The sequence below is a fragment of the Mustela erminea genome, chromosome 13 (genome assembly GCF_009829155.1).
Source record: "Mustela erminea isolate mMusErm1 chromosome 13, mMusErm1.Pri, whole genome shotgun sequence".
NCBI classification, from domain to species: Eukaryota; Metazoa; Chordata; class Mammalia; order Carnivora; family Mustelidae; genus Mustela; species Mustela erminea.
In genome coordinates this window covers 68,276,505-68,520,297 of record NC_045626.1, presented here as the reverse complement: position 1 = coordinate 68,520,297, position 243,793 = coordinate 68,276,505, and the positions used below count along the sequence as shown (strand labels likewise).

Sequence of the window (243,793 nt, the reverse complement as noted above, 5' to 3'; positions counted from 1 at the left end):
ATAATTTTTTAAGATTTTATTTTGGGAGAGCGAGTGAGCAGAGGCAGAGGGAGAAAGAGCATCTCAAGCATACTCCATGCTGAGCATAGAGCCCCACGTGGGGTTTGATCTCACAACCCTGAAATCATGACCCAAGCCAAAAATCAAGAGTCAGACACTTAACCAACTGAGCCACCCAAGTGTCCCCCCCTTTTTTTTTCAAAAGGATGAAATAACAGCCTTGAGAGTTATTTGAAAGGTTTTCAAAAAAAATTTTATTTTCATAAATTAACACACATAACAGTGGGAATTTTAGAGTCACAAACTACCAAACAGAAAAGGAACTGCAGGGGCATCTTGTATGCCAATGTTACCAAAAATGTACAAATTTCACTTAACTATTGACCATGATAATATATAAACACTTCAGGCAGCTATTTACTGGCCCAGACCAGCCCAAGGAGATGCTGAGGCCTCTCACCAGGAATTCAAATCCAATTCAGCACCAGGGAGGGGCTCATGAAGACACACAATGAACAAGCTTCAAATCTGAGAATATGCTGTGCTAGATGGAGGGCTTTATGGGGACCCTCACTTTATAATCAAATTAGCACTTGCTGCTCAATTTGTGGTTAAATGGTAATATGAAACTTTGATTTTTGTAAAACTAAGCCTTCCTCCAAAATCAGCTGTTTACATTAAGAAGTGCAGTTGTGGTAAGGCACCCTTCCCGTGGATGAATCCAGGAAAGGCTATTCCATACCTCTGGCCAATTATTTAGACTTTGGATACAGCCACCCACAATGTGGTGTTTAAGAGGTCCTTTCCATGATACCAGGGGAAAAGCTTCCAGAAACAAAACAAAACAAAACAAGGGAATTAAAGAAAGCACCAACTGGGTACTTCTCCCTCGGGTGGTGGGAGAAAAGTATCTCTGACTAAAAGTTGGTCTTTCGCAGATCTTACTATACATGGAATTATGAGATGGAATCCCAGCCTGGGGACGGCGCGCTGGATGTGCGTTCCATTAGGCTATGCCAATGCCTTGGCTCTGCTGCCTTAGTCCCACACACTCCACAGGCTCTCAGTCTGGTGGGCAGGGAGTGAACCCTGGGGGGAGGGATCATGCCCAGATGGTAGGAACTGGAATTTACCTCAGGTTGGCTGTGGTGCCCACGCAAAAGACCCTTTCAGGCAAAACTGTGACAAAGTGTCATGATTTTCACAGCTCGTGAAGGAGCGCTGAGTTTGGGGATTCACAGCATGAGTTTCTAAGCTCTTCAGGCTCCAAGTAAGGCAAACGCTACATGTCTTTCCATTGTACCTCCCTCAGCTGTAGCTCTTAGAGTAAGGTCACTAAGAAAAAGTGGACATAATATGCTTGAATAGGTGATGAGGTACATTTAAACGAATGGAGAAACGAAGCTGGAAAGGTGACCAAAAGAGAAGGGTAAAGTGGGTGGGGAGCAGATGAGAGGAAAATGTAGCTATAAACTGAAAAATGGGGAAAACAAAAACAAAAACAAAAACCCAAAAAACAAAACAACAACCCATCTTTGAAGTTTCAGTGAAAAGCTGATGGGCAGAACCCTGATTGGACCTGAGATTTCTCCTCTCTTTACTGTATTAAAAATACTAAACCTCTGGAGTTGAGTTATAGCTGAGTAAATCATAGTTAATTGTAACTTCCCACCACTTGGGGTAGGAAGTCCCCAGACTCAGAAGTTGTTATCAGCCTCCAACCCAGGAGACCTCCAGTAGCTCTGGACAGGTGGTGTGCCAGCAGCCGACTAATGCCTCCCATTGCAGGCAGCTTCCACAGGCTCTGAGGACCACAGAAAGCATTGAAGCTGGCCAGGCCAATGATGAAAATGGATGCTAAGACAAGTTGGCTGAGTGTGGTTAGAAGTTGATGTGTCGACTTCAGGCAAGCAATTTCAAGTTTGCAATGGGGGCCCCTTCTTAATTTTGGAGCAGGGGAAAGCTCCTAGTCCGGGGTCAGGCCAAGATTTTCAAAGATAGGCAGGGCTGCCTCAGAGCTGCTTCTCTCCCACACGGCCAGGACAAGGAGAGAGCCCAGGCCTCACTTCCTCCATCCCTCCAGTGTTCCAAATCACTGCTCCTGGCTCTTCCAAGTGCCATGCCTATAAAGGGCAAACTTGAAATTGTGTTTCTGTAATGGTGGTGATGCCACAGCTGTGCCCACTCAACTTCAGTCTGGTGGATGACATGGCTGCCACATTACTAACTGGTCTACACTGGCAATGGAGCTGGCAAACAGGGCTGTTGAGTTGCTGGGAGTTTGCACGCTGTCCAGCAGCACTCCCTAAAAACATCTGTCGGAGGATACAATGGATTACTAATCCCACTCCTTTAGGCAAAAAGACAGAGAGAAGCATTTAGTGTCTAAGGACCTTGTCCCAGGAAGGGAGAGGTACTGAGGTGAAACACAGGTTATGTCTATACAGTCTGGGCAAAGTGGATGTAGAACGACAGAATCTGGTTCACATCATTTAGAGCCAGTGTGGAAGTGTGGCCCTCTTCTAATGCTATGTGGCCAAGGCCTTAGAAGCCTCCGTGGGTCACCAGGTATGTATCTCACTTACTAAATGCTATGTCTGAGGCAGCGGGCCTAGAAGATAGACGTGGCACTTTTTTTTTCTTGCTCAAGTCAGTTCTTCTGCTCCAGTGCGGCATAGACTGTCAACCTGCAAAGGAAAGGCACATAGAGACCCCCCGCCCCCACCCCATCTCCCCACCCACTCACAAATGGGGAGACAAAGGAACCCTAGGAGACAACACTCCAGGACGGCACCACTCACTCTTCTCTAACAGACTGGCTTTGAAAATATCTCTGGAGTTCTGACAGTCTCTAGGGGCGGATGCTTCCCAGCAGAGGCTCCTAGGAGAACGGAAAGTGGTGACCAGTGTCCTGAGGCTGGGTGTCGCATCTCACTCACCAGCCAAGGAATGTTAATTCTCTGAACTTTTGTTTTGAGAGCAAGAGAGAAAGAAAGATAAAACACAAGGAAAGGAGGTAGGGGGAAGCAGGGCAAGGGCACACAGGAGTTAAGTGGAAAAGGAATGACACCTCTGGGTCTGGCTGACCCACAGAGTGTCCTTCTAAGCCACAGACTGCTGCAGGTCCATATAAAGGACTCTGCTAACTCTGGCACTCCACAAAATTTCCAGTAGGTCTGACACAGCCCCCAATACGATGGTGTCCTCAGAGAGGGCTGGTGGTGGAATTTCATGATCCAACCACAAGGATGCATCACTGGGTCTGAACCATGCCCTGTCTCACTCCCCACTTTTGGAACACACTCTGGGTTGACCTTTATCACAGCCTGAGCTGTTATGCCCAACTTTGTTCTATACTACCACTTCAGATATAACCCATTAAGACCACACCCAATATTCCTATTTTTTAAATGGCTGGGAGGAAAACCTGCTCTTACTTCCATCATTAAAATAAACACATCAACTGAACGAGCAAGAATGAGAACCCAGATGAAAAAGTACTCCCTCTAATGAGTTACACTGGAAGGTAGAGATGGGGAAGGGGCTGCTTGAAACACGCGATGGAAAAATGTCTCTCCATTGTCCCAAACCATGCACTGATACACTGGGTCAAATGCCTGTCATATATTCTGAAGATGTGTATTGTCTTTCTCCTTGATGTCTTAAAAATTTTGTTTTAAAATCACATTTAAAGGCTCCAAACATGCAGCAATAATACAAAAAAAAAAAAAAAAAAAAAAGGAAATAAAACAAATGAAAATAATCAACACCACAACATTAAAAAGTGCAACTTACGTCGAATGGGGCCTGGACGGGCTCCTCTGGCACTAGTGACCCACAGTCACAGAGGGGAGAAAATGATGGGGAAAAAGCCACACACACACATACACACACACACACACACACACACGCACGCACGCACCTGGTTCTAGGCAGACAGACTCAGAGGATTAGGAAACACAACAGCTCATCTTTCCTCAACTACCAAAATGAGCTGGTGTGACCACACAGGACAGGACGCCAGGTCCCCCTCCCTAGCCCATGTCTCTAAATAATCTTGGTCTAGCACCACCGTAAACAATGCAGAACTTTCACATGGACGTGCAAATGCTGTGAGTCCTTGGAATCCTAGTGTTACTGAAGGTGTGCTGTGTCCTCCTCCTGAGGATGGCGAGTGGCGGGGGAGGAGGCCAGATGTCATTCAGGACCATTTCTAGGATAAAGGGAGCATTCCTGAGGTTCAATACTCAGCAGTAGAAGTAGAGGACCCTCTTTCACCATTTCCTAAAAAGGTTGCACCTTAAAATAGGTAAAAATCCATGGACTGCATCTTGAGTAGTTTGGGTGGTAGGGCAAAATTAGGCAACCTCTTCCAAGGAGCCTGGAAAACCTAAAATCGAGACCCCCAAACTGAATTGCTTCTCAACAACCAGATGGTCGCTCCTGATCCTCCTCTTCCTTGGCAAAAAATGTCTCCAATTCCATTAGTTTCTGTATCAACAGAGCATCGAGCTCCCGACTCTGCAGAGCTGCCTTCTGTGCCCTGGTAAAGCTGCCTGCCACCTTGACCTTACCACGAGCTCTCCTCTTTCGTGGGACGGTAAAATCCTGAAATTCTAGAACTCGTTTTCTCTTCTGTTGGCTGATTGAGATTAGCGTACCATTTCGTTCCTTAGGTTCCTCAAAGATGGTCTCCAAACACCTGAGAGCAAAGCACAAAAAACAATCAACACGCTGACTCATGTGGTGCGTCTCCTGGGCCACCAACCCTTCTGGTTAACTGGGGCTAAAACAACTAACAACTACTTACTCAACTCTGGCCAATATTTCTCTCTTTTGTATGAAAAAATATATATATGGGTATGTAATATATGAACACATAGTGAAAAAACTGCAGCTGGACAAAAGGGTAAAGAATAAAAAGCCAGCCCTTGTCAGCAACACCAGTAAATTTTTTTGTGTATCCTCCCAAAAGTCATTCAATGCACAGACATACATAAATAAGCATTTATTATCAGAGGTGAGCTCTTTTACATAAAATGCCAGAGTAAACATTTTAAAATTAGTAAGCCACATAGGACTCTACTACATACTCTTCTTTTTGTTTTTAAATAACTCTTTAAAAATGTAGAAACCAAAAAAAAAAAAAAAAAAAAAAAAAACAAAACCCAAAAATGTAGAAACCATTCTTTGCTCATAGACTATAGAAAAGAAAAGAAACAGGCCATTGGCTGAATTTGGCCTGTAGCCTGCTGACCCATGACATTTATCTTCCACTTTGAGTTTTTTCCCTCTTACTCAAATGGTAGCAAATTACATACACTATCTTATGCACGTGCCTCTCTGACTTGCTAATAACTTTTGTTTTAAAGAAAGATTTTATCTATTTGACGAAGAGAGACAGAGAGCACAAGCAGGGTGAGCAGCAGGGGGAGAGGGAGAAGCAGCCTCCTCGCTGAGCAGCTCGATCCCAGGACTCTGGGATCATGACCCAAGCCAAAGGCAGATGCTTAACCAACTGAGCCACCCAGGAGCCCGATTCATCTTTTTTTTTTTTTTTTAAATAATTTTTTATTTTTTAATTAACATACAATGTATTATTAGCCCCAGGGGTACAGGTCTGTGAATCACCAAGTTTACACACTTCACAGAACTCACCATAGCACATACCTTCCCCAATGTCCATAACCCAACCACCCTCTCCCTACCTCCCTCCCCCTGGCAACCCTCAGTTTGTTTCTGACTTATCTTTTTAATGGCTATACAGTACATTCCATTATAAGGCTGGATTACAATTTAATCAAAACTAGATTAGTGAATATTTTCAGTTGTTTCCAATCCTTTCCTATTATTTAGTAATGCTGCAATGAATAATCTGTACAAAAGTCTTAGAGCAAATGTTCAATTTACAGGATAAAATCCTAGAAACTCTCTTGCTACAACCTGGACACAACAGGAATTTAAAAAATGTTCCCTGACTTAAACTGAATTCAGATTCAAAGGCAGCCAATGAAATTTGTTCTGTATTTGGAATCATATCTGAAGATTGACCATTATTAGTCCTGAAGAAGAGAGCTGGCATGTTTGCTAAAAACACAAGTACAAATTGAAATAAGACGTTTTCTGTACCTACATCACTCAACGCACGTTCCTGTCCCATCCTACCACCAACCCCGGTCCAAATGCTGGGAAATAAAATAAGAGAACATAAAATCCTTTCTGAAGTGAAAGGATTGGAGATTTGCATTGATCATTTCAGAAGTCCTCCCAGTCTATTAACTCCTACTCATGTACCCACCTGTTTGCAGGAGGAGACTTATAATTCTTATTGGTATAGATTTCTTCTAAACTAAACTCTTTTTTCTTCAACCTGAAAAGAGAACAAAGTAAGTTCTTTATGCTTTTTTTTTTTTTAAGACTTTATTTATTTATGAGAGACAGAGAGTGAGAGCACGAGCAGGGGAGAGGGGAGGAACTGACTCCCCCCATTGAGCAGAGGACCCTGGGAGCATGACCTGAGCTTAAGGCAGATTCTCAACCAAGTAAGCCGCCCAGACGCCCCTCTCCACTGAAAGATAAACTCTTCAACGTGAGGCAGGAATCCATCAGAATCTTAGAGGAGAACATAGGCAGCAACCTCTTCGACATCGGCCACAACAACTTCTTTCAAGATATGTCTCCAAAGGAAAAGGAAACAAAAGTGAAAATGAACTTTTGGGACTTCATCAAGATCAAAAGCTTCTGCACAGCAAAGGAAACAGTCAACAAAACAAAGAGGCAACCCAGGGAATGGGAGAAGATATTTGCAAATGACAGTACAAAGGGCTGATATCCAAGATCTATAAAGAACTCCTCAAACTCAACACCCAAAACACAGATAATCATGTCAAAAAATGGGCAGAAGACATGAACAGACACTTCTCCAATGAAGACATACAAGTGGCTAACAGACACATGAAAAAATGTTCATCATCACTAGCCATTAGGGAGATTCCAATCAAAACCACATTGAGATACCACCTTACACCAGATAGAATGACCAAAATTAATGAGACAGCAAACAATGTGTGTTGGAGAGGAGGTGGAGAAAGGGGAACCCTCTTACACTGTTGGTGGGAATTAAGTTGGTGCAGCCACTTTGGAGAACAGTGTGGAGATTCCTTAAGAAATTAAAAATAGAGCTACCCTATGACCCTGCAATTGCACTAGGGGTATTTACCCCAAAGATACAGATGTAGTGAAAAGAAGGGCCACCTGTACCCCAATGTTCATAGCAGCAATGGCCACAGTCACCAAAATTGTGCAAAGAAGCAAGATGCCCTTCAAACGGATGAATGGATAAAGAAGATGTGGTCCATATATACTATGGAGTATTATGCCTCCATCAGAAAGGATGCATACCCAACTTTTGTATCAACATGGACGGGTCTGGAAGAGATTATGCTGAGTGAAATAAGTCAAAGAGAGAGACAATTATCATATGGTTTCACTTATTTGTGGAGCATAAGAAATGACATGGAGGACATGGGGAGATGGAGAAGAGAAGGGAGTTGGGAGAAATCAGAGGGGAAGACGAACCATGAGAGACTGTGGACTGTGAGGAACAAACTGAGGGTTTTGGAGGAGGCCTTTCAGCTCTTCCGCAATGAGTTTTAGATGGCTCATGTGCACAGCACAAACTAGATTTTTCTTTTCTAGGCTGTCAATTTTCAGCTTTATGAAATTTTGTCCATTTATACTTACTGGCAATGATATAACTGTATTTGTATCTATTATCATATTTTACAGCTTCTTTTAATCCTACCTTTTCAATGTTTTTCTTCTCCTTGACTGACTGTTTATTTTCTCTTTTTTATCCCCCCTTACTGGTTTGGAAATTATACATTCCTCTTTTAGTGGTTGGCAAGAGTTTCAGTAAGTATTTTTAACTTAGGAAATGAAGTACATCACTTTTACCCTTTTCCCAAACACAGGTCCCTGGAATTTTTAATCCCAATCAAACCCATCTCAATTTGTATGTTACTCGTGTTCTATTTTGTCTGTCTCCCTTTTCATTTTGTAATTTATTTGGTAAAGAAACCAGGTCGTTTGACCTGTGGCTTCCCCAGTCTAGATTTTCTTATTACACCTACACAGTATCATTTAACCTGTTCCTCTGACCCAAACATATGGGAACTACTATAGGTATTTCCTACAGACTGATGATTAAATATAGAGGCATAATCAGATTTAGGTATTTTGATAGTAAGATTTTTAGATGGTGGGGGCGCCCGGGTGGCTCAGTGGGTTAAAGCCTCTGCCTCCAGCTCAGGTCATGATCCCAGTGTCCTGGGATCGAGCCCCGCATAGGGCTCTTTGCTCGGCAGGGAGCCTGCTTCCCTCTCTCTCTCTGCCTGCCTCTCTGCCTACTTGTGATCTCTCTCTCTCTGTCAAATAAATAAAATCTTAAAAAAAAAAAAAAAAGATTTTTAGATGGTGGTATATACTTAAATCATGATGGAACTGTTGTTGACTTTTTATATAATACTAATAGCCACTGAAAAAGCCTGACTACAGCTATTACTTCTTCAGGATCATACATGGTGATAGTCTATCACTCCTCCAATCATTAGGTAGAATTCTTCTATCTAAATTGAAAAACCTCATGCTCATCAATTACTTGGTAATCCTGAGGTACAACGTATGCAGGAAAAACAAATCATACTTGGTTCTTTCCCCTTATTTATTGATTTCCAAAACAATTAATTGGTTCTCTAATCTCATCCAAATATGGCCAATGGATTGTAAGGGCATCTGGGTGGCTCAGTCAGTCAAGTGTCTGACTTTGGCTTGGGTAATGATCTCAGGGTTCTGGGATCGAGGCCCACACAGGGCTCCCTCCTCAGCTGGAAGTCTGTTTCTTCCTTTCCCTCTGTGGTCTCTCACTTTCTCTCAAATAAATAAAATCTTTTTTAAAAAGTGTCATTATAAACTATAGCACTTAAACATATTTCTTGTGCTTTAATCTTTTCAATGCTCAGACCATTTCATCTGTGGCCAGTGGGAGTTCCAAACTGGTTCCTGATCTATTTGATATGACCTTAGTAGTCTTTGAGAGCTTTAGCACTTCCTGGTAAGAAAAGATATTCTATACGCATCTTTTTAAAAAAACCAAACAAACATTTTATTTACTTATTTGAGAGAGAAAATGAGCAAGCAGGAGCAGCAGCAAAGGGAGAGGGACAAGCAGACTCCATGCTGAGCATGGAGCCCAATGTGGGGCCCAATCTCACAACCTGGCGATCATGACCTGAGCCAAAATCAAGAACGGGATGCTTAACTGATTGAGCCCGCCAGGCGCCCCTATACTCATCTTGTACATTTTCTGCTGTAGAACTTTAATCAGTCCTCGAGAAGTCTTGGTTCATATACCATAAAATTCACCCTTTTATTCATTTGTTTGAGTATACTCAGTTCATTTTGGCTACACTATGTGGGAGAGTATAGCTGCAGGTCACCAAGCTTATCTAAGTAGAAACTTATTTTCAGAGAGCATAACTTTTACATTAACTATTATGAAAGAGCAAATCACCACAATGTTTCTGTATATTTTAAACCCGTCATTCAGAAGAAAAACAGTCTGCAGAGCATGTTAATTAACTCTGGCATCATGTTTTAGTTTCTTTCTGAAAATCTTATGAGGTTTTGTTTGATTCAATTTCAATTCAGCAAAGAACATGCTCATGGAAGATACCCAAAAATAACAACACATATATAATTTTTAATAGTGATTAAGCACTGGCATTCCAACAGACAGCAGCTACTATGCTTCTTACTGGTAGCAACTGCTACATTAAAGATGTCCGATGGGCAGTCTGAAAGTGAAAGTCATTCTGACTGGCAAATCAGGGCAGTATGCGTCATTTCTGCACTGAGGTGAAAGATGGTAAACAGAGCTCAGATTCTGGAATTTCTGGCCCTTAACAAACTGCCTTCTTCAGAGAGGCTTCACTCACTGGAATGATGCAGTCTGCCTCAAAAGCACATGTTCTGTGGAGAGACCACCTTGCCCAGAGTGGTTTTGGCGAGAGTCTACATTTGAGTGTCTTCCCATCTGGTGGGTCCTCTCTCCCTCATCACTTGATTTGTTTTTATGACTTGCACCATGAGGAAGGCAATTTCAGAGAAAACTCTCTGTGTAAGGTGTGGTCTTGAGGCTGAGATGTGCGGATATATATGCTAAGCAGAATATAGCAACAACTTTTGATGGCACCTGTTTTCTGGCCTAGAAAATGACTAGGGACATTGAATCCCTAAGGTGACCAAACTGCTTGAGTAACAATGACTTTTATATTCTGAGGCAGAGAGAACAAATCTCTACATACAGCCAAAGATAAAACATCAGGCATTTGGGGGGTAGGTTGAAATTCTCATTTTGAGCAATCACATCCCTCATTTATAAATGTTTATAGAAGACACGGTTACAGAAATGGTCTATATAAAACAAAGAAGTCTTAAGAATTCCTATTTCCCGAAACCTCCATTGTTTTATACAAATGGCAACATTCCACAGACAATTTTTGCTCTAGCCAACACTACCTTAAGACACTGATTATATAAAATGGTACATCTTGGTGTTTTGAAAGATTATGGGGCATTCTGTTCTTTTGAATAGATGTACCATAAATTATTTGATCGGGCCCATATTTTTCTTAGTCTTCTGACATTATTATGATGTTGTGAGTTTTATACACGTCATTTCCTATACATCGAAGTGTATCTGTATCAGAAATTCCTAGATATCCAAAGGGTCTGCACATTTCTAATTTTGATACAGCCCTCCAAACAAGCAATGTGGTGTTATGATCATTTGTTCCATTTGGGTAAGAGCTATTTTCACTTTCTTACCTGTGGGCCGTCTATCTAGTCACATCCTTTGCCCAGTTTTCTGTGGGGATTTTCATTTTCTCTTATCAATTTGTACAAGTCTGGTGTGTTTGTATGCACAAGCATATGTATGTATGTAAATTAGCTTTTTGATAGGAGTTTATGGTTTCTTAAAATTTTTAAATTTTACTGTTTTTTCCAGCTTTATTGACATATAACTTACAAATAAAATTCTAAGACATTTAAAGTGTACATCTTGAGGCTCTGTTATGTGTATACATTGTGAAAGGCCTCCTCCCATCTAGTCAATTAGAAGTTGTGGGTTTTTTTTTAAGTTTTTATTTGAGACAGAGTGTACGTGTGCAAAAGGGTGAGGGGGGGGGCAGTCTCAAGAAGACTCCCCACCAAGTGCAGAGCCCGTAACCGAGGCTCGGTCTTAGGAACCGAGGCTCAGTCTTAGGACCTAAGATCATGACCTGGACTGAAATATAGTTAGGCACTTAACTGACTAAGCCACCCAGGTGCCCCACAAGTTGTGTTTTGACTTTGTTTATGGTATTCCTTTTTCTAGCAGAAGTGTTAGATTTTTATGAAATATATTTCTCAGACTTTTATTTTATGGCTCTGGACTTTGTATTCTAGTCAGTCACTCCAGTTAGAAATTTCCTATGGGCAGGGGCACCTGGCTGGCTCAGTCAGTGAAGCATGTGACTCTTGATCTTGGGGCCATGCTGGGGGGAGAGTTTATGTTAAAAAAAAAAAATTCCTATGGTTTCCTCAAGTATTCTTTTTTTTTTTAAAGACTTTATTTATTTGTCAGAGAGAGAGGAGCGAGAGCGAGCACAGGCAGACAGAATGGCAGGCAGAGGCAGGGGGAGAAGCAGGCTCCCTGCCAAGCAAGGAGCCCGATACGGGACTCGATCCCAGAATGCCGGGATCATGACCTAATCCGAAGGCAGCCGCCCAACCAACTGAGCCACCCAGGCGTCCCCTCAAGTATTCTTACAGTCTGATTTGTTTCTGTTTAAATCTGATTCATTTGGAATTTCTTCTGGTAAAAGGTCTAAGATACAGATTCAACTTTATTATTTTTTTTGAAGATTTTATTTATTTTTATAAGATTTTATTTTTTGAGAGAGAGAGTGAGAGAGTGAGCAAGAGAGAACATGAGAAAGGGGAGAGGCAGATAGAGGAGAGACTACCCACTGAGCGGGGAGCCCTACAAGGGGGTCAATATTCCAGGACTCCGGGATCATGACCTGAGCAACCCAAGTGATCCCAAAATTTTACTTTTAAGTGATCTTTATACCCAACATGTGGCTTGAACTTACAGCCCCGAGAACAAAAGTTGCATGTTCTACTGACAGATAGCCAGGCAACACTCCCCACCAAGTTTATTACTTTTAAAATGGCTATCCAGTTGCCACTGATTTGAGGGGACACCGTGATCACATACTAAATCTGTGTTTGTGTCTAGTTCTGGACTTCCTATTTTAATTTATCAATTTGTATGTTTATGCTCTGGCACTACACCATTTTTCTTTACTGAGACTTTACAATATATTTTAATATCTCTCAGGATTAGTACCCCTCTTATTTCACTCCTTTTTGGAATTTTCCTCCCTATTCTTGCTTCTTTATTCTTCCATGTGACTGTGTTAAATACCACTTTTCCATTTATTCGAATCTCTCCTTAAAAGGACAGTCTCTTGGTCAAGTGAATGGCATTCATATTTCTGGTTTATACTGGCATGTAACAGCTATCAAATTATTGCTTCTTAGATCAAACTGTACCTTTTAGTACCTACTCTGTGAAACTGGAATCTTGGACTCTCAACACATTTCTTCTTTACAGTAAGAATGACGCTAAAAGCTTTGGCAGAAGAGGGCACTGGGGTAACACTGTAGGAGGAAAGGAGCTTCTCTTCCTGGTTCTGGTAAACTACCCGCAGCCCCTGTCACTGTGTGTGCTTGTGGGGATGTCAAGGAGGGGCATTTGGAGTGGGCTCAGCTCTAGCTGTGTGGACAGAGCATGCAGTCCTTCAGTGCTCTGGCAACCCTAGCCTGGTGACCATGTCACATGTTTTTGTGTCAGGAAATACGTGGCACTCCAGGCTATAAGCTTGCACTCCAACTTCCTGAGGGTTGTTTCCTGTAGCCCTCCTGAAAGAAATACTACATGCTCCAGGACTTACATCCGAAGCAGTATCCCCTTCCCCTGCATGCCCACCTATCTCAGCTTGTCTGCACCCTGCAAAGTTGCTATTTCTTGCTTGCCTAGCTCTGGCCTTAGCAACCCAGCCATCCAATGGGTTGCAACTCTACCCTCTCCCACAAAGTCTAAATGGCAACTTAGGGAGGTGTCCCCTCTTCCAAGTTTATCCTTCTTTGAGTACTTGCCCTCAGTCTTAGGGTACCCTCAGAATTCTCTGTACATCTTGTGGTTACTCTCCTATTATAGTTTAAGATTTTATTTTACCATTTCCCTATTTAACATACTGTGTAGTCTGTCTAGTTGGACTGAAAGACACATGAACTCCCAAGAGCTAAATAAGGTTGCTGTTAAATACCCTAGACCAGTGGCATTCACACCAGTGTACCAAAAAACATGCCACAGAGTACATGAATACCCTGTTTTAGTGGAAACTATCTCCCGATCTTTAATTTCCTAGAACTTCTAGTCATATGTTTGAGAAGTGTCTTTGAATGTTTATGCAGATTTCTCCATCCCCACGAATTCTTTCAGAACAGTACCTATCCATCCCGAATGTTACTTCAGTAAATGAGTCAAATCAGTGATCTTGCTGAGTCCCCTTCAGTAATTAATGAAATCACAGTAAACTTGGATTGGATTGGTCTTTCCCTATCACATATAGTTCCAGTAAGAGAGGAGTGGCTTTAGAAATAGGGTACTTTGGCTGGTGTCAGAATATTCAGATTTCATATATGCTGTAGAAATGAGTTTGTCAGGGTGACCCTACATCATGTGTCTCCTGATTATCATCAAACAATGCCTCCTTAAGAAGGAGGGCCGACTTAACAGTCAATTCTTCTTTCTTAAAATATACCACTGAAATGTTTACCAAGACTATCAAACATTATTAGATGAAGTGTGTAAAACCCACAATCAAAAATTTTAAGTAATTTCCTTCAGTTAAGGAATAAACTTAACAAATCACATTAAGAAAAATTTAATTTGATTATTTAATACTCATCTTATTTTAGCCTATAAAGTATTGTAACTTCTACACCTGTTAACAGCAGCAAAAATTACAGGATACTGCCATGTAAGCTGGTTTCATAGTACATTTTCTCCTACATTGAATATTGAAGCAGTCCTAAGATTTACATAAATAGGTTTATTTGATGTTTTACATGACTCTTAATTGCTCCTAAAAGTCCAATAACATTGTTTGATTCACATATGCATACACATTTACTGAAGCAGTATCATGCTTTTACCATACTCCTCACTTCATTATTTATTTATTAAAAAAATATTTTATTTATTTATTTGAGAGAGACACAGTGAGAGGGAACACAAGCAGGGTGAGCAGGAGAGGGAGAAGCAGGCTCCCCGCCAAGCAGGAAGCCGAATTCGGGGCTCAATCCCAGCACCCTGGGATCATGACCTGAGCAGAAGGCAGATGCTTAATGATTGAGCCATGCAGGTGCCCCCTCACGTCATAATTTATTATTCTAACTACACATTACATTAGTTTATTACAAATCCAGTAATGACAAACAGCATTACCATGTTATTTTAATAATGTGCTATTAAAATAAATTATATATTTGTTATATATGATTTTAATTTTCACTTACAGCTTTTACAAGTAAGATATTTTCAGAACTTACATCTATAAATAAATGCAAGGGGGCGCCTGGGTGGCTCAGTGGGTTAAGCCGCTGCCTTCGGCTCAGGTCATGATCCCGGGGTTCTGGGATCGAGCCCCCACATCGGGCTCTCTGCTCAGCAGGGAGCCTGCTTCCTCCTCTCTCTCTGCCTGCCTCTCTGCCTGCTTGTCATCTCTGTCTGTCAAATAAATAAATAAATAAATAAATAAATCTTAAAAAAAAAAAAATAAATGCAAGATACTTTACTGTTAAGATATGTTCCATAATTTATTTCTCAATGGTTTGCATAATTTTCTTAAGTGCGAATTAATACATTTACTTGAGTTGGAACACAAAAGTTAGGGAGTAAGAAAGATTTGGCTGATGGGCTTGAATAATAAAAACTGTGTTTGCCAATTTAGTTATATGTTAAGGGGTGGGGGAATGTGCAAAATGGGTGAAGGGGAGTGGGAGATTGGGGTTTCCTGTTATGGAATGAGTAAGTCACAGGGATAAAAGGTATGGCACTGGGAATATAGTCAATGGTATTATAACAGCATTGTATGGTGACAGATAAAGAGTTACAACTGTGGTGAGCATAGCATAATGTGTAGTCTTGTTGAACCAGATGGGAAACTAATGTAACATTGTGTCACGTGTATTAAAAAAAAGTTGAATGTCAAGGCTTTTCCATACATTTACTACACTAAATCTGTAACTTCAAGATTTTTTGACAAAAGATGATGGGAATAAAAAGCACTTTATCAAAAAGCATCTTAGACTAAGGTTTGTCAAAAATCTTATTTTTTCAACCTCTTTCATTATATTGACTTAAATAAAGTATCTCTAAGTGAAAGACTGGCATACAAATTATTGGGCATCTGACACTGGTCAGATCTTTTTGGTGTGTTGCTTGTACAATGAAACACTCACTGCTTCAATGCCTGGTAACAGAACCTATATGAGTCAGCACTTGTCAATTCTTTGCTTTCAATAAAATTAGGTGATAAATCATTAAATATAATTTGATGACAGATCACTCTGGGATTTTTTGGATAGTAATATTACTTGAAAGAAGTTTAAAGGACTGAATGTCATTATTATATTAACTGTCTCTACTCCCAACTACTTATTTATCATAAAAAGGTTTTTCAGAACTTATATCTATATACAAATGCAAGAGAGAATACATCTGATTTTGAATCCTATTTCGTTCTAGTAATAAATACTATTCAACCTAGGATATCTGAAGTATTTCAAAATTTCTCTTATAAAGACATATGGTAGGATGATCAATAAAAGAACTGTAAGATAAAAATATACTTGGGGCGCCTGGGTGGCTCAGTGGGTTAAGCCGCTGCCTTCGGCTCAGGTCATGATCTCAGGGTCCTGGGATCGAGTCCCGCATCAGGCTCTCTGCTCGGCGGGGAGCCTGCTTCCCTCTGTCTCTCTCTGCCTGCCTCTCTGCCTACTTGTGATCTCTCTCTGTCAAATAAATAAATAAATAAAATCTTTAAAAAAAATATATATATATATATTAAGACAAAACCATGTGGGAAAAGTAGGTCAATTATGATTATAGTAATTATTGCATTTGTGTTACGTGAAGCAATGTAATAGGCACACTACACATTTTTTCTTCAACTGGACTGTACAGCAATCTTAAGTGTTAGGAATTTTTTTTTTTTAATTTATTTTTTTATTTATTTGACAGAGAGAAATCACAAGTAGATGGAGAGGCAGGCAGAGAGAGAGAGAGAGGGAAGCAGGCTCCCTGCCGAGCAGAGAGCCCGATGCTGGACTCGATCCCAGGACCCTGAGATCATGACCTGAGCCGAAGGCAGCGGCTTAACCCACTGAGCCACCCAGGCGCCCTTAAGTGTTAGGAATTCTTACTACACTTTATAGACACATTCTTGAAGTTCAGGAAGGTTCAATAACTTACCTGGAGTCACTTAAGGGACTACTGTTAGACTTCTATTTGCCAGTGAGAAATGAAGGAGTGAAATCCACCACAAGAAAATGTAACTCTGGAGATCTTTTATAAAATGTTATTTTCATAGTGTGTCTGTATAATGTACAGTACACCAAACACCTAATTTGGTAATCTGTTTTTTCTTTCCACTTCCTGTTTTAGGGTTAGCAATTATCTCTGTCATAAAAAATAAATCTTTAGAAACCAAGTTTTTAAAGGCCATGATATAGACCATAGCATGGATCTGGCATTTTCTTAAAAAAAAAAAAAAAAAAAAAAAAAGAGAGAGAGAGAGAGAAAGAAAAAAAAATTTCAACTTCTTTCTCTCATGACATTAGGTCCCTTCTCAATTTGTACCAGCATGTTGTGAGCTTGGGCTGTGGGTTCGGGTAAAAACCATGTGAGAGAGAAGCCGCCTGAGCCACGACTGACACCATGGCCTAAAACAGGTGTCTTATACACTAAGCCCTGGCATCCTCATCTAAACCTGGGAGCAACAATTGCACTGACCTTTCAGCACCACTGGGGGACAAACAGACTATGTACATAAAGGGACAGAATAATATCTGGCATAGTGAGCTTGCTAAAAATGATTAAGAATGCAGAACAAGGGGCGCCTGGGTGGCTCAGTGGGTTAAGCCCTTCGGCTCAGGTCATGATCTCAGGGTCCTGGGATCGAGGCCCGCATCGGCCTCTCTGCTTCCTCCTCTCTCTCTGCCTGCCTCTCTGCCTGCTTGTGATCTCTCTCTGTCAAATAAATAAATAAAATCTTAAAAAACAAAACAAAACAAAAAAAAAGAATGCAGAACAATATCCCTGGCACATAAATCTCTGGTCGTGTTACCAATTAACTGTTTTGGATAAATTCCTAGAAGTATAATAAATAGCTTAGAGTCCTTATATTCTACCAAAGGTCCTTATATTCTACCAAACAATTTTCCAAAAAAGTAGACCTATGTGTGTTAGAGAAGGAGCTCACCTTTTGGGTCGAGGAAGGCCCATAGGGGTAAGATTAGGGTCTGGCTTAGGAATGGTTTTCCGGATACGAATCTGTGAGACTTTCTTTGGCCTCTTCTCTGGCTCAGCCTATTTTTAAAGATTAAGAAGAAAGACGGTCAAGTTGTAAGACATTTTAAATACAAAAAGTCCTTTTTCTTGACACTCTAAGATTTTGCTTCCTCAGTTTATAGATGACTCTAACTCATAGTTTATGACAAAGCTCTACTTACTCCTGCTGACAGTGTTCTCAGCAACCACTCCCTTTATATTATTAGAAGAGAATCCGTACATTCAGCTCAGATATTGAGATTAGCAATATGAAAGCCTGTTAACTGTTGGAGACAGAGAGAGATTGCAAAATTGAAGAATACCATTGTTCACTCATCTTTGAATGCATGAAGCAGCTCTTTGGTCTAATACTCTAAATACTGTTAAATGCTATCATCGAACAAAAGGGACCTGTAAAACAATGCAGATTCAGAGATCCAGAGTAGCCTTCAGTGGCCAAGCAGAAAAACCCCTGCTTTGGTAATCTCCAGCACTCAGCTGAAGCTAACAGTGATAAGCAAAGATACCCAGGGGCCTGTGTACCCATCATGTGATATGCGGACCTCAACGGACGCTTCCAGTACTGCCCCCGACTCTATCAGCTCTTTACATTTACCTCCTTCTCTTCTGGAGGGCTGCTCTGTGGATGGGGGCATGACGCTGCCACACTATCCAGCTCATCAAACTCAGGAACCTGGAACTCGGAGGCTGAAAGCAGGAGCTTGCTGACAGCTGAGTCTGTTACCAGGCAAGACTTTGGTACCAAGGCAGGGAATGGAGGCTCTAGTCTAGCACCATGGAAAGAAAAACGGAGAAGGAAAATATGAGACAGGTTTCACTTTCTACCTGGGCAAAAACTCCTTAACATCAGACTAAGGTTGAAAATCTTCCCTTTTTCCAGCAATGATGTTTCCAGACAAAGGATTCTCTAGTTATTTCTGGACACAGCCTGTGTCTACATATTTAAAAAAATTATGAGGATGTGGCCAATCCTTTCCTTGGTGTAGAACAGTTTTATTTAAGAAAAATATAAAAAGGAACAGATTCTTTGGAGGAAAAGGCATTTAGTGAACTGAACAAAAGAACTGTGCTCAGATAAGATCAATCCCATCAAGGCAATGAAGATGGTTCTATGACCAAGAGATAGCTTGACAGGGAATCTGTGGTTCAATGAGCTGGCTAATGATTTTGACTTTTTTTCAGTAAATGGTACTGATTACACACCCTTAGGTGCCACTTAGGATAAAAGATATCTGAATCTCAGATCATGTTTGGAAGGAAAAGATGTCAGAATCATACTGTGCTCGATGTACACCATCTGCCAGTGCGTCCTCAGGTGCTGTGTTTGGTTGCACATTCACTCTTTCCTTGATCTCCCACACATGCACACACACTCGTTGCAAGCCCTCTGTACCAGGTGCTGCTGGAGGCTTACCTCATCTGACTGCCACTGGTGTTATAAGAAGCTTCCATGCCTGGAAGAGGCACATATGGTAACATGGTGTGGCTGAGGTGGGGCAAAAGTACAAAAGCAACAGGTTAGGGCAGTGAAACAATAGGAAAATTTTGATGCCACTGTGGTACTCAAAGGTTTTGATGCCCCTGATAGCACATGATAAGCAATTAGGCCCCAGGAAGACAAGAAATGTCCAGTCACTCAGAAAGAAGAAAAACCGCCTCCAGTCATAAGAATTACATTTGCATTCCCACCACTGGAATGAAGGCAGGCTGATAGGAAGATATTTTCTAACCTATATGGGAAGAAGATAGAGAGAGTAATAAAGAGAGGACAGTAAGAGAATGGAGGGGAACAAGGATGACTTTGAGTCTTGCATCTTCTGTTGTTAAATATATATCTTAAAAGATTTCAAAAAACGATTCACAGATAAAAAATATTATATTATTCATCTCCTTATTAATGCTATTAAAATAAAATAGAATTTTTTAAAAAAGATCTTATTTATTTGACAGAGAGAGAGAGAGAAAACACAAGTAGGCAGAGAGGCAGGCAGAGAAAGGGGAAAGCAGGTTCCTTGCTGAGCAGAAAGTCTGATACTGGCCTTGATTCCATGACCCTGGCATCGTGACCTGAGCCGAAGGCAGAGGCTTAACCCACTGAGCCACCCAGGCACCCAAAATAAAATCTAATTTCTATACCCTTAGAGAAGATTATGAAGAAACCTTGTTTTCTTTAAAGCCAAGTTCCACAGAAAACATGGTTATGTAGAAGAAAACCACTAACAGGGTTAGCTCCTTTGTAATTAAGCTTTATTTTTATAAATGAAGCAAGAGTATTCATCACTTATAGATAAATCAATACGCGATGGTGGAGAGCTTTTTGTGCCTCTCAAAGTAAAACCTGTATCAGTTTCTACTGAATTTGGAACACAGTACCAATTAATGAGGTGTTTGTATGGCTGTAAAACAATTCATCTTCTCTTAGAAGTAGATTTGCTCAATGTCTAGAAAATAAAGATAATTCAGATTTTTAGAAGGTTTAGCACTAATTCAGGATTCCTTGACAGGTACTGATAAAAGGAAAGAGGCAGGGTGTATACTGGAAAAGGAGCAGACCAAATCAGAAATCAGGAGACCCTGCGTCTAGGTCTAGTTCAGCTGAAACACTAACCTGATTTGGGTTAGAAAAAACCATGTGCCTCAAGATCATCATCTATAAAAACAGCGAAAAAGAGGCCCAATCAACCTATATTATTGAGTGGTTAAGGTTCAAATAAAATCTTATGGGGGTGCCTGGGTGGCTCAGTCAGAAGAGCAGGCAAGCTCTTGGTCTTAGGGTTGTGAGTTCAAGCCCCACACTGGGTGTAGATTAAATAAATAAAACTTAGGAAAAAAAAGTCTTATGGGCTGCCTAGGTGGCTCAGTTGGTTGAGCATCTGCCTTTGGCTTGGGTTATGATCCCTGGGGTCCAGGGATTGAGGCCCACATTGGGTTCCATGCTCAGCAGGAGCATGCTACTGCCTCTCCCTCTGCTGCCTCACCCTGCTCGTGCACTTGCTCTCTGTCAAATTGAAGGAAAAAAAATCCTACAGAAACAAATTAATTTAACATTTGTTAAGTCCTGCTTTCTTGGGTTACCCAATTTATCATGCTTAATATTTCTAAGTCTGTTTAGAAAAATAGCAAACTTCTAAACCTAAAGTCAAGGCATATGATGTTAAGGCACTTCTAGAACCAACAAGAAGGAAAAGTCCCTATAAACAGCCCCCACGCCCACATTACACTTGAACTGAACTAAAAAACACAAAGTAAAATGCTAGACAAAGGAAGGGAGGAAGAGAAAAAATATCCCACACTAGGAAACAGAAGTCAGGAGGGAAGAGAGTTCTGGATAAGGAAAAGGCCAAAGGCCACACATCTTCACACGGTACAACAAAGAACTGGCCTACATTCGAACCTCAGGCATGAACATAGTGTAGAGAAGGTACAATTTAAAGCTGTGTGTCAAAAATAAATAAATAAAGCTACGTGTCAGACACTGAGCAAAGTGTGTTTATGAGATCATAGAGGCATACTGACAAAACAGACAAAATAAAATGAATACACTATCATTTAAAACAATCTGAGTCAGGGGTGCCTGGGTGGCTCAGTCAGTTAAGAGTCTGCCTTTGGCTCAAGTCACACTCTCAGGGTCCTGGGATTGAGCCCCGTGTCAGGCTACCTGCTCAGTGTGGAGTCTGCTTCTCTCTCTCCCTCTGCCCTCCTCCTGCTTGTGCTCTCTCTCTCTCGCTCTCTCTCTCAAATAAATAAATAAAATCTTTGAAAAAAGTTAAATAAAAAAAAAACCAATTTGATTCATTCCAGTGTATTTTTTGTGACTACACTATACGAACATTTTTCTATTAACTACAAGACAAGTACTTAGAAGAGCACTCATCTCTCAATTTCCATCAACCACATTCAGGTTCTGGGGTGTTCTTCTGAAACCCCTTGATTTAGTTAGTTTTCTACTAAGACACTCAGGGAACTTTGCAATATGCGCCAGATAGCATTTTAGTGACACAGAATGATTCTGCACAAGAGACTGCACAGACACACAAAAAACAAGACCTCTTCCAGGCTATTTGTAATTTTAAGGCTTTGATGGTGCTGAGTTTTTAAATTATAGCAACAATGAAAGCTAATTAAAAAAATGTTCAGTTTCTGTTGAGGGATTACAAATAGAAGGATTTTTTAATGTCTGAGACAGATCTTTGGGAATTCAACTCTCAAATTCTTTTTCCTCTTATTTTTATAAGGAGGTAAAATGAGGGGCACCTGGGTGGCTCAGTCAGTTAAGTGTCCAAATCTCAATTTCAGCTCAGTTCACGATCTCAGGGTTGTGGGACTGATCCCCACATACGGACTGGGATCAGCAGGGAGTCTGCTTGAGATTCTCTCTCTCCATCTCCCTCTTGCCCCAACTCCCTCTCTAAAATAAATAAATGAAATCTAAAAAAAAAAAAAGAAGAAGAAAAAGAAAAAAAAAGAAGGTAAAATGATATTGGTGAAATGATTTACAACTATTCTAAGTGGTCAAACTCCTCTTCTCTGGCTCACTTAAAATTTTATGTATTGTACAACTATAGTATGTAAATGTCAATCTTTGAAGACTCTCTGCTCCAGGGAGAAATCCAAAGGTTTGTGAACTAGATTTGGTGATGTCTACACAATTAGTTTATTTACTTAAGAAGTACTTATTCTGAGGGTGCCTGGGTGGCTCAGTCGGTTAAGTTGTCTGCCTTCAGCTCAGTTCATGATTCCAGAGTCTTGGGACTGAGCCCTGTGTTGGGCTCTCTGCTCAGTGAGGAGCCTGCTTCTCCCTTCCCTTCTGCCTGCTGCTCCCTATGCTGTGCTCTCTGTGTCAAATAAATAAATAACATCTTAAGAAAAAAAAAGTACTTACTCTGTATCCTTTATATATCAAACATCAAATCAGTTGCTGACCGAATAACACTTTGTCAATAAGATATAGTTAGAAGCCATTGTTTGTCACTATTTTCTTTTTTAAAAGATTTTATCTATTTGACACAGAGGGAGAGATCACAAGTAGGCAGAGAGGCAGGCAGAGAGAAACGGTGAAGCAGGCTCCCTGCTGAGCAGAGAATCTGACGCGGGACCCGATCCCAGGATCCTGTGATCATGACCTGAGCCTAAGGCAGAGGTTTAACCCACTGAGCCACCCAGGCGCCCCTGTTTGTCACTATTTTTAAGTCTTTGACCTGTAATGGTGTTTGCTCTTTGCAAGGCAGGGGCATGGATAGAAGAGATTCAAAAAATTTGATGGTTTGCAAATGACATGGACAGAACATAGAATGGTAAAAATACTTAAGACTTACAGGTACATTTTCTCAGCAGAGATTTGTCAAGGTAAACAGAAAATGCAGACACAAGAACTCTAAATAGCCTTGCATTTCCAGCCCTCAACTTTCCCCAGAGGTTGAAAAGCAAACATGGATTTTACCTGCTCGTGGTGCTTAGAGTTGGCTGCTGCTTGCTGTGAGTGGAATGAAGAGCAGAGATTTCGAAGGGGCAGGCAGAAGGCCCATGCTGGCTCCAAATGGAAAGCACTCGGCCCACCGAGTAGGGAAGAGAACAGAAGACCTTGTCTGCTATGGAGGCTGGAGATCTTAACCCTTTTAAGCCCTGTGTAAACTGGGTCATGAAGAGCCTCTGCATGGTAGGCATGTGACTAGAGAAGCTCCGTTTTTTTGTCCAGATTCTGTAACATCCAGGAGAACAAAGTGCTAGAAGTGTGTGAAGGCCAAGTACAGAGCAGCCTGCTCTGGTCTGGACTATGGCAGTGCCTCCATAGTCTTGGAGAGGACCTGGAGACTGTGAAGGAGCCTGGGCACATGCCTGACCATGGAGGCCAGTGTCTTCCCTGAATGTGGCCATCCCAGGACAACTGTGGGACAAGAAAAAAGAAAAGGTCCACTTGGGAGGTTGAGACAGGCACCTTTGGGCCTCTCCTAAGGCGAGCCTGGCTGGAGCACAGTGCTCAGGAAAAGTCCTTGGGGACTCGGTCATGCACTCAGAGCCCGATTTCATGTGAAAAGATACTGGGAAAATTTCCGAACCAAACAGCAGTGATGGCACCTTGTTGCTCAAATCTATGAAGCTCATTTTGATGGCTTCGAGTGAATAAAGTGTCAAGGGCTTACTGTTAGGTCTCTTATCCCATCCGCCAGCTGCCAAATAGGGATTCAGCTGCATTGTATTGTATGAAAATCCATCCAGAAGCCTTTTGTATCTGAGCCGCTTGTAGCTTTTAGCCACTGGAAGAAGTTCAGAGGAACACCGCCGATATCTTAGTTTCTGGGTCTTTGTGGCTGGGACCAGTTTGGAGGCAAGAATGGACAGCTTGCTAAGTAAGGCTGATTCTTTGGTAGGCTTCCTAACATTCAGGCTCCTCAAGGAATGGCATGGAGTCGCCTTCTGCTTTGGTATGTGGCTCGTTAAGCTCCTGGTTGGTTCTCTTTCAGGTTCCAACTGTGCAGGTGCAGGCACGGCACATGAACTGAGAAATCTGTGTGCTTTTGTGGGGACGGTTTCAGAGGAACTCTTGAAAAAGGCAGAGCTTCTGATTTTACTTATTTTTTTCCCCATGTTGACTTGCTCCTGAAAGGAAACTTTCTTACATGTTCGATGGGGCTGCTTCTTTAAGGGAAGCACTCTTTTCTGATATGAAGTGTTCCCAAAGGCACCATGTATTTCATCACACCCAGCAAAATCGGGGCCTTGTGCTTTCTGAGGGGCACCATGAAGGCAAGGACCTGTGCACGACTCCATGGCCCTTTTTAATGGATGACACAAGCTTTCCTCCTTTGGATCTTCCAACTTCTGGAACTGTGCAGCTCTGCTGCCCTGGGCCAGCTTTGCTAGGGTGATTTCCTTCATCACAGTGGACCCACCTTTGCAATCTTTAGCTTGGTTCTTATCTTGCAACTCATCTGATAACATGTTAGATGATGTGCATTGTTCCAATATCGCGTGTACTTCTTTTTGATGTATATATTCCTCTTCATTCTGCAACATGTAGTCCAAAGCCCTCTGCCTTTGCTGCTCTTCATCACCAAGCATCTTCTGGGACTTAGAGGGGGTCTCTCTTATTTTATCACCATGACCAGCTTCTCTGGAAATCATCTCCTCAGACTCTTCGCTGACAGTTAAGTGACCCACGGGTCCCCTCCGATGTTCTTCAGTTTTTTCTTCTCTCAATTTAGTTCCTGTTTCTATTGTCAAAGGCAAATTTTGCACACCAATGTCTATTCTGACTCCTTCACTAGAATTACTCCCATCTCCTGGTGCTCCTTCCTTCGTCTCAAGCAGGACAGTGTGATGCCCCATGTTTTCACAAAGCATTTCACCATCTTTTGGTTTAAAAAGATTTTCCAGGTCAGTTTCCTCACTATTAACATTACTTTCTGAATTTTTGTGAGAAGACAGATATGAAGGCATTATCTCAATGGATTCCAGGCTCCGTACGGGAGCAGGGTTCTCATCTGGACATCCAGAAGATAGCAACTCTTTCGAGGAAATTCCAAAGGTACTGTCCTTATCAAACTCAGAATTTATTTCCAGTCTTGATCCTTTAATCATTCCTTCTATTTCTCTAAGAGATGTTTCTTTAACTTGCTCTTCATGATGAATATAATTTAAGGACACATTTACTCTATCCAGTGTTCTTGTATTTGGTTCATGATCTGTAACAGACTCTATATCATGGGCACAAGAGTCTGGGCACACTTCCATTTCACAATCTTTTAATGATCTGCTTACTTTCTCTTCACATGATTTTTTAATTTCCAGAGGCTGCCCTGTAGAGGACGTAGCATCTGGGAAATCTGAGTCCTGGCCAATCATTCCGATAAATGCAGCATTCAGTTCTCCTCTCTGAGATAGAGTACTCACCAAGGTTTCCTGTAACCTCAGTCTATCCTGCCCTGCACCACTGTCAAGAGTACTAGATGCTCTGAAGTCTAACATGCCTTCTGTAGACTTTCTACTGCAGTTCGTGTAGATGATGTCTGGCATGTCATCTGCGGACTCCTCACTACCAGAAATATGTTGAGAGTCTCCTTTCAAATTGCCTTTCTTTGAACTACCACTGGACAATGGGTTGTTACTGGCTGAACCAACTAGCAGATCCTTTTGGTTGTGGCTTACGTCTCTGTTAGGTGCTATGACAGGCTCTCTCTCTTCACCATCTTGTGTCTCCTTAGCTGGTTTATCTTCATTCCTGCATTCATCTGGTCCATTTTGATTATGCTGGCAGTTAAGGACTTCATCTCCTTTCTGATCAAGAGTTTCAACTGTTTGGCTCCTGTTTTTGAAACTGGAGAACATAATAGTAAGAGACTGGTCCAACAATTTTTCAGGCCTTGGAATGTTTGCAGGTATGTTTAGTTCTGGTGTGGCACAGTCAGAGATTTTATACTTGCAAAACACAGTCTCTTTAGGTACATCCTGTTCCTTTCCTTCTAGCCATTCCTCACTGGGCTGGGTGTGACTAGTGGGGGAAATGGCCTTGTCTAAAGCTTCACTATTTAACATGCCTGCTGCCATTCTGTTTCTCATCTTATCTCCTTTAATTTCTTCCCCAGAAAGTTCACTTCCCTCCGAAGTAAAACTCACTTTGTGGGTGCTACTTTCTGTGGAGTCTTCTCTTCCTTGCGAGTGGTGACTGCTGAGCTGAAATGCATCTTCACACTTGGTTATCAAAGAGTTTTCAACCTTTGTAATGATTCTGCTGGACTCAAAAGCAGCACAAGAAGAACACATACTCTCTTCTTGTGCATTTTTACTTACACGAGGACAGCTAGAGAGATCCTGAGATTGAACACTATGACATTCCATAACAGAGACCTCTTGAGGCAAGCCTGCTGCTTCTTTCTTACTTGAGGGAATTCTGGAATGTAGATCGACTATTCCAGAATCCGTCACTTTGCTTTTTCTTTCTAGGCTTCCTGGTTTGATGTTTAAGGTGGGGTTGTTTGATGAGGCACCACAGGTTTTGTCACCTGATGGAGAGACATCTTTCATTTTTGTCTTCATGGAAATGATTTGGGTATCAGCAATGACATCTGCTCCATCCTCTAATGGAGGGTGATGGCTCTGTTGGGAATCCTCACTTGTTGCTAAAGGCATCTTTCTTCGAGCTGGCAACTTAGCGTGGTCTTGAGAATTAAGGGGCACTTGATTTAAAACACATTCACTTTCTATTTTGTTTACAACCAGTTCATTGGTACAAGGAAGTTCATTCATCTCACAGGCAAAGTTCTGTTCATCTAAATGTGAACTATCGTCCTGTGCGGCCTGTACAGCTTGTTCTGACTTGGGTTTGTAATCAAATTCTAGGGATGGTGGTAACTGAGCAATATCTTTCTTGGGTTTTGACACCTCATTCACAGGACTTATCTGGTCCTCACGCATTAAACTCACAAGGGATTTTCTTTCAATCAGAAATTCATTATATGATGCTTCACTTAACTGGGTGTCGCCTTCCAGATTTCTCTGGGAGCGGAATGAGTTAGAGTCTTTACTGTAAATCTTTTCAGTTATCGTTCTGGGCTCTGTAGTGGTTGTCTGTTCTGGCTCCTTAATTGGCATTAAGGAGGAAAAGCTGCTCTCTTCAGAGTGTTTGCCTAAATGGCTCATATCAGTAGAAGTTTCTCTATGGTCCTCATGGTTTTTCAAGCTACCTTGAGTGTCTAGAGTGATTTTCAGATCATTTTTTTTAAACATTTGTTCCGTGGCTTCAGTGAAAGAACCAGGCATTGAAGAACTAGACCTGTCTGTCTGGATACTGCCTTGAACACAAGAGTTACCATGGATAGTCTCTTTGGGGGAGGCAACAGTCTCTTTTTCACCAGGACAATGACTGCTAGCATCCTCTTCTGGTTGCCTGGCGTTAACAAGAAAGAGTTCCCCTCTTTCACTCCTGGGGTTCAAAAACTGTTCATTTTCCTCTCTAGTAGCCACGTTCTTGCTTTGATCGTCCCCATCAAAACAGGAATTGCCTGTCTTTTCAGCATATCCCTTTGGCAAGCCATCACCTTTAAAACCACATGTTTCTAAGGATGGTGTTCTGGATTGTGGACCAGACAAACTTGAAGAGAAATAGGAAATGCCAGAGTTTTCTCCTAAGGGTTCTGTAACAATTACATTTCTTGTGGCTTTGGGACTGCCATGGGCAGAACTGTGTTTTTCATTATGGTGGCTGAGAATCTGTTGGTGATTGTCATCTGCTTCACAGACAAGGTTTAACTTACACACCTCTTCCTTCCCATTGTCCACTTTGGAAATGGCACTGCTCCCTGGTAACAATGACAACCAAGAAGGACAAGTTTTTAATTCTTCACATTCTTTTTCTTTAGAAGTTGCTTCTGTTAATCCAGGGTCCACAAAGGTTAAAGGCTCTAGGGAAACTAATGTGCTGGTTTCTGAAACCTCACCACTGGCCATGATTTTGTCTATTTCTGGGTATTCGCTGCACCCAGCTGAGAGACCTTTACTCACATTGCCATTCTTGTGTCCTTCATTATAATCCGTCTTAGTACCATTGACCTTTATACCTTGTACTTCAGTAGATTTTAGAAGAGTTCCAGTTGTAATTTGTACATTTCCTTCTGCACGAGAAAAAGAAATCCAAATCAGTATGCAATTTTAAAAAAATTAGTTACACTTTCATAAATGTAATTATGTGATCAATAGCAACAAAAAAGACCCAACTCAAAAAGCAAATTATAAAATTAGTGCATGGTACCATTGGTTTTGTTCTTTTATGCAAAATACGACACAGGGCCAAAAGTATACTCGCCTAATTTTGAACAACTGCCTTTCTCTAAGTATTACTTATTTAAATGTACTTACTTAGCTGGACAATTGAATATGGAGACATACATGTAATCCAGAGTCTTAAGAAGCTTCCATTTTAAAAGATTAATAAAGCAGACCCACAATATAACATCTTATATTATTCAATGAGCATCTTCTTATTACTTGAATAATACTGAGACATAAATAAATTACCTCTTTGTAAAAGAACAGTTTTACACAAAACCTATGTAAAAGATAAATGTGTAAGTTGAATATCAGTTTTGAACTGAATTACTTAGAGTAACTGCTTCCCTACAAAACTAGTTATGAAAGCTGAGTGACAGATACATGTGGGTTTAGTATACTCGCCACTTTTCAATAAATTAAAAATTTTCTTTTATGAAACATTAAAGAATAAAAAACCTTTTTAAGCAGAAGGTAAATGCAATTCATAAAGAAGTATTACTATAGAGTGTCCCTGAAATCCTAGGTAAAAGACGCAGTATAAACAAGTTCCCCAAACTTGTTAATATATAAAAAGTTTTTCATCCTTACTTTCTTTTTAGAAAACACAGATATACTCATACATGTGCATATATATATATGTATATTTGCATGCACACATATATATAACAAAATACGAGCACTAAACAGATAAAGCTAAAACCAAATCAACCTAAAGATCTAATTCTCACTAGAATATAAACTCCGTAAGTAAGGATCATGTTTGTCTTGGTCTCTTCCTTTCCCTATTGCCCAGCATAATACCCAGTACAAAATAGCATTCAATAAATCTGGGGAATTAATAAATGGTTAGGTCAAATCAACAAATGCTATGAATACTGTCTTTTAGAGCTTCCCTATCCATTTCTCAACTGGTACTGAGAGCAGCAATTCTGAGAAAAAGAACAGCAACTCTGAAGGCAGGTGGGCTCTGTGATCTTACTTACCTCTCTGAGTTTCAGTTTCCTCCTCTGAAAAAGAGGGTATGAAATACACTTACCTCAGTGCTACTTTGAGGATTAAATTAAACAATACATGTAAAACACCACCTGGTACAGTGCCTGCCATTTAAAGAAAAAGTGCTTTTCCTTTGTTCTGCTTTCTTTCTTATCTTACTGGACCTGAGAACAGTTAAAATGATAAACTTAATAACTATGCTAGGACAGGACACAGTGTTTAAAAATACTGGGAGTCAACAAATACTAGATAGATAAATACATACTGGATTCCACAAGCCTGCACAAATTCCAATTATTGACTTATTATGGCCTTGAAATCCTAATGGCCCACACAGTATTTATCTTTTTGAAACTAGCTTACTTTCCACATCATAGCAGATAACCCTACCTATTCATGAATTTCTAAGTGCATTTACCCCAAATAGTTTAGTGTATCTCTTCACTGGACAGTATGGCATTAAGCCATTCCTGTAAACTCCAGTCCTTTACACGCTGGTCTAGCACCATCCTAGTCAAATCCTTCGTTTTATCTGCTCAAGAAAACTGCAAAACTCTTCACCCATCCCCAAACTATTCACTACTGTGCAAGGCACTTAAGGCAAGATTCCACCTCAGAGCCCTTACCTGCTAAGAAGAACACCTGTTCTCAACTTAGCTGAGAATCTTAGGGGGAAGGAGGGGAACAGTTGCTTCCCAGGCGGTATTAACACTGAAGGCTGGGTGGGAAACAGGGGTTGTGTACAGCTTGAAAGCAAAAGGATACTCTACCAATCTTTTACTTGATCATAATTAACCACGTTGACCTGGAAATGTCGAAGAATTTTAAAGGAGAGTTTGAGGCAATTATGTTTATAAGAAAGTTCTCTAAAGGCTATGGAACACTGACCCAGTCCTTTCCTTTAATATGGGGAGAAAGATGGTATCCCCTTGTAGGACTTGTAAAGGTGAGTCAAGTGCCAGAGTTCAAACTTGGATAGGGCTAGGAACTCCTTTGGGTTTCCACTCCCTTGTACAGGATCTCTACTAAAACCTCTGTGATACTGTTTCTCAAATATTTGTTTAATATATCACCTCTGTGAGACTGGAGCTATCTGAGGGCAGAAACAGGACCTTAATGATCACTGTGGACTGAGTACCCGACACTGACCTTGGCACATAGCAGGTACATAATAGATGTTGTCTGAATGAAGAATAAGAAGGTTAGGGAAGCTGATCAAAGTATTAGATATACTCCATCCAGCAACTCCACTTCTGGGTATATATCTAAAGGAAATGAAATCACTATTCTGAAAAGATATCTGCACCCCATGTTCATTCCAGCATTATTTACAGTGGGTGAGACATGGAAACAACCCTAAGTATCCATTAATGAATGAATGGATAAAGAAAATGTGGCATATTAAAAAGAAGTATTTAGGTATACTGGAGGGTAAAACATGTATTTTGTGAGGTATGGGTCTATTTTTATTTATTTATTTTTAAAGATTTTATTGTATTTATTCATTCGACAGAGACAGAGACAGAGACAGCAAGAGCACAAAAGCCTGGAGACAAAGGGAGAGGAGAAGGCTCTCCACTAAGTAGGGAGCCCAATGCAGGCCTAGATCCCTGGACCCTTGGATCATGACCTGAGTTGAAGGCAGCTGCTTAACCAACTGAGCCACTCAGGTGCCCCAGTCTGGGCCTATTTTTACAAGCATTGGGATTTCATGACCTCAGCTGAAGGCCCTAGATTTATTGTTTTATTAAATGGTTATTAACCATTTAAAAAGTGCTTACATTTGCAGAAACTGACAAACTAATCCTAAAACTCAAACAAAAATGCAAGGGACACATAACAACTGAAATGCTCTTGAAAAAGAACAAAGATGGGGTGCCTGGGTGGCTCAGTCATTAAGTGTCTGCCTTCGGCTCAGGTCATGATCCCAGGGTCCTGGGATCAAGTTCCGCATTGGGCTCCCTGCTCAGAGGGAAGCCTGCTTCTCTCTCTCCCACTCCCTCTGCTTGTGCTCCCTCTGTCAAATGAATAAATAAAATCTTAAAAAAAAAAAAAAAGACAGAAAGAAAGAGAAAGAACAAAGATGGTAGACTCACACTTCCTGATTTCAAAAACAAAGTTGCAGTAATATAGTGTGGCACTGACACAGGATGGATTTAATGAAGAGCAAGGAAATCAGAACTGAGAATCCAGAAAGAAACTCAAACATTTATAGCCAGTCAACTGATTTTTGACAAAGAGACCAAGAAGAATGGCTTTTCAATAAATGGCTCCAGGACAACTGGACATCCACATGCAAATGAACACATATGGACGCTGTCTCACGTCATACAAAAAAATTAACTCAAAGTAGATCAGAGACCTTAATATAAGAACTGAGAGTAAAAAGCCTTACAAGAAAACACAAGAGTGAATTTTCATGATTTTGGTAATGATTTCTTAGCTAAGATACTGAAGGAGTGATAAAAAGAAGACTGGTAAACTGGACTTCATCAAAACTAAAATCTCGGGGAAACTGGGTGGCTCAGTTGGTTAAGCATCCAACTCTTTTTAAAAAAGATTTATTTATTTATTTGAGAGAGAGGGAGAGAGAGCAAGCATGGGGAGGGAGAGGAACAGAGGGAGAAGAAGACTCCCTGCTGAGCAGGGAGCCTGATGCAGGGCTCGAAGGACCCAGAGATCATGACCTGAGCTGAAGGGAGACACTTAACTGACTGGCCACCAAGATGCCCCAAATAAATAAAAAATCTTAAAAAAAAAAAAAAAAAAAAAAGAGAGAGAGAGAGAACTGAAAATTTATGTCTACACGAAATCTATACACAAATGCTGACAACAGCATGATTAATAATAGCTAAAACGTGGAAACAACCTAAATGTCGATCAGACAAATGGATAAATGGAATATTATTCAGCCATAAACATGAATGGCGTACTTATATATGCTAGATCATGGATGAACCTTAAAAATCTTTATGCCAAGTGACATCAGTCATAAAATACCAGGTCTCATTTACAAGAGCAGATTAGTGGCTGGAAAAGGTTGGGGGGTATGGAAGAATGGAATGAAAAATGAATGCTAGGGGCGCCTGGGTGGCTCAGTGGGTTAAAGCCTCTGCCTTCGGCTCCGGTCATGATCCCAGGGTCCTGGTGATCGAGCCCCACATCGGGCTCTCTGCTCAGCGGAGAGCCTGCTTCCTCCTCTCTCTCTCTCTCTGCCTGCCTCTCTGCCTATTTGTGATCTCTGTCTGTCAAATAAATAAATAAAATCTTTAAAAAAAAAAAAGAAAAATGAATGCTAATGGATACAAACCAGGTGGGAGTAATGAAAATTAAATTAGGGTTATGGTTGCATGCTGTAGGTACAGAAGAAAACCACTGAACTGTATGTATACCTCAAATGGGCAAACTTTATAGTACATAAATTGTATCTCAATAAAATTATTTTTAAAAAAGTGCTTATACTCCAATTACAAGTAACTTAAAGATCAAAGTAAAATATAAGTAAAAATAGAAGTAAACTTTAAAGATCAGAAAACTGAGAGATCTTTTTTTAGGTGTTATTTCCATATAACCATATAACCATAATTGGGGACAGACATGCTAGAGGTTGACAAAGATTTAATTGCATTTCTGTCAAAACCTTCTCCCAAATCAAAACATTAAGTGGTTAGACTGTGGACACTAAATATGACATCCGTTTTTGGCACATAGTACATCTCATTTTAAAAAAGATGTGCAATGGGTTAGCAATATTGTAATGTCTTATAAAAGGAAGCTCTCCTGTGTGGAGACTCACAAAAACTACCTACAGGGAAGAGGCCAGCAGACAACCCTACAAGCTATTGTCACCTCCCCAGCTTCTCTGACCAACAAACATCTGGTTTTCCAAACGAATGAATTAACAATGAAAAAGGATTCAAGGGACACCTGGGTGGCTCAGTATGTTAAATCCTCTGCCTCTGGCTGGGGTCATGATCCCAGGGTCCTGGGATCGAGCCCCACATCAGGCTTTCTGCTCGGCAGCAAGCATGCTCCCTGCCCCCCTCTCTATGCCTGCCTCTCTGCCTACGTAGGATCTCTGTCTGTCAAATAAATATAAAGTTAAAAAGAAAAGAAAAAGAAAAAGGATTCAACTCCTTAACTGGAACTCATATACTATTGGTCCCACTCTGGAAAACTGTCAGTTTCTTATAAAATAAACACACTTTCCAAATGACCCAGCAGTGTCACGCCTAGGTATTTGCCCAGGTGAAATGACAACTCATGTTCACACAAAACCTTGTACACAAGCGTTCATTGCAGCTTTATTCCTAACTGCCCAAACTGGAAACCCCATTTCCATGGAAATAGGAAACCCTATTTCCCTAAACCCTATTTCCCATCTCCCTCAATGGGAAATAAACAAGTCGCGACAGAAATTTCCCTCAACAGGAAATAAACAAGCTGTGATAGAACCAGACAACAGGATACTCTTCAGCAAGAAGAAGCAATGAAGTACTGATACACATAGCTGTATGGATGAATCCTGAACACACTATGCTAAATGAAAGAAGCCAGACTCAAAGGCTTCTCTTCTATGATTACATTTAGGGACATTTTGGACAACATAAAACCATACGGACAGAAAAAGATCAGTGGATGCTAATGACGGAGGCTGGCCAGAGGGATGCACTATAAAAGAAATGCAAGAAATCACTGGGGTGATGGAAATGTTCTGTATCTTGATTGTGGTGAGTCACACAACTGTATTTGTCAAAACTCACAGGGCTGTACACACAAACAAAAGGGTGAATTTTAGTGTAGGTTAAGTTATACCTTAATTTTTAAAAATGATTTTATTTATCTATTTGACAGAGGGCGAAAAAACACAAGCACGGAAGTGGTAGAGGGAGAGGAAAAAGCAGGCTCCCCATGAGCAGAAAGCCTGATGCAGGGCTTGATCCCAGAACTCTGGGATCATGACCTGAACTGAAGGCAGACACTTAACTGAATGAACCACCCAAGGGCTCCTACACCTTAATCTTAAATAAATAAATAATAAATAAGTAAATAAAAATAAAAAAATTTTCAGTTCCCAAAAGGTCTGCACTTCTTTCATGTTGTCTATTAAATGGGAGTGGTACTGGCTGATTTTTCAACTTTCCCCCCACTAAAATATAAATTATAGGAGGACAATGACATAAATAGGGAATATAAACAGGAAATATTCTTTCCAAATTATATATATATATATTTAAAAAGAATCAATAGGGGCGCCTGGGTGGCTCAGTGGTTTAAGCCGCTGCCTTCGGCTCAGGTCATGATCTCAGGGTCCTGAGATCGGGTCCCGCATCGGGCTCTCTGCTCAGCAGGGAGCCTGCTTCCCTCTCTCTCTCTCTGCCTGCCTCTCCATCTACTTGTGATTTCTCTCTGTCAAATAAATAAATAAAATCTTAAAAAAAAAAAAAAAAAAAAAAAAAAAAAAAAAAGAATCAATAAACTCCAAGAATCTAGATGAATATAGAGCATAAGAAATTTATTGATAGGGTTCTTTCCATCTACTTAAAATGCTTATTTGAATCGTATGACAGACATAGAGGGCTTTGAAACATAGTTTCAACTTGAATTCTTCTAAATAGTTCAAACTACCTAGTTCCAAAAATTACATAAGGTATCTTTTCCCTCCTTGACAGCTTTTACTTATGCATCATAATGTATTCCCTCAAATGCTCTTCCTATTTCTTTTTTTTTTTTTTTAAAGATTTTATTTATTTATTTGACAGAGAGAGATCACAAGTAGGCAGAGAGGCAGGCAGAGAGAGAGAGAGGAGGAAGCAGGCTCCCTGCCGAGCAGAGAGCCTGATGCGGGACTCGATCCCGGGACGCGAGATCATGACCTGAGCCGAAGGCAGCGGCTTAACCCACTGAGCCACCCAGGTGCCCCTCTTCCTATTTCTTATGACTCTCCTACTTCAGAGAATTCCTAAATAAGCCTTCATGGAGACTGCTACTCTGGGAATTAAGTCATAAACTTCCCAAACCAAGCCTGTTACTAACAGGGAACTTGCGGGGGAGAAAACCACAACAGAAACAAACAAAAACTTGATAATGTCAATTCTATAAAATACTAAACAGAATTATGGTAAAAAAGCCACATTAGAAAAGCCACACTGATGGAACTAGAGGGTATCATGCTTAGCGAAATAAGTCAATCGGAGAAAGACAACTATCATATGATCTCCCTGATATGAGGAAGTGGAGATGCAACATAGGGGGTTAAGGGGTAGGAGAAGAATGAATGAAACAAGATGGGATTGGGAGGGAGACAAACCATAAGTGTCTCTTAATCTCACAAAACAAACTGAGGGTTACTGGGGGAAGGGGGTTTGGGAGGGGGGGGTGGGGTTATGGACATTGGGGAGGGTATGTGCTATGGTGAGTGCTGTGAACTGTGTAAACCTGGTGATTCACAGACCTGTACCCCTGGGGATAAAAATACATTATATGTTTATTTAAAAAAAAAAAAGAAAAGCCACACTGGTAGAAAGGGAGAGGCAGCAGAGTGCCTGACAAGACACCCTCCTTTTGTGAAATGGCCCCTCAGCCAACATCCATCACTGCTCCCCCATGGCCATTTTTCATAGGCCTGCCCTACAGCAATCAAGAAATAAGGAATGATTTGCAAGATAACATCCTACCAATTAAAGATGACTTTTGGTTAACACAAATGTCCTTTCAAAGCATTAAGCTTGTTCTAATTTTACCTACCTAAGTCACAGCAGACATGACTGTAAAGAACCTAAAAATTCTGAATACCACACTAACTTGGAAGTACTGTGAATGGGACATTTACTTAGAGAAGGAAGAACAACACACCAAGGAGAGTGTGGCAGACTTAGGTTCTCTTGCTGAACGCCTCCATGCAGGGAACCCAAATCCATTCCTCAGCAAATTTATCAATTCACACAGCCCTAACCTCTGAGGTGCCCTCATTCAGAATAAGCAAAACTGAATAGAGCAAACATTTAAAGCAAAAGTAGGAAGGATATACCAGTTTTTATCAGGAAGATCTACCTCTAAAATGTGTGGGACCAGGATCTGGGGCAGAGTGAAAATTCTGCAGCTGGGGACCCCCGAGGCAGTCTCTAAGTCTCCCAAGAAATAGTAAATGACAGGCTGCCAAATGCTTTACTTTAAACCTGGCAAACTGAGCTGAGATGCTGGCCACATGACAATACAGCATGTACACTTGTTTAATTGAAATCCATGGCAGCAGCCTGTGTGTTCATTTCTTTCACAGACCTGCCTTCATAGAACTTTCTTTCTGCCTTGAATGATTGGTTGGGTGGAGCCTGTTTCCTCCTGTGCAACAAAGGGACACCTTGGGTGGCTCTTTGGGGACTGAATGGAAGAACACATCACAGTCAGGCACACTAGGTCACTGTTACTAAAAACTCTAGTAGAGCTGCTGTTTTCAAGTTTCTCCATCTAAAACTGAGAACCTTGCACATGGCTTTGGGGAAAGAAAAATAAACCATATTCCCAATTTAAGTCATTAAAGAATGGTATTAACTCAGGAAGAAAAATGTCACAAAGTAGTTTATCTGTGAGTACTTTTCAGAAGAGCTCATCTTATCCATGTCCAATGTAGACCAGATTCTTTGGTGGACAGTGACCAGGTAAGTCTGAGAAGGCAGATTTCCTCACTGAAAAGAATTCTCTTTTCTTCTCTTGTTTTTGTTTGTTTTTATTTTTTCCCAATATTTTTATTTATTTTTTTAAGATTTTTTATTTTTTTAAGTAATCTTTACACCCAACGTGAGGCTCGAACCTACAACACCGAGATCAAGAGTTACTTACTCTACCAACCAAGTCAGCTAGGCACCATTTTTTTGCTTGTTTTTTAATTTATTTATCTTCATTAAGTAATCTCTATGCCCAACATGGGGCTCAAACTCATGACCCTGAGATCAAGACTTGTATGCGCTACCAAATAAACCAGTCAGGCACCCCCTAATTCTGTTTAAAGGTCAGTTCAGTTGTTAAGTGAAAGTGTCTTTGGTATATTTGGTATGTGGGTGAAAATATACCAAATACACCAAAGACTCAATACAGCAATACTGGAGCCCCCTAAAAAGATATTTGAGGTGGGGGGTGGGAGGGTGGCTAAAATGGTCCCAAGTAAGGCCCTAGGAACTGGGTGAGACACGTACAAAAGGACATTTCTCATCTTCAGAGTTTTAATCTATACTGGACAGCCAAGCCTTTGAGCCACAGAGGAAATCTCCAGCAGCAGGAAGCAGGGTGATAAACTGGGACAAGTGCCCTTTCTCATAAGGACAATTTGTGCTTCCTTTTCTGTCTGGGCTGCCAAGAAGCAGAGAGTCAAATATGATGTTTTATCACAGTAACAAAACGTTCATATAATTAAACATACTTGCTCTATTTTCCTTTTTTTATGGTTTTGATTACTCCATATTTTTAACTTTAATTGCATAATACATACACAGAGTCCTCTCTAAAGTTACATATGATTATTTTCAGCCTGGGGAGAAAATCTTGGCTCAGCACTCTTTCTTTGGGGCTCAGTTTTCTCCTCAATCAATCAATCTAAAGGTGGTATCTCAGATGCCTCTATCTATTCATTATTTTGAGGAACAATACAAAGCAATGGAAATGAAAATGCTTTGACGGTTTTCAAGGTGACCTGGAGTGAACACTTTCTCCTATCCCTGCCCAGGGGAACAGAAACAGGATGCACTCCACAGTGCTGAACTGGACTGGGTCAATTTCTCCCCATTCATGTTAACCTTTCCGAAAAGGCAGTTTAGTTTTATAAAATCAAAGATTTCACATCAATAGGGGTTCATTATATAAAAGGGGGAAGCAAACTATTGTCAAAACTAAGGCTCTGCTTGGGGTGGCTAACTGGCTCAATTGGAAGAGCATGTGACTCTTGAATTCAGGGTCATGAGTTCAAGCTCCACACTGGGGGTAGAGTTTACTTAGAAACAAAAACAAAAGACGGGTGCCTGGGTGGCTCAGTTGGTTAAGTGTCTGCCTTCAGTTCAGATCATGATCCCAGGGTCCTGGAATCCAGTTCCATACTGGGCTCCCTGTTCAGAAGGGAATCTGCTTTGCCCTCTGTCTTTCCTCTTCCCCATGCCTGCTTGCGTGCTCTCTCAAATAAATAAACAAAATCTTTTTTTAGAAAGTTGAAAAAATTAAAACAAAAACCAAAAAACCACAAGAAAACCTCAGGCACTGCTCAATAATATTAAGTGTCTTCAAGTATGTCTGTGGACAAGATCAAGAATTTCTACAGTTAAGTCCATCTTGCAAGGCAGGGACTTGCATTCCCAATGCGAAATAGAAACCGTGAACTAAAACAGTGTGTGTAATAAGTAGAAAAAGGAAAAGACTGGAGAAAAAGAAATACCTTGGCTTCTTAGACAGTCTTCAGGGAGGCCTGTGCATAAACGTTCTCTGCTTGACTGCATCAGGAGGTCTTCCTGGAGGAAGAAAATCCAGTGGTCAGGGAGGATTCAGAGATACCTGATCATGAATGCAAATTACCATCTGAGAAACTTCTTTATGACTAGCAGTCATAAATTTTTGCTAGCAGTCACAAAGATTGGCAACTGAAGGAAACCTCAAAAATTTTTTTTTTTGAAGATTTTATTTATTTATTTGACAGACAGAGATCACAAGTAGGCAGAGAGGCAGGCAGAGAGAGAGGAGGAAGGAAGCAGGCTCCCTGCTGAGCAGAGACCCTGATGTGGGGCTTGATCCCAGGACCCTGGGATCATGACCTGAGCCGAAGGCAGAGGCTTTAACCCACTGAGCCACCCAGGTGCCCCAGAAAACCTCAAATTTAAAGAAATAAAATCAATAAAAACTGCTCTTCTCTAGAATTTGAACTTGAAAAGCCAAGTTTCCCAAGGTCCGGATAATAACAGAGGCTTAAAATGCTGACCCTATTAAATACCTTCTGAATAAAGAAACACATTGCTGGGCCGCCTGGGTGGCTCAGTGGGTTAAGCCACTGCCTTCAGCTCAGGTCATGATCTCAGGGTCTTGGGATCGAGTCCCGCATCAGGCTCTCTCCTCAGCAGGGAGCCTGCTTCCTCCTCTGTCTCTCTGCCTGCCTCTCTGCCTACTTGTGATCTCTGTCTGTCAAATAGATAAATAAAATCTTAAAAAAAAAAAAGAAACACATTGCTGCAATGTAACCTTAATTTCATCCATTTACATCCAAAGTGGATGTATCTCAATCCCCAACCACTCTAGAGATCATGTATGCATTTTCTTTCCAAACTTCTTAGAAGGGCTATTTTCTCTTTTCATCTCCCTTCACTGGAGGAAGAGCATGCAAAGAAGAACACCATCAATGACAACCAGTTTGCTCCTACAGAACAAATTCAGAAAAATGGGAGGGGTCAGTGACAGCAAAACGTGCATGTCATGGCAGCAAATGGCTTCAAGCACCATGAAGGAAAGTTTACCAGCTAGGAGATGCTGAAAGAACAAAGATCGCTGCTTATGCTAAGCTCTCCTTCTGAGTCACCTCTCTTACCCTACCCCAAGATTTAAGTTTTTTTTTCATACTGATTTAATTGCTAAGTGCAAGATACTGACATGGTACATATCTAAATCCATGGATAGTGGTATCATTACTGTAACTTGGTAATTTTTTTTTTTTTAAAGATTTTATTTATTTATTTGACAGGCAGAGATTACAAGTAGGCTGAGAGGCAGGCAGAGAGAGAAGGAGGAAGCAGGCTCCCTGCTGAGCAGAAAGCCCGATGCGGGGCTCGATCCCAGGACCCTGGGATCATGACCTGAGCTGAAGGCAGAGGCTTTAACCCACTGAGCCACCCAGGCGCCCCTGTAACTTGGTAATTTTTATAGCACTTCAAACAAACTCAAAACTAGCAAAAAGCTCAGTGGATTAAGCCCCTGCCTTCAGCTCAGGTCATGATCTCAGGGTCCTGGGATCGAGCCCCACATTGGGCTCTCTGCTGAGCAGGGAGCCTGTTTCCCCATCTTTCTCTGCCTGCTTCTCTGCCTACTTGTGATCTCTGTCTGTCGAATAAATAAATAAAATCTTAAAAAAAAAAAAAAAAAAAACTAGCAAAGGCCATCTGTATCCTAAGCAAAGTTCTCTCTTGGAAACAGAACCCAGGACGGAGAGGGAAGATAAAAGCAGTGGCAAGAACTGGTGGAGACAGGCGGAAATAAAACATCACCACTGAAATTGACAGCATGGACTATCTCATATGAAGGACTATTTTTCCATTTTCTTAGTGTGGAATACTTTTTCAAGGCATGAACTTAAAAACAAGTATCTCCCAGATAATTTACAGTAATACTACATGTTTGACAAAGTATGAGTTCTAGCATGATGCCAGACTGAACCTGTCTGCAAAGGAGGAGAAGAGAAAGCTCTTACTTACTGTAAAAGGAATCATGGAATTAGAAAATCACTACTGGGTGACCATCACAGTAATAATAATCTCAACCAACAATCGTCAATGGATGTTAAAACTAGTGGCTAAAAGTTTGAATGAGAAACAAATATTTACATAGCCTCAAAGTATCTTTCCATGAGATAACTAATAATTTCATAAGGGAAAATAGTAACTGCAGTGGAGAAAGCTGGCAGCCCCCACCTGAACCAAGTGATAGACCTGACCTCCCAGGAATGAAGCAACCCAAAGCCATGTGCCTCCTAAGAGGATGGACCAAGAAGAACCAGCATCACTTCCGTGGGATTCCTGTTGCCAAAATGCATAATCAGAATCTAATCATGAAAAGTCCAGACAAATCCAAATAGAGGGAAATTCAACAAGATAAATGGCCTGTATTCTTCAAAAGTGTCAAGGTCATGGGCTGAGGAACTGTTACGCATTATAGGAGGTTAAAGAGACATGCCAACTGAATGCTACAAGTGATCCTAGGTTTTTCCTAGACCGCCCCCCCCCCAAAAAAACATTTTATTTTGCTTCAAAAGACATTAGTGCAACAACTGGCCAAACTTGAATATAGTCTGTAGATTAAATAAAAATACATAGATCTGTGTTAACTACTTGGTTTTGACTAAGGTACCATGTGATCATGCATCACAATGTCTTTTTTTGCTAGGAAATACACACTGAAATATTTAGGCATCATGTCTGCAACTATACTCCCAAATTATTCAGGGGAAAAAAAAAGCAAAAGTGGAAAAATGTTAACATGTAGGGAATTTGCATGAAGGGTATATGGGAATTCTTTGTACTATTTGTGCAACTTTTCTGTAAGTCTAAAATTATTTCAGAATAAGAAGTTACAGAAACATCTTTATTTGTAGTTACATTTGCTTCTTTATCCAAAATGGTATTTCTCTTGCTGTTCCAGTTCTCAGGCTGAATGTTTGGGATGTGACATGAGATGCTATTTAGAATTATTTTTTCAGGTTAATACTTTATAGAAAAGGCAGAATGTTGGAGTAAAAGATTATGGGATGAGGAGTTAGAAAGGGCTCTGTTCCAACCTCAGGACTCCTACCTATTAGCACTAAGAACAAGCTTGTACAATCAACCATACAGACTCCTGCTCTGGGAGGGGCTCCTGGAATTTTAGTTTTGCTCCACCTGCTGCTCTAAGATTCTCAGCTGGAGGACTCAAAATACCCTGGTGGAGTGCCAAGCCAACTGCTTCAGCCATGTCCCCTTCTTCTTGGTTTGTCATGATTTGTAATAGGGAAGGAGAGAAGCAGAAGCTAAGAGGAAGTGACTCCCCTCTCCCTCTGCCTTGCTAACTTCTCTTAAAAGGTTCTGAGTTAAGAAGACCCTATAAAGTTTGAAGTCTCAAATATAATAAGAAGTTGACTGTGTTGAAAAGAAAACAGAGTGTGAGGCTGAGGTCAGATGTGAGACACCTCCCAGCCCCAACAACCACCACCACAGTGGTGGGTCGTCTCCATATCAGATGGGAGCTCTACAAAGTATGGGCCTCAAGTGCGGCTGACAGAACAGAACAGCCCACCTGCAAGCAGTACACATGGAGCATAATGATCCTGTCATTCTCCCAACCCCATCACGGTCAGCTAGTCATAAAATAAACACTTTGCAGAAATTTATCAATTCCTTTTCCTATAATATTTTATAGGCTAAATGTTCTAACTTTCAGGATTTTTAGAGGTGGAGTCTAAACATTTTCTCTTCCACCTAGATTCTGCAAAATCTGTTTTGAATGAATCAACTTCCAAGATGAAAGTTCACATGGTTCCTTCCCTCTGCTATAGCTTATAATATGCTGTTAGCTGTATAGAGTAAGAATTGCCACAGTACATTACCAATTCATTTTTCAAATCGACAGTAAACATTCTTTGCCTTGCATATCCAATATACCAGGCTCTTGCCAAATGCTTAGAATCAAAATCAACGTTTGATACTTCAAAGTTGTGGCAGATTTTAGAAAGGTCTTGAAAAACCATTCTTACTGCTCATCTGTGATCTTATTTCCCATTAGAAGTTGTTATGTCCTGGAAAGGATGCAATTCTCCGATTCATTCCTGTGAGACTACTTTAGAGTAGGAGAACACAAATGTTTCAAAGAAGAAAATAAATATAAATCAGATTCTTCAGCTTTTTACACGTGGTAAGTTACAAGTTCTTCAGGGCCTAATTTATCTCTGAGCTGTGAGCCCCGCTTGTAACCAGATTCCACTGAACTCTTCTAAACCTGAGCTTCCTGAGCTGAAGGCAGAGCTAGATGAGTAAGGATGGTCAGTGACCACACCATCTTCAGATGGGACTGTCTGTACACTGCAGTGTGCAATGACAGGCCAACAATATGGAGCAAATGAGATTCTTCCTACTACCTAACCTTTGTGGAAACAGCCATGATTATGTTCATAGTGAAGAATACTTTGAAAATAAAAGAAACTTTTGTATCTCTAAGTGGATCTTTGAGTTTCCTGTCTCTTGCGTATTTAGAAAGGAACAGCTGTTGAACAGTAACTGTAAATCATCCTTACTGAGCTTAAAAAGGAATTTTCCTTCACGTATTTCAATTCAGGGAAACAACTGGTGACTTTAAATAAGGCACTGATCACCTCAGCTGGGAGAGGCATTTGATAATAATCCCATCTCCCAATAATTATCTGAGAACTCTTCTAATAATTAGGAGAAAGTTCTATCTTAGTCTCAGCAATATGCCCTCTGTGCTTAGGGCAATTTTCTGTCACTTTTAACATCATAAGATATCAGAGGGCAAACCATCACTGTGGGGACAAGAGTGCCCTGGCAGACCTGGAGAACAGGTTATGGCCACCAGCTTTACTAGTAACAGCATGAAGTTCAGACTTTTTCCACCTTTTTTTTTTTTATTTTTTATAAACATATATTTTTATCCCCAGGGGTACAGATCTGTGAATCACCAGGTTTACACACTTCACAGCACTCACCAAAGCACATACCCTCCCCAATGTCCATAATCCCACTCCCTTCTCCCAACCCCCCTCCCCCCAGCAACCCTCAGTTTGTTTTGTGAGATTAAGAGTCACTTATGGTTTGTCTCCCTCCCAATTCCATCTTGTTTCATTGATTCTTGCCTCCTTTTTCCACCTTTAAATCACCAAAAGTGAATTCTTTCCACCAAGATATCCTTTCAAGCAAATAGCAAGCTCCTACACTCAACCGCAAATTTCACATAGGATCACAGACTCTTAGAGTAAGATGTAAATAAGCTTAATGGGCATTTACTTCAGTGGGCTTTCATTTAAGTGAAGTCACACAAATTGCACAAGTTTGGGTCTGATGAACATGGCATTAAAAAACAAGTTTCTTGGGGCGCCTGGATGGCTCAGTGGGTTAAGCCTCTGCCTTTGGCTCGGGACACGATCCCGGGGGTCTGGGATCAAGCCCCGCATTGGGCTCTCTGCTCAGTGGAGAGCCTGCTTCCCCCTCTCTCTCTGCCTGCCTCTCTGCCTGCTTGTGATCTGTCAAATATATAAATAAAATCTTAAAAAAAAAAAAAAGTTTCTCCAACAGCATAACATGGTTCAAGTGATCAACAGCCATTGTGCATCCTTATTTGATGTCCCCTGTCCAGATAGCTTCAAATATATCTGTCAAAAGTGTATAATGACTCTTCATGTGTACAGATAACAGATGATCAGAACTTTTTTCTATGTCCGTGTTGAGCACAAATGAAGTATCATATCCTGGAACTAAAGCTTTTGTAACATATTCAACCCAGGCACCTCAGCCACTATGAAAGGAAAAAAAAAGTAAAATACATAAAAACTTAAACACCCGGGGCGCCTGGGTGGCTCAGTCATTAACCGTCTGCCTTCAGCTGGCGTCCTGATCCTGGGATACACTCCCGCATCAGGCTCCCTGCTTGATAGGAAGCCTGCTTCTCCCTCTCCCACTCCCCCAGCTTGTGTTCCTTCTCTCGCTCTCTCTCTCTCTCAAATAAATAAATAAAATCTTAAAAAAAAAAACAAAACAAAAAACCAAAAAACCTTAAACACCCTACAGCTAATATCTAAGCACCAGGAAAAACAAAGAACAAGCATATGTTGGGGGGCGGGGGGACCAACCACACACTGAATAAAGAGTTTTCAAGGTTAAAATCATCTACATGGAGTATCACATTCTCATCTCTATCTTACTCTTAAATAACACTAACATTGTCCACATCCTCGCTATGCACCCGAGTTGCTGACCTTTGTCCTACAACTGAGTTCTGAACTGAATTCTCTCTTTCACCATTCAGTCTGGCTCTTGCAGCTGTCCCTGCCACTGAGTCTGTTCTGATACTTTCCCCTCCTTCCTTTTTGTCTTTCTTCTCTCCTCCTCAATAACAAAGTGGTTTCCTGATCAAAGCATCAAATTATTAGTTGTAAGCTTTTATGCCTTTTTGACACAATCCTAAGTCAGGAAAGAATTATTTTTTGTCGGTTTCCCTTTACATGACTGAAGCATTTGAATGACTGAAGTATTTCATGGTTAGAATATTTTAATTTTTTTAAGTGGATCTTTAAAAAAAAAATGTTAAGTGCAGTCACAGAAGGACAAAGAATGTATAATTCCACTTAGATGAGGTCCCTAGAGTAGACAGATTCATAGACAGAAAGGAGAATGATGGTAGCCAGGATTGAAGGGAGGGTCTAATGGGGAGTTAGCATTTAATGGGTAGAGTTCCAGCTTGGGAAGATGAAAACAGTTCTGGAGATGGACGGTGTTGATGGTTATATAACAGTGTTAATGTGCTTAATGCCACTGAACTGTACATGCACAAATGATTAAAATGGTAAATTTTATGTTATGTGCATTTATCACAATTTAAAAAAGGCAAAAAAAAGTTAACACCAACATTTAAAAATATCCCACTTCATAAAATAACATATTGTTTTTTCTTTTAACAACAACAAAAACCTGTAACAACCTTAAATGCGATTAAACAAGTCAATGAATTAAACAGGTGAATTAAAACCAGTGCAAACTTCTAATTATAAAAATGAGTGCTGTCCTTCTCCTTGAACTGGGAAGTTCACCAAGCAAACTGGACTGTTAAATTCATTTGATTCATACAATGTATGCCCTGGAAGCCCAGGTGGCTGAAGCCACTACTTTTCCCGTCGTGATGGATTTTGGTCCAAAGGGAAGAGAGAGCAGTGGGTAAGTGGTAATCTTTGAGTATTCACTGTGCTACAAACCTGTGGCAGTGCCCAGCTGGGCCTCTTTGCTGGTATGAGATGAAGAACAGCCGAAGGAAAAGAACTTTGTGGAATGCTGCTGAAGGCTATTAGAAATAAATCACAGACCCTTGGGATGGGAAAAGAACAGCTCTCAGGTTGCCTGTCCAAACTAGATCCCCTCTGCTATATTCCTGACATTCAGTCATTCTGTCTCTTCATAAACAGGACTTCCCCACACAACATAACCTATTTCTAAACTGGCCTAGATGTGAAAAAGTACCTTTTCTATTGATTTAAATTGTTTCCTTTAAACAAGAAGAGTTTTTTTTTTTTGGTTGTTTTTACTATTATTATATTTAAAAATTTTAAATTTTTTTTAATAATTCAGAGGTATTTTCCCTCAGATGTGTAAAAAAAATTTAAAAAGTTGGCAAATACTGTTCAAAAAATTTTCTGTAATCTTCATCCAGCTTTCCTTAATGCTACTATCTTACACATAACCACCATACAGTTATTAAGGCCAGTAAACTACTATTATTATAATATTTACAGAATTTACTCAAATCTTATTAATGGCTTCCCACGTCCTTTTTCAGGACCTGGATCCAATCCAGGCTCTCATGATACCTTTAGTTATCATGTCTCCTTAAGTTCTCCCTTAAACTGAGATAGTTCTTTAGATATTCATCTTTGTGACTTTGACAAATTTGAAAAGAAAGTCCCTTGATTTGGGTTTGATGTTTCATCAGTAGATTCTGGTTATGTATTTTGGAGGCAGGAATCTCACAGAAGTGATGCTGGTTCTTGGTGGATTCTCTCAAGAGGAACATAGCTTTGGAGGGGGGTGTTCTCAAACCTCTGGAGTCAAACTTCCAACACTTGGTTCAGGTGGTGTCTGTCAGGTTTCTCCACTGTGATTATTTTCTCCTTTGTATACCTTGTAATGATTCTGTTACTATAAAATTACTAAGTATCTTATGGGGGAGGTATCTGGAGACAATGTAAATACTTGTTTCTCATTTAAACTTCTAGCCACTAGTTTTAACATCCATTGAGGATTCTTGCTTGAGATGACTATTACTGTGATGGTTGCCCAATGGAGATTTATTTCCATGATTCCTTTTGTATTTACGAATTAGAATTCTTTAAGAGCTTTCTTTTTCCAAGTTATTTATTCAATTATTTTATATCAACATGGGCTCATGATACTTGCTTTATTCTCTGGGTTATAATTCATTATCATCATTATTTAAGCTCAAATTGTCCCAGTCTTAGCCACTGGGAGTTCTTTCAAGTTGGCTCCTGGGTCCTTCTGTTATGTCTCCTAATTTTCTAAGCAATTAACCATAAATCGTTCTTAGCTCATCTTGTATTTTCCCCTGTGCCAGCCTCTAAAACATTTCCCCAAAAAGTCCTGGTTCCTTTAACTGGAAAATGTTACTTAGGAACCAAGAACTGGGTGCTCACTGCTATGAGGTGTCACTAGATCTAGATCCTACCTCACATACCCATATATAAGTACATTTCTTTATCTATCTACATATATTAAAAACCGAAAGTTCACACTGATAGCTCCAATTCTAGTTTCACACCATAGGATTCATTCTAGCCCTCAACCCACCCCCATCTATAATTTCATTTTGTTAGTGAGAAACCTGGTTCACTCTCATTATTCACAATATTTACCTATTTGCTCAATCCCTGAACATAACTATAGCAGTTCAGGAACTGCTAAGCCTCACCCCTGTGAAAAACAAATTACTAAAATGAGGGCTACTTGGTGACTCAATTGGTTAAGTGTCGGACTCTTGAATTTGTCTCAGGTCATGATCTCAGGTCATTGAGCCCCAAATTGGGCTCTGCGCTGGGCATGAAGCCTGCTTAATAAAAAAAATTTTTTTAAAGGTTTTATTTATTTATTTGACAGAGAGAGAGAGACAGAGATCACAAGCAGGCAGAGAGGCAGGCAGAGGCAGAGAGAGAAGCAGGCTCCCGGCTGAGCAAGGAGCCCGATGCGGGGCTCGATCCCAGGACCCTGATCATGACCTGAGCTGAAGGCAGTGGCTTAACCCACTGAGCCACCCAGGCGCCCCATGAAGCCTGCTTAAGATTCTCTCTCCCTTTAGCTCTGCCCGCCCTCCCCACATGCCCACCTACTTGTTCTCTCACTCTTAGGAAAAAAAAAAAAAAAAGGCCTTACTGGATTTAGATTTAAAAGTACAGTTAAAATACTGTTTCCCAAAGGTACTCGGGTTACTTTTCTTTTTCATCCCCCCTCCCTTAATGTGGGTAATACAGTTAAGAGTTATTTGTTAAGAGTTTTTATTCAATTCTGGGTTCCCCTCACACCCAGGTTGTCTAATTAGTTATTTTTCAAGAACAGACTCAAAATTATACAAAAAGATGTACTCAGAGAAGTGTCACTTCCTCTTGTTCCTTCTGTCCTATTCCTACACTCTCTACCCTGCTCCCACTGGCTTCTTATAAGTAGCCAAACCCATTCATTTCTGCTTTATTCTTCCTACATGTACATGTGTGTGTTTTATACAAACCAGTAGATACCTGTACGTACTCATCTCCCCTTATTTCTTGAATGAAAGCGAGGATACAAACAATTATTTACTTGCCCTTTGCTCTTTTCCTTTACCAGTATATCCTAGTTTGCAGAAGAGAGTTAACATAGTAGGCCTGTTAGCCTTAGAAAGGCCTTGCTTGCAAGGGTGGCCTTGGCTCATCTGGGAACTTAGATTTGGGGAGAGTTTCCAACATTCCCTAGTGGGAAGAGTGGTTCGGTGCACCTATATGACAATGGGGTTTATGCTGAACATCTGCTTTCCTTCTGGAAGTCTGGAATTTTGGTATGTGCCAGCCAGAGGATGCCCACATGACTAGCCCCAGTAAAAACCCTGGGCTCTAAAAACGTTTCCATGGTAAACATTACACATGTGTTGTCACAGTTTGTTCCTGGAGAAGGCTGTGTATATGTGTTTGTGTGTGTGTGACTACAGCGGGAGAGGACTCTTGGAAGCTACCACCTGATATCTTCTGGACTTTGTACCATGCTTCCCCCCCTTTGCTGACTGGCTAATATTCTTTGTTATAATTAAACTTAGCTACAAATATGACCGTATACTGAGTCCTGTGAGTTCCAGTGAATACTGAAACCTGGAGGTGGTCTTGGGGAGCCACGGTACTTCTGGAAATCCCTATCAGTACACAGAGATCCTCCTTGATTCTTTATTATAGATGCATAGTGCTCCATGTATAAATGTACCATACACATACTATGGTTTAGTCAAACTTTGTCCTATATGTGGACATTTAGGTTACTTCTAACATTTTGCAATGCTGCAAACAGTAACTTTGGGTATATGTATTTCCATAATTTGGGAGTGTATATTCAGGGTCAATTCCTAGAAATGAGAGTGCTAGGTCAACAGGTCAGAGTATTTACTTTCTAGTTAGGTGCAGCCAAATGCCTTTTCTGAAAAGTTGTATCAGTATGCATTCCCACCAGCAACGGGTGAGAACACTTTCCCATAGCCTTGCCAAACAGACATGTTGCCATCATTTTTCATTTTCTCCAGTCTTACAGGTAAAAAAGTGGTATTTCAACCATTTAAAATTACATGTCTCTAATTATAACTGAGGTCGACCATCTATTCACGTGTTTAAGAACACACACATGAACACACACACACACACACACACACACACACACATCATCTATTCAAGTCTTTCCTTCATTTCTCTATTGGGTTTTCCATTCCTCAATCTAAGAGTTCTTTATATATTAGTGGGGTGCCTAGTTGGCTTGGTCAGTAGAGCATGACTCTTGATTGAACCTCAACTTAAAAAAATCTTTAAGGGGCCCCTGGGTGGCTCAGTGGGTTAAAGCCTCTGCCTTCGGCTCAGGTCATGATCTCGGGATCCTGGGATTGAGCCCCACCTCAGGCTCTCTGCTCAGGGGAAGCCTGCTTCCTACTCTCTCTGCCTGCTTGTGATTTCTGTCAAATAAATAAAATACTTAAAAAAAAAAGAGAGTTCTTTATGGGATGCCTGGGTGGCTCAGTCAGTTAAACATCTGCCTTTGGCTCAGGTCATGATCGTAGGACCCTGGGATGGAGCCCTACTATGGGCTCCATGCTCAGCAGGGAGCCTGCATATTCTTCTCTCCTGCCCCACCTCTTGCTTATGCACTGTCTCTCTCATATAAAATATTTTTTTAAAAAGAGAGAGTTCTTTATATATTAGAGAGATAAATCCTTATCTGTGATATATACCGCAAAATGTTTTCCTAATTCATCAGTTATGTTTTGTCTGTTTGTGGTGTTTTGCCAATCTAGCAAGAATTCTTATCTTGGGGCGCCTGGGTGGCTCAGTGGGTTAAGGCCTTTCTGCTTTCGGCTCAGGTCATGATCCCAGCGTCCTGGGATAGAGCCCCGCATTGGGCTCTCTGCTCAGCAGGGAGCCTGCTTCCTCTTCTCTCTCTGCCTGCCTCTCCACCTACTTGTGCTCTCTGTCAAATAAATAAATAAAATATTAAAAAAAAAAAAAAGAAATCTTGATGTCAAAGATGTCTGGGCTCTGCAAACCTTCTGAGACAGTAGTCTACTTTAATGAAAGATATGCAGCATTCATTCAGATTTTCAAAGGGTCCTGTGACCTAAGAATGAGCTACCACTGTTTTCTACAGAGCCTAACTGTGCCCAACAGAACCATTTCTACTTGACAGCTTTGCAAATTTTTTTTTTTTTTAAGATTTTTAAAAATTTATTTATTTGTCAGAGAGAGTGAGCGCAGGCAGAGAGGCAGGCAGAGGCAGAGGGAGAAGCAGGCTCCCTGCCGAGCAGAGAGCCCGATGCAGGGCTCGATCCCAGGACTCTGGGATCATGACCTGAGCTGAAGGCAGAGGCTTTAACCCACTGAGCCACCCAGGTGCCCCTATTTTCAGGTTTTGTCATTAGTGTGAACTCTTTATCATGAATGCGTTTCTGGTTTTCTATATTCTTCCTACACATGATACATGTGACACCAGGCTCAGCATGGGGAGAGGACAGGATCCAGTTTGGCCAGTGACCCCAACACTGACACATTCTTTGCTTTCCCTCTGTCCTTCTCACTCCAGGGGCATCTTGAGCTCATCTGAGTGCTGGAGTGGGAAGAGGGGACTGTGAGTGTGATATTCTAACTATACATTAACCAAGACACAACAGACTATAATTGCTAGTTCTCAGTCCAAGTAACACACTTCTGTTCATGGACATTTAAGAGCAAATTGGCTTTTCTTGATGGCTATCCCACAAAGCCAATTCTAATTGAGTAGCTAAAGCCTACAGGTCTTTTGTTTTTCCAAAAGTATTTCTGCTTTTTTCTCTTTTTTTCCACTTATGCAGTTTTTGGAACAAAGTAAAAAAGTCTCACATTTATATCTATTAAATTTAATTTTGCTTTACACAATTCAAAAGAGTATTTATCTCTGGTAGAGCTGGGAGGAAGAAAGGGACAATAATTTTCTAGATCTTAGGTTGGGAGGCATATATATGTGAGTGGATGTACTTATTCATTACGTACTTCATAATTTATGCATATGTACTTTTATTTTATACCAAATACCACATGAAAACGTCACCAAATTACAGAAAAATTTCATCTTGTTAGACTGAGCCCACCATATCAAGAAGTTAAGAAACTTTCAGATCCTGAATCTGTTACCTCACTTACATTTTTAAAGGTAGCTTATCATAACATAAAATCAGATACATTACTTAATTGTTGTTATCTAAAGCTATTCCTAACTATGGTCAATGTATGGAGACTATTAACAATCAATTTTGCCCTGTAACCTATGTAAACAAATGACAGATCTATAAGATGGGAAATGGAACTTAGCCCAGAAAGCCCAGGCAGTATGAATTTATTTGTAGGTTTAGGGTGGGGGCTGACAAACTATACCCTACGGGCCAGCACCTGTTTGTAAAAAAGGTTTACTGAGGGGCGCCTGGGTGGCTCAGTGGGTTAAGCCGCTGCCTTCGGCTCAGGTCATGATCTCGGGGTCCTGGGATCAAGTCCCACATTGGGCTCTCTGCTCGGCAGGGAGCCTGCTTCCCTCTCTCTCTCTCTCTCTGCCTGCCTCTCTGCCTGCTTGTGATCTCTCTCTGTCAAATAAATAAGTAAAATCTTAAAAAAAAAAAAAAGGTTTACTGATATATTTTGCCACACTCATTCATTTATGTATTGTCCCTGCCTGCTTTTATGCTACAAGGGCACAGCTGAGTAATTTTGAGAGAGACCCTATGGCCTACAAAGTCTAAAATATTTACTACATGGCCCTATACAGAAAAAAGTTTGTTGAACCCTGGTCTGAGGCACCACCCAGAGAAAGTTAGTTTTCTAGTGTACTTGACAGGTATATTCTTTTAGGAGTCTGGGTTCCTCAGGCTATCACAGCTTACTAATCATTAGTTTTACCTACCTGAAACTTATTACTCTAATTTCACATTACAAAGAGAGATTTGATTTCCCATGTAGACTTGCCTACAAGAAGAAGACATACTGACCAGCCAGTGTGACCATTCCTACCAAGTTATGATTCCACTTTTCACGCGAATTAAAGAACTGGCTTTCTGATTTATACTTTAGTCTCTCATGAAATGGGTTAGCATGGGTCAGTCCTTTGGAGATAATAATCTCTGATATACTAAAAAACAAAAGTTAAGTGTCTGGACCTGCAGAGCTAAGGACTGGCTCCTGAAATAAGGAGATTGCTCTAGGGTATTCATCCTATGAAGCCCGACCTGGGTCAACAGAGTTTCTCAGAGATTTCTGTGACATGTCCCTCCATCCTACTTATGATGCTACCAAAACTTAAGGAATGAGTACCCATCATTTCTTAAAACCAGATGCACAAGTATCCGACTACCATAAGACTCAACATTCCACATACGGTAGCTGCTTCAGAGAAGTGACACTTTTTCATTAGATAAGGACTTTCTCTCTTTAAGTGTCTGATGTGACACAAATGTTTTAAAAAAAAAATCATTAAAAGAAAGTTAACATCAAACTCAACTTTTTGGAAATATTTCAAGAGCAAATCATAAGCTTCCTGTCAGCATCTGTACTTTACCATGTGAAGTGTTACTCTGGAAAGCTGTCATTCACACTCATCTGAATTGAGATCTCATGTCTTACCTGACTTAAGCTGATCTTTTCTTCAGCAGCTGTGGAATGTTGATGTGGGTCTTCCTTTGCTCCCTCACAGGGGTCTCTTAAAATTTCCGCCTGGTCCCCTTGATCTCTGAAGACCTTTAGCTCCATGCTCTTGATTTTCTCTTCCCTATCCAAGATCCCAGAAGCCACAGAACCTCCTGCTGTGGAGTCCACCAGCCCACACCGCCCAGGTTCACCCCCATGATCCAAGGTGCCAGAAGTTTCTTCACAACAACTTTCCGCATGAGTCCTCTGCAGCTCCAAGGGCACTGCCCTACTCTGACTTATAAGAGAGCTTGAGGCTCCGGGTTTTACATCTGGAATCACACTTGGCTCAGGGTCAGCATGAAGCTCTTTGGAGACACTCACAGGGAGTTCAGAGTATAATTCCTGTACCACGGCAGACATGGAGGAATCAAGTGGAACTGGCTGAGTCTCTACTCCGGATGACAGCATTAGGGCAGATGGAAGATTATGGAGTCAAGTCTTTTACATCAAACGGTTCACCCTGACACAAATCAAAGGAAGGGATAAAAGTTTAAAAGCTTGCAGGGTAGAAGAAAGCTGTTTCAGCTAAAAACTGGCTAAAATAAGGACAAAAAAAAATCCACCTCAAATGCTGACAACATCTGGCACCAAAACATCTTCCTTAAAAAGACTGTGAATTAGTGGAAAAATAAATAGCTTACACCTTTAATAGACATCTGTCTAATCTCAATTGAAATACTGCCTTATGAGCAATTATCAATTGTGGGTGAGCGAGGGACAGCAATATGGATGAGAATAAGACATGTTTTAAGCATCCAATGATAGAAATGATGTAAGTTAGAAGATAAAGATAATTTTCTACCTGTTTTCAGGGCATGAACCTTGCCTGTTGTGTTCATTGCAGGATCCCCACTGCCTGGGAGAAGTGCTTGGCACATAGAAGGTACTCAGGAAATACTTGCTGAATGAACATATACCGAGAGATTCTGAGGAATTTAATATACTGACTTTTCCTCAAGAATAATTCTCTGTAAAGGAAAGTTTATAGACAACAGAATTCCATTCCTTTATTGCTTACCAAACACTTGAGCTGGGTCTACCCACTCTGGCACAAGACACTACTAAACCAGAACTTTAGCAAAGTCCTCTCTGACTTCCATTCAGCATCTTGAAATTTTCCAAGTGCCTTCACAGGCACAACTAATTCGATTCTCACAACCCTATGAGCAAAGTAGAGCAGCTATCACCATCCCATTATAGATCCTAAGATCACATTGAAGAGGTAAAAGTGACCTGCCTAAAATATTATAGGGTTATCTGAGGAGAGATGGGAAGATACAAGAGGCTTTCACAGTGTTGGAAATGTTTCACCTTTTGCATTGGAGAGTGGAAACAAGAGTTATTTGCCAATACGTGTATTTGTGTAATTCATAAAACTACATTACTAAAGTTACACACACACACACACACACACACACAAACGCACACAGCTAGGGAATGGTACACTTGGACCTAAGGTTTCCTGATTGGTAACTTTTTCATTTTAGTCTACCAAATGTGGGCAGTTTCCACAACAAAATTTACTTCGACCTGACCAAGGTGGAAACTGGCTAACCAAGTAAGATACTACATGCTTTCATTCTTGATGCTTTCCCTAATCTAAACAAAGGAAGAGAAAACGTGAGAAATTTCTGGCAACTGAGTTCATAACAAGGATTTACCTGAGGCTACTGATGACAAATCCCTTTGGCCAAAATGCACACAGGAAAGGGTATTTCAGAAAGCCAGCAGATTTCTACTCCTACCACTTTCTAACATCATCTCTTCCCAAAATAAACATATTACATACAAGCAAAATCCATTGTTGGCTACCAAACTGTTTTGACTACTAAGTTGTCTCACCTCCTCTCTCTCAATTGACCACATTCAGATTTCTGAGCAGGAAGGACTCTCCAATACACCATGTAAATCTTTACAACTCAATTTCCTTGGACACTGTCTCTATTCCTGCCCTGATTTTCTTGGGAAGCCCACACATGTTACTTAAACAAAAGGCACTTGCTCTGCCTCCCCGTCAAGAAGCACCTACCCCTTGGATATTCCTGGGTTTACAATCTTTCCTCCTTCCACAGAAGATCCCATCCATTGACCTGAGCTATCAAGACTGAAGCTGGGGGATGAGTCGGGACCAAAGACAGATCCTTTCATTTTGCACCATTCTGCCTTTCTGGTTTTCCAACCTGTGGTGGATAAATTTACTTACTCACGTTCCTATGCTTTCATCCACTGGGTGTCCTTATTGTTTTGAAGGACTTCTCCCCAAAAGTTAAGACATGACACTACTAATTTAAATACTAGAAATTATAGGAAATCAGACTGCTGGTCCATTAAGTTCGGAGAACACAAGAGGGCTGATGAAAAAAAATGAATCCAAAAAAGCAGCAAGGAGAGATAAACTGTTGTGTCCAGGAGTATGGTGAGAATCAAATGAGACATTTTAATAAATGGTGCTGACAGAAACATATCCTTTTTGGAGCTACAATCTTCCCCTTTCTCCTCTAGCTCCTGGATATTTTTAGAGGCACTTTAGATTTTAGGCCACTGAGGCGGGGGGGGGGGTTAACGGCTAAAGTAGAATTGCTATTGGATGCCAAAAAAGGGAGGAGGTGCTCAATTTTCATTTGGCTCAGTTTCCCTTTCCCAACAACAGATACAATCCAGTTTTTGGTTATCACACCACATACAGACCAGCAGAGTAAGTGCAGGAAAGGATACCGTAGAAGAGCAGATTTGTTGATGGAGATCAGCTCCCTGGGTCTCTTGCCCCCATGTGCTCAAGAGCTCCTCTCTCTTACCACCACTAAGGTGTGAGTGTTCTCAAAAGTTTAATCCTTGATATGCCTCGCATTCCAGGCTTCACTTTTTTGATGCCCTCACCTTTTTTGCAGCCTTTCTGCTATGTGGATGACTCAAAACTCTCCCTTTAAGTACAGGTAACCATATGAGCCAAAAGCTCCACTCCTAAGTACGCATGCACAAAAACTAGTACACAAATGTTCACAGCAGCGCTATTCATAATAGCCAGAAAGTGGAAACAGCTTTTATGTACACCAACTGATTAATGGATAAGCAATGTGGTACACCCATACAATGGAATATCACTTGGCTGTGAGAAGGAAGTGAATACTGATTTGTGATAGAATATGGATGAACCTTGAAGACATTACAGTAAATAAAATACACCAGTCAAAAAGAACCATATAAGATCTCATATATATAAAATATCCAGAGTCAGCAAATCTGTGGAGTTGGAAAGTGAATTAACAGTTCCTTAGTGAGGGCTCGAAAAACTGGGAGTGACTGCTAATAGTTTTTTGGGGGGGCATAAAAATGTTCTAAAATTGATTGTGGTAATGGTTACACAACTCTGTGACTATGCTAAAAACCACTAAATTGTACAGTTTAAACTGCTGAATTGTATGATATGCAAATTATATCTGAAAGCTGATTTTTTTTTTTTTTTAAAGATTTTATTTTATTTATTTGACAGAGAGCGATCACAAGTAGGCAGGCAGAGAGAGAGAGAGAGAGAGGAGGAAGCAGGCTCCCCGCTGAGCAGAGAGCCCGATGCGGGACTCGATCCCAGGACCCTGAGATCATGACCTGAGCCGAAGGCAGCGGCTTAACCCACTGAGCCACCCAGGCGCCCCTGAAAGCTGATTTAAAACAAAAACAAAACACCTATCCCCAGCTCCCATGTCTTCTCAAATTCCTGACCTATATTTCACTTATAAGGATGGTACCTCTCCCAAACTTAACATTTCCAAGATAGAACCCACTCAACCCAATAAATAATTGGGTCTCACTACATACAAACAACAACCAGAAATGAAGGTAAGTAAGATGTTCTCAGTAAACTTACATACTTATTTTTTTAACCCATTGCCTCTCTGAGTAACAACACCCCCACTATTCTAGAGGTCAGACTTGAACTCCAGACACAACTGTATCTGACCTTCCACCTGTTGTTCCATTAGCACTTGTAGTCCACAAACTCAACTCCCATGGTTTCTCTAACAAATCCCACTCCTTTCCATCCCCATGGTCCTAATTCAAGATTTGTTTCAAACACAGGATCATACACAAATACACATTTACTAACAGATCTGTATCATGAAGAGGCAATATTGATAATCACATAGCATGGTTCAAAATATTCATCAAGGAAAACAGAGCTGTTATGTTTCTTGTACATGCTTCTATGCTATAAACTGGCATTTGCCAAAACAGAATTTTAAAGCTTTGGTCACTCCCAAATAACCTCCAATTTACAAAAGCCAAACACCACAAAGCTATCTATCACTTCTTGAATTTTCTGTTTGGAAAAGATACAATTCTAAGAATTTTCAATCTGTAAATCACCTAAGCACATTGGCTGTTGAAGCAAAATAGACTTCTCTCCTTTTCTCCTTGCCCTATCCTGGGTCCTTGAGTTTCTGAAGAGTATCTGCAGTTGAGTCACCCAGGACAGGGGAGTGTCTCAGCTGGAACCCTCAGAGTTGAAGTAATATTTAGATGTAAGCCTAGAGTAGCAGATTAAAATTATTCTCAGCTCACTAGCTTGTACCATCAAATATTGGAAATGCCACAGACTGCAGAAACAGAACAAAATTTTAAGAAGACATTCAAATTCTTTAAAACTAAATTTCTAATTACACCAGAACAATTAAAGATGATGGTGTAGAGAAAAAACTCTACAAAGGAGGTTGCCTGGGATAGCTGATCAAACTAAACATCAAAACTCTTTTATTATGGTAAAATATACACATAAGAAAACTGTCTGAAAGAATATAATTAATGTTAACAGTATTACCCTAGGTGAGAAGATCACCAACAACTTATATGTTTACTTTTTTTTTTTAAACAGTAAGTATGTACTACTTTTGTTAAAACATTTTAAACATTGTTTCCCAAGATCCAAACAGGAATAAAGAATAACTGGTATATGGTTTCACTTATTTGTGGAGCATAACAAATAACATGGAGGACATGGGGAGATGGAGAGGAGAAGGGAGTTGAGGGAAATTGGAAGTGGAAGTGAACCATGAGAGACTATGGATTCTGAAAAACAACCTGAGGGTTTTGAAGGGGCGGGGGTTGGGAGGTTGGGGGAGCCAGGTGGTGGGTATTAAGGAGGGCATGACTGTATGGAGCACTGGGTGTGGTTAAAAACAATGAATACTGTTACGCTGAAAAGAAATTAAAAAAAAAAAAAAAAAGAATAACTGGTAAGTGGGACGCCTGGGTGGCTCAGATGTTTAGCATCTGCTCAGTTCATGATCCCTGGGTCCTGGGATCAAGTCCCGCATTGGGCTCTCTGCTAGGTGGGAAGCCTGCTTCTCCCTCTCCAACTCCCCCTGCCTATGTCTCTCTCTCTCTCAAATAAGTTAAAAAATATATATTTTTTATTTTATTCTTTTAAATATTTTTTAAAATTTTATTTATTTATTTGATAGGCAGAGATCACAAGTAGGCAGAGAGGCAGGCAGAGAGGGAGGGAGGGAAGCAGGCTCCCTGCTGAGCAGAGAGCCCAATGAGGGGCTCGATCCCAGGACCCTGGGATCATGACCTGAGCCAGAGGCAGAGGCTTTAATCCACTGAGCCACCCAGGCACACCCCCCCCAAAATAATAATAATAAAAAGAATAACTGGTAAGTGTATTATCCCTTTATTTTTATCAGTTATCTTTCCAAATGTCAGCTCTCTGCCTCAACCATAAAAATTTTTACATCAAAGTGTTAAGTAAACTTGAAGAGAAAACAGTGAGTTACACATGCTCATAAAATGAAGGCAGGGATTTATAGCTTAATCCTTACTAATGACTTGTAACCAACCTACTGGGTTAGTACACTGGGTAATTATCTAGTTTGAGGTATAAGCAAAAAATAAATAATAGATTCACAAACTCTTAAAAGCTGTTACTGGCTTCTCATCTTTACCATGACACAAATTAGAATTAGACTGCTTAGGGAATGGACTTAGCCCTGAAAAAAGACCCATATTTAGAGGAGTATGCAGTAAAGTTATCCCAATAATGGAAGAAATTCTTTTGAACTGAGAACAATCATCTCAAAACCTTTCCATGTCAACTGCAACAGCAATGCTGGGAAGCAGTCTAGTTGCTGGTCTCCAAACAGGGTCCCTATCCTGCTGCCTGTATGGTCTTGAATGTCACTTAACTTTTCTTCCATGTTTTTCACATGTAAAATGAACAAGTTAAACAAAGTAACCTCAAAGGGTCCTGCCACCCGTAAGAATTCCATGACTCTAAATGATAACTTTTCTATTTCTCTTTGTTTTTCCAAGTACATCTATAGATATCAATAATGGTGATAGAATTCCAACTAAGCCCCACTGTGGCACTCAAGGTTTACACACAGAAAGTTTTTTCTTAGTGGCAACATTAATTCCTATCCTACCAAATAACAAAAACGTGAAAAAAAAAAAAATAAACTACCAGTGAAAGATTAACACTGCAGCTCTCAATCTCATTAGAATACATTTTATAATATAAAAAACCTGACAAAGTGGCCCTTTCAGTTTAGTAGTTCAAACACTCCCTAAAACAAAAGTTCTGGGAGTACAAAGTTTACAGCAGTAAGTAAAACGTAGAAAAAAGAATCAAACAAAGAAAAAAGCGGAACAGAAAACCATGTGCTCAATAATCCCCAGTCTGAAGGTCTCCCCTCCCTTTAATTCCAATGCAAAAGGGCTGCTCAAAATGAGAACAGTTAACACTGGGCGCTGCCACACTTATGTCAAGGGACAATACTCACAATATCGATCAGGCCCTCAGAAGTTCACAACATTCCTTTCACCTTGAGAAAGGGGCTTTCTTTTCCAAGATTCGGACACTGTAGCCAATGCCTCCATGAGGGCATTCGTAGAAGGGGCCTCTTCTTGAGGGACAGAGAAAGAAGAATCTTTTAGCAAGATCTCTAGACAAACAGAAAGTAGGGTAGGGAAGTCTGTACACTAAACAGGGCCCAGCTCTTCAACATGGGAGTGTGCAGGAAATCTCAAAAGCATCAAGCACTGTTTCCCTTTTCCTTCCTTTATTAGCATGCAGAAAAAGGATCCCTCTGTCTTCACATGGGGAGTGAAACAGCGAAAATGCTCCTGATTTCTGACAAAGGCTTTCTGCATAAAATATTTTCGTTTCTTTTTCAAAGGATGAGGAGAAGGAAACCATCTGTGCCACTCTAAATACACTGCAGGAAAGACTCCTCCTCTCAAAGGTAGAGTCTTATTTTCCTTGGGAGAGAAAGAAAAAAGAAGTTGGAACTCCCTCTTTGAGGAGGGGGGAGGTGTGTAAATCACTACAGCAGGTAGGGGGAGTGGGTGAGGACATCTCTAACCAGTCAGGAAGTGATAGCTTCTGTGGACAAAGGGAAAGCTGGCTTTTAGTATCTGTCCTCCCTCCCTCTTGGAGTACAGACCTGTTTCCAAAAACAAAGTCTTTTCTCTTGATTATTCTGAGGCCCTCTTTGTTAATCTGGGGAGCATGGAAGAATCTAAAGGGAGTAGAAATGCCTCTTTCTCCACCCCAGGATGGGGAAAAGTCTCCTTTCCAGTGAGAAAGGATGGACTGAACACCTGTGATGTGGGGGTGGGGACGGGAGGAGGCATGCATGGAAAAATCTGGGTCTCTATGAAGATATTAGTTTTCTTTCTTTAAAAACAACAATAACAGTAGCAGCAAATTTAGTAACAATGACAGCAACAGTCTACCAAAAGCTTATTATGTCCTAAACACTTACACAAATTCTCCCTTAGCCCTGAAGACCATGCTTTCTACAAAGAGGACCCAAATTAGAGATGGGCTAATTGAGACTCAGGAAGGTTGAACAACTAAGCAAGGTCACGAAGATGGAAAATGGGAGACAGACTTGAAACTACCACATTCCAGACGCCATGCTCTTAACTGTGCAAGGGAAAGGAGCTCATTGCACACCAAGAGACTTGCGGAAAGAGAAGAGAGCCTCACTCTGGGGACGTGATTGGGGGAGGGGGGAAGAGACTGACTTCTAATACCACAAAGTAAATTCAGGGTCTTCCTCTCTATATCTAGGGGTAAAGGTGAAAAATAAAAGAAAGAAGGTAAGTCTCTCTTTTACAGGGAAGGAAGACACCCCCCTCCCCAACACTTTTAGGCAAGTTGAATCTCGCTCTTCATCGAGAGCGCTGACCAAATCGGGGGAAAGGTCTTGTTGAGGGGTTACCTACTACTGCTCCTATTGAAATAAGTTTAGAATCGCCCTCTCGCACCCCGGGAGCGAGTGTCGCATGGCTGACAAACGCACAGGAACTGGGGAAGAGCGGACGCCCACAACAAGGGGCGTCGCCCTCCTCGAGAAGTTGGGGGTCCCCCGCCGTATCGAGGTTGAAGAGGAATATCTCTCCCCCGTCGGAGCCATGACTCGAAAAGCCGTTTCCCCCTCGCGACGCGGGGCCTGGTCTCCTCCCTCTCCCCAGGTCGTTCCGCCGCCCGCAGAGCAGCCTCCGTTCCCGTCGACACCCCAAGAGGGAGGGGAGCCCGGGCTCCCCCTCAGCCTGCAACGCCCGGTAAAGGGTCCCCTCGGGATGGAGAGGGGCGGGGCGGCTGCGCCCGAAGCCTTCCCGCCCCCGGCCTCTTACCCTGAGGCCTGCTCCGCGGCCCGCGCTCGCCCCGCCAGGCCGGCCTTTGCAGCCGCAGCCCCGCCGCCGCCAAAGCTACCTGAGCCTACCGAGCCGAGAGAGCCCGGGGGCGCTCCAGCCGCCACCGCCTCTTCGTCTCTATGGTTTTCTTCCTCCTCACCACCCCCCACCCCGCACTTCCTCATCCGGGACCCGAGCCAGCCATGCGGGCTCACCCAAGTCCCGCCCCCGCATGCCGCGCGCGCAATCCTAGGGGCGGCTCTTCCCGCGTCCAGTCTCGGCCCTGGGCCGGCCCTAGCAGCCTTCTGCCCCGCCCCTGCGGCCAGGATTCTTAAAGGGGAAAGCACCTTTTGCCTCAGCTCCTATTAAACCTTAGGGCCTATTGTCTCCCCTGCTGCTACCCTGGCCTAGTCCACTGTTTTCCTGGCCCGAATGGCTGCAATTCTAGGGGCCTCTCACTGGCAGCCCAGGAGATCTTTTTATAACTGGAATCAGTGTGTTAGGTCATGTCAGTCCCCTGCTCCTTCCAATCACAGTGAACACTAAATCTATAGGGCACCTCGGCCTCCAGTCCTGCAGGACATCTTGTTTTAACTTCTTCAAGGCTTAAAGACTGGTTGAAATTGCCACGTTGCAACTGTTTATTGATTCATTCATCATCCGTCCCTTCCCATGCTTGTTCATCATTCTATGGTCAGCACCTAGCATGGTATTAGGCGTAAGTAAATGTTCAACAGATATTTGAAGGAAGAAAGATGGTTTATTCAAAAGGGAATCAGAGGGGTGCCTGGGTGGCTTAGTTGAAAAAGTGTCCAACTCTTGATTTTGGCTCAGGTCATGATCTCAGGGTCATGAGAGCAAGCTGGTATTGAGCTCCATATGGGGCTCTGTGCTTGGTGGGGAATTTGCTTACGATTCTCTCCGTCTCCCTCTGTCCTTTCCTCCTGCTTGCACACACTCTCTCTCAGATAAATAAACAAATCTTGGGACACCTGGGTGGCTCAGTTGGTTAAGTTCTGCCTTTGGCTGAGGTTGTGATCCCAAGGTCCTGAGCTCCAGTCCTGCACTGGGCTCTCTGCTCAGTGAGGGGCCTGCTTCTCCCTTTTCCTGTTCTGCCTACTGCTTCCCTTCTGGTGCTCTCTCTGACAAACAAATAAATAAAATCTTTTAAAAGAAAAAAAAAAAAGAAGAAGGTTCAGAATAAATAAACAAATCTTAAGAAAAAGCGGGGTGGATTAAGGAAGTTCAGAGAATGGAGTCAACTTGATCCAAATCACACAGCCTTATTTTAAACACAGAAATCTGTTGCTTTTTGGAACTTAATAACCTGGCTGCCTATAGAACTAGAGATTTGGAGGTTTATGAGAGATTTTAATTCTCTTTTCTCTGATCAGGATATCTTTGAGCCAACACGTGGACCATTTTGGCCAAGACAGTGGTTTTCCCACTTTTGGTCAGGGCTGGAGATAGAGAAACCCAAATGTCAGCTCTGTTATTTTACAGCCCATGAGTGCAAAGATCATCTGTATATATGTACAATTCATACATAGACTACTACAAAAGGTATTGTGATGATTTTTTTAAAAAGATTTTATTCATTTATTTGACAGAGAGAGAGATCCCAAGTAGGCAGAGAGGTGGGCAGAGAGAGAGGGGGAAGCAGGCTCCCTGCTGAGCAGAGAGCCCAATGCGGGGCTTGATCCCAGGACTCTGAGATCATGACCTGAGCCAAAGGCAGAGGCTTAACCCACTGAGCCACCCAGGCATCCCAGTATTGTGGTGATTTAACTAGAAATTCACTTTAAAACATGGCTGCCTTTACACAGTATCCACATTGTCCAGTACTTTCTCAGGCAACTATCTGCCTATAGAATGGGAATCTGAGAAATCCAGTATTACTGGTTTGTCTTTTTGCTTCAGGATCTAGCATGACTGCCCAGCATCACTATTGATCTTGTCTTTATTTTATTTTAAAAGAGTTATTTATTTATTTAAGGCGTGAAGAGAGACAGAGAATCCCAAGCAGATTCCCTGCTGAGTGTGGAGCCTGACGCAAGGCTCAATCCCACAACCCTGAGATCATGACCTGAGCCGAAGTCAAGAGTTGGATGCCCAGCTGACTGAGCCATCCAGGTGGCTTAACCTTGTCTTTTTTTTTTTTTTTTTTAAAGATTATTTATTTATTTGACAGACAGAAATCACAAGTAGGCAGAGAGGCAGGCAGAGAGAGAGGAGGAAGCAGGTTCCTTGTTGAGCAGAGAGCCTGATGTGATGCAAAACTCGATCCCATGACCCCGAGATCATGACCCGAGCCGAAGGCAGAGACTCAACCCACTGAGCCACCCAGGCACCCCTTGTCTTTATTTTAAAATGTGATATATTGGGGGCTCCTGGGTGGTTCAGTGGGTTAAGTGTCTGCCTTCAGCTTGGGTCATGGTCCCAGGGTCCTGGGATCAAGCCACACATCAGGCTCTCTGCTCAGCAGAGGGCCTTTTTCTCTCTCTCCCTCTGCTGCTCTCCCTGCTTGTCCTCTCTCTCTGTCAAATAAACATACACACACACACACCCCTTTAAAATGTGATATTTTGGGGCCCCTGGGTGGCTCAGTGAGTTAAGCCGCTGCCTTCGGCTCAGGTCATGATCCCGGGGTCCTGGGATCGAGTCCCACATCGGGCTCTGCTCAGCGGGGAGCCTGCTTCCCTCTCTCTCTCTCTCTGCCTGCCTCTCTACTTGTGATCTCTCTCTGTGGAATAAATAAATAAAATCTAAAAAAAAAATAAAATGTGATATTTTGGAGGTACCTGGGTGGCTCAGTTGATTAAGCACCTGCCTCTGGCTCAGGTTATGAACCCAAGTTTCTGGGATCAAGCCCCACATTGGGCTTCCTGCTCAGCCAGGAGCCAGCTTCTCTCTCTGCCCCTCTTCCTCACTCGTGCTCTCTCTTTCTCTCTGAAATAAATAGATAAACAAATCATTTTACAAATGTGCTATTTTGGGGTGCCTGGGTGGTTCCATCAGTTCAGTGGCTGCCTTCAGCTCAGGTCATGATCCCAGGGTCCTGGGATTGAGCCCTGCATCAGGCTCCCTGCTCAGTGGAGAGCCTACTTCTCCCTTTCTATCTGCCAGCCGCTCTGCCTACTTGTGTTTTCTCTCTCTGTCAAATAAATCAATAAAATCTTTTAAAAATGTGATATTTTGTTAATAGTGGGCTTTTGTATTAATTTTTATTTTAAAAATTATATTAAATATTATTTATCTTGTTCCCTGAGCTTTTTTTTTTAATTTTTAAAAGATTATTTATTTATTTATTTGACAGATAGAGAGTACAGGTAGGCAGAACATCAGGCAGAGGGAGAAGCAGACTCCCCGCTGAGCAGGGAGTCTGATGCAGGGCTCCATCCCAGGACCCTGGGACCATGACCTGAGCTGAAGGCAGTAGCTCAACAGACTGAGCCACCCAGGCGCCCTTCCCTGAGCTTTTTTGACATCTCCTTAACATTTTGTGCCCTAAGATAAGTGTCTCGCTAGCCTTACCCAACTCTGCTCCTAGCTCTCTATTAGGCACAAAGAAGTCCAAAGGAAGGAGCATAAATATCATTCAATGCCCTGAAAGTCGTGGAAAGCCAGTTTCCTAATCAATTCCATGCTTGCCAATAATACTTTGCATTTATATATAGTATTTTAAATTATTTTAATTTGAAAGACTTAATATAAGCTTTGAGCAGTGGCAGTATCGTAGCCAATGATGTTTATCCGAGGCGCGATTATTGCTAATTGAAAGACTTAATATAACATGCCCATCATTTCATTTGGTCTTTAAACACCTTGTGAACAAGGAAATACAGGTACTTCTTATCTCCATCTGGCAAGGGAGAAAATTTAGAAAAGAGAATTTGGTATAAAGCCACACTGCCCAAAACAGGCTATTGTGCAGGTGGTTGTAGCACAGTGATCTTAGAATTGAGAATCCCCTAGACTAGATCCCCTGTCCAGGAACTAACTGCTCCAGCCATCCCTAACCTTGACCAGGCTTGACAATTTTTTTAAAAACTCAAAACCTATTAAGGTTGTTTTTTTTTTTTTTTAAGATTTTATTTATTTATTTGACAGGGACAGCAAGAGAGAACAAGTAGGCAGAGAGGCAGGCGGAGGGAGAGGGAGAAGCAGACTCCTCACTGAGCAGAGCAGAGTCTGGACCCCGGACTCTGGGATCATGACCTTGATGGAAGGCAGGTACTTAACTAACTGAGCCACCCAGGCGCCCCCGTTAAGATTTTGTTTGCTTGTTTGTTTGTTTGTTTTTTTACAAGTTTTTGCCAAATTAAAAAGTGAAATATTTGCAGTTCTAAGATATGACACCAATTATAGACATTTCTCAGGAGATGGAATCAAATTTCAATGAGGGCCAGTGAGAGAGAATCTCATTAGGCCCTCTGGAATGAGACTTCCCACCAGCCACTGCTGCTAACAAAACAGTCAGGGGGATCTGAATGCGTCCGCTGACTTAGCAACATTGAAGTCTTTTATAGTTAACATTTTATCCCTGAAGTTTTTGCAACTGTTGCAGTTGATTACACGTTTTTACTTATATAAAAAATCACAATTATTTTTTAGTTTTAACTTCTGAATCCTAAAGCAAAAGTATGGTTACCAAAAAGAAGCTCCTCTCTTCACATACCCCCCCTCCTTCCCCCGCCCCCGCCTTCTCCCAATCAGGTCTCCTTTGTCCCACGCGACGTTTTCATCTTTAAACATTCAGAAAATTTCCCAAACCGTTGTCAGTTAAATGGAATTGGTAACTTGTCAGAAGTCCTTGGCGAGTTTCTGGAACAGTCCACACAGCTCTAATTTTCTTCTGGAGAACAGAAAGATGTCCTGAAACGGTCTTAGGAAGAGCTCCTCGGTCTGTGAGGAGGATGCTCGTTAGAAGCTCAGTCTTCAGAGCCACGCTGGACTCGACTGGGTCAGGATCCATCCTTGCTTCCTTCTGAGGAGTTTCGTGTCCCCCGCCTGTTTACCTATATGTGAAATACAACGTACCTGCCACCTAATAGGGAAGTGACCATTTTATAAGGATGTCTGTGAGAGGGTAGCTATTAACCAGGGAGGCACGCAATTCATTTGGGGTTTCGAGGGATTTGAAAAGTGAATGCTTTTCTGCAGAATCCGTCGCTCTATCGCAAGACCGGAGCCTTTTGCATTTTACAAAAGTTCTCCCAGAAACTCTTTTGTGCTTCTCAGTAGCCCCGTCAGGCCAGGCGAGGGTCCGCAACACCATTTACAGATCCGAGGAGACTCGTCTGTGTTTGCCCTGTTGGGCGGGGGGAGTCCTAAATCGGAAACGAAATTCTTGGGCATGGATCTAGGTGAGACTGTCCGGAAGAAAAACAATTTCCATCCCTTGGCCGGCTACCGCCCTGCCTGCGAGCGGAAAACACAGCAAACAGCCAGAGCTAGAAGCCACACGCAACGCCCCGCCCCCGGCGGGAGCCCCGGATAGGGAAGTGGCGCGGACACCGAGATGAGGCGGAGGCCGGGCCAGAGCGGCCCGGGGCGTGTGGGCGGGAAGGGGGCGGGGCTCCGGGGCGGAGCCACCAGAGCTGCGCGGGTTCTCAGGTGAGCACACTGTGGCCGGGGCGGGCCGACAGGAACCTTGAGCTTGGGCACGGAAGCCGCAAGGGCTGTGGGGGCGTAGGCGGGGCGTCCAGAGGAGGCGCAGGGGACCGTGGGAGGGTCCGGCCCTCGGAGTCCCGGCTTGAAGAGGGAAGGGGCTCCGGAGCTGTGGGTGAGTGGGGCTGCTCGCCGGGCCCGGGTTTGTGGAGTATGAGGGAGGGGGTGGTGGCCCAGGTTCGAGTTCTGACCCCACTCTCCATGCTGCTGTGTGATCTTAGACAAGTCTCCGAGCCTCTCTGAGCTTTAGTGGCCGCAGCTGTGAAATGAGAGTGGGGAGGAGGAGTCGCTGAGAGTTTGTACAAATGGACATAAAGGGAACGAAGCCCTGCCTTCCTCCTCTTTATCCTCTCCTTGCCCAGGACACTGACTGCGAAACGTGAATGGTGGGAGTATCTCAGTCTCTGAGTGACCTTGGACAAGTCCCTTGCTTTGGGCCCACCCTTTCTTCATCCACAAAATGAGTGCGCTAACCTGTTTCAAGATCTCTTTAGTATTTGGGTGTTTTTGCTTTAGATAGAGACAAGGTAGTGAGTGTGCAATTGACTACAAGTTTTCCATTTAGGGGGTGATAGAATATCTTCTTGGAGGTTGGAATAGACCCTGGGCCAAATTTCCTTTAGTTTCCAGATTCTCCGTTTTGCCCTTTAACCCTCCTTGTAATTGGAGGAGTGATTTCATCCAAGGGTTGGTGCTACCTCTTCTCTGAACAATACCAGTATATTCAATGGCCTAAAATCAAAGAGCAGTTGCAAAGAAAAGTCTGACATTCTAGCCTTTTTGTGTTTCAGTGGCAGAGAGGCAAGATGACTTCTCTCCCCCAAGCTTGGAACAGCTGAAGGAAAAACAACAGTACAAGATGAAAACAACAAAGGTCTACAAACTTGTCATCCACAAGAAGGGCTTTGGGGGCAGTGGTCAGTATTGATTGGTCTTTGGGGGTTGTGTAAGTTGGCTAAGGTTCTTGATGTGTCCAATGCTTGAAAATGACACACTGACTCACATAACCATAGCAGCTAGAGGCAACTTAACTGAGTGAAACAGCAAGTATGAAATAGTTGCAGGGAGGACAGTAGCACCAGAGAGCACAGGCCCCTGCTAAGAGCATTTCTATTCTGACTTTTAAGGAACATGGTGAATGTTGCCAGTCTACTACCCTTCATTTATTTGTATTTTATTATTTATTTATTTAAGTTTTAAAAGATTAATTTATTTATTTGACAGGAAGAGAGACAACAAGCAGAGGGAGCTGGAGAGGGAGAAGCAGGCTTCCTGTCGATCAGGGAGCCAAAGTGGGGCTTGATTCCAGGACCCTGAGATCATGACCTGAGCCAAAGGCAGATGCTGAGTCGACTGAGCCACCCAGGCGCCCTTATTTGTATTTTATGTTACATGTTTATTGCATATATCTTATAAAATCTTAGTATGCACTGGTTTGGCAGATAAAAGAAACTTACATTATATGAGAGCAGTAGTAGACACACATTAGACAGGTCTGATCAAAGCATGAAACTTTGCCTGGCTGAGAGGCATAGTGAGGAGGGGCAGGACAAAGCATATTGTTCTGTACTAAACCAGATTTTTCAGCTCTGCCTTTAACTTTCCCTGTGACGTCATAGGCAAGCCCCTAGTTTATCTTATCTAAACTTCAAGCACATTAGAACAATTTTTCTGTTTTTCTTAGCACATTGTGTCTATTAATCTGCAGAATAGGATGGTGATTAGTAAAATGATTTTTTTTCTTTTTGTAAAGAAATAATTTTCCTTTTTGTCCTAACAATCTTATTTGCTTCAGAAATTGGAATTAACAACACAATGAGTGTTTTTTGTTTTTGTTTTTTTTTAAAGATTTTACTTATTTATTTGACAGAGAGAGATCACAAGTAGGCAGAGAGGCAGACAAAGAGAGAGGAGGAAGCAGGCTCCCGGCTGAGCAGAGAGCCTGATGCGGGACTCGATCCCAGGACTCTGGGATCATGACCTGAGCCGAAGGCAGAGGCTTTAACCGACTGAGCCACCCAGGTGCCCCACACAATGAGTCTTTTTAAAGATGTATTTTACTATGCATTTGCTCTTGTATATGTGTAAGCCTCCCAAGGGCAAGGATTCCCCAAAAAGGAAAACACTAGTTTGGATATCATAAAGTATGTGAGGTTGAGTAAGATGATATATGGAAGGTATTTAGTAGAGTATCAGACTCAGTGCCGCTCAGTAAATGTAACCATTATAATTACCAGGGCAAGGATATACCAGGTGTTGCTGTATTTAAAACACAATTTCTGCTAAAATGCAGAGTCTTGTTAATACTAGATTTTGTATTCTGTTGATGCTGCCTGAACACTTGGGTAGAATTGAGTAGAAAACAGAAACAACTTTTGACAGACAGAATAAGAAGAAGATACAGTGTATACAGTGTATATACAATGAATACATGTCTACTTTTTCATTTGTATAAGAGAAAGACAGCTAGGTGTTATACCCGGTCTCCTGTAGGACTATAAATAAAAACACATCAAATGAAATTAGGTGCATATCTGTGCTAAACGTAAAGGTTATGAATATGACAAGGTCCCTTGTCCCTAAGGAGCTTTTAGCTTGATGAGACAGATATGCAAAAAGAAAATGGTAAAATGAAACAGTAGAATTAGTGCTCAGGGATTTTAATTCAGAATATGGAAGTTAGGGGAAGGCATCATAGTGGATTTGGCATAAAACTATCAATGGAAGCAATATACCAAATAAAATTTGGGATTAACCCAATGCTTTGCTTTCCTAGGCTGAATTTTTATGGAGTCTGATTATATTTGAAATTTAGATATACGTATTTGTCATGGTTTTAGCATAATTAAAGGCTGTAGCTTTTCCTCAAAATCAAAACAATAACAAAAAAAATCACTCCCTCTTTATGATTCTGAGTTTGTTATATATGAAAGGATTCTCTCCACTCCCAGTGAGTGTGGAGGTGGGGGTAGATAAACATATGAAACATAGGTCCTCCCTATATTTTAAGAGTTTTATTGGACCCTAATGTGAACTAGTATCCAAAATTTTTCCCTGATCAAGTGCTGCCTTCCAAAGTGTAGGGTATTTTACTTGGCTTGTGGGATTTTGTTTTGTTTTGTTTTATGACATATGGGAGGTGGTGGGCTTTAGGCAGAAGGAATCCTGGGCTAAGGGTGCCTAGGTGGCTCAGTTGTTAAGTGTCTGCCTTCGGCTCAGGGGATTGGGCCCTGCATCAGGCTTCCTGCTCAGTGAGAGGTCCGTTTCTTCCTTTCCCACTCTCCCTGCTTGGATTCCCTCTCTTGCTGTGTCTCTCTCTGTAAAATAAATAAAATGTTAAAAAAAAAAAAGTTGGGGGGAGAGAGAGAGAGAGAGAGAGAATGAATGAATGAATCCTGGGCTAGTAATCAGTCTTGGCTGTGCTGTTATTAGCTGTTTACCTTTAGGCAGGTCACGTTATCCCCTAGGTCATTTCTTCACTTCTGTTAGATCTAAAGATTTATTGTGAGGATCACATTAAAGACAGTATTTTTGGAAATTCTTTGAACACTGTATAAATATCAGGGATTGTGCTGCATTTGTGGGATCAGGCTGTTTTGTTCCTGGTATAGGCCAGGTATGTGATAATTCAAGGAAGTAAAGTGTTAATCCCAGAGGTTTCTTTTTCCCAGTGGGGTGGTAATAGAAAGAGCATGGGCTCTGAGGACAAAGGCCCCGAACACTATCCAACTCAGCTACTCACTAGTTTTATGTCTCTCTGTGAATCCTTAAGTTCACCTGAATTGCAATTTAGAATGGAACCTCATCTTCGAGATAGGGTAGTGATACTAACCAATGAGGTCACCAGGACCCAACACGAGAATGTATACCACAGCTTGTCGTCCAAGTTAGTCCGTTTTCTACTTGAGATTGCTGACTTGTCTTTCAGATGATGAGCTAGTCATGAACCCTAAAGTGTTTCCTCACATCAAGCTTGGAGACATTGTGGAGATTGCTCACCCCAATGATGAATACAGGTAAACATCTCATTAGGATCAAGGGGACTAACTGGGCAGCCTGCTGTTTCCAAATATTTTGTTTAAGGGGCATGCAAGGCAGGACAGCTCTTAGCTTTTACATGAAACTGTTCCTGCCCTCTGGGATTTGATAAAGCAATAATCTTTTAAAAAGTAGTCTATTCTTTCTGATTTTAAAGTCAGGATGACAACTCTGTGAAAATTGTGTAGCATTTAGCTGTTTCCTGGAAGGCAAGTGCAGAGTTTCTTTGTTTTTAAGAGAACTTCTCCCCCTTCTTGTGCTGTAGGTTACAATATATCCAGAGGGATCTCTTTGCCTTTTGTAGGGGGTGAAGAAAGCTGGTTAATTACAGCTTACAACATCCTATCTCTTTGTTGCTTTCTCCCCCAGCCCTCTGCTTTTGCAAGTCAAGTCACTTAAGGAAGATTTGCAGAAAGGTAAGAATTTCATCTCTCTTCTCTAAGGTTTTTATTTTTACACTTGGAGAAACTGTTCCAGAAACTGTAAGGAACGTGTCTCTTCATAATCTCAGGGAATGAGGGCATAGTACTTCTTTCCTTGTCAAAATGTGTGCCCCTAAAAAATTGTCAGATTTCAAAAGTGCCAAGGAATCTCGTTTGTCAGCATCCTGAGGGCACTGAAGAAACTGTCTTTATTGTTAGGAGGAAAGTTAATCTGACTAGGTAAAGCTTTATTCTTAACTCCAAAAAAAAAAAAAAAAAAATTGTTGGCAAAGCATGCTTTCCTAAATATTGTATTTTTTCACAAGATGTTTGTTAAGTGCGTACTCTAGGTGAGAGAAGATAACCTATCACAAATGTAGGATAGTATACTGGGAGCTTTTTGTCTTATTTATTTATTTATTTAAATTTTATTTTATTTTTTCAGTGTTCCAAGATTCATTGTTTATGCACCACATCCAGTGCTCCATGCAATACCTGCCCTCCTTAATACCCACCGTCAGGCTTACCCAATCCCCCACGCCCCTCCCCTCTAAAACTCTCAGTTTGTTTCTCAGAATCCACAGTCTCTCATGGTTCATCTCTCCCTCTGATTTCCCCCAACTCACTTCTCCCTCCTCCCAGTCTCCTCCATGTTATTCCTTATGCTCCATAAGTAAGTGAAACTGGGAGCTTTTTGTAATGTCTCTTTCTTTTTATCTTCCCACACAACTCTTGATTGAGGGAGGGAACTTAGTCTCACTGAGGTAAATTGGCTTGCCTGACGTCAGTAAGTAGAGGAGCCAGAGCAGCCATTCTACTTACTCATTCTGGATCTGATCCTTTCTTTTTTCCTCTAATGAGTGTACCTCCAATGAGCTGTTCAAGGAACCAAAATGTTAATTGATAGCAAATAAGGTAATTTCTTAAATGGTACTTCAAAGAAAAAAAAATTCTGATTTGCTCTAAAGGATGGTGATGCTCACTACTTTTAGAATTCAGTATGATGGGGAAGCATTTTATAAAACCCAAATCATGGGGTGCCTGGGTGGCTCAGTTGTTAAGCGTCTGCATTTGGCTCAGGTCATGATCCCAGGGTGCTGGGATCGAGCCCTGCATTGGGCTGCCTGCTTAGCAGAAAGCCTGCTTCTCCCTCACCAACTCCCCCTGCTTCTCTTCCCTCTCTCGCTTGTGTCTCTCTGTCAAATAAATAAATAAAATCTTAAAAAATAAAAAAGACCAAAACCCAAATCCTAAGAGTTTTCTCCTTGCTCTCACCACTCCATCTCCTGCCATCTGGTATGTTTCTTACTTACCAGCTGTAACGGCTCATTGAAAAGTTTGTTTCTCCCTTAACTACCTCGGCTACTTTCATTCCAAATGAGAAATGGTCTCCTTCTGAATTTTCACAGTTCTTTGAGCTTTTTTATGTTGCTTCTTGGTTTCTTTAATTTTCTCTCTCTGTCTCCATTTCTGTTTCTCTCATTTTTAATTGCTGAAGGCTTGGGTCTTATTTCACATGCTTGTTTCACCTAAAAAGCTTTCAGATGCTAGAAGGCAGAGAATTTTTCTTGCCCATGGCCAACAGTCATTTGTGTTGCTTGTCAAATGACTACAGATTAGAATATATTTGCCTGCTTTTTCAGAATATGTTATCTGATCCAGATTTTTTCTGTTTCAGAAACTATTAGTGTGGACCAGACTGTGACTCAAGTATTCCGATTAAGACCTTATCAAGATGTTTATGTGAATGTTGTAGACCCTAAGGTATGTGTTTGTTCTGGACTTGAGTATCTTTTGGGAATGATTAATACTGTTCCCAAGAGGTTGGGTCTCTAAGGAAGTAATGAGTTACTTAAGTATAGTGTTGGATTATTAAATATGTGGTCATATATAGGTCACTTAGATTGTAGGTATATATAGGTTGCACTTAAAGCCCTCACTTTTTTGTAAAAGCTTTCCTAAAAAGATTCTGTATATATAGGTACGTGTCAAGCTCAATGTAAAATTTGCTATTAAAATACTGTAATTTCTCTAGGCATTCTTATTTTTTTTTTCTGAAATGAGAAATGGTGCTATAATAGGTAAAAATCATTGTTTAAAAGACACCACTGACATTATCTAGGGAAATAAAACACAGAGCTCAATGTTCTGTGTAAGTGCCAGAATCAAGACTAAACACAGAATTATTACTTTGGTACTCTTTGCACTTAGTCATGATCCAGCTGCTGTAGCATCTCTTGTAGACTTATCATCTGTACTCAGAAGCCTTTTCTGGCAGGATGAAATGCTGTTTGTCAGTGTTCTGTTATCAGATGTTCTTCCAGTAGTTTTCTTGTTTGCTAAAAAGTTTCTCCATGCTGAGTGTGCCTTATCTTAAGATGAAGTGTGGCAGAGTAACACAGAGAGATATATTTGATTATCCCTTTTAGGATGTGACCCTTGACCTAGTGGAATTAACCTTTAAGGATCAGTATATAGGCCGTGGAGATATGTGGCGACTAAAGAAAAGTTTGGTAAGATGTGATAAAAAAAAAGTCTGTTACTTTTCCTGTTATATTAAATAATCCATTTTCCTTGTAGAGATTTAATAGGGAGAAGGGTATAAAATCATTTCTAAAACCAGCTTCACAGATAATTATTGTAAACTCTTCGTGTATTTTCTTCCATTCTCTTTGTGGTGTTTTTGTTTGTTTGTTTGTTTTTGTTTTTTTAAAGATTATTTATTTATTTATTTGACAGAGAGAGAGAGATGACAAGCAGGCAGAGAGGCAGGCAGAGAGAGGAGGAAGCAGGCTCCCTGCTGAGCAGAGAGCCCGATGCGGGGCTCGATCCCAGGACCCTGAGATCACGACCTGAGCCGAAGGCAGCGGCTTAACCCACTGAGCCACCCAGGCGCCCTCTCTTTGTGGTTTTTTTTGAGCTTTGTTTTTCCTTGTTTATAGATTTTTACTCCACATTTTTGGTTCAAATGGGAAATTATAATATTACCTTCCATTTGAGTGGAACTTTAGCTTTCACATGTTCATGTCATTCCCATGGATAGCTATTTATTACCCTTCATTTATAGATGTGAAAATTGAGATTGAGAGGATAAACGATTACCCAAGACTAGAAAACTATAGTCAGCAGTTGACACCAGGCTAGAATCCAGATCTTGTCGCTTCCTGGTTAAACTGCTTTTGCCGTACCCTCCCATTTTCCTGATCTATTTATTTTGAGTTAACGTTTTCCACTTAAAATGATCAATTCATTGTGAGCTGGTGCTGAAAATTTTTCTTATTGGGCATTTTGAGCATTGTGAAGCAATGAATTATAGATGGAATTTCCATAACAGTGAATATTTTCAGAAAAAAATATGTTTGTTCATTTTTTATTGGACAGGGAAGGGTTCCATTCTATAAAATGAGAGCTAAAATGAGAAATGAATGTTGTGTAATTAAATAAGCATGTAAATAGAGATATGTATGCAAACATATGTGAAGATAGCATGTTAGTGAAGCCCAGTTATTTTTCCACCTGGTCTTTATTATTGTCTATACTTGTCACACTCTTAAGAACCTACTGTTACACTTGCCCCAGCAGGTTTGCCTATAGGGTAAATCTATTACTCCCTTGTTAATTGAACCTTTGGTTGTTAGAAGAAATTAAAAAGGCAGGAGACCTTCTTTGTGACCTTGATGTGTTGTTGAATCTCATATTCTCTGTCTATCTTCCTTAGGTCAGCACATGTGCCTATATCACTCAGAAGGTGGAATTTGCTGGCATCAGGTAGGTATTACATCACTCTTGACTTAATCGGCTAATATCTAGGAGTAGGATCTAGTGCTGTAACTGGGATATGTACTGCATTTGAGGTGTGTGGTGTCCATATAATAAAATACATGATAGCTTGAACGATTAGACTGTTGTTGCTAAAATAAACCAAAAAATCCCGAAGTACACTACAGTAGTTTTTTTTTTTTTTAAAGATTTTTATTTATTTATTTGACAGACAGAGATCACAAGTAGGCAGAGAGGCAGGCAGAGAGAGAGGAGGAAGCAGGCTCCCTGCTGAGCAGAGAGCCCGATGTGGGGCTCGATCCCAGGACCCTGGGATCATGACCTGAGCCGAAAGCAGAGGCTTTAACCCACTGAGCCACCCAGGCGCCCCTATACTACAGTAGTTTTAAGTTGAGTGGAAGTTGCTGAAGCCACATGGTATTCTGTAACAAAGCAGGCACAGCCTCATAATTTTAGAATAAGAGAAAGCCTTAGATGAATGTATTTAATCAAACCTTCTCGTTTTACAGATTCAGAAACATACTTGGAGATACAAAAAGACTAGCCTAGTAGTTCCTGATTTGCTGCCTTTTAAACCATATTGCACTGCCCTTGATTTATTAAAATGATTCCTAGATTTTAGTTTGTAAAGAAGAGAGAAAAAGGGATTTTTTTGAAAGCACTTTTAATGTGAAAAGCACAACATCCACAGAATAAAGCCTTCAAACAGGGCAAAAAGGTATAATGAAAAACAAATCCTTCTCCTTAGAAGAAATGGTTTCTTTCCTGAAATTTGTTATGTATAACACAAGCATGTTTACATCTGGTTGACTCATATTTTTTTTTAAGATTTTATTTATTTATTTGAGAGAGCGAGAGTTCACACGTGAGTGAGTGGGAGCAAAGGGAGAGGGAGAGAGAGAGAATCTCAAGCAGACTCCATGTTGAGCATGGAACCCAAAGTGGCTCAATCTCAGGACCCCAAGACCATGACCTGAGCCAGAATCAAGTCAGACACTCAATCCACAGATTGAGTGTGTACAGAATACACACTCAGGCGACCCTGGTTGACTCACTTTTAATGGCACTAGGATTGATCAGGGGGTTCCAGTGAGGTAGTCTGGTCCTCCATTATGAAGTTCCCCATAAACTTTTCACCTAATGGTATCATCCATTGATGATCATTGCATGATAGTGATTTTCTGATTCAGTCATTTCTCCTACCTTTGTTAGCCAGAATCCATTCATTCATCCATCCATTAATCCTGCCATTCATTTCTTTCTTTCCTTTTTTCTTTCCTTCCTTCCTTCCTTCCTTCCTTCTTTCTAAGATTTATTTATTTATTAAGGAGAGTGAGAGAGAGAGATAGTGCATGCATGCAAGCACACAGAGAAAGAGGGAGAAGCAGACTCCCCGCTGAGCAGGGAGCCTGATAGGGGACTTGATCCCAGGACCCTGGGGATCATGACCTGAGCTGAAGGCAGACACTTAACTGACTGAGCCACCCAGGCACCCTCAGAATCCCTTTTATAAAGAGCATTTCATCATCAACTAGGGCTAATTGGTTAGTCTGAACTACTGATCCTAAAGGAAAGAAAGGATAAAGGATTAATTTTTTTTCCCAAAAAGGGGATGATTTAAAAATTGGAGGGTCAAGATTCTTTGAGAAATCTTAGTAAGAGATTATAAAGCACAGCCCAAGAAGTGACTAAGCCTTGAGCTAAACAAGAAATGTAACCTAGATTCATTCTTTCCGGTACAACTTAGTCTTTCCGAGGTGGTGGGCCAGGAGTCAGAAAACCTATAATCTGTTCCTGTACTGCCAGTGATTAGTGGGGTGATGTTGGGCAGGTCAGGGAGACTCTGAGTCTACTCCTCTGCAAAATGAAATGGTTGGTTTAGAATCTTTTTCCATAAAGGACCGAGAGTAAATTTTTACGCTTTGGGCTACATGGGTCTCAGGTCTCTGTTGCAATTTTTTTTTTTTTTTTTAGCATTTAAAAATATAAAATCCATTCTTTAACTGTGAGCCACATAAAAATAGGAGATGGACTGGATTTGGCTTGCGGGCTATAGTTAGCTGAGCCCTGGTTTAGAAACCCACTCAGATACCTTTCATTCTTAAATTTCTTGTTTTTCTGTGCAAATGCCCATATCTACATGGTGCCAGATACAGAAATGAGAACCCTGACATAATGTCAGGCTTAGACTTTTAAAGATCTGTCCTAATATTTTGCTCATTCATGGTTAAATGTAAACCACAGTCTTCTACTATTTCTCTAGAATATTTACTTATAATCTTCCTACATTGAATCAAAAGTCACTTTCTTTCCTACAAGGAGGCATGCAAATTAAGAAGACAAAAAGAAAAAAGGAAAGAAAGAAACTAAGAAAAAGATACTTTGGGCCTCACATAACAAAAGACAGTCGTTATTTACATAAAGTCATAATTATTGAAGTCTTCTGTAATTTAGCTTCTTTACTTGGTACTTTAGTTAGTTCTTAAGGACATATGAGACAATTTCATTACCTTGAGACCTTGCCTTTGAAGCATCATTTTTCCTTCAAAGGTAAACATTTTGATTTTCTCAGACTAAATTCCCAATGTATTCTTCAAAATGTTAAAAATAAACCCTGCAATCGATAATTTTAAAAAAATTAAAATTTTAAAAGAAAAATACTGCACTAAAGTCCTATTTCCTAAAACTTAGCATTTTGCTTTTTTTAAAATATGGAACTTAAAAACCTAGTCCATTTGATTTCATCATGAAGTTTTCCAGGTAGTTTTGGGACTGCTGACTAGCTAAGGTATCTTTTTTTACTGAAAAAAAATTTTTTTTTTCTGATCAGACTCCAGAGGGAGCAACACCGAATAATTTCTGGCCTTGACTTCTCAGCTCTCCAGAAGCAGACAGACCAGTGTGGAGAGTCATAGTTAAACCCCCTTGAAATACTCAGTTTGGGTGTTTTCCTGCTAGATCTGCTGTATCGCAGATCTGGAATCTTCTCTGACTTGAGTCTTCTCTGGTGGCCATTCTCTTAGAATGTCTTCTCTAACTCTAGTATTAGTACTAAGTACCACTTGTTTATCACATGTTAGATACCAGGCATATGCTAAATATTTTTTATATATAATATGTGTTCAATATAGGCAATTTGAAAAATGGAAAAAAGAAGCAGGGAAGAGAAACATAACATTACTACTCAGAATCAACAACTATTAACATTTTGACATAGTTCTGTCAAAATATTCTGCTTTTTGGCTTGAGACCATGTAGTATATGTGATTTTATATTCTGTGGGAAAAAAAAAACCTTGAAAACTTTGCTTTCATAATTTGAAAAAAACATTTATTCTAGAAAATTTGGGTATTACAGAGAGTATAAAGAAAAAAAAACTTGGGTTACCTGAGTCTCAGTTGGTTGTGCTTTTCCTTTCAGCTCAGGCCCTGTCTGAGATGGAGCCACTCATCAGGCTCCTAGCTCAGTGGGGTTCTCTTCCTCCCTTTCCCTCTACCCCTACCCCGACTCATGCTTATGTGTGCATTTTTTCTCTGTCTCAAATAAATAAATAAAATCTTTAAAAAAAAAAAAAAGTGGGGTACCTGGGTGGCTCAGGTGGTTAAGTGTCTGAATTCAGCTCAGGTCATAATCCCAGGGTCATGGGATCAAGCCCCACATCAGGCTCCCTGCTGAGTAGGGAGTGTGCTTCTACCTCTTCCTCTGCTGATCCCCCTGCTTGTGTTCTGTCTCTCTCAAATAAATAAATAAAATCTTAAAAAAAAAAAAAGTAGAAAACTTACGGTGGAATATAAACTAACTATGTGTTGGTAACCACTTTTAAATTTTAGTGTGACCTTTCAGTATTATTTTTCTTTTATTTAAAAAAAAATTTTAAACAGTGAATTATCCTTTTAATGTATTATTGAATGCTATTTGCTAATATCTTTTTTTAAAAAATTTTATTAACATATAATGCATTATTAGCCCCACAGTAGAGGTCTGTGAATCGTCAGGCTTACATACTTCACAGAACTCAGCATAGCACATACCCTCCCCAATGTCCATAACCCAGCCACCCTCTTCCTTTCCCCTCTCTCCCTGGCAACCCTCAGTTTGTTTTGTGAGATTAAGTGTCTGTTATGGTTTGTCTCCCTCCCAATGCCATCTTGTTTCATTTTTTCCTTCCCTACCCCTTTGCCTCTTAAATTCCTCATATCAGGGAGATCATATGATAATTGTCTTTCTCTGACATCCGTGTCGTTGCAAATGGAAAGATTTCGTTTCTTTTGATGGCTACCTAGTATTCCATTGTGTATATATGTATATACATACATACACACCACATCTTCTTTATCCATTCCTCTATTGATGGACATCTAGGTTCTTTCCATAGTTTGGCTATTGTGGACATTGCTGCTATAAACATTTGGGTGCATGTGCCCCTTCAGATCACTACATTTGTATCTTTAGGGTAAATACCCAGTAGTGTGATTGCTGGGTCATAGGGTAGCTCTATTTTCAACTTTTTGAGGAACCTCCATACTGTTTTCCAGAGTGGCTGCACCAACTTGCAGTCCCACTAGCAATGAGGAGTGTTCCTCTTTCTCCCCATCCTCGCCAGCATCTGTCGTTTCCTGACTCGTTGATTTTAGCCATTCTGACTGGTGTGAGGTGGTATCTCATTGTGGTTTTAATTTGTATCTCCCTGATGCCAAGTGATGTGGAGCACTTTTTCATGTGCCTGTTGGCCATCTGGATGTCTTTGCAGAATTGTCTGTTCATGTCCTCTGCCCATTTCTTGATTGGATTATTTGTTCTTTGAGTGTTGAGTTTGCTAAGTTCTTTATAGATTTTGGGTACTAGCCCTTTATCTGATATGTCGTTTGCAAATATCTTCTCCCATTCTGTCAGTTGTCTTTTGGTTTTGTTGATTGTTTCCTTTGCTGTGCAAAAGCTTTTGATCTTGATGAAGTCCCAATAGTTCATTTTTGCCCTTGCTTCCCTTGCCTTTGGTGATGTTTCTAGGGAGAAGTTGCTGCGGCTGAGGTCGAAGAGGTTGCTGCCTGTGTTCTCCTCAAGAATTTTGATGGATTCCTGTCTCATATTGAGGTCTTTCATCCATTTTGAGTCTGTTTTTGTGTGTGGTATAAAGAAATGGTCCAGTTTCATTTTTCTGCATATGGCTATCCAGTTTTCCCAATACCATTTGTTGAAGAGACTATTTTTTTTCCATTGGTCATTCTTTACTGCATTGTCGAAGATTAGTTGACCATAGAGTTGAGGGTCTATTTCTGGGCTCTCTATTCCGTTCCATTGATCTCTGTGTCTGTTTTTGTGCCAGTACCATGTTGTCTTGATGATGACAGCTTTGTAATAGAGCTTGAAGTCTGCAATTGTGATGCCACCAATTTTGGCTTTCTTTATCAATACTTCTCTGGCTATTCGAGGTCTTTTCTGGTTCCATATAAATTTTAGGATTATTTGTTCTATTTCTTTGAAAAAAAATGGATGGGATTTTTTTTATGGGATTTTGATAGGAATTGCATTAAACATATAGATTGCTTTAGGTAGCATAGACATTTTCACAATATTTGTTCTTCCAGTCCAAAAGCATGGAGCATTTTTCCATTTCTTTGTGTCTTCCTCAATTTCTTTCATGAGTACTTTATAGTTTTCTGAGTATAGATTCTTTGCTTCTTTGGTTAGGTATCTTATAGTTTTGGGTGCAATTGAAATGGGATTGACTCCTTAATTTCTCTTTCTTCTGTCTTGGTAGTGGTATATAGAAATGCAACTGATTTCTGTGCATTGATTTTATATCCTGGCACTTAACTGAATTCCTGTACAAGTTCTAGCAAATTTGGAGTGGAGTCTTTTGGATTTTCCACATATAGTATCATATCATCTGCAAAGAGTGATAGTTTGACTTCTTCTTTGCCGATTTGGATGCCTTTAATTTCTTTTTGTTGTATGATTGCTGAGGCTAGGACTTCTAGTACTATGTTGAATAGCAGTGGTGATATGGACATCCCTGCTGTTTTCCTGACCTTAGTGGAAAAGCTCTCATTTTTTCTCCTTTGAGAATGATATTTGCTGTGGGTTTTTCATAGATGGCTTTGATGATATTGAGGTATGTACCCTCTATCCCTACACTTTGAAGAGTTTTGATCAAGAAAGGATGCTGTACTTTGTCAAATGCTTTTTCAGCATCTACTGAGAGGATCATATGGTTCTTGTTCTTTCTTCTGTTAATGTATTGTACCACATTGATTGATTTGCGGATATTGAACCAACCGTGCAGCCCTGGTATAAATCCCACTTGGTTGTGGTAAATAATCCTTTTAATGTAATGTTGGATCCTATTGGCCAGTATTTTGGTGAGAATTTTCACATCTGTTCATCAAGGATATTGGTCTATAATTCTCTTTTTTGATGGGGTCTTTGTCTAGTTTTGGGATCAAGGTAATGCTGGCCTCATAAAATGAGTTTGGAAGTTTTCCTTCCATTTCTTTCTTTTTTTTTTTTTTTTTAAGATTTTATTTATTTATTTGGCAGAGAGAGATCACAGGTAGGCAGAGAGGCAGGCAGAGAGAGCAGGGGAAACAGGCTCCCTGCTGAGCAGAGAGCCCGATGGGGGGCTCAATCCCGGGACCCTGGGATCATGACCTGAGCCGAAAGCAGAAGCTTTAACCCACTGAGCCACCCAGGCACCCCGCTTTCCTTCCATTTCTATTTTTTGGAACAGTCTCAGGAGAATAGGAATGAATTCTTTAAATGTTTGGTAGAATTATCCTGGGAAGCCATCTGGCCCGGGCTCTTATTTGTTGGGAGATTTTTTGATCACTGCTCCAATCTCCTTACTGGTTCCGAGTCTGCTCAGGTTTTCTATTTCTTCCTGGTTCAGTTTTGGTAGTTTGTACGTCTCTAGGAATGCATCCACTTCTTCCAGATTGTCAAATTTGCTGACATATAGTTGCTCGTAATATGTTCTTATCATTGTTTGTATTTCTTTGGTGTTGGTTGTGATTGCTCCTCTTTCATTCATGATTTTATTTATTTGGGTCCTTTCTCTTTTCTTTTTGATAAGTCTAGTCAGGGATTTATCAATCTTATTAATTCTTTCAAGGAACCAACTCCTAGTTTCGTTGATTGGTTCTACCGTTTTTTTTGTTTGTTTGTTTCATTTTCATTGATTTCTGCTCTGATCTTTATTATAATTTCTCTTCTCTTACTGGGTTTAGGCTTTCCTTGTTGTTCTTTCTCAAGCTGCTTTAGGTGTAGGGTTAGGTTGTGTATTTGAGACCTTTCTTGTTTCTTGAGAAAGGCTTGTATCGCTATATATTTTCTTCTCAGGACTGCCTTTTCTGTGTCCCACAGATTTTGAATAGTTGTGTTTTCATGAATTTTTTCAGTTATTCTTTAGTAGGATGCTCTTTAGCCTCCATGTAATTTGGGTTCTTTCCAACTTTCCACTTGTGATTAAGTTCGAGCTTCAGCGCTTCGTTGTCTGAAAATATGCAGGGAATGATCCCAGTCTTTTGGTACTGGTTGAGACCTGATTTGTGACCCAGGATGTGATCTGTTCTGGAGAATGTTCCATGTTTAGAGAAGAATGTGTGTTCTGTTGCTTTGGGATGGAATGTTCTGAATATATCTGTGATGAACATCTGGTCCAGTGTGTCATTTAAAGCCTTTATTTTCTTGTTGATCTTTTGCTTGGATGATCTGTCCATTTCAGTGAGGAGGGTGTAAAAATCCCCCACTATTATTGTATTATTTTTGATGTGTTTTTTTGATTTTGTTATTAATTGGTTTATATAATTGGCTGCTCCCATGTTAGGGGCATAGATATTTAAAATTGTTAGTCTTCTTGTTGGACGGACCCTTTGAGTATGATATAGTGTCCTTCCTCATCTCTTATTATAGTCTTTGGTTTAAAATCTAATTTATCTCATATAAGGATTGCCACCCCAGCTTTCTTTTGATGTCCATTAGCATGGTAAATGGTTTTCCACCCCCTCATTTTATTTATTTATTTTATTTTTATTTTTACTTATTTATTTAAAAGATTTTATTTATTTATTTGACAGAGAGAGAGATCACAAGTAGGCAGAGAGGCAGGCAGGCAGAGAGAGAGGAGGAAGCAGGCTCCCTGCTGAGCAGAGAGCCCGATGCGGGACTCGATCCCAGGACCCTGAGATCATGACCTGTTCCGAAGACAGTGGCTTAACCCACTGAGCCACCCAGGCGCCCCACCCCCTCATTTTAAATCTGGAGGTGTCTTTGGGTCTAAAATGAGTTTCTTGTAGACAGCATACTGATGAGTTTTGTTTTTTTATCCATTCTGATACCCTGTGTCTTTTGTTTGGGGCATTTAACCCATTTACATGCAGGGTAATTGTTGACAGATATGAATTTAATGTCAGTGTCTTGCCTCTAAGGTGAGTGTTACTGTATATTGTTTCTGTTCCTTTCTAGTCTAGTACTTCTAGGCTCTCTCTTTGCCTAGAAGACCCCTTAGAGGACCTGGTTTGGTGTTTACAAATTCTTTTAGTTTTTGTTTGTCCTGGAAGCTTTTTATCTCTCCTTCTACTTTCAATGATAGCCTAGCTGGATATAGTATTCTTGGTTGCATATTTTTCTCTTTAGTGCTCTGAATATATTATGCCAGTTCTTTCTGGCCTGCCCGGTCTCTGTGGATAAGTCTGCTGCCAATCTAATATTTTTACCATTGTATGTTACAGACTTCTTGTCCCAGGCTGCTTTCAGGATTTTCTCTTTGTCACTAAGACTTGTAAGTTTTACTATTAGGTGATGGGGTGTGGACCTATTTTTATTGATTTTGAGGGGGGGATTCTCTGCACCTCCTGGATTTCAATGCTTGTTCCCTTAACCATATTCCTCTACAGGGATATTCTCTACAGGGAAATTCTCTACAATAAGTTCCTCTACAATAAATTCTCTACAATAATTCTCTACAATAAATTCTCTACAATAAATTCCTCTAATATACCTTCTGCTCCCTTCTCTCTTTCTTCATCTTCTGGAATCCCAATTATTCTAATGTTGTTTCATCTTATAGTATCACTCACTTATCTCTTGAATTCTCCCCTCATGGTCCAGTAATTGTTTGTCTCTCTTTTGCTCAGCTTCTTTATTCTCTGTCGTTTGGTTTTCTATATCACTAATTCTCACTTTTGCCTCATTTATCCTAGCAGTAAGAGCCTCCATTTTTTATTGCCCCTCATTAATAGGTTTTTTGATTTCAACTTGGTTAGATTTTAGTTCTTTTATTTCTCCAGAGAGGGTTTTTATTTCTCCAGACAGGGTTTCTATAATATCTTCCATGCCTATTTTGAGCCCAGCTAGCACTTTGAGAATCGTCATTCTCAACTCTAGATTTGACATATTACCAATATCTGTATTGATTAGGTCCATAACCTTTGGTACTGCCTCTTATTCTTTTTTTTGTGGTTAGTTTATCCACCTTGTCATTTTATCCAGATATGAATGAGAGAATAAAATAACTAAGAGTGTGGCAAAGACCCTAGATACATGTATGCTATCCGAATCAAAATAGACCCCAAATCAGGGGGTGATGAAAGGGGGTAAAAGGGAGTTTTAAAAAAATTTAAAATGAAATAAAAAAATACACACACACACACACACACATATATATATATATATTAGACTGATGAATAGAACAGAGCCACCCACTTGATTCTGGGTGTATTTTGTTCTCTTAGAAGAAACTACTTCCCAGAGTTTTAAAGAAAGAAAAACTTACATGTATACAAAATTAAAGGTAAACACGATGAAGGAATGGAATATAACTGTAACGATGAAAATTTAAAAAAAATTTCTAAAAAAGAATTGGTAAGATACATTGGTTGGTAAAAGAAAGAAAAAGAAGGTGGAGAGAATTTGGTCAGGCTGGAGACTAGAACAAAGCCCTGTGCTAGATTTAGGGTATATTTTAGAGGAAATTTTATCCCAAAATTTTTTTAGAAGAAAAACCCTATATGTATACAAGAAATAAAGTTAGATACAATGAAGGTTAAAATGTGACTGTAATACTCTGTCAAATAAATAAATAAAATCTTAAAAAAAATGTGACTATATTAATGCAGGTTTAAAAATATTTTTTCTTTAGAAAGGTATTGTTAAGATAAACTAGTTAAAAAATATTGCGAGAGGAAAGAGGAAAAGTTAAAAAAATTAGAATAAGAAAAAAATTAAATTAAAAAAATTTAATTAACCTTGCAAGACTAAAGAATCATGGGGAGAACACCATGCATTGCATGCTTTGCTTTTCCCTTCTCTGGAATTACACTGTTCTCCTTGATCAGTGAGCTTGGTCTTGGCTGGATGTTCCTGCTGATCATCTGGGGGAGGGACCTGTTGTAGTGATTCTCAAATGTCTTTGCCCAGGCGGAATTGCGCCGTCCTTCCAGGGGCTGGGCTAAGTAATCTTGGTTCGCTTTATGGAGCCTTTGTTGTTCGCTTTATGTTCGCTTTATGGAGCCTAACGCTTTCTGTAGAGCTCTGGAGGACAGGAATTAAAATGGCGGCCTCCCACTCTCCGGCCCGGAATAGCCAAGAGCTTGGGCCCCACTCCTCAGTGCCTCCTTGGAGAAAAGTGCTCAGTCACTCCACTCTCCCTCGTCTCCGGCCGCACTCCTAGCTCATCCGGCCTGCAACCAAGCATTTATGTCTCTGGCACACAAATCCAGCAGATTCCTGCCGCTCTGCTTTTCCGGCAAATGAAGGTGGTTTTCTCCGGATCTGCCACTTATGGGGTCCCTGCTCAAATAGCAGTGGCCTGTCTGTGCCATGGATCACGGTTTAAGGTAACCCTGAGCTGAGAGCTCACTCATCGGCTCTGTCTCTGTAGCCAGCTTCCCCGCTCTGATACCTGCGAGTTCTGCTACACTCAGACACCCCCAATCCTTCTGTGACCTTGCGGGACCTGAGACACACTCTCCCTGTGAGGGCTCCACCCCTGCTTAGCCTCTGGAGCAATGTTCCTCAGTGGAGCAGACTTCTAAGGGTTCAAATTTTGTGCTCTGTTGCTCCACTGCTTGCCGGGAGCTGGCCTCTCCCTCCACGGTCTGTCTTCCTGTTGCTTCGGATTCATTTCTCCGCACGTCGTACCTTTCAGAAAGTGGTTGGTTTTCTGTTTCTAGAATTGCTGCTCTTCTTCTCTTCGATCTCCTTTTGTGTTTGTAGGTGTTCGGAATGGTTTAATAAGTATCTAGCCGAACTCCTGCGACCTGATGTCATCTCAGTCTGCTACTCCTCTACCATCTTGACTCTTTCTTTTATTTTTTTAAAAAGATTTATTTATGTATTTAAGGGAGAGAGAGAGAAAGTGAGAGAGAGAGTGAGCGCGCATGAATGAGAGGCCAAAGGAGAAGCAGACTCTCCACTGGGCAGGGAGCCCAATGTGGGTCTTAATCCCACAACTCTGAGATCATGACCTGAGCCATAGGCAGTTGCTTAACTGATTGAGCCACCCAGGTGCCCCCCTTTCCTTCCTTCCTTTCTTTTTAAATTTTTGATTAAGTAATCTCCATGTCCAAAGTGTGGCTTGAACTCACAACCCAGAGATCAAGGATCGCATGCATGACCTACTGTTTGAATCAGGTACCCCTCAATGTTTTTTTCATGCATACACATGCATGAAATTTTTTTATATAGATGAATATATATATATATAGGTGAATCTATATTTTTATATAGATGATGATACTGTGTGTACTATTTTGTATCCCTTTTTTCTACTTAAAAGCTTATAAACACTTCTGGTGAAGTTAAAACTCCTTGTAAACATGAGTTTAATGGTTGCATGATATTCTGTTGTCTGGTTACATCATAATTTACTTAATCTGTCTGCCATTGTTGGACATTCAGGTTGTTCAAAGCTGTGTTACACAGATAACAGGATAGTGACCATACTTTGCATTTATTTTAACTTCGTATTCACAGAAGGATGAAATTTAGTTGTAAAAGATAGTGGAAGTCACTGATCCCCAACAGCTCACTCGATAGAAAAGGAAGGGGAAGTGCCCTGCCCAAGCTTCTACATAAATCAAGGGCTAGTACCCTGTAGGTTAACTTCATCCTCAAGGCTTGGCAGTGTGCCCTTTTGTCTTGTCGTAAGCCATGTGTGCTCTTAGGTTCTGTCCTGGGGGATAATGGATTTTGTGTTTGCATTGGTCAGTGGCAGTTTTTCTTCCCTTGAACCAGCAGAAAAGAGAAGAAAATCTACCTCAGGGCCATTCTCAGTTCCTGTTTGGCAAAGGGCAGATTTTAGGTTTAGGAGCAAAGGTCAATACTGCATTTTCTATGTGTGTTTTATTTTTATGTTTATTTTTTAAAATTTATTTGACAGACAGAGATCACAAGTAGGCAGAAAGGCAGGCAGAGAGAGACGAAGGGAAGCAGGCTCCCGGCTGAGCAGAGAGCCTGATGCGGGGCTCGATCTCAGGACCCTGGGATCATGACCTGAGCCGAAAGCAAAACTTTAACCCACTGAGCCACCCAGGCGCCCCTCTGTGTGTGTTTTATAAGGAACCATTTACATTGGAATCATAACTGTTTCACAGTACACCAAGTACTCTCATTTACAGTGATCTCATTTACTGGATCTTCTCAAGAGCTGTAGAAGATGGATGAGGCGGTGTTCTTATTAATCACATTTACTGATTTTTTAAAAAAACTGGCTCAGAAAGATTGTGACTGGGGGGGACCTGGGTGGCTCAGTCTGTTGAGCATCTGCCTTGGACTCAGGTCATGATCCCAGGGTTCTGGGATCGAGTCCTTTATCAGGCTCCTTGCTCAGCAGAGATACTGCTTCTACCTCTGCCTGCTGCTCCTCCTGCTTGTGCACTCACACACACACTCTCTCTCTGGCAAATAAGTAAATAAATAAAATCTTTAAAAACATGCTTACCATTGTTACAGTTCCTGCTAATACAAGTAGCTACTAGTAATCTTAACTCTGACACCTCCTATCCCAGCACTGTCCTGAATAGTTTCTCCACAGTATGTGGTTTAATTCTCTGAATACCTCTATAAAGTAGACGTCATTATTTCCTTTTTTAAGATAAGGGTGCTGGGCTTCAGAGTTATTTCCCTATGGTCGTTCATCTACTTAAGGACACTCAGAACTGAGATTCCTGCCGCGAACAGTTCCACTCAAGGCTGGTCAGCTCAGAAGGACATACTCTTTGAACTATGCTATCCATTTCATGCCCTTAATAAGTTGCAGAGCCAAAGACATTAAGCCCCAAAGTGCAAAATCAAGTCGCCATGAAAATTTTTCGGAGTGACCTTCATTGAATAGGGACTCTGTCCCATGCCTCCTAATGGCTTGTCTTCCAATCCTGATATTAAGACAGATTTTTGTTTTTGTTAATACTCATCATATCAAAGTTGGGATTAGCAAAATTGTTTGTCAGTTCTTCCTTTTTTTTTTTTTTTTTAAAGATTTTATTTATTTATTTGACAGAGAGAAATCACAAGTAGTCAGAGAGGCAGGCAGAGAGAGAGAGAGGGAAGCAGGCTCCCTGCTGAGCAGAGAGCCCGATGTGGGACTCGATCCCAGGACCCTGAGATCATGACCTGAGCCGAAGGCAGCGGCTTAACCCACTGAGCCACCCAGGCGCCCGTTTGTCAGTTCTTCCTAATTATTTTTGTGACATGGACCATTTAGAGATTTGACAAAAACTATAATTCTTTGCCCAGAAATCGTTGCATGATTTCAGAGGATTCATGGATTTCCTGAAGCCCTTCCTGAGACTTGTGTGTTGCCTATGGATTCCCAGATTAATAACTGTCATATAAATTCACTATACTCTGAGAATTATCTTTTTTTTCCTTCTATTTTTAATGACAAAACAGATCTAAAACTGGAGCTTCTGGAAGAACCACTTGTTCTTGCTTGTCTCATACTTCTTCTCGAACTTGACCTTGGCCTCTCTTCAGGCCTTGTGTTTAAGAGTAGGGCCTCTGAAGATGTCCTGTTGATGACACTTTTGTCAAAGGGGGTATCCACAGAGTACCTTGTGGGCATGAAGTTGTTTGTAGTTACCAACTTTCACAAAAGACTTGATCTTTGATCTCTTGGTGATTTTCTTCTTCCCCATGGCAGCTGTCACTTTGTGGGGATGGTGGTCATTTCCAACCACCAAAGTATGACTGTAGGGACAGTTTGAGGTGCCATCATCAATGCTTTGCGTCTGGAGCAGTGTCTGGCCAGGAGCAACACCACCTAACTGGGTTTCATGAACTTGTCCATCTTGACACCAGCCACTCCAGCCCATAGCAGAAAGGAAGAAAGGGCACTTCCACTCCATTCTGAGAATTCTTCATGTTGCGTAATCTGTTCATGGCATTTCCTTTGGAAATCGGTAACCGGACAGGTCATTTAGGGATAAGTATCAGAGTACAGGGAGGCACCCTGAAGTTATCCCTGTTTCTTTGTGTTTTATGTAAGACTTGCAATAACCTGTGTGTCTGTCTTTTCAGGGCACAGGCTGGTGAGCTGTGGGTCAAGAATGAGAAGGTCATGTGTGGTTATATCAGCGAAGATACTAGGGTGAGACTGATAAAATGCCTTTTGGTTTTGTTTCTTCATACCATTATCTCTGAGTCCTGAAACAAAAAACAAATCAGAAACAATCAAAAACTTGATTATCTCCTGATGGGTACTATTCACCCTGGTAAATAATATTGTAATATTGTTAAGGACTCCTGGAATTCTTTTTTTCTTTTTTTAAAATATTTTATTAATTTATTTGACACAGAGAAAGAGAGATCACAAGTAGGCAGAAAAGCAGGCAGAGGGGGAGGGAGAAGCAGGCTCCCCGCTGAGCAGAGAGCTGGATGTGGGGCTCAATCCCAGGACCCTGAGCCGAAGGCAGAGACTTAACCCACTGAGCCACCCAAACGCCCCAAGGACTCCTGGAATTCTAATGTTTTATAGTTGGAGCTCTCCAGTTTGGGGTCAATCTTTGTTTTCTCTTCTTACTTATTTATTTATTTATGAGAGAGAGAGAGTAAGCGTGCGGGCACAAGTGGAGGGAGGGGCACAGGGAGAAGCATACTCCCCTCTGAGCAGGGAGCCTGGTGGGGGACTCAATCTCAGGACCCTGGGATCATGACCTGACTGGAAGGCCCATGCTTAGCTGACTGAGGCACCCAGGTGCCCCTTTGTTTTCTCTTCTGAAAGAGGTCTAAACATGGAAATGCAGTGTCTAGTTTGCAGGCTTCGATGCTTGCTAGTACATATAGCAAAGGTTAAACTCAGTAGAAGACTGCAGTTGGTAAACATCAACAGAGACTTTTGTGAAGGAATTTCCTTCTTTGGTTCTCTATTCTAGCTGGCAAAATCCAAACTGAAGAGCTGTAAACATTACCCATGCTGGTGAAACCACCTGTCTGCTCTTCCTTGTTCTTATCCCCTGCCTCCTTTGGGAGTGGTGGTTTGACCGGAGGGTGATTTTGCCTCCACTGGGGTCTTTTGGCAATGTCTGGAGACATTTTTATGTGTCACAGCTAGGATTTTGAGAAGAAGGTGGTAAACATGATTATAATGTATAAGACAGATCTCCAGAACAACGAATTACCTGGTCCAACATAGCAGTGATGATGGGGGGCTGTCTCATGCAGTATGGGATGTTTAGCAGCATCCCTAATTTCTGTGCACAAGATACCAGTAGTACCCTGTGAGTCACGACAACCAGAAACATCTCCAGATATTACTGAGCGTTCCCTTGGGGAGCAAAATTGCCTCTAGTTGAGAACCAGTGCCTTTATAGGTAACTGCTATCTGAATTCTATTTTTGTGTATTTTTCTTGTTTACTTAGTAACAAATACATGTGTGTCTTACTCTTAACAGTATATTATTTGTTTCACTAATTTTTGAGCTTTATGTATGTATGTATTTATTTATTTATTTTAATCAGAGAGACAGAGGGAGAGAGAGAGCGAGCGAGAACAGGCAGACAGAGTGGCAGGCAGAGGCAGAGGGAGAAGCAGGCTCCCTGCCGAGCAAGGAGCCTGATGTGGGACTCGATCCCAGGATGCTGGGATCATGACCTGAGCTGAAGGCAGCCGCTTAACCAACTGAGCTACCCAGGCATCCCTTGAGCTTTATTAAGGCAAAAAATATATAGTCCTTTTTAGCTATATTTTTGTACCTAATACATACATACATATATATATATATAAAAGATTTATTTATTTGAGAGGGCAAGCACAGGTGTGTGAGCAAGGGGAGGGGCAGAGGGAGAAGGAGAGGAAGAGAATATCAAGCAGATTCCCACTGAGTGCAGAACTCTATTCAGGGCTTGATCTCACAACCCTGAGATCATGACCTGAGCTAATATGAAGACTTGGACACTTAACTGACTGAACCACCTGAGAGCCCCTTTTTATATATTTTTAAAGATTTGGGGTGCCTGGGTGGCTCAGTGGGTTAAACCTCTGCCTTCAGCTTGGGTCATGGTCTCGGGTTCCTGGGATCGAGCCTTATGTTGGGCTATCTGCTCAGTGGGGAGCCTGCTTCCTCCTCTCTCTCTGCCTGCCTCTCTGCCTGCTTGCGATATATCTCTCTGTCAAATAAATAAATAAAATCTTAAAAAAAAAAAGATTTATTTATTTATTTAAAAGAGAGAGTGTGCAGAGGGGAGGGGCAGAGGGAGAGGGAGAGAGAGTCCCAAGCAGACTCTGCACCGAGCACAGAGCCCAGCACAGGGCTGGATCTCACGACTCAGATCATGACCTCAGCCAAAACCAGGAGTCAGACACTCAACTGACAGTGCTCCCCCCAGGTGCTCCCCTAATACTATATTTTTAATCTATAATTAGGAGTGTATAGGCCATAGGTAAGATAATGGAAAATTATTTTTCAAAATCTTTGGACCAGGTCATATTCCTAATAGCAATATATATAATCTCCTGTTATTTTTCATTTTTTCATACATTTGGTATTAGATTTTTATTTTTATTTATTTATTCATTTATTTTTAAAAGATTTTATTTATTTATTTGACACAGAGAGAGAGATCACAAGTAGGCAGAAGGGAGGCAGAGAGAGAGGGGGAAGCGGGCTCCCCGCTGAGCAGAGTGCCCAGATGTGGGGCTCGATCCCAGGATCCTGAGATCAGGACTGGAGCCGAAGGCAGAGGCCCAACCCACTGAGCCACCCAGGCGCCCCAGTATTAGATTTTTAAAGTCTTTGCAGCTCTAATGGGCACAAATTGTTATTTGATAGTGATCTTGTTTTGCTTGTCCCCACTTTACTAGAAATTCACTCTTAAGCATAATTTACAAAGACACAATAATTTGGCATATGCTTGATTACATCTTCAACCTCATTCATTCACATATTTAAAGATTTTTTAAGATTTTATTTATTTATTTTTCATAGAGAGCACAAGCAGGCAGAGTGGCAGGCAGAGGCAGAGATAGAAGCAGGCTCCCCGCTAGACAAGGAGCCCGATATGGGGTTCGATCCCAGGACCCCAGGATCATGACCTGAGCCGAAGGCAGCGGCCTAACCGACTGAGCCACGCAGGCATCCCTCATTCACATATTTAATAAATAATATGGAAGCACCTTCTGAGTGCTATTGTGCTTTTCTTTCTTTTTTTTTTTTTTAATACTTAATTTGGTGGGGGGAAAAAAATTGGTAGATGGGTACCTGGCTGGCTCAGTTGGTAAGGCATGTGGCTCTTCATCTTGTGATGAGTTCAAGCCCCAAGTTGGGTATAGAGATTAACTATTAAAAAAAACCAAACAAATTGGTATAGAATGTTATCCATGAGCATCCTTCATTCTAAAGATTTTATTTATTTATTTGTCAGAGAGAGAGAGTGTGCACAAGGAGGGGGAGCGCTAGGGAGAAGGAGAAGCAGGCTCCCTGCTGAGCAAGGAGCGTGATGCAGAACTTGATCCCAGGACCCTGGGATCATGACCTGAGCAAGGCAGACACTTCACTGACTGAGCCACCCAGGCGTCCCTATGAACATCCTTCATTCTAGAGGGGAATTCAGAGTGGGGCACTACCACTCAGTGGGGAGGCATGAGTGAACAGCACAGATGAGATCCCTCCTGGTAAAGAGCTTACACACCCTAGTGGGGAGACACATGTAAGTAGACACCCAGTGCATAAATGTAATTATAGATTATGATGAGTAGTCCAAAGGAAACTAGTTGGGTAATGAGAAAGACTAACTGAAGGTGGCCTTCTTAGTAAACAAATGAGATAAATTAAACATTCATAGGGAAACAGAGCATTGTGAGAGAGAGTGGTAGATCTCCTTTACAAAGATGGTCAAGGAGGTGTCTCTGAAAGACTTCAGAAAAGTGAAACTTAGCCAGTGTATGGAGGTTGAGGCAAAGAGCTTTCCAGGCAGAGGAAACAATTGTGAGAGGCCAGTGTGCAGAAGCATAAGAGATAAATAGGAAGAATGATGTCGGTGGGAAGGTGGACTGGTTGCAGCCAGTTCACATAGGTCCTTGTAACTGGGGTAGAAGGACAATTGGAATCTATTGAAGGATTTTGAGTGGTTGAGTGATTCCCGAATTATGCTTTCAGAAGATCACTTATTCATCCAATTGTTTTTTTTTTCTTTTGTTGTTGTGTTGTTGTTACATTAGTTAACCTATTTATTATAGGCTAGAGGTGTTTCAAATGATGGAGCTTCTGCTGGTCTCTGAATTCCTTTCCTGCACTGATGGCCGCCTTCACTATGATGGCAGAAGGGGTAGTGTAGGTCCAGGCACCACTGGCTACTGTTTTCATGTAGGAACCATAGTGCCAGATGCCCACAGCTCATCTTTTCATCTTAGTTTTGCCACAGAAGGAGCATGTGTAGTTGATGTGCTGACTTTTTCAATTTTCTTCATCATTTTCCTGAGGGAGACCCTGTAATGGGTGCTGTTATTTACCAACAGTTCTGACCTTCATGGTGCATTTAGCCATGTCACCACAAATGAGGTCCATGTTCAGAGCCATTCAGTTGGATTTTGTTGAACAAAAAAATCCCAAAGTAACAGCGGCAAATTGATGTTCCAGAGTCAACTTTTTTCTCTCTGATAAAAGAAGTCCATGGGAAGACCATTCCTGGCTGGAATGGCAGTGTCGCAATTATTGGTGAGCTAAGGCTCTATTTATCTTCCTGTTCTTCCATCCTCAGGACTGGGCTTCCATGGTACAGCTGGAGCTGCTGTAACCACATTCATATTCCAGGTAGAGGAGAGAGGAAGGGAAGAAAGTCAGGAGGGATTCACCTTCCAGCCATGTCAGCTTCCAGATGTGACATTTTGTTTACATCTTATTGGCCAGAATTTAGTCACATGTAGCTACTCAGGAAGCTGGGAGGTTTAGTCTTTTGGCTGGGTGCCTTGCCTCTTGGAATAGAATCAGCTTCCCATTACTTAGGAAGAAAGGTTGTGGCATATGCACCCATAGTATTCTACTCTGTGTAGAGCATTGTTTGTAGGGGCAAGAGTAGAAGCAGAGAAGTAAGTCAGGAAGATAGAAAACTATGGTATGGACTAAGGTAGGAGCCCTAGCAATGGAGGGATGTGGGCAGACTTGAGAGGCATTTTGGAGTAGAGTTCACAAAACTTAATGGTGGATTGGGTATGAGGAGTGAAGGAAAGAGAAGAATTGATCAGCTTGATGGACAGACAGTGATGTCTTTTATGAGGTGGAGAAGACTGGGGAGGAGACATTTGGGAGCGGTTGAAAAAAGTTGTTTGTAAGATACCTGTTGGACTTCTGAGAGGAGAAATCTGCGGAGACATTGGAATCTGGAGCTCATTTTTTCATTTCTCCCATAAGTCCCTCTATCGCATGCTGTCCTGCCCTTGGGAACCATTTGCTGTTCCTCAAACATGCCATGTTCTGTCTTGTGTCCGTGTCTTTGCACATACTTCTCTACTTCTCTCTCCTGTCTGGAGCATTTAGCTCCTGCCTTCTCCCCCTTACAAGCTACTCATTCATCCCTCTGTACTTGTCTTAGGCTCCCTTACTTTTGGAAAGCCTTCCTGATTCCTTGAGGCAGTCTTGGTATGTAGGGTGTGTCTGATGTGAATTATAATTAATAATTTATTAGACTGGCAGCTCATCAACTGGCATGTCTTACCCCAAGTTCTGTATTCATAATGAGGTTTTCTTGACTATCCTAGGTAGATTTACTGCCCCCGCCCCCCCATTTCTTACGAGAACCTTCAAGGAATATTTGTATATGTTGCAGTCTTTTGTGTGTTTTAATCTCTACTCTAAGCTCCTAGAGGGCAGGGACAAGATCTTCTCTTCGTGGCTTTATGATGCCAGGGATGAAGTTTGCTTTTAGAAGTTCCATGTCACATTTAAGAAAAATCTTCCATCATTGCCTTTTTTTTTCTTTTGTGGTAAAAAACATGTAAAACATACCATCTTAACCATTTTATTTTGTTTTATTTATTTTTTAAGATTTTATTTTAAATATTCTATACACCGGGTGTGGGGTTTGAACTTAAAACCCTGAGATCAAAAGTTGCATGCGGGGTGCCTGGGTGGCTCAATTGGTTAAGTGTCTGCCTTTGTCTTGAGTTCAGCATTGGTCTCCTTGCTCAGTGGGGAGTCTTCTTCTCTCTTTGCCTGCCCCACCCCCTGCTTGTGCTCTCTCAGACAAATAAGATCTTAAAAAAAAAAAAAGTCCCATGCTCTACTGATTGAGCCAGCCGGGCCCCCCATCCTATCTTAACCATTTTATTTTATTTTATTTCTATTTTTTTAAGAGAGAATGAGAGTGAGTGGGGGCCAGGGGCAGAAGGAGAAGAAGGGAGAGTCTCATGTAGGCTCCACATCCAGGTCAAAGTCCAACACTGGGCAAGATCTCATGACCCAGAGATCAGGATCTGAGCCAAAATGGAGAGTCAGATACTTAACTGACTGAGCCACTCAGGTCCCCCGTCTAAACCATTTTAAAGTGTACAGTTCAGTAGGGTTAAGTGCATTTACATTTAATTATTGTGAAATGGATCTCCAGAACTTTTTCATCTGGCACAACTGAAACTCCATACATCATTGCTTTTTAACGCAATTAACATTTTTGTTTATTTCAGGTGGTGTTTCGTTCTACGTCGGCTATGGTTTACATATTTATTCAGATGAGCTGTGAAATGTGGGATTTCGATATTTATGGTACTGTTCCTAAGTGCTGGTTGTAGCTGCCATTGGGTTGACATTTCTGGTTTCTCCCAAGTTGGTATCATTTTACAGTAAGCTATTGACATTCTCTAAAAATCTGTCCTGAGATCTTTACAAATCATTAAATGCCAAAATAAACAAATTGAAAGGAAATATTTTACATATTTATATTTATATGGTGAATTCCATGAAATGCTATAAAGTATTAATGGAAAATCTGACTTCTCAGATCTTTAATTATCCTGCAAGTACGGGTTGAAAAGACATAAAATCACTCTATGGCTAGGAACAAACTTTCTTTGATATCATTCATTTCTCTTCGTGTCACTCAGAACTCTCCATGTTTGTCTCATTTTTTTTTTTTAATTTAAAGATTTTATTTATTTATTTGACAGAGAGAGATCACAAGTAGGCAGAGGCAGACAGAGAGAGAGGGGGAAGCAGGCTCCCTGCTGAGCAGAGAGCTCCATGTGGGGCTCGATTCCAGAACCCTAAGATCATGACCTGAGCCAAAGGCAGAGGCTTTAACCCGCTGAGCCACCCAGGTGCCTCTGTTTGTCTCATTTTATTAGAGTTATCATGTAATGAGTAGAGGGCAATATAGCTGCTATGAGGTGTGGCTACTGTGTCCAATACACCAGCCCTATGGTACATGTATTTCAAATTTGTGTTTAGCAAAATTACAAATTAATTTCTTTTTAAAAACTTTTTATTTAAATTGAATTAATTAACATATAGTGTATTATTAGTTTCAGAGGTGTGGTTCAGTGATTCATCAGTCTTATGTAACACGCAGTGCTCATTATATCACATGCCCTCCATAATGCCCATCACCCTATTACCCTATCCTTCCAAACCCCTTCCTTCTAGCAACCCTAAGTTTATTTCCTGTAATTAAGAGTCTCTTATGGTTTGTCTTCCTCTCTGGTTTTGTCTTGTTTTATTTTTCCATCCCTTCCCCATGATCTTCTGTTTTGTTTCTTAAATTTCACATATGAGTGAGATCATATGATAATTGTCTTTTTCTGATTGACTTATTTCATATAACATAATATTCTCTAGTTCCATCCATGTCTATAAACTAAACTCTTTTATGGGTCATCAAAGTCACTCAAGAACAGTAGGAACTGCAACTGATAATTCAGTGAATGCGCAGGGTCATCTAACCAACTTTAAGCATCATTGTGAGAATACTCACATTTGGAGATTAAGATGGTCCTCTCATTCTGAAGGTAACACTGCATTTTTCAGTCATCAAAGCATTTTCAATCTTGGCTTTTACCTTAGAGCTACACCTTCTTACTAAGTTAGGCAAATATTAAATTTGGCTCTGTGGAAAGTCTAGATTGAAGCTACTTTTATACACCTGAATTTTATAATCTTGTTTTAAGATATAGCAGAACCCACCTTGTCTTTGGTCCCATTCCTGCTACTTTACTGAGAGCAGATACTGTAAACAAGAAATAAAGATAATCTTCACCCTCTTCTCATTGTTGCTTTTCAGGGGATCTGTATTTTGAGAAAGCTGTGAATGGTTTCCTTGCTGATCTCTTTACCAAGTGGAAGGTATGTTTCTTACACACTAAATTTCATTGCATAAACATTACTATTGCGGATTTTAGAAATACACCATTTTTATTAAGCTACCTTTGGATTTTTAAATTTAATTTTATTTATTTATTTGACAGACAGAGATTACAAGTAGGCAGAGAGGCAGGCTGAGAGAGGAGGAAGCAGGCTCCCTGAAGAGCAAAGAGCCCGATGCGGGGCTTGATCCGAGGACCCTGAGACCATGATCTGAGCCAAAGGCAGAGGCTTAACCCACTGAGCCACCTAGGTACCCCAAACTACCTTTAATTAAAGTTATCATAGCTAAAGCCTAAATTAATAAAACTCTAGATTTACATTACTTTAACTACCTCGACATGATAAAGTATTTGTGAGAAACCCATAGGTGACATCAGATTTAATGGTGAAAGACTAAAAACTTTCCCCTTTAAGATTTAGGAACATTAGGGTGCCTAGGTGGCTCAGTTGGTTAGGCATCTGCCTTTGGCTCAGGTCATGATTCTGGGATCGAGTCCTGCATTGGCTTCCCAGCTCCACGGGGATTCTGCTTCTCCTTCTGACCTTCTCCCCTCTTATGCTGTCTCTCACTTTCTCTCTCTCTCTCAAATAATAAATAAAATCTTAAAAAAAAAAAAAGATTTAGGAACACAGTAAGGATGCCTGCCTTCACCATTAGTATTCAGTGTTGTACCAGAGGTTCTAACTGCAGCAATTAGGCAAGAAAATGAAGTAGAATGCACCCTTATTGGAAAAGAAGAAGTAAAACTACCTCTATTCACAGATGAACTCTTATATGTAGGAAATCCTAAAAAATCTACAAAAAAACTATTAGAACTAATGTAAATGGATTCAGCAAAGTTCAGGGTACAAAATCAACACACACCATCATTTGTGTTTCATCGGCAATGAATAGTTTGAATAGGAAATATAAAAACATAGAATTAAGTTTTAAAAAGAGAATTAAATTAAAAACAATTCCATTTACAAGAGCATCAGAGAGAATCAAATACTTTGGAGTAATTTAGCCAAGGAGGTACACGATTCGTATACTAAAATCTACAAAATTAGCTGAGATAGATTAATAAGGATCTAAAAAATGAAAAACAACCCATGAGAATAGATTGGGAAACTTAATAGTGTTAAAGTGGCAGTACTACTCAAAGCAAACTATAGTTCAGGGCACCTGGGTGGCTCAGTTGGTTGGGCGACTGCCTTTGGCTTAGGTCATGATCCCAGAGTCCTGGGATTGAATCCCACATCAGGCTCCCAGGTCCAAGGGGAGTCTCCTTCTCCCTCTGACCTTCTTCCCTCTCATGCTCTCTCTCACTCTCTCTTGCTCTCTCAAATAAATAAATAAAATCTTAAACAAACTATGGCTCAGTCCCTATCAAAATCCCTGTGGCCTTTTTCTTTGCAGAAACAGAAAAGCTGATTCTAAAATTTATATGCAATTGCAAGGGATCCTGCGTAGTCAAAACAACCTTGAGGAAGAGCAACAAAGTTGGAAAACTCTTACTTCCTAATTTCAAAACTTACTACAAAGTTAAAGTAGTCAAAACAGCATGGTACTGGCATAAAGATAAATGATATAAGTCAATGGAATAGAATTGAGAGTATAGAAATCAATCCATACATTTATGATCAATTGATTTTAGACAAAGATATGAAGTCCATTCAATGAGGGAAAGAATAGTCTCTACAACAAATGATTTTGAGCCAAATATCCATATGCAAAAGAATGAATTTAGACTCTCACTACACATCCATATTTAAAACTTAACTCAAATTAGGGTTCCTGGGTGTCTCAGTTGGTTAAGCATCCGACTCGTGATTTCAGCTCAGGTCATAACCTCAGGCTTGTAAGATCAAAGTCCTGTATCGGGCTCCCTGTTCAGCAGGGAGTCTGCCTCTCTCCCTTTCCTCCCCTCGCTCGAGTGCTCTCTTTCTCTCTCTAAAATAAATAAATACATCTTTAAAAAAATTAACTCAAGGTGGATCAAAGACTTAAATAGGAGAACAATTTATATGTTATAAATGTTATATATGATTTATATGTTATTATATGTTATTATGTCTGAGGTTATATTATGTAGTGGGAAAGAACATGGAGTTTGGTTAAAGTCTCACTGGGTTTAAAATTATGGTTCTACTTTGATTCTGTTTTTTATCTTGGAGAAGTAGTCAGTTTCCTGGGCCTCTATTCTCTTTTCTGCAAAATGGAGTTGATAGTAGTTCCTGCCTCACAAGGTGTTTTTTTTTTTTTTTTAAAGATTTTTTTTTTTTTTTTAATTTATTTGACAGAGTGAGATCACAAGTAGACAGAGAGGCAGGCAGAGAGAGAGAGGGAAGCAGACTCCCTGCTGAGCAGAGAGCCCGATGCGGGACTTGATCCCAGGACCCCAAGATCATAACCTGAGCTGAAGGCAGCGGCTTAACCCACTGAGCCACCCAGGCGCCCTCTCACAAGGTGTTTTAAAGCATCTATACATAGTATGATCTCAGTAGGATCCTGGTCTCAACTGAATCTAAGTCCCATCTTCCTCGGCAACACCGAAGCAATATCCTTCAGCTGTGAAGTGTATAGACGTAGAAGTACAATGCTTGCCCCCAGAGAACTTACAGATCTGCTGGGAGCTTGCATCTGTGTATTTGAAGCAATAGCAAACTGTATGTTTTAGGGGTTGAAACTTTATTTACTTTTGAATTTGGGCCTGGAAGGCCGAGGAAGGTTTGGATGTTGGAAAGGAAGATGGAGAGGGTGTGTCAGATGAACAGTTCGAGCAAAAGGATGTAGACAGGTGTGAGAGTGGGGAGTAGTCTAGGCAACTTCATAGAGGGTTTATATGGGGTATAATTAAGTAATGAGGTGGATTAGAAAGATAGGGTCACATTGAGCCAGGTAGTTTTGGACTTGACAGGAAGTATGGGAACTATTACAGGTTCTCAACCAAGACATCACTGTGATCAAAGCCAGGGAGAATTTGAGGAAAGAAGAGTCCAGTGGCCAGGAGCAGTTTGGTGAAGGGACACACTGAAATTAAGCAGACCAGCCAGGAGGCTTCTGCAGTCATGTGGCTTAACCATGATCAGGCCTTGGTGTCTGCCAGAGTACTGAGCCTAAAGCTTGGGGTGGGCTGAATAATGGTTACCTTGGACCTCATAATGGCCATTTCATTATTGGGTCTGTGAAAACCTTCATTTCAGGTCTGGCTCAGTCGTGTCTTAGATGTGGACTAACCCAAGATTCTGTAAGTGGATATGTGATTAGCTATAGGGGCAGAATTTGGCATAGGCCCAGTCATTAGTTTACAGGATTTTGTTCTTAGGATTTGTTTATTTTTTTAAAGATTTTATTTATTTATTTATTTTTATTTGACAGAGAGGGAGAGAGAGAGAGTGGGCGGGGCAGAGGGAGAAGCAGACTCCCCGCCGAGCAGGGAGACCGATGCAGGGCTCCATCCCAGGACTGGCATCATGACCTGAGCCGAAAGCAGTTGCTTAACTGACTGAGCCAACCAGGCACCCCATGAATTTGTTCATTTTTTAAATTCAAGAACTTGTTTTTTTTTTTTTTTTAATATTTAAAGATTTAAATTTATTTATTGTTTGACAGAGTAGGCAGAGAAGCAGGCAGAGAGAGAGGGGGAAACAGGCTCCCCACTGAGCAGAGAATCAGATGCGGGGCTTGATCCCAGGACCCTGAGATCATGACCTGGGCCAAAGGCACAGGCTTAACCCACTGAGCCACCCAGGCGCCCCTTGGTTTTATTTTTTTTTAAGACTTTTATTTCTTTGTGAAAAAGAATGTGAGAGAGAAAGAGAGCACGAGCTGGGGAACGGCAAAGGCAGCGGGAGAAGCAGACTCCCCCTTGACCAGGAGCCCAGTGTGGGACTCCATCCCAGTGCCTGGGATCATAACCTGAGCTGAAGGCAGATGCTTAATGCCTGAACCACCCAGGTGCTCAAGAACTTGGTTTTAAAGCAGGAGCTTGAAAATGAATTAACTTTACATAACCACTCTGTATTGATTTAATGATTTTAGTGAAGGTTGTTTATTCCTCTTGTCTAATAACTTAAAAGTTAGCACTGTGGACAGAAGGATTGAGCATGAGAGTTCATGAATTCATTTCAGAGCCCAAAATATAGTGGTGGTGGGAGTAATAGTAGTAGTCTGAATTAACATTTATTGAATATTTTGACATAGCAGGTATCTTGATAAGTGTTTTATCCACATTATCTCACTAAACTCTTGCCACTATTTTACAGGTAGGGAAAGTACAGCTCAAAGAGGCTGGGTAATTTGCTTATGATCAACAGCATGTAAAAGCAGAATGAGGATTCTAATTGGTGCCTTCCATTCACCCAGAGGTAGCCTGAGATCATAACCTCTGTGCTATCCTGTCTGTATTATTATAGTCCCAGGTCATGTTGCCTGTCATATATTATCCCCGTCATCACATGAGTTGAGAGGCTCATATGGCCACACCAGCCCACTGTAAGGCATTTTTTTCTGTATATCATTTACCAAAATCAGATAAATCAGGAGTTGAGTTTGGAGCACTGGGTATCCAATAAATTTGTTGGTGGCTAATGAAGATGTGCTCTTTCCTAGCACTCTGCTCTGGGTACTGTGGCTTGTATTTAGGAATTTCTGTCCACTTGAGGTATATCCATGGGGGTATATAAGGTGGATCATGGTAAATGGTGAATTGTGTAGTCAGTGAGTGTGGTCAGTTAGAGATGGGTCATTGTAAGCTCTCCTCTTTGAAGATTGGGAGGAACTAAAACTGGGCTTGCTGGTTCACTGGTGCAAGCCAAATTTCATGCCATCTGTGAACAGCCTATTTCCAGAACATTGATCTCCAGACTCTGTGGAAATGTATTCTCACCAAAACCTGTCCTCATCCAAAGGTACTTCATTGCCTTGGCTTCGACTCCTGCATCTCAAGTAGTCCCAAGCCTCATCTTTATGGCAGTGGTAGGATGTTGGGATGTGTTTGATTCTCACATCTACCGCCATGGGTTTTATTCTTGTTTCCTAAGCTACTTTTCTGAAGAAATTTTAAAAACACCATGAAACAGGTACAGATACCATAATCCTTTGACACTGGGCTAATCTAGTTCATGCCAAATCAAGAGCTGGGAGATAGTGACCCATACTTATTGGCAATTTGCTGTTTTTAAGCACTTTTTGCACTTCTGGGACAATTGGTAATTTGCCCAAGGTCATGTGGTGGTAAATTTCAGAGCCAGGACTCAGTGCAGATCTTCTCACTCCAGCAGTGCTGTGTTCACTGCATTATGCAGCCTCAGTTATGTGATATCATCTAATACAGTGTGCTACCACTGAGCCTCCTAAAATTGAGACTATTATGTTCATGCAGGCTCCTTCATTGTGAAGTAAATGAAATAAATGTAAGCCTTTTTTTCTCTACTCATTCTAGGAGAAAAACTGTAGTCATGAAGTTACAGTGGTCCTATTTTCTAGAACTTTCTATGATGCAAAATCTCTTGGTGAGTAAGTTTTTCTCCTCTAGTTTTTTTTTTTTTTTTTGTTAAGCTTCCCACCCATTCCTTACATCTTTCCCTTCACAATGCTCATCTTTCATACTTTTTCTGTTATGAGCCCAGGGTAAAATAGAAAATCTTATAGTCTATTAGTGGATGCCGAGGGTCTGCAGGCTGTGATTAGCCAACTTGATATATAATTTTATTCACTCATTTATTTTGGTGATGCAAATTTTCAACCCAGAAGAGGGAGCAGAGAAACTGAATTTCTCTTTTCACTTTGATTTATATGTGTTGTTTCTCTTTTTCAGATGAATTTCCTGAAATAAACCGAGCCTCAATTCGACAGGATCACAAGGGACGGTACTATGAAGACTTTTATAAGTATGTTTGAGTGGTTTGCTGTGCCTTTTTTAAAAAAGATTTTATTTATTTTATTGAGATAGAAAAGAGAGGGGGGAGGAGGGGGCAGAGGGAAAGGTAAAAGCAGGCTCCCCACTGAGCAGGGTGGCTGATGTGGGGATTGATCCCAGGACCCTGAGCCAAAGGCAGATGCTTAACCGACTAAGCCACCCAGGTGCCCTCTATGCTCTGTTTGTTTGTTTGTTTGGTTATTTCTTTCCTAACTTAAAAAAAAGTTAACCTTTTCATTTTGGAATAATTCTGGGTTTATAGAGAAGTTTACAAAGATAGCCCAGAGAGAGAGTTCCCTTTACCCATTAACATTAACATTAACATTAACGTTAACATACCCCTGTTAACATTTCATAACCAAAGTCCATTTGTCAAAACTGCAAGATTAGCCCTGGTATATTACTATTAACTAAATTTCAGATGGTTTTCAGATTTCATTAGTTTTTCTACTTTATGTTCCAGGATCTAATCCAGGATACCACACTGCATTTAGACTTTACAAACTTTGTACTGTGAAAACTGTCAAACTCCCAGAAAAAAAGAATAAATAATGTAATGAATTCACATACCCAACAGCTAGATTGAACAGTTATTATTATGCCATATTTGCTTCCTCTGTTTTATTTGTTTCTTTCTTTATTTTGCTTCATCTTGTTTTTTCGGCTAGCTTTTATTTTAGCATAAATTGCAGATGTTGTGACATTTTTGTTTTTTGGTATATCTAAAAAATAAGGGCATTTTTACATATAACCACAATGTCATGGCTATGTTGAACAAAGTTAATTCTAATATCTAATATCTAGTATATATTCAGATGTCATTAATTATCTCTGAAATAATTTATGTTTGATTTGCTTGTTAAGTCTAAATCTAAAGCAGTTTCACCCTTCCTTTTTGCCCCCAAACATTTGATGTGTTGAAGAATCTCAGTTGTACTGTGTGCTTCCCCAACTTCAATGCGCAGGTGAATCATTCCAGGGGATCATGCCGATTCCATTAAGTTCAGGAGTCCTGGGGTGGGTCTGAGATTCTGCTCAGTCTAGCTAGCTCCTTTGCTTGCGTAGGTTGGTTTTTGTATCCCGTTTTGAGTAGGGAGGCTGTAGAAGACCCCTTCTGGATTGGTCTAAGTGCAGCCTTATGGTGGTGTAGGTTTATTTTCTGTAAACCAGAGGCTCCACTGGGGCAATTTCCTTGCCACCTCTACTTACCCAGCACATTTGGCACTGTTGAGAGATTTTTTTTTTTTTTTTAATCGTCAAAATAGTGTGCGGGAGGTAAGAAGGGGAAGTTATACAACTGATATCTCCCGGAGAGGCCAGGGATGCTACTAAGTGTCCTACAGTGTGCATAGGACAGCCTGCACAGCAAAGTTACTTAGCTCACGACACCAGTGGTGCTGAGGTTGAGAAGCCCTCTGGAAAGACTTGACTGGACCTTTTTAGTTAAGACTTACCCTCTTTGCTGATGCCCTGTACTTCTCATTCCATCAGCACAGAATTCAGATCAGTCCAGATGTCCTGAAGTGCCTCTGAATAAGGAGGCGCTTTGTGAGATGCTAGAAGCATAGCAGATACAGTCGGATGGGGATTGCTTAATGGGCTGGAGCTAAAGGGCTTTGATCTTTTATTTTTTATTTATTCATTTTTTAAAAATATTTATTTATTTATTTATTTGACAGACAGAGATCACAAGTAGGCAGAGAAGCAGGCAGAGAGAGAAGGAGGGGAAGCAGGCTCCCTGCTGAGCAGAGAGCCCGATGAGGGGATTGATCCTAGGACCCAGGGATCATGACCTGAGCTGAAGGCAGAGGCTTTAACCCACTGAGCCACCCAGGTGCCCCGGTTTTGATCTTTTAAATTCTCAGATCCTTGGAGAAGTTTATCACATGACTGTTGACACTTCAGGTGGATGATAGAATAGATCTCGAGGCTTTAGAAAGCCTTTCACTTTGTAGAGTTTAAATGGATTGTTTTATTTTTGCCTGAGGTACCAAGATTTTTTTTTAAGACTTTATTTATTTATCTGACAGAGAAAGAGAGAGCTAGCAGAAGCAGGAGGAGCAGCAGGCAGAGGGAAGAGGGAGAAGCAGGCTCCCCACCAAGCAGAGAGAACCCTATGCGGGGCAATCCCAGGACTCTGGGATCATGACCTGAGCCAAAGGCAGATGCTCAACTGACTGAGCCACCCAGGCGCCTCCCAAAAATTTATGTTTAAATAAAAAGGAACTCTTTTGATACGAAGCGTGTTTCCTCACCTTACTACACTTGTTAAAGCCGGTAGAGACTGCTTCTCTCAAGCACATGACTCTGTTACTGGTTCATTCTTGCTGCCTCAGACTATTTATTTCCTTCTGTAACTGAGAGGAGGAACCCTTTGCTCATTTCCCTTACCATCTCAGACTGGGAAATCATGTCTCTTTTGCAGAAACAGTTTACTATGTGGATTTAGTTTTTGTCTCAGATGTCCATTCTTCTCCCCTACCCCCAGCCTGGAACCTTTAACATTTCTTTGTAGCTAGTTCCTTCCTAAGTCCCAAGCCAGCACCAAATGCCAATTTGTAGAGTATTCCCCCCTTCCCGCCCCCATTCTCAACTTTGTCGTAACATTCCTAAAGAAGAAATTTTTTATTCTTTTACAACTGTGTGTGTGTGTGTATATATATATGTGTGTGTGTATATATATATGATAATATGTGTGTGTGTATATATATATGTGTATATTATAATGTATATGTGTATATATATATATACACACACACATATTATCATTTGTATTCTGGACTTACTATGTGTATGTATATGTGTGTGTATATATATATGTATATATGTATGTGTATATTATAATGTATATGTGTATATATATATATACACACACACATATTATCATTTGTATTCTGGACTTACTATGTGTATGTATATGTGTGTGTGTATATATATATACACACATAGTTATATTTTATTTTATTATTTTTTTTTTTAAAAGATTTTATTTATTTATTTGACAGAGAGAGATCACAGTAGACAGAGAGGCAGGCAGAGAAAGAGAGAGGGAAGCGGGGGAGCCCGAACACATAGTTATATTTTAAACTGTGGTTGCGGATAAGCCCTAAAGAATGACAGAAGTTACGGACACTCTCTAGGCAGTTTTTTGGGCAACCTTTTAAAATTTCTATCTCAAAAAATTTTAAGTTATGAGAAAGTGGAAGGAGGAATATAATGAATATCTGTATACTTTTCACCAGATTTATCAATTATTAACATTTAATAGACACATGATTATCTTATACTTCATTATTTATCTCCTTAGAGCAAGGACATTGTAACAGTGCTAATTGTCCTAATATTCCTTATTGAGATGCTTTTCCTGATCCAGATTTCTTTCTAGGATCAGCTTAGGTAATTTCTTTCTAGGATTAGCTTAGGTAATTTTGTTTGTTTTTATAGTATGTTACTGTGAAAATTTTCAAACAGAGAGACAAATTGATTGAATTGTATAGTGAACACTCATATACCTACCACCTGGGTTCTATAATTAACATTTTGCTGTACTGTTGACCCTTGAACAACATGAGTTTGAACTACATGGTTCATATATGTGGATTTTTTCGACAGACACAATACAGTATGTAAAGGTATTTTCCTTATGATTTCTTTTTAAGATTTACTTATTTGAGAGAGAGGGAGCACTGATGCATGTGAGCAGGGGGAAAGGCAGAGGAAGGGACAGAGAGAGAGAATCTCTCTCTCTGCTGAGCACAGAGTAGGACACAGGGCTCTATCCCACAACCCTGAGATCATGACCTGAGCTGAAATTGAGTCAGACGCTCAACTGACAGAGCCACCTAGGTGCCCCCGTTTATGAGTTTCTTAATAACGCTTTATTTTGTCCAGCTTATTTTATTGTGAGACTATAGTATAAAATATCTATAACATCTATAACATACAAAATACATTAATGGACTATGTTATCAGTGAGGCTTCTGGTCAGCAGTCGGCTATTAGTAGTTAAGTTTTTGGAGAGTCAAAACATACACACATTTTCAGTTGCACAGGGCAGGGGCGTTAGTGCCTCCAACCTCCATGTTGTTCAAAAGTCAACTCTATTTCCTTTATCACTTACCAGATTACCTTTTTCTGTCATTTAAGAAATAATGCATCTTCATTGTAGAAATTATGAAAAATCTATAGAGGAGCACAAGATAGAATATAAGAGTGGCTCCACTCTCTTATTGAGATGGTAATAAGATGATAATAGTTATCATTTGTATTTTGGACTTACTATATATAGGACACTTGCTAAGCACTTTAGTTATCTTGATTTCATTTAAATATCATAGCATTCCTTGTGATGGTTGCTGTTATCCCATTTTACAGATGCAGAAACTTGGACACAGAGTTTAAGTAACGTATCCAAAGTCCATGGAAGATTAAGTGATGGAGTATGCACTTGATGCAGGCAGTGTGGTTCAGAGTCTGTGCTTTTGACCAGTGTATTCTTCAACCCCATACTGATCATACTTTAAATTATTTGTCGATTTTCTTTTGGGTCCTGTATTATAATGGGCCATTTCTTCCCCCAATGTCACCATTTATATCTTCATGCTGTTAAATTCATCATACCACTTCAGTGGATCCTAGAACTTTTTTATTTGATTTTTTTTTTATAAGATTTTATTTTTCAGTAATCTCTACATGTAACATGGGGTTTGAACTCATGACCCTGAGGTCAAGAGTTCTATGCTCTTCCAATTGAGCCAGCTGATTCCTGGAACCTGAGAACCTCTTTTGGCCTAAGAATATATGAAGTTATTTCTACATAATGAATATGAATGAGTATGAATTCACTTGAGGATAATTATGGACATATTAAAACAGATTGTAGAAAGCATGAATGAGTTACAAGTATAGATTTACATATGTAAATATATCATTAATATATCATTATACATCATCATAAATATATCATTAAGATAATATATCATTAATATATTAAAATTTCCTCACATTATTAAAAAATCAGCCCCAACATTTTTTTTTTAAGGTTTTATTTATTTATTTGACAGAGATAACAAGGAGGCAGAGAGGCAGGCAGAGAGAGAGAGAGGAGGAAGCAGGCTCCCTGCTGAGCAGAGAGCCCCTTATGGGGCTCGATCCCAGGACCGTGGGACCATGCCCTGAGCTGAAGGCAGAGGCTTAACCCACTGAGCCACCCAGGTGCCCCAGCCCCAACATTTTTTAAATTAAAAGAAGCTTTGGTTATATTTTTCTTACTATAAAAACAATACAGATTTATTTTTAGGAAAATCATGAAATAGAGTTAGGTACAGGGTAATACAATATAGGACACCCTCAATTCCACTTCCCAGGTACAGTCATCATCACTTGGGTGTATCAAACCCTGTTCTTTGTTTATAGAGACAGAGTAGTTTTCACAGAGATGTGGTCACAGACTCCCCTGCCTTTTTTTTTTTTTTTAAATTAATTAATTTATTTTCAGAAAAACAGTATTCATTATTTTTTCACCACACCCAGTGCTCCATGCAATCCGTGCCCTCTATAATACCCACCACCTGGTACCCCAACCTCCCACCCCCCACTCCCCTGCTTTTTTCACATGATGTTTTAAACGAGCATTTTCTTTTTAAGATTTTATTTATTTGACAGACAGAGAGCGCGAGAGAGGGAACACAAGCAGGAGGAGTGGGAGAGGGAGAAGCAGGCTTCCTGCTGAGCAGGGAGCCTGATGTGGGGCTCAATCCCAGGATGCTAGGATCATGACCTGAGCTGAAGGAAGATGCTTAACAACTGAGCCACCCAGGCACCCCAAAACCAGCATTTTCTACTAACTTCATCACAAATGCCATTCCATGTCAAATACTGTTTCCACAGCATCATTTTTATTGCTCTGCAGACATTTCATTTGATTGCTAGCATTTATTGAACACAAGTAATTTTCAACTTTCCACTACTGTCAGAAGTTCTACCAGTAAATGGTCTTACAGTGTGTAAGCATTAGCTTAGTTATAACCTTAGCATAACCTTAAGCATAAACTTAGGATAAGTTCCCAGAAACGGAGTTATTGGGTCAAAGATATTCTGTTTCTGTTAAGGCTTTTCATTGGTGTTGCCAAATTGCCCTGCAAAACCACGGAAGTTAAAAAAAAATCTGTTTTCCCAGTAGTTATGTTATTTCTCTGTCCTTTCCAACACTGAATACTATTTTCTTTCTTCACAGTTAGAGTGGAAGAACAGTTACCTCACTAAGTCTTAATAATCACTTCTTTTAATACCAAGAGTAAATATTTTCTCATGCTGATTGGCCTTTGTATTTCTCTTTTGCAAATTGTATATTCATCTTCTTAGCTAATTTTTTCATCTTTTTTGTTTTTTGTCTTATCCCTGGTTTGACTTTGTAATCCAGAGGGAAGTACTTTTAATACTGTGGTATGTTTCTCTAGATCTTTTTCTCTTTGGCCCATTTTATTTTATTTTTTAAAGATTTTAGTTTATTTTTTAAGTAATGTCTACACTGAGTGTGGGGCTTAAACCTATAATCCCGAGATCGAGAGTTGCATGGTCCACTGACTGAGCCAGCCAGGTACTCCTGTAGCATTGTGAACCTCCATTACTCATATTAAATGGCTATCAGACGAGATCGGGCGCGTTCAGGGTGGTATGGCCGTAGACTTAAATGGCTATCAAAGAGGATTTCATTTTTGATAGTTATATATCTATTGTAGCCTGAAATTTTATCATATCATATCATATCCTTATTGTTAGATATTTAATCTTTTTCTAATTTTTATTTTTCTAAATTTTTATTTATTTATTAAAGATTTTATTTCTTTATTTGACAGAGGGAGAGAGAGCACAAGTAGGCAGAGCGGCAGGCAGAGGGAGAGGGAGAAGCAGGCTCTCTGCTGAGCAGGGAGCCTGACGTGGGGCTCTGTCCCAGGACCCTGGAATCATGACCTGAGCCAAAGGTAGCTGCTTAACTGACTGAGCCACCCAGGCACCCCTCTCATTTTTAAAAAGATTTATTTATTTCCTTGAAAGAGAGAATGAGCAGGAGGGGCAGAGGGAGAGGGAATCTCAAGCAGACGATGCTGAGTGCACGGCCCAACACGGGGCTCAATCTCACAACCCTGAGATCACGATGTGAGCCAAAACCAAGAGTTGGATGCCCAATCAACTGCACCACCCAGGCACCCCAGTCTTTTTCTAATTTTTAAATTAATCAATGTCCACTGTGATATACAGGTATATAGTTATGCATTACTGAATGTTTCTTGCTTTTTTTTTTAAGATTTTTTAAAAAGATTTTATTTATTTATTTGATAGAGATCACAAGTAGGCAGAGAGGCAAGCAGAGAGAGGGGGGGAGGCAGGCTCCCTGTTGAGCAGAGATCCCAATGAGGGGCTTGATCCCAGGACCCTGGGATCATGGCCTGAGCCGAAGGCAGAGGCTTTAACCCACTGAGCCATTCAGGTGCCCCTATTTTTAAGATTATTTATTTATTTATTTGACAGAGAAATCACAAGTAGGCAGAAGTAGGCAGAGAGGCAGGCAGAGAGAGAGGGAGAAGCAGGCTCCCTGCTGAGCAGAGAGCCTGATGTGGGGCTTGATCCCAGGACCATGGGATCACGACCCGAGCTGAAGCCAGAGGCTTAATTCACTGAGCCACCCAGACTCCCTGCCTTTTTTTTTTTTTTTTTTTTAAATTAAGACTTCTAATTTTTTTAGAGCAATTTTGGGTTCCCAGCAAAATTGAGAGAAGGTACAGGGATTTCCCATACACTTTCTCTACCCACATCTACATAATGCCATTCTCATATTATCAACATCCTTTACCAGAGTGATGCCATTGTTAGAACTAATGAACCTACACAGATACACCATAATCACTGAAAATCCATAGTTTACCTTAGGACTCACTCTTGGTATTGTACTCTCTGTAGGCTTTGACAAATATTTAATGATATGTCTCCATCATTATAGTATCTTGCAGAGTATTTTTACTGCCCTAAAAATCCTCAGTGTATCACTATTCATCCCTTCCCCCAAAACCCTAACCCCTTGGCAACCACTGATCTTTTTAGAGTCTGTACAGTTTTGCCTTCTCCAGAAAGTCATGTAGTTGGAATCATACAGTATATAATCTTTTCAGATTGGCTTCTTTCACTTAGTAATATGCACTTAAGTTTCCTTCAAGTCTTGTCATGGCTCATTTCTTTTTAGTACTCAGTAGTATTCCATTGTCTGGATATACCACAATTTATTTATCCATTCATCTACTGAAGGACATCTTGGTTGCTTTCAAGCTTTGGCAGTTATAAATTAGGCTTCTATAAACATCTGTGTGTAGGTTTTGTGTGGACCGAAGTTTTCATCTCCTTTAGGCGAATATGAAGGAGTTTGACTGCTAGATCATATGATGAGAGTATGTTTAAGAAACCACCAAACTGTCTTCCAAAGTGGCTGCATTATTTTGCATTCCCACCAGCAATGAATGGCAGTTTCTGTTGCTCCACATCTTTACCAACATTTGGTGTTGTCAGTGTCCTGGATTTCAGCCATTCTGATAAGTATATAGTGGTCCCTTATTGTTGTTTTAATTTGCATTTCCCCATATGACATGATGTGGATCATCTTTTCATATACTTATTTGCCATGTGTGTATCATCTGAGGTGTCTTTTTAGGTGTTCTGCCTATTTTGAATCGGGTTGTTTGTTTCTTATTGTTGAGTTTTTTGTTTTTTTTTAAGATTTTTAAAATTTATCTGACAGCGATCACAAGTAGGCAGAGAGGCGGGCAGAGAGAGAGGAGGAAGCAGGCTCCCTGCTGAGCAGAGAGCCCAATGCGGACCTAGATCCCAGGTCCCTGGAATCATGACCTGAGCCAAAGGCAAAGGCTTTAACCCACTGAACCACCCAGGCGCCCCTTACTGTTGAGTTTGAAGAGTTTTTTGTGTATTTTGGATGATAGTCCTTTATCAAATGTGTTTTTTGCCAGCATTTTCTTCTAGTCTGTGGCATGTCTTCTCATTCTCTTAACATTGTCTCAGAGCAGAAGTTTTTGTATTTTAATAAGATCTAGCTTATTAGTTTTTTTGTTTCATGGATTGTGGCTTTGGTGTTGAATCTAAAAAGTCATCATCCTACCCAGGGTTATCTAGGTTTTGTGGTATGTTATCTTTTAGGAGTTTTATAGTTTTATTTTTTTTTTAAAGATTTTATTTATTTATTATTTGAGAGAGAGAGAGATTGATGAGTAGGAGGAGGGGCAGAGGGAGAAGCAGACTTCCTGTGGAGCAGGGAGCCCAATGTGGGACTCAATCCCAGGACCCTGGGACCATGACCTGAGCCGAAGGCAGATGCCCAACCAATTGGGCCACCCAGGTGCCCAATATAGTTCTACATTTTATATTTAGGTCTATAATCTACTTTGAGTTGGTTTTTAAAAAGTTTTCTGCCAAAACCCAGGATCAAAGCATATATTTTAGTTAATTTTTATGAAGAGTGTAACGTCTGTGTCTGGCTTGCTTGCTTGCTTTCTTTCTTTCTCTTTTTTTTGCATGTAGATGTCCAGTTGTTCCAGCACCATTTGTTGAAAAGAATATCTTTGTTCCATTGTGTTATCTTTGCTTCTTTGTTAAAGATCTATTGAAATATTTTGGGGATTCTATTTCTAGGTCCTCAATTCTGTTCCATTAATCTGTTTGTCTACTATTTCACCAGTGCCACACTATGTTGATTACTGTAGCTTCTTGAAGCTTCAAAGGTGTCCAACTTTGTTCTCTTTCAATATTGGGTTGGCTATTCTGGGTCCTGTGTGTTTCTTTTCTTTTCTTTCTTTCTTTCTTTTTTTTTTTTAAAGATTTATTTATCTTAGAGGGTAAGAGCTGGGGAGATAGGGGCATAGGATGAGGGAGAGAGAGTTTTGTTTTGTTTTTTAAAGATTTTATTTATTTATTTGAGAGAGAATGAGAGAGAGAGCATGAGAGGGGAGAGGTCAGAGGGAGAAGCAGACTCCCCTCCGAGCAGGGATCCCGATGTGAGACTTGATCCGAGGACTCCAGGATCATGACCTGAGCCTAAGGCAGTTGCTTAACCAACTGAGCCACCCAGGTGCCAAGGGAGGGAGAGTCTTAAACGGACTCAGCACTGAGTGTAGAGCCCAGCTTGAGATCATGACCTGATCCAAAACCAAGAGTCAGACACTAACTGACTCTGCTACCTGGACACTCCCTTTGTCTGCCTTCCTTCCTTCCTTCTTGCTCTCCCTCCCTCCCATTTTCCTCCCTCCCTCTATCCTTTCCTTTCTCTCCTCTCTTTCTTTCTCTCCTCCTCTCTTTCTTTTTTAAAAGATTTTATTTATTTATTTGAGAGAGATATCAAGAGAGAACATGTGCAGAGGCAGGGGAGAGGGAGAAAGAAGCAGGCTACCCACTGAGCGGGGAGCCCAATTCAGGGCTCCATCCCAGGACCCAGGATCATGACCTGAGCTGAAGGCAGATGCTTAACCAGCTGAGCCACCCGGGCACCCACTGCTGTGTGTTTCTTTAGGATAAGTTCCTAGCATTAAAATTGCTAGGTTAGGGGCACCTGGGTGGCTCAGTCAGTTAAGCTACTGCTCAGGTCATGATCCCAGGGTCCTGGGATGGAGCTCTGCATCAGGCTCCCTGCTCAGCTGGGAGCCTGCTTCTCCTCCCCTGCCACTCCCCCTGCTTGTATTCTCTGACTCTATCCCTCTGTCAAATAAATAGATAAATTAAATCTTTAAAAAAAATAAAATTGCTAATTTAATGCAAATGTATGTACTTTCATTTAAATTTAAATTTTACTTTTTGTGGTACATTCACATGGTTCAGAAGGTCTATAGTAAATAGATTGCCACCTATCACTTCTTTCTTTCCTTTTTTTTTTTTTAATATTTTGTTTATTTATTTATTTGACAGACAGAGATCACAAGTAGGCTGAGAGGCAGGCAGAGAGAGGAGGAAGCAGGCTCCCCGCTGAGCAGAGAGCCCTATGCAGGGCTTGATCCCCGGACCCTGAGATCATGACCTGAGCCGAAGGCAGAGGCTTTAACCCACTGGGCCACCCTGGCACCCTTTTTTTTTTTTTTTTTTTTTAAATACTTTATTTTTAAGGAACACCTGGGTGGCTTAGTTGGTTAAGTATCTGCCTTCGGGTCAGGTCATGATCTCAGGTTCCTGGGATCAAGCCTTGAATTGGGATTCCTGCTCAGCTGCTCCGCACCTCTCTTTCTCTCTCAAATAAATAAATACAATAAAAAAAAAAAAAGATTTTATTTTTAAGTAATCTCCATGCCCAACGTAGAGCTCCAGCTTACAAACCTGAGGTCAAGAGTTGCAAGCTCTACTTACTGAGCCAGCTAGGTGCCCCATTTGTATGATTTATTTATTTAGATTTTATTTATTTATTTGAGAGAGAGAGAGCAGGAAAGCATGAGCAGGTGAGGGGCATAGGGAGAGGTGAACTCCCTGCCAAGTAGGGAGCCTGATGTGGTGCTCGATCTTGGGACTCCAGGATCATGACCTGAGCTGCAGACAGACGCTTAACCGACTGAGCCGCCCAGGTGTCCATTCTTACTTGTTTTAAAAGATTTTATTTTTGGGACTCCTGGGTGGCTCAGTTGGTTAAGCAGCTGCCTTCGGCTCAGGTCATGATCCCAGCATCCTGGGATCGAGTCCCACATTGGGCTCCTTGCTCGTCAGGGAGCCTGTTTCTCCCTCTGCCTCTGCCTGCCATTCTGTCTGCCTGTGCTCGCTCTCTCTCTCTCTCTCTGATAAATAAATAAAATCTTAAAAAAAAAAAAAAGATTTTATTTTTAAGTAATCTCTATGCCCAACATGAGGCTCAAACTCACAACCCTAGATCAAGAGTCTCATGCTCCACTGGGTGAGCCAGCGAGGCTCGCCCCAACCCATCCCTTTCTATTAATCTAGTTTCCTGACCTAGACATGTTTATCGGATATATATGTAAAACATACATACAGTTATTTTCTTTTTTTTTTTTTAAGATTTTTTAATTTATTTGTTTGACAGACAGAGATCACAGGTAGGCAGAGAGAGAGAGAGAGAGGAGGAAGCAGGTCCCCCGCCGAGCAGAAAGCCCGATGTGGGCCTCGATCCCAGGACCCTGGGACCACGACCTGAGCCGAAGGCAGAGGCTTTTTTTTTAAAATTTTTTTTAAAAGATTTTATTTATTTATTTGACAGAGAGAAATCACAAGTAGGCAGAGAGGCAGGCAGAGAGAGAGAGAGGAGGAAGCAGGCTCCCTGCTGAGCAGAGAGCCCGATGCGGGACTCGATCCCAGGACCCTGAGATCATGACCTGAGCCGAAGGCAGCGGCTTAACCACTGAGCCACCCAGGCGCCCCCAGATATTTTCATTTAGAATTTTTATATATTCCCTAATTGTAATTCATTATGTGAAAATTTCATATTCCTACTCAATGCTAGGTATTAATACAATCTCAAGACAGTTTTAAAATATTTTATTTTTGTTTTCAATCTGTGTGACTGTTTATGTGATTACATTCCTTTGTTAATGTTTGTTATGTGCATTTGACTTTAATACTTGTTATTATATGGTAAATTACCCTAACCTTGGGAATCCCATCTTCTCCTTTCCTTCAAAACCCTGTGAAGGACCTGATGTAAATAATAAGCTCTTCAGTATTTATGACAATATTCCTTTCAGAGTGGTGGTGCAGAATGAAAGGAGAGAAGAGTGGACTTCACTCCTTGTGACCATTAAAAAACTCTTCATCCAGTATCCAGTGTTGGTGCGACTGGAACAGGCAGGTACTGCATACATATGATAGGAGGTGCGGCAGGGAGAGGAGGATGGAGAGATGAAGGAGGGGAGGCGAAGAGGTTCATGCTTGCTTCCTTCCCAGTGCTGGGCATAGTTTCTGCTGCTGGTCGGGTTTCTATTTCTAGTTGCGTGCACTTGTTCATTAGGTATGCAGTAAGTTCAGTTGGGGGCCCCGTTCAACCACTTTCTGCTTGTTCTTTTAGAGTTCATCTTTCATGAGATACTTTTCCTTCTCTTGTGTTTTTTTGCTTCAGAGGGTTTTCCTCAAGGAGACAATTCTACCTCAGCACAAGGAAACTACCTAGAGGCCATCAATCTGTCATTCAATGGTGAGTAAGAACACTAGCCATGGTGAGCTGGCATCTTGTTTATCACATGGCTATGAACTTCTTCTTCTTTTTTTTTTTTTTTTAAATTTTATTTACTTACTTGACAGAAATCACAAGTAGGCAGAGAGGCAGGCAGAGAGAGAGAGGAGGAAGCAGGCTCCCCACTGAGCAGAGAGTCCAATGTGGGGCTCGATCCCAGGACCCTGAGATCATGACCTGAGCCAAAGGCAGAGGCTTTAACCCACTGAGCCACCCAGGCACCCAGGCTATGAACTTCTTTTTACTATCATCCAAAGACCTAGATCCAGTTGATAATCTCCCCACCCACCTACCTCAAAGATTAATTGAAAGCAATAACTTCTGATTGAATGGTTTTAATGGCCAACATTAAGCTTTTGGGTCTGCTGTTCTCATCTGCTTCTCATGGTAACCTGAGAGTAAAGAGCTGGAAGGAATCTTCCTTGGGCTGTTTTACTAAAACTGTGTTCTTGATATTTTCTACCTCATCCCTCAATTGCTTCTAGGGAATTAAAAAAAGATTTTTTTTTTTAATTACAAAAGGAACTCATGTTTCTAGAATTCAAATAATCAGAGGTATATCAAGTAAAAAGGAAGATCTCTCCCCTCCCTCTACTGTCAGTTCCCTTCTAAGAGGGAAACTTGTTAACAGTGTGGTGTGATTTCTTCCGAAGGTTTGTTCCAGCATATATGTGTGAGGTGATACGCTTTGTTTCCAAATAACTGAAACCTACTGAACTGGTTTACACAAAAAGGGAATTTTACTCTCAGGATATAGAAACCTGGTGAGGCCACCAGGGAAGGCTTGAACATCATGCAGAAGAAGGTGGGGACCAAGGTGGCTCTAGGAACTGCAAGAGCAGGTATTCCTAGAACAGTGGTCAGCTCCCAGCTCTGCTGTCAGCTCTCTCCTCTCTGTCCAGAATTCCATGTTCCCAGCACAATCTCATCGGCCCAGCTCTGGTTAGGCATCCGTTGGCACTGGCTAGTGGTGGAAGTGATGATGTGTGGTCACTTCACTGCATATAACCTGCCCATGGGTCTACACCCAGGTGTGCTGGGGATTCTAAAGCACAGGGTCTTGTGTTAGTCAGTCTTTTAGTCATATTGGAACATCTTTGGTTTTCTAAAGTCAGGATTGTATAGGACAGAAAGAAAAATTAACTTGCCAGATACACAAAGTCCACTCTTTTAAATATTGTCTTAGATTAATATTTGATTTTTATGAATTTCAATACAGACTCATTTATGGATTGTTTAAATTAATGACATAAAATTTGAGCATTTAATGCTGCAAAAGGCAAGTATTAGGCATCAGTGATGGAGTGTTAGCAAAGGCAAATGTGACATAGTCTTGAGTTCAAATAGTTCTTAACGTAGATGGGGAGAGGCAGATGTACACATGACTAACTAGAATTCAGGTGAGAATGTCGCTGCAAAGAAACATGGACAAAATACCCTGAGGGCACAGAGAGGCTTACCAGTGGCTGGTTTCTGAGAAGCTGTAACCTCTTCATTTGAGAACTTTTGCTTTCTTTCAAGTGTTTGACAAGCACTACATCAACCGCAACTTTGACCGAACTGGGCAAATGTCTGTGGTGATCACGCCTGGGGTGGGTGTGTTTGAAGTGGACCGTCTACTCATGATCTTGACCAAGCAGCGGATGATAGATAATGGTAATGTTCCTTGGTTTGTGCTGTCTCTGAGTGTTTATAGCCTCACTTACCTGTAGAACTCTGAGCTTTCCCTGGTTCTGTGTGTCAGAGATCCTGGAGATGTGAACAGTGTTAGGGGACAAAAAAAGTTCCGTGGTCAAGTTGGTTTGGGAAGTGCTGGGTCATACACAGTTTAGGCAGATTCCCTAATTGCAGTTTTTAATATGTTAGTGTATCTTGTCTATCTCTAATGGTACTCAGGGTTTTGCAAATATAAATGACACTGGAGAACTCTTTTTGGGGGGGTCGTTTCAAGGAACTGGTGTGCCATCAGTCTGCCTTGGGGAGGACCATCAGATCCTCTGATCCTGTCCTCCCTCCATGATGTGCCCTGCTACCCCAGCTTGTAACCCTGGCCTCATTAAATTTGTGCTTCAACAACAAGATGGAGGTGGAATGTAGATCCTGATTGCCAGTGAAGAAGCTCCATTAAATGATATGGATTGTTTTGCTTTTTTACTGAAATAACAAAGTTCCTGTTCCTTTCTGGCCTTGAAACTTGAGTAATGGGGCCTGGGTTGTCTTTTTGACCAATCATGATTTACAAAGCGGTCAAAGGCTAATTGTCAAGGATTTAATAATTGCAGGCTGTGATGGGACCTGGTAAAGAGGAAAGAGACAAAAACGCATCTATTTATTTCTCTGCTCTGTAGGCAAATAAGGTTATAAATCATAGGATGGGAAGTCAGCTTTGCCTCATACCCTGACCCGCTTAAATAGTATTGTTAATAGATTAGGACACTTATCTCTACTTTTCCCACCTCCACCCCAATCTCTTTTCGTCTTCTGTCTTTTTAGGAATTGGTGTGGACTTGGTATGCATGGGGGAGCAGCCATTACATGCTGTCCCGTTGTTCAAGGTAATTCGATTTTGGAATGCTTCCTAAACCTATTTCCTAGTACTAGGGTGGTCTTGAGAATACTGCTGAATAAGGGCATCTGGGTGGCTCAGTTGTTAAGCATTTGCCTTTGGTTCAGGTCATGATCCCAGGGTCCTGGGATCAAGCCCCACATCTGGCTCCCTGCTTGGTGGGAAGTCTGCTTCTCCCTCTCCCATTCTACCTGCTCGTGTTCCCTCTCTCACTGTGTCTCACTCTGTCAAATAAATAAAATCTTGAAAACAATAAAAGAATGAATACTTCAGAACAGAAAAGTTGAAGCGAGTTGGGGGAAATTGGAGGGGGAGATGAACCATGAGATACAGTGGACTCTGAGAAACAAACTGAGGGTTTTGGAGGGGAGAGGTTTGGGGGGTTGGGTGAGCCTGGTGGTGGGTGTTAAGGAGGGCACGTATTGCATGGAGCATTGGCTGTGGTGCATAAACAGTGAATGCTGGAACACTGAAAAGAAATAAAATAAAATAAAATGGAAAAAAAAAAAACTTAAAAAAAAAAGAAAAGAAAAGTTAGAGCAGTTCCATAGCCTCCTTGTTTTCTAGCTGATCTGTGACCTGGCTTTTTTCTTCTAGCTACATAATCGAAGTGCGCCTCGTGATTCTTGTCTGGGCGATGACTATAATATTCCTCACTGGATAAACCACAGGTAGGTGTGACCTTGATTCGTAGTAGATGATGTGGGTTTTGAGTAACTTCCTTGCCATTTTCTCTTCCCATCTATAAAGTTCTTTTTTTTTTTTTTTTTAAAGATTTTATTTACTTATTTGACAGAGACACAGCGAGAGAGGGAACATAGCAGGGGGAGTGGGAGAGGGAGAAACAGATCTCCCTTTGAGCAGGGAGCTGGATGCGGGGCTCAATCTCAGGACCCCAGAATCATGACCAGAGCCGAGGGCAGCTGCCTAACAACTGAGCCACCCAGGCGTCCCCCCTTCCCCCGCCAATCTGTAAAGTTCTTACCATAGAAACTTTTGTCCAGAAAATGCGGAGACCAAAGTTCCAGTGTTTGCTTAGAGTTTCTGTACATGCAAAGCGGTGGCAGTAACATAAGAACAGTCTAGAGTGAAAAAATAAAGGCAAATTTGAAGGACTTATTTTTATTATTAGCCCTAGCTACTAAAATTCCCAGCTCCCACAGATTATAGCAGATGAACATTCTGCCATTCTCTGTAGAAAAATCCCCAAGCCTTTTCTTCACATTGGGACAAGGCCTCAGTGTTTCTGCTGACTGAGACTCAATGGGGTTATCTCTCATGCCTCTCTCAGTGCTACTGCCTTCTCCCATCCTCATCTTTTTGAATATCTGCAATATTTTTTAATTTTATTTTTAAGATTTTATTTACTTGATAGCATAAGCAGGGGGAGCGGGAGAGGGAGAAGCAGGTTGCTCGCTGAGCGGAAAGTCTTCTGTGGGGTCCTGGGATCATGATCTGAGCCCAAGGCAGTTGCTCAACCAACTGAGCCCCCCAAGTGCCCCGGATAACTGCAGTAGTCTTTTTTTTTTTTTTTTTTTTTTAAGATTTTGTTTATTTATTTGATAGAGATCACAAGTAGCAGAGAGGCAGGCAGAAAGAGAGCAGAGAAGCAGGCTCTCTGCTGAGCAGAGAGCCCGATGTGGGTCTCAATCCCAGGACCCTGAGATCATGACCTGAGCCAAAGACAGAGGCTTAACCACTGAGCCACCCAGGCGCTCTGCAGTAGGCTTATTAGTGTGTCTATTTCTGATCTCTCTCCTTCAGTCCATCCTTTAGATCAGGGTTTTTCAACCTCAGCACTACTGACATTTTGGGCCAGATCATCTTTGTTGTTGGGGGGCTGCCCCATGCCTTGTAGGAAGTTGAGCAGCATCCCTGATCTCTACCCACCAGATGCCAACAACACCTACCCGCAGCGTGATAACCAAAATGTCTATGAGAACTGTGGCTAAGTGAATTTTCCTATAAAAAAACCTGGAGCGAGTTAACTGTTCCTTTGAAATCTGCCAGTAGAGCTCATAACCTCCTGGAAACTAACTATGAGAACTAGATATCCGCAGACCTGCCAAAAGTGAAAAGACTTGAGCTATTATTCTTTTTAGTGTTTTATGATTTTAAAAAAAAATGCCTGCAGGTTTATGGGAAGTGCAGTCGAAACTGGAAAGGGAAATCATTTAAATTAAAAAAAAAATTAAAAAAATCCAGTGTCTCCTACAGTACCACATGCCTCCCGAGTGGCAGAATCCCACCTCATTCTCCATTCCCCACTTTGAGAATCAGTTCTTTAGGCCAGTGGTTTCTTCTTTCTGATTTTTTTCTTAAGCAACAGCCTCCCCACCTTTTTTTTTTAAGTATAAGTCTTACTTGCAACCAAGTATACAGTAATGAGAAAGTACTCTTTTCACTTTTGTATGAGGAAAAGTTCACTTTTCCTGATGTAGTAGGCCCATATGTCACACCAAGGAACCCTGGGGGTCTGTGGGCCAGCATCTGTCAACTACCATTCTACCTGGTTACCAGAGTCATTTCATGAAAACTAAATCCCGTTGCTTTTCTTCTCTGATTACTCATACCAGCTTGAGGAAGACTGAAGTGTTTGACATCTGAGGCCTCCTTTCCCCCCTTTGCCCTCTTTTATTCTGCATAGCAGATGCACACTTCCCCCTCTTCTGAGTCTTTCTACCTGGAGGGCCTCTCCACCTGCCCTCTTCCTCACAAATGCCTATTTATCCTCTAAGACCTGACCTCAGCAACTCTCTCCTGCGAGTTTTTCCTGTGCTGTCCTGGAGAGCCAAAAGCCACCTTCTCTTGAGTGCTTCTGGAGCATTCTGCCCTTCCCTGGGTTGTCTGTTTTAAGGCGGCATTCTGTGAAGGGCAGAAGACTGCTCGGCTGTTCCCCAAGCTAAACAGAACCTGTAATTTTGTCTTCTGTTTAGTTACAAGTCTTTGCTGGAGACCAGCTTGAAAATTGATCACAGGGGCGCCTGGGTGGCTCAGTGGATTAGGCCGCTGCCTTCGGCTCAGGTCATGATCTCGGGGTCCTGGGATCGAGTCCCACATCGGGCTCTCTGCTCAGCAGGGAGCCTGCTTCCCTCTCTCTCTCTTTGCCTGCCTCTCTGTCTACTGTGATCTCTCTCTGTCAAATAAATAAATAAAATCTTTAAAAAAAAAAAAAAAGAAAATTGATCACAAATGCTGATTTTGGCCTTCTGGTTTTTTCTTTACCTTTGCTGTGGGCCAGATTGCCCTTGTATGGTGGTTGCTCCCAGTCAGCTGTAATCATTCATAGGTGAAGAACCAAGAAGGAATAGTGGTTTGGCCATCCATGTAAGGATGGTCTGGTCACCCAGTAATTATCCTGTTCTGAGTATGCCTCTCCCTTCTCAGCACAGTGAGGGACTCTCTGGCTGGTCATCCATGTGATTCCGTTATGTACATGTGTGTGTAACTGTTCGGTGATGTTCAGTTTTGTATGTTGTCATTGCATTGCTTGATGAAGTCACTTTAAGAAAAAGTGCCTGCTTTCCAAGAGGTTGCCTTTAGAATCTTTCTCATCTTGTATTTATGTTACTGTCGTTTTAAAAACTTGGTCCAAGTAAAATAGTATTTTGAACTTTTTTGATTTTTCACTTATTTCAGGGAGCAATGTATCTTCTTTTTTGTCAGCCCTTTAATTAGTTTTGGCTTTGTAATCTTTAAATAGACATTCAGATTCTTTTGTCCATAAGAAAATAGCTACTGTTTAATTATACACCATATTTCATGGTTTTATGTTTAGTTTAGGAAATAATTAAAGGACAGAGTAGCTGTAGCACACAAAAAATTACATAAGAATTTAAGCACTGTAATTTCCTCAAATTTTAATTAATAATAACTTGAAGGTTTCCTGATGTATCACTTTATTTTTCATGCCAAATTGGCTCACTGATGCCATTTAAGATGGATGATAGATCCAGGTGGGGCTTCAGAATTTGAGAGCTGGGATGGCCTGAGGCCTGCTTTTCTTTCACTTCTCATTGTGAGCCTTATTTGCTTGAGCTATCCAGGGACAGGAGCAAAGAGGGCTGGCTGCCTGGGCTACATGGCTGCTCACAGGGGCCATTGTTCTCATTCTGTCCGCAGCCTCTTCAAAAGCATCCCACAAGGCCAGAGAGCTTACCTGAAGCATAAACAAATTGTCTTCAGTGAAAAATTATCACTCTCCAAAAAGATCCAAAAAGTAAATTAATAGCAGATATATAAGAGTTACGAAGGTGGGGGATATCACCGACTATCCCCAGAGACTGTTTTGGAGATCATAGAGACCTCCAGTTACACTGTATAGGTGAGGAACCTGAGTTCCAGAGAGGTAAAGTGGCTTGTTGAACAACAAATTCATGGCAAACCTGAAGCTATTGGTTTAAACCATTTGAAATTGTGATAGGAGACTGGTTTTGACTTTCAAACACAGCAATTTCATGTGGATAAATCTAGTAGAAACCCATTGTTCTGGCTAATATCACTATGCCACACAAATTTTTAAATTTATATTTATATTTTATTTATATTTTTCAAATTTTATTTTTATTTATATTTTATTTATATTTTATATATTTTATATTTATATATATCTTTATTTATATATTTTTTATATTTATATTTTTTATTTATATTTATTTATATTTTTTCAAATTTTTATTTAAATTCGAGTTAGTTAACCTATAGTATAATATTGGTTTCAGGAGTAGAATTTAGTGATTCATGACTTCCCTCAGATCATTTGTAATTAATATCTGGAAACAGAGCTACATCCTCTACATGGTACTTTCCTTGGTACCACTTGGAGTGGCCAAGTGCCAGGAGCTGGTTGGACTCTAGGTCTTACTGTAGTTAGTATTCTTTTTTTTAAAAGATTTTATTTATTTATTTGACAGACAGAGATCACAAGGAGGCAGAGAGACAGGCAGAGAGAGAGGAGGAAGCAGGCTCCCTGCCGAGCAGAGAGCCTGATGCGGGGCTCGATCCCAGGACCCTGGGATCATGACCTGAGCCAAAGGCAGAGGCTTTAACCCACTGAGCCACCCAGGCGCCCCTGTAGTTAGTATTCTTACTTTCTTGTGCACATAAAGTGTTAGTTACTAGGATTGCCCTAAAGTCTGCTGGTTATCTATTGATACTGCCTTTTTTTTTTTTTTTGGCTTATGATCAGAGTTATGATGGAAGGTGGGGATTGGTTAGTATTCAGAACATCCTTCCCATAAATTAATTATAGATTAAAGAGGATGCCTGAGAAATGGAAAAGGCTGTATAGCCTCTATTTACTCATTCATTCAGTATACCCAGGGCCAGCTTGGGACTCCCATTTTTCTTTTGTGCCTGACATGACAAATGTGATTTTCAAAGGGGTAGGAATTTGATGGTTTGTGTCTTTTTTTTTCCCTTTCCTTTTTTCTTCTTCTTCTTTTTTTTTCTTTTCTCTTCTTTTCTTTTCTTTCTTCTTAAGTAGATTCCATGGCCAGGATGGAGCCCAGTGCAGGGCTTGAACTCACAACCCTGAGATCAAGATGTGAGCTAAGGTCAAGAGTCAGATGCTCAAAAGACTGAGCCACCCCTGTGCTCTCTTTTCATGAGATCACTTTTTTCTTTCCTTGCATGATTTATTCTTGCTTACCAAATACTATTCAACCAATAAGGAGCACCTTTGGGCCCAGCATCATGCCAAGTGTCAAGATGCAAAAGTATCATGGTATAAATAGATTTAAGGAGGAGTTTCTCATCCAGTTAGGAATCAGGGCTAGCATGAAACCATTTATGGAGAATGAAAGAACAATAATTAAAACCATATTTAATGTTTTATAGTAATTACAGAACAAGTTAGAATTGGGGGAATGAGTGAAGCCTGAGACATAGGCAGTTATGAGAGGGCTAATTCATGGCTGCGTTTTAATTGTGTCTTGAAGTTTAAAATGAAAGGAGCTTAGATTAATGACCCTTTCTTCTTTCACAGTTTCTATACATCCAAAAGCCAGCTCTTTTGTAACAGTTTCACCCCACGAATAAAACTGGCAGGAAAGAAGGTAGGTGTCACCAACCTCCAGAGCCTTCAGGGACAGTCCCTCACCAACATGGTTATTTTGGTCCCGAGATATGCCCTTCTCCCTTACGGTCATTAATATGTTTAAGATACTCATCTTAGAGCTTTGTAATTTTCCACATTAAATACATCAATAACAAGGCAAACCCTCCCAGACCATAAGAAATATCTTTGGGAAAAGTATGACAATTATTTGTAGTTCCTTAATAATGAAAAGAATTATTTTAGTTATGATGTGACTGGTTTATTCAGATAGTGGGACCTCTCAGATACCTTTGGGGACAAAGACATGGGCATGCATTGCAGCAAAGGGGAAATATGAAAAGATCAAATCTTAGTGGTAAAGAAATGCAAATTCAAACAAGAATAGGATTATTTTTTGCTCACCAAAAGGGTTTATTTTATTTAACTTTATATTTAAACATTTCATTTTTAAGTAATTGCTACACCCAGACTTAACAACCCAAAGATCAAGAGTCACATGCTGTACGGACTGAGCCAGGCAGACACCCCTGCTTACCGGATAACCTTAAAGCAAAATAATTATACTAAGTCCTAGAAAAAGTGGTGAAGTTGGTGCTCGAGTACCTGGTTGTTGTACCATACTTATGAAAAGCATTCAGCCATGTATATCAATAGCAGTGCAAATGTTCATGCTACTTAATCAGATAATTCCATTTTGGCAATGTGGTCTAAGGAAATAACTGAGCTGTATTGAATGCAAGTGAAGTCTTGGTCCTGTATTATTTATAATAGCTACAAGTTGAAGATAATAGGGAAATGACTAAGTGAACCATGAGATATCCACTCGATGGAATATATTCACAGCCAATAAAAATGCCAGTTTTAAGAATCTTAAAGGGTGTTTTTGATGTAATATGAAGAGAAGAGCAGACTGTTAGGTATGTAGGTGGTATACCAGTGTGCTCTCACGCAGCTGCCTGTTTCTACCAGAGCTGAACTCTGAAAGTTGTCCCATTGTCACTTTGTTAGTAGTATCAGGGCCATTTCTTCCTTTCTGGGGAAGAATGGGGGGTTAATGTTACTTGTCTAATAAGGAAAATGTTAATTTCAAGGACTAGGAGGATTCCTCCTAAAATAGGCCATGTCAAGTACTGAAGTGCTGGGAGAAGGGACTCTGCCCAGAAAGGGCCACCTCCTGTTCTCTGAGGTTTTATGCCTTCATCACAACCCTTCTGGGCAAAGAGGAACACAGAGGAACTTCTCTGCAACATGACCATTTTTGTCTTTTTTTTTTTTTTTTTTTTTTTTTTAATATTTTTTTTTTTTTTTTTTAAAAGATTTTTATTTATTTGACAGAGAGATCACAAGCAGGCAGAGAGGCAGACAGAGAGAGAGGAGGAAGCAAGCTCCCTGCTGAGCAGAGAGCCCGATGCGGGGCTCGATCCCAGGACCCTGAGATCATGACCTGAGCCGAAGGCAGCGGCTTAACCCACTGAGCCACCCAGGCGCCCCCATTTTTGTCTTTTTTTTTCCCCACAAGATTTATTATTTGAGAGAGAGAACAAGAGCACTCATGCTGCGTGTAAGCGGTGGGGAGGGGCAGAGAGAGAGAGAGAGAGAATCTCCAACAGATTCTCTGCTGAGCATTGAGCCTGATGTGGGGCTTGATCTTACAACCCTGAGGTCATGAACTAAGCTGAAATTGAGAGGTGGACACCTAACTGAGCCACTCAGGTGCCCCTGCAAAAAAATAAATAAATAAATAAATAAAATAAAAATTAAAAAATTTTATTTTATTTTGAAGATTTTTAAAAATATATTTGAGAGAGGGATCAAGAGAGAGAAAATGAGTGGGGTGAGAGGGTGAGGGGCGGAGGGAGAAGCAGGGTCTCCATTGAGCAGGGAGCCCCATGTTGGGCTCAATCCCAGGACTCTGGGATCATGACCTGAGCCAAAGGCAGATGCTTAACTTACTGAGCCACCCAGGCACCCCAACATGATCATTTTAAAGAAGAAACAATGAGTATTATGAAAGTTTAAAGGGTGCTGAAAAATATTTATTTGGGTGGAAAAAAAAAGCTCCTTCTATTTTCTATCTCTGTATGCCATTTCAGCAAACTGGGTAATCCACTCAGTGCTGAGCTCTTGTGGGTGTAGGCAGACCGGTGAGAGTACCATGGTGAAGGGGGAGGCATGCATGGAGGGCTTAGGGTAAAGTAGGAGCAAGCCACGGTAGGACATATACACCAGTGGACTGACCAAGAGCATGAAGGGCTGGGCTTGGATTTTGGCTCTGCCAGCTGCTAACCATGTGACTTTGAGCAAGTCCCTTTTTCTCTTTAGAATTGAATATCCTTTCCTGAAGGTGGGGTGCATATCCCCATTGAATAGAGTTCTGAGGGTGACCAAGGTGTGAAGTGGGCCGGGTAGGGCCTGATACTGAGGTACGTGGGCCTCAAGTGTTCCCTCCTGCCTTTCTGTCAGTTTCATTGAGGGGGAAGGCACGGTCCCTTCCCTGGGGAGCAGCCACCTACATATTGTGCCTTGTGATAAGTTCTGTTCTGGCAGAGGAGACAGTGATTAATTATCTATCTAATTTTACAGCCTGCCTCTGAGAAAGCAAAAAATGGCCGTGATACATGTGAGTACTTTTGTGACCTCCTTTCATCCCTTTTAGAAAGAGTCAGCTAAGCCATGGCAACAAGATCATGTGAGGTCGCAGAAACAGTTCACCACCAAGTTGGGAAACTGGAGTTCCCTTTGGGAGGTCCCTTAACCACCTTGTATATTTTTGTCCCATCACCTGCAAAATGGATGGTGACAAACCTTGTTTTTCTTTTCCTTAGGTCAGTTGTAGGGATTGGGTAGAAAATTTTAAAGTACTAACTGTGTTACATATTAAGATGATCTTTTTAAAGTGGAATCCCAGAAGAATGAAATATTGCCAAAACCTTACCTTTATTTAGTGCTATATTATTTTATTTTTTTTTAATATTTTAAAATTTATTTTGAGAGAAAGAGAGATTGAGAGATAGAGAGCAAGTGGGTGGGGGAGAGGCAGAGGGAGAGAAAGAATGTAAAGTAGACTCAACGCTGAGCGAGGAGCCCTCTGCGGGGTTCGATCTCAGAACCATGAGATCATGACCTGAGCCAAAATCAATAATTCGATGCTTAAGTGAGCCACCTATGTACCCTAGTGCTAGTGTTATTTTCTGTATCACTTCGACATGTAAGTCATTTAATTTCAACAACCTGATGAATGGATTATCATCTCGCTTTTCTTGGGCGGTCATGATGGTGATCATCTCTGTCTTGCAGATTTTGATGAAGACCCTTCGAAGGCATCTGGTTGAAATGTGTTTTAATGACTATTTGTGTGATTTATGCATTTCAGCTCTTGGGACACCAAAAGAACCTGAGAATGCCCTTCCCATCCAAGTAGATTATGATGCTTACGACGCCCAAGTTTTCAGGCTACCAGGCCCATCCCGGGCTCAGCGCCTCGCCACCTGCAGGTTTTTTGCCAGATTCACTTTGGGGTGTATATAAAAGTTGCTTGGAAAAAATCTGAGGGCCTGTGGGGACCTTCATGAGTACAACCTTGAAATTGTTTTAAATTAAAATTAGCCAATGGAAGCTATACCATGTAGCTCATTGGGGATTTTGTTTCTAGGTTCTCTGGCCCACCCATTTTGTTAGCTATATTTGCAGGAAGCATTTTCTCCAAATAAAGAGAGTGTTCTGCTTTTTCTAACCAAGAGAAACAATTCACAGATTCTAGAATATTTTTCTCACTGGGCTGCTACTAATACGTATAGATCCTATAGATCCACCGTTCCTTTTGGCTTTTTTATTCCCAGAAGGCAAGAGACTTCCCTTTGATTGCTTTTTTTTTTTTTTAAATAAGATTTTATTTATTTATTTAGTTGTCAGAGAGATAGAGTACAGGCAAGCAGAGTGGCAGGCAGAGGCAGAGGGAGAAACAGGCTCCCTGTGGAGCAAGGAGCCCTATGTGGGACTCGATCCCAGGGCGCTGGGATCATGACCTGAGCCGAAGGTAGCTGCTTAACCGACTGAGCCACCTAGGCATCCCTCTTTAATTGCTTTTTAAATTGCTCCATGGTGTTTGGTCATAAGCTAGTCTTTAAGAGTGATGTAGTTAGATTTACCAATATATTAATTTCTGAGTATTATGTTAAAAAAAAAATCCATCCCTATCCCAGGGCTTCCTCCTGCCCTTGTGAACCAAGTACCACAAACCCATTTTCCAGATTTCTTAAATATGCAAGTTTATTTAAGCACAAGTGATTGGAAAAATATGCATCCCTTCACATTGGTAAATGAGCTTATAGTGGCCACATGATTATCTTTTGTCCTTTTTCCTCATCCCCAAGATGAAAACATTTAGAGCTCAGACAAAACATTTCCTAAATGTTGAGAACATTCAGTGCCATTAACTACAGCTCTCCCACACATAGATGCTGCTTAGGGGCTCGGTTGTGTTTTCATTTGGAGTATTTTAAAATGCTTTCATGGTCCAAGATCCTTGGTTTTCCTTTTTCTAATGAAAGGTGGCAAGACCTGGTATTTCAGAGACCTAGGTTATATGTTCCCTGAGGGAGCAGACCGTGTTTTGGTGCTCTGTACCCTGTGCAGGACTGAGCATCCACTAGTGTCCATATATTTACTGTTGCAATAATGTACATATGGTCAGCTCAGGGGATCTGTTTTCAGGCTGTTTAAGCTCTGACTTAAGGCAAAATCCTTCCAGGTGGAAAGCAAACAGCTCTGATGCCAGAGAGGGCAAGCCTTATCTATAGTTGCTAACTTTTCCTTTTTGTCTCCCCATTGGGCTTCTCCCCTTTTGATACTTCCTCCTACTGCTTTCAGAGGCTTCCCCCTTAGGGAGTTTTATGTTTTAATAAGAGTATACTGTTTTTTAAACCTTTATTAAGGACATGTTCGAACATGTTCGAACAAATGGAGTAATATATGAAGAGTGCTCAGTGTCTTGTGAGACTCATTTCATTACTTTCCCCACATTTTGCATTTTGCTTGAGTGTTCTAAAGCAAATCCTTTTTTAAAGACCTGTAAATACTGTAGTGTATGTCTCTAACAGAAACAAATAAGTAATCACAAGTACCAAAATTAACACTAATTCTTTCATATCTTCTACTAGCCAGTCTATAATTAGATTTCCCAGTTGTTTCAAAAATGTATTTTTAGTTTGAATTGGGATCTAAAGGAGATGTAGACATTGCATTTGATTGGAATATCTTTTTTTCTCTAAATGTAGTTGTGTTGCTTTCTTCATTTGGCTGATTGTTATGTTATAATGTTTAACTTCTCCTCTCTTTTCTGGATTTCCTATAAACCAGCAATGACCTCCAGAAGCTTGATTAGATTTAGGCTCAGTTTTTTCATGCAGGAAGCCTCTTGAGGTGGCACTGTGTACTTTTCTCTTGCATCATATTGTATCCTGCGTAGTTGTCCCATTTTCAGTGATATGAGATGGATCAGTGGGGATCAAGCAGGGTCAGACTGGACCAGTCACTGCTTGACAGCAATTACCCTAAGACTTGGGCCATTTGCAAACAGTCAGTTCTTAACATAGCATCTCAAGCTGGTCAAGGCAGAATACCTCCTACTATTTCCCACTCATAGATCACAGTGGGGATTTTTGTTACTGGTTTCCCAAGTATCTTGGGGTGGCGACTAATTTTGTGTTTTCAGTTCTGGGTGGGGCAGCATCACTTGTTGGTTGGTAACTCATTGTCTCTCATCTTTCAGGTCTGTGCGAGAGCGGGAGAGTCACCATCGGAAGAGTGCCAGCTCCTGCGACGTCTCATCCAGTCCTTCCTTGCCCAGCCGTGCACTGCCCACTGAGGAAGTGAGGAGCCAGGCTTCTGATGACAGCTCCCTGGGCAGGAGTGCCAACATCCTGATGATCCCACACCCCCACCTGCACCAGTATGAAGTCAGCAGCTCCTTGGGCTATACCAGCACTCGAGGTCAGAGAGCTGAAGTATGGGCACAGCTAGAGACAGATGGGGACAGCTCCCTTCCTATAGCAGGGGCTAGGGGGCACAGGATGTGACCAGGTGTGGGGTTTAAGCCCCATATCTTAATTATTTCCATGCCAGTGCATTGAGCTGTATGTATGTGCCTCTGACACCTTTCCCCCCTTCACTGTAGCTGTATACCTTTCCTTCTGTTAATATAGATACTTTCTTAGGCCTAGAGTCAAAGGTATTTGCTCATTTCCTTTTTAAAAAAATTTTTAAATTTTTTGAAGAGTTTATTTACTTGAGAGAAGATGAGAGAAAGAGAGAGAGAGAACACAGAGGCAGAGGGAGAAGCAGACTCACTGCTGAGCAGGCAGATTCACTGCTGAGCAGGGAGACGGACATGGGACTCAATCCCAGTACTCTGAAATCATGACCTGCGCTGAAGGCAGACACTTTTTTTTTTTTTTAAAGATTTTATTTATTTCTTTGACAGAGAGAGAGAGAGAGAGATCACAAGTAGGCAGAAAGGCAGGCAGAGAGAGAGGAGGAAGCAGGCTCCCCGCCAAGCAGAGAGCCCGATGCGTGACTCGATCCCAGGACCCTGAGACCATGACCTGAGCCGAAGGCAGAGGCTTAATCCACTGAGCCACCCAGGTGCCCCTGAAGGCAGACGCTTAACCAACTGAGCCACCCAGGCACCCCTGTTTACCTATTTCCTTATCACTGTCATTTGTGCCATCCCTAAAACAGCCTCTGCCTCATATTCTACTTTAAGATTTCTCGCAGTCACCTGCTAACCTGGCTTGCAGTAACAAGTGTGGGTACTGCTTTTTCTATATCTCATCCTGCCATTCGACCGCACCTGCAGCTGGAGTCTAAAGGCCCCTCCTGAAAAAACTTCTGTTTGAAATCATTATGGATTCATGGAAAACTGCAAATTACACATGCATGCACACACATTGGGAGGTCCTATGTACCTTTCATTCATTTCCCTATGGAGACATGTTGTATAATTGTAGACAGCCTCACAGTCACAGAAACTGACGTTGGTACAAGCCCACAGCGCTTATTCAGATTTCACCAGCTTTGCATGTACTCATTTGTGCATGTGTATGTCTATGCAGGTTTTTTTTTAAAGTAAGTACCATGCCCAACATGGGTCTTGAACTCATGACTCTGAGATCAAGAGTCATATGCTCTAAAAACTGAGCCAGCCAGGCACCTCCTGTGCAGTTTTTTCATGTGTGTAGATTTATTTATTTGTGAGTATCATTGTAATTAAGATACCAAACTATCCCATCATCACAAGGCTGTCTTGTGCTACCTCTTTATAGCCACACACTGTCACTAATCATTCTCTTTCTCTATAATTTTGTTAATTTCAAAGATGTTCTATAAATGTAAGCATAGCCCTTCTGACTTTTGACCAGTGACTTAGGAATGTTGTATACATGCAGCTTCCCTCTGTTGCCCTCCTGGAAGGATTCCTGAAGGGTGAGGACTGTTTTCTGTGTGCCAGGACATTGAAGGGGAAGGCATCAGCTCCAGCATCATATACACTGTGCCAAAGGCCTAGGACATTTTTTTGTTTTAATTTTATTTATTTGCGAGACAGAGAGAGAGAGCATGAGAAGGGAGAGGGTCAGAGGGAGAAGCAGAGTGCCTGCTGAGCAGGGAGCCTGATGCAGGATTTGATTCTGGGACTCCAGGATCATGACCTGAGCTGAAAGCAGTTACTTAAGCAACTGAGCCACCCAGATGCTCCAGGCCTAGGAAGATTTTTGACCGCAGGAAAAAGTTTGTTTTTTAACTGGCTCAAAGTATAAAAAGGAAATGCTGAAAGAGAAAGGAGCAGATATTTAATTGCATGACTATAGCATATAACCTATGTATATAAACATTCAAAGGAATTTTAATATGTTTGAAATTTTCTAGGTTATCTTTTTCCCACTTTCTGGAAATATCTAAGTTTGCATGACAGGTACTCCCATTTTGCTGAAAATATTCTTGGTAGGGTCTGTAACAAAAGCTAAATTAAACTAAATGTTAATTCTTTCTTTTTTTTTTTTTTTTTTTTTTTTTTTTAAAGATTTTATTTATTTATTTGACAGAGAGAGATCACAGGTAGGCAGAGAAGCAGGCAGAGAGAGAGAGAGGAGGAAGCAGGCTCCCCGCTGAGCAGAGAGCCCGATATGGGACTCGATCCCAGGACTCTGAGATCATGACCCGAGCCGAAGGCAGCGGCTTAACCCACTGAGCCACCCAGGCGCCCAATGTTAATTCTTTCAAAACACTTTTTTACTCTAAAATCCAGCTCTCTGGGGAAATAACATTGTAGCTTTGAAAGTAGCTTTGAAAATAGTTTTCTTAAAAATTATCTGAATAGTAGAATTGATTTCAATGTCCTTTAGTGATATTTGGGAGTTTATTGAGAAAGCCAAAAACCAATTCACCGGAATATTGTAAGGCAGTACAATCTACAGGCCCTTAGTTTACTATTTCTCTGCTATGTTCAGGCGGTCTTATCTATTTACCTACCCAACATAGCATAAAAAACATTTCCCCATTCCTCTACATGTATTTTTGACCCATTTTATCCCTTAGTCATATTTCTCATCCTTTTCAAAGCATGAACTTACCTATTTAAAAAATTGGGTTTTCGGGGCGCCTGGGTGGCTCAGTGGGTTAAGGCCTCTGCCTTCGGCTCGGGTCATGATCCCAGGGTCCTGGGATCGAGCCCTGCATCGGGCTCTGCTCGGCGGGGAGCCTGCTTCCTCCTCTCTCTCTGACTGCCTCTCTGCCTACTTGTGATCTCTGCCTGTCAAATAAATAAATAAAATCTAAAAAAAAAAAAAAATTGGGTTTTCTCCTTTTACTTTCATGACAACTAACTAGACCATATTCTTCTTTACTTGGTAAACCAGATCATCGGTTCATTAACTAACAGTGAAAAATACAGCTTTCACGGAGATCTGAATGTCCTCTTCTTGCAAATCAGCTTTGAGGAATTAACTATTACTGTATACCAGGTTCTTTGGTAGGCATTGGCTAAATATTGGTGGACAAGACAGATTCCTTGATGCCATGGAATTTGCATCTGTTTGATCCCCTTTCTAATGTGGGTGATTGCTTAGTGAACATGGGATGCACATCAGGGATGCTGGTTGTGGGTTTTAAGTCTCTGATCCACTTAGGTTATGTAGCCTGTGGCCTCCATCTCTATAATAGGAACCTGTCTGCCATTGGATGGGGGACAGGTTGAGTCTAAATATCGTGCCACCTCCTTGCCAGGTCAGCACTGGATGCATCCATTTCTTCATTCTTTTCTCCCAAGAATTTTTTTTTAAACACAGTGGCATTTGATTGCTTTCTTATGTCCAGGTCACTGAGTCAGAAGGAAGGGGTTCTGATCCACCCAGTCATTAGGGCTCAAGGATCCTTCTATCCTGGGATGCCATGATCATTAGCACTGGTCTTCAAAGTTGGCACAGTAGGGGAAAAGAGAAGGGATAATTATGAGTGGAGATATCTGTGGTCTAGGCCTTCAATTGGAGCATGTCACTTCTACCAGTGTTCTCTTGGCTAGAACAAAGTTTTTTATTTTATTTTATTTATTTTTATTTTATTATTTCCAGTATAGTTAACATACAGTATTATATTAGTTTCAGGTATACAGTAGAGTGATTTAACAATTCTGTACATCACCCATTGCTCGTCAGCAAGTATGCTCCTTAATCCCCATGCCTCCACCCACCTCCCCTCTGGTAACTATCAGTTTGTTCTCTATAGTTAAGAGTCTGTTTGTTGGTTTGTTCCTCTCTCTATCTCCTTTGCTCATTTGTTTTACATTTTGCTTAGTGTAATATTCTCTGGCTCCATGTCATTGCAAATGGTAAGTTTTCATTCTTTTTCATGGCTGAATAATTTATCATTGTATTTATATACCACATCTTTTTCCGTTCATGTATTGATGGATGCTTGGGCTGCTTCCATAATTTGGCTATTGTAAGTAATCCTGCTATAAACATAGGGGTGCATGTATCCCTTTGAATTAGTGTTTTTGTATTCTTTGAGTAAATATTTGGTAGTGTGATTACTATATCATAGGGTAATTCTGTTTTTAATTTTTTGAGGAACGGCCTTACTCTTCTCCACAGTGGCTGCACCGGTTTACATTCCTACCAATAGTGCAAGGGGTGGAATGAAGTTATTTGGCCCCAGCACAAAGGGGCTGTAGTCTCGTGTGCCTACACATTTGCTCTCTCTGCCAGGACCTGTCCTTCTGGGCACCAAATATCTATTTTTTTAAATTTTTTAAAAGATTTTATTTATTTGACAGAGAGGGACATACAGCGAGAGAGGAAACACAAGCATGGGGATTGGAGAGGGAGAAGCAGGCTTCCTGCCAAGTAGGGAGCCCGATGCGGGGCTGGATCCCAGGACTCTGGGATCATGACCTGAGCTGAAGGCAGACGCTTAACAGACTGAGCCACCCAGGCGCCCCTCAAATATCTATTTTTATTGTTCCTTCCATATAGAATATACTCACCCTATCTCCCAGGGAATTGTTGCATTCAGCTCAAAGTATAAGGTCTCCCACAGATGTGTGTGTGGTCCTCCCCATCAGGTTGTGGTGTGACTTCATTGGGCCAGTAATTTAGGAACCAGAATGCCCTTCTTTCAGGTATTTGTTTATTGAGAAAGCATGGGGGAGGGGCAATGGGAGAGGGAGAGAGAATTGCCCCACGCAGGGCTCAACTCTCAGGACCTTAGGGCCATGACCTGAGCTGAAATCAAGAGTCAGACCCCTTAAGTGACTGAGCCACCCAGGTGCCCTTCTCACAGGTATTTAAAAAGCGAATCAAATCGTGATTTTACGTGTTTCTCTCACTCCCAACATGTATGATATCCAAGATTCTGGTCAGCTTGGCTGATTGCCTGCCCATCCCTGGTTTCACCATGATCTGTGGTTTCTCTTTGTGCCCCTACCATCACTGACAGATGTCCTGGAGAACATGATGGAGCCACCACAGCGAGACTCAAGTGCACCGGGGAGGTTCCACGTAGGCAGTGCGGAATCCATGCTGCATGTTCGACCTGGGGGATACACACCCCAGCGGGCACTCATTAACCCCTTTGCCCCCTCACGAATGCCCATGAAGCTCACCTCCAACAGAAGGCGCTGGATGCACACTTTTCCTGTGGGTAAGTTGGTTGCTCGGGAAAGAGCCTAGGCTGGGAGCTGCTGGTCCTGGTCCTTGTCACTAACCAACCATGTGGCTTGGTCAAGTATTTCAGCTTGTCTACACCTCTGGTGCCCCACGCATGACATGGGGATAACCATGGCCATTCTGCCTATCCCAGGGGTTCCTGTGAGGATTCTTGAGGGCACTCTTGGAAAGGGCCTTGTAACGACGGAGCTATGTAAACCTAAGGGCTTCTCATTTTTGTTTGCAAAGGACTGTACTTTGTCACCCGCCTTCTTTGTTAAGGTGATTGCCCCTCATTCTTGTTCATTCCTTCCTCTCCTAGCTCTCTCTCTGGATAGTGATATTATTGTCTTGCTTACACAGAAGTTAGGTTACTCTGTGTTCTCTCAGGGGTCTCTGACAACTGAAAAAAACAAAACAGGACATTTTTTGAGAAATGGGTGAACCTTTTTTTTTTTTTTTAGTTCAAATAAGTAAAAAAAAAGTGTAAAATAAGTGGATTCTATTTTTTATAATGAGATGCTGTACAGAAATAAAATTGAACTACAACCATATACAAACCTATGTTGAAATTTACAAACATAATGAAAGAAGCCTGACATAAAGAAGTACATTCTGTATGATTCCATTTAAATTAAGTTCAAAAGCAATCAAAACTTAAGAAAATTTTTTTCTTCAATTTCACTGTTTTTCCTAGCCTGTCCTCTTTGATCTGTGTTCTGTCCTACAGAGGATGACAGTAAGATTTTATAAAGCTGTGGCTAAAATTAAACTTCAGCTTAATGGGCTCTGACTGGGCTGGGAGGGAACAGATGCATTAAACTCCAGGGTTTTTTCATGGAGGCGATCCTGCTGAATGCCTGCACATGTCTAGTTATTTCCTTTTCCACTTGCTTTTAGTGTTAAAAGTTGAATAAGTGAGAAATGAATCTGGTTGTTTGGGCTGTAATGGGGGTTCACTCCCAAACTCCTCTTTGACCCCCGTCTCCCTGCCATAATCAGTCGCATGGTTTGTTTGTTCCCGATGTCTCTTTCCCTACATTGTTGTCCCCATGGGCTCCCTTCAAATTCTCTTACGAGAACTGTTGATGTTTGTTGTGTGACCTCTAGCTCTTCTTTCTCCCAACCATTAGGTGCACTTTCCTAATACAGAACTGTCCGGCCCCACTTCCTCTGTTTCCTCCTACTGCCTGCCCAGCCTGCTCATAGCTGAGGCCCTCCTTTGCCCAACTCCCCAACTTGGTGTCCCCTTGCTCCCATTCTCAGAGGTTCTGTTCTTCCCCAAGCCCATCTGGTGGTCTCCTGCTTGTCTTTTGGCTCCTCCACATTTGCGATTTCATACACATTGTTTCTTCTGCCCAGGTAGTCACCCTGTCTTTCAGTTCCTGCTAACCTTGCTGAACACTCACCTCTGAAGCTTCTCCCTCCCCAGGAAGCATTTTATAGTAGATTTCACCCATGGTGATTTCTCTTCCGCCCACCCAATGTCTTTTCTGCACTTGCTCATCCTCTGCTGCTTAGAGTTACAGTTGTCACTGCCTTATGTGTTAACAGAGTCATTGGCATTTCACTTGTTGTGTTCTTTGTTTAGTTTGTGTTAGCCCTCCTGGGAGGGACCCTGTACTCCTATACATCAGTAGTTCTCCATGGTGTCTCAGCTTGACATGCATGAGACAGAGGCTCCTAATGTATTCTGAGGCTAAACAGGATGACAAATGTGAGGCCCCAAAGGAGGGTGAGTTCTGCTCAGAAGAGGAGATGTCCTTTTGGGAAGCTGGAGGGTCATGTGTGTAGTGTTGCCCTTGGAGTGCTCTCTTGACAGTCTTTCCCAGCACCCATGTCCCAGCAGCTGGCAAGAAGGAAGAATCAAGCTAAGTACAAAGCACTGGCTGTTGGGTGGGAATGATGCTCAGTGGATCTTTGTCTGGGTAGGACCATCCGGAGAGGCCATCCAGATCCATCACCAGACCCGGCAGAATATGGAGGAGCTGCAGGGCAGCGGGCAGAGGGACCCAACTCACTCCTCTGCAGAGCTGCTGGAGTTAGCGTATCATGAAGCAGCTGGAAGGTGAGGATGTGCGTAGGGCTCTAGAAGGTACCTTGAGAAACTCCCCAACACCCAGGACCATGGCTGAATAGTCTGCCAAATACTATGTTTCTATGACTTGAAGGGGCAGGATGAGATCAAACCTTTCCTTTGTCAGTGCCATTCCTTTCACTGGGCCAAGTGCAAAGCAAATAGCCTGACACTGTTGCCACATGTGTTACTCAGGCCCTGCTGTAGCTTTCATTCAAAGCATACTTTGTAAACCTCAAACATGAGCTTCATCTAAACCTTAGCCAAGGGTGAGACCGAGTGCTGAGGCAGGTGGTTCATGCTGCGTGTTTCAGGCAGTCTGTCTATGACTTTTGTCGTTTTGGTCACTGAGAAATTCCACTGTTGAGCTTAGAAGTTGTTTATGCTAAAAGCAGTGGAAATCAAGGCCTGCATTTATAGAGACAACTCTTCTGAACCTGGGCTATGAATGCAGTACAAGGCAGCCAAGAGAGTCAGTGCAGGAATAAAGTCAGTTAAGCCTTGACAAACATGAGCTAGGGGTGACCTCCAGCCTCACTGTTCCTCTGATGCTTTAGGAGACACTTGGCAAAGGGCAATCTTCGGCCCCGTTTTCAGTCACCTCGACGTGCCATGGGTTGGATGAGATAGGGCAGGGCCTGACCCTCTTTATCAGCTTAAGTCACCTTACATCCTTCTGTCCATGTGAGCAGGGGAAGGCTGAGGACAAGAAAGGGCTGCCCTGTATGGCAGTTGGAGAGTAGTTTTGAGGGGGCAAGGGCAGGACAAACAGGCCACAGGGGAGGCCAGAGCTGGCCCACATACTGAGCACGGCAGCCTGGTAGCCTGTGATATGGCTCCCAGGTTGTTGCCAGCCCATGTGGCCAGATATTCAGAGCTGTTTTTGATGAAAACTCCTGGGATACAGGGTAAGCAGGATGAAAGAGGTGATGGTCTGCATTAAGCCAGGTGGCTGGGCTCTGTTCTCTGCAGGCACAGCACTTCCCGTCAGCCTGGTGACAGCATGTCCTTCTTGAACTTCAGTGGAACAGAAGAGCTTTCTGTCAGCCTGCTTAGCAGCAGTGGTGCAGGTAACCAGTCCAAGAGGTAACTTGGGATGCTCGGAGTTGCAGGCTCACATCTAGAAAAGACCCGGGGAACCAGAGAAGCAGGGCCAAGTCTATTCTGGGATCATTTCAGCCACGATTTTGGGTGACCTATTTAGAAGCAGTGCTGTATAATGCATGGAATTAGAAATGGGCCGCATGTTACATTTTGAGCCAAGAACACATTGGTCAAGCCACATTCATCATTGGCCTGTCAGTGAGTCGTGACCAAGGCCTGCATATGAGCTTGGTGTGGAGGGTAACACCCTTGGTGTTTGATAGCAGGAGAAACCTCTGCTCTCAAGGAGCTTCCAGATCTGGGAGTAGGGGCCTCACCCAGCAGCGTAAAAATAATCAGAAGAGGCCCAAAGTGAAACAGTGTGATTCCAGTTGTGCAATCAAAAAAGAGAAGGGTGGCATTTTTGCTTCGAGAAGTGGGCAAGCACCTCAGAGTTGAAGGCATGCAATTTGGTTACCTAGAGAGTTAGCAGGTGAGGGTTCTAGGTGGAAGTGGGGAGAGGATAAACTTATACAGGTTATATGATTTCTGGAAGCACTTGTGTATCTCCCCTGTCATGCAGTCATCCTAGGAGGACATATGCTATTAAATATTTTTTGCACATGGGGCAACTTAATGCCCAGAGGTGTAGAGATATTACATGAATCTCTCAAGCCCATGGCCAGGTATCCTGACTCAAACTGCTGTTCGTCATTTCGACCACACTTTTCAGAGTACCATTAGGATGTAGGGGAGTAGGAGTTGGGATGGGTGAGCACAGATTTTGGAAGGCCTGACAGGACAGCTGTTGTTCAACATGAGTGTGAAAAACATTAAAACTTGGGGGGCAGGGTGGAAATGGGCTGCTCTTAGTTTTCTGTGACTAACTGCATTTCTATAACTTAGCTTATAGTGAAAGTGAAATTGTATGAGATTGGTTGTATGAAGTGTTATTTCCATTTGTTGGTTGCTTTATCCAACAATATTTCTAGAGGTCTGTGGCTAAGCATTGAAAAGCAGTTGGTAGTAAATGAATCCCTAAAGGATTATAATTAATTCATTTTCTTCCCTTCTTCCCTCCTTCCCGCCTTCCTTTCTTCCCTCTCTCTCTCTTTTATTCTTTCTCTTTAAATGAGAAAATGAACTGAATAACAGTTTGGGGATAAGATATTTTTTATGCCTGCACTCAGGGTTCTGAAAATTTCACTGGGCTACCAGACTCCTGTTAAGTGCCTTCAGAACATCATAAAGGCAACCTTTCCATTTTGCTAAGCCAAGGGGCCATTTTATAGGAACCTAGACTTTGAACTTCTCAGGCTGTTTGGAGTGAGTTGTACCAATGAGGACTGCTCTAGGATTCACAGGACTATAGTTTGACCTAGTTTTACTGGTGACCTGAAGCAAGGGGATTCTGGGTTCCAATGGCAACAACATCGAGATTTACCCTGACTAGTCTTGGAGTGGTTCTGGGCCTGGGATAGAAAAGGTAGACCAGATGATTTCTCAGAAGATGAATCTTTTGGAAATTTGAAATCTACTTTGAGGAAAAAAGGAAGTTTCAGAGTCCTTATTTGGGGATGGTTGTGGAAGATCCTCTAATGACACCATCATGCTTGCACCATACATCCATGCACCTGATGGGCCTCTCTGCTTGGATGACTCCCGAGTACCTCATCCTTAGTGTGCTGACAACGAAAATCATGTCTTGAGGTTCCCCTACCCACTCTCCCTCTTCTGTTCTCTCCTTCTTCTGACTCTGGCCCCTCCCCTCCATTCTCAACTGCCATTGCTTTGGTTCAGAAATGACTCCTGTCATTGGTTCAGAAATGACTCCTGTCATTTCTGGCCAGGATTATGATAGCAGCCTTCTAAGTGATCTTCCTGATCCTGTTCCTGTCCCCTCTGATTCATCTTCCTTGCTGTCACCAAGGACGTAGTTCCAAATGCAAATTGATCAGCCACCCCTTCCCATGTGTAAAACCCTCCCATGGTTCATGGCTCCTGCCTGCCTTGTGTCCTCATTTGTCACCATGTCCACACATCACTGCATGGAGAAAGACTCAGGCTGTCGACTCTTCGGATATGAGTCCTGACTCCACTTCTAATGAGCAATGAGGCACTCAGGCCAGGTAACCTCCATGTGTCTCACTTTCTTCTGTATCATTCAGTGTGATAATCCACGTACGGTGGTTGGAATAGTGCCTGGCATGCTTGGGGCGTGCTCTGTGAATGAGAGCTGCCATTATTGGGTATGTTATGAGATGTGCATATGTTATATTCCAGCCATTGCTTGTGGCTCCTCCAAAGATCCTTGTCCTCTTATTCCTTTGCATGGACTAGTCTGCCTGCAGAATGCTTTTCCTCTATCTTCAGCCCTCATTCTCTCTGGCAGACATGAGCTCAGTCTTTATGATTCAAGCCCAACAATACCTTCTCTTTGAAGCCCCCCCTGGTGGTTCGCTCTCATCCCCAGGCCTTCCCAGGAGATGATAGACATGTTTCCACAGAGCTCCATATGCATAACGCAATTGTACTACTTGGCATATCATGATCTCTCTGTTTGTTTCTATGTCTGTCTCTGCACTAGACTGAAAGAACTTATCTTTATTCATTTTCTCTCCACAGTGTTTAGCACATTTATTGACAAATGAATTTGTGCTTCCACGATCAAGCTGCCATATGTGAGAAGCACATATGAAATTGAACAGCCCATGAAATTATTTTCTTTAATTGGTATGCAAGTGCATAATTACATAAATATGTTCTAGAATGTGTAGCTTCTTAGAGAAGGTGTGGGCTCCTTGGAGTCTTTTTCTAGTCAGGGAGAGAACGTTAAGTAGGATCATCCTTACCTTTGCCTGGTCTCTTTATGATTGGTAGCGTGTGTTTTCAAAGAGGCAAGAGGTCATTAGGAGGTAGACTGAAGAATTGGGCTCCTATAGGAATTGAATTCCCATCTTTGATCTTGTGCTTCCTGATCAATTATGTCAGCCAGCCACAGAAAGGATTAGGTAAAAATCATTCTAATTTTTATTACCATGTATAATAACCAATTAATGTCAGACCTATCAGGATATATCTTGAATCTTTCCATATGGTATCACTGCCACCAGTCCCAGCCCTGTCCAAGGTACCTTCATATTTTGCTTGACTGTTGCAGTATCCCACTAGCTGGTCTCTCAACTTCCTCCTTTTGTCCTTTCATGTAGTTTATTTCCAGCACAGCAATTCTGAGTGACCCTCTGAAAATAGAAGTTAGATCATGAAACTTATGTGCACAAAACCCCCTGGGGCTTCCCAGTGCACTCAGATTAAAAGCCAAGGGTGTTACGGTAGCCAACAGAGCCCCCTGCCTCTTGGGACCCCATTGTTACTCTCAGACCTCATCTCCTCATTTCCCCTTGCACTTCAGTAAAGTGGTTTCCCAAATGTATGAGGCACACTCTGCGTCTGAGGCACACTCTTGCTCATCCCTCTGCTCTGCTGTCACACTGAAGAGCTTTATGGGTAAGGTCTGCATGTCTGAGTTTGCCCAGGACAGCCCTGGTTTGAATTCACTGTCCTGTATAATTATCAATAGTGTCTCCTTTCACTCTTGAAAGGATTGGATGATAAATGATATGGCCATCCTCCCCACAGCTTTTTCTATTCCTTCCATTAGGTCTTACCCAAAGTGCCTCTCTCTACCCTGGCACTCCTCATCCATCTTCCATGCCTATTATTCCTCTAGAATACCACCTGTTATACTAGATCTTTTAATTTTGTATTTTTTATTGTGAGCTCCAACAAGTCAAGGATTGTTTCCCTCATGGCTGTATCTTCAGAACTTAAAACAGTTCCTGGCCCATATCAGGTAGTTGAATGAATATTAAAAGCTTTCTGAGGTTAGCTTTTCCTCCACTGGAGAGTGCTTTTCTTTCCTGTCTTATAATCTTGTTGAACAATGAACTGGATGCCTTTTATTAAAGGCTTAGATAGTGTTTTTCTGCCTTGCTTGTTTTTGAAGTGACTTTCCTTTCAAGCCATCCTCAATCTTCCTGGAATTTGGTTTGCTTTCTCAAAACCCACTATACTCTTACCTATTCCAGAAATGTTTATTGAACTGTAGGCACTGTGCTAAGGCCTGAGAAGAAACAAAATAATTAAGGCACCAGTTCTCTTCACCTCAAGGAGCTCTGGCTCACCATTCACTTGCAATTCTGTTTGAAGCAGTTTTATGCAAGATGACAACCATGAAAGGGAAGCCCTCTTTTGGGGAGCTAGATCTAGTGGTTTACAGTGCAGTTTGAACATGTGACCTCTGCTACATTATGATATGATAGATGAAGTAGTGCCCCAGCCCTGTCCCTCATGGTCTTTAGAGTTTAGCCTTCGGTTCATCATCTGTATAATGGACATAAAGATCTTCACCTTCATGCCTGCCTCACAGGGTTATTGTGAGGAGCAAAGGTAGATTGGGCTCCTTAAGGGCAAAATTGTTACAGTAGGTTCTCATCTGGGGACAAAGTGGGGTCTAACTAAACAACTAGTTATCTTTTTATTCATTAAAAGGTAGAAAAGAAACAGAACCTCATATGTGACCCCACCTTTACCTCCTGGGCTTGACAGTTTGCACCATCTGCAGGCACTCAAGCGTGACTCAGATTTTCTCCTGCCTTTGGACGTGATTCATCTGCAAGTCACGATTCACAGGAGTGGTGCCTCTGTGGGTTTCCCTCCTGGCCCTTTAGAATTTCATTTTAAGCATTGTTGCCTGGGGCTCATACCTGTACACTTCACTTGTTTTTCACCATGCTCCCCAGCAGGGACCAGGTGGTTGATGAGGTTGGGGAGACAATCTTTTTTTTTTTTTTTTTTGAGATTTTATTTATTTGAGAGAGAGAGCAAGACAGTGTGAACGAGCATAAGCAGGGGCCGGGGCAAAGGGAAGGGTAGAAGCAGACTCTCTGCTGAGCTGGGAGCCCACTGCGAGGCTTGATTCCAGGACCCTGGGATCATGACCTGAGCCAAAGGCAGATGCTTAACCGACTGAGCCCCACAAGCAGCCTGGGGAGATCATTTTTATCCCTCTTGTTTCTTTAACTGGGCATCCATTTCAGTCACTGTCATTCCCTTCCTTGGGGATAAGTGCTCTAGATGATTTTGGAAAAGAAAACAACTGGATGCCATGCTTTCTTTCCCTGTGGTATTGGGACTCAGAATCTGCAACTTGGTATTTGTGTTGAGTATTAGGTACATGTGGCAGCCCGATAGCTGAAGTAGAGAGGAAATCATAGCACACGGAAGCTGGAGAAAAGGCCCTCAGAGTCATTCATCCAGGCCAGGTTGGGATTTTTGTGGGTAAGTTCCATTTCTGTACCCCAGGGAGGAGAAATGACTAGCCCCACGCACAGGTTTCTAGATGTCACCAGGGACCAGTTCCGAAGGCTCCACACTGATAACCTGTTTTGGCCTGAGGTTAGCAAGCAAAGGTTATGTTCATACTTCTTCTTCTTCTTCTTTTTAAAGATTTATTTATTTAATTTTGAAAGAGCGTGAGCAAGCATGTGTGTGCCTACGAGCAGGCTGAGGGGCAGACAGAGAGGGAGAGAGAGACTCTTAAGTAGGCTCCCCGACGAGCGTAGAGCCCATTGTGGGGCTGTATCCCATGACCCTGAGATCATGACCCGAGCCAAAATCGAGAGTTGGATGCTCAACTGACTAAGCCACCGACATGCCCCAAAATTCAGATTTCTTGACTTTGAAGAGTTGTCAAAAGACAAAGCTAAGATGGCAATTTTCAGCATTGTTTTCCCAAGTTGAGTGAATATTTGACTTTGAATGTTGAGCGTAAGGTCTCATTCACAAATGTTAGGTTGGAGCAGAGCTAACTGACCATAAAGTGTCACCTTGGTCACCTTAAGTTGTGAGGCTGTCACATTCCAATAGCGAGTCCATTTTATTGAAAGTAAAATCTTAAAGTCAGAGCTGGTGGGAGCAGCAGTTCATTGGGCTTGAACTGCGAGAAAACTGTGTATAAAGAGCCTCATAAAAGAGCACAAAATATCTTTCTTTTAATGTTTTTCATTGCTATTTTTTAAAATTAAAGTGTGTGTGCGTGTGTGATAAAAGGCTGGTGGCCTTAAATATGCTTTTGTCCATTAGAGATGGCACAGTTCTACTTTTGGTCTAGAAGCCAGAGCTGCTCTGAGAATCCCTATTGGTTTGCCTCTTTGCACTCAAAGAATTGCCCATGTAGTTATAAGTTGAACTGTTTCTTTATTAGTGTAGGAATTTCAGTTCTCATAGACCCAGTCTGGATTTGGGTTTTCTTAAAAAAATATATGTATATGCTTTAATGACAAAAATTTAGCATCTCAATCTGTGAGGTAATGTATTTAATAATTTCCTATTGCTCAGAATACATTTGTGAATGAGATACTTTGAGGTGGCTGGTTTTATACCAGTTGCCTTCATACTGGTTCTCAGGCTGAACAAGAAAATCCACTTTGTGGCTTTTTTTAAAAAATATTTTATTTATTTATTTGAGAGACAGAGTGAACACAAGCAGGGGGAAGGGCAGAGGGAGAGGGAGAGGGAGAAGCAGGCTTCCCACTGAGCAGGGAGTCCAACTTGGACTCCTAGGATCATGACCTGAGCCAGAAGCAGACATTTAGCTGTCTGAGCCACCCAGGTGCCCTCACCTCTTTGCTTCTTAAGAGCCATGCTTTGTGTTGCATGAAGATGGATGTTATCAGCTAATATCGCTTTTTCAGAAAATTTAGCTTCAAATGGCTTTTGGCTGTTGACAAAGAACAGCTAACATTTTCAATAGCCGAAAACTGGTGCCCCAGATGGAGAGTCAGGAAATGAAGCATCTGTAGAGTTGAGCAGAGTGTAAAAGCATCTTTCCCCTATTTACTGTGTGATCTTCCCTAAGTTAATTCTCTTCTCTGAGCTTCAGTGTGTCCGTACAAAAGGAATAGTACCTACTTCATACCTGCCTCATAGCAGGCGTTTGAATAAAATGAAACACTGAATTTGTCTGACTTAGTAAGTTTTATCTCCTTATTCTGATGACTAGAAATTAAAAAAACGAAAAATCTGCTGAAGGCAGTTCCAAAAAAAGAAGTCCTAAAACTGTTTTGGTCAAGTGCCATCATCTTTCTAAATTTAAAAAAATGTTTTAATTTTAGAGGCGCCTGGGTGGCTCAGTCAGTTAAGCATCTGTCTCCTGCTCAGGTCATGATCCCAGGGTCCCGGGATTGAGCCCCAGGAGCTTGCTTCTCCCTCTCTCTCTGCCATTCCCCCTGCTCGTGTGCACTGTCAAATAAATGTTTTGAAAGTACTAATTTTAAAATTCATACAGTACAATTCATTCTTTTTAGTGTACAGTTCTGTGAGTTTTTAACAAATGTGTACAGTCATAAAACTACTAACAAACACATCAAGCAAGATACAGAACGCTTCCATTATGCTCCCCCGCTGATTCTTTGTGTGTGGCCCCTTTGTATACAACCCCACCCTCTGTCCACTGGCAACCCCACTGATCTGTTCTCTGTCCTTCTAGTTTGGTCTTGTCCCAGCATGCCATGCACGTGAATCATACAGTACGTAGCTTTTTGAGCCTTGCTGCTTTTATTCAGTGTATAATGATTTGAGATTCATCCACGTTGTTAAATATTCATTACTTTTTATTGCAGAATTGCATTCCATTGTATGAATGTATTAATTTGTTTATCCCTTCACTAGTTGCAAGATATTTGGGGTGTTTCCAGGTTTTGGCAACTATGAATAAAGCCGCCATTTACAGAACAGGTTTTTGTAAACATTGGTTTTTTTTTCTCTTGAGTAATTTCCTAGGCATGAATTGCTGGGTCAGATGGTAAATATCTTTTTAACTTTTATTATTATTATTTAAAAAATATTTTGTTTATTTATCTTTAGAGAGCATGTGTGTGCCTGCAAGCAGGGGGAGGAGAAGGGGAGAGAGTAGGAGGGGAAAAGAATCTCAAGCTGACTCTGCCCTGAGTGTGGAGCCTCATGTGGGGCTCGATCTCACAACCTTAGCTGAAACTCAGGAGTCCAGCACTCAACTGACTGAGTCATCCAGGCACCCCATTAATTTTACTTGGTTTTTTTTTTTTGCCAAATTTTCTTTGTTCATTCATTCTATTTTTTTTCTTTTTTTATTAATTATTTTTATTAACATATAATGTATTATTTGTCCCAGGGATTCACGTCTTTGAATCATAAGGCTTCAACATTTCACAGCACTCACCATATCACATACCGTCCCCAATGTCCATAACCCAGCCACCCTGTCCCTCCCCCCACTGCCCCCAGCAACCCTCAGTTTGTTTAGTGAGATTGAGTCTCCCTCCCGATCCCATTTTGTTTCATTTTTTTCCTTCCCTACCCCCCAGACCTCCCACCCTGCCTCTCAAATTCCTCATATCAGAGAGATTAATTTTACTTTTTTTTTAAAGTTGATTTTTTTTTAGTAATCTCTACACCCAACATGGGACTCAGACTCAGGACCCCGAGATCAAGAATTGTGTGCTTCTTGGGGCGCCTGGGTGGCTCAGTGGGTTAAGCCGCTGCCTTCGGCTCAGGTCATGATCTCGCGTCCCAGGATCAAGTCCTGCATCGGGCTCTCTGCTCGGCAGGGAGCCTGCTTCCTCCTCTCTCTCTCTCTGCCTGCCTCTCTGCTTACTTGTGATCTCTCTCTGTCAAATAAATAAATAAAATCTTTAAAAAAAAAAAAAAAAAAGAATTGCGTGCTTCTCCAGCTGAGTCAGCCAGGAGCCCCTGCCTGTTTTTTTTTTTTTTTTTTGGTCTGTTTAACTTTTAAAGAAACCAACTGTTTCCCAAAGTGGTGCACCATTCTGCATTTCTACCATCAATGTGTAAGGTTTTCCATGGCTCCACATCCATATTCACACTTGGCATGACTTGTCATTCTAGACATTGTGAGAGGTCTGTAGAGGTAATTTCTCTTGTGGCTGAGGATGTTGAGCATCATCTCCTGTGCTTTTTTACCTTCTGAATATGTTTGGTGAAGTCTTCAAATCTTTGGCCCAATTTCTCTTCAGGTTATTTTATTCTTGTTCTTGAGTTTTGAGGTCTCTATATATTCAGGGTCAGGCAGGTCCTTTGCCAGGTAAGTGATTTGCAGATGCTTTCTCCCATATTGTGGCTTGTCTTTTCAGAGATTCCATAAGGGATTTATACATATTTATTCTTGTTATAAAAGAGTCACATGACACACAATATCTGGAATAAAAAATATGAGTTCTGGTTTACCTCCCAGTACCTCCTCCACCTTTTTCTTGCAGATAGCCACTGTTGACAGTTGGGTGAGGATTTTTTCAATCTTTTTTAAAGTATCATAATTTTCTAGTAAATATATATTTAGAAAGGGACCTTTAAGTATTGATATGTACTTTAAAATTAATTCTGTTACTTTTCAGGCAATAAGTTGCATTTCAAAGAATCTTTCTGTTTTTCCTTTCAGACCCCCTATAGGGAAAATCATTGTTTTTCCTTAAAGTGGTGAGTTTTGATGTGTCCTAGGTCATATTCCAGAAAACCAAGATTTGGAGAAGAAAAATCCAGATGATAAGGATGACTGATGAGTGAAATGAACTTTAAGTGGGTCATTTTATATTTGCTAAAGTTTTCTCCAGTTAGTTGAAATGACTGAAATGTGGCCATTTTCTTAAAATAAGTGGTGGGTTGCTTTTTGCCAGTGCGTGTGTGTGTGTCTGTGTGTGTGCATGCACATGTATGTGAATGCTAACTGTCATTGGGCGAAGAGTGGTATTGATAATCTCAGAGTAAAGTTTTGGCTTATTTTCAAGTTTTAGATTGTTCATTTTTCTTGGATTGACTCTTTTATGCTATTTGAAATATTCAGCATAAAACTTGTACTTGATTCACATTTTTATTTTTAGCTATAACTTTGGGCTCTTTCAACCATAACTGGCCATAACATTTTTTCTGCAGAATGAGCCTTATTAAAACAACCTGTTTTCATCTTTCCATAGGTATGAATCCTAGGACTCAGAATAAGGATTCCCTAGAGGACAGTGTTTCTACCTCTCCAGACCCAAGTAAGAGGGGGCAGCTGATTAGGGTGGGGTCAGGGTGGAGGTGATCAGAGCATAAGGAAACAAGGGGAACCCTATAGGCAGTCTATACATCTCTGGGGTACCAGAAGGCAGTGTGGTAAGGGAATACTCGGCAGCCTCTCCAATGGAAAGTGAGAGGGGCCAGATAACCTGTTCTGGAATGTGATTCAGGGCATGTGGGAAGGGTAATGGAATTCCCATGAGGTCCTTATGCTGGTCCAGAGCTGGCCTTAGCCCTTAAAGGCTCTGTGATGGCTCTGGGGAACAAAGGAGTAAGAGGGACTGGAATTGTTTATATACCTGTAGTTGAAATTGTTTGACTGGGTTGCATTTTTAAAAAAATCTTCTTTATCTGTTGAAACATCTGTGCAGGAAGAACACATCTTAATATCTGTAACAGCGTAAATCCTACCACCTGATTGACTTTATTTTACTTAGCTATAACCAGTAGAGATATATTATTGAGTCTTTTTCCCCTGGCTTATGATTAACATAATAATCCTTTTGCTTTTTCTTCAGTCCCCCCTACCCCCCACCCCCCACCGCCCTTTTTTGAAGATTTTATTTCTTTGTTTGTCAGAGACAGAGAGAGAAAGAGCAAGCACAGGCAGGGGGAAAGGCAGGCAGAGCAGGCAGAGGAAGAAGTAGGCTCTTGGCTGAGCAAGGAGCCCCATGTGGGACTCGATGCCAGGATTCTAGGATCATGACCTGAGCAGTGGATTAACCAACTGAGCCACCCAGCCGTCCCTCTTCAGGGCCCTTTTTAATAGCGGTGTTAAACACATTACATCCCAGTTTGAATAATCATTCATTATTGGTGACCATCTGGGTGGTTTCTAGTTTCTTAGCAATAATGTAGAATGCAGGTGTAATGCATGATGCAGTGGGTATAGCTTTTCTTTCCCTTCACATCCTTAGAATATATTTTCCCCAAAGTACAGTTGGCAGGCTGATTATTTTCCAGAAAGCTTCCAGCAATGAATAGATGAACCTGTTACTTCTGTACAACCCTAGGACTGGATTTTGTAATCCATGTTTATCATTGTTAATGGTTTTGATGTGGGTCCTCCTCAAAGGCCCTCTTTATAGGGCCTGAAGTTGCTGGAGTTAGAAAAGAGACCACAGTCTTTTCCCAGGGAAAGAACACCATTAAACTAAGAATCAGGAGCTTTCTCACTGTGGGATTTGGGACCATGCATTTGAATTCTCTGTGTCTTGGTGTGTGCCCAGCAGAAAACATTTCTGAAAGATGTTCATGATCCTGAGGGATAGGACGCTAACGAGAGCCAGAACAATCTAAGAGGGCATGAAGATACAACTGCCTTGTGCTTCTGGCTTCCCACTGTGGTTTTGATCTGGTGTCTTCCTTCTGCTCCTGGTCTTAACAAGGAAGTAGAAACAAACTCACCCCTTCATCTGCCATTTAGGGAAATTGGGGTGATCAGTTAGGCTCTTTTGGGTTGTGTTTTCAATTCTGGAAGTGTTAATAAGTTAACGAGGCCTGTGTATAGTTAGACTCGTAGAATGAGTGTGGAATGGTGGTTACTAGGGGTTTGAGGAGAGGCAGACATGGGGAGGTGCTGATCAGTGGTGTAAAGTTCCAGTTATGCATGATGAATAATTCTAGAGACCCGTACAGCACTGTGCCCAAGTTAACAATATTGTGTACTACATTTAAACATTTTTAAAGAGAGTTCCCATGTTAAGTGAGCTTACCACAGTAAGATAGAATTCAAACACACAAAATACTCAGACTTGTGTAGACCATGGAGTTAGGCCTCTTGCAGGTCAAATCCTCTTTCCCAAGGTGGTGGCTACATGGGGCTTGTCTCCCACTATGACTTAGCATACGGGTCCTTTTCTTGTCCTTTAACTCTGCTTAAATGGGACTCTGTTGTATTGGGTAGTATGTGTGTCTCTGTCACTGCATGGTGGGAAGATCCCTAAGCAGAGAGGCTTCTGATCGAGTAACCTCTGGGAGGTTTGGCCTGGCCAGGTGTTTAAAGGGGTTGATGGTATTGCAGTCCCTGCTCCAGGGTGGCCATGTGAGGGCTGATGAGACAACAGGGGTGTATCGTGCTGTGAGCCACATTAGCACTGTACAAAAAATACAGTGTTGAAGGCGTCCCTTGCTTGAGACTCAGAGGCAAAGAAAGGCATGGAGTGTTTCTGTTTCCTATTGCTCCCTTGTCTAGAGATTTGAAAAATAATCTTTGCTTAAATTATTTAAAGAGATAACTGCCCTATTACCTTGATTAGTGATTCTCAACTGGGGAAGGATTTTTGCTCCCCAGGGGGATATGTGGCAACAACTGCGGACATTCTCGGTATTTACACCCAGGAGATGCCACTGGCATCTAGTAAGTACAGTCCAGGAATGCTGTCCAACATCCTGTAATACAAAACACGGCCCCCCATGACAAGGGATTACCCAGTCCAAAATGTCAGTGGTGCCAAGGTGAAGAAACCCTGCTTTAACTAAAGATCAGGCAATTCAGGGCAGACCCGTGTGATTGGGCCCGCTCTGCTGATTGCAGCTTTCCTTTCTAGATCATTAAACTCTGTCTCTTGAAGTCCTGGCCTTGTAACTTTCCCAGACATCCTTCTTTGACTTCTCCTACCCTTTTGGATCTGTGGCTTACTTTTGCAATTCTGGAAGTATTCCTCAATTCTGCTACCATGTGCTCTTCGCTCCCAAATCAGGCTGAGCTCTTCTTTCCCCACCAGCCACTCTGTAGTCCTCCAGAGAGGCTCTGGCTGGAACTCTTGGAATGTTGATTTGCTTTGACATGTAACTCTGCCTGCGCTGCCCTGCAGTAACCTCACTGGCATTGTGGCTGTAGCTTAAGATCAGCAGAAAATGAGTACCAGCTGTGAATCCCATTTGCATGATGGGATTGGAGGAGCACGTGCACTGCATTGTCTAACAAACTCTGTTTCTCTCTTTCTCCCCCCCACCCCTTTCCTTCTTCATCCCCTTTCCTGGCCATTTTGTCACTGTTCACTGTGAACTCCTTCCCCTCCTGCCCCGCCCATGTCCCACACCTGCCCTGGTGACCACACGTGCCTTTCTCCTCTGTTACACGAGGCAGTTCTGACACTGTCTGCTCCCCCTGTAGTGCCAGGCTTCTGTTGCACAGTTGGAGTGGACTGGAAATCTCTCACTACTCCGGCGTGCCTCCCCCTCACCACCGACTACTTCCCCGACCGCCAGGGCCTGCAGAACGACTACACGGAGGGCTGTTACGATCTCCTTCCAGAAGCAGACATCGACAGGTCGGTGTCAGAGGAGGGTTTTGGATGCGTGTCCAAACACTGCATTCTCAAACCTATGTCTTCCTTTTCTGTTCAGAGAATTTCATGAAGTAAGAACTGTCCGTTTTTTTCTTTAGGGCTCTGTGTACATGCCTTCTCTAACCATTTCTCCTCATGGGTGCTTTCTCACATTTTTCTGTGGCAATTGCTCTGGACCCACTAGATAGGATCTTTTTTTCCTAAGATTAGCTATCTGAGCTGTTCTAGGAACAGCTGTTAGCTATTCCCTGCCTTCTTCCTCTGCGTCTTTGAAATGATCATTTCTCCCCAAACTGGCTTGTAGATTGTTAGTTTTATGAATCACCATGGAGTGCTTATCAGGGCTGGCTTGTGGAGTCAAAGCAAAACAGAGGATGGGAGTGTGGACTGAGTGTCACTTTGCCCTGGACCAAGCATGTCCATGTGAGCAACCGTCTGTTTTCTCAGGAGGGACGAGGAGGGTGTGCAGATGACGGCCCAGCAGGTGTTTGAAGAGTTCATCTGCCAGCGTCTCATGCAGGGCTACCAAATCATAGTGCAGCCCAAGGCACCGAAGCCCAACCCCACTGTCCCACCCCCACTGAGCAGCAGCCCGCTCTATAGCCGAGGTGAGTTGTTCTCTTTGGACTTGGATTTTTTTCTTTTCTACTAAATTCATGTAAGTAGGTTCTCAAGATGGTAGGGAATAGATAAATCCAGGAAAGAATTACTTTTCAACACAACATTTTTTCTTTCTACATGAAGAATAAAGTCTGCTACACCCAGATTTATCTTAAAGCTCTCTTTAATCTACTGCTCTCCTTTTAAGGAAGGGGTGTGACCCAGTTCAGGAATGTCGCAGCCTGGCTTTGGCAGCACCTAGGAGTAGCAGGCACCTGAGCCAGGCCTGAGCTATCAATGTACGTAGCGAATATTTTAGACCCGATATTTATTTCTAGCACAAGTCCTGGACACACAGCAGGTTCTCAGATGTTACTTAAACCTGGAATTTATACTCCCCCACCCCATTCTGGCTGCATCGTCTCTTGTTTGTCACTGAAGCTTAGCATGATGAAGCAATAATGGATCATCTGTGAGTAGTAGAGACTAATAAGTGACAGAGACTCAGTGAGGCCATTTGAGGTTCAGCCAGGCTCTGGAGAGTTTTTCTAAAATAAGGTAGAGAGAATAAAGTGTGGGTGCTTAGGATCAGAAAGCAGTGATCACTTCCCAGGACAATCCATTACTCTCCCACTTTCTTTTTATAGCTACTGAGCCTCCCCATTCTCCTAAACTCCCAGTCCAAAGCCTCAGATATCTTTGGCCCCATTAAAGTGCTTCGGGCCAGAGGATCAAAGCAGTGTGATGGGGAGCTTGGTGGTCCTGGATGGACCAGTTGTTGCTTATGATGAGGCTTTGGACTCCCTCTGGATGTTGTTTGAAAACCCATTATGATATTTATCACTTGTTGCCTTCTTTTCATGTTCTAGATTGCACTGAATATTAATCTTCCTGAGTGCCAGGACTCTTTCATCTTCATGTTTTTATCTCCTGCAGTGAAAATGATTGTGCCTGGTATACAGCAAAATGGGTTGATAAATATATGAATGAATGAATCACCATTTATTCATTCATTCATTCAACAGTGTCCTTATACTTACAGCCCAGTGAGGAAAATAACATTCCCAGTGAGGAAAAATAACATTAGTAAAACTTGAAATATAATTCCTCATTGTGATAAAGATTGTGAGGGAAAAACCAAAGGGCTATGAGTATATTTAATACAGGACTTAATCTGGTCAGGGATGGCTTCCTTGAGGAGGTGATGTTTGAGGTGAGACCTAAACTATGTGCAGGAGTTACTTGGAAGAGAAGCAGTTTGGGAGTGGTGGGCAGGAGTAGGTAGGAAGAGCATGCCAGGCAGAGGGATTAGTATGTGCAAAGGCCGAGTGGTGGGAGGCACCGTGACACTTTCTGGGCACTCAAATGAAGACTGGTGAGGTGGAGTACAGGAAGTAAGCTAGAGATATATTCAGACTTGTCAGGAGACCAAGGCCTCACAAGGCCACATGATTTTGTCCTTTATCCCAAGAATAGTGGAATGAATTCACCTTTAGTGTCAATGGCCCTGTCCAGCCTTCCTACCTACTTTTCTCTAGAGTAGCTGATCAGTGTCCCTTAGTGGTTCATAATTCCTCTGGCATCTAGTTCTGCTCTGGCTGATAAATGAACCTTGTGTCATGGCTGGTTAGCCAGAGTCTATAGAAGACCCCTTCTGGCTACTTTTCTCCTTCAATAAATTTAATCCTTTTATTTCTGTAGTAACAGAAATGGTATCATTGTTGTTATAATTACGGGAAAAGTAATTATAAGTGACATTGTGTCTGATTGAAGATTTGTTGACTACCGGTTATGAGAGGGACACTGTTCCGGTAGTGAACAGAACAGCCCTGTCCTCAAAGTTTATTGTCTACTGGATGAGACAGTCGTTGAACTAATAAATCACAAGTATTTATTTGATCACAGGTTGTAAAGAGTGCTGTGCAGAATAAAAACAGGAACTAATTTAGAGTGGGGTCGGTACTGTGCTAGGTGCTCGTGAACATTGTTCCATGACTTCCTGACAGCAAGCAGGGGGTTGCAAGAAAGAACGATGCAGGGATGGGGGGCAAGACCTCTTTCTTCCTTTCTTCCTTCCTTCCTTTTTTTTTTTTTTTTTTTTAAAGATTTATTTATTTATTTATTTGACAGAGAGAGATCACAAGTAGGCAGAGAGGCAGGCAGAGAGAGAGAGGAAGGGGAGCAGGCTCCCTGCTGAGCAGAGAGCCTGATGCAGGACTTGATCCCAGGACCCTGAGATCATGACCTGAGCCGAAGGCAGCGGCTTAACCCACTGAGCCACCCAGGCGCCCCCTTCCTTTCTTTTTTATTAAAGATTTTATTTATTTGAGAGAGAGAGGGAGAAAGAGTGTGTGGTGGGGGGGAGGGGCAGAGGGACAAGCAGTCTCCCTGCTTGATGTGGGGCTTGATCCCAGGACCCTGAGATCATGACCTGAGCTGAAGTCAGATGCAAGCCCACTTTCTAGTTGCAGAAAGGGAGACTTAGAGACTTGACATTCCAAGGTTACACCACTGGCAAATGGAAGTGCTGTGGTTTAACCCAGGGTCCTCTGAGTCAAAGCCTGACCTCTTTTAGACAAGTGTGCCCCTCACTGTCACCTAGAAAATTTTCCACAGCCTCTGCTGTCTTCTCTTGTCCAACAACTCCCATGCTGCTTGCGCTGTGTGACTGTCTCTCAGAACTACACAAGAGGAGCCTTTAATTTTGAGATCATGGGAATCTTGTCTTGGCTCCCTTGTCTGTTGAGGCACTAGTTTTACTCTCTTGAGAGCTCGTATTTTTCTTGATTCCTCATAACTTCCCTCTTTCTGATGCCCAACTCAGTTCAACTAATATTTTCAAATACCTGCTGTGGGCATGGCACTTTGCCAGGTGCTCTGGAAAATTTAAAGACAAACAAGATTTGGACCCCGGCTTTGTGGAACTTCCAGTTTGCAGGGTGTGAGATACACACATGGGGAGCCACATCTAGAGTAGAATTCAGACGGCGGATGGGATCTGCTAGCTTTCTGGAGGAAGTGGCATTTGACGGTGACCTTAAATGACCCATATGATCTTGATTGTGGCCCAGGAAGAGAAGGCAGAAAAAAAGAAATAGGAGCCAATGTTTGGAGAAAAAAGTTCTTTAAGACAGAAGCAGGGTGTGGGAGTCATTGAAGCTGATGCCAGGTTGGCCGCCACCCTGGGGTGAAGACCTCAACTGCCAGGGTGGCAGCTTGTGCTGGAGCAGAGTGGAGCTCCATTTCAGTCCCAGAGTTGACTCTTGGCCCATTAACATCTAATCCAGAACTTTTCCTTCTCAGAGGCTGAGGAGTCAGGCTGTTCACCTTTGAGTGCGTCTTCTGGATGCTGTCAGCACTTCTGGGCTCTGTCTGCTGCTGGCTGGCTTAGTAACAGAAAATTCTGCCAACTTCAGGACTTTTTTTTTTTTTTTAACCAAGAATAAGTCTTTTCCAGGAAACTTCCTCAAGAGAAAAAGTTGCTTCTTTTGTTTTTCCTTTTCTGACTGTATATGGAAGAGAAGTTATTGTCTGTTAAAGGAATGAACCTCAACCAGATAGAGGAAATGATTCCACCCCATCCCTCTATTAGGCCTTGTGTCCCGAAACCGACCTGAGGAGGAGGATCAGTATTGGCTGAGTATGGGCAGAACATTCCACAAAGTGACGCTGAAGGATAAGATGATCACAGTGACACGTTACCTTCCTAAGTGAGTCCTTCCTTGGAAATCTCAGGTTTTCTGCTACTGTCCTGAATTGTTTCCATATCCTAACTTCTGTTTATAATGCCTGCTGTGCACCTAGTGAATTCTGTGACACATTATTAAAACCAACACAGGTTGAGTGGTTGGTTTTCTTGTTCTTAGAATTACTATTTTGTTTTCTAGGGTTATTTACTCTTGTAGTTCACCTGCCTCTAAAAGGGATTTGACTCAGCTTGTAATGTTTAGCTTGATTCTTAGCAAGCCCATTAGAAATAAAGAATGAGAGGATAAAAGAATGACAGAGTTTAAGAAAGGAGATGAGTTGGTTACCACACTTGAGGATTGAATGCCAAGGATGGTGCTAACTGTATTGAGATGGAAAGGGGTGGGAAGGTAGTGATTTTCTTTTGGACTTCTGGGCATGCCCTTTGTTTTTCAGGTACCCTTATGAATCTGCCCAGATCCACTATACCTACAGCCTCTGCCCTTCCCACTCGGACTCAGAGTTTGTCTCTTGTTGGGTGGAATTCTCCCATGAGCGGCTAGAGGAGTACAAGTGGAATTACTTAGATCAGTATATCTGTTCTGCCGGCTCTGAGGACTTCAGGTCAGAGAACATACTTTGGCTTTCCATCCAGCTACCTTGTGTGTGCCTGACTTTGAACATGTCTGTCCTTTTTTTTCTGATTACAAGATGATGTTTGTTTTAGAAAACACGGAAGAACAAAAGCACATCTGCATTAGTGTACTTAATGGCATAGAATTGTACACTGAAGGATGTTAAAATAGTACATTTTGTTATGCACATTTTACCATGAAATGACAGAAACCTCAGTGATGAAGTCCTCTTCGATGGAATGTCAGTGTAGATCATGTTCTTTTCCTAACTACCTGTGGTATCTCATTTTTGATCTTTAATTTTTACGTGTGATTTAAGATTGTGGTGATAAAAAGCCACAACTCCATTGGGTCTGGGTGTACAGAACTGTCCTGACATCTCTGGGATGTAAATTAAAAGTACCCTTTGTGATCTTCCTCTAGAGCTGTGTTTCAAATGAAGCCATGAGATGTAATATTAGACAAACATGTACTCAAGGGGAGAGGACCCCTTACATACATGCTCCAAGGACAGGCTAGAGATGGGACCTTCACTGGGAGTGCCTTTTTTTTTTTTTAATTTTTTTTAGAGAGGCAGAGGGAGAGAAGCAGACTCCCCACTGGATACAGGGCTTGATCTCATGACCGTGAGATCATGACCTGAGTGGAAGCCAATGGTCAGACACTCAACCGACTGAGCCACCCCAGTGTTCTGAGAGTGCTTGCATTACCTGCTTTTGTTCACCACCACCCCCTTTTCTCCCTTTGGCCCTTCACAGCTTAATTGAGTCTCTGAAGTTCTGGAGGACCCGTTTCCTGCTGCTACCAGCCTGTGTCACTGCCACAAAGCGCATCACAGAAGGGGAAGCCCACTGCGACATCTATGGGGACAGGCCCCGGGCAGATGAGGAGGAATGGCAGCTCTTGGATGGGTTTATCCGCTTTGTGGAGGGTTTGAACCGAATCCGCAGGAGACATCGCTCAGATCGCATGATGCGGGTAGGGCTCTGTAGGCCCCTTGGGGACTGTGCTTGGTCTCCTCCTATCTTAGGGGCCTCTCTCTGGCCAGTTTATTTACTCTACAATTTATTTTAAATCTAAAACAGTGTGTTCTCCAGTGTAGGGTGAAGGAGGGAGGGATAGGGTACCAGGCGGCCAATGGCAGTGTTCTGTGGCCCTGAGGACACACAGCTCCTTCATGTGCTTCCCAGGTGAGACCTCATGTCAAGCCCAGCGGCTTCTGCTGGGTTACTGAGTAAAAGTCACTCAAGAGGGTAATGGCAGCAATACTTGCTTACTGTTGTATCACTTTTAGAATTTCCAGCACCTTGGGCATTCATTCACCCACACACTACCCAGGGAGGACACTGAAGCCCATGGGGTGGGGATATGGCTGAGGACACCATCCAATAAAGGGCAGAGCCGGAATTCTGGGTGTGTGTATGTATAGTTCTATACATTTTAACTTTTTTTTTTAATACATAGACTCACATAATCAGGATACAGAGCAGTTCTATCACTTCCCCCAAAAACTCCTCGTGCTACCCTTTATCTCACACTTTGCCCCATCTCTAACCCCTGGCAGCCACTGATCTGTTCTCTGTCACTATACTGTTGTCTTTTCCAAAAGTCAAATGCACATCATCACATAATATAATCTCTTGGGAAACTGCCGCCTTTAACTCAGCACAATGCCTCTGGGATTCATCCAAGTTTTCGCTCATCTCAGTAGTTCATTCCTTTTTAGTGTGAGTAGAACTGCATCATCAGTTATGTTTTTAACCCCAAGTTCAGTGTTCTTCCCCATACACTGGCTACCCTTTGTCCACAGCCTTGCCTATGATGGGAAACATTTCAAAAAAAAAAAAAAGAAAGAAAAGATTTCCGAAAGAACCTGCATGGTGGAAAGAGCTCTGGTCTTGAAACCAGATGATTAGAGCTTGACCTCCAGCTCCAGTGGGATTCACTATAAGTCACTTAACTTCTCTGGGACTCAGTTTCTTCTTCTGTGAGTTAGATAAAACATTATTTACTTCCTAGATCCAGGACAAGGGTGAGAAAATCTGTGGACTCCACCTCAAAGAGGCAGTTTATTTTGAGTCAATAGGCATTCAAACCTTCAGCTTAAGCAAAAAAGCAGTTTTCAGCATTTACCGAATAACAAGGGTCTGTGTTGCTTGCCTCTGTGAATTGGATTCCCAGAGGGCCTGACGCACAGCAGTTGCAGGAGGCACTCTCTGGGCTGTGAGTGGCATCCACTGAGGGAGCCCACTTGGGCTGATGGCCTTATTTCCTCTTGTCTGCTTTAGAAAGGGACCACCATGAAAGGCTTACAGATGACCGGGCCCATTGCCACACACTCCCTTGAGTCGGCCGGCCCCCCTGTTGGGAAGAAGGGAACCTCAGCTCTGTCCGCCTTGTTGGAGATGGAAGCCAGTCAGAAGTAAGTGCCTGCTTGGGAAGAGACTCATCCCCACCCCACAGGCTCCACAGGTTTTCAGTGCCCCACCTTGTGAGTGGGGGTGAAATATGATTTCTATCTGCAAGGAGCCTGAAATTAAGAAAAAGATGCATACATGAGCCAGAAAGCTGGGTTAATACCTGGTAAGTGTCAAATAACATGAAATATGTCAGACATTATAAGCGTGCAGTCTGGGGCTTAATTTGAGCTACAGATACATTTTCTTTGGCCCACAAAGTGAGGTTTCTATTTGTTTCTTTGTTCTTTTTTAATAGATTTTATTTTTTTAGAGCAGTTGTAGGTTCAAAGCAAACGTGAATGGAAGGAACAGAGATTTCTCATATACACCCTGACTCCCACACCTGCGTTGATTCCTCCATTGTCAACACCACCCTCCAGAGTGGTCCGTTTGTTAGAATTGACAAAGCTGCATTGACACATCATCATCATCCAGTGTATATTCTGTGGATTTCAGACAAATTTAAATGACATGTAGCTACTGTTACAGAGTAGTTTCACTGCATAAAGGCCCCAAAATATTTTAAAATAGCTGAGCCACATTTTTTAGTTTGGAGATTTTGAATACAAATCTGGATTTTACAGGAAATTATATAGTATACACAACATGATACATGATTATATTATATATAAAACCATATATTATAGACAATATACACAACACTGTATTATAGATAATAGATAATAGATAAAATCCAATCTTTTGAGAAATAGAAGAGCCTCAGTTATAGTGCTGCATGCATACTCACGTGCCTACCCAGCCATGGGAGGACTGGTGCTTTAGAATGGGCACATGCCCCCTGGTTTATTGGAAAACCAGCACACCCTCTGGTCTTGGGCTTGCTCTGTTCCCTCAGGCATGTGACCTGGCTAGCTTCTCTAGGCATTTGTGTGGTCCCTTCATAAATAGTAAGCACTCCATTTCCCAGGATGCCAGTGGGGCCATATCTTGCCTGGGAGGGCAGTGACAGCATCACAGGAGGGGGGATTTGAGTTGGCCTTGGAGGAAAGGAAGTATCTATACAGAGGGACAAGGGGGGAACTTGGGCAAGAGGAGAAAATACCTCTGTATGCAGGTGGCACCCACTGTAGGAGCCTTTCCTGCCCCTCTGTCCTCCCAGCCAACTCAGATTCTGTGCTTCCCAGCATCTCGGGCCAACATGCATCAGAGCCCTTACCAGAATTCTACCAGGTTTACTCATGTTCCCCCTGGCTTGCCTGTGCTCTGAGAGTAGAGGCTGTGTGTTGTGCCTGGAATATAGGATGTGCACAGTAAATAGTCATGGAATGATAGAGGAAGGGATACTGGGGGTCCCTGTACAGGTGTTAGGGGAGGCTAGACCTTGTCTCTCTGTTGTGAGAGGCCATGTGGTGTCCAGCAGGTACCTGTGTCCATTAGGCTTTCCACGTGTCACGTCGAGTGACCTTGAGGCATAGTGGAGTTGCAGTTGGACAGACAGGTGGGAACATGGATGCCAAGCTATCCTTGCATGTTCTCATGAGGGATCCTTTGCAAGTTTTTTTGGTTTTATTTTAATGGAAAATTTCAAACAGATAAAGTAGACTAGTATAATAAATCCCTGTTTACCTGTCATGGCAACTTCGATGATTATCAACTCATGGCCAGTCTTATTTCATTTATATCCCGCTTGTTCTCACCTTCCCTTTTTATTCTTTATTAAATTTCAAGCATCATATCTCTTTATTTAAAATATTTCAGTATATATCATTGAAAGAGAAGTACCCCTTTAAAAAAAGTCCCAATACTGTAATTTGTCTAAAAGATTATAGTCATTCCTTAATAGCATGACATATCCAGTCAGTGTCTTTGACAGAAGTGTTTTCAGAGATGAGCCCCATGTATAGGAAGGCCTGGGACGTGGGCCTCAAGAGACAGAGACTCTTTGGCAGGCTCTCAGTAGTCAGGCAAAAGGCCACAGAAGATGGAGAGACGGTGATTAAAAAAAAAAGGAAAGGAAGGGAGACAGGGAGAGAAGGGAACCCGGCGGGGACACTGGGGTGGTAAATGAGAGGAAGAGAGCACATGTAGGCTGGGCTCGTTACTGAGGGAACTGGGTCCTCTTACCTTCGTCTGACCAAGGGAAGAGCTCAGAACTCAGCCTGGCAGGTCCTTCCTATAACTAATCACAGATCTTTCCTGCTAGAAAAAAGAACAAGGAACATATGTTGCTGGGAGGGGTGTGAAGCTGGGGGTGGGGGTGGGGATCTTATTTTAATTTGTCAGTGAGTCACCATTTAGTATGCTCCAAGGAGCAGCTTTCTGCTCAGACTGGAAGAAGCAGGGTAGTTGGGGTGGGAGTGTCCCCCCCATGTGTAGGGAGAGACTCTCAGCTAACCCCCCAGGAATAGGCAGGACAGAGAGACCTAAGACTTATTCTCTCCCCAGATGACTGCTCTTGGGTGACTTGCTGCGTTTTCTCAGTGCAGGAGGTAGAGCAGAGGGAGCCAGACCTTTATATAATGTTTGCTCACATAGCATTTTTTATTTGTGCGCTTTTCTTTTGCTTTTGCTGCACTAAGCAGATCCAGTTTTGTTTATTATGAAAAACAATGCTATAGCGATATGGAAAAGAATTTTTAAAAATTTCATCTATAGTCCTGCCATCTTAACCATAAACTGTGTTTCTTTCGTTTCTCTTCTAGTCTGTATCTGGGGTCAATGTTTAGTCAGACTCTCGTGGAAGATAGAGGCCCCCAAAGTCTCAGCCTTCTGCCCATTGTCTTCATGACTGGGACCAGTCTGGGCAGCTGGTGCTGGCCCAGCTGCTCCTCTTAATAGATGAGCATAACCTGATGACAGCTAAGTCAGGGCAGAAACCACCAAAAAGCAGTTGTCACTGCTTCCATAGAGGCTTGGCCGGCAACCCCATCCCAGCAGAAGGCAGTGTGTCTCTGTATGTTTTCACATATACATATGTATAGTAGAACTGCTCGTTTTCGGGCAGGTCCCCTTCTTCTGAGCCATCAGACAAGGAGCCTCCAAACAGGGTTTTACTCGCCTCTGAATCCCTGATTCCTAGTCCACAGGTCCCCACAAGGAAGACAACTCAGTAAATGGGAATTGTCATGTGCATCTGAGGGGACACGGGAGGGGGTGGGAGATGGTAACCAGGGCTTACTGTCCCTGCAGCCTTGGGGAAGTACGAGAGAATGTCACAGTGTGCATTTGTGAATGAAGCTCAGAGGAAAACACACTTCAGTGTGATAGAGACAGTGTGGTGTAGGGACATGGGAAAGAATTGAGCATTAGTTCTGCTTTTCCTCTATGAATTACACCTCAGAGTAACAAAGTAATTGGTGTAGGGAGGTTTGTGTTTTTTCAGTATTACAGCTCATAGGTACAGAAGGAATGATAGACTATTACCATGTGTGATCTTTAATGAACTTCTGGATCTAACAGCGTTCACCAGTGGCCATTAATACCACCAGAGAGAGAGGGCCAGACATTACAGGCCTCCAGATAGAAGTACACAACACCACTTAAGAGTTCTTGCCCAAAGTTGAACCTGAATCTGCTCAAGCCATTAGATAAAACTTCTAGTTCTCAGGAGGTAGAAGGCACAGAGGAACATGATAAACAGTAAAGGGAGAAAATCAGCTCATCCAGGCTATGTGAATTTACAGGACAAATGAGTTACTTTCTTCGATAAATAAATAAAGATATAATATAAAGAGAAATGAAGAGGAACTTATGCCTTAAAAGAGAGTTAAGAAACATAACTTAGTGCAACGTAGGAACCTTAGTTGAAACCTGCTTTGAACAAACAAACTGTACAAGTGATTTTTGGGAGACAGTTGAGGAAATACTTGATACTAGAAAATTAAAAATTTTCAAGTGTATTGGAGTTGTGGTTGTGTTTTTTCACAAGTTATTTTCTTTTAGGGATACAGTGCATACTGAAGTTCTTAATGGGTGAAATAATATGTGAGAGTTCTGCTTCAAAATAATTGGGATGTGTAGCTAAAGGGTAGAGATGAGTCATAATTGGCCCTAAGTATATAATTTGTAGGGACTCATTATCTTAGCTCTTTTACTTGTGTTTGAAATTTTTCCATAATAAAAACTAGAAGAAAAAAAAAGAGTGTAACAGGTTACCATGGAAACTGATTTTTAATCTCTGGTATGAGATTACTTGACAATCTGTAACAAACATGTCAGAATTTGAGAGTAGGGAAGTCTTACAGACTGGGTTCTTGGGGAGGCAGACTGTGATGGAGTTTAACATGCAGGATTTTTTTTTTTTTCCATGCAAGATGTTTATTAAGGAGAGTCAGTGGGATAAGCATGTGTAGGAAGCAAGAGTGGACTGAGGGAGAAGCCCAGGTGCAGCATAGCCCCAGGGACAGCTTTGGGCCACCTCTGGAGCTAGAACAGCCTTCAGAGATGAGCCCAGGTGGACCAACATGGCCAGACCTGCACACTTCCTCATGGATCATTCATTGTCTATGGGCTGCTGTGGGTGGTGTGGCAAGAACCTGAACAGGCTGCTGTGCAGTTGGGGCTGTCCCCGAAGGGGCTGACAGGTGAGCTGGCTGGACACTATGCCCAGCTACCATGACAGCAAGGCCACAGCAGAGGGACCTGGGCAGTGCCTGACAGTGCCCACTGCAGGAAGTGTATTTTGCAATAATAACGAAGATTTAAGACTATATATAACGTGAGACTTCTGGAATCTTCCAAACAAAAATTCAGTGATGCGTTGAAGCAGTCTAATTTGGGGGAACATTTAAGTTATGATAGCTCATAGTTATTTTTAGTACAGATAGAAGGAAAATAAACGTGGAAGTATACTTTTATGTACATCAGAGCTGAGAGGGATAAGATGTTCTAAGAAACCATTGTTGTGGGGCGCCTGGGTGGCTCAGTGGATTAAGCCGCTGCCTTCGGCTCAGGTCATGATCTCAGTGTCCTGGGATCGAGCCCCGCATCGGGCTCTTTGCTCAGCGGGAGCCTGCTTCTCTCTCTCTCTCTGCCTGACTCTCCGCCTACTTGTGATTTCTCTCTCTGTCAAATAAATAAATAAAATCTTTAAAAAAAAAAAAAAAAAAGAAACCATTGTTGTCTCTGGTTATGAGATAGTGTCTGTTAGATTCTGTTAGATTTGTGTGGCTGGGGGGCGGGGCAAGGATATCAAGTGTGTGCATTTAAAAAATTAACATGTAAACCTTTGAAATGTATGGGGAGTCAATGCATTTCCCCATCTAGTTTATGCCACGTTACTGCAGCCCTAATTTTCAGAATGTGCTTCTGCTGGTATATTTAATACAAACAGAACAAGTCTTCCCAGTGGATTAAAAAAATGGTGTTCTTGGGTGGAGCCACTCACACCATGTTACTTCACTTTTCAAAGTAATAGGTACTGCCATAGTGCTTCTTAAATTGGGCTCTTTTCTTATTTACCTTGGGGGACTGGTGATTGTCCAGGAAAATGAATGCAGTTAAGGGTATTGTGTTGGGCCTGAAAGAGAAACAAAGCAGAAGTCTGTATTTCAGAGGTGACAGCTGACCTGTCTTCATTTCATCTTGGCTGACATGGCCCTTTACCAGGGGCTTTCAGCAAGCTACAGGCGTGTTTTTCCATCTTTCAGGTGTCTAGGAGAACAGCAGGCAGCTGTGCATGGTGCCAAGAGCTCCTCCCAGCCAGCTGAGAGCAGCAACGTTGCCATGACTCCCACCTACGTGGACAGCCCACGAAAGGTAAAGGGGGCCACTCCAGCAGGGAGCTGCCTTGTGCTCTCAGGGACCCAAAGTGGAGAAGAAAATGAAGAGTGATTCGAATCCAGGGATGAATGTGCTGAGGATTTGGATGAATTCTACCCTGAATCCTCTTAAGCATTGCCATTTCTGTAGAAGCCGTTTCTGCTCAAAGTTGTAAGGAAGTTAGCTGCTAGATAAATGCAGATATAACACAGTCAGGCTAAACTATATTGGTCAGGTCCCAAGATCTGGCTTGAGCTGTGAAATTGGCCATCTGGTTTTCCTTCAGCTACATCTTTGGCTCTCCCAGACAGGAGGTAGAAAGCTAGTGGGGTAGCTCCTATGAGAGCTCACTCTTTGATAAAGAAATTCCTATCTGTTTGCTTAAACTCCTGAGAAATATAGTCAAATGGAGGCATCCTGTGGGGGAAAAGATCAAAATACGGGGCCTTGGGCCTCTCCTATAGAATAGTAAGTACAAAACTCCATAGGTCAGGCTTTTTGTATCCTTTAAGAGCGATACACTTGGCTCTGTCTACTCATTCAGGGAAATTCAGAATGTGAGATCATCTGGTATGGGAGTCAAGGTGAGCTGACTATGCATTGTCTTATCTGGCCTCTATCACTAGAAGATGAAGGAGATTCAATAGATATATTTTATTTTTCAAAACTGTGGCCAACTTGCATGCTTATAAGTCTGTATATGTATTTATATTTTAAAATTTCACTTCCATATCTTAAAAATGTCCTAGTCAGTTAACTATTTTTTCAAAACATGATTTAAAAAAAATACACAATATTTTATCATATAGATAGACCTTCATTTATAACTTACTTTTTTGTTAAAAGTGTAGATGGTTTCTTTACCAAAAAGAATTTTGGTAATTATTCCTTAAATTTTTACTGTTATTCTGCACTGTATCACAATTATAAATAATACTGCAAACAGCACCCTTGTACATAATTATTTGACCACATCTCTTTTTATTTCTTTGGGATAAATATATCCCATGAGGATGGAGGGATTAAAATCTGAGAAAGAGTATCATCTGAGATTATAGGCAGCTTATATATTCTCTAGACCAGAGGTTGTCAAATCTAAATAAATATTTTAGGCTTTGTGAGCCAAGAGGCAAGATCAAGGGTATTATGTAGGCATTTTTTTTTTTTAATGTAGGTACTTCTATATTCATTTAAAATTTTAAAAACTACCCTTAGCTCAGAAATTATAATAAACCAGTAGCCAGATCTGCAGGCTGTAGTTTGCTCACCCAGCTCTAGGAAGTGACTTTACGTACAGTCCCAAGGATATGCAGTCTCTGCATAAGGAATGATCTGTCAGTTAAGAAAGAATCTTTTCACCTCTGTGTAAATCTCAGCAGCATTAGCCCGTCTGATTCTCTGTGTTCTAGTGGAGAAGGGACACAGATGAAACAATGAGATTGCAAAGGCGCCCTGCGTGCTGCCCGCTAGCTGTTACCCATACTTATTGCCATCTTTGAGGATTAGAACTAGTCCCTGGGACAGGCCTGAGAAGTAGAGAACTTATAGAACCACAAGCAGTAAGGTTAAAATGCACCAATGACCAAATATTAGATTGCTGTTCAGAACATTCTTCTCATTTTCCAAATGAATGCTAAAAATCCACATGGATGGTTATCATTTGTGGCCGATGTAGATCCCCAAGCAATCAAAGGGAAGTGAAGGTCTTATGAGATGGTCAAAGGGAAGACCTCTGGGTGACATACTCAGAAATGCCAACAGTGTCTCCAGTCAGCATCTTGTGTTAGGAGGCGAAGAGTGGTCCCTGAACTTGCATCTCCACAGCCACACATTCCCATGATTTTTTACTTGACTTCAAAGTGGTTGATCGGGAAATGGCAGCAGTATTGATGAAATGGACCCTCACATAGTTCAGTGATTCTACTTTGAGAATTGGAGAAAAGTTGTAAGAAAGCAGACTTTCAGATTTATCAAGTGCCATTTCTGAATTTCAGTGATAATATGGAAAAAGTAAAAGTATTTGGAAGGGACAAGAGGACACTTAATGATTTTAAGAAAGATGGAAGGAGGGGTCTTTGGGAAAGCCATTTTTGTTTCAAATACATGGAATCCTGTACCCCACAAGGGTAGGGTTCAGCAGGGAAGGCAGCTTGAGAGCTCTCCCACCTCCCCTCTCCCATCCTATGAGTGCTTATGTTTCTGACACTATGTGTATTTCAGCTTCTTGGTTATTTTGTTATACAACCAGTGGAGGAGAAGGTATTGCTGCTTCTGGATCCCAACTTTGCCTGCATTGAATCCTTTTCTCCCATCTGGCTGCCGTGTTTATTAACTGAAGACCTCAAACCTCTGTATCTCCCCAAGAGGGCTGCTGGTCACCCAGCCAGGTGGGAGGCCAGGAAGTGACCCCTACAGGCTTTCCCCCACCTCCTCACCAAGCAGCTCTGTGGCCTTTTCCTCTCCCTTGACATAGGTCTGAAGAAAGTTCAGAGCTATGTGGGAGGGTGCAACATCCAAGTGAGGCTCTGATGAGACCTCAGGGAGCTTGGACACACCTTCTATCCCTGTGTTTGCTCCCACACAGATGGGACATTTGCCTGGGAAGGTGTGAGTTCCTGCTAATGCTTGCATTTGGATATAGTCTTTCTGGGTGGATCGCTCCCCCCCCCCCCCGCCCCCGCTTTCTCTCTCTCTCTTTTTGTTTCCTCTCCATTCCCCTCATGTGCCCTTGTTTCTCTCCTTCCCTCCTTGTTTTATTTTTATTTTTTTCTTTCATACCCTTCTCTTTCCCCTGATGGTTCACCACGGGTCCACATTCGTCCCTTCGCTCCCTTGCATTTGCTGCTGCCACCGCTGCTTCCTCCTCCTCTGACTTCAGGACGGGGCCTTCTTTATGGAGTTTGTCCGCAGCCCGCGCACAGCATCGTCTGCCTTCTACCCACAGGTCAGTCAAACTCTGAGGGCTCTGCAGCTCGTGCATGCCTGTCCCATCAGCAGAAGGCTTCTGCTTGGCTCTGAACAGATAGACTTGGGCTGAAATTGAGTTTGAAGAGCAGCTGAAATTGAATTTGGCCTCAGAGGTGTGCATTCCCTTCCATTGGGTTGGTGGCGACAAAGGGGAATGCAAATGATGAATGCAGGAGAGCAGAGGAACCATCAGCATCGATGCTCTTGTTTCCCAAGTCTGCTTCTCTCTGCCATGTAGTTGCCACCAATTCTCTGCCACATCAGCAGCATCTTCCCTTTCAGGTGTTTTGTCCATCTAATAGAAGCAATGTGAAATATGCTTTCTTAAGAACTGAGCACTTGCTTTTTTCCTCCTAATGCAACCTGATAAATTCATAGCAGTGTGGCAGGAAGTGGTCAAAAACAGCAAACAAACATTTATTAATAGGGCATACGCTTCATCATAGGTTTAATGATGGGTGACACTGGGCAGCTTGCCTCGCCTCTGGACTTCCCTTAACTAAATGAGTCCAAATAAAGGGTTTGGACCAGACCTCCATAGGCCTTCCAAGACTAAACAGTCTTGGAAGTCTTAGTTGCTCTGTGCCAAACACATAGTGTTCTCTCATCTCATTCTCACTACCTAACCTGTGAGTTAATTTATCGTAAGTTGTTAACATGGAGAAATTGAAGGACAAAGAAGTTGTGCTTTACATAGTACAGGGTTGAGCTGGGATTTAAATCCAGGACCAACAGGCTTGACTTGTGACCCCTGCTCTGTGATTGGCTTTAGTAATTACTGTTCTGACAGGACCTAGGGGAAGGGAAACCGGACTCTATACCCTTTTTCAAGGCCCCTAAATATACGAAATTGACTAAGTTACAGAGATTTGAAAGAATTGAGAGAGTTTAGGGATGCCTGGGTGACTCAGTCGGCTAAGCATCTACTTCGGCTCAGGTCATGATCTCAGGGTTCTGGGATCGAGTCCCACATCAGGCTACCTGCTCACCAGGGAGCCTGCTTCTCCCTTTTCCTGCTCTGCCTGGCATTCCCCCTGCTTGTGTGTTTTTTTTTCTCTTTCTCTCTTTGGCAAATAAATAAAGTCTTAAAAAAAAATAATCGACAGGGCTTATGCAGAGAGAGATGGACTGAGGAGGACAGGACTTTGGAGGTTCAAAGGCAAAGGTTAAGGGATCCCTATCTGGTGATATTCAGAAAGCCAACATTGATTTAGTCCTCACTCTGCCAGCTACTGTGCAAAGGGTTTTGCACACGCAGTCTTCACAACAGTCTTTGAGGTATTGGTGTTATCCCCCCGTTTTCTAGATAAAGATACTGAGGCTTAATACATTACCTGGTCAAAGGCACACAAGTCGTGAGTGGCTGAGCCCCTGCACCATTTAGCACACGTACCTGGAGGGAAAGGGTAATGAGCATTGGAGTCTTCCCTTTCTTAAGAGGTCAGATGATGCTGTGCTTGTCTCTGCAGGTCTTCAGAGGTCTGCACTTGCCTCTTCCCAGTGAGCTGTGTCACCCTGGGCAAATCCCGATGGGGATCTCTGAGTTCTAATCAAGAATCTCTGATCTCTGAGTGTGGGAGGCACGCTGCATTTTTGGTTTAAATCAAACTCAGGGTGGACTTATTAACCTTTTACTTTCTAACAAGAGACTGTTATGAAAAGTTTTTGACTTGGATTAGAATTTAACATAAGAAAAATCAGCTGAGCCAGAAGGGAATTATTTTATAAGTCCCATAACAATGTAGCAGTCCACACAGCTTCACTTGGCGGATTTCCAGGTGAAACAAAAATGGACAAGTTCCCACAGTTGGAAATCACGTATAAAAATGAGCTGTTGGGAGAGGCACACGAATAAAGTTTGTATTAGTGACCAAGTATGTTGTTAAGCTTACACATAAATCAAAAGATTGTCTCTGCTCATATATAGTAAGGGATCCTCTATACTGACACAAAATGAGATTGTGCTCAGTTTGTTTTTGTTTGGTTTATTTATTATTGTTGTGTTAAAATATACATAACATGGAATTTGCTGTGTTTGTTTTCTACCATGACGTGTGGAGAGTGGAGTGGGGCACTGGAGTCAGAGGGCTCCTTTCGGATTTCGTCTTCAGCATTGTACCAGGGAGCTGCTTTAGGCGTGTGAATTAACCTCCTGAAGTTCAGTTTCCTCATTTGAATAAAAATATCTTCCTTGTAGGGTAGTTTTGAGGATTATAAAGAATATGCTTTTCTCAACAGACTTCAAGGGAATGAAATCCCATAAAGCATTTTTCTGTGCACCGAGCAGTTAAGTAACAGGTCAAGGACAACTAGGTAACTAGAAGAGCCCTACATATTTGGAAACTAGGTAACGCACTTCTAATAATGCCTGAGGTAGGGACAATGTCGCAGGCTGCATGGGATGTGGTGGCTGGCTAGTGGCTGGGATTAGCATAGGATTCTTACCGTGCCAGGTTTCTGTGTCCATTTGGGACAGCTGCTTATTAGAGCCTATTCGCCATTCCAGCAGCCTCTGCTCTCCACCCCAGTTCCCAGACCAGGAACCGCAAAGAATGGGTCATGAGCTCCTTAAGAGACTGGTGCTACGTGTTAAAAGACTGTCACTCCCTACTGAGCACCTGGGTGACTCAGTTGTTTGGACATCTGCCTTCAGCTTGGGTCGTGATCCTGGGGTCTGGGGATCGAGCCCTGCATCAGGCTCTCTGCCCAGTGGGGAGCCTGCTTCTCCCTCTCCCTCTGCTTGCCACTCTCTCTTTCTCTGTCAAATAAATAGATTTTTAAAAAAATCTTAAAAAAATAAATAAAGACAGTGTGTTGGCTCTGGCATCAGACTGATTGTGAGCCTTTTGGCAGCTGCACAAACCTCCCTGGACCTCAGGTTTCTCATCTGTAGAATGAATGGGACTAGTCATGTTTTCTTTGTAGGCTTGCTCTGAGAGGGAACTGAGATGAAGCTTCTGTGTGGTTAGTTTGGACCCTGGCATGTAGAACATTCCCCCATACGTGTATCTGTGTGTGGGAGAGGGGAGGAAGGACAGGGGCTGAAGGTACCAGGTAGTGACCCAGCTTGATTGGGCCATCAGCTGTTTTTCCCGAGTGTGTGTGTGTGCGTGCATAAAAATGCACTGGACCCGGGTGACGTGTCCTGCGCCTTTTATCTCTGAAATTCGGGATGACCCTGTAGGACCTTGCAATGTAAGTCCTCCAGCTCTGAGTCGCCAGGACTTTGCCTGTGATTTTTGCCCTTCACAACAGCTTTCTACTGACAAGGGGTTCCTTCTGGTCAAAGGGGGTAGGAGGGAATCACCCAGACTCTGACTCTGCTCAGGGAAGAAAGTGCCTGTAAAATTCAAACAGACAGCAATGTGCAGAGGGTTCCAGGTAACAGGGCTGTGCACCAGCCGTGGAAACTAGTTCCTTGTGCCACCAATTCATCATTCTAATGATAATGAACCTGTCACTCTATCTGATAACCGGAACAGAGCTACTCAGTGCTTTCTGTGCCCTGCTTTCTGGAAATCGATTTTTATCATCACAAACTGACACAAGCATTTAGAGGGCATGAGAAGCCCTTGGTAATGAAATTTTCCTCAGAATTCAGTCTGGTATCTTTAGTCTGTGGTTTGGAGCTGGAGGGAATATCATAGTCAAGAGGACAAGCTCCTGCCACCTGAGGCCTGAGCTTATGTTAGGCTTTCTTCCCTCCCCCATCCTCTGACCCCCAGCCCGTTACTCTCAAAGCAGGCATGGGTCTCAGGGGCTCACCCCAGCAAGGACTCACCTCCTTTTCTCCTTCATTTTTATCACCAGTCCTCCACTCCCAGTCCCTGTGACCATTTCTCACGCTGGTCCTGAAGGAGCTTCCAGCGTGGTTTCCTTGCTTCCATCCTGGCTCTTGGCAGTCTGTTTCCCAGCCCAGGGTTTTGCTGTAATGGAATACCATAGACTAGGGGCTTAAGGGGTGCATTGGCTTCTTCGAGTTCTAGAGGCTGAAAAGTCCAAGATCAAGGTGCCAACACATTCGCTTCCTGGTGAGGGTCTCCTTCTGGCTTGCAGATGGCCGCCTTCTCTTATGTCTTCAGGTGGCAGATATAGAGAACTGTGGTCTCTCCTCCTTTTACAAAGACATTAATCCCATTATGACTTTACCCTCCTGCCCTCATCTAAACCTAATCAGTTCCCAAAGGCCCCACCCCCAAATATAATCACATAGGGTTTAGGGCTTCAACATGTGAATTTTGGGAGCACATATTCAGTCCTTAACATGTGGCTTTCTTCCTTTAGGATAAAGGCCAAAATCCTTATGATGGCCTGGAAGGGCCTGCATGATCAAGGCTCTCCCTCCCTTTCCAACCTCATCTCTGTCATCCTCTTCGTCACTCTTGGACTCCAACGACAAGAGCCTTTCTCCACACTGCTGTAGGCACTAAGTTTCCACCCACAGTGCCTTGGCATGCACTGTTCCCTCTGTGCCTGGTTAACTCCAAGCCATCTAATCAAATCCTACATCTTAAAGATTCATACAGCTCCCGTGCCCCTCCTTTCTGCTCTTCTCCTGGTTCCACTTCTGTGTTTGTATGGCTGGGTTTGATTAGTGCCCAACTTCATGAGACTATAGGCCTGTAGGCTCCCATAGGGCAGCTGCCATGTCTGTGTTGCTCACCGTTGATTCTTCAGCACCTGCCTGGCATTTAGGACGAGCTCAGTAAGTACTGCCTGAGATATACTAATGGGGGAGATAGACACGAAAATGTTTATTTGAACAATGGAACAACAACAACAAAAACAAACCCAAAAAACCCTTTTCTTTTCTGTGGATAAATTAATTTCTTTTCTGTGGAACCATTTTGGCTTAAGTATGCGGGGGATTGGAAAAGGCTCCTAGCCCCCAGCAGGTGTGCCCTGTGATGGCCCCAGAGATGCTCCCATAGTCCCCCAGGCTGTTGCAGAGTGCACTTTGAAGCCACAGCTGTTAGGGCCCAAGTTTTGGGCATGCTTGTGGGAGCCCAGAGAAGTCAGAGTCAGTGACCAAAAGTGGACTTTTTACCCTTTGATCTGTTTTCTCTCTTTGGAGACAAGAGTGAACAAAAGGCTCATGTCCCTGGGGCCTTAGTTCTACCCTCCCCCCAGAGGACCTTAGGGTCATATTAATCAACCGTTGCCCTCACCTAAACTCTTCACCATCAGTCAGGCTCTTATCAGAAATCTCTGTGCAAGGCTTTTGCCATGAGCACAGTTTTACCTGCAGGACATTCATCTCATTCCCAGCTCCTGAAAACAAGTTCAGCCTTGCTGTGCATTTTTAACTCTTGAAGTGGTTGCAAATACTTAAAAATCAGGAAATGTCATACAGAACACAGGTTTCTGTCTTGTATTATAAAATAAGCTAGATTTGGGTCCTGGTTTCCTTCCCAGTAGTGTGGCCTTTCCTTTTTTTTTTTTGGTAATAGCCAGCTGTGCTGATATATATCAATAGTCCCTATACATATTTTCATTTTGCCACCTTTGCTGTAGAACAGTGTTGTCCACTAGAACTTTCTGTCATGATGGAAGTGTTCTATATCTGTGCTGTCCAACACAGATGGTTAGTCACACATGGCTAGTGAGCATTTGACAAGAGGCTGGTGCAACTGAGGAACTGAATTTTACATTTTATTTTAATTTATATTTGAATAGCCACAGATAGCTAGTAATCACTGTATTGCATGGAACAGGTCTAGACGTTTAAAATGTTACCATTGAAGTACTTATGGATACTCTAGAATGTCACATTTTCCTACCCTTGTTTACTTTTTTCCTCATTTTTTTCTATCCTTGTTCACTGGATTTTCTCATATATTTATTTGATCTTATTGTATGTCTATTTATTGATAATCTCTTCCTTTTTTTTTTTTTAAGAGTGGTGCTGAGATATGAAAATATAAATAACCATTCAGAGTCAGGGGCTAGGATGGACATATGGAAGAGGGAGGCTGTACCTGTGGAGAAAATGTGGTTCAGTTGAGATCAGAAATCCCGAGCGCTTCCTAGGCATAGGGCTGTCCTAACATGGGCATTCCTTGTCTAATGTCTGTTTTTCCTTCCCATACCCAAATGGCAAACTCCATGAGGGCAGGGGGGCAGAGGTTTGATTTGGAAGGATATTCCAGGGGCACCTAGGTGGTTGGGTTGTTGCCTTTGGCTCAGTCATGATCCCAGAGTCCTGGGATCAAGCCCCACACTGGGCTCACTGCTCAGCAGGAAGCCTGCTTCTCCCTCACCCTCTCCCCCTGCTTGTGTTCCCTCTCTTGCTGTGTCTCTCTTTCTGTCAAATAAATAAAATAAAATAAAATAAAATAAAATAAAATAAAATAAAATATATCCCATCCTTCCCTGATACTATAAAGCTTGAGAAACCTGGCTATGTTGCTGAGAGTTATTCCAAGCTCTCTGAATATGAGATTCTGTCATGGGTCCCTTTATGATGCCTCTAAATGCCCTCAAGGAGCCAGGTGAGGGGAAACCAGGTATGCCACTTAGCCCACTTTGTCTTCAGAAGAGACAAAGCAGTATGTTCTGTCTGCCACCCTCGAGGTACAGTTAGAGAGCTGGGCTGGCAGATGTGGCAGCTTTCTGGTGGCTGATGGTCTTCCAGCATCTGAAAGTGGGGCTGTGACAGGCACACAAGTTGGAGGTTCCTTGGGGGTGCCTGTTGTGGATGGTGCGAGCCTCTAGGGCATCCCTGGTGGAGCTTCATCCCTCATCTTCTCCCATGGCTTGAGGCGTAAGGGAAGGGGGAATGGGACTGGGGATTGGTGTTGCAGTTTAGGGTTGGTTTGTTAATAATTAACTAAATACCAGACTTCATTTGGGTTTCACCAGCTTTTCTTTTAATGTCCTTTTTCTGTTCCAGGCTCTAGTCCAGGGGCACCAAGTTGCATTTAGTTTTAGTGTCTCCCCAGTGTCCTCTGATCTGTGACAGTTTCTCAGTCTTTCCTTGTTTTTGTTTTTTAACAATGTGGAGAGTCTTGAGGAGCCCTGGCTAGATACAATGTAGAAGGCCTCTGAATCAGGACTGACTTGATGTTTTTCTTCTGGTGGAGTTATTGACAAGAATAGCTCAGTGGTGAAGTATGCTTCTCCTCACATCATACTAGGGGGTCCATGGGATCCACACAACATCATTGGTTACAGGAGCCTTCATCACTTGGTGTTGTAGTATTTGTCAGCGATCTCCATTATGAAGTTACTGTTTTTCCCTTCCTATACTCTGTTCTTGGAGCAAGTCCCTAACTGTAGCTTACTCAAAAGAGGATGGAGAGATTCACCTGCAGCTTCTGGAGGTGGGGGTGTCTATGCAGGTTATGTGGAACCCCTCTGTAAGGAGGATTTGGAATAAGGTTCTTAAAATGGAGTTGCACCTGGGGTGCCTGGCTGGCTCAGTTGGGAGAGCATGTGACTCTTGATCTCCGGGTTATGAGTTTGAGACCCACTTTGGGTGCAGGGACTACTTTAAAATTAAAAAAAATAAAAATAAAAAAATAATTTTTATTTTTATTTATTTTTTTTTTTGTAAATGGAGTTGCATCCAATACCAAGCACCTCCCACCACTTGCCTTTTCTAGGCCTCTGTGCAGATTCTGCCCTTCTGTCCATCCAACTCCCCTTGTCTTTCTGTTCATTCCAGAAAGGTCCTTCAGGTGGGTTACGGCAGTAAATGCAACCTCCAGAATAAAATGTGACTAAATGAGGAAATGTAGGAAAAGAAAAACTTAAGATAGGATATCATCTGAGGTCTTATAAATTATCTCGAGTTTAATGCTAAATTCAGCCCTGAACTATCTCGGAGCCAAAGAAAAGTGGGAAACATCTATTCTAGGATTCAGAGTGGTCCTATAAGGTAAAGGCAAACCATTTGCCCTGGAGAAGCATAATCTTTCATGGTATTAAGTTCTAAGCAGTCTCTTGAAAGATGGACATTATACGATATAGTGCAGTGGGTCAGGAAACTATGGGGCAAATCTGACCCACATCTGCTTTTGTAAATAATTCTTACTGGAACAGAGCCACACCCATTCATTTACTTTATTGGGCTGCTTCTGTCCTTCTTACTGAATTGAGTAGTTTCAACAGGGCCCTGTAGCCCACAAAATCTAAAATAATTACTCTCTGCTCCTTTTCAAAAAATGTTTGCCAATTTCTGATTCAGACGGCCTGCTAAAATAAAGCTATAGGAATCATGTAAATTTCTGGCAGTTTAGGCTGGTTGGGCAATTCTCAGGTGCTGTAGATGAGAGTTAACCCCACTATAGGGGTCTGGAAGATAGGACCTAAGAGCTGGGTCTAGCCCCCATCAATTAGCTTCTTCTCTTTTAATTTCTTTAAAAATTTTATTTCTTTGAGAGAAAGAGAGCACATGAGAGGCGAGAGGTCAGAGGGAGAAACAGACTCCCTGCTGAGCAGGGAGCCCGATGTGGGACTTGATCCCAGGACTCTAGGATCATGACCTGAGCCTAAGGCAGTTGCTTAACCAACTGAGCCACCCAGGTGCCCTTCTCATTTAATTTTATGGTCTAGTACCTGTTTCTAAGTCTTGCTGGTTAGAGGCAGATGGTGATTGGTAATTGCAAGCTGCTTCTTGTTGCATTTCTCTGTGTATTTATGGTGCTAGCAAAGTCTGTGTGGTCTTTTTTGGAAATATTGAGCCTGATGTAGGAGAATGGTTCTTTAAGAACTGGTGACTACTTTATTTCCCAGGGTGCATTCGGTTGTATCTGGAGGTATTTTTAATTGTCATAGCTGAAAATGGAGGGCTTGGGGGTGCTGGTGTTAGCAGCATCTAGTAGGTGAAGGCAGGGTTGCTGTTCAACATCTTATAAGGTACAGGACAGTCCACCCAAAGACTCATCTGGCTTTTAGTGGCAATGGTGCCAAGTTTGGGACACCCCATTTTAGAAGGAGTGATTTTTACAACATCCAACAAAATGTTTGATAATAGAAGGCTCCCTTCTGAGGTACTTAAGAAACCCATATAAGAGGGACTAGGAGTCAGATTTTTCCTGGAGTGCTCTGGAAGTGCTGTTCTCTCCAGGTATCTGCTGTGGGGTACAGTACAGCCCTTCTAGGTGAACAGGTCATAGTCCTGCGCTCTTAAGATGTTTAAAGGGAATAAGACCAATAAAATATTACATGAAGTAAAAATTGGCAGCTGCCAGGAGGGGGTTATAGAGATCCAAAGTAGAGAGTGAGAGAGATGGTTTTCCTTTGGGAGCTGGGGTGAGAGTGAGTCAAAAGACATTTTACTGAGGAAGCAGCATTTGAAATAGCACTTAAGATGATGGGTTTTTAGCTTACGGTTGTAGGGAAGGGCACCTCGAGTCAGCAGAGCACACAGACGGGATTAAACACATGGGGTCTGATTTGGCTGGAAATGTGTATGTGGGTGAGTAGCCGGCTGTGCAGGGCCATCACCAACCAGGGTTGTTTGTGCTGGACCTGCAAGGCTCTACAAGTTTGGTAGCTCATGGGGAGACCTGAAAGATTTCAGAGTCATGGAGCGATGGGATTAGAACTGCTTTTTTTTAGGAGGATGAAAATGGAGGTGGCTGGCAGGTAGTGTCTTCAGGGATGAGAGGCTGCAGTTGGTGGTCAGGTAGGAGACTGTTACAGCCTCTCCTGGGAGAACAGGCATGATGTGGAAATACATGTGAATCGGCCGAGGCGAGGCTGCAGAACTAGGCCTCTCTTTAGAGGTTAAGCTAGAGAAGGAAGGGAGCTACCAGAAGGCCCTGAGGATTGAGCCTGTACACTTAGAAGGTTGATATCCTGCTGACAGACACAGGAAAGGAAGGTTGGGGTGGCAGGGTAAGCCATAGTGAGGGAGGGCGTTTGCTAGGATATTCACCCGTTTGTCTCTAATTGTATTCTCTCTCTCCCACTTTTCAGTCTCACAGGAGTGCTGCCTTTCTTACTATTTCTGTGGAGTTTTGTTTTGTTTTGTTTTGTTTTTTTTAGTGTAAATCTGTGGCTTGAGTCAGGTGCTGGAGCCATTTTTTGGTTCTGGGGATTCACTGTGAATGGCGATTTCCTATCAGCTGTGGTGTGGGGTGCAGGAATTCCCATGGCTCTGATAGAAGGCAGCCCACATGAGACTGGGCTGGGCTCCTGTAGCTCTTCACCACAAACCACTGAGGGTTATGAAGGAGAGAGGAATGGGGAGGATCACATATATAAATAGCCTTAAAGAATTTCATTGTTTTGTTCATTTCCAAATCTCCTTTAGGTGTCTGTGGACCAGACAGCTACCCCAGTACTGGACAGCACCAGTTTGGGGGTAAGCACAAGCCAGTCTGTGGACAGAGGCAACAGCCAGGCCTTTGGGAACTCCCAGAACTCAGGGGAACAGAGCTTCCCCCCTGCAAACTCCAGTGACAGCAGGTGAGACTCAGAATGGCCAAACTCATGCACTGGGGAAGCACTGGGGAGGGTCTGGCCTCAGAGGCTGTGGAGGCTGAGTCCAGAGTCCCAGGTCCACTATCTGACTCAGCTGTGAGTTCTACCTGGAACTCTACCTGGAACTACCTGGAACTACCTGGAACTCTCTACCTGTGTAGTTCTACCTGGAAACCTGCTAACTCAGGTCTTAGCGGTACCTGTTTGATGGGGCTAAGGATCTGTGCCCTGCCTTCCTTCCTGGATAGCTGACAGGTGCCCACAGAGACCCAGGGAAGTTATCAGGCATTGTGCAGGAGTGGGCTTTGGGGAAGGGATCCTGGACCCAGTCTATCCTGCTGAGTGTGGCACACCTGATGCCTGACTATGGACAATCAGTATCTGCAACTTGAAGAAATGAACAGCAGATGAGTGGCTGGTTGTGCCCCAACCATGGCTGTCCTTTTCCTATTCCTGAGTATCTGAGGAAAAAAGAAGCTGCTTGGACCTCATTTACTTGAGAAAGTTAGCCCTAGGTTTTATTACGATTTGTCACATCTGAAAAACAACTTTTTGATTTCCTTCCCAGCTGTGTTAGCCTTCTAATATTCTGCCCAGTCTATTCTGGTTACCTCACTGTCCTGCGACCTGAGCAGTCCTTGGTGCAATGGTTTCAGATGTGACTTCTGCATGCCTTTATCCGAGAGCAAAAGGGCCCCTGCGGCAGCTCACCTGGCTGGCCCCTGCCAGCGGCCACCCACTTTCCTTTCTGTCCCGTGGTCTTCCAGTTTTCCCTGCTTCTGGTGCAGGGCACCTCACTCACTCTGGCCAGTAGGGCTGAGGATCACTTCAGAGGCAGCAGGCAGCCTGGACTTCTTTAGTCTCTTTTGTCCCCCCAGGCCTAATATCCCCATCAAGCCTGGCTGATTTTTCGGCTCTGGACGTGGAGGAGAGTGGAGGGGCTGCCTAGGGAGGGAGTGAATTTCTCTGCTTCCTCATTGAGTGGCAGGTTTTGTTCTGCTTTTGGAAGAAAAGAGGAACTGGGGATTCTTAGGCTGGAGATGAGAAGACCAGAAGTGTCACAAATCATGATGATGAAAATGACAAAGAATAGGTCCCATTTTGTGATGAAGAACTGACTAGCAGTTGGTACTGCCTCTGGGAAATGGGCTGCATAGAGGAGCTAAGTTCTCTGCCATCGAAGATGTTCCTCAGGCGGGACAGCCTCTTGTTTGGACTCTTGTAGTAGGGGACTTAGAAGGAAGTTCACTTCATGGGGGAGTGGGTGGTGTCTTCACAGGCTTTTTTATTTTTATTTTTTTAATTTTATTTATTTATCAGAGAGAGAGGGAGAGAGAGCGAGCACAGGCATACAGAATGGCAGGCAGCAGCAGAGGGAGAAGCAGGCTCCCTGCTGAGCAAGGAGCCCGATGTGGGACCTGAGCCGAAGGCAGCTGCTTAACCAACTGAGCCACCCAGGCGTCCCTCACAGGATTTTTTAAACCTGAGATTCTGAAATGCTCCACGGAGTCCTGGACCCTCCAAATAGGAAGAGGCGGCTGAGATTGAGGAAAGGGAGAGGTTTTATGGATTTGAGGAGCTTCTGGAATAAGCTCCAGGTTTGGTATGGTGAGCGGCTACGAGTGTCCCCCACCCAGTAATCTGGGCTCAGCTGTCAAGTATTGCATATGTTTAAAGCCAGACCACTGAGGAGGAACTAAGGTGATAGGTGGTAGAAAGTTCTGGGCTTTGGAAACAGGCAGACCTGGATTCAAACCCGGACCTGATACCTCACAGCTCTTTAACCTTTAACCTTTATCTGTTCCTTTAACCTCTCTGAGTTTCCAGTTGACATTACTGTTATTATGTTCAGTATTGTTCACCATTTGAGACTTTGTAGGTATTGCCCCTACACTCAATATTTTACACACATTAGCCTCATGGCACCCCCAAAAGATAAGGAATAGTATCACCCCCATCTTCAGATGAGGGAACTAGAGTCCCTCCAGCTGGTAAGCGATGATACTGGAATTCTCTCTCTCCTGCTCTTACCAGGTTACCTAGCGTTCTCTGGTGAGATTAAATGGTGGGGAAGGCCTTGGGGGTAAAACCAGAGCTGTCCAGGGAGATCTCTCGGAAATGGCTGAGGTAGTAATTAAAAGGGGAGGTGCTTATTAAGGGAAACAATTTTGGACACAAAACCACTTTGATTTTTTTTTTTTTTTGAATCTTAACATGTACGCTTTCAAAGTAGGAAACCCCCCATGAGATATCCCTAGGATATAGTGACCAGCATTCGCTTGAATGCCTTCAGTATCACTGTCATCCTTGGCCTCCAGCTCTGTAAGAATGGTTCCTGAAGGTCATGCTCTTGACCGCACCCGTGTCCCCATGCTTTGCTGACTGGACATTCTGTTTACAGCTCTCAGCAGCTGGCAGCAAGCTCCTTAACTTCATCCTCCACCCTGACGGAGATCCTGGAAGCCATGAAGCACCCCTCGTAAGTGGTTTGTTATGTGTATGAGTGCAAGGGTAGGAAGATTTCAGAGCCCTGAGACACAGTGATGCTCGGGCAGTATGATTTGGTGGATTCAGCTGGCTTTATTGTTCAACAGCTGTGAGACCCTGGATAAGTTACTTGATCTCTCTGAGCCTAGGTTATCTTGTTTGTAAAATGGGATACTTGTGGTTAAGTTGCAGGCTTAGTGTAAGGATTAAGTGAAATAATTATGTAAATTACCTAGTACAATGCATGACAGCTATAGGTAATTCTCTTAAGTGTCAGATTCCTCTTCCTTCATCTTCTCCTTTTCCCCCGTAACACCTCCTTTTGTCCTACCTTGCAGATTTCTGTGGGTTTAGGAATAGTGAGAGAAATTATACTGTGTGGAGCCTTACTTCAGAAATTAAATGCTCTAGTGGGAGTCCCTTCTTTCTCACCTTCTCTTCTGCTTGTTGCCACCATGCACACATACCCTGCTCCCTGCCTGCCATGTTGCAATTCAGGACGGGAGTCCAGCTGCTCTCAGAACAGAAGGGCCTCTCACCGTGCTGCTTCATCAGCGCAGAGGTGGTGCACTGGCTGGTGAACAACGTGGAGGGCGTCCAGACACAGGCGATGGCGATCGATATCATGCAGGTGAGACAGCACTGGCAGGACCCATAGGACCGTCTGCTCAGGCCCCCGAGAAATCAGAGCTGGTCTTTGAAGCAGCTGTCCTTTCCAGTAATGGGATCTGTGAGTTGTGGTAAGGCTCTGTTTTTAGTAAATATAAGTCAATGAACGTGCAGGTCTTCATTTGAAAGACACTATACCTTGACTTAAAAATCTAGCAGAATTTATCATCTGAACTGAAGTGTTCTGGATGGAGTCTGCGCTCTTGAACGTTGGAGGAGTCTGTGAAAGATTCCCAGGGAATGCCTTCTCTCTGACCTCCAGCCCCCATTTCGCCCGGGGCTACCTCCTTCTTATTCAGGATCCAGGTCTCTGCCTCAGGGACCTTCTGGTGCCCTGGTCTTACTGTGTCAGAGCACTTAGCACAACGGAAGGAAGATGCTGCCTATCTCATTTCATTGTTTCCCACCTTGACTGGGCTCCTTGAGGGCTGAGCTATCTCTTGTCTTCCCATTTCCAAATCACCATGCTGTTTGGCACACCTAGGCACCCAGCAAACACTTGCTGAATTTAATGACACTGTTCAGAACTGGAATCACACAGGAGAGGAAAAGAACAGGGAAGGTCAGGTTGGCTGATGGGGTTCATGCTGTCCTGTCCACACAGAGGCCCCCACTGAAAAGAGTCCCAGCTAACTTGTCATCCCTGAAACATAAAATCAGTAGCTGATTTGAATAAACATGCAATCCTCATTTCCCTCTTCGAGGGTCTCATTAGGCAGTTTTACATGACCTTTACCCATCCCTGAAAATCAGATTTTCCTTTTTACATGGTAGAATACTTCTACAGCCCTTAAAATGAATGAGCATGAAGGATGCATTAACAACATGGACAGTGTCTGAAGCATGATGTTGAGTGAAAATCCAATATGCAAACTGATAATTGTATCATGCCATTTATTTAAAATTTACAGTCTCACAAAAACACCTCATATTCTCTATCAGTCCTTGTGCATATAATAAAATTATTAAAAACATGCATGAGAATAATGTTATACTAACCATTTATTTCTGGGGAGAGAGGAAGAGGAGTGAGACATGGGAGGGTCCACAGAATATTTTGTTTTGTCTTCTAATTAAAAGATCTGAAGTCAATATAGCAAAATGTTAAGTTTGTTGAACTTGGGTGGGGGTATACCTGGATCTTCTTTATACTTGCCTGTATATTTGAAATAATTGATGATACTATAATAAGCCTTTGAATTGTGTAATATAATTTCATCAGGTCCAGCATTTATCCTAGAGCAATCATCATGGCTGATGGGGGGTGAGGAGTAGGGTCTCCTTAATGTTCTGGTCACTTCCTCGACTCCAGGGAACTGAGGGCTGCACCTCAAGATGTCCCTCCACAGTAATTTCAGAGTTTCAATGTCTCTCCTTCTAGAAAATGCTGGAAGAGCAACTCATCACACATGCATCTGGTGAAGTCTGGCGGACCTTCATCTATGGCTTCTATTTCTACAAGATAGTCATGGACAAAGAACCTGACCGAGGTCAGAGATAATGTGAATGCTGTTGTCCATGGGGGCAAGTGTTTTTCTTGGTGACTTGCTTTGTCAAATGATGGTGGTTCTTGAGTTCCTTGTGTGACTTTGTATTCTAAGTAGACAGATCTGTCAATTTCCTGAGCATTTGTACTTAATTTAAGCATAACCAGAGTGACGAGTATTTCTTAAAGCTATGGTATGTTCTTGGTCAGAACGGTGTGGATGGAAGATAAACCTACAAGAGGCCAAGGGATCTTGGTGTGAGGAAATTCCCATTAGCCATTTTTGGTTACTAATTTGAGTAATAGTGCTCCCTTTCCTGCCACTATCCAGTGCAGGTGGTTCTGAGTATAGACAGGGTCTGATCTGACTTACAGCACTTTTTACTTGCTAGACTCCCATTTCTTACCCCAGAAAGACTATCAAATCCTAGCAAGTTTTCTAAGATACATTTTAACTTTTTTCTTTTAATGAGAAAACATAATTCCAAGAGGGAACCCATTCCAGCAAGGTCAGAGGTAGCTCATGTCATGCTTAAGGCACCCAGGATTCAGAGCCATGGCTCTAGTCCACCCAGAACCCACAGGGACCTTGGCTGGAGGTGACTCCCATCCTGCAGACAACCAGCTTCTCAGCCTCTGGGTTTTGGGAGTCTGATGAAGCGGCGAGCACCCTCACTGTGCTCTTTTATCCAAGAACATGTCGGAAGTGGATCTGTGCAGGATTTTTCCTGGTACCCAATAGCATGTCCACGGCCACCTCTCCCCTTAAATTCTCACTTGGATTAATACCAATTTTACCTTCAAGTTGGGGGGAAAAAAACAAAGCTGGTTACTGTTACCTGCTCTGAAATTAGAGGTATGAAACTGAGGGAAGGAAAATCTTTTTTAATTGAAGAAAAGTTCACGCAACATAAAACGAACCATTCTGATGGGAATGCTTCTCTGGCATTTAGTACGTTCCTGGTGTTGTGCAAACCCACACCTCTGTCTAGGGTCCATATCGTTTTCTGGACCTGTAATGAACCCTTGTGTCCAGTGACAGTCACTGCCAAACTCCAACTTCCCCCACCCCACCCCTGGGGGGATCTGCCTCCTGTCTCTAGGGAGTGGCTTATTTTGGATATTTCATTCAAGTGGCACCCTGTAACATGTGGCCTATTGTGTATGGTTTCACTCACTTAGCATCGTGTTTTCAAGGTTCAGCCCTGCATCGGTACAAAAATGAGCATTTGTACTGAGGGCACTTTCTTTCCCCTTTGCTTTTCCCAGTGGCCATGCAGCAACCCACCACCTGGCACACAACGGCAGTGGAGGACTTTGCCAGCTTCCAGCGCAAGTGGTTTGAGGTGGCCTTTGTGGCCGAAGAGCTCTTGCACTCCGAGATTCCTGCTTTCCTCTTGCCCTGGCTGCCTAGCCGGCCAGCCTCCTATGCAAGCAGGCACAGCTCCTTCAGCCGCAGCTTTGGAGGGCGAAGCCAGGCAGCTGCGCTTTTAGGTAGGTGCTCAGCTCAGATGGGGCCTGGGGATGATGCCGGGAGCTGAGGGAGAAGGGCAGTCAGCCAAGGGGACAATGCCACATGGACCAGGATTAGAGCCACTGCGCCTGTCATACAGGTAGTCTGTCCACAAGGTGGACTCTTGTATTAGCTCCCACTGACCTGAGGGGGTCAAGATCGTTATTATCCCAACCAAGAAACAGTGTCCAAGAACTCTCAAATCAGGGCACAGTGCTAAACCTGCATAAACAGGAGAGAATAGACAGTGGGGCCACTTTTCCCGAGAAGCAGCCAGACTACAGGGATTGTGAGCTGCTGCTCACTCCTGGTTTAGGACCTGCCAGAAGCCTTCCCAGGACCTTAGTGTCTTAGGATGTCTGAAGAGAAAGGAATCTCAGAGGTTATCCATTCCAGACACTGAGGCTGAGCATGAATCTTTCTTCCAGCTTTCTTCCTCAGATGTGCTCACCACATCAAGGCATGTAAACTAGGAGTCTTCCCTCCTTTCCTTGGTTCCTGCAGTTCCAAGATAGGGGTGCACATTCACATATTGAATGGTAGTGACCTCTGTTAGGAAATGGGACCTCTGCTCTCAAGGACTGGACTGATGGGTTGGGCTGTAAACGTCTTTAGGCAATGCATGCTCTAGGCAAGCAGTCACAAGATTTACCTCAATGGCAGGTTGGAGAGATCCTAAAAAAACTCTGGAAAGAAGGGAGGAAATGTGACATAGATCAAACTCCAGGGAAATTCCACCTTCTGCCTAGTTTGCCTGGAAATGCCCAGCTCATTAGAATTCTTACCTAGCTGGTAGAATGGAAATGCTAAGAGTCATGATGGTTTCCAGATTGTCAGATTCACTTGGATCCAGATGTAGCTTTGAACCTTGCCTTATACCTTCACCCCAGCATGCCCAGCACTGTGTGTGAGAATTGGGGGGGGCATGGAGAAGACAAAACTATGAAGAGAGTGGCTCCCCTAACCCCAGTAGTCACGACTTACCCGCTTCCTTGCATTGCATTTTTAACTCTGCCCCTCCTTGAAGTCTTTTGGAAAAAAAGAGGCCATCTACTCCCTACCTACTAGTTACCAGTAGCACACCACCCCCTCCCCGCTGCCCTCCACACCACCACCCAGTGAGGCAAAATATCTCCTGACATTGTCCAATGTCCCCACTTACTCCTGGGTCAGAGTTACTGCTTTGGGAACTGTCCCCTTTGCATCATCATTCTGGTTCTGGAGGCTCCTTGACAGTTTCTGCATATGCACATCCTCATTAACAAAGTCTCCTCCTTCAGCAGGCTGGTGGAACCCTCTCCCGTCCGCCATAGTCCTAAGCTTAAGGTGAGATTCAGATTATTCATTTTAGCTTTGGTTCTTAGTTACTTCAGAAAAATTGCACTTAAAGAGGAGCACCGTATGGAAAAAATAAGTCATCTGCTCAAAACAAAGGGAGAGTAAGGGGGAAGAGAGGATTTAGGTCTTCATCAGGTGGTCTATTAAGCAGGTGTCCTTCACTTGGGGTTTGCATGTGGACGTTACGGTGTTGGCATTGATTCTTTTTTTTTTTTTTTTTTTTTTAAAGATTTTATTTATTTATTTGACAGAGAGAAATCACAAGTAGAATGGAGAGGCAGGCAGAGAGAGAGAGGGAAGCAGGCTCCCTGCTGAGCAGAGAGCCCGATGCGGGACTCGATCCCAGGACCCTGAGATCATGACCTGAGCCGAAGGCAGCGGCTTAACCCACTGAGCCACCCAGGCACCCTGACATTGATTCTGAAACCAGAAGGAATTTCATATGTTTGCCTCTTTTCTTGAAGCTGTCCTTTCATTAGTTTTCCAGTGGCTCTCAGGATTATAGTAGAATTTCATTCATCCGCTTCTTTTCCCGTTAACCCCCACCCCCCACAAGAAATGTGTTTCTTACCACTGCTAATTCTATCCAGCAACACCCCCCAGACCTCTGTGTTAGGATAGGAGCTACTTCTTCCGAGCCTTTTTTTTTTTTTTCCCAGGTTAGAATGTAGACATTTACTTAAGTGAGAAAGATGAGTTAGCTTTGAATTGGACTGTCCTCAGTGTTGGTTTTTTCCCCCTCAGGAAAGAAAAAATTAATCTGGTTTATAGGGGGAAGAAGAGGTGTGTATCATTTATGACCTGCTCCCCTTTCTGTTTTTTTCGGCGTGTTCCTTTTCCAGCCTTTCAGATTCTTAGTTGGAAATCTGCTTGTCTTAGCAGAAAGACGTTCTGATATTTCTGATGGGTGCCACAGTCCTGTCTGCCCTGGCCCATGGTGGCTCCCACTTCTCCCCTCATGTTGTCATTTGTCGCCTACCTGTGAAACTACAAGGGCATCTGAGACCCGGGGAGAAGCAGCACTGTATCCCTTAAGCCCAGTCACACACCCTTGACTTCTCAGTTTTTTCTTGATAACCCCACTGGGTCTCAGGGTCAGAAGAGGCTGCCACACACCTCGGTCCAAACCCTGATGTGTGAATATTTTCCATCCCACTCCTAATAAGTGGGGAGCCAGCTACTCCTTGAAAACTACCCCCAACACGGCACTCACTCCTGTGACTGACTACTCTTTCCATTTTGGGGCAGCTCTGGGTGTGACTATTGATCTCTGGTGCCCTACCTGAGACTGCAGTCTCTTCTCCTCTAGTGGCACTCATCCCCTCCCAGTTCATTGTCAGCCCCCTTGCTGTGACCCGGGGCAAGGACCCTCAGCCTGTTCCTCCTCTGGGTTTGCCCCTGTTTACTGCAACTCAGTGTAGCTCACTGTCCCAAGGTGAGTAAGTTTGTTCTTATGCAACTAAGGAGTGATTCAGAGAACTTGCTGGAAACTGCAGCACAGCTGGGGCCTAAAACTTTGTCAGCATTGTTAGCCTACTGGCCATGTCCATACTGTCGAATCTCATCCCTGAAGTAGTGAAAGCTAGTGGTATCTTGAGCCTGTAACCACTTGGCTGAACAGGACACTTCCTTGGGCTTCCTCAGACTAGCCCATTCTGAACTGAATATGCCAGATGGGAGAGAGGTGATGTGTGAGGTTCTCTGCTGGTGTTTACTGAGTGCCCTTTCTGTTGTGACCCTGGCTTTTCCCCCCAGGAGGACTACCCCATCCAAGACCAGAGAACAAAGCTTTATTCCTTTGATTGGGGCTAATAAGTAAAAGGCTACTGTGGTTGGGCCATGAATCAGGAACACAAGGCCGAGACAGAAACTAGTTCTGATGAGACTTCTAGCATTGGAGCCACCATGTTCTTTAGCCTCAAGTGTCCCAGGTGGCTGAGCAGTGCCCATGGGAGTCATGGAAATGCCTCATATTGAGCATTGCTGAGCTTGTAGCTTAAATGGGGGAGGAAGGAATAACAGGAGGGTTTCAAGTGGGGTGGCTAAAGAAGAAGGAAAGAGTCTGCAACCTCCTGGCAGCCATGTTTTCCTTGATCCTCAACCCTCCTCCAGGAAGCAGCTGGGTGGACACCACCTCAGTTTGCAAATGAGGAGCTAAACCATTAGAGCTGAAGCCCTGTCCTCAGGGGCACCTGGCTGAATGGCCGAGCATAGATCTTCCAACTCCAAAGGAAGAACATTTCCCATTTTGCACATTCTGGCTATGTGAGCATGATAAGCTGTATACCAGCAGCTGAATATCAGTCCACCCCGGGGCCATTCAGCATCCTGGCTGTAGCTCCACTGCTGCTCAGCAGGAGCTGATTAAAATTGCTGATTCAAGAGCCATTTTATCCTTGTCAGTGGTAAAAGCCACTCAGGGCTTCTACCTGCAAAACCCAGAACTAAGCTGATGGCTTCAGATAAAGGGATACCTTTGGATTCATGGGGCTGAGGAGAATGAGGAGCTGATAATAGTTTGTAGAAACCCGACGTCTGGCACTGCCCAGTCAGGCAGAGCAGAGCCCTGATCTTTCCATTACTTCTGAGCCTCCTTCAGGCCTTCAGTCTGGTCAGGAACTTGATTGATCCATCCTTAAAACGTCCCTATCTTGGGTTGAACAGGATTTCTGAGCAAGAATTCCAGATAGGATGAGCTAGTTGGATACCAGTGTAGAATCTGAGTAACACGCCGTTGATGGAACAGGGTATTGAAATTCATTATGAGGTTTCGATGCTTGAGAAAAGATTCTAGAACTATTGTCTTCCTGGGCTGAAACCAGAAAAACGAGACTTCCTCCTCCTCACTGTGGTCTGGGCTGTCTGTCCCATGGTGTCCCTTTGTGGGTCACTGGAGGGGGAAGATCTGGGGTTCAGCCTGGCTGAGGTTCTGACTCTGATCTTGGTCAAGGCATTTCTCCTTCATGGGCTGCTGTTTCCTCATCTGCAAATGAAGGAGTTGGAGCCAATGAGGGGAGGCAAACTATGGCTTAACCAGCCAAATCTGGACTACCATCTGTTTGTTTGTTTGTTGTGTAATAAACTTTATTTTTAGAGCACTTTTAGGTTCACAGCAAAGTTGGGTGGAAAGTACGCAGAGTTTTCATATACTTCCCACCCGAGCACATGCGCAGCCTCCCCCACTGTCTATGCCCTGCACCAGAGTGGGGCGTTTGTTACCGTTGGTGAATCTACGTTAACAAGGATCCCCCCGGGCCTCTGGCTTACATTCGGGTTCACTGCTGGTGTTGTATATTTTGAGTTCTGATGCACGTGTAAGGATGTGTATCCACCATGATAGTATCATACAGAATAGTTTCACTGCCCTAAAAATCTTTCTGGTTTTGTAATTAAAGTTTTACTGGAACACCGCCTGGCCTATTCATTTACATGTCTCTGGCTGCTAGTACACTGCAATGGCAGGGTTGAGTGGCTGAAACAGAGACCACAGAGCCTATAAAACCCAACATATTACCAGGCCCTATGTAGGAAAAGTTGACTGACCCCTGAACTAGATGATTTTCAGGAAGCTTCTAGAATCTGTGATTTTCGAGTAGGTGATTCTGCAGATGTGTATCTGGATGCTTAGCTGTTTGTTCTTCCACTTCATCCCACTCTTTCTTCTCCCTCTCTCTCTCGGGGTCCCTTCAATGTGCTGATGTAGCTGCCACTGTCCCAGAGCAGAGGACTGTGACCCTGGACGTGGACGTGAACAACCGCACAGACCGGCTGGAGTGGTGTAGCTGTTACTATCATGGCAACTTCTCCCTGAATGCGGCCTTTGAGATCAAGCTCCACTGGATGGCTGTGACTGCTGCGGTCCTCTTTGAGATGGTGAGCCTCCTTGTGTTGTGGTCAGGGCCTTGGCTCACCTTACCGAGGGGCACAGTGTATGCTTGGTAGAGATTTGTGTCACTATTTTTTCCCCCTTGGGTTCAGGCTCCGATTACCTTTCACCTGGACTGTTTGGAATAGCCTTGTAAAAAATTTAAACACAATAAAAAATTGAGACAGTCAACAAAGAACTAGGTCAGGGTTTCTCAGCCTTGGCACTCTTGACATCTAGAGAGGGATAATTCTCTGTTGAGTGGGGCTGTTCTGTGCATCGTAGGATGTTAGGCAGTATCTAGGACCTCTACCCTAAATGCCAGGAGCATGCCCACCTTGGGACAACCAAAAATGTCTCCAGATAATGCTGCATGTCCCCAGGGAGGAGGAATATTGCCCTCAGTTGAAAATCCCTGGTCTCGAGTGAAAAGTAAATCCTTCCCCCACCCTTACCCCGTTTCCAGGGATTTCCATCTAAAAGCAACCACCCAGAGGTGGGTGAGGGTTGGGCTAAATGGGTGTTATGTAGTAAGGAAGTCACTTATGTTTAGCACTAGGTGTTATATGTAAGTGATGAATCACTAAATTCTACTCCGGAAACCAATATTATGTTCTATGTTAACTAACTAGAATTTTAAATGAAAATTTGAAGAAAAAAATACAGGCAGCCCCCTGTTGCACCTGGCTGGCTCAGTCAGTAGATTGATCTCAGGGTTGTGGATTTGAGCCCCACATTGGGTATAGAGATTACTTAAAACAAAACAAAAACTTAAAAAACATTTTTTTAATGAATAAATAAAAACAGCCACCCCACCACTTTGTTGAGTGTACTTCCAGAGATAGTATATGCACATACAAAGCCTTGTTACCTTTTTTTTTTTTTTTTTTTTAACAGCTATGGTAGCTTGGAATACTGTAGTTGACACTTGAACAACAGGGGTATCAGGGATGCTGACTCTATGCAGTCAAAAATTCAAGTAAAACTTTTGACTTTCCAAAAACTTAACTACTAATAGGGTACTGTTAACCTGCAGCCTTAAAGGTAACATAAACAGTTGATTAACACGTTTTGTATGCTATATGTATTATATATTGTATTCTTACAATAAAGTAAGCTAGGAAGAAGAAAATGTTATTAAGGAGATCATAAGGAAGAGACAATGCATTTATAGTCCTCTGTTTATAAAAAAAAAAAACAACCCACGTGTAAGTGGACCTATGCAAACCTGTGTTGTTCAAGTGCCAACTGTATTTGCAATGTGTTTTTTGTCCTACTGCTATTACTATTGCTATTGCTATTACTATTACTATTTTTGTTCTGTTACTGTATCCTCAGTATGGGTTTAAATAAGTCTGCTTTGTTGTGTTTCAAACAATGTGCTTCATTGTTTTTAAGTGCTACAGAATATTGTTATTTGTTTGTATCATTGTTTACTTTTTTTTTTTTTTAAGATTTTATTTATTTATTTGACAGATGGAGACCAGAAGTGGGCAGAGAGGCAGGCACGGGCAGGTGGGAGGGAGCAGGCTCCTGCGAGCAGAGAGCCCGATGCGGGGCTTGATCCCAGGACCCTGAGATCATGACCTGAGCTAAAGGCAGAGGCTTTAACCCACTGAGCCACCCAGGTGCCCCTGTACCATTGTTTACTTAACCAGCCCCTTGACAGTGGCCATCACTGCTTAACTCTAGCTCTCAACAGGGGTCAGGTTGGGGGAGAGAGTGTGATTTTGTCCCCGTAGGAGCATTTGGTAACATTTGGAAACATTTTTACTTGACACTAATGGTAGAAGAGTGTCACTGGTGTCTAGTGGGGTAGACACCAGGGATACTGCGCATCACTCTATAACACCTTACATAGGACAGCCTCAACGACAAAGAATTAACCAGCCAAAGTTGAGTGCCAAAGCTGAGAAGCTGTCTTCTAATTGGTCTTCTGTCTTTTGTCCTTCTAGTCAGCCTGGCCGGTCTGTCTAATCTGGTCACTCACTGCTCGCACTGAGAGACCAGCCTGGCAACTGCCATCGCTGGTCCCAATCTCTTTAGAACAAGCCCTCCTTAACCAGGCTGTCAAAATCTTCCAGGTGCCCTCTTGAACCATCTTTGCAGCCTGCCACTCCTTTAATACACTCTCCCCTTCAACCCAGAAGAATGCTTTTCTGTGGCTTTAACGGAGTCCTGCTGTCCTCCTACATTGGCGCAAGCATCTCATTGCATTGCTGAGAGCAACCAGAAGGTTCAGGAAGACTTTACAGAAAGCTAAGATATGACCAAAGAGAGTGAGCATGGCATCAGCTGGCCGCATATTGTTTTTCTCTGCAGGGCTCAGAAACCTAGTTTTGTCCCACAGGGCATGATACCCTGGGGAAGAGATTTGTCTTTTTCTCTGCCTTCCCATCCCCAGTCTGCCTCTGCATGGCATTAGTGCCTCTGTGGACCCCTTCCCTGCAACACTGGAACATTCTCAAGGTCCAAATCAAAAGAGATGCCCCACGGAATGCTTGGGTGGCTCAGTTGGTTATGCATGTGACTCTTGATCTCAGCTCAGGTCTCAATCTACGGTCGTGAGTTTAAGCACCACATTGTGGTCCACACTGGGCAGGGAACCTACTTAAAAAAAAAAAAAAAAAAAAAATTCACCAAGCCACCTGTCTGGCTCAGCTTTCAGAGGACACTGGCTCTTCTCCAGCCAGTTGACACTGGGATAAACCACTCCCTCCAGGCAGTACTAACCCTCTGACCTGGTAAACTAAGCCTTCTCCTTGGAAGCCCTACCAGATAATCCTATCTCAAACAACATGACCATAACATTCATAGATGCACACGTATAGTCACAGTTCCGGGAAGAAGAGTATCTCCCCTGGCGAATATAGCAACTGTCTTTAAAAATACACTTTTCACACCAATTCGTGTAAAACCCACTGAAAGCTGCTAATCCCTTTATCATTACAGATTTGACCTTTGAATAGCAGGGGTTTGATTTTTAAATCAAATTTTTTTTTTAAAGATTTTATTTATTTATTTGACAGACAGAGATCACAGGTAGACAGAGAGGCAGGCAGAAAGAGAGGGAAGCAGGCTTCCCGCTGAGCAGAGAGCGCGATGCGGGACTCGATCCCAGGACCCCGAGATCATGACCTGAGCTGAAGGCAGCGGCTTAACCCACTGAGCCACCCAGGCGCCCCTTAAATCAAATTTTTTAAGTATATACAATACAGTACTATAAATGTATTTTTCTCTTATGATTTTCTTAATAATGTTTTCTTTTCTCAAACTTACATTATTGTAAGCATACAGTATATAATACCCATAATATACAAATATATGCTAATCAATTGCCTTTCTTATTGGTAAGGTCAACAGTAGGCTATTAGTTAAGTTTTGGGGGAGTCAAAAGTTATACTCAGATTTTTTTTTTGCATTGGGTGTTAATGCCCCTAACCCCTGTGTTGTTCAAAGGTCAACAGTATTTTTTAAGTTTTCAGAAATCTGTAGCGTAGATTAATTATTATTTTAAGGGAGTGTCCAAATTTGTTATAAATCACAATTTATTATGTAATTTTATAATATGTAATATTTATATTGTAATGTCTTTTGTAATATTAAAATATGACATATTTTAAAATATGACATAAAATAAAAAGAGCCTTAGAAATTATTTTGGTCACAGTCACATGACTGGCTTAGTAGAGCACGCGACTCTTGATCTTGAGGTTGTGGGTATGGGCCCTGTGCTAGGTGTACAGATTACTTAAAAATAAAATCTTTTCTTTTTTTTTTTTTTTTTCAAGATTTATTTATTTATTTGACAGAGAGAGATCACAGGTAGGCAGAGAGGCAGGCAGAGAAGAGGGGGGGAAGCAGGCTCCCCCCTGAGCAGAGAGCCCGATGTGGGGCTCAGTCCCAGGACTCTGAGATCCTGACCTGAGCTGAAAGCAGAGGCTTAACCCATGAGCCACCCAGACACCCCTAAAAATAAAATCTTTAAGGAAAAAAAAAAAAAAGAAAGATTATTTTGGTGAAACAGAAATCTTGGTTTTTGTTGATGTGTTGTTGTTATGACTGTTTCTAGGGAAAAAAGCTAAGAGTGGTCCCCTTCAATTTTTAACATAACCGTATCTATTTAAATTAAATTATCGCTCAAAATAAATAGCTAAATAAATAAATACACACACACGTATTTATATATTTTAAGATTTTATTTATAGTAGAGAGAGACTGGGAGCACAAGCAGGGGAGGGGCAGAGGGAGAATCAGACACTCTGCTGAGCAGGGAGCCTGATGCAGGGCTTGATCCCAAGATCGTGGGATCATGACCTAAGCCAAAGGCAGACGCTTAAGTGACTGAGCCACCCAGGCGTCCCTTGAAATAACATTTGACACATACCTCATCTGTATGCCAAAGCCACATACATGAGGGTTTTTTTTTAAATATTTGTAGCTTTATGGTTCAGAAAGTATTTTTTTTTTTTTTTACAGATTTTATTTATTTATTTGACAGAGATCACAAGTAGACCGAGAGGCAGGCAGAGAGAGAAAGGAGGAAGCAGGCTTCCCGCTGAGCAGAGCCCAACGCAGGGCTCGAACCCATGACTCTGGCATCATGACCTGAGCTGAAGGCAGAGGCTTTAAGCTGCTGAGCCACCCAGGCACCCCTAGAAAGTATCTTAAGATGTAGAAATTTGCCATTGTTCTCTAAGGAAATGGTACTGATGGGGAGGTTTGTCTCGCTGCCCCAGTTAACTTTGGTTCAGAGTCTTTGGACAGACGGCTTTTGGGAGTTTGCCGGAGAGAGACTTTCATTCCACCAGGTCAGGGCTTATCACTTTTGGCCAGAGGCCACCACAGTCATCTTGTGCCCTGCGTCATGTCCCTTCCAGCCAGCCTGAGTGGATTGTTTTCCTATTTGATACTTTGGTCTTAGTAAATTTTTGATAAAGGACAAATTTAGAAGGACTTAACTTATATCCTGTGACCTTCCTCCAATGTCCTATAGAATGAGAAGGCCATTTAGGAGGCAAGAAATAGCTCTCTCCTGTCGCTTCCTCCCAGAAGAAACACTGAAGTTGCCGAAGCTTGAACTGGGAGGAGGAACCACTTAACTCACAGTTCTTCAAGTATCTGTCAGAGGAGCAAACTGTGCTGTTTCCTGACCAGGACCAGTTTGGAGCCAGTGAACATGAATAAATGAACACGCCAATCAATACGTATGCCGCCACGGTGGCAGCCTTGCTCCCTAGGAAGTATTTTCTCTTGTCTGAATTCACTTGGAGATGACTCTGTTTCTGTGCTTTCCACCAGGTCCAGGGTTGGCATCGCAAAGCCACTTCCTGCGGCTTTTTGTTGGTCCCTGTTCTGGAGGGTCCCTTTGCGCTGCCCAGTTACCTGTATGGCGATCCGCTTCGAGCACAGCTCTTCATTCCACTCAACACCAGCTGCCTGCTCAAGGAGGGCAGTGAGCACTTGTTTGATAGTAAGAGACACTCCCCTTGGATGTTCTGTCTCCATGAATAAGACCCCCCCCTGCCCCAAGGCCACCCCTCTAGGCCAGTGCACAGAGGGAGCCTTTGGACAAGGGGGCTGAAAAGATCTGGGTCTCGTACTGGTTCTTTACTTAGTGTCCGGGTAACCCTGCACGAGTCACTTAATGCCTTAAATTCCTTATTCCTCAAATGAGAGCATGTCAAGTTGAACACTGCCTTGCCAACTCAGGAAGACCCTTGTGAGGCCGGGAGCAGGTGGTGGGTAGGAGAGGGTGTGAGACACTGTAAATCACGAGCAGCTCTGGTATTCTCCCCACACTCTCCTTTCCGTGCTCTAGCCTAACTGGCTTAGGACTGTGGGAATTTGAACCTTATGGGAGGCTTGAATCTGCTATTTCATGCAAACGGACTAAAAAAAGTGTGGGGGGGGGGCATTGAATGCAAAACAGGATCCAGCATCCTATTGTGCAAAGCTGTAGTGTGTCAGCACCTGGTACACACATGTGGCTTGAGTCCAGCGTCTCAGGGAAGACAGAGCAGAAGGGGGCTCGGAGGAGGACAGCAGGACTCTGAGGACAGCCTTTCCCCTGGGACAGGACTGTCAGTCCAGGGGGAATTGGGAGTGGGCGGAGGCAGGGAGTAGGTGGGGCTGCCTTGCTGCTCCGCCCTTGCTCCACAGATCTCTGAGGGTAGGTGTAGGACAGATCAGAGGACGAGTCTTACTTCACATGGCACATTATTTATCCCCAATTAATTGCTCATTTCGATGAACATATAAATAGCCCCTACAGAGCTCTTGGTGAGCTGACAAATGACCTTTTTGAAAATGAAAAGTTAGAATTGCTGCTAATATGTCAGTAGCCCTTTCGTGTCTCAGATGTAGACATTATAAATGTGAAATGAAGAATTTTTTGGTGTGAGGGAGATGGTTTCTTCCCGTGCCTGTGTTAGTCTGTGTAATGGTGGAAGGAGAGAAGCAGCCCAGGGGTGAGAGGTCTCACTAGGTCAGGGAGGCCTCACTAAATGTTGCCACACTTTTCCTGTGAAAAGGCTGCCCGGGGATGCAAACAGCTTGTGTTCCAAAGACCCATCTGTATATTCTTTGTTTACGTCTCAGAAGACGTTTTTATACAGACACTGTTTTCAGTGATGGTTAGGGTTTGAGGCAGGTCCCACAGAACCCCTGGAGGCTATAGGTCCCATGATCTGTAGAGTTGACACAGTGCTGTACACACACACACATACATACACACACCCACACACACACCCCTTCTCATGTAATCTCCCAGTGGCTGACAGAGGACCACTGTGGTCCTGAAATGCCACATGATTCTATTCGTATCTGATGATTTCAAGCCAGACAACCGCCTCATGCTGCTGTTTTTAATATGCTCAGGAGACACGTCCCCCACACCAGCCAGCCCTTCTGGGGTTTTCCACCTTCACTGTCACAGCACAGGATTGCTGGCAAGGCTGGCATTGGAGGACATTTTTGTATGAGCTGCTGGTTTTCCCTGCCTGTTGTAACCAAGGCTTCAAGACCAACATCCTCTGTTGGTTGCCATGGTTACAGCTGAAGAAAGGAGTCCTAGTTTAAAGCAATAAGGGCATGAATCTAAAAATCAATTTTCTTGCATCCATGCTGCTTCTCTTCCTGTGATCTCCCCTTCCAATAACAGTGGATTCCAAAGCTTAAAAATCTGACAAGGAATCTGCTCTTTGTTTTTACCTGTTAAGGCTGAAGTATTTTTTCTTATTTGCTCTTTAGTTGCCTGCAGCCCTCAAGTGTATTCTAGATAGAAAATTCCAAATGTAAAGAGAGTAGAGAGAGCACCCCTATTCTTCAGAATATCTTGTGCAGTTGCACCTCCAGCCCTCAGCGTCTCAGTCCCAAGAGCAGTGCTGGCCTGTTGCCTGTTGCCGAGCGACAGCCTGCCTCAGCCCTCCACCTCCTCCTCAGCTCTTGGTCCTCACACCAGTGATGCAGAAGGAGCGAGGCTGGAGCCATGATATGGGCGATGGAGGAAGGCTCTTGTCTGCTCCCCTGCCCTCCCTAGCCCGTCACTTTTCCAAAAATAATTTTTAATATTTATTTACTTCAGTTTCCCCACCCATAAAATAGAGCTTGTACCATTGTCTTTCCTTGTAGGGAAATTGAAGATGGGTAGTAAAATTTTTTTCTTTTCTCCTTAGAAGCAGATAACATGCATTTAAAGCTTATCTTTTGTTGGTATTTTTAATGTCATGTTCCTTTCCACTTTGCGCATAGGAAGTCATTAGAATGAGTCTTACCTCGAGTTCTGGTAGCTCACACTGGTTGCTGAGGACTCCTATTCAGTGCCTTTCTAGACCCTGATAGAGCTTCAGGGAAGTGGTGGTGAGAATGCGCCTTTGTTCCTTGGGACGGAGGCTGGTGTCCCAAAAGTGGTTAGTGTGGAGAAGCAGGACTGAAGCTCAGAGGGGAGGAATGGCCAAGAGAAGTGAAGGATACAGAAGGCCAGATCCAGGGAAACTTAAAAACCTTGGGATCACACCCTGGCATTTTTTTTTTCTTCTTTCAGACTTTGAACCGGAAACATACTGGGATCGAATGCACCTTTTCCAGGAAGCCATTGCACACAGGTTTGTCCCTTAGTAGGAGGGCCTCATGGGAGGGCGTTAGTGACTGTTGTGAGTAGTCGACCCAAACCCAGTTTGTTTCATTTCTGGGGAAGTGGATCTAGTTCACCAAAGACCGACTTGCTGCCGATACCCTACAGGACCCTTTGCCTTGGTTTCAAAGATAAGAATTACCCCTAAAGTTCCTGTAGCTGTTGTTTCTCAGACCACATTACCATCTTCCAGTTGAGCAGAAAGCATAGAGCTTCCTCCTTAGCCTCCAGCAAGACTTTGAGCCAAGCTGTCAAGCAGATGACATGAGATGAAAAACTATAAAATGCTTCAAGAGCCCCTTGACATATGCTGAGAAGATAATGGGGGTTAAAAAGCAATGGATAAGTCCATCAGTATTTTTTTTTAAAGATTTTATTTATTTATTTGATAGAGATCACAAGCAGGCAGAGAGAGAGGGGGGAAGCAGGCTCCCTGCCGAGCAGAGAACCTGATGTGGGACTTGATCCCAGGACCCTGAGACCATGACCTGAGCTGAAGGCAGAGGCTTAACCCACTGAGCCACCCAGGCTCCCAAGTCCATGGGTATTTACTGGCACTAGGATTTGTGCCAGGGAGGGGCTTCCCTGGGCTTAGCTGCCCTGAGGCCAGTCCAGCTTTGTCTCTAGAATGTGCCACTCAGTGTTCATTTGCTGCTTCATGTTAATCATGGCAGAAGCAAGTCCTCCATTCCCACTTCCATAATCCTCTCTCTCGGCACTGTCTGCAATGTCCTGCCATCTCCTTATTCAGCTGTTACCACCCCATCTCACACCCCACTCCCGCCCCGGCCCACCACAGACTGGCTTCTTCCTTCCAGCAGGAGAGGGTGCTGACTGGGGGCAGAAGGTAGGCAGCACAGTGGGTGGGTGGCAAAGGGCGTCAATCCAGAAAGCAGAGAGGCCTGGCTCACCTCTGCCTCCACCAGCATGCAGCTGAGCAAGTTCTGGAACTGCTTCACCTTCATTTTCTCACCACTCGCTGGGTTGTTGGGAGGGTTCTCCAGAGTTCCCTGTACCTAGGAAGCCCTGGGTAGACAGTAGGTATCATTAGGAAGACCCCAGCTGACCGATGAATTTATAAGCAGGTCTGATGCTTCCCTTGGATGATATCATTGGGTGGTAATTGGATTTTGCTGGCTACATGTCACTTGGGACATGGCCTTTTGATTTTTTTCATGTCTTCTGTCCCATCCCCACGAATCACAGCTTGGACTCTGCTGGTGTCCCTGCACCTGAACATCGCGGTCCCTTCCCCACCTGGACCCACCATCCTTACCTATATCTTACCCCCACATTCTCCTCTAAACCCCACCCCCTCCTCCATCTATCAGCCATGTTCTACCACAGATTCCAGGTCCCTGCTCTCTCAATCTCTCCTTCCCTTTTTTCCCAGCACACTCTGTCCATCTGTTACCCTAATGTAGGGGCCCCTGGAGGACAAGGGTATGCATTTTTCTCATTTTTGTTTCCCTTTACAGCACCTAGCAAAGTGCCTTGCCCAGAGTAGCTTTTGCACGTGGGGAACTCTAGATTGGAAGGTGGCTCTGAAATGAAACATTAGCCCACCCATAAGGTTCATTTCTGAAAGAGTTAGAAACTGGTCCAGTAAGTAAAAATCTATAAAAAAGGAAGAAGAGGAAGAAATTGGTCCAGCTTCCCTGGACCTTCCCCAGCTTCCCTACTGTGGCTCCCCAGCTCCTTCATATTTTTCTGGGTGGGTTGGGTGCGCCCCACCCCAACCCCACCTTTGCTGTAGTCCTTGCTCGAATGTTTCCCAAGTGGACAATGAGGGAGCCAAGTGCTATGTGGTTAATTGCCGTTTTAAAATTAAAGGTCTTCCCTGGTGACCTAAGGAAGAAATGAAGGAAAATTCTGGTCAGGCTGATCCATGCTGAGTAAATAAACAGCCTTGGTTGAAAAGTAGAGGGGAAGAAAGGCAAAATCCAGAGCATTCTTACACATGATAGAATCAGCCTATAGATGATGGGGCTTGCTGTGCATGTTAGCTGATCCATTTAACTTGCATATTTGACTTCATGTGTTCTTGATAAATAGTTATTGAAAGCCGGTGTAAAGCTGGCGGCTTATACAGAGAATGCAATGGAAGGAAACAGGTGCTTTACCTCCTTTAGTTCTGCCCACATCACTGCGTTCGTTACATAAACCTCTCAGACTCAGGGCGGGAGCTACATCTGTTAACACGTCCTTTTCAGCAGTTAACAGGTAGAGCTGTAATAAATGTGTTTGATGGAAATAGAAAAACCCGGAATAGAATAAACCATAGATGGGAAGCAGAATCGAGTAAGTCACAGATGAAAAGTGGCTCCTGCTGCCCATTTCCAGAATGGAGCAGCGAAGCAGAGAGCCCCAGATTTCGTTCCTCGTTTTTAAGAAGAGGATTTCAGTTAAGAGGTTTCATTCCATTTCACTTCAGAGCTTTCTTTGAGAACCCACTATGTGCTTAGAACTAAGGGAAAGAGGTGTGGCTAAGATGAATTAAGATAAGCACCTTCCAGGGCACCTGGGTGGCTCAGTGGGTTAAAGCCTCTGCCTTAGGCTCAGGTCATGATCCCAGGGTCCTAGGATGGAGTCCTGCATCGGGCTCTCTGCTCAGCAGGGAGCCTGCTTCCTCCTCTCTCTCTCTGCCTGCCTCTCTGCCTACTTGTGATCTGTCAAATAAATAAATAAAAATCTTTAAAAAAAAAAAAAAAAAAGATAAGCACCTTCCCCCTGTCATCCTGTGGGTGGGAACCCAGCATGGTGAAGGACCCAGTGTGGATTCTAGGGAGAGAGAGAGCAGAGGGGTGGGATGGGGCAGTGCAACAGCGCCCAGGGGAGGGACTGACTGGACAGGTGGAGGGGCAGAGACAGGGCTAGATGTGGAGTGCAGCTGGTGTGAGGGCTCTTCCCCACCTGGAGATGACGGGAGGCCTGTGGGAGGAGGTCTGGTGAGGGCGAAAACCAGAAGCCTGAGTGTTCAATCTTGGAAGAAATTTTCCCAGGTCCCTGTAGCTCAGGCTGTCAGGAAGTCCTATTAGCCACATCTGCTCTCCCTGTATCTTTAGCTAAGGAGGCCCTAATCTGTGTGTCTTCCTGTGCTTCCCTTAGGTTTGGGTTTGTGCAAGATAAATATTCCGCTTCTGCTTTTAACTTCCCCGCTGAGAACAAGCCTCAATACATCCATGTTACAGGTGAGACACTCTAGGCAAAATGTGGAGTAGGTGGGTTCCTGTGGCGGGAGCCTGTGCACGAGACCCTCTCCCCATGATTGAGCCTATGTCTGCAAAGCCCCTGCAGCTGCCCAGGGGTAGGGGAGCCCTCCTGGTGGTGGTGACATGGGGCCTCCCCTTGCTCCTCAGGAACAGTGTTCCTGCAGCTGCCCTACTCCAGGCGCAAGTTCTCAGGACAACAGCGGCGGCGGCGGAACTCCACCAGCTCCACCAACCAGAACATGTTCTGTGAGGAACGGGTTGGCTACAACTGGGCCTATAATACCATGCTGACCAAGACATGGCGCTCTAGTGCCACAGGGGACGAGAAGTTTGCTGATCGGCTGCTCAGGGATTTCACGGACTTCTGCATCAACCGCGACAACCGGCTGGTTATGTTCTGGACGAGCTGCCTGGAGAAGATGCATGCCAGTGCCCCGTGAGGCCAGGCTGCACCGCGGGCCGAAGCACAGCCGAAGCACAGGGAGGATTCTTTTCTTGTCCAAGTCCAGTAGGGGCAGTGGGGCTCTGGGCAGCAGGCGGCAGTGCCTCCGTCCGTGAGTGAGGGCCATTGCTGCTGCTTTCCCTCCCTGCCCCGCCAACAAAATGTTCTTCTCCTCGAGGAGAAAGACTCGGGAAGAAACGAGTGCTGAGAGCAGGTGGGAGGCCCAGATGGTCCGTGGGAGGACCTCAGTACTGGGGAGGGGGGCGAGCAGCCCCCATGAATGTCCTTGGAGAAGGGGTGGCTCCTGAGAGCGTCCTTTCTTTCCCCTAGCCGTGGGCTTTTCGGAGCCGTCTGCTGATTCCCGCCCAAAAGTATGCACAGGATGTAAGATAGTTTTGTGAAATAGTGTACCATAGGCTCACACCAACTGTATATACCTGTACATATCAGAAGCAGGAATAAAGTGCCACATGCAGCATCTCTGGCCCCCGCCTTGTTCCTGGCAGCGGCGATCCCATCCTCGGCTGGGCAGTCGGGCCTTGTTGGCAGGGACATGGTGGCAAATGAGGCAGCCACAGAAGGTGAGGAGGACTTTGAATTCACTGTCTTGGGAGAGTCTGGCTGTGGATTTCCTGAAAGATGTCTTTTCATAAGCCCTTGGGCAAGAACAGAATAGTTTCTTTCAGACGTATTGAGCAGAGCAGATAGTACCACGCACAACTGCAGGCTTGTGCTGTCAGAATGAATCTTGCTAAGTGGGTGAACCCAGGTGTGGCACGCAGATGTCATGGCATTCTGAAAAGAAAAGGGGGGGAGTCTACTGACACCAAGGTTTAGAACCTACTCCTTAAACGGATAAGATTCAGCGTGGGGCCTCAGCCTCAGCACCCTTCCCTAACCTGCTAGTGGCAGGGGTGAGGGGTTGTGGGACAAAGGGGGCATGACTAGGTACTGCCACTGCCTCCGCCTCCATCTCTCCACACAAGCCCTGTTGATTTCTGTCCTCAGTAGCTTGCAAAGCCACCCATTTCTTCCCAGCCTTCTGCTGCTGCGCCCAGCCCTGCGCAGCCCTCCTCCATCTTCCTCCTCCTCTTGCATGGCTAGGAGAGCCCCTAACCCATCTCTGCTTTCCCTCCAGGCCATCTTCCACCTGGCAGTCAGAGTCTCATTTAAGAACCACTCTGATCGTGCCCGCCACTTACTTAGACGTCTTTGGTAACTTGAACTTCAAACATCCTAGACATAGCCATGTACTATCTGTCCTGGGCTGTTCCTCCAACCACCTGGAACATCACAGACTCTTTAGCAGCTCAGGTCCTTTGCACATGCTATCCCAGTTGCTTAAAACACTCCTCTCCAGGCCCACTCTGCTTGCTAACTCCTGGTCATTGTTCATCTGCTCTCTGCTCACGTGGTACTTCTCTAGAAAAGCACAGTAGGCTACCTGTCAGGTCTTCTTGCAGCACCTTGTACTTCCCGGGCAACACTCAGCACATTTCCATGCTAGCATGACAGAAGCTTGCCTATTTTGTTCGTCTCTGTGTTCCTAAACATGCAGTGTAATATAGCAAATGCTGGAGAAATGGGGTTGGCTGAATATGTGGAGTGAATGAATGAACTCTGGACTCAAGGACTTGGGGGCTGGGTGTTGCATCTGAATCTCCCGCGCTGGGTTCTTAAGTTACTTAATGGAACGCCTTTCCTCAAATTGGAGCTATTTACGCTACACTTAGAGATTTTGAAAGAAAAGATCTGTTAATATATGTGAAAGCACACGGGTTGATTCCTGGTGAGGAATAGGTCCCTGATAAAAATCCCATTTTCTTTCCCTTTCTCACTTTCCCCTCCCTCAGACAAACCTTTACTCTTTGTTAAGCTTCCATACCCTTCATTTGTAAAATGGGAAACTGTCTGCTAGGATGGTAGGAGGACCAGAAGACAGAGGTATATGAAAGCACTTACTACCTGGCAGGCAGTAAACAAACGGTGGTTCTGACATTCCTGGATGGAAAGTCCTCTTTGCCATGTTTCTGATCCAGCTTCCTGCCTGATTGTTGCCGGATGTGGCAGCATGATTCCTACATGATTGTCGATGGATGTGCCTGTCCGGATCAGATCATGTGGCCCAGACGTGTGTGGTCCTCAGTGATCTACTTTCCACCCTCCTCTTCCAAAGATAACCCAGGAAAAGAAGGCTCAGTGATTTGGTGGAAGAAGGCAGCTGACAAGCAAGAATGCTAGCCACTCATTCTTCAGAGCCGGGCCTGAAACACCTGTGCCCTTGAGACCTGGTTCCCCCACATTCTTCCTTTCTGACCAGCACCTCCTTCCACCCACTTGTCCAAGGCAGAATCTGGGAGTAGAATTCAATCCTCTTTCAACTCCACCATCACCTAGTCCTCCCACCTGTCCCTCAGGCCCGCCCACCTCCCTCCGTGCCTGCTGCTCAGATGCAGAGAGAGCCCAGCCTGAGGAAGTATGTGGTTTGGTTAGATATGAGGGATGTGTCCATGCAGATCGGAGGCCCCACACCAGGTGTATAAATGTGAATAACCATTTCTTGGTGGAGAGAGGGAGGCGGGAGGCTTGGGGCCAAGAGGACCTGGGTTTAAAGCCCAGCCCTGCCGTTTCTTTGCTGTGAGATCTAGAGTGTTCTGGCTCTAGTTCTGTGAGAGCTCGAGTGCGGTTCCTCACCTGTTAGAGACTACATGGCCTCACCTTTCTTCCCAACCCCAAACAACATACATATACCCCTACCTCTCTTGAGTGTTGCTCTTCTTCTGTGCTTGCGACAATGTAATTATTTGCTGACCCCTTTCAGCCCTCTAGGCTGAGAATTTCTTCTGGCACACTCTCCAGTCACTGAGAATTGAGTGGGTGAGCTGGTGAGACCAAGGGAGCAGGTGCACATGGCAGGGACCCTCACAGGGTCTAGCACAAAGGAAGGACACATGGACTATAAGGAGGACCTTGATGGGCTCACCAATCTGGTTCCCTAAATTAAGTCATGGAGGGCGCTTATTCATGTTCAGAAGTGGGGCATCAAGACCCAGACACATGCACAACATGACTTGGGGTCACCCCAGTGTAAGGGGGATGAGGGTGGCCAAGTAAGTAAGACAAGAGCCTTAGAGCAGAGGGGTTCTTGGAGATCTGGCCCAACCCTTTCGTTTTCTCTCAGTTAAGGAAACATGGAGTGACCTGCCCTAGGCTCTAGGTGGAACTGGGACAAGGGCCAGGTCCTCCAGTTCCCAGGCCCAGTGTTTTTCTGAGCATTTGGTTGTAGTCAGCCGTGTGGCGGTTGAGAGGGCAGGTGCAGGAGGCAAATGGCTGGATTCAGATTCTAGCAGGGCCACTGGCCAGTGTGTGAATCTGAGTAAGTTACTGCATCTCTCCAAACCTCAGTTTCCTCATCTATAAAATAAGACACTACTACCACCTCCCAGAGTTTTGAAAACCACATGAGAGAATGTGGGTAGAGAGCTTGGACAGTGCCTGGAACATTGTGCCCCTCCCTCAACTTCAACTGTTAAAGTGATGGCAATTGCCCCAGACTCTCTGAACACCAGGAGTTTAGAGAAGGGAATAATCAGAGAGCTGGAGTGGATGGGCTAGTCTTTAAAAAGGAAGTGGCCTTGAGCCTCGTAGGATGGACAGGAGTCAGAGTGGTCGAGAGCCTAGTGTCCCCACTTGGGCCAGAGGGCTGCACTCCACTAACTAGTTGCTGTGGTCATTCTGCCTTATCTAGGTGCCAAGAACCTCTGTTGAGAAGTTTTTTCTCTTGTCAGAGGTGCCACATTGCCAAAAGCATGAAGAGGGCCTTCTGACCATGCCATGCTGGCTCCTTGTCGTGAACAGGGTTGTTGACCGAAGCTGAGCAGCTCTGGAGACATTTCTCAGTTCTGTGGTCATGCCGAGGTGTACCCAGGCCGTCGGACACCTGGGGACCCACCAGACGACCTCCTGAATGTAGAAATGAATCCAGGGTGGGGAACCACACAGAGTGTGAGATGCAGAAAAACCTGATGGGAAAAGAGATGTGATAGAATAACACCTGCACCCTCTACCAAAGGAATGGAAAGAAGCCAAGAAGTCTTTACAGCAGAAGTGGTAGCCGTGTTAGTCCCCCAGCTGTGGTTCTCCAGTGCTCCTGGGTGAAGGAGCTTGTATAAACTGCAGATTCCAGAGCCTCTCCCGGAGATTCTGAAGCGGGGTGTCCTGGGACTCTGCGCTAGAAACAGACACTCTGCTCTCAGTGGCTCATTTGAGAAGCCCTGTTCCAGATTCCTCTCTGGGCTTCTTCGTGAGTACTCTATATGCAGCTCTAACTATCCTAGAAGTCTGATTCTTAGACCAAAGCAGATTAGAAGCTGCACACTGAAAGGCAACACAGTAGAGGCAGAGAACTTGACACCTGAGGGAAATGACATCTGAGAGCAGACAGAGAGTTGCCCGGGCTGCCCAAAGCACAGGACCACCGACGCCTATGCAGCTGGGCCGGGAACTGCCAAGTACTACATGGGATGGGCACGGAAGCCCATATCCCCTGTGTAGGAAGAGACCCATCCAAATAATTAAAATGGAAACTTGAGGTATTATAAGGAAGAAGCAAATGACATACGCTTGATGCTAAGGAAGTCTGTGAGGCTTTACCAATGTGGATAGGAAATAGTGGGTCAGAAAGCTGAATAGAAGCCAATTTCAGTTATATATATATATAATAATGGTCACTCCATTTCTTTTTTTTTTTAAGATTTTATTTATTTGACAGACAGACATCACAAGAAGGCAGAGAGAGAGGGAGAAGCAGGCTCCCTGCTGAGCAGAGAGCCCGATGTGGGGCTCAATCCCAGGCCCCTGGGATCATGACCTGAGCTGAAGGCAGAAGCCCTAAACCACTGAGCCATCCAGGCGCCCCTCCTTTCTTTTTAAAAAATTTTTAAAGATTTTAATTATTTGAGAGAGAGCTAGTGAGGGAGAGGAGCAGACTCCCTGCTCAGCAGGGAGCCTGATGCAGGGCTCAATCCCAGGATCCTGAGATCATGACCTAAGCCAAAGGCAGACCCTTCACTGTCTGAGCCACCCAGGTGTCCCAGACACTCCATTTCTTGAGTGTTGGCTGTTCTGGGAAATGTAGCATACATACTTTATGTTCCACTGCATTGGGTAATCTTACCAGCCATCTTCAGACCAGATGAGAGTGGAAGGCCCAGGCAGGGGAGCCCAGGGCCACACAGCTAATAGCAGGGCTGGGAATCAGGCCTGTGGGATCCCAGAGCCCAGCCCCCGTCCACTGTGCTGTCCCCCTCAGCCGGGTCAGTGAGGCGTCACCTCTGCTCTGACCTGGGGCTCTGGCTAGGGGCCCCGTATTCCTTTCAGCTGACTCTAGTGTGTGTGGTACGGCTCTGCTGGTGTACAGATGTGTAACACGTGATCGTGGCCTCACATATAGACGCTCTGCTGGGAGTACACAGTGATCTGAGCGTCTGTCAGTGGCTTTTCCTCACCTCCAGGCTCCTCTCTGGAAGTCCCTGTCTGCTCCTTCCCTTCCAGCCCCACACCGACTTCAGCCTGCAAGTGCATTGGGTACCTCTTGGCTTTCAGGCCAGGCCACACACTTGCCCAGTGCCTGGCCTGGATTTATGGGTTGAGGGGGGCAAAGCAGGCACCAAGGACTCATTCCTACCCATCTTTAGATTTGTTTTCCCTCTGCTTCTCTGGCTGCAGCAAGATTCATCTCTTTCCTCAGCAAATCAGCACATAGTCCTTCCAGGAAGAAAATCTCTTCTCACCCTGGTGGCAAAGCACAGGGTGTGGGTGGGGGGAATTGCTATAAGACCACCAGTAAACCCCTCTCTCCAGGCCCCAGTATTTTCATCCAAACTCTTCTGGCAATGAGTCTGGGAGAAGCCTTGGGGAATCACAAGATTTCAGATCTTTCCCCTCCTCAACTAGCAGAAGAGCTAAGTGCCAAGAGGGAATAGGAGTCTCTTTCAGTCTCTGAGGCAGCTGGTGGCAGCTCGGATGGGAGCTGAGTCCCTTACCTCCTCTCTGTCCACTGTGGATTTTACCAGATTGCTTATCCAGGCCCAGTCTCTCCCCGTTAATCCTCAGTTGTCTCTTAAAAAGAGACAGAATTTTATTTTAAGCCCAGGGCATTCTGGGAGAGAAACATCTTTCCAATGTCTTTGTTCATCCAACCCTAGTAGCTCACATTCTGGGTTCTTCTCCTCCCCACAGTCTGGGAGCAACAAATAGGTGTGACCAGGCGCTGTCCTAGGAAAGGCACCTCTTCACAAGGTGAAATGTCCTGCCTCATCCTGTGTGTCCTCAGAAGCTGAGCAGACACAAGCTTGAGAGGGCGGGTGGGGCTCCGCCCGAGAACAGCCTGTGACATTTCTGTCCTGATGCCGTCTCAAAACCCCCACCCCTTTTCCAGGCGGTTGGATACAGCACTGGAGGAGAACCAGGAGCGAGCCAGGGGTTCTCAACTGGGGGCTATTTTGGCCCCCCTTTGAGGGACACTTGGCAATGTCTGGAGACAACTGTGGGAAGTGCTACCAGCATCTCGTGGGTGTTTTTAAACACCCTGTAATGCACAGAACAACCCCTACAGCAAATAATTATTCAGCCCCAAACATCAATAGAGTTGAAGTTAGGATACCCTGAGCTAGATTCTGATCTGGTAAGAGGCCCAGATGGCGGGCTCCTCCTTCCTGTGACTTTGGAGGAAAAGATACATGCCACTTGCCCCTGATTATGGAGCTCTAAATCCTTTTCTGATGGCAACCCCATCCCCAATCTCCTATAGCTATTACTCTTGCTATGTCCCAAGGCCAGAGTGGCTAAGGGACCTGCTTAGGGACATACCCCAAGTTGTGCACAGAACCAGGATTAGAATCCTGGTCATACTGAGTGCTTACATACTGTGCCATGGCCTTTGTGTTTCTCTTTCCTTGTACAAACAGCTTGTCTCTCCAGTAACATATAATCTCCTGGAGGGCAGAGAGCACACCTTGCTCATCCTTGTGTCCTCCACGTTGAGCACCCGTCACACATAGGGGCTCAGCTCATTTAGCATTGGTTCAATTCATTCATTCGACCATGTCAGCCCTGCACTCTCCGTGGAAGGGCACAGGTGTAAAGCACTACAGAAATAGAGGAGAGGGGCCTAATTCTGTGTGGGGGAACTGGGAAGACTGGAGAAAGGGGCATTTCGACTGGGATTTGAAGGCAGGCGGGTGAGGAGGGTGGGCCAGGGAAGGGATTCTGGGGGGCACCAGATCAAACAAGAGAACGTGACTGCCTAAAACCCGACAGAGAGGAAACTGGAGAGCAATTTCTCCAAACCCGCCCTACTCAGCGCCCACTTCCAACAGCTGATTTCCAGAGGGAGTTTAGTGTGGTCAAGTTCCAGGGTACAAACCAGAGTGACACATGGTCCACTGTCAGGAAGCCCTGAGCCAGCCTGGGCCCCAGGGTCCCACCTTGGGGAGGAGGGGACAGAGACATGACACCTTGCTCACCTGTCAGGCTTTGCTCTTTCTGGTCGTGGATCTGAAGAGCATGCTCTAAACATACCCAGGCTCCAAGGAGGGGGCCGACATCCCTGATGGGGCCAGCAGAGAATGAGCCTCTTTGATTATCCCCTTTCTCTTCAGTAAGCCAGAAACCCTGCTCGTAATTTTGGCCTGTCCAAGCTCCCAGAATCATGCTGAGTCTAGGGCATGGGTGTGAGACCCCTGGCGGGGGGTGTGCTATGAAATATTTTAAGAACTTGCACAACCACCTGGACTCCCTACAGTTCTTGTCTGACTTGAGTGCCCACGACCTGTGCGATCCTTAGCAAGTCCATTCCAAGGGCTGGACTTCAAACTTGGGGGCAGGGCAAGGATGATGTTCCTTCTGCCTTTTTCAAGGAATTGGGAGTTGGAGACCTAATGCCATCAGCTTTGCCAGGTGGTCTGGATGGGACACAGAATATGCCATAACTTTAAGGCCGTGCTGTAAATACACCCCTCATGGAGACCAGACACTGTTTTGGATGTGGCTGGCAGATGTGCCGGGAATCTGGTCCAGCACAAGCTGGTCTGAAGCTTGGGAAGGGAGTGACAGAAAGCAGAAGAAAGGTAATAGCTCTTAACACTGAATCCCAAGCAAGTGCGTGCCCATGAGCCAAGTGCTAGTAGCCTGAGGACAGCCTGAGGGAGGCGGCTACGTGGTGGTACCCACTCCGCCAAGGAGAAACTGAGTCGCAGCGTAGTAGAGCGACTTAGCCAAGGTTACTGAGTGTCCACGTGGCAGGGGAGGGATTGAACATAGGGATCCTTCACCCCCAGGGCTCTTCCCTTAGAGAGAAAGAGGCGGGGGCATGGAAACAAGAAGCCCACTGAAGGTAACTTCCATGGTGGGGCAGCCATGTCCGGGAAGGAGGGAGGTCAGGGCTTGGGGCCTGGGTTCCCCACATGGCAATGAGGGCCACATTCCCAGGCTCTCCAGTGCCTCATCTCCACACTGGCCGCAGCTGGTGGTTGGCGCTAGGACAGGAGCACTCCTGGGTGGTGGGACACACAGGATGTGTCTCGCCTCAAAGCAGAAGTGAAACGGGGTCCACTTCCCCTTGCGACACGAGGCAAGTCTGACCACCACTCCCTTCCCACCATCTCCTGCAGAAACTAGGAGACTGGCAGCCCCTGCTGGGGTCTGAGATTGGGGTTGGGGGTGGGCACTGAGAAGCCAGCCTGGTCTGGGGACCTAACCCATGCTGGGGGCTGGGTGTCCAATTCGCAACTCACACGGCTTGGGATCTCCTCACGCATGCCTCCTTGGACAGCATCTGCGTGATTGGAAGGTGCTGTTTCTCCCAGGTTCTATGATTTAGACCTCAAAGGAGACGGCCCTTTATACAAGTATTCTGTCTCCTGGCAGGATAGCAATCAGCTCGTCTCTGCAAGAGGGAGATTCGTTTGTGGCTCACTCTCTCATTCATGTTCACAAGTTTGGTCATTCTCCTGTCGGCAACCATTGAGAGCCATCTTTGTGTCAGGTATCGTGCGGATACAGGAGGGAGAATGATGGTGAACCAAATGTTACGTAGCTCACTAGTGTTATGGCTGTGGAATAATTCATTGTGAAAAGTGCAGCAAAGGCAAGGAGAGGTCGCTGTGAGAGGTTGAAGAGGAGCCCCCAACCTGGTCTAGGACTCAGGGAAGGCTTTCTAGGCATTTCCATGGAAATCTGATGGATGGCAGAGCTTGCAAAGGGCAGAGGTGGGAGGAAAGGAAGAACCTAAGAGGGAAATGAAGCTTGTGAGCCCCGGGGAGAGGCGGTGTGGCCGGAGAAAGCAGAGAGACGAGGACACGCAGGCTACAGGCCACTGAAGGGGGTCTCCCCATCTGACACATCTTCAAAAGAAATATCTGGAAGGCCCAGTAACTTTAGGCAAGAATTTCTCTTCTCTGGACCTCAGTCCCCTCTTTTCAATAGGAATGTGTTCACCATGCGTGCAGGGTTGCTGAAGAACCCTCAGTTGAAGCACTGGCTCGGTGTCTGGCAGTACGGAGGATCCTGGTAAGTGTAGCCATTAGTCTAACCGCGACAGAGCCAGACCAGGAATCCAGGCTCCAGGCCCGGCTCCCACTCTCTGGGGGCTACTTTCACCCCAGAGCCACTTCTAGGAGACACGGAGCCTGGTCACCCAACCTGCTTCCTGTTGTAGCATCTCCTGACTTTGCCAGCCTGGGAAAAGGCTTCAGTTTATAGCTATGGCTGGCCCTAGAAGCGGATGCCCCCCTTTGTGCCTCCCCGCCCCTACATGGCCCCAGCTGCCTGACCAGACAGGCTTTGCAGACTCTCCCTGCCATGCAGGTGAGGGACGGAGGTGGCACAGAGCTGGCAGCCCCAGGGCGGAGTGGCAGCAGAGCTGCCTTGTTCCCCAAGGGTAGAGCTGCTCTGGAGTCCTTTTCTTTTGACTCAGGGAAGAAATCTTCCTGAAGAAGGAAGGAAGTAGCATTGACCACATGCCTGGAGCTGTGTGGGGTGCTTTTGCTTGCCACCTGGTTTATTTCTAGCAACAACCCCTCATAGTGGGCATTATTGGCTGCCTCTTACAGAGGAGTACCTGTAAGGATCAGGGTCACCCAAAGTCACCCAGCTCGCATGTGGCAAGATCTGGATTCTACACCAGGTCCTATAACCTTACCCTGTCCCCTGGCCCTCAGAGGTGGGCCTTTGGGTTATGTTTTGTTGTATTTTGTATTTCTTCTAGTGCAAGCCCGTTATAGGAGGACTGGAAACGAAGTGGTCAGGCCCGAGTTTTGATTTCTTCATTTGGCCTATGGCCATAGGAATATCACACAACGATCCAGGGGGAGCCATCTCAGTGAAGGGTAGGGCCACCCCCCTCCTGCTCCTATTTTACAAAAAGGAAACTGAGGCCTAGAGATGGGGAGCAACTTGCCTGAGATGACAAGGTAGCTCAGCAGAGAGCTGGGCCAGGCCACACTCTCCTTCCGGACTCCCTTCTCCAGCCATTTTCCTTACCCTCTCTTACGGACCTCCACGGCTCTGTACAGTCTCCACACACTGGAGGATCCCAGGCTGTGCGGGCCCTGGATCGACGTTCTGCATTTCCTTCCTTGGGCGCCCTAGTCTCATGATTCTAACCACCAGCTACTTAACCAGGCCTGTGTGTCTCAACCTGAGATCTCTAGCGCCAGCCCCACTTCTGAACTCCAGCCTGTCAGTCCAGCTGCCTTCTCAGCCTCTCCTGAGTGATCTCAGAGGGTGCCAAACTGGATATGTGTAAAACACAACTCTTGATTTAGCTGTGTCCTCCTGGCTCCTACCCAAACCTGCTCCTCCCACAGTCCTCCCCGTTTTAGTCTCTGTACCATCATCTACCCGGTTTTTCAGGCGGAAAGCCTTGGGTTATCCTGTTTCCTTCCCTCGGCCCCACCCACATCTAATCCATTAGCAAAAATATATTGTAATCTGACCTTTTCACCACCTCCACCTTCGTCTGATGCAGCAGCATCCTGGCTGGTCCTCCTGTGTCCTCTTTTGCCTTGGAGAACGCATTCTCACAGCAGCCAACGTGCTCTCTTTTAAACATAGAACAGGCTGTGCCATTCCCCTGCCTGAAACCCTCCAGTGACCTCCCATCTATTCAGGATGAAATCCCAACTTTTTGCACAGCCCACAAGGCCCTATGGGGCCTGGGCTTCTGGAACCGTCTATCTCCATTCTCAACTTTTCCTGCTCACTCAGAATGATGCAACATCTCTTCACTCTGTTCCATGAACACCCCATGGTTGCCCCTGCCTTGGGGCCCTGGATGACTCTTCTCTCTTCTTGGAACGGTCATGGCTCAGTTGTTTTCTCGTTGTTGGTGTCACCTGCTGCCTTCTCAGTGAGGTCTTCCTTGTCTACAGAGGCACCACCCCCTACCTCCCCTACCTGTCACTGCCCAACACCCTACCCTGTTATCTCTCCCTTACAGTTCTTTTCGTCACCTGCAATTATCTGCATTGTTTGCCCACTTGTGTGTTGTCTTTTCTCCACACTAGAACGTAAGTTCTGGGACTGTTTTTTGGCCCTGCCAAATCCTCAGTACTCACCTCAGTGTGCATACATAGCATGCGGTAGGTGCTCAAACCACATGGACTCAGGGCCCAAGTTACACATCAAGTTTATTAGAGGTTGCTGTCCCCAGACGTCTTTTGTATGGGATAGCGTTTTCTGGTCCTAGGACTTCTTTATGAGACCAATGTCTATAGGTGCTCAGAGGTCACTCCCTTATCTGCCAGCTCTACCACCTATAAGCTGTGTGACCTTGGGCAACTTACTTACTCTTCCTGTGCCTCAGTTTTGTCAGTTGTGAAGCAGGGATATTAATAGTGCCCGCCTCACAGCGGAAATGTGAGGACTGAATGAATGGATGCATAAAGAATGCTTAGTGAAAGCAGCATATGGGACATAGTGTTCAGTAACACTAGCTCTGTTATTAGTTTTATCCATATTATTATCACCACTACTACCATCATCACTGTTTGTTTTTTTATTAAAGTAGTTTCCACACCATGGAGCCCAACATGGGGCTTGAACTCACGACCCTGAGCTCAACACCCGAGCTGAGATGAAGAGTCAGACACTTAACCAACTGAGCCAGCCAGGTGCCCCCGCATTGCTGCTTTTTTAAGTTGATGTATACTTGACATAATGCATCATGTTAGGTTCAGGCATCCAGCATAATGGTTCGACATATGTCTAAGTTGCAAAGTGATCAGCACGAAACCTGGTCAACATCCATTCCCAGTTTCTCTCCTGGAGGAGGCAGGTGATTCCTCTTTGCTCTCGTGGCACTTTGCTTACTCAGTCCCATTCAGTGGTCTCCTATTTCAATTAAGAAAAAGAGCCAGTGCTTTTAAGTAGCCTGTGAGCCCTCCACCTACCTCTCTAGCATCATCCTCTTGCATGTCTTTTCCAGTGCTTTCCCCCTCTGTGGTCACACCGGCTCCATTTTAGCTCTTCCTGTGATGGATGCCAACACCCAGGCACTTGGCCTGCAAGTTGCTTTTCCTCCTTCTTCTCCGGGTCAGTCAAGACTTGCTCTTCATTCCCATCTCAGCTTGGTCATTACCGCCCCAGCATCTATGACCACGGAGGAGCAGAATTCCCCTATTTTCATGCGATCCAGGCAGCATGTGTCTCTGCACCAGCTCTCGTCACACACATAGGTTTGCACCCACCCCCCACATTGGGTTAATTTCTGCCTTTCCTAATAAACTGAGCTCCACAAGGACAGAGACCAAGTCATTCCTTGCACTGCCATTGTTAGCACAGTGTTTGCATACAGTAGGCCTTTTTAAAACATTAAAGAGGAGAATGAATGAGTGGCAAGGAGGCCTTGGGTCAGAGGCTTTGGGCAGAACAAGCCCAGAACTGCCCCAAGAGAGAATCTGCGGTCGTTGCAGAACCAACCAGGCTTTGTACCGGCCTTCCAGCCGCAACAGTCCTCCTGACTTCTAGTCGGTTCTACCATTAAGCGATATGGTCCTGGGAAGCTCCTGCCTGCCGCATGCCTTCAGGGGTGCCCACTGAGTTACGAGGGTAGGGAGAGACTTTGCTCATCTAAGCCAGGACAGAAACTGGACAGGAGGCTGTGACACAATGGAGAAGTCTGTCTTGCTTCCTGAACTCCGCTATCCCACGGAGCCAGACCCGTTCCCCTTTTCCTTCCCTCTCGAAACAGTGACCTGATGGCAGGGCACTCTGTTCTGGGTTTTCTGGCTGATGGCATTTTCTTTAATTGGTTGGAGCAGAGGTCCTTGCAGGCTGTAGACCTGGGCCAGTCCCCCACAGGGTCTGAGCCAGGACACGGTGAAATGAGAGAAATGGGGACAATGTAGGGAGTTGTCGTAAAGGTAAATTAAATCTCAGATTGTCTGCCCTACTTTTTATGTGTCAGGATGCCCTTTCTTTTATGAAACAAGGGTGATGGGAGGTGGTGATAGGGTTTCTTTCTTTCTTTTTTTTTTTTAATGCCCTTGTTTGTCAAATCACCTACTTAATTTTGTTTTGAAGTGTATTAGTCTGTGGACAGTGGCTGAGCCAGGATAAGAACCCAGGCTCTCTCTATTTCAAGGTTAGTGCTCTCTCTGCAGCACCCCCAACCCCAAGAGGATAAGATGTAGGGGAGACATGAGAGCTGGTTGTAAATTATTGACAAACTGCCATGTGGAAGGAGGGAACGTGCTTGTTCTGGTCGTACGGGGGCAGAAATGGGGTCACTGGGTAGCAGTTGCAAAGTCAAAAAGTGCCTGTCTGAAACTGCTACGCAGTGACCCCAAACTTCACCTTTGTTCAGAATAAAAGTTCTCTTCTCTCTCTCTCTCTTTTAATTTCTTTGAGAGAGAGAGAAAACACACAAGGAATGAGGAGAGGAAGAGGCAGAAGCAGACTCCTTGCCAAGCAGGGTGCTTGACTTGGAGCTCAATCCCAGGACCCCGGGACCATGACCTGAGCCGAAGGCAGACACTTCACCGACTGAGCCACCCAGATGCCCCTAGAATAAGGTTCCTAACAGGCAAGTATTCAGTAATAGGCTAGGTCACTCCACACCAGCAGTATTCAGGCACAGGTGGAGTGGCTGCAGCCAGGGCTGCTGGAGGAAATATTCAGACTGGTGGTGAATGCCAATTAAGGACCATAGATTCAAATCCACCATGCTTCAGCACCCAGTTTTACCACTTACTATGTGACCTCAGGCAGGAGTTTCCTTCTCTTGGGGGGCCTGGGTGGCTCAGTGGGCTAAGCCTCTGCCTTTGGCTCAGGTCATGATCCCAGGGTCCTGGGATCGAGCCCCGCATTGGGCTCTCTGCTCAGCGGGGAGCCTGCTTCCCTCTCTCTCTGCCTGCCTCTCTGCCTACTTGTTATCTCTGTCTGTCAAATAAATAAATAAAATCTTAAAAAAAAAAAGTTTCCTTCTCTTGACAATAGGGGTAATCATGCCTCCCTCAGTCTCCTGTAAAGATTACATGAGTGAGTATGTTTGCTATGCCACAGATTGGCCTTCCCTAAGACGTGAATCCTGTCCCCTGGGAGCTTACTTAGAGTATGGTGGAGAGGAAGACTCGAGGAGAAAGGATAACATGAAGAAGTTTATGAGCAAAGACCAGAAAGAGTGGCTCAGTCTTATGTGCTGGGCAGTTCTGAGGATGGGAGATCAGGCACAGGCTGGATAACAGGGGAAGAATTGACGCTTGAGATGCCGCTGCGCTCTGATAAGTAGAAAGGAAGGAGTATGTTTTGTAGGAGGAGAGCATACAGTGATGTCTGGCACACAGTAGTAAGTGCTAACTGGATGTAGCTGTTAATATCTGAATTACAAGGGTAGGGGCGTCTCGGTGGCTCAGTTCATTAAGCATCCGACTCTTGGGGCACCTGGGTGGCTCAGTGGGTTAAGCCTCTGCCTTCAGCTCAGGTCATGATCTCAGGGTCCTGGGATCGAGCCCCGCATCGGGCTCTCTGCTCAACGGGGAGCCTGCTTCCTCCTCTCTCTCTGCCTGCCTCTCTGCTTACTTGTGATCTGTCTATCAAATAAATAAATAAAATCTTAAAAAAAAAAAAAGCATCTGACTCTTGATTTTAGCCCAGGTCATGATCTAGAGGTTGTGAGATTGAGCCCCATGTTGGGCTCCCTGCTGGCTGTGAAACCTGCTTGAGATTCTCTCTCTCCCTCTGACCCTCTCCTGCCTTGCAAACACACACACAGACACACACACACACACACACACACACACACACACTCCCTCTCTCTCTCAAAAAATAAATAAAAATAAAATAGGGGCATCTGGGTGGCTCAGTGGGTGAAAGCCTCTACCTTTGGCTCAGGTCATGATTCTAGGGTTCCGGGATCCAGCCCTGCATCGGGCTCTCTGCTCAGTGGGGAGTCTGCTTCCCCCACCCCTCTCTCTCTGCCTGCCTCTCTGCCTACTTGTGATCTCAAATAAATAAACACACTCTTTAAAAAAAATAAAATAAACTCCAAGGTCATGATGATCTCTCTTTCCCTGGGCTCTGACAGCACTGTGGGCACATTCCTGGTACATCAGACATGCTTGGTATATGTTAAATGAATAAAGGGTGGATAGACTAGCCAAGAATAGAGGGAGATATGATGAGGTCTAATTAAGCTGGGGAAAATGAGAGTCTCCATCCATATATCCATACACCCACCTACCTATCATCCAGTAATACCCACACACATACACAGACCCACTCGTCTGTCCATCCATCCATCCATCCATCCACTCATCCATATGTTTAAGGCATAGAACAAGACAAAGCCACTGCCCTCGTGAAGCTTATATCAAGTGGGGAAGGGGTTGCAGATATGAATTAAAAAATTACATGGATAAGTGTAAAACAGCAACTGTGATATTTGTTACAAACGAAAGGTGTCTATAGTGCCAGGAGAGCCTGAAACAGGGCAATTTGACCAATTCAAGGAGGTCCAGAAAGCCTCCCCAAGAGAGTGACCATTGAACAGAGAGCCAAAGGGTGGGTAGGAGTAACTAGAAGAACTGGGGGACATGGTAGGGGTGAGAATATTCCAGGCAACTAGAGCAGAGCACATGGAAGGGCAAGATGAAGTTGGGGATATGGGACTGACAATGCAGGCCTCCGGGGCATGTTAAGGATTTTGGTTATTATACTTAAAGTCTCTAAGCAAGCCTCAGGTAACAGGATCAGATTTGTATTTGTAAGACACCGTCTGGCTGTGGTTATAGAAAATGGAAGCGGGGGATGGGATGAGCAAGTGCAAAAACAGGAAGCCCGTGAGAAGCCAACAGTTGTCCAGGAAGTTCATGATGGAACCTCAGCTGGGGAAAGTGGTGGGGGAGGGGAGTAGTGGGAGACTTAGAGGCCATTTAGGAGATGAAATGATTAGGCCGTGGGTTTGGTGGGAAGGATGAGGGTGAAGGAGTGGTCTCTGGGATGACACCTAGGTGTCTGGAGAGAACTGTTGCCAGGCAACAGAGTAAAAGACTGAAGAGAGTGGGGAACAGGACGGACACATTTTAACTTGAAGTTATTATGTCCGTGTTTGCAAAATTAGGGGCATGAGAAGATGGGCGTGCATAGCTCTCTGATTGCCTGCACGGAGGTGAAAAGGCTGGTTTAAGCAGGTTGCACCTTACAGGCTGAAGAGTTGAGCCTGGGAGTTAGGGCTTCTAATCTTGGCTCTGCATCTATCTTCCTGAGTGACCTTGAGGGGGCAGCTTTACCCCTCTGGGCCTAGGCCCTAAAACTCATGGCCCTGCTGGTCTGGCATTTTAAGGGCACAAAGCAGTCTGAGTCTTATTTGTGTCCACTGGCACCATTTATAGGGCTCCCCCTGGGAAACTTATTCCTTGTAGATCTGCTTTTCCAGAGCCTGAAGATTAAACGAGCATTAAGTCTAGAATGAGAGATCTGAAGGGAATCACAGAGCCCATTTGCCCAGTCTTCAAATTGTACAGAGAGGGGCAACACCTGTGTCTGACCTTGATCTTGATCCCCCTTTGTACCCTGCCCCTGGGGGGAGAGGTGTTGCAGTTTGTGCCAAGCCACAAAGCTACAGGGCAGAAGAGCATTTTTTGGGGGGTAAGCCCTGTGTTCCCTTTCTTACTTTGGGGTGGGGTGGGGATTTTTCTGCAGTCTTCAGTCATTTCTTAGGACAGATGGAGCTAGGTAGATCCGTGGGGATGGGCTAAGATCAAAGACATAAGTGATGCTGAGTGTATCATGGAAGCATAATGAAGGGAATGTCTGAAGCTGTGCTGTGCTAAGCTTGGGGTCCTTTCTCACTCTTTGAAGATGCCTCTTGTCGTGCACCCCTAATGCGACTCCTGAATGTTCTCCGGGGTTGTGAGATGCTCTTTGCCAAAAAGAAATGCAGAAAACCCAGCCTACCCCCTCCCCATCCCCCTGCAAAGGAGGCATGGAGATAAAACGCATTTGGAACCTCAGGGCTGAGGTTTCCATGGTGGCCCCACTCTGCTGCTCTTCCCATTGGCCAGTCGTCCTGCTGCCAGCTTTAGCAACAGAGGCTCAGATACCCATCTCCTTCCTGATTGGCCAGGCTGTGCTGCAGCACCATGGCAACAGGGGCAGAGGGACCAGTCTGCAGAACTTGAGTCACCATCTACCTGGGGTGGAGTTGAGATCCAAAGGGGGCGCAGGGGATGCAAAGGAAACAGGTAGCCCCATCCTCAGCTCACAGTTGGGTGGGGAACCTCCTCCGTGGGTTGCCCAGGGGTTTGGGAGGCTGGTAGGCTTCATCTTTTTATCTCATCTGTCTTGTATCTGACAGTATCTTCCCTGGCCCTTCTCTTGCCCTAGGGCTCCTGTCTCCTGCAGAAGAAAAACCAAGCCCCTGTCAGTAACAAAGACTAACTCATTTGCCCGGAATCATGCAAGTTGCGATCTAGAACTTGGCCTCGTATTATACTGCTTAATTTAAAAGCTTTAGTTGTTGTTGTTTTGCTAGAGAATCCAGGTTTGTTTCTTTTTAAATAGACTTTATTTTTTAGAGCAGTTTTAAGTTCACAGCAAAACTGAACAGAAGGTACAGAGATTTCCCATAGTCCTTTCAGTTTTAATAGTTTTCTTCATCAGACAGCTAATGCTTTCCAAAACATTCTTGCATCTGAATCATTATCTGATCCTCCAACCACCCTATGAGTTGGTAATTCAGGGATGAATGACCCATTTTATAGATGAGGACACCAGATAGAGCCCAGAGAGGGCAAGTGACTTATTCCATGTCACACAGCTTATTAGTGCTAGACCTGGGCCTCCAACCATGGCCTCCTGAATCCCTACCAGGCCTCTACCCCCAAACCATTGCCTTTTCCATTCCGGGCGTGCTCCACGAGGGTTGGAGGACTGCTCTGAGGGGTCCTCTCATAAGCCTTGTGAAGAGTGCTAAGTAGAATCAGGCATTCCAGTGTTTCCAATATGGACCAACGGGTTCACAGTGTAAACCGAGTCCCTGACAGGCAGCTCCTAAATGTGGCTCCAATCCCCAGGAATGGTCTGAGTCTTACTCAAATCTTGCTCTCCACACACCTCGCCCCCCACCCCAACCCCCAACAGCATATGGAGAGGTAAGGAAATACTTAGAGAACTGAACCGTTGATCAGTTCTGTTGCTCGGCGCCGTGCTGCGCATGCGCAATCTCATCGACCACCCCTCCCTCCGACAACCAGCACAACTTTAGACTTTCGGTTTTCATTGTGCGCCATCTGCAGATGCAGAAGCTGGTGCTCAGCGAGGTTAGGTAGCGCACCAAAGTCACACAGCTACCCAGCAGTGCAGCCAGAATTTCAACAGGAGCCCACCCGGCTGGAGAGCTGCCTGGTTTGGACCGTGGCGATGCGCGCTCCGCCCCCACAGAACACCGCATGGTAGCTTGAAGAGACTGATAGCAGATTCTATTGCTCTTGGCTGTGCAGTTTTCCCTCAGCTGAGGCTGTGGCTTTACCCAGTTTTTGGAGAAAGCAGGCTCGGAGGATCTGCTTTGTGTTAGGGACTCAGAAATCCTTGGGCCTCTGAGGAGGACACTGTCTGCCATTGCCTAGACCCTCAGCTTTGCGATCTTTCAGGAGAAATGGCCAGGCGGCTGGTGATCGGCAACGGAGGGAGAAAGCCAGTGATGTCCTTGGTCTGAATCCGAGCCCTGCTGAAAATGAACGTTTTGGCAGTTTCCTTTCATTCCTGTTCAACTTGGGCTCCCTGAAGCTCTTGCCCATGAGAGAAGCCTGGACACCTGGCCTTACCTTCCTGACCTCCCAGGGGCATTGGTTTTGGAGGACGCAGCCAAGTGGGAGCTCACACCTACAACTCTGCCCCCGAAGTGCCACACCAGCAAGGGGCAGGCACATGATTTCACCACCATCACCAACTGGGGGCATCTTCCTTGTGTCACACCCCACACAAGTGCTAGGGAGATGGCAGGGAACAAACCATTACGGCCCCTGGCCTCATGGAAACTGCTGTCACATGGAGGAGAAGAACAAGTCCGTGAGTGAATATATCATGATTTCAGATGGTGACACATGCCCAGGACAGGATGAAACAGGATAATGGAGTAGAGAGCAACCGGTGGGGGGAGTGTGTTGTTTTAGCCAGGATGATCGGGAAAGGACTCTCAGAGGAGGTGACCTCTGAGCAGGTACTTGAACGAAGACGAGCATGTTATGGATGTCCACGTTACAAACACAAACTGTGTGACAAACCCCCAAACTTAGTGGCTTATAACAACCATTTATTATTTCTCACGAGTCTATCTTTGGCCTGGGTGGTTTCTCTGCCTGTTTCTCCTGCATGTAGCTGGAGGCACAGCTGGGCTGTAAGGTCCAAGAACGCCTCTCTCAGCCTTCTAGCAGTTGGTATTGGTTGTTGGATGGGGCACCTCAGCTCCCTGTTGCACAGGCTCTCATCCTGCAGTTGGCCTTACATGGTGATTGAGGGGCAGCATTCTAAGAGGGGGAAGGCGAAAGCTGCACTGTCTCTTTAGGCTTAGGCTCTGAACTCATAAAATGTCTCTTCTGCCACATTCTGTTGTCAAAGCAAGTCACAGGGCCAGCCTGGATTCAAGTGCTCGGGAGAGACACCACCTCTTGATGGGGCGAGTGGCAAAGTATTTGTGGTCATCTTTAATCTCCTATCTTCCCAGAAGATCCAAGGGAAGATCTTTTGGGAAGAGTGCTTTGGGCAGAGGGAAGAGCAGGTGAAAAGGCCTTGAGGTAGGATGGAGTCCAGAGACCTGAACCACAAACATTTGGTTCCACCACTTCCTTTGTTTGCTGTTCTGTCAGGTGGGAATGAAAGATGCTTCCCTGTCTCCTTTACAGGCATAGAGGATTCAGGAGGCTTTGCTACAGGGAAGGGTTAGGATTTGGTTCCTGACCTCTGAGTAGGGAGAGAATCAGACATAGGAGCTTGGTTTGGTATCCTCCAAACTCACTGGCATTTTTTGACTATCCTCTGGTAGGAAGGTACCGTACTGGGCACTGCAGGTCACAGGAGAGTCGGAGGGGTGCTGCTTTTGCTGAGTTTATGGGATAAAAAGATTGCTTGCTACACTGGAGAATGACTGAACTGGCAGGATCAGGTCCTGAGGAGGCCTCGAGGAGGTTAGATTTCAATAGGGTCTTGGGTGGCATGTAGGATTTAGCTGATAGATGTAGGTGCGAGGGCCTGTGGAATTTAGCAATCCAATATAATAAGTGTTTAATGAGCCTCTCCTCTGCACCAAGTGAATGAGACAGGCAGAGTACCTTCCCCAGGCACAGTGGGAACCCAGGGGAGGTACCATCTAGGCTTGGAGAGCCAAGAAGCCTTCCAAGAGAAAACAGCAAAGCTTCAGAAGCCCGAGGATGGGTCAGATGAAGCACAGTGGGGCAGTGACAGGAGGAAGAGGTATAGAGAAGGTCCCAGTGGAAAGGATAGCATCTACAAAGGCAGAAGAGAGGGAGAGCTTGAGATTCTCCAGAAAAGCCAACAAGCTGTTTCTGAAGCAGAGAGTTCATGTGCAAGAGAGGGAAAGGATGAGCTTGGGGCTACAGTGGGCCTCATGGGCCAGTGAAAGACTCTGATCTTTTTTCTGAAGGCTGTTTGTGTCAGATTGCCAGATTTAGCAAATGAAAATACAGGTTGTCTTGTTAACTTGGAATTTCAGATAAACAATGAAGAATTTTTTTAAAAGATTTTATGTATTTGAGAGAGAGAGAGAGAGAGAGCACAAACAAGGTGGGGGGTGGAGAGGGAATGTGGGGCTCGATCCCAGGACCCTGGGATCATGACCTAAGCTGAAGGTAGACGCTTAACTGACTGAGCCACCCAGGCGCCCCAAACAATGAAGAATTTTTTTAGTGTAATCATGTGTGGGTGATACTTGGAACATTCGTATACTGAAAAATAATTTGTTCTTTATCTGAAATTCAGTTTTAACCAGGCCTCCTGTATTTTCTCTGGCAACCCTAAGTGTGGGACCACAGAAGAGTTTTAAGCAGGGGATGCCATGGTTGGATTTATGCTTTGGGAAGCTCCCAGGATTTGCAGGGAAACATATGGGAAGGAGACCAGGAGGGAGTGGAGGATGAAGGTCCTGCTTTGTCCAGTACTCATCAGGGAATGGGGGCATATTCTCAACATTACTGGTGGGGAAGGCAGGCAGACAACTGCAGACCAGGTCAGAACCCAGCTCTGCTGTGTGAGCCTCTGCTCCCTCCTGGGCCCTCGGCATCCTCGTCTATCTGGTGAAGGGGTTAGGCCATCAGAAAGGAGGGTCCACAAGTGTCCCTCTCTTCTGGCCATGCTGGCCAGCGAATGTGTGAAGCATCTTCAGTTCTCCTCACTCCAGCCTCAGGCCCTGCACCTGGTTTGGGAGAAGTATTTACCGAGGTCCTAGTATGTGCTGAGAGGGGTCCTCTATCTAGATCACTTGCTTTATTTAATCCTCTCACAACAGCACTTCAAGGAAGGTACCATGCCCATTTCATAGATTGGAGAACGGAGGCTCGATGGTGCAGTTGCTCCCCGCTCACACAGCTGCACAGTGCAAACCTGGCGTGGAGTCTAGGTCCAGCTGGCGCCAGTGCTCACCCTCCCACTGTATCCAGGAAATCTCCCCGGGAGCCCCTAATCCTCCATAGGTTTACCACTTGGGCTCAGTCAGTAGTTTCCTTGTCCCCTTGCAGGCACACGCTGCCCTGGCTCTTTCTGAGTTAAGCCAGGGACTAAAATGGGCCAGTGTAATGCTCCTCTGCTGGGGGCTTTCCGGTTTGCGCACCCCTTTTCCATCTGTGCCCTGCCTACAACTCCATGGAGACATGGCAAGGCCCCCTCCAGCTCTTCTAGCCTGCAGCTCTGCCGCAGTGGAGTCCACATTTAATATTAATAGGACAGCTCCTGGTGCTGCTGTGACATCAGTTACTGGGCTGCTGGGTAAGGGCTGTGGCTGCCTTTCCAAGGTGAAACAGTGATCGGAATTCAGCCAGCTCAAATGGCATCCCAGGGGGTTGACTGTCAGGACTCAGAAATGATGCTGCTAATGTAAGGCATGGCAGGAGTCCAAAAGTCTTCCTCCCCTCTCCCCAGCTCCTCAGGGTCTGGGTGGCATCCTGATGCTGACATGATGCCTTCAGTCATTTGGCAAGTATTGACTGAGCACCTGCTGTATGCCAAGCACAGTGCTAGGCTCTGGGGCTACAGCTGTAAGTGCGACAAAGTCCTTGCCTCTTGGAACTCCCCTGCTGGCTGGTGGAGGAAGGGAGAAAAAGTCTCAATGCAGAGGACCAGACCAGGTGCCCACCCCAGCCTGAGGTTGAAGGATTCTTCCAGGGGAGCCAAAAACCTGAGGAGCCCCCCGAGTTAGGCACAGAAAAAGGGGGGTAAGTGGGGTAAGTGTTCCAGGCAGAGGGAACCGGATCAGAGCTCAGATCCTTGTTCCAACCATTCCTAGCCATTTATCTGCAGATTACTTCGCAGAGTTGCTTTGAAGACTAAATGCAGCCATGGCTGGTGATAGCACAGGGCTTGGGGCATTGCGAGAGCTCAGGGTAGCTGTTAGGAAAACAGCCCTGTGTCTTCATGTAATCTCTTTGTCCTGCCAGGAATCCTTGGGGAGTAGGGAAACTGCCGTTCAGAGGGGCGACGGCCCGGAGTTATATTGTGGATTAGACTGCAGGCTAAACATAGGACCCCAGGCTCTGACTTGGGCTTTTTGCCATTTGCCAGCCATGCAAGCAGTTGTCTCAGTTCAGTGAGATCACTCACCAATGATCCCAGTGAGTTCCTCAGCTGCATTTCCAATGTCCATCTCGGCCTTTGAGGTAAGACCGCCTTGTCTTAAGGATAAGCCCAGGTCTTGGCTTTGGGGGGACCTGGCATAGACCTGTTTCTGTTGCTAACCTGCTGTGTGACTGTGAGTGAATTACTTTCCCTCTCTGAGCCTCAGTGCCCTATAGTTAATACTGACTCACTCCCTGGGTCTCTGATCCTCTCAACAGAACTATGGCAAAGGAATTATGTTTAATTCCATATTAAAATTGAGGAACCAGTCTGAGACAGGCAAAGTAACATGTACGAGTCCACAGAGCAAGTGGAGGCTGGATTTGGAACCAGGCTCATTTGCTGTCTCTGAGAGTGAGAAAGCCAACCTGAGTTGTCTCTAAGACCCTTACTATAAGTCTGTGATCCTGTGAGTTCCTGGATGCTCTCAGACCTTTAGGGCCCACTGATTTCATGGGGAGGGCATTTCATGCTGGGCTGATCCTCCAACTGTCCCAGGAGGCAGCACTCACTCTCTCCCTTAGCACAACCTCATTCCTCCTGGCAGAAGCCATGGGTGTTTAGGGTGAACAGCAAGCACTGTTGCAACAGGCCCATGTTATGGAGGAGGAAACAAGCTCAGAGAGGTGCAGCCCCTTGCCCAGGCTTCCCCAGCTACTGTGGAAGAGCCAGAGTTTGAGGAGGCTCTGAGTAACTGCCCCTTTCAACTGAGGAGCCCTCCTCTGAGGAGCCTTTCAGTCTCCTCCGACCTGCAATCTCGCCTTCTTCCCCCTTGCTTCCTCCCTTAGCTCATCTTCCTCCCCTGCTGTCAATTAGTCAGTTAGCTGTCAACCAGTTAGAAGTGCTACGCCTCCTGAAAGCCCTTGCCACTCACAAAGAGGACTCTAGTGATGAATTTCTGCAGTGTGCATGAGGTGTGATCAGATTCAATTCAGCACTCATGGAGAGGTATGTCCAGGAGTGGGGGCTCAGACGAGGAATGATTCCCCAGTGCTTACATTCTGCAAGGGAAATGACGACTTCCTTGGAAAGTGGGAAGCAGGTGGTGTAAGTGACAAAGAGCGTGAACTTGACAGTCAGACCTGGGTGTGCATCCTGACTGCCCCTAGTAGCTCCATGACTGTGGGTAAGTGAGCTTCACTTTCCCCACCCCCTTGAGTGGGTATAAGAGGAATCCCCACCTCATCGTTGTCAGGAGGATTAAATGAGGTCATATGTGAAGCTGCATAGCATCATGCCCGGTGCCTAACAGCTGTCCAGTACACATCAGCCTTACCAAAATAACTCTACGCACATGGTGGATACCAGAGTCCCTGGGGGAGTGGGCAGAGGGGACAGAGCTTCCTAATGGAGAATCTGAAAGGCTCTCTAGAGGAGGTGAGGTCTCAGCTGGGCATTAAAGGACTTCAAAGCAGAGGAAGAGGCAGCAGGTTGGGAAAGGACATTCTAGTTGGTAGAAACTTTGGGCAGAGTCTGGGAATGTAATGTGGTGAACATAGGATGCTCAGGTGGCAAGCTTGGAAAGACGGCCCAGGGCCACATGATGAAAGGCCAGGAGGGAGGAGCTTATATCTTGTAAGTGGGAAAGGGTCTTACCTATGACTCCAGTGGCTCTGCTGTGTATCTGTGTCTCCCTCGTCTGCATAGGCCAGACCCCTGGGGTCAGCCTTCTCCTATGGCTTTGGTCCTCCCACATCTCTTCGTTTCCTGAGTGGGGGCCAGCCTGCTGCTCTTGTCTGGAAGAAGAGAGAAGGCTTCTGTTGCAATCTGCTCACCTCCTACTAACATACTAGGTAGGAAAAGATTTTTTTTTTTTTTAAAAGCACAGTTGCCTGGCAGGAAACCTTGGGGGAAACACAGCTACCCTCTCTCACTTACTTCCCAGGGTGTGGTTTAAGCAGCAGTGGAGGATGGCTGTGCTCACAGCTCAACAACCAAAAGGCTCTCAGGAGGTCAGAGCAGCAGTGGAAAGAATGGGGAAGGTGGAGTGCAGGTGCTGGCTCCGGCCCCCTGCTGTCTCTGCGGAAGATGAGCAGGACACTTTACCTCCCCAGGCTTCAGTTTCCTCATCTGTAAAATCAGAAGGACAATACTGACCTTACCTTAACTGAGTGGGCATGCACAGGGCAGACTGTGTCCCCACCCCCATCCCTGGCCTGCTATGGAGTAGGTCTCGTTACCCTCCTCTACTCCATGTTTCAACTGGGGGTCCAAACACTGGTCCTTTGAAGCATCCCCGTTTCATCCTCTTGAGTTGTCATGCCGTTGTTTGCTGAACCTCCAACAGTGAAATACCGTAGACCTTCGGGGCTGGAAGAAAGATTGGACTCTACCATCTGTCAGTGCAGACTCCCATTTCACAGGCAAGAAGTCCAAGCCTCAGAGAGGGGAAGTCACAGCCCTCGAATGTGCCACATAGCCCCTTCCACCTGGTTCCACCTCAGTGGGAATCACACAGAAGCTGGAGACAATTACCCAGAAGGTTCCAGGCAAAGGATCTAGAAAATTCTGTCAAAGAAACACAAGGTCCTCAACCATCTGCAGAACTGAAGCAAAAAAAAAAAGCCCTCCTCCTGCTTTTTTGCCCTTATTCTCACTGTGGTTCCATGGGGGGCAGCTTCGCCAGTCTTCTCTCAGAGCTGAACTCCTCTGAACCAGCTTGCAGGGGGCGGGTGCCGAGAATGGTCTCTGAGCTCCACCGGTTCACAGATTGTAGCTACCAGGACATTTTCACACTTTGGAATACCAAAAGCTGCCTTGAGGAGCCGATCTGCTCCCCAAGTAGGCTTTGACAAAGTGGTGGAGGGCTCTGCATGGTCCTGAAATCTGTGGGCACAGGCCGGTCTCAGAGTGGGGTGCAATTTAGTATGAGCAAAAGAACACTGGGGCCACAGCAAGTGGCAGAATGTGGGCATGAGTGGGAGGCTGTGCGTGACCTTTCTACGTTTCATTTTTCTCATCCATATGAAGCGGAGAACCTCCTTCCACGAGTTTTAAGAATCTGGTGGGATAATATTACGGGGGAAAGTATTGACCCTTGGCCAGCTGCTGCTGCTGCTGTTGGTGGTAGTGTTATCATTGCTTCAGCAAGGATTATTTGGGCAGCAGGAGGCCTGCATTTGGGGGGGAACCCTAAAATCCTATCTGGGTGACACTAATCTGTGGGCAGGCAGCCTCTCCTGCTCAAAATGGTAACCATGCCAACAGTGTGAAAGCCATCTTTCTAGAGTAATACCAGGTCTCCTCTGTAGTATGTCTCTTGGTGACCAGACTTCTCAGGGACCTCAGAGTGTCCCAGAGTACACAAGGGGGTGGGGGAAACAGGACGTGCCATTTCTGGGTCACCTATTCACTCAGCTCTAGTGGTAGGTTCTGGCATTGCTTCCGAAATCCAGTCCTGCAAGAGAAACAGTCGTTCCCCCTGGCTCAGAGTGGGATACAGCAAGGAATTATTCTTTCTTCGGTCATGATAGCTGGTGCCTCCCATGTGCCGCCTCCATGCAGGTGAGGAACATCTGTGCTTTGGCCGGTCCCCAACCCAAAGAAATAGGTGTGGTTGGTCCTATTTTAGGGACTTGCCCAGAGAGATTCATCTGGTAAAGGGCAGAGTAGAATTTGAAACTAAGTTCAGATCCTGCTTCCCCATCACACCACTCATGTGTCCTCAGGTAGTCAGGGGCAGGTTGCTGTGTTCCCTGAGCGAGATTCTGTACAGGACGGAAACGCACTGAGGTTTTGCTCTGAGCTCTGAGCAACATCTTGATCTGGTTCAGGGCCTCTCTCTGAAGTTGTTCAAAGAGAACAACTTTATTGATGGGACTTAGGGCCCTGGGAGTAGATGTCCCTCCCATCCAAGGTAGCTGTCCTGGGGCTTGAGTTGGCAGCCCTTTCCGAAGGGTAAAGATTGGTGCCGGTCAGAGAGTGTAGACTCCAGGTAGGAAGGCTTGTTTGTACTGTTTACAATCTAAATGACTCCAGAGGGGAGTTACACTGTGAGCCCATCTCAGCTAACACCAAAGGCAGTGTTGGACCATCAGGTTTGGGAATCTGTTACCAGCTCTTGACTAGTCAAATCATGAAACATTTTTTAAAAATTTATTTTTTATTACATTCAGTTAGCCAACATATAGTACATCATTAATTTTTCCCCCCAAGATTTTATTTATTTATTTGACAGACAGAGATCACAAGAAGGCAGAGTGGCAGGCAGAGAGAGAGGAGGAAGCAGGGTCCCTGCTGAGCAGAGAGCCCAATGCGGGGCTCGATCCCAGGACCCTGGGATCATGACCTGAGCCGAAGGCAGAGGCTTTAACCCACTGAACCACCCAGGCGCCCTACATCATTAATTTTTGATGTTGTGGTCAAAAATTCATTAGTTGTGTATAACACCCCAAATCATGGAACATTTTTGAGCCAGTTTCCCCATCGTAAGATGGGAATGGACACTGTACTTACCTTGCAGGGGGGAATTTTGAGGGGAAAAAAATATACCCATTTCTGCAAAACTCCTTGCCCAGAGCTGGGAATATGGGATATGTTCCCTCAAGAGTGGGTGTAGATGGAGTCACCCAGGATAGGACAGAGCAAGAAAAGCAGAGAGCCGGGAAGAACCCCAGTATTTCAGGGTAGGCCAAGAAGACAAGCCCACACGGAGACCAGAGAAGGGGAATAGCAAGCCAGGAGGGTGCAGTGTCATGAAATCTTAGAGGAGATTCTGTCTAGGAAGGGAGAGCAGTTGTGCCCAGTGTAGTCAAGAGGGCCAGGAAGGTGAGAACTATGAAATGACCTTGGACTGACAACAGGAGGCTACTTACTACTGGTGGCCACAGTGAGAGCTGTCTAGGTGAAGGACTAGGGGCAGACAGACCCATAGTACACTGGACTGAGAAGTGGGTGGGATGTGAGGAAGTAGAGACAATGAACTTTGGTAAGAAGGAAAGAAAAGCTTCATGGGAGAACCAAAGTGTCCCCCATTGACATTTATTAGAATTCAAATGCCCTGATCTACCTAATTTTCACCGATTTTTTTTTAGTTAGTATACTAACTATAACTTTCTTTTTAAAGATTTTATTTATTCACTTAACAGAGAGAGAAATCACAAGTAGGCAGAGAGGCAGAGAGAGAGAAGGGGGGAAGCAGGCTCCCTGCTGAGCAGAGAGCCCAATATGGGACTCTATCCCAGGACCCTGAGACCATGACCTGAGCCGAAGGCAGAGGCCTAACCCACTGAGCCACCCAGGTGCCCCAGTTTTCACTGTTTTGAAATCAGTCTAAGTCCCACATGATCAGACAAGCTAGAAGGGTTCTAATCTCTCTAAGGGCTGGAAGGAACCATAAAAATCTCCCCCAGCGCTGGCCCGCCTCCTCCCACCTCTCACTGGAACCCCATTTTCATAGAGGCGGGGTGGACAATTAATTATCATCTATCATGCTCTTTAAAGATATCCACCAGGGGATAGATCAGCCTGGTTTGTTAACCTCAATTCCATTTGTAGTTAGCAAAGGTGACCCTTCAAAGCATGGTGAAAACTGCGGCGGGGGCCTCCTCTCAGACTCACACTAAAATCCCGTTTCACAGGTAATGAGGTTCTCATTTTAGCCTCAAAGCAGGGAGAAAAAGGCCAAGAGACAGGAGACCTAGTATGGAGACCCCAGCTCTGCTCACTCACTGTGCAAACTGGGGCTAGCCTCTCCTCCTCCTCAGATCTTGGTTTCTTCTTATACGGGATAATGGGTTGGATGACAGTGACTCTAATTGTCCTGCCACCTTGGACGTTTCCGGATTTCTATTCTACGGTGCATTTAACAGTACTCCAGTTGTTGGATGGTAAAACTATGGTCCAGTCCCTCTCTTCTCCCTTCAAATGCATCTTACTCTCCAGAGCAAGATTCCTGGCTTGAAATGGGACTTCCACTCCTCTTCTGGTTCCCAGTTAAGGATAATGACTCAAATCTTCAAGTTAGCATTTAAAACACTCTATTATCTTGTTTTGCCCAACCTCATTTCCCACTGCCTTTCTTCGCACTGTCTCTCAGGTTTTGTTTCTGTCCTCACTGCTAAGTCTTTGTCTGTTCCGGACCCCACTCCCTTTTCCCTTTTCCCTGACTTTCATCTCCCTCAAAGTCTAGCTTACCTGCACTTGCATATTTAGATCTGGCTTATGAGACAAGAGAATATATCTTAATTATTCTGTAGCTACTCCTTCCCCCAGTGCTGAGCATGCAATAAAATTCTCAAAGAGCCTAAGGTCTTTCCCTTGGTATGTTGTACTCAAGTGGGGCTATGTTTCAGTCCTTGGGATTTTCCTAGTTCATCTGAGGCCCAGCTCAAGGCCTGGTATGAGGGACCCTTAGCATAGAATGCGACAGCTGGATGGGCTTAGTGACCAGTCAGCCCATCCACCTGCCACCCCTTGCCACAGAAGGAAGTTCAGCTTGGGTTTGAACTCAGATCCTGGCTCCACCACTTAGGGGTTACTCAAGTAACCTTGAGTAAGTCACTAATCTGGCTTTGAAAAATGGGGAGACCAGCTGTGCCCACCTGCAGGGTGGGTTGTGAGGATTAATTATGTTTATGCCTATACATGCCTAGCGCTGGACTGGCTCCTAGTACTTATGTTACTCATCCCAGTCAGGCCAACCTGTCCCTCCTCTCGTGGACGGCACAGTATGCCCAAAGTCCATTGTCGGGGTTGGAGCACAGCTCTGCAGAGGGTGTGAAATGCGTGTTTGGGAGTGGAGGTGGGGTGCTGTCCCCAAAGTTCGGACGGATAATGCCCTGGCCAATACGGATCCTAGCACAGAGTGCGTCCCCAAGAAGCGCATGGGCCAGATTGGGGTCGAAGCTGGCAGGACGGCGAGGGCGGCCCCGGCCCGCCCCCCGAGGCACACGGCCTCCTGGCTTCTCCAAACAGAAGGGTTATTTGATTTTTGGGTCCATCTGGAGCCAGACCTCCAACCTGACCTCAGAGATGCGCTTCAAGGAGGAGTTGTGCCACTGAGCTACCTACGCAATCGCCATCACCACGCCCGCTCCTGGGGATCCGCAGTCCCCAACCCACTTTTCCTTCTCCCACCTCCACCTATGCGGCGGTAAAATGCAGCACTGACAGGGCGCCTGCGCAGTTCTCGGGCGGGGCAGCAGCGGCGGTGGCGGCGGCAGCTATTTATAGTAGGTGACGTCACCTTGAAATAGACCGTTAGGGCCGGCCCGCCCTTCCCCCCTCCCACTCCGGTCGCTCCCCGCCGCCAGGCCCGGCTGCTCCCACTGCGCAGGCGTCCTCCATCCTCCCATCCCCCCGCGCCGCCGCCTCTCCTCCCTCCGCGGCGTCGGCGGCGCGAGCCACAGCGTGCGGGGCGAGCCAGCGAGAGGGCGGGAGCGGCGGCAGAGCCTGCAGTCTGCAGCCTTGGGCCGGCCGGCGAGCCAGTGCGCGTGCGCGGCGGCGGCTTCCGCGGCGACCAGGGAGCGGACGCAGGGCGAGCGAGCAGGCAGGCGAGCGGTGCGGGCGCGAGGCGAGGCCGAGCCACGAGCGACATGGGGGACCGAGAGCAGCTGCTGCAGCGGGCGCGGCTGGCCGAGCAGGCGGAGCGCTACGACGACATGGCCTCCGCCATGAAGGCGGTGAGCGCGCCGGGAGGCCCGGTTGGCCGGCTGGGGATCCCGGCGTAGGGAAAGGATGGGCGGTCGGGCGGCATCTCCCTCCCGGCCCAGAGCGACCCCGCGACCTCGCTGGGCGCGGCCGCCCGCCAGCAGCCCGCGCTTCCCGGGCCCGCCCCGCCATTTCCTGCGACCGGGCCCGGGTGGGGTCTCGGGGGAGGAATGTAGCCCCACGAGGATGGGTGGGTGATAGTGGCCCCTTTCATGTGGGCGGGGGTCGCGGCATCCCAGCTCCGAGCCGTGGGGGGGGGGGAAGGGGTGCCTGAGGAAACGTGAGAGAACCACATTCCTCGTTCTAGACCGTTCTGCCCAGCGTGGGGGTTCACGTCCCTCTCTCCTTCCTCCATACCCCAAATTGTAATAAAGAATCATCTAGTGAGTGGCACCCTGTCTCCTGGTTCTCTTTGCCACACGACCTGAAGTCTGTTTTGATTCCGATCTGTTACGCTCTACTCTACGGAATCGTTCTCTATTCCATCTTCCCACGCCCGGGTCTGGCTTTGTGTGCGAAGACCCCCATCCTGCAGTCTAGACGTGGACGCGAGCTGGAGGGCGGCGGGCGGCGGGTGTGGGGCCCCACGCCCAGGTCCGATGGAGGGAGCAAATGCTTGGACATTAAAATGAGACGTGACTTCTTGGCAAGACAGGGCTGTGTGCGTTTGCGTTCCCGAGATCTTCATAGATTGATTTTGCAGCTTGATTTCCGGTGAAGGACTCGTGCCTAGCCACACCCTAGCACATACCGTGGATTAGACACCACCTGCATATATGAGACTAAGAGTTCCTGTTATCCTCTTACTGCTCTTCTTACCTTTATTTTACCTTTTCTCTAAATGAACATTACTTCTCTGCGTCAAGGTCACACAGTGGTAGAGCTACAGCTGACGGCCACCAACCTGCTATGTTTAACCAGCGTACTCTGGAGACCTGGGAGGATCCGCCTGGGTCACCTTAGACCTAAAGATTCTGCATCTCTGGGGTCGGGACTCAGAAATCTGCACCCTAACATCCCTCATGGCAATTTTTAGGGGGCTGAAGCCTGACAGTTACTGTCCCGAATTATGGCTCGATTGTCCTTTTGATGGTCTTGTGAGATTTCTTATAATCTACAAATCTCCCTAAAATTTCAGAATCATGTGAAAAACTGCTTTTAATGCTTTTGATATTAATATCAAATGAAATACGTTGCTGAAGTCAGTATTGAGGATTTTCCAGCTAAGAAAGACACTTCAAGAGATATCTTTCCAGTGGTGTCCTTGTTAAATATTGCACTAGGTGTGTTTGGAAACCAGCATTACCACTCATTTGTTGATAAATTGGTGGTGCTGATTTGAGCCCTGGCATGCTTTCAGGGGTTAGATTGTCTAAACCAGGGACAATCTAGGTCTGGGATCTAAAGCTTTGTAATTCAGGGGGCCCTCTTTAAGGACACAAATGTGAAATGTATTAATTTTGCAAATTTTACAGAATCTACTGTGAATACATTTTCTCTGAAGGGGTTCTGAGCTTAATTTTCTTTGGGATAAGAGCCACTTCTCTTCACACAGCAAGTCATACTAACGGAGTGGTACTGAGATTGTGCAGGCTGAGGCCTCTCCAGACATTTTCCTGAGACCCTCGTTCACCCTGTGAGTGGGGCTTGAAGAAAGATGACTTGAGGTTAAGAGAAAATGACAAGAAAGGACATTCTGGAGCTCTAGGAAACCTGAGGCAACTTGAAATGGGAAGTAAGGAAGGGTTTGAGAGATGTAACCAGAATGAAATTCAGGTTGGGGAGAGAACAAAACTGTCATTCTAGTGTTCATAAGCAGGCTTGAATAATGCTATTCTGTAGCTAGAAACTTGTGTTCACACATTTTTTTTCCCTGAGGCCAAAAGGTGGCATTTTGCAACTAATGAACCCTCCTGTGTGTTGAGAATCTGTAGTATCTCTCTGAAATGATTGATGGGTTGGATAAGCCATCCAACATTGAAAAATCAATCCAAGCTCCAGTTATGTCATCTGAGAATTGTGATAAAACGATTCCTTCATTGTAACTCCTTTTAAAAAGTCAAGTTTTTTGTCATCTAAATTAATGGAATATATTCATTGGAAAGGACATGGCAGGGTTCAGTGGAAGACAGTTTCTGTTCTACTTACTAAGTTGATATTTGTACATTAAATTTTTTTTTTAAGATTTTATTTATTTGACAGATCAAAAGTGGCAGAGAGTCAGGTGGGGGTGGTGGGGGAGGGGTGGGGTGGGGTGGGTGGGAAGCAGGCCCACTGCTGAGCAGAGAGCCCCGTGCAAGGCTTGATCCCAGGACCCTGAGATCATGACCTGAGCTGAAGGCAGCAGCTTAATCCACTGAGCCACCCCGGGCACCCCTGTACATTAAATTCTTAATGTTAATGGGAAGACTCAGTCCCCACTTTGTTAATATTGTAGGCTTAAAGTAGAGCTTTTGGAAAGAGGGGATTCTGGTAACGTGGGTTATCTGGTAATCTGGGTTTATGTGGGTTTTCTTTGGGGTGGTGGAAGGGCAGGTAAGTAGACTGCTCTAGCGTAGACTTAGCACACCTGAGTTAGGAGATGTTCCAATGTCACCACGCTGTAACCTTGGACCTAACATCTCTGGGCTTTGAGTCCTTTGAAGTGTAAAACTAGAAGTGCAGGTGTTGCTATCAAGTCATTTTTCAGTCTTTATTCTTCTAACTTGTTTTCTGTTTTCTTTATATAATTCAAATGGTCACCTAATAATGCCTGCCTATAATCATTGATGTTCCTTATGCTGCCAGCGTCACCTGGAGGATGGTGTTGGTAAGCTTTAAGAAAAACCATGCATTTTGGAAACAATACTGTTGCCTCAACTCATTTGAGAACTGCAGTTCCCTGCCTCACCCCATAATTTGAAGAGGCAAGAAATGCTTCTGAAGTGAACTAAAGGAGTATCTTCACGATCTCCTCATCTCATACCTAGCAACTTGAAAAGGTGAAACAGTGGGAAGAGAGGCATTGTGAAAGATTCTAAGAACCCAGTTCCTTCTCGGCTGGTCTTGGAATGACCTTACCCAAATTGTAACCTCTGAAACATGGGTATCATACCATCTTATGAGAAAGTGAAATAAACCAAAATAAACCTATAAAGGGGGATAACAGTGTGCATTAGACTTAGTGATTTAAGGAAAGAGGGCAAATAACCAGATTTCTGGTGAATATTCATGGGTGGACATCATTCATTCATGTCTCTTAATTGCCTTAAGTCATCTATTTTATAGTAAAACAGATTGTAAATGTGAATCTGTTAAACATCAAAGATTATTTGGGATAGCATGGTGTGTTTTAACACTGTTAATAACAGTTGATTACAAAATTAACAAAGGACAGAGAAATATATCTGAAGGACTTGAAGAATAGCTGTACAAATGTTGAGTGCAAGAAATAAAGCTTCAACTTAAACAGTTTGAGAGGAAGAGGCACTTGGCCCCACCAGTGGCAAAAGGCTCTTATTCCAACAGCTGTGAGATTATGAGAAGTGGGGAAGTGAGCAGGTGGTATATAAAAGGAGAGCTCGACTGAGTCGCTCAGGGTAAGACATAACCCGTGTTGCAGATATTAAAACTAAGTCTGATTTTGAGGTGTACCAAAATTGTGGTTAGTGTGAAATCTTAAAGCCACATCAGTGCTGTAGTTTGAAATATGTATAAACTAGAGAGCATGATTTCCCACTGGGTGGTAATTTGTAATGTAAGTATTGCTTTGCCATACGTTGGCTGAGGAAGGAAAGAAGGAAGGTTCTGGGTTCTTGGAGTAGCTTGAATTAAAAGGATTTCAGATGGTGAATAGGTCACAGAGCTTTGAAATTTCATATTAGTGGTAGAATGCAGTGTCACACTTCCAGAAATGGTTTGGAAGGAGATACCGCAAATACGTTTTCTGTGTTACAGTTCATCAAATTTATGGAACTTATATTTTACTTATTAGGTATTCAGTAAATGGTAGCTGTTACTCCCATGTGTACATTCTCATTTAATTTTCACAACAACTTTGGATGAACTGACTGAATAGTTAACTTCATTTTACAAATGAGGTTAAAGAGGTTAAATTTTTTTTTTTAAGATTCTGTTTATTTATTTGACAGACAGTGAGAGAGGGAACACGAGCGGGGGGGGGGGGGGGGGGGGGGGGGGGGGGGAAGCAGGCTTCCCGCTGAGCGGGGAGCCCAATGCAGGGCTCAAGCCCAGGGCCTTGGGATCATGACCTGAGCCGAAGGCAGATACCCAACCACTGAGCCACCCAGGTTCCCCTAAGAGGTTGATTTTTTTGAGATCAAGTTGTAAAGCCAAAATTTGAACTCTTAAATTTAGAACTCTCACTTTAGCCGCTGTGTAATAATGGCCCATGAGGCTAAGGGACTTTTTATATATATATATATACACATACATATACACACATACATAAAAAATTATATATAATTATATAAAATTATAAATTATATATATAAAGATTTTATTTATTTGAGTGTGAAAGAGAGAGTTCGTGAGAGAGCATGAGTGGGAGGAGGGGTGGGGAGAGGGAGAAGTAGGCTCCCTGCGGGGCTCGATCCCAGGACCCTGGGATCATGAAAGGGATAATAGTTCTAGTATATATTCTGGTATATTAGTCATTATTGGTGACTAACTTGCAGGCCCTTTACACAAGTGGGCTTAGTGAAGAAGTAATTTCATGTATCAGATGTAAGTCATTTTTGCCAAGTTTGATTAAAAACAATCTACCACGTATGGTTCTTAGCTATAGCAGAGGAGTGTAAAAGATAGACTCACACATTTGGATTTTGCTTGTTCTGAAGACCAAGAGTTTTTTTTTTTTAGCTTAAGAAGCAAAGTTTTAATTGAATTTGAATTCCTGCTATGAATTAGGAAGTGCAGAACTATGTTAAATTATACTCCTATTTTAGGGAATTGTTTCATGTACTTGGCACCAGTTGTTTCTCCACATTTTTTTAAAAATATATTTTATAAGCTGATAGGCCTTAATATTTCATTGTCTGGGTTATTGGTAGAATTCCTTCTAGCGTCCAGGTTGAGGCTGCCTGTCCACTGCACCACCATTGGGTGCTCTTCCCACTTCTTGCAGTGACTTTCCCCATTGTGGGTGGTGGTCATTGCCTGTGATCGGAACCTGGCATAACTTCTGAAGCTTTAGTGCTGGTACCTCCAGGGACAGTAGCACGCAGTAATGCCATTCAGATGCGTTGGATTTAATCCTTGCCAGTCCTACAGAAGTGCTCAGTTATGTTAAGAGTAAGAAAAGGCAGTCTCTCCATGATACAAAGGTGGCTCTTTGACTGATGTTAGGCTTTGAGTGGATATTAACTACCTGAACTTACCAAGCTAAGCTTGAAGTTTAGCTTCCTTTTGGCTTTCTAGAACTGCAGCCTTGTTCTGAGGACAGGGAGTGATCTATCCAGGCCTGGGCAAGTGGTGACAGATGGGTAGTTTGCCAGCTTGGGACTAGGCAAAATCTTCACTTGGAGGGTAGTAAATTGGGGAGAAATCGTTAAAAAAGCACTCATTCCCTGACTCACCATTTTTTTTATTTTTCTCCCCTCCTCTTTAATACATACAGGACTCTGCCAATGAATCCTAAAGATTTTATGATGTGGCATGTTTACCTCATCGTTCATGAGAATTGTTTTCTCCTGTTGCCAACTCTTATATCAAATGCAAGCTTGTTAGTAGCAAGTGGGTGTGGGTAACTATAAAAGGTGGGATGGTAGTGGGTGTGTGTAGCCCTGAAGGATGGAAGTGTCCTTTAGGAGAAGTAACCTTTACCTTGACTTTGGCAATGTGGTCTGGCAATCCGTCCTGGGGGGCATTTTTTGTTTGCTCAGTGTTACTTTTGAGGTTGGATGTTTCCCAGATTAAGAACTTTTAAGTTTTCCCAAATAGTCCCTGGGTTATTTTTGGCATTGGGTCTATTTTTACCCACAAACACATAGTTTATTGCCTGGCCAGTTAGTGGGAGGAGGCCCTTAGGGATTTTTGGGTAAACGGATGGTGTCATAGGAAGATAAATGAGTTAGTGGCCTCTAAGGTTGCTTGTAACTTTAGTACTGCTGTGTAGTCCTAGAGCCGAGGAAAGGGGTGAAGTGATTCCCACCGCCTCCACCCCCCCACCCCCGCCAGGGGAGTTGGTGCAGCCAAAGGTGGTGGTATGGTAAGGACCTCAGTCAGGACACAAGTTGAATGTCTGGCCTGGAGCCCAATCCTTAAGGGAGGTGGAAAGAGGGGCCTTTATAAATGGGAATGGTCCACCAACTCCAGGTTTTCAGAAAGAGGGCAAATTGGATTAGGTGGGGGGATGGCGAGGAGTCCGTCAGAGGTGGTGCTGCCCCATGAAGATGTGTCTAGAATGGCTGCCCTGAGGGTAGCCGATGTGTGGCAGAAATGAGGCTATTGAAACTGGCTGGAGTAGAGACCAGGTTGAGAACCACTGGGCAGGGCTCTGTATCCCGGAAATTCTGTGTCTAGGCTTTGCTTCACGTTCCCAGTTAGAAACCATTTGGAAACTTCTAATGGTAAAGCTCCAGTAAATCATCTCCGTAGACTATGCATGCGGAAGACCACGCCGCTGCTTAGCGCCGGGTTGGGACTAGTAGTTAGGTTTTCCTTTTTCTTGTACTACATTGCCTCCCAATGTCTACTTATCTTGATGTGTGACCAGACTTTCCTGCCTCCAGTAGTTTGGAATTTGAAATACTGGGAACTGGTGCTAACAAATCAAGACTGGCTATAAATTTTGTTTGTTTTAGTAGCCTGTCTGATTTCACTTCGGTCTATACTTTTCCAATCTGGGGAAAGCTCCCTTTACTTTAGTTATCCAATCAAGTGATAAAATGATCTTCCTTCCATAAGTTTCCCTTTCTTAACTGAGTTGTAACCCAGGAGTCTTAAAAATACTATATTTAAATGTATCCAGTTATTTCCTAGTTAGGCCCTGGCTGGGGTTCTAAGAACAATGCTTGCTTAGCTGTTAGTCACACTCAGCTGATGCTGATAGTGATTCATTCAGACTGGCAGGAAACCAGATAGTTACATAAACACTAATACTCCTAGTAAATGATTTTTCTTGGGAAGGTGTCATTATAAATATTGCCCAGCAGACTTTTTGGGCAGTTTATTCCTGATGGAGAAGGGCTGCATGAATTCCTGAAACCTACAAATTAAACCAAATTTCATTTACACCAATATCAACCTCCTGCCTTTCCACACCTTTTGTTATTGCTCAGGAAAAACAGAATCCTAGAATATTAGAGCTGAAGAGGTCCTTGGAAATAATTTAGACCAGTGCCCCTTGTTTTGCTTTTGATCCTCAGACAAGGTCACATAGCTAGCTCAGGCTAGACTCTGTATTTCTTACAGGGGTTTTTTGTGTTGTTTGTTTGTTTGTTTTTTAGTTATGATAATGTCTATTGTACAAACACCGTTAAGGGTGTTCTGTATTCACATATGCATGCAATTTTATTTTTTTTTTTTTTAAAGATTTTATTTTTTACTTACTTGACAGAGATCACAAGTAGGCAGAGAGGCAGGCAGAGAGAAGGAGGGAAGCAGGCTCACCGTTGAACAGAGCCTGATGCGGGGCTCGATCCCAGGACTCTGGGACCATGACCTGAGCCGAAGGCAGAGGCTTTAACCCACTGAGCCACCCAGGTGCCCCTATGCACGCAATTTTAAAGATATACTCTGGGGAGTTACTTTGGTGTGTCTGTGAGTCTAGCAAGCAGCTTTATTAGCCACAGGGTGAAATCTTATTGACTCCTTATGGATAACCTTTGCCTTTTAACGTCAAGTGATTTACTGCAGGATCTAAGGAGCTCTGTGATTCTGTGCTTGCCTCATGTTTTACTGAATATTGTCCTGGAAAAGTGAGTCATTTGAGAGGATTCAACAGTCTGAGATTTGCCAGGGTATTCAAGATGGAATTTTGATTTATAAGGATTGCTTCCTTAAAAGATCAAATTCACAAATATCTATAAAGTCTCTTTATTTTTCTAATAAATAAATATGAGTATGTGTTGAAGGAACTCACTGGAGGAGGAAACAAGTGGGGTTACAGGTCTTCACCTGGATTTGAAGGGAGCGTGGATTTGGGGTTAGTAGAGAGATTGCCTGGGACTGGGGCAAATCATGGAGAGAAGTGTGGAGACTACTCAATCTCTGTGTGAGGAGGAATGAGGAACCTGGTTTGCAGGCAGCCCTCCCACGGGATGGGCAGAAGCAGCCAGTAGCCAAAGATCACACTGAAGAAGAAAGTGGGATTGGGTTGATTGAATAGGCAGAGGTGGAGAGACAATCCTAGGCTAGGGATTTGTAGCAAAGAAGTAGGGGTGCTGGGGACAGAGAAATGGGGTAATTTTGGTATTTTTATTGGGGAGGAGATTGCTAGTAGACAATGAAGAACTTAGCACAAGTTTTCTAATTTTACACATAATGATTGTATTTGTTGCTTATGTCCTTGAGTTAATTTTTTGGATCTTTAAAAAAGTTTAAAAGCGTTTCTGATTCTCTGCTGCTCAGTCTTTTCAATCCACGTTAAAGCATGTCTATTTTAATATGCTGTTAATGACTTTCTCCGCCGAACCTGGCCTTTACCCCTTTCCCCTCAGTTGTAGGAGTTTCTGTCCTTACAGTTTAAGTAATATTTTTCTCTGTTGAGTGTTTTATGGTTTCCTAAATATTTTTCTTTTTCTTCTCCTGAAAATTAACGACTTTTACCAGTCAGTCATGTAATTAAGGAATCCCCCTACCTTATAAAGATAGATGCCAATTTAGAAAATTAGTGGCTTTGCTGGGACCCAGACCCGGGTTTTTCTGATTCCTAGTCTGTGTTAGT

The 243,793-nt window shown here is 43.5% G+C and overlaps 3 protein-coding genes, 1 long non-coding RNA gene and 2 pseudogenes across 27 annotated transcripts in view; 3 read left to right on the top strand and 3 right to left on the bottom strand.

The window, feature by feature from the left end:
* Positions 1-230: 230 nt before the first annotated feature.
* On the bottom strand, positions 231-62,290 carry PRR14L (proline rich 14 like). Of its 12 annotated transcripts, none has more exons than XM_032309947.1 (11): positions 62,070-62,289; positions 60,209-60,331; positions 53,367-53,892; positions 38,922-38,994; positions 29,494-29,517; positions 23,187-28,353; positions 19,161-19,232; positions 18,342-18,513; positions 17,658-17,764; positions 6,299-6,370; positions 231-4,702 (listed from the first exon to the last, which is right to left on the bottom strand). In XM_032309947.1, exons 3-11 carry the CDS (start codon positions 53,838-53,840, stop codon positions 4,423-4,425), a joined length of 6,441 nt encoding a protein of 2,146 aa, XP_032165838.1. In that variant the 5' UTR covers positions 53,841-53,892; positions 60,209-60,331; positions 62,070-62,289; the 3' UTR covers positions 231-4,422. The 12 variants fall into 12 exon arrangements, with proteins under 12 accessions (XP_032165838.1, XP_032165839.1, XP_032165840.1 ...); XM_032309948.1 differs by having other exon boundaries at positions 60,209-60,328; XM_032309949.1 differs by having other exon boundaries at positions 62,159-62,289.
* Positions 62,291-65,782: 3,492 nt separating this feature from the next.
* On the top strand, positions 65,783-65,943 carry LOC116572508 (annotated as a pseudogene).
* A 1,664-nt stretch (positions 65,944-67,607) lies between these two features.
* DEPDC5 (DEP domain containing 5, GATOR1 subcomplex subunit) lies at positions 67,608-204,391 on the top strand. Of its 13 annotated transcripts, none has more exons than XM_032310146.1 (43): positions 67,608-67,685; positions 68,531-68,656; positions 71,668-71,755; positions 72,147-72,193; positions 73,878-73,963; positions 74,629-74,712; positions 75,918-75,967; positions 90,494-90,563; positions 97,089-97,167; positions 98,678-98,739; positions 104,187-104,256; positions 104,562-104,634; positions 117,395-117,498; positions 117,766-117,840; positions 119,401-119,535; positions 120,373-120,434; positions 121,043-121,116; positions 126,432-126,501; positions 129,087-129,123; positions 129,877-129,997; positions 132,274-132,494; positions 137,493-137,696; positions 139,634-139,769; positions 140,751-140,848; positions 150,890-150,955; positions 154,066-154,249; positions 154,715-154,875; positions 158,460-158,577; positions 159,011-159,178; positions 159,948-160,167; positions 161,478-161,611; positions 167,258-167,366; positions 170,248-170,313; positions 180,598-180,752; positions 183,169-183,246; positions 183,753-183,885; positions 185,305-185,413; positions 186,679-186,903; positions 191,964-192,133; positions 197,427-197,598; positions 200,170-200,230; positions 203,368-203,450; positions 203,619-204,391. In XM_032310146.1, exons 2-43 carry the CDS (start codon positions 68,599-68,601, stop codon positions 203,909-203,911), a joined length of 4,809 nt encoding a protein of 1,602 aa, XP_032166037.1. In that variant the 5' UTR covers positions 67,608-67,685; positions 68,531-68,598; the 3' UTR covers positions 203,912-204,391. The 13 variants fall into 13 exon arrangements, 10 of the variants coding, with proteins under 10 accessions (XP_032166037.1, XP_032166038.1, XP_032166036.1 ...); XM_032310147.1 differs by lacking the exon at positions 67,608-67,685 and adding an exon at positions 67,696-67,854 and having other exon boundaries at positions 154,093-154,249; XM_032310145.1 differs by lacking the exon at positions 67,608-67,685 and adding an exon at positions 67,696-67,854.
* LOC116571795 lies at positions 89,869-90,311 on the bottom strand (annotated as a pseudogene).
* Positions 186,898-191,013, bottom strand: LOC116571796. The gene is made up of 4 exons (XR_004277997.1): positions 190,735-191,013; positions 188,085-188,242; positions 187,708-187,823; positions 186,898-187,608 (listed from the first exon to the last, which is right to left on the bottom strand). It is a non-coding gene; the product is annotated as an uncharacterized LOC116571796 (long non-coding RNA).
* A 30,122-nt stretch (positions 204,392-234,513) lies between the features above and the next one.
* Positions 234,514-243,793, top strand: part of YWHAH (tyrosine 3-monooxygenase/tryptophan 5-monooxygenase activation protein eta) — a 12,447-nt gene continuing 3,167 nt past the window's right edge. Inside the window, exon 1 of the mRNA XM_032310317.1 lies at positions 234,514-234,878. Coding sequence (XP_032166208.1) covers positions 234,792-234,878 — 87 coding nt within the window. The 5' untranslated portion in view covers positions 234,514-234,791. The remainder of the gene's footprint in view (positions 234,879-243,793) is intronic.

Coding starts and splice junctions, on each gene's coding strand:
- DEPDC5 (XM_032310146.1), top strand. CDS start 68,599: ATGAAAACAACAAAGGTCTACAAACTTGTCATCCACAAGAAGGGCTTT. Junction 71,756..72,146: donor CACCCCAATGATGAATACAG/GTAAACATCTCA, acceptor TTTCTCCCCCAG/CCCTCTGCTTTTGCAAGTCA. Junction 117,841..119,400: donor CATCAATCTGTCATTCAATG/GTGAGTAAGAAC, acceptor CTTTCTTTCAAG/TGTTTGACAAGCACTACATC.
- PRR14L (XM_032309947.1), bottom strand. CDS start 53,840: ATGCTGTCATCCGGAGTAGAGACTCAGCCAGTTCCACTTGATTCCTCC. Junction 19,233..23,186: donor ACTCTAAGCACCACGAGCAG/GTAAAATCCATG, acceptor GCCCCACCTCAG/CCACACCATGTTACCATATG. Junction 6,371..17,657: donor GGCCTTCCTCGACCCAAAAG/GTGAGCTCCTTC, acceptor TTCTCTTTTCAG/GTTGAAGAAAAAAGAGTTTA.